Here is a 266,664-nt window from a genome sequence, read left to right as displayed (position 1 = left end):
CAAACAAGCAAAGCGCGAACTGAGACTGACGGACGTACCCGGACCACTGGCAAACCAGAAAATGAAGATGAATACCAGGACCATGCTGCAGTAGGGCAGCCAGGAGACGTGTTCCTATAGAAACAGGAGTGATTTAAGGAGCTGTGAATCACCACTCATGGGCAGCAGCTGGTGAGCGGATTTGCTGCAACTCACTTGAAAGTAGATAGTGATGGTGAGGAGGATCAGGACTACAGACATCCCCACGTATCCTCTCAACATAAGAACCTTTTTGCCGGTGTTCTCAATAATCATGAACTGCAACGTCAAAACATTGTCAGCAGTCACCCGCAAGAGGGCGCCCTAGTAACACTTTACTGCGGCGCAGCTCTGAAATTTAAACGTGTCCAAATGTGACGTTTTCTGTGACGGAGCTCGAGCTCGAAAGGTGCAAGACTGTTGAAATACACTTACACACGCGAGTGAAGTCAGGCACTCGCACAACCCTGTTCCCAAGGCTGCGTACCTCAGCTGGTGCTCCTGGATTCCCGCCGCACGAAACACCTCAAAACAGTAAAAGTAAACCTGGGCAGAAGTAGTTGAGGAATGGAAAATGGTTCAGTTTAAATTGCGTTTGTTCTAAAGATGACACATAAATCAGCAGTGGCATAACTGCATTTATGGCGTCGTCTAATTAAAACTCAACCAAACATCCAGTTGAACAGCTGATGATGCATTCAAACACCTCAACCATCACCCGCACAGGTCCAGTGGTGGCGATGCAGAGGAGGGGTTAGTGCTTTTACTGCAGTCGGCCGCTAGAGGGCGACTCTTGCATACGCATATAAATTCTCCAGCCCGAGCGGGTTTTGGAAAAGTTCTGCTTCCTCTCGGTGCGTCTGATCAGCCGAGTTTCGAGGCTGCTTCACGCGACTCACAGCGTTGATGCCACAGAGCTGCAGCCCCGTGAAGCCCACGAGGATGGTCAGGAGCTGCCAGCGCAGGCTCTGGTTCCGAATCAGCTCCAGCACCGAGTGGCTGCGGACGCCCTCCAGGGCGGCTTTCTCCTCCAGCATCTCCTCCACCTCTGTGCTGTAGTCCTTGTCGCCCCACAGCTTCCTCAGTGCTGCGGAGGAGGGCGAATGATGGAGAGTCAGATTAGTGCGATGACAGCGCGGGCCTCGGGCCAGAATCTGAGCGTGTTGGGACCTGTCTCGCAAGCCTGCTGGTCTCCTCTGTCCAGCAGCAGGAATCTGGGGGATTCTGGCAGGAACGGAAGCGTGACGAGCTGCAGCAACGCCGCCAAACCGTTGAATCCCAGCAGCCAGGGCCACTTCTCCGGGGTACCAAAGAACTCGCTGCAGGGGCGACATTATCCTCACCATCAATAGGACACAGAACCAGGGTGAGCAGCCCCCGTTTTAAACCTGCGCAGGCTCCATAAAGCCCACGCGTGCGTGGCTCTTTCTCAGTGTGACTGGTTCCTGCTCGGGGACTCAAAGTGGAGATTTGGTTAATTAGCCAACAAGTCTCCTCTCCTTAATGGAGATTAATGCCTGTGTTCCAACGTCCCCGACAAAGAAAACTTTAAACTACCTGAGCTCCGTTTTGCTTTGGCCTTTGGAGCTTTTGGGAAGTTTTGGATTTAAAAGCTTGCTCAACACCGAATCTCACGTGCTCCCGCGACATCACGTGGGGCTCCTTCGGACAGGATCTTTGTTAATTGTCCCCATTTGCAGCTGTCCGTGTCTCAGGTTTCCTGTTTTTCTTGTGTTTTTGCATCTTATTTTGAAGATTTGCTGCATTTCCTTTTCCTCTTTCAGTTTTCCTACATCCTGATTGCCCTGGAGTGTTTCACCTTTGTGTGTGAGTGCGCGCGTGTGTGTGTGAGTGTGTGTGTGTGTGCTAGATCCCCACCAGTGTGTGTTTTTAGCCTCTCCACCTTTGTTTTTGGACTAGTTAACCTTCACTTATAAGTTAGACTTTGAATAAACTCTCACACCAATGCTCCTCCAGTGTTCCCAGTAACTGGGATCCTGTAACTGAGCCCAATTGACCACGCCCACATCACTCATGGCCACGCCCACTGGCCAGCTGACATTTGAACCCGCTTCCTTGACCCCGTACCTGACTCTCGGGGGCGAGGGCAACACCTCACCTGATCCCCAGCAGCTGAGCGAAGAACTTCCCGAAGGAGGCGAAGGTTGCCACGGTGACGCCCACCATCCCCCGCAGCCTCTTGGGGGCGCACTCGACGAGGTAGATGGAGTGAGCGGAGAGGCCGATGCCTGCAGGCGCCAACAAGAGACGATGTGAGTCGATCGGGATCAATAAGTGGGGAACAGATGGTCTGATGAACCTCAGACAGAAATGGAGATTGATTATCTTTGTGGTTAAAGGAGGCGGGGGGGGGGGGCGGGGGGGGTCCAGGAGTCAGTGAAGGCATTAATGAGGGAAAAAGGAGATCTCCTCAGATTGACCTGAGCTGATGCCGTAGATCAACCGCGCCACCATGATCATCTCGAAGGACCTGGCAGTTCTGCTGAGGAGCATCAGCACAGCTCCAGCGATGGTCACAAAGTTGTTCAGCAGAAGACAGCGTTTCCTGAGGGGGGGGGCAGCTAAGCGTTAGGGTTAGAATCACACCAGACTCCTCCCCCTCCGCCCCTCACCCACCTCCCAAGTCTGGTGACGAGCGGCGCGGCCACCAGTGATCCCAGTAAGCCCCCGATGCAGTAGATGGAGATGAGGAAGGACCAGATGAGAGACACCTGCCACTCCTGCAGGTGGACGCCGTACCTGTCCTGGCACACCTCTCCCACCAACTGCTTGATAAACTGCAACAGAAGGTGCCGCTCCTCAACGTTTAATGAGAACGTAGCGACAAAAAACCCACGAATTTCACTTTCACTGACATTTATACAGCCCGATCTGTAAAAAGGTCACAAAAAAGTCAGATATCCGGCGGAATTGTGGCTCTTTTAACCGTTCTCGCAGAACATTGCAAATATTTTAACGGCAGGAGGAGTCAGAAGTGCGTCTGATCTCAGGTTTGTCGCTGTTTGACGAGGGTTTCGGTGTACTTACAGCCGACGGGGAGGTCATGGCTGAAACGCTGAATCCATACTGGAACGTTCCACCAAAGCCGCAGATGAAGATGGCGGCGATGACGACAGGACAGTCCAGCTGCGGGAGTGAGGAACATCTGCGTCAAAGGTTTCCATCTTTACACCCTCTCATGTAAACAACAGTTCTGGTTCTGCTGGTTCTCCCAGCAGGAGGGCCGAGGTCTCACCCACCAGCAGCGTCAGGTACTGGAGCATCGTGCGTTCTGCTCTGAACTCGTCTTTCTCCGGCTTGACAAACAACAACGTTTACTCATTAAGCTCTTCCCTGACCTCTGTACTGGAATATTTAACCCATGGGAATCTCCAGCCAGTCTCGGCTAACATGAGCTAACCTGCCCTCAGACACGTGGGGTCAGGTGCCCCCCTACCGGGTCTCCGGGGCCAGCCGGAGGTGTCCCGCATGTCGGAGTTATTTTGTACGACACGAACCCTGAAGGTCACACTTCTGTACCTAATTTGGTCTAATTTGAGCTTCATTGAGATTCTGCACAGTCAACCCGGGATTCAACGTGTTAAAGTTTAGCTTTTATTTTAGATGAACTCAAATCGGATTGGTAAAATATTTGCTTGCGATGAAAGAACGACGCCGCCGCGGCGATGTCGCCTCAGGAGGCCACCGAATCTCTGCAACGTCTCCCCGCTGGATAAACACCAGCATAATTAGCCTCTTTCACCTCAGATTAGCTCCAGGCGGGTTTATTTTCACAGCTCCAACTGGGCTCGAAGGCCTGAAGGCATCGGATACAGGAGACGCCTCGGCGAAGGAGCCGCTCCTTCAGGCTGAGAGCGACAGAACGGGAGGAAGTGAAGAAACGGGACGGCGAGATTAGCCCGAAATAAAATAAGATGTGCTTAATTATGCTTGAGATGGGAAACATGAGACTAGATTATAAATGAGGAGCAGAGGGAAACGTTCCCTCCGACAGACGCAAGAGACGGCCGACAGGTTTTACGGCCCAGTCAGGAAAAGACGGAGGGAACGCCGGGAAAAAACCTGAAAAAAGATCGATAACGGGCTGCAGGGGATTCATTACTGTGTTTTAGAGGAAATGGAGTAATTAAAATTGATCATTTTAACCCGAAACGCTAATCCAGCCATCAGACTTCACACCAAAGGTCTCTCCAGCAGGAGACTGGTTATACTGGGACAGAGAGGGTAGATGACTGGTTATACTGGGACAGAGAGGGTAGATGACTGGTTATACTGGGACAGAGAGTGTAAATGAGTGGTTATACTGGGACAGAGAGGGTAGATGACTGGTTATACTGGGACAGAGAGTGTAAATGAGTGGTTATACTGGGACAGAGAGGGTAGATGACTGGTTATACTGGGACAGAGAGGGTAGATGACTGGTTATACTGGGACAGAGAGGGTAGATGACTGGCTATTCTGGGATAGAGAGTCAATGACTGGTTCAGTCCCAACTGCAGCTCTACAAGAGAACATCAGCAGAACGTTCTTGACTTTAATGTTGGATTGAAGTTATTTTGAGCATCTGCAGGTCTGTTTGTCGGACTCCCACTGTGCTGGAAATGAAACACAAGTGTGTGTGTGTGTGTGTGTGTGTGTGTGTGTGTGTGTTGCAGAGCTCTTTAAAGCAGCTCCGGTGTGTGAAACAGACTTAGAACGATGAGTTTAAAGCTGGCGTCTCATTGAAGAAGGAATCCAAAATAACACTTTCTCAAAGGTGATTTCAGAGGCCCGGGCTGCCGTTACTGCACACTGAAGCTCAGCAAACAGGAAAACAGCAGCTATTTAAGCCAAAAACATGGCGTGAAAGATGCTCAGAGCTGCTATTTAGGTGGAATCCTACAAAGGTTCTTTATCCAGAACTTTGGGTCCACGTTGAGGCCGTGTTCTGGATCATTTCTCATGTCTGTTTTTACCGTCTTGCGCTAAACTTGTGAGGTCCTCTCGAGTAAGAGCCATGGCAACGCTTGATCACAATGAATAATGAATAGCCGAGCGGTTCACTTTACAAGGAACCTTTCAGCCTCACACACACACCGACACACACACGCTAAATTCTCATTATCTGTTGGAAACAGTCGAAATTAAATTCAAAGAGGATCCACTCGCACGCAGCGCCCGATGACCTCGCACCTCTCATTACTTATTACCATGTGTGGATTAAAACACTGGGGCAAACCATTTACCAAGACACTGGAGCTGAACGCCCACCAGTCCGGTGACGCCACGTCCGTCTTTAGCTGCAGAACCTCTGAAAAGAAGAATCCTGACGCGCTTTTCCTTAGAGTGAGAGGTCCAAATGTCGCCGGTGCTGCCGTATGCTAATAAATTAGCTTCTTAAAGGGGGTCAACACTCACGCTGCCTGAAAATCAGGAAGATTAGCATAAATTTGGATGAATGACCTGCACGTTTTTGCCGTTGGCTGAGTCCAGAACAGCGAAACAAGTTTTTTGTTTCTCTGCGAACAGCTGGATCCGTCTTACGAACGGTACAGAGGGAATCCTGACCCGGCGTGTCGGCACTCTGGATGACTGCGGCACCGTTTTGTGCCCCAAACGGACAAACGAGGAGCTCACATATGCAGACACATGTTTTAGGCCTCCACATTTATTTATTCATTTTAAGTGTTTGTCCAGTCCGACTGACATTTGTCAGCACCGGTCCTCTGAATTGGGGTTTTAATCTCATTGGCAGGTGCATGATGGGAGATAGCAGATTACAGATCAGAGATCCAGGAGGTGCACAGGTGGGAGGCGCAGATAACGGCAGACTTGGAGGGTAAACATCCCACCTCACAATTGGAGCAACGGCACGGGGACTAATTTGGTCTCGCTGATGACAAAGACTCCCAACACATTCAGGTTGTCACACACACACACACACACACATGAGATGAAACGTGCACAGCCTGTCAAATTTGTCCTCAAAGTGCCAGTTATAATGGATCAATGTTCTAATCTGCCGCTGCAGGAGACAGAAGGGTGCAGCGGGAGACAAAGCGAGGCTAATAAAAGATTTTAATAGTGGGATGACGGCAGCGTTCAGGCGAGCCAGGCGTGTCCGTCACGTCGTTGTGACGGACCGACGTGCTAATCACAGGCCGACCTGAAGTCCGACCCGTGCAGGGCCGACCTAGCATCAAAATGTGGCGTTTGACCTCTCGCCGTCACGGCCGTGAGCGCGCCACTTTGTCCTGATTACCTGTGAATCGGTACTAACATCTCAGGTGTGATGGGCCTCCTGGACTCAGATATCAGGGACACGGGGGGGGGGGCATTTGGCATGTAAACAGGTGGAGGATGGACACGGGGCGAGGTTCTTATTCATGTCATAGTATCAGGTGTCCATATGACTCAAACCTAAATGATAAATAAGTCATGTTCCCTTCATTTTTTAGCAGAAAGGAGGTTTTTTTTGTCAACCTAAGCAGGTTCCTGTTCTGCTGAGTTCTCTGGCTGCTTTGTCAAGATGATCAAACCAGTGAGATCGTGCAGTTGGTGGTGGGTCGAGTCATGGGCAGATGCTAAAAATGTGTCGGGTGGCAAACGCGTTTCCATTTCAAGGTACATCAGGCGGCTGGAGAGCACGCTGGGGGCTAAAGACGCGGATGCACGCTCGTTATTTATTAAACCACCAGGGCTGGTTTCAGAACATCCAGCCTGCGGCGGTTTGATGCCTTCCTGGATGGTTTATATAAGATCTGAAATGAAAAATCTTTTCAGAGTCTGCCCTCTCATCCCACCACCAGGGGGCGAAGTAACCGGACCCTCCGGGCAACACCACTTATGTGAATAATCTTTATGCTTAATATTACTTAAACCGCATTGACCCGATGGAATAATTACATCCCAGGAGTCTCGTGAGGCTCATTGTAAACACATCAGGTGCAGAAGAAGGATGCATTAGATAGATAGATAGATAGATAGATAGATAGATAGATAGATAGATAGATAGATAGATAGATAGATAGATGTGTCACGTGCATGTAGCTCCAGCCAATCGGGAGGGAGTGCGCATTGCGATCCCTGCACGTGCAGGGTTGCTTAATTAAAGGCTGATTAGTGATCGATGATTGACTCCGCGGGGCTCAGAGACGCTCACGTTACCCAAGCCCCACGGCCAGCCACGAAAAGACCGTCGGGGTTCTATGTTTCCAACTTTTTGAGACGTTTAATATTTCGTTTACTGCTTTTGATGCGCAGAAGTGTAAAAATAGTCCGCATTGCGAGGCGGAGGGGCCTCTGCGAGCCAAGAATCATCAGCTTGCAGGCGCACTAATGTGATCTAAGAGTCCCAACGCAGAAGCGGGCCGCCACCGCCGCCACCGGATGATTGTTCCGGCCTTATTTTATGCCTCCGCCGCTGCTCAATCTCGGGCACTTGGCTGTATTTCCTCCGGGTGATATAACTCTTCTACTCCATTAATAACGCCGCCACCAGCGTTCACATCAATTTCGGGGCCGCAGACAGGGGCCCGGCACGTATGGGGAGGTGACGCGGGGCCATGCGCGGTCACGTGGCCCGCGGCCAATGAGGCGAGAGGAGCCGAGCAGTTTGTAAATCAGCGGTGAAGTCAATAAAGGGGAAATCAGTCAGGCATTGATGGATCGAGCCGGCTGCGAAATCACAGAACCACTGAGATTTAAAACATTCCCCCCTTCCATCCCTTTAGATTCTTACTAGGCAGATGCCACCTACTGGCTACCTTCAGTGAATGAGTGTGGCCCCTCGCACCTCATGACTAACCTGTCAATGACGTAGAGACAGTTGTTTTGGTCCCCTCCTGCCCAATCGGAGGCTGCACTCAGTCTACCGGAGCCGAAATGGCTCTCGTCATGCGGCAGCTCTGTCCTCCCGTCTGCGCCTCGACGCCCTTCGCCGGGTGCTCCGCGGTCCGCCTCTGCCGCTTTAAACGGCAGCACTGACATGGGAAGCCCGTTGCATCTGCAGAACGATTTCTTCCCAGAGCAGCAGCAGCAGCAGCAGCAGCAGTTCCAGCGCTTCAAGTCCCAGCACTACTGCGGACGGGGGGATCGGCGGAAGCAGCACGACCAGCACTGCACCTGCAATAGCTGCACCTGCGATGCGCGGAAAAGCCTCGTCTTCCGCGGGACGTCGCCGGCCACTGTGGGAAGTTTAAGGACACCTTCGGAGGCGTCTTCGAGGCAAGGCTGCGAGTTGACACCCTCTAGTCATGGTAGTTCATCCAGGCATCATCGCCATCAGCAGCAGCAGCAGCAGCAGCAGCAGCATCGCCGCGGTCGGCAGCGGGGCAGCCTGGGCAGCAGCCACAGAGACAGTAACTCCTACAATGAAATAGCCATGAGCAGCTGCAGATACAACGGCGGCGTAATGCGGCCGCTGAGCAACTTGAGCTCGTCCCGCAGAAATATCCACGAGTTTGATTCCGAGTCCCAGCCATTGCAGCCCATCTCAGCCGCAGACGCGTCGGACGCTCTAGTTTCCAAGCCGGAGAATAATTCCACCACCCTGATGCCTTACGCATCGGGGGACGGAGGGGGAGGCTGCGGCCACAGCGGCGGCAAATCGGGGAAAAAGAAAAACCAGAACATTGGGGAGAAGCTGGGACACAGGAGGGCCCTGTTTGAGAAGAGGAAGCGACTCAGCGACTATGCTTTAATCTTCGGGATGTTTGGGATCGTTGTTATGGTTGTAGAGACCGAACTCTCATGGGGAGCTTATGGAAAGGTGCGTATCTTCTCCTGGCTGGACTCGATTTAGTGGCATGTGATTTAGCGCCGGAGCCAAAAGTTATAGAGGACTGAAAAAGTCCGGGCTCCGTGGAAGGTGCCCGGTGGTGGCCAGAGGCCCCTGAAGGGGAACCCTGATGTAATCACCGCTGTTTGCATGCAATCTTTGTGTGTTTTTCTGTCATGGTTGGCTTTAGTGTTGTGCTCTTTTCCAGGAGTCCCTGTATTCATTAGCTCTAAAATGCCTGATAAGCCTTTCTACAATCATCCTCCTGGGGCTGATTATCATATACCACGCAAGAGAGATCCAGGTAACGTCCAAAACACTCTCCCCACTCCTCTGGCTGCAGCCAGCTCTCATCCTCAGCTGCATGTGAGAACATACCTGCGGGAGTTTGACGGTGTTTTGCAGGGGGGGAAATCCGCCATGAGAATGGTTGGGATCAGGTTATTGACTCCCAGCGAGAGCAACAAAGCGGTAAATTTCAGGTTCTCTGCAGTGTAATTACTCAGTTCAATTACACCTCCGACGCCGGGGCGGTGGGACTCTGGATTTTTCTTCATGCGATTGCATGAATGACCCCATTGATCGTAATCTTTCGCACCGTTTTTGATGGGATTTATAGGCGCTGCGTGTTCCCCGGGCACCGCGTGGCCCCAACACTCGGACAGTTTTATAACCTCGCCTCCGAGAATTGTTGCATTACTTACACATTTCCCTGCACTTCAGCACTTGTGTCTTTTCTTGGAGACACACAATTAATGGAGCCACTTTAGGGGGGGGTTTGACATATGATGCAGGAGAGCTTTCATGTAGCAGATGCATTTCTTTTCTTTCTTTTTTTTTATCCTAATTGAATCAACTTGAAAGGAAAATGCCTTTTGAAAAAGAATAAATAAATAAAAATCCGCCTCCAGAAATGTTCAATCATGTTAATGGATTTGCTACTTGCAAACTTTGTGAGATTCTATGATGCATTCAGTTTGGCTGATCCCCCCACACACACACACACAGACACACACACACTTTTTAAATGTGCTTGATGTAAAACAAATACCATCAGACTCTTACATATTCCTTTGGACCATTCATCAGCCTTGCTAGTGTGTTTAGTGCTGTAGAGTCTCGGGGGGGGGGAATCAGTCTTTGAAATAGCCCCACAAACGCGCCGCCGTCTTCACGCGTCTCATTGTGAACCCTTCGCCGTGAAAAATGACGGGATTTTGCCGCCGTCATTACCATATTTCAGAGCATAACCCAAGCCGCGGCGCCTTGAGTTCCCAGAGCTGTTTATAAATTAGAACCCCCCTCTTCATGAAAGTAGATCATTGTTTCCTCCATCTCCTCGTGTGTGTGTGTGTGTGTGTGTGTGTGTGTGTGTGTGTGTGTGTAACGGAGTGCTGACCTGTCCAGGGTGATTCCCATCTCTGGCCCAGAGGCTGCTGGGATATACTCCAGCAGCCCCATGTGACGCGTTTCTGAATATGTGAGTTATTCAGACACTTTAAATTAGATTCTTTAATTTAGAGTTTGAATAGTTGGTGATCCGGAATCCAGACGCTGTGGATGTCGGACCTTCCTTTCTGGTTTCGGGTCATTGGGTCTTTTATTTTGAAATTCACAGTATCATAGCCGCCGACGTCTGTGTTCATAAATGTGGTGATGACGGCAGTTTTAAAGGCTTGTGTCATCACTTTTACGCATTACAAATGTCTGCAAGGTCGTTTTCTATTCAGAGCGCGCCGATATTTCCCCCTTCAGCTTTGAAAAGGACTTTCTTTTGCTGTCAGTTTCTTTAATTACCGCTTTGGCCACCTGCAGCGCCCGCGCTCGCCCCGCTCTGACCTCCAGGCCCGACGTTAAAGCGGCTCTTTCGTTTTGAGTTGATTGCAGCGGTTCGTCGCACATTTCTGCAAAGACTGATCCAGATTGCTCATCGCCGAGGACCTTTAAGCGACTCGGGAAGCATCATCCGCAGTCTGACTCACGGCGTTCCGCCTCTCCCCCAAATGTTAACGACGGCGTCTGCGTGGAGCGAACGACCTGTCACGTCCCGGAGAGCGAGCAGTTGTTCGTCCGTGGCGTTCAGCTCTCACGGTTTGAAGGTCTGATATTTAGCCACCGTATTTAGAAAAGATAGGGACAGACTATCAGCCTGTGTGGATATTGACGCATTCTTTGCTTTGTAAAGATGACAGCATTCGGGGATTCTTCTGGGCACGAGCTTCCGTTCGTTACAGCTACCCGAGCCTGGAGGGTTGACAACATGAGCAGCGCTGTTCTGGAGGTCGGCCCCCTCCTCGGTGTGGGTCCTCTGCCCCCGCGGGGCAGTAGATTATGCATGCACCGTCCGTGTGTACTCACAGCCGCCTGTCAGACGCAGAAGCACAACTCAGGGTGATGAAATATTTCCCCGCCACTTCCAACCTTTTAAGACTGACTTACGCATCAAACCCGCTGCAGACGGAACCCCCCACCACCACCACCCCCCCCCCCCCCCCCCCCCCACCCACAGGGTGCAAAAGTTTATTTTCCATGAGAGGAAGTGCAAAACCTGAAAGAGCAGGTTGGATAGCAGAGCTGGGGAGATGTTCAGCATCAGTAGCTAGCACTACCTTTGAAACCTAAAACCAATAAATGTGTCTGTATTATTTATGTGCACTGATGTGCTGGTCGGGAGGCACAGTGACCACTTCCTGCTCCCACTTCCTGCTTCCCGCACAGCTCAACACCCCAATAGGAGCGGCGTTATTCATGCTTTATGTTAATGTTTGGTCCTCCTCCCCGCCTGACGACCTTTCCCTCCCTCTCCTTGAAACGTTACCGGCCTGATGTGGTCCCAGTAATCCCTTTGACAGCCGGTGATCTGCCTCAGGAAGATCAGAAAGTTTTGGTTTTTTTTCTCTTTAGCTCAGTTGAGTCGGCAGCGACTTATGTGATTGGAAACAGACAAGTTTGAATCTGCAGCTCCGCGACTTTGCTTCGTCTTTGACAGAGTCTAAACTGAGCTGCGCTTATTGGTTTCGCAATCTGACACGCGGAGAGTTTTTCTCCTCTTTTCACATCAAAGGCTGGCTGCCGGGGGCCCCGTTAGCGCAGGGGCCACTGCCGTCTCGTTGTGACCCGCGATGGCAGTTCTGCTGATTTTCCCTTTGACTAATGCGGCATCGCTTTGAGGCCTGTTCTGTCTTTGATCTGCACTTCCTGTGATCAGATTTAGCACAGGTGTTTCACAGTCACGCGGCGCCTCAGTGCGCTCCAAAGGTAAAACAACAACCGCCAGCCGGTCCTGCCGAAGTCAAACCCTGGCCTGGCTGTCCGCCCGTCCCTGGCTCGTCATCGTGTCAGAGACACTGGGCGACTTCAGGAGATAGTGGGCGTTTATCTCCTGCCCGAGAGCGTCAGATAACCACCGATAGCATCGACCTCGGTTTTCACCTGGCGGCCCCAGAGTGTCTAAGATGTTAAAATGTGTTTATTGAGAGTCGCGGGTGCCGGCCTTCATTTTGCAGATGAATGTTAATGCGTAAGTTGGCGGGGGCCGCAGCGCCGCTTGGCTCCGGGAGGCTCGAATCGAATATACGTGAGAATGTGCGGCTTTGTTTCAGAAGATGACGCAAGCAGGAGTTGCAGATTTCTCTCTGCCAAGTGGCCTCTAAGTGTCTCGTTTTGATAGCATAAATAAAGCACGGCATTAATGTCTAATTGGGCCGAACCTCTCAACCTAATCCACTAATGAGATTGAGCGATTTCATTCTCAGCTAAGATATATGTTCCCCGGATCCACATTACACGGATTAAATATTGAGCCCGACTCCATTAGTTATATTGAGTGGAGTGAAACCAGTAACCAACCCAGTGGGTGTCGCAGGTGCTCCGAGGTCCCGAGAATGATCCGAGGCCTGACCTCTGACCTCTCATTCTGTGACCTCTCTAATGTCTTTGTGTGGGATTTTATTGCCTCCAAACCCTGATAGAAAACCCAGTTTAGGCCTTCTGCCATTCCAGCTCCCCCCGTTATAAAGTTGTGCTGCTACGTTAGCATCGGAATACTTGACGCTCGGAGCTAAAGGGCTCTTGAGTATTGGATTTCAGGTCACCCATTATCATAATGGATTTTACCTACCAAGAAGGCTTTCCTTATGCAAGCTGGGCTTAAATGTTTAATCACACTGTTGTGAGGTAACAAACTTTTTAACCGTTTGCAAAGGGAGCTGTTTTTTTTGTGTGTTTAATGTGTAAAATTAGACGCAGCTCGCGCGGCGTGGAAACAATAGCTTCAGCTGCTTTCGGAGGCCTAATTCTGTAAGTAAGGGACGCTGGCGGGGCGCGGGCCCAGCTGCTGCTGCCCTGTCTCCATTACACCCCGTCTGAAAGTCAGACAAGGCCGGCTTTGGTTTGGGTTACACACTTCTCCGGCAGATGTCAGTTTGTCAAAGGAGCTCGGTGTCGCTTATGTGACGCGAACAATTGCCCCTGAAATTGTGATCCAGGTGTTTTGTGGGCTGGGAGAAAACTCTGATTGTAGCTTTTGAATGAGGACTTGTAGGACTGCTGTATCAGTTGTTCACCTCCGTGTTCGGTTGTAGTTGGTCCTGTGTTCAGCTTTAATGTTCCAGAGTGCCGCTGACGCAGACAGCCAGCGCCGTTAACATCATTAATGTCTTTTATTTTTAACCCTCCTGTTGAATTCCCACCCTTTTCACCGTGGGAAATATTCATTTAATTCATTTTTTGGCGATCTATCACAGCTGAAATAATAATGTAGGCCAATGGTTCCCTCGGCCCTCCAGGACAGTGGTGCCTCTGTAATGAGACATTCCAAATGCAACTAAAGGAACTCTTCGTGGCAAGATGCCACCAGTGCGAGATGAATAATTGAAAATATTATCGCTCTTACAACTAAAACTGCAGGGTGTTTTTGTCCTAAATCAATAAGTCCAATATAGCTCAGACATGAACAGCTAAGGGACCGTATGCGCAGGCTAGGCGCTGCATCGAGCAAACTTGCAACCATAAATCCGGCTTTATCATCAGATTTATCATATCCTGGTTAAGACTTGGTTCTTATAAAGCTGAGGGTCACCCCAAGATCTGCAGCAATAACAGCAGCAAAATCATACGCAACTGATTTTCTTACCCTACAAATAATTTGGACACGGTCCCTAAAAATGAAAAACGCATCAGTGAACATATATGCTATTTTCTTAGTCAAACATATTTGTGTCCTGGTAGTTGACTGAAAACACAATATGTGCACTGCACCAATACCTCAAACGCAAGCCTTAATATTATCCGTCTACGTGTTATTCCGCATTATTTCTTTCCTCTTCATCACGGGTGTTTACTGACGCCAACGTCGTCTGAGCTATGTGCCTCTGGTTGTGAAGGTCTGTGCACACGCAGGAGACCTTGATGCGATCGAGCCGATAGAGAGGAGGAGGCAGAGAAATATCGGTGAGAAATCCTTTGACAAGCGTCAGATAAGCTAATTCCCTTTAATCCCAAAGCCTCAGCAGCAAATCTGAAATCTGGCGATCTGGAGGAAGATTGAGGTGACGTTCTCGGCGTCATCTGGGATCAGTGTTGGATGAGCTGCCATCGCAGGTGAACGCAGTCCTCCTCCGCCTAGAGAGCCCAAATTGGATTGAAAGTGATGAAGAGGATGTGAGAAGAAGCTGCCGTGTGTATGACAGAGGTCATGAGGCAGAAGAGTGATGAAGGCCGTGGAAATCCGCCTCCACTCACGTTCCCGGAGGAAAATCCTGCCTTCTGGTCACCGTGGCGATGTCACCGCAACCAACTGCTAACGGAGAGGCGACAGATGTTCTCATCAGTATAAAACTGTGAATGCATCACTTTAGGGACAAAGATTAGAGTAGCAGGACTCCAACGTTTATAGGTGGAAATCCAATTTAATCTAAATGCTCCCAATATTGCAAAGCTTTTCACAGAGCCTTTACGTCCCATAAAATTGTAAAATATTGTATCTGCCCTTTTAGAGGGGATTGGGGGGATGGGGATGGGGGGGGGATTCCATGATGAAAGAGGGCTCAGAAGACCAACAAACTGACGAGTTAAAAATAATTGTCCTTGTCTGCCTCAGCATCCCAGAGATATAAATGTGGACGTAAGTGTAAAAGGAATTGATTCCTACAAAAAACAAATAACCTATTATGTTCGAAAGGCTTCTCGATGCTGTTCTGGAGAAATCTGTTTGATTTCCGTGCAAAGTGGATTCCTGCTATCTGTCTTCTCGCCAGTAGGTGTCGCTACACCTACCGGGCTACCTTATTATCAACTGTCCGACTCAAAAATCAATTTAAAATCTTTCCTAATTACATTTTAAATAATCTAAGTTATTCATCATAATTATTAAACGTGTTACAGAGCGTTTTTTTTTAAACACACAGAAACGGAAGCGCCGTAAGGGCCAGAACAGAACGTGTAAATTCAACATGACATCATCATGAAGCATCGTCCCATTAACACCGATGCTCGTCCTCTGTCCCGTAATCAACCCCGCGTCGTCGTTTCATTTGTCAACTGCATTTAAAAGCTGCCGAGTTCCCAAATATCACTTAACAATGTGACTTAATGACTCCCGGCTCTCTGTGACTTATCCTTTAATGGGGTTTAATGACTTCCTGTAGATTGCTGTGCCACCGTGATGAAAACGTTGGATGATTTTAAACCCTCAGTCGTCCTCATCCCGCCCTTCCCTTGCAGTTATTCATGGTGGACAACGCTGCCGATGACTGGAGGATAGCCATGACCTATGAGCGCATCTTCTTCATCTGCCTGGAGATCCTCGTGTGCGCCATCCATCCCGTCCCAGGGAACTACACCTTCACCTGGACGGCGCGCCTGGCCTACTCCTACGTGCCATCCAAGACGGACGCGGACGTGGACATCATCCTGTCCATCCCCATGTTCCTGCGGCTGTACCTCATCGCTCGTGTCATGCTGCTGCACAGCAAGCTCTTCACGGACGCCTCGTCGCGGAGCATCGGCGCGCTCAACAAGATCAACTTCAACACGCGCTTCGTGATGAAGACCCTCATGACCATCTGTCCTGGCACGGTGCTGCTGGTCTTCACCATCTCGCTCTGGATCATCGCTGCATGGACAGTGAGAGCCTGCGAGAGGTGCTCGGACCCCGTTCTCATGCAATGCTGCTCTGCTCCGTATAAAACATGAATAAGGCGTAAAAATAGATGACACGCGTGTATTGCAAGCCCCCCCCACCCCCCACCCCCCCACACACACACACACTTCTCAGCACCACAGCTGAAACGTTAAGATGTCAGATGTTTTTGGTTGATTTCGATTTTCTCCTGGTCAACTTTCTGCTTTTATTCTAAATCTCAGGTACCACGACAACCAAGACATAAACAGCAACTTTCTAGGAGCCATGTGGTTGATCTCAATCACGTTTCTGACCATCGGATACGGGGACATGGTCCCAAACACGTATTGCGGGAAAGGAGTTTGCCTCCTGACTGGCATCATGGTGAGGGACGCAGACCGAGAGCTGCTAACACGTCTTTATGTACAGAGACAACTGAAACCTGTAAACCCGTACTGTTGCCGCGTCTTCCTGTCCTTCCGCAGGGAGCCGGATGCACCGCCCTGGTGGTGGCCGTGGTCGCGAAGAAACTGGAACTAACCAAAGCTGAAAAACACGTCCACAATTTTATGATGGACACACAGCTAACGAAAAGAGTAAGTTAGAAGAAATGATAATTGATGCGACGTCCTTTCCCTCTTTTTCTTTTTTATAATGAAAAAAAAAATTAGATTTTTGATTAAATTAAACTGCGAGCTATTTCCTCTCCTAATTATTGTTGTTTTTGATGAACTAGCATGTTTGAGAGCATCGGCTTGGACTTTGTTTGCCGCCTTCTGACTGGACGGCATGTTTGGTGCTAACAGAGCCGAGCTAACCGTTGTCGATGCTGCGCACGTTCCAGGTGAAAAACACGGCTGCAAATGTTCTCAGGGAGACGTGGCTCATCTACAAAAACACCAAACTTGTGAGGAAGACGGACCACGCCAAAGTCAGGAAGCACCAGAGGAAATTCCTTCAAGCCATTCACCAGTAGGTACCGCGCTCGGAACGCCGCCCGCCGCAGCCCCCCGGCGCCCTTTGTCCAACCTGAGATCTGAATTGTTTGACACCTGTAGCAAATGTACGCGCTGGCGCTGCTGTGGGAACCTGAGCGATTCCCGATGATTCTGCGCAGTGGAAAAGTGTGCGACATGTGTGGAAATTATTCAGTGACACACTGCAGGCCCGGATAATCCGTTTACGCGAGAACCCGATTAGAATTGTCCGACTGAAAATTGCTTGTTTTATCTGTGTGAAATGGTAGTTCCCATGAATGAGAATTAGAAAAACCTCTTCAAATGATAATGGACGTCTTGTGGAGGGAGCCTGGGTCTCGCAGATACTCCCGAAGGGAAAATGAGAATTCTCGGTGGTCTGATATCGATCGTTCTCCCTCCCTCACCTTGTGCTGCCAGACCAACTCTGCTGTGTCTCTTCCATCGTGTATCAGTTTGCATGCTGACCTCAGGACCCGACGTGTTCCTTCTTTTTGGACGCAGACCCTCAGCCGGTCTTTTGGCTGGTTCCCGGGGGACTCGAAACGAGAGCGCTAGCTTACCCGAAAAGAGCATTGATTTTAGCCTCACCGTGCTCCTGTTTTTCTCCAACCGACAGCGCTTACAAGCACCAGTCTGCAGCTTCGTTCACTAACTCTCAGCCCAGTCGCTGCAGTGTGATGTGTAACGACTGGAGCTCCCTTTTGTCTGCCTGCTTCCTTCAGTTTTATGTATGTACGTGGGTCCTTGTAGTTCCCCCGGGTGCAGCTTTGATTTGCTCTTTTGTACGATATTAGGAAGTCAATGGAGAGGTAGGAGATCCTCTGACTGTCTGCTGCTGCTGCTGCTGCTGCTGCTGCTGCAACCCACATCAGACTGCTTCTGTTCAGCATTGCTTGACTGTGCTCTGCTGTCAGGTCATTTGCAGCGTTGAAGCTTCACGACCTTTTTAGCCACGACACTAAAGCTAATTCTACAATCATACGGTGCCACTTTGGTAACTTCAGGAGGTGAATACAGGAGAGAAAAGAACCCCAGCAGGCAGCCAGGTGAAAGCACAAGCATGAGCCTTGGAAAAGGGTTCCCACTGTAACAGTGTAGCAGTGTGGAAGAGAACATCCCAGTGGTCCTCATCAGTGGCTGCGCAAACAGTTGTTAAGCCCGAGTCGTCCGTGCCGCTGCCTGTTTACAGAACAGGAGGCCTGTTTTTGAATTTATGTTATAGCTGGAACTGGTGCACAGGAGGGGAAGAATGAAAGGATTAGAGTCAGCAGGCAGAGCTGCAGCCAGACAGATAACACATCCAACACCGGCGGTGGAGGAGAGGCGAGAGGCGAGATGAGGGTTACAGCAGCCGGACTCACGCAAACCACATGAATATGTTTATCTAATGTTGTAATGGTTCATTTATCTCCTTCATGTTTCTTTTTTTTTTTTTCTTGTTCTTATCGACACAATGCAATAGAGCTCGAAAGTAAGTCTTCGCCTCCCATGTAGACACAGACCTGTTGTTTGCATGCTAACAAGAGCTTGCCCTTAAACCAAATAATGTGGCTTTCAAAAAAAAAAAAGTGACACTCCCTCGTTCGATAAGTGAAATTCATGCCACTGGAACCCAACCCAAATGTTTCACGTGAGTTACAGGCGGCAGCAGTTGTTATTACACGTGCAGCAGAGACAAACAGTCGACCTGCTTTAGTAAACAACTAAACGCCCAACATGCGGTGAATTTCAATTATCGGTGACGGAGGGTGTTTTCCTTTCCATTTCTGCATGGATGTGATGAGAATTTGATCTTTAATCAGAAAGCCACTGATTAAATTCCAATTAACGGTGCTTTCACGTACCGAAGGATGGCGACCGGAGCTCGACGGGAGGCGCGCCTGCAGTAGCACACGTAATTAATAAAATCCTCTCTGTCGTGTTTTACAAGGGAGCCGCTCCGGCAGATCGAGGCTCTGGGTCATCCTTCGGCGCGTGGAACCACTGTTACGCCTGATTCTACATCTGCAGCCACATTTTTCCCCTCATTTCTCTGTTGGATGACAGCAGCAAAGACGCCGATGCGCCGTTATCAGGAGCGCTAAGCAGATAATGGCGTCCGGCTGCTCAGAGAAGAACTAGCAGTTTCCAATAAACACTCCTGAGGTCGCTCAGATGTTGCCTTTTACCCACCGGGCACGATGATGCACGCCACCAAATGTCTTCCAGTATGTTTCAGGCTTAACATCTGTCAGGTTGAGTGTCTCAGTAGCTCCCCTGTGGGGCCGCTGTCCCTTTTCATCACCAAGGTTGAAGTGAGAGGCTTGTTCGGAGAACAGCGGATTAGAAAAGCAACCGGGAGGAAGGTCAGGGTGATGTCTCGCAGCAGAACCAGATTCAGTGGCGGGCTGCTCGGCGTGTCCATTAAGCTGAGCAAAAAATTGTCTGCACGACTGGCGAGGTAAACAGAGGTCAGGGGTGGTTAAAATAGCGGAGCACTAAGTGAGATTGGCTTTGGTTTTAGTGTTAAAAAGCTTTCTCGTGTTCCACCTGATGAATGGAGAGGAGCGCTTCAGGAGCCCATTCAGAAGAAAAATGACCGTGATGGGGAAGGGGGGGGGCGGTAAACCCGTGTAGAAATTAAAAGGCCCCCATACCTCGAGCCACGACCTCATCTCCGACCTGTCTTAAACAGGCCGTTTCTCGTTGCAAGGACATTCTTGCGTCCCCCGACCCGTCAGGGGAGTGCACGGCCCTCGCCATATCTGAGCTGATTATCAGGCCCCCCCCTTAAACCCCTCCCTAATCCTGACTCCCCTCGTTTCACACACAATCAGCCGCCTCTTGCCGCACCCACGCTACCGTCACAGGGTCGTTTTATTCTTTTTTAATCTCATTTCACCCCTCTTTGGAGCCCGGGCAGCTCCTTCTCTCTGTATTATCCAGTTTCATTTTAAATGCGTGGGTGGTTCAGGGAGAGAAAAAAAACCTCTTTAGCATCTTGAAGCCACGTGTGGCCGACACGCTACAATACTACAATACTGCAAACTTGCTGTTTCTGAGCCCCCCCGAGGGCAGGAGTGAGAACAGGCGCTCGGAGCCTAATTAAACAGGAGACGTGAATTATTGAAGCATGCGTAGAGGAGCATTCCTGCAGGTTTGAGCTGCCACGTGTCGAAAAATAAAACGGTTCGGGACTGATTTACCTTCCTATTAAATAAAACATGGAGCTCATTTCTTTGTGATCTTTTGTTTTGCGGGAGACGGACTAAAGCTGCGTTTCTTATCTGATGCGTTTAGGCAGCTAAATAAGAAAACGTTGTTTTGCCCTGAAGGTGAACTACAGCCATGTGTATCTCTGTGTGCGTGATCAGCTTGATAGATGTTGTTTACACTTCGCAGATGCCCTGATCCTCCTTGTGTGGTCAGCCGAGTAGCGCTAACCTCCCCCTCCTCCCCCCCCCCCACCCCTCCTCCCCACTTGCATGCAGCTCAGACCAACAGACTGACCCCTCTCTTTTGCATTTCCGACACACGTCCCGTGCATGTCCTCTAGGAGTGCTCTCTGTGTGTATGCCTTGTATGTGCCCAGATTTAATTGCTGCACCTTCTGCTGGAGTTCATTTGTTGGGTTCTGAATGGTCTTGTGTTCAGATTGAGAAGTGTTAAAATGGAGCAACGGAAGCTGAATGACCAAGCAAACTCACTAGTGGACCTTGCAAAGGTAAGTCCACGGCTGCATTGTACACCAGCATCGACCTCCGTGCTGACGTATGTTTTAACCCCTTGTGTGCCCGACCTGCGATGCATGCCAGTACGCTGGACTTGGCTGTGTCTTCTAATGTGAACCAAAGTCTACAGGTGTCAAATAAACAGACAGGCTGCGTAAAAAGATGATTGTTGTCTGCACTCACCTGAGCTTCTCATCCCGTGGGTTGGAAATGATGATGATGTTTGACTTTACAGCGTAGATTGCACGCTGGGGAGGGGGGGCGCAGCAGCGTTTCAGGGGCGACTGAGAAGAAGCCACCTCGCGCTTCCGCACGCTTGACGTTCTCAGGTGTTTGTGTCCGGATGCAACCGAACAGAGGTTGACAAACCTCAGGGAAAGTCTCGGCAACGCGCCGGCCTGACACAGCAGAACCGTCTAACCTGGGAACAGAGACACACTGTGATCTGATGATTCAGCCAGAAGCCAAAGCACAGAGCGCTGACATTCAGGAGTCCGCCACATTCCAGCTGGACCCGCGCCAGCGCGGCATGGAGGTAGTAGTTAATGTTGCCTAATCACCTCGTGCTGTAAGGCGGCAGCGAGGGGAGCCGTGGCGCGACATTGGCCCGAGGCGGTTCAATCCGGCGGCGCCCGCTCGGGTTCTGCTGTGACAGCCTCTCACCATGAGAGGGCAGCGCAGCCTTTTGTCCCTCCGGTGAGAAGCTGGAGCTGAATAGTGTCATTGGCAGCTACGTCGCCTCTGCAGTGCCATGAAGGAATCCTCAGATCACATTGTTTCCCCAAAACTCGATTATCTATCTTGCAATCTAAGGTTTTTTTTCCTTTAATGGGGCCTAAGTGGTTCACTCCCTTTGTCATTCAGGCCGAATCACGTGTTGTTAAATTGCCAAATTGCCTTTTGGAGTGATCTCTGCTGTGTTTTTTTTTCCCGTCCAGACATGGTTTGATGGTGTCAAATTGTGTTTGAAGTGAGATCAGATTGCATATCTCTCCTCCATTCGAGTCTCTTCTTCTTTGGTTTAATGGACAAACTAGATTTCGACTCTTTGAACCATCAACCTGCAGTGGAATCTGTTGCATCCGTTGGCTGCTGAAACAGGCTCGAGTATTTTCTGAATTGGAAACATCGCCACTTAAAACTGCTGCAGATGTTCAGGCTTTGTTGTCTTGTTTACGAGCCCAGTTTAATTAGCTTTTTCTTCATCTGTGCAGGGAAACAGGTCAAACTGTTCACGTGTTTACGCACCGGGACGTTTATCCTGCGTTCCAAGATTATTTAAAATCAGTTTTATAACATTCACAAAACCAAAAACTCCACAAATGCACATCTTTGCCTCGGGTAACAGGTTAATATAATGTATATCTGCCCTTTAAATGCTGAATGGAAGTGTGATGCATCAAATAAAAAAAGATTAGGGTTTACATAATAGGATGCAGCGAAGCCCTCGTATGAGGTGTTGGCGCATTGACTCGTCCTATTTTTCTGTCTCAAACGAAAAGAGGAGAAGGTAAGTGATGGATGGCGTCGCCTGTGAGCTGCCAGGGGTTATTAGCCCTCCGCTGAATGGAGCTCCGGAGGCAGCGACACTCCCCCAAATCAAGCCAAGGATTTCTGAGGATGTTCAAAAGCTGCAGCTCATATCTGAAGAGGAACAGCGGCCGACGGCGTCGCCCGCAGCCGCCTCTCCTGTTTCCTCAAGGTCGCGAGCTCGTATATGTGGACGGAATCGTGACCTCTGTGTGAACTGGTCATAAAAATGTTCCTTCCGGGGTGGCGGCTGTTCAGTTTCAGCTGCCCCCGTGACATTTGTTTTTAAGATGAAATGTGCTTTCCTGATTTTTTCCTCTGTTCCATGAACACAGGATGACAAAGGACGAGTTGCTGGGAAACAGAAAAGAGCAAAAAAATAATAATTCCTGTTAATGTTAAGAAATTAAAGTAAGGACTTGGCACTGTTTCATGTTGAAAACCAGTTGGTTTGTTTTTTAGAATTTCACTTCATCTTTTATGCCGTTTCAATTTAGATATAAAGGCTAGATGTCATACAAGATCCTTTCAGCTCTTTTTCCATCATATTATTGTCAAAACTTGTCTACAGGTTCACGTCCACGTGAGTTTTAGCATTTAAGGTGTGGAAATATCCTTGTTTCTTCTGTAGTTTCACAGCTATTAATGACAGCTTTATTCTCACTGGAGTGGATCTTTTCTTATTTAAACTCTCTTTTGCAGCCTGAATAGAATGTGAAGTGAAATTTAATCTTTTTCATTGTCTTTCCTCCCCTTTGGAGAATGAATTCAGAGTGTTCAGGTTGAAAAGAATCCTTTATTTTATTTTTTTTTAAAAAGAGCCTTTTTAAAATAAAAGCCCACGTTCTGCATCCATGAAAGTGAGCGTGCTAAGTGTGCTTCTCTCTGCTGTTCCAGACTCAGAACATCATGTATGACATGGTATCAGACTTGAATGAGAGGGAGGAGAACATGGAGAAGAGGATTGCTGCGCTGGAGACAAAGCTGGAGGCGCTACTGAGTAACTTGCAGGCCCTGCCGGGGCTCATCAGCCAGGTCATCAGCCAGCAGCACAGGGACTTCCTGGAGGTGCAGCTCCAGCCTTATGACAAACACAGCCCCGAGCGCTCACAGTCTGCGTCCAGGCGGAGGTCATCCTCCACAGCCCCGCCCACCTCCTCCGACAGCAGCTAGAGCCCGCGAGGAATGCCTCCGCTGAAGACTTTTGCCATCATATGGCCAAGTTGCATTTATTGTAAAGCCTTATGGTTTCAATAAGTATTATCCAAATTCTGATGACAGAATCCGAGATACTGGGGACAGTTTTAACGGATAATTTCATGCTGTGATTTGTTTTTTATTACCTCAAAGGATGCTGTTATCCTTGCTCCGGTGAGATAACCACAAAAAACGGCGCTTCCCTCAGTAAAAACTCAAAGGCCTATCAATGAGGGGTACGATGAGAGCTCTACTCCATCTCTATGCAGAGGTAGCCACTTCTAGGTAGCAAGGTTATCATGTGTGAAACTATTGCACTAAACTAGTGCTTCTCACTGACTTTGTGCTTCCACTGGCTGGAGTCAGCTCCTGTGTTCCTCACAGAAAACTGAGAAGGCAGAGAAATTAGTCAGGGAGCGCGAGGAACCGTGCTGTGTTGGACGGACTGAGGTGATCCGACACCAGGAGGCCGATGCTTCCACACACCGTCACTCAGAGATAACTTCAAAAAGCTTGAAACCAGAGGGGGGGAGCATATATCTTTTAGGTTAGTAACAGCATCAACTATAGCAGTTTTCTTTTGCAGAACACCCCCGTAGAATGTTTATTTTTGGGGGGTTATATTGAAGATAATTTAATCCTCTAGTCAAAGATGAATGCGTCAAAAATCTGTATTTGCACTTTTTAATCAATGCACTTCAATGCTGACTGGTGTATGATATAAAGATGCGATGCTCATTAAAAGCAGAACGTTTAAGATGTTTGGACATGAATTCCTTATTGTCGGTTCTCAAGTTTGCGATTGTGTTGATGAAACCAAACCGGAAGAGAGCAGATCCCGATCAGAGCTGTCTGTGTCCCACCTCCTGTCATACCTGTTCTATTTATGCTTTCTGTCACTCAAGCTGGGTTACAACAAACACAGATCCAGAACTCGCTGAATCGATATCTACCTTTGAATGAAATGACCTATTTTTGTATATTTTAATGAGGACAAGCACACCTCCAACTAAAGCAGACGCCACATGATGTGACAGATTTAGCATATTTAGCATATGGTTTAATATTATTTAGACTGGTCCTGCGATACATACATAACTATCTCTGTTCTTTTTAGCCTTAAGAACCTTTATTTTTGACACTGAAAGCTTTGGATAATGCTGTTTGTTTAGCTGGCTGAGCAAAACCCGAGAGCTGCACGAAATAGCTGAAATACAGTGGCTGACATTTCATTTATTTGTGTGTTTTGGCTTAAAAGTTGAATTAAGACATTTAAATGTAACAAAAAGAAACTCCTGTCCATTTTGTCTCTGTATCAATTATCAAAACAAAACAAAGAAACATGATATGGCCAATGTACCCTTTAAACATATTGTTCATCACATGTACAAACTTTTAAAGGAGGTCTGGTAAGCTAAGGAGCAGAGACCAGCTTAAGTTTAGTCCAGAAACTTCAGAACATAGGAACCAATGAGATATTATCCTGTATGCAATTTAAACAACACAGAGAAACAATAAAAATAACTGCAATTTTACATGTGTCTGTCTTTATCGTTGCAGGATCATTTTACATAACTTCTTCTCACTGTTGTTAAGTTTTAGCACGTACACAAACTGCTGTGTGAATTGTAGTCCACAGTACGTTTAAATTTGATGTTGTGGAAGGTTTTGAAATTCATTTTCGAGGTAATTTTAAAAATGGAAGTCAATCAAGAAGCATTTAAATATTCAGTCTCGTTTCTATCCAACAGGGGGCGGTAGAAACGAGCCAAACAAAGCCTATAGATGGAAGTCAGATGTGATTTAAGTTAAAAAATAATATATATCATCCTTTTGTTGTCCCTTTTGTATCTATTTATGTGTGTATCTATGTATTTAGTAAGTGTAGACGTGGAAGTTCGCAAATTATTATTCTGGGGCTCGTAGATGACGTTACAAGAATATGCTATATTATTTCCCCTGATTTTTAACTTGAAGGCGTAAACGTAAGCGTTGGCTGCTGTGGACCGCTACAGAGTTTTGATCTAAGATATCACAAAAAAATGGAGAAGAAAAAAACAGCTGAGAATATCAGAATTTTAACTCGTCGGTTTATTGGAAACAAACATCACCGTTTAACTAGCACATTCACAACTCTGTATACAGGCAAAGGTGTCTCTCTCATTTAGTGACTGCTTTATGATAAAATACAACTATTTAAATGACATAGTGACGGTCGCATTTGTCACTTCTATCATATGGTTATTAATTATATAGTCTACGCCTCTTTTTGACAGAAAATACCCCACTTGTGGTTGGACTGCGTGACGCTCGAACATCCCGTCAGTTAAAATACTGGGAATATTTTCCCCTTTTACCCTGGAATCTCGCGATGCTTCACGCTGAGAGACGCACAGCGGCTCTTGCATGCTGGAGGCTAGCGAGCCTGCTACATAACTTTAACCTTATAAACCTTCATGTAGAATATCTCAAACACTATCAGACTTGGCTTTTGATAAACAGGATTCAAAGTCACCATGAGTATTCTTGCTAAAATAGCAGAGATTGAAAATGAGGTAAGGTTTTGATAGTTATCCGGGCAGCCTAGTTAGACACGTTGAAGCTAACTGCTAGCGGACAGGGCTAACACATATTAGCCTGCTTCCTCAGCCCGGCCTTCTGCTACACTGACAGATTATAGCGTGTTTTACAAACGTAAAATAAAATATTACCTGACGTTGTCATTTTATTTGTAAAGGAATTATCAGGGGTTTCATTGAAATTGAATGAGCTCTATTTTCCCCATACTAAGCCAGGAATATAGATGCTGCTAGTGTAAAACTTGTAAAACAAAAAAATCAATTAATCAACCGCATGGCAGTTTTTTGAAAATTATTTTTTTCTCCACATTTGGTTGTTTCTCCGAAGACAAAACTGTCAATTAGCTTTCAGTGTCAGCTGTTGGCGTTATTTTAAGTCGTGTATTAATTTGTTACATCCTTGAATAAGTTCTCATTTTTTATGCAAAAAGTCACATTGGTCTTTCTAACATTACATGTTTTAACTGTGCTTTTGATACTATCTTAATGCTATATATATTTAGATTTCTGAATGTGTTATCATGCTATGTTGATTGTCACCCAACTGAATGAAAATGGGATATTTGGTGTTGTGGCTGTAGTAACATTAACAGGCTACAGATGGTCCCTGCCTCTTCCAGTACCAACACAATGGGCCTATAATTGAAACAACCTCATTAAAATGCTTTGAGTTTTCAAGTACAAACGTGTGTTTGGGGGTAGTATTGCTAAATACAAGCCTTATATTAATGCATAATAATTATGTCTTTATTAGAACAATACTGTTATTCTGGTGAGTTGTTAACTTCTCATGCAAGATAACACGTAAACCTGCACGTTGGTCTTCTTTAGATGGCCAGGACGCAGAAGAACAAGGCCACGGCTCACCACTTGGGTCTGCTCAAAGCACGTCTAGCCAAGCTGCGCAGGGAGCTGATCACGCCGAAAGGAGGTGGCGGTGGTGCTGCAGGAGAAGGTGTGGACCACCGTTTGGACTGCATGTTTCCAAGCAGTCATTTGTGTCGTTAAAGCATCACATGTAATTATTTCCAATGTTCGTCGTCTTAGGTTTTGATGTTGCGAAAACTGGGGATGCACGTATCGGCTTTGTGGGTTTCCCGTCAGTGGGAAAGTCCACGCTGCTCAGTAACCTCGCAGGTGTGTATTCTGAGGTCGCCGCCTATGAATTCACCACTCTGACAACTGTGCCTGGAGTCGTTCGCTACAAAGGTGCCAAAATTCAGGTAGACAAGGGTGGTTTTTATACCCAGCACAAACAAAAATGGCTATGTGGTTGCTTTATTTTTATTGGTTGTTTCTTGTTAGCTTCTGGATCTTCCAGGAATTATCGAGGGAGCTAAAGATGGCAAGGGTAGAGGCCGGCAGGTTATTGCAGGTGATGAGCAAAAATAGAACAGAATTAATATTGATTTGCTCCGTATTCTATCTGCTACAGAAGCAACGACATCCATTCATGCTCACTTTCATCTTTCCCTGCCTCTTCTTTTGTGCCAGTGGCTCGAACTTGCAACCTAATCTTGATCGTGCTCGACGTGTTGAAACCACTTGGACACAAGAAACTGATAGAACACGAACTGGAAGGCTTTGGCATCCGGCTGAACAAAGAGCCCCCCAACATTGGCTTTAAAAAGAAAGACAAAGGAGGCATCAACTTCACCGCCACGGTTGGTCTCACGTTGTGTTATTACTCACTGATGTTGCCACTGATTAAACTGGGCATTGTTTGATATTGAAATCAATCACTCTATAATTTAGTTTATTAAAGCTCTCTGTAATTTTAAGGTCTATTTTTCTTACTCCTTCTCCTGTATCAATCCCTTTCTGAGGGCACACTCTGTTTCCCACTGCAGCAATATTAATGAGCATCTCTTCAGCTCTCTTTTGAGGGACAGATGGCCCGGCCCAGTTTACAGCTGTAGCCCTGAGCAGCAGTGAAACTGCAAGAATGAAGAGGGAAATGGGGAAAATGCAGCAATTTTTGGATTGAATTCTGCTGTAATATCTCATTCTTGCAGCCACTTTAACTGTCTCCATGATTCCCAGAACAACAAATACAGAACCCGATCTAAGCATGACACCTCTCGGCCTTGTAGTGGGACCGGCTAAAATATGGAAAGCTGTAAAGGCTCCCAAGTATTACTGGTTTTGTATTTAAGATGTTTTATGGTTTGCAGAAACCCTTTTTGTCACATTACCTTGTCTGTCAAACACTCCAGTGCTGCCGCCTGCTGGTCATGCTTAGAATGGCACTGTATCTTTTTCTCCTCTCTTTAAAGAGGTTGTATTTGCCACCCCTCGACTATACAGGAGACAAATTTATCTTAGTTTACCTAGTTCATTCTTTTGCTTCTTCTGCCCCCCCAAGTGTGCCCAGACCGAGCTGGACGGTGACACGGTGAAGAGTATCCTGGCAGAGTACAAGATCCACAACGCGGACGTGACTCTGCGTAGCGATGTCACAGCTGATGACCTCATTGATGTAGTAGAGGGAAATCGGTAAGCTGCTGAAGTGCCAAAATGGGCCCTCTTTAGTCCGTCCCAGCGGGTGTGGCCTGTTGAAATCCTTTTTCCCCATTTAAATTCCATTTTTTTCCCAATGCAGATAAATTTAAAAATGCTGCTCACGTATGAGATCGCGTTCTAGCCAGACCGGTTTGTCACATGCACTGATGATGTATTGCATGTAACACACATATATTACCTCCACTCAATGTCAAATGTGAAAATGTCGCAAATGCCGTAACTCTGGGGCGAATTTCTCGGATCTGGCGTCACGGCGGAGAATCTCAGCGGTCTGTGCAAAGCAACAGACATGCGACAAGCGGCCACTGCAGCTGAGGCTGCGGAGGGTGGCTCTCCTGTCAATGCAGGAAAAAAATAATGCAATTAAAATGCACTCCAGTGTCAGAATTTAATACATAAACTGGGCAAAGAGTTTTGTCTTTTTCAGCATTTGTCTTTAAAAAAAAACAGCAAAATGCTGGACGAAAGTAAAGAAAATGGCAACGAGGTTCTGGTTCTGGTTTAGAGACACAGAATGGACTCGATTTTAGAAGCGCATTTGTTTTAAACCTGGCACTAAGAGACGGGAATGCTAAGCGGGAATCTTGCCGGGCAGCGATCAGAGTGCAGCACTGCAGCACAGACGGCAAAAAGCATTTCATCAGCGCGACTTTGTGACAAGTTATTTTGTTTCTTGAACAGAAGGCAGGTCTGTAAATGCACCTCTGATGTTTCTGCCCTAATGGCTGATCATGCAGCTGCTCACTGTCACCACAGGGTCTACATCCCGTGCATCTACGTGCTGAACAAAATTGATCAGATTTCCATCGAGGAGCTCGACATCATCTACAAGGTGCCGCACTGCGTACCCATTTCAGCTCACCACCGCTGGAACTTCGACGACCTGCTGGAGAAGATTTGGGACTACCTGAGGCTTGTGCGCATGTAAGACGCCTCTAGAGGTGCAGTTGAACGGTGCGTTTTCACCATTCTGACACGTGACACGTTGGTTTGCAGCTACACTAAACCCAAAGGCCAGCTGCCTGATTACACCTCTCCTGTCGTGCTCCCTGACGAGAAGACTGCTGTGGAGGATTTCTGCTTGAAAATTCACAAAAATCTCATCAAAGAATTCAAGTAGTGAGTAAACGACTGCTTTTTTTTCCACTTTTGGGATGCATGTTTGATGAAAGCCAGCACGTTGTTATGCAATTATTTTTCTTATTCAGCTGTCAATAACGGTTTAAGACGTAATGGAGACAAATTCTCCACCTAGAGAAGATTCTGAGGTGAACTTTGTGATAAGATGGCAGCTGATCAGAGGGGTGGGGCTGAGCTCTGAATGTAGTATTCCTGTATTTCCTTTATGGATTTAGTAATCCAAAAGAAAAAGATCTCTCAGTCACAGAGTTGTCATCATATACATTTGCACACACACACACACATCCTTACCATAACCCTGACCAACCCCCTAAGACAAACCTATGTCTTAACCTTCGTACTGTCCTTTGATGCCGTGACAAAGAGACAAAATGTCCTCACTTCCCAAAAATGTCTTCAATTTGCTAGGAGTATGATGGTAATCAGTATGTATCAAGTACAAGAGCACACACACTCCTGTCTTTACGAGAACTCTCATTAACATAATGTGTGTCCCAGCCCCCCAAACTAACCTCTTCACCAGTACAACTAGATGCCCAGCCTCAACCCCATTTTAACCTGCAGCCCTCAAACAGCCCTTGAAGGTTGTCCCCACAAATGTCCAGCCAAAATGTCCTCACTTTACAGATGAAATGCTTATTTTGCTCCGTGTGTAAGAACACGCAAAAATAAGATGATCAAATGTCAGCCGCTGGCCAAGTCTAGTCGTGGATTTTAGGAAGATATAATGAAAAGCAACTTAATTGCCGCAGCAGCTTTTCTCCCTGTAGATGTCAGTTTGTGGCGAAATCATTTGTCTTTATTCCTCACGACAAGTCGTTTTATTTCCGTTGAGTTGGGTGCCATGATTAGTGGTCTTCGGATGGCTTGAAACGACACAGCCACTTTAATCACCGCGCTCACCTGCTTTATGGCAAGGATTCAGATGTGGGATGATGTGTAGCGCCACCATCTCCAAATGGCCGCAGCCAGATCATCAATCAGCCCGTATGCTAATGCCACTGAGCGTCACCCCTCCTCCAGGGAACGGACGGGTCAAACGGTGGCGGGCGTGATCAGAAAGCCTGAAGGCTGTCATTGCACCCTGTAGGTTACTTTTGCAGTTGCACTCAAACGGAATAATTGTGCGTTTCTGTGCAATTGAGGCATCGGCCGCCGCCGTTTTTTTTCTGGCGGGAAATAAAATTAATGGTGATTTTACAACTCCTTCTTTTTTTAGCGCTCTGGTCTGGGGCTCGTCTGTTAAACACAACCCGCAGAAAGTGGGCAAGGACCACGTGATGGAGGACGAAGACGTTATCCAGCTGGTGAAGAAGTGAAGCGGCGTCCTGACCGCGTGGCCTCTGCTTCGCTGTCCTCTCTCTAGTGAAGCACATCCATTAAAACATGCGACGCCTGGTTAACCTCGACACCATGAATAGTTCATATTGAATATCGCTTGGTCTGTACAATAAAAACACATGAAAGGATCTTGTCGTCGTGCCTGTTTGCCGCCTTTCTCCCCAAACGTGGGTCCCTTTTTCCCTCCGTATAAATCAGGGTAATAGAGTCCGCTACGTGTGGTCTAGCGCTGAAGCGTCACAGACGTGTTGCATCACCGAGCCCCCCCCACCTCATCTCCATCATGGCTAACATGGTCTCCGTCAGACACGCCGCACAGTTACTGCAGCCATTACAGTCCCAGCAACAGAGGAGGCTCATCTGAAGGGCCCGTCCAGCCCGGTGATTTATGTGACATTGATGATGAAGGCAGTTACTCAGGCGGGTGGGGCCGCCCCCCCCCCCCCCACCCACCAGACCCTCCCTCTGCTAGGGACGACCACTCAGGTTAATCAGTTCATTCACTCAGCCGCAGTCTGGGGACATCATAAGCCAGCTGTTCACGACTAACAAGACTCCACAGAGCAAAATAAAATAAAGAGCATTTCATCAGAGCGCTTGTGCAGGCCGGTCTGGTCTAATGTCGTTAACGCTGCAGCGGCTGGCGGCCATTTTTGTCTGAACACATGACACAAACGCAGAGAGCGGCGCCAGCGTGATAGAAACTGAGCAGAACAATCATGCATACATGCTCCTGAAGGCTGAGGTCTTACTAATGTGCTGCAAAGATACTGCAGACCTTCATTACCAGCGTTAAATTAATTCCGACGGCATTTGGCTCGTACAAACTTTTCAACTTTTCCTTCATCCACAGCCCCGTTCGGTGTTATGTTGGGTCCTTTGTCTTGTGTGTTCTAACGGGAATTCTGACGCAACAGGCTTCCAAACGGACACAAAGATGGAGTGCAACACTCATCACAGCCTGGATGCAGTTGTGTGATTTGGGTATCGGTCCCGAGTCGATGCAGAAAGGACTTTTTAAGGAAAAGCTGCAGTGGTCGATGCTGCATGTCCGACAGCAGCCGGATCAGCCCTCCTCAGACACCCCCCTCCGCTCAGACCCTGTAAATTATAGCAGCACTTTAGCTAATGAAAGAGTTGAAGACCAGGCACTAATAAAAGCCATTAAGTGAATAAAGCACTTCCCCCTCTAACAAAATTAAAGAATCTACCCATTTGGAGAGGGAGGACTCTATATTAATATTTATGAAATGCGGATCCAGGGGGCCCCCCCTCACAAACTCCCCAACCCACGTCCAATCCTAGCCTGACCAAGTCCTCCTTGTCAGTGCACCTATCCCAAGTGAACATTGCCAACCCCTCCTAGCTTGAAGGAGGGGCAGGAGATGGGGACTTGAAGGGTGCTGGGGACGCAGTCAGGACAGTCTGCCTCCAGTAGACCAAGCTAGAAGACCACCAAGACGCAGCCGAGAGCGCCGACTCGCCTCAGTCCAGCCAACACCAAGGATGGATCCAGAAGGAGAAGGTGGGTTTATGGAGAGACCAGAGGTGAAGAAGATATTCCACTAAAGGCAACAACACCAGGTTGTGGGTAAATCCAGCGTAAGTTCAGATTTGTGTTCGTAGAGTCGTAAGACTTGGTCGAGTTGGTCACCGCGACCGTCAGTCCAAAGACTATTTCAACAACCTTTTTTTTTTTTTTTTCATTTTTGTACTTCTAAGGATAATTTCTAATAATTTTCTAATATTTTAGCCAGGTTGACAGTAAATTCTAGGCTTTTGTTTCATTTTGGAGTCAAACGGTAAGTTGTCATGTATTACAACCATCCATGTCCAGAAACCATCCCCATCGGCCACATTTCACCCCTTCAACATGTTCAAAACACCTCTGTCCATTTCCACCCAAAACACTCCCATTTTCATCCCATTTGGTCCAACAAAGGCTGGGTTTCTCTTTGGGGCGCAGTACCGTGGGGCTAATTTCATCACACAAAGTGGTTCAGTTGCCAGATCTCTAACTCGATTATGGCACCAAAGCTCTCTGATTTCAATAAGATGTCCCAGGGGAACTGGACGAGATGCGAGGTAACGAGATTGGCCGACCTCTGGGAGAAGCAGCTCTCTTAGCGTGATGGCATCAGGACTCCGACACTGCGCTCAGTGACCGCTAACAAAGTTAAGGCTAAAATGTCAAGAAGGGTTGCGTCTTTGGCTCTGATTGAAAGTAATTGTGGAGTCCACTGGCTTCTTTGGCCACACAACTTCGATTATAGTCAGTGACTCGAGTATCAGTCACTGGAATCTCAACGATTTCCGACTCTATTTCCTGTGATTAGCTGCTCTAGTAACAGAGTCTTAACCCGATCGTGCTTGCTGTAAATCCGAGCGACTTTTCACATCCGAATGTCTTTTTTCTAAATTGGTGGTAGAATTTCGTAGAATTTTCCTGCCTTGCATAGCCAAGTGGGACGAGGCGTACTGGTGGGTGGGGTTTGTCGCAGTTTGTGCGCAGCCCCTCTTTCCGCAGTGGGTGTGACCAATGACTAATCTTTTTTTATTCTGCAGATGTTCTCATCTGCAACATTTCTCTTCTAACGGTAAACCGGTGTTGCGTCGTGGGTTTCATTTAGGAACAACATCAGGTGCTTGGGTCTCCACCCTCGCGCCTTTCGATTCGAGGACAGATGCGACCCGGGATCGAAGTTCAAGAACAAGAAATTCTCTCGACTGAAAGTCCTTCAAGAGGTTTTGAGATTTTATTCCCGCCAACAGAAATAGCCAAAGGAACAGATAAAGGGTGGGGGATGGGGTCAATGGTTGGTTTTGCCCAGGACCCCATTGTGCTTGATCTAACCATGCAGTGCATCGTGTGTCCATGGTTGTGCCAAGCACCTTGGAGGCTTGTGAGCGCTTTCCTCTGCCATTGTTGGACCCCTAAACTACTTTAAATCTCCAACACCCTTTGCCGGTTTTAGAACTACTGATACATATTTTTAGATATACATTTGATGACCAGGAATTCTGGATAAAATGAAGGTTTTACAAATGGGATAAACTGAAATATATGTCCAAACTGATGCTAATAAATACGATGTAAAGACCCCGTGTGTTTTAATGGAGGCTTTCCTTTAGGCTGGATGCAGGCAGAAGGTCATCTTCTACAACCTGCTTGGTTTGGCAGATTTGTGAACAATCAATTACTGTAAGTGCTCTGTTGCTTTAACTCGGGGCCAATAATTTCAGCCAATGGAGGTCAATCTTTTAGGACGAGTCACTGGGCTGCAAATCAACCCGCAGAGACACACAGACACCAAGTTAATGGTCTTGAAATGACAATAAAATATGTTTTTACATCGACCTGTGTTGTCCTGTAACTCTAATAACAGTTTAGACATTTACCCAATAAATGCAACAGGTTTAAAAAAAGACTCCTCTGTTCTTTATATATATATATATCTTCTTCATATGGATATGTTGTACATGGAGAACAATAAAGGGTTCTTTATAAACTGGCACTGCGACAAGCAGGAAGTTAAAATGATGGATATTCAGTCTTGTTTCACCATTTAATGGTGTGACGTAATTCAAGGGCGGTAGATGCCACCTCCAACACAGCCCTATTTATGATCCCAAAGCTAAAGAAGAAAAATCAATTATTTTCACAGCTGACATTTTGACATGTGGTTGTTACTTACTTACTAAAATCCTTGCAAATTGTATGCAAGTAAGACATTTATTTAAAGTACAAAATGGCCCTGATACTCCAGCAGACTTTAGGAGATCGTGCAAATGTCAAATGCATCACTGACAACAGTGACCCAGCCAGAATATTGTCGATTCAAAAGTGAAGTATCGGCCCGAAAATAGTGTTAGAGAATAGTGAGAATTTTGTGTTTTGGCCTGTAGCTCCGCCCACCACCGATCTACCAATCACGGAGTCAGAAATGTTTCGACATCCGGGTTGCCAGTTACCAGACCACTGAGTTGCGAACGTTTCGGATCGCCAATTTCTGTCAGTATTAACCCTAAAATGGCTTTATTGTAATTCACAAAAACATCGATTTTGGACGGATATAGGAGATGACCGAAAGATGGAGACGCATGAAAGTGGAGAATTTGAAGACTCGACAAGAGAAGTTGATCATTTTCACCTGGACAGGTAAGATTCACCTACGTTTGGCTAACTTCATTCTAATTAATGTAGGCATGGAGCTTGCAAATATCCTCAACAATCGAATAACTTATTTATGATCGTTGACTCTAGCGCACCACGTGAATCACTTACTTGACTAGGAAATTAATTAAGATATAAAAAAAGGCGAGTCGCTTGCTAGCATTAGCAACACATTATCAGAGCCCGACTCTCCAGCATAATGCTATGACACGGTCGAATAATTTCTAACATTCCAACATATAATGGAGGTAGGAAACCTAATTGAGGAAGTACATGATTAAAATGTAGCGGTTCTTGTTGGGTCCGGTAACATAACTGGCAACCTGTACTCAGGGGGGAAGGCGGAGGGATACCACGCGCCACAGTATTTTGATTGTGGTTGTACTACCATAATTCACCACAAACTCACAGACTTCTTTAAATACAATGATAACCTAGAACAGGGCCGTCAGAACCCAGACCTTCAGGGCTGCAACTCTCTCCTGGGTTCCCACGGAAAGCTCTTTTCTGCCCGGGAGGACAGAAAACCCAGCTGGATTGCAGCCCTGGAGGACTAGTTTCCAATTCCCCTGACTGAGAATATTTATTTAGGTGTATGTGTAGGGTGGATTTTCTTTAATGAGTTTCCAAAAAAATGATAAATTTGAATAAAGCTCGATTTTTGCAAACTAAACTTTTGGATGTACCAGAGTTCACATGTGTGTGAAACTGTCAGTTTATGCTGCAGATGATGGATTGAACAGTTGTTTTTAGTGCGCTATGCTGGCAAGCCTGCAGGCAGTCTGTCTTTGACCTTACAACCAGACCGGCACTATAGGATTTCCAGATAATCCCATTAGACAGGACTATAGCGTCTGCTTGGCACATCATCGATGCTAATCACCCCTCGCTACTTCCAAACAAGGTCGAGTCCAGTTTTGCAATCAACGAGTGAACACTGCGGGTTACAAGACAATCCGTTTATTTCGTTGGTTTGGGATTTGGAATTACAATCACACAAGTCTTCCGTTCATAGATGTTGGTTCATATCACACATTCAGTCAAACTGACAGCAGAGAAAAGAAACATCAGGCCTGCTGGCTCCTCAGATGCTCCTCACCACCCAAACACAACGTTTCCTTTCTTTAACACTTTATATTTTAACCAGAAAACACTTCAGTTGTTCAGGTAATTACAAGATATTTGTGCCAGACTGAGGCTGGAAACAGTGTTATTTAGCCACTTGTGTTATGAAACAGCCCTTTTTACATTCATAACACACCATGCAACAAAATCCGAAGTATTGAGGATGAGTTCAAAAGATGAATTCCTGCAGAGAGCATTTATCTCTATGCAGGGCGAACATCCAGAGCCAGTACCATTGAGGATGGTTTCCAGTTTTTGTGTGAGATAATAGCAAAAGGTAGAAAACAAACCCCCATAGTGCAATAGTTAGTAATGTTTCGCTGTTGTAAACACCAAGATCAGAACTTGAGCTGAAAACCAACGTTTTATTTGAGTGAGAATGGATTAGGAGTGATTAGCGTGATTCTCTGAAAAGAGTGCTGGTATATAAAATGAGCTCTGCAAGTCAAAACGAACAGGAGTGGATCTGTGGAGTTAGCTGCTGTTGTCAGACACCACAACTGGTTTATTTTCAGAACGCTCTCAATCTGGAACAAACACAATCAGGCAAACGGCGTCTCAACTCCGGTCGAATCCAAACTACTTCTTCCTAAAACAGAAGCGAGTTTTCATGCAGAAATCTGGAGATACATCTTTTACAGTCCATCTGTTCCCTGATGACAACTCACTCGTGACACAAGCAATTATGCTCCATTATTGAGTGGACTTCAATTCCTCATCAGACACTGTGGGGAATAAAAATGTCAATGCCGCTCATTTTCAACCAGTGTACAAGGAACCCGATGAAATGGCTTCTGAGTTCCACAACAACAAAACACAAACATTTACAGGGTAGAGTGCTTTGGCAAAAATGTTGCTGCGATCATTTTGGCTCGATTGGACCCAAAATATGAGCAAAAGAGGCAAAAAGAACGTGGCGGCATGACCTGCATTAGCAACATGACAGTCAGAATTTCTGTTTCCAGTAATTCTGTAACCAGTGTCTTCGCTTGTCTTTTTTTTTTTTAACCTCATGAATGACAAACTGTACCATCTAATGTAGGCAGCAACTTCATCTCGCTACACAATGTACCAAAAGGTTGGCCGGACGGTTTAAATAGGGCGTAAGTGCCAATGCTAACGCGACCACAGATACTCCCGGCGGTGGCGACCTCACGCGTAGATCTGTCCTGAACCACCTGTGTGTGAGTTTTCCCCACTCAGGCGCTCCTGACTGGACTGGCGGTTGCCGTCACTGGATTTGATGACCCCAGCGTAGTCATGGATCCCCACCTCAAGGTTCTTGGCCCTCAGGGCAGCGTTATGCAGCTTCTCCAGAAAATCCGGCATGCCTGGCAAAAGACGAATAACAATTCCGACATGCACTTGGAAAATTAAAATTAAACGGCCAGGAAAAAATATTCTACCATCACAGTTTGTGAAATAATTGTCTTTTAGTGTTGGGCTTTGGCGAGACGGAAATATGTGAATGAATGCGGAGTTGTAACGGACAAAACGCTCACCGCTCGACACCATCCAGCTCACGCAGTAGCGAGGAAAGACCGTCTGAGGATTGTCACTGTACGTCAGCAGGTAATCAAATCCATTCTATAAATGCAAGCGCAGATTAAAACTGGTGAGGCGAAAGCGAGTGATAATAAGGCAGGTAGCAAAACAGCTTACAAACCTCATCGAATGATTTGTGAGGGCGGATGACCATCTTTGATTGGTACGAATGGACCCTTACGAACTCCTGAGTCTCGGGGACTCTGGGGTGCTGCACAGCTCTAAAAAGGGACCATTCAAACTGTTACTTCATGGTTTGGGATTTATAAAAGGTCACGTTTGTTCTCAAACTTGTCCAACTTTACCTGGACACGAGGATCATCAGGTTGTTGTCGACATCAACATCATAGCGTCGAACATAAACATAGTCTCTTGAGTACATGGGATACTGTGAGCGGAGATTAAATAGGATTAGAATGCAGCTGACATTCCAGAACAAATACTAATTCAATAAGGCAAAACCAGTGTCCCCATGTACAACAAACAGAAAAGTATCCTTTGTACAAATATTGCATAAACTAGACTTCTCTCTTAAACTAGCAGTGTAGAAACTTACAGGAAAGTGTGTGGCCCAGTGCACAATCTCAGAGCCTGTGTTCGGATCTCTGTCCACCACTTCAAGCTTGATAACCAGAGCATCCCATTTTTTCCTGTACTCTGTATCCAACTGGGGGAAAGGGAAACAGATAAATTAAGGCTAAGTATAGCTTAATATAGCATAGTGTGTCACAGACATACCAAAACTGCCGTGATTACGCAATACCAAGAGATAACAATACAACACAAGGGAGAAAAACAGAGGAGAGAAGCTACTAGACAGTCAAAATATCTCAGTTATTATATTTTACTAATATAAATGTCCTAGAGTTCTTAAGTCTTATGCGTAAAGAGGATGCAAAATAAATATATGTTCATAGTAGCACAATGACTCCTGAAAAACTACCTGTACATTGAAGAACTGCCGTGGGGTAACGTCATCATATGAGCCCAGCACTGCGAGTAAAATGAAAATGGGAGGTCACGTTAATATTACCAAAATCAAGGCACAGGTCAAATTAAAGTTATCTGAGCAACAGGCATGTTTTGTTCATGGGGCTGCTCGTACGTGACACTTGTCTGCTGACCTCTGTATTCATAAAGGTGGCTGTCGGGTATTGGGCGCCTCCAAACTTTAAAGTCCCTCTTCTCCATCACAACTTCCCAGCCTGGTTCGAGCCGTCCTGTTATTTTCCCTGAAGATGCATCTAGGTTTTTGACAGCCCCGAGAGCCTTCAGTTCCAGCCCACACCTTCAAAAGTGATAGAACAGGTTGGACGTTGCAATGCGTTTAGCACAGCCACCTCCATAAATCCTGAAAATATAGAGGCACGACCCAAACACGGCAACGTGCATATCTGCAGAGAGACAGCAAACCTGTGGATCTCCTCATCTGGAATCCTTTCCTTGTCCCAAACGAAGATAGCAGCCATGGCCGCGAAGAGTTTACCAGTGGGGGCATGCTTGCTCTGCAATCTGCGCCATATGCTGTTGACCAAGGCCCGTCTGGTCCTTTCGGAGTACAGGTTGGAGTAAAGTTCGCAGATCTGGCACGTACGCCGGAGCCTTTGTCCGGTCACAAAGCTGCAGTGGTCCGCGAATATGGAGAGTAAGCCCTTCCTCTTTAAGCCAGATTTTGCAGCCTGACTGGCGTCGACACTTGCTCCTTGGAACCAGACTGAGAGCAGGCCAATGGTTCTGCTCAGCCACGGCATCTTCTCAGCCTTTTCGCCTCCATCCTTCACAGTCCATCTGATCGATCTGTTGCGCTGATGTCTTGCAGTATTTGCACCAATCTCGCAGATCGGACGGCGAAGCACCGAGTGAAACATGGCAGCTCTGACCGTGACAAGTTTCCAAAGGTTAGTTAGAGGAAAAAGCCCAACCTTTGACAAAAAGCGAAGGATTTTTGGGGTGAAACCTTTGTAGGATTTCACAACACACGCTCTTTAAGCAAACTACAACGCAGAATTTTGTTTAACATTGTACTCTGGCTAAAATGCTGGTTACTAAAGGACATATGCGCACGCGTGTTAGCATTAAGGTAAGCTAACACGGTTTGTGGTTACAAAGATTAACAGCGAGCTGGATTTAAAAAAAAAATCAAAACTGTTAATTAATGCCGCATTTAATTTTAAACTATGTATAATGCACTTTTTATTGTCTAATTACTCAACTGCACACCTTATCTTGTCAACCTCGCGTCAGCCAGATTATCGAACTGAATTTGACCTCCTCTTCCTTCCAACTCTCACACGCCCACTCGGAAGTCCCGCCTCAGATGATGGTGTCGTGGATTCCAATTGGCCGGCCGGCGGAAACGCGAATCGGTGATTGGTTGTTTCGGGTGTCCGTCTGAACTTTGGCTGCTAAATAACAAGCATGTACGTCTGTTGCCAACTTTCCACTATTGTCTTCCAAAACGTCGCTACAGCCGTTAGATGGCGTCCTCGTCCAATTTGCAAAATTTCTTATTATTGTACTAGCGAGAGGAACAATGACGTGGGAAAAATACAGTGAGCAAAAAACACCCTAAACGTGCTTTGAAATGCAAATAAATGTATGCATTGATTCTGTTTTGCCAATGTAATAGGTCAACTTATTTAATGCTTCATTAAAAAAAAATCCACATTAATTAACATATCTGTAATAAAGTATCTTGCTTTGAATGAAAGCTAATTTGACCGTTTACTAAAAGATTAAATGTCAGGTTGAGAGGAGCGGCGGTTGTGCGCAGAGTGGGTCTATGCAATTGGGGCTGCAGCCTGGTCGTCTTTGAGCGCTTTGGAACGTGGAGGACCTCACGACAGCACCCTTGAAGACACTATCAGCCTCCAACACCTGAAAAAGTGTCTAGGTTGGCAACGCTGTCATTATAAAGGGTACCGGGCTAGAGCTTCTTCTTCTCCTGTGAACAGGATGGTTGAATTAGAGATGTGTGGCGCCCTCTACTGTTCAGGACTATGTACAGTCGTGAAAAAGATTTATCGATCCTTTGATTTTTGTTCCCTCAAAAACATATGAGCATCTGTGGTACAATCAGCCATCAAATTTACAAGCCATAGTTTAAATTAAAGTTACACAACACTTGACTCGCCACATGCATGTAGGATACACGTGGTGGCGCTGTTTAACAAAAAAGCTACGACGAGGCCCAACGCTGCATCTTCAGTGTTTGGAACTACGGACCTAAATTCTTTGAAATTAAAAAATGTGGACTCACATTTAATCATTAGCATGTAGTCGTTGAAAATGGCAGGCGCTGCCTCCTCACATTATGGAGTCCAACAAAATAAACACTTAACAGGTCAACATGCATTTCATTTAAAATATTTGCGATTCATTTATAAAATGGGTGGAACGTATTTTCCTATTTATTATTTAGATTTTAACCTCCAGGCGCAAGTTTTCTTTGAGTCACAAGTCTCATGAATACTAATGCATCATAAGACCAAGTTTGGTGAGTTTTCAGATAACTATATGTGCTTCTATATCGATTTCCTACCCCTTTGAAGCGACAAACCTATTTGACCCAGTAAATAATATTAACACCTTGTATTATACTCTTAATTTAAGTAGAAAGTATATAGTATATAATTATTCACATATTTTTCATTATGTTTGATTCATAAAAATTAATGTACCTCGTCCAGACATGATACAGTGAGCAACTTTTAAGGGTATACACACCATTATTCTGGAACCTAAACACACCTGTTTTATGTTCTCAGGTATTTCCTCAGACATCCAGGTCAGGTAAAATATCTGGTATTTGCTGGGGGAGTAAAAGTAGAAGTTGAGTGTTTGAAATAGTCTAAATATCTGGGGGGGGGATCTCAAGTTTCTAAACACAAGTTTTTGGGAGCGATACAATGCTACAATGCTAATGAAATTCTGCTCTCACGTCTTCAAATATTGATGATAACTCATTATGACAGAACCTGTAAATAATGCAATAAATGTTCAACCAGACTGTCATTTATTTTTTAATAAAAGCCCGATTCTGACCGATGTGTTTCTGTCCAAAAGACACACATTTTGACCGGGTAAGACAGGCAGCAAAAGGATGACAGTCACTGGCCTTTCATCCCAGTGAGAATATCATCTCTCTCATGGATGCAGTTTTTTTTTTTAAAAAAGAACCACGAGAAGAAAAAAGGAACACTAACAAACAAACAAAGGCCTCTGGTTGTGGAAACTTTTCACATGGGGTTGGGAAGAATATAGATGACCCATTTGTACAAATGAAAACAGCCTGTAAGAGAAAAGACACTCCATGAGATATTTGCATTCTCCTCTTTTCAAAGGAACCGTCTTTTATTTGTTATATTTGTTATAAGTGAGGATGGTGGTGTGGAAGTGTCGCCTTCTGTTGCCGTTGCTAACACTAACAGTGGGTTGCCATGGCATCATGTTCTGAAAACATGGCTGAATGTTGTGCCTTCACAAAGAATGCCTTTCTTTGACCTTGAATGAATTCCCACTTTTCAGATAATTCATAACTGATTAAAAGAGACTGACAATTACTGTATTTAGTACTGTTCCAATAGCTGTTATTATTATTATTATTATTATTATTATTATGATTGTTATTATTATGATTATGATTATTGTGATTATTATTATTGTTGTTGTTATTGTTATTATTATCACTAATAATAAGAATAATGGGATAATAATAGGTTTGAGGAATAGCTGCCAGATGAAGATAATTAAAACTAAAAATATTTTGTTTCATAATTAAGTTGATTTATGGCATTTGTGAATTGCAGATGTTTGCAGAAGTATTATACTCAATAATGTAATGGATATTGTCTCAATATAATGAAATAAACAGATCAAACTTAATGATTTAATGTTATTTTTATTTCCAAAGAAAGTTAAAGATTTTGTTTCCGTTCATTTTAGCTCATAATTATATTTTATAGTGCGTATTATTTAAGTCCTGATGGACTGTACCACAGTAGTGACGCGCTGCGAGTGGAACAGAAGAAACTGTGAAAACGTTCCGCAGTGGGATCTACTTTCACTCAAAGAGCGCGTGACGAGTAAGAAAAAGAGGGGCTTGTTGACAAATGGGCGGAGCTTCAAGAAGGGTGGATCCATTAAAAAAGGAAGCAAACCGGCACGAGCGAGTTCTTACATGCGGTAGCGCGTCTTCATTCATATCTAGGAGATCCCAGATCGTGGAACGACGGGTTGGTTCCATATCGAACTAGATACACGTCGGTAGTCTCGCGTTTTAACGTTATCGTTTCAACGCGTGACAGTTTTTGCGAGGAGTTATACGAAAGAATCCGCGTATTTCGTCTTTAGCCCGCGCGCGCTATCGTGTTGGTGCGCGCTTTAATTAGCTTATAGGCTAACGAGCCCCATTCTTCTCCAGACCGACAACCTCAACGCGTGGTAAGTTTTCACATCTATTCTTTCTCCAACTTGGTCCGAGGGAATAGCCAATGGCGTTTATAAATTTAGTGATAAAGTCCACTTGCCATCTATGCTAGGGTTAGCCGGAGACGTTTTACACCATTGTGCTACGCACACAACACAATGACAGAAGTAGGTTTTTTTTCCAGCTATTTTAGCTCCTGCTATACGCGCGTCGTTATTGTACATCCCAAACTGCCCCCAGTGAATCTTAGGGCCCATTTCATTGTGGCTCTCGGATACCGTTAAGGGGTTACGTAATTGTAGAACTCCTGGTTGGAAGAGGGAAGTAATGGAAACCGGCCCCTGCTGAGATGGGAAGTTAATATCGGCAAAAATAGCCATCTGTTCGCAGACATGACAGGTCGTGGAAAAAAATTCGGACCGAGACAGAGTAGCTGCCCACCCGGCCGCCGCCGCCGCTGTTGCGCTGCATCCGGTGGCGCCTCCCTTTTACGAAAATCCACGTCAAACGCAGTTTAGATCGAGTTAAATCATCCCCTTTACGCTACCAAGGCAACGGGGGATCATTTTCTGGCCCGAGCGTATCGAGCAAATGGAGAATTCTTCTTGTCGTGAGCGGTTTTAAAGCGCAGACGACACGCGTAACAGCTCCGTAATATGAACTGGACGGCGACACGTGCGCCTGCAGTAAAACTGCGTCTGCAGGAGATAACCTTTATCTTCCTGCGGCCTCAGAAACAACAAAACTGACAATAACACGAACCAGAACCGTAACTAAACCGGGTGTCCAATAGTAAGAAGTTGGTGTAGTTTTAGACAGCCTTTGGTTCCCTCGGCTGACCTTTCCAAAATGGCTAGAGGTCAGTTTTTGGCCATCCCTCAGATGTTCCCATTTAGGTGGACAATGTCTAAAGTCATGTACAGTGAGATATATATATATATGTCTCTAAATGATTCTTCTGTCTGAATTGTCTAAAGATGGAAAACGGTCTTTTTTTTCTATTTCAGGATGTACTCCTGCTCCTCTGCAGTTGTGTTTGCACAATGGCTGTCTGTTTACTCTGCCTGATGGCTCAGCACCAAAGGAAAAGCAACATTTCTAGTATAATTACTGGATAGCAATAAGCCCACTTTATTCCCCTGTTTACCCCTGTTTTGTTTGCTAGATAAACCCATCTAAATTTTGCACTGATATATATATATATACTGTATATTACCGATCCTGTTTAAGCAGGTGGACCTAAATAACTTATTTATTTTGAATTATCTCTTGATAATAGCTGCTGATATTATATATTATTACACAGTATTAAAAGAAGCTGTGCTGATAGGCATTAGTATCCCTTTAAGATTGTGAAGAAGCTCCTCTATATTCTGCAATCATGGTTTCAACAACAGCGGCCACAGTAATATTGGCTACTACTGCTGGAATAGCAGCACACACTGGGCTCACGCAGTACATGTGGCTGCTGATACTTGGCTTCGTAATTGCCTTTGTCTTGGCCTTTTCTGTGGGTGCCAATGATGTAGCCAACTCGTTTGGCACAGCAGTAGGGTCTGGGGTGGTCACTTTACGACAGGCGTGCATTCTGGCTTCAGTGTTTGAGACTCTGGGGTCTGTGCTCATTGGGGCCAAAGTGAGCGAAACCATCCGCAAAGGTATCATCGACGTGGGCGTTTACAATGGCTCTGAACATATTCTGATGGCTGGATCCATTAGTTCCATGTTTGGTGAGTGTCAACAACGATTTCTTTCATTGAAAACACAACCCACAATTATAGAGCCAATAATTAGTCAAGAGAAAATCCCAACAAATGGTGTACATTTCAAACTGCAGCTAATTTATCCAACTAAGAACTCTTGGTTGTGCCTTTTTGTCTTTAGGTTCTGCTGTTTGGCAGCTGGCCGCCTCCTTCCTTAAGCTCCCCATTTCTGGAACACACTGCATTGTTGGTGCTACTATTGGCTTTTCACTGGTTGCCAGAGGCCAGCAGGGAGTCAAATGGATTCAGCTCCTCCGTATTGGTGAGCATACACTGTAAAATGATGGTGTAACTGTTTAGTTTTTTTTATTTATGGCAGATAAGGATGGGTGGTTACAGCACGGGTTTCAGATACTTCTTCAAGTTTGTGTTTTTCCCCTGTACAGGAAAGAACTGGCTGTAAACCAGTTGTACAACAACTGAATTACATAGTAAAATTGTTTTGTTTGTTTTTTTTAAAAAGAGGTCAGACTGAGTTTGATTGAGCAAATGCTTCAAACATCCTGGCTGTCAGAATGTTATTGTAGGAGAAATTGTTTTAACAGGAAAATGGTGGCGTTACTTTTCCATTCAATCGCAGTGTTTACTCTTTAACATGCTTTAACACCTCTGATTTACAGTGGCCTCCTGGTTCCTGAGTCCTCTTCTGTCTGGAATAATGTCAGCCGTTGTTTTCTACTTTGTGCGCATGTTCATCTTACGCAAGGTAAGGCTCATTTTGTGCTGTGTGGTTTGGGAAGAGTACAGTTTTTGCTATCAGCTGAGCAAACAACCCGTTTCCTGTTGAAGCTTAAAAATTGCTTCGCTGACTTTCCTATTGTTTTTCTGTAGAGGGACCCAGTGCCCAATGGACTGAAGGCTCTGCCCGTCTTCTATGCCATAACAATGGGAATCAACCTGTTCTCCATCATGTTCACTGGTGCTCCGAGTAAGTGTCATTGTTATTCACTTTGCTCTGCATGCCTGCCCAAAGCCACGGCTTAAAATAAACTGCTCCCTCAGACAGCCGGATGCCCACATGTATTCCAGATTGAACCAGATTTTTGTTTACCACTTTCACAGGAGCTGTTTTTATTCGACCATGTTTTTAGGGGCTGTCTTGCTTGTGGTTCAGTGTGGGTCATAGCTGGAATGAAGGTTTAGAGCCGAGCACGGCGGGGAGATGGAAATAAGAGTTCACTTTACGTCACTGTCTGGTCTCTTTTTAGACATAAAAGAGAAGTAAAAAGTGTCAAAAATGATCATGGTTTTCCGCTGTTATTGCTGATCAGTTATGTATAGCAAAGCGTAGCGTACTTGTTGCCATTTTTATCCACAATTTATTAAACGAGCACCTTTCGCTCCTTTGTTCTCTTCTCTCTACAGGGCCTAACAGTTCAAGCTGGCCTGGGCCATTAAATGGCTGCTACAGGCTAGAGTTTGACCAGATATGGTGCGCTGATGTGTGCATGCACATCAGTCCACTCAGGAGAGATCACTTGCGGTTCCAGCATAGCCCGTAACCCTGCATAGTCAGGCACGTTCGGTACAGTTGTGTGAAGTTCTTCTACCTCAACACTCTGTACACGAGTGCCATTACTAGAGTTCCCCGTAAAAAGGTGTGAAATTGCATTTCAGACACGTAACAAAAGTTGTTACTCTTTAAAACGTAGGCCTGATGTTTCATAACCCCCCCAAACATGATTGTATCCACATGCCCAGATGAGGGCAGAGGGTCACATATGGACTCCAAAGAGGGCCAAAGCCCTCAAATGTAATAATATGTGCGTTAAATCCAGAAAATGGCTCGTTATTGCTGGCTTATGCACTGTTAGGTGGTGGTTACCCGTGTTCTGGTGGGCCAGCAGGCATCCCACGGCACTTTCCTACACTTGATATATGCACAGATGGTGAAGAAGTTAAGAATAGGCCAAATAATTTGTGAGCCAGACGTTGATCCCATTGTTAATCATTCAGCTGTCACCCTCCAAACACTGCTCAATTCCCCGTTGTTGATTCCCCAGTAGTTGTTCCAAACATGCCACCATCTTTTACACTTTATCCTTGTGCTTGGGTTATTTCTAGAAAATAGACACCCAGCTTCCACAGAAACATCAGACACCAGGCAGTTTGAAAGCTGACACGCACTGGTGCAAAGGGTTGTGTTTGGGGCCGATGGCAGCTGTCGGTTTCTACTCGTTTCCCTTTGCTGTAGGTGGGTTTGGGGTGTGAACCCCGTGTCTGGGTGTTGCCACACAGGAACCAGAGGGAAGACCTGAGCCTCAGCTGCTCCACAGCAGTCTATCTTATCCTTCCACTGCCTTCCCAGAGCTGGAGGGAGTAACGTTCTGTTGCGTAACTAAATAAACATGGCTTAGCTGCAGTCTCATGCTGTAGCACGACTGTTGAGTGCTGCGTGGACTCTGCTCCCCAGTGACCGAGACAGTTCTAAGGCAGCCGTGGCCCTCATTTCTGCTTCTGTTAATCACACTCAGACTAGTGTAGCCTTGTAGTTCTCTGCTGCACCAGCTCTTGGCTGCTGTCTTGGCCAGAGTGTGTCCTCTTTTCTACAACAGTCTGCTCTATTTCAATGACCCGTTTTTACCCTCATCACATTTCATGGAAAACTGTGGCATCGAGGTACTTTTAACCTTTTCGGTGTTGCATAACTGCTTCCTAATTTGAAGGAACTAGACCTTTGTACCTAAAGTGAGATCCTGCTTTGTACTGGGGGTGGTACCTTCCCTTCTTTTAAAACTGCCTCTCTTTATTTGCCCCTTGTTTGTGATTGTGTGTGTGGTCTTTCAGTGCTGGGATTTGACAAGGTGCCTTGGTGGGGAATCCTGCTCATCTCAATTGGCTGCTCCCTCCTGACTGCCGTTGTGGTCTGGTTCATCGTCTGCCCCCGCCTCAAGAAGAAGATCGAACGTAAGTTGCGTGATTTCATTTAAACAAGACTGCTTTTAAATGTGTCTTCAAGTTTCTTCCTGCCACTTAAACGGTGGGTTCCTAATTTGATCCCCTGTGAATGGTTTAGCTTTGATGTGTGTTGATAGTAATCCAGCAAATGGAGCTCAGAGATTCTCTTTATAATGCTGCCTGTAATTAAAATGATTAAAAGATGTCATCAGGTTTACTTCTGGAATCCTGATTAGGTAACGGTTCTTGCCAGTGTACAGCATCAATGAAACCTTTGGACAGTTTCAGGTGTATCTGGCATTATGAAGGCTAAAAGGCCGTTTAGAGCAAAAGTAGATCTTTGGAAAGGTTTGTCCGACCAGGGAAGATGTTTCTAAATGGGCCAGCCTCTGACGAGCAGCCTAATTGGGTCATAGTGAGCCACTAATTGGCCTTTACCTCCCCGGCTATTATAATCTGTAGTTGACGTAAGGTGTTGAAATGGCATTCAGAGCTGGAAGAGTCTGGCTCTTACGCGGGTGGAAGAACTCTTCAGGAAATCTTTTACAGAAATTGGCGTGAAGTATCAGATTAGTTTATATAGCTGTAATCAGCTGTAACACAGGGTCATAAGATGATCCAGCGGTGGTGACGATGTGTTCTTTGTAAGGTTATAGTCCATCTATTTGATCGTGTGAGCACAGCGGCATGTTCTGGAACAAGAACTGTACCTTTATAGAACAATGGTGTTGTTTTTACTTTTGTTATGCAATTCTGACTCCCCGCAGTTGGGAGAGAAACCAGACGCTGTGCTGCGTGTTGGCGGCTGATCCCAGCACTGTCTCCCTCTCATAAATAGGAGATATCAAGTCGTCCAGCCCCTTTGAGACGCCGCTGATGGAAAAGAGAGAGCTGAAAGAAGCCCACTGTCCGATCCTGAAGCAGACCTCGACATCCACCACCCTGCTCGCCAATCCCTCCGTTCAGGCCCTGCCAGCCGCCGAAGAGCGCAGGGTGGCGTTTGATATCGGAGACTCCGATGTCGAAAACAAGGAACGCAAGGTGGCGTTTGACTTTGGAGACTCGGAGGAGAGCGACTGCGGCGTCACCAACGGTGGTGAGTGGACGGACCCACGTGTCTGAGCGCCCGTGGCTCTCTAACCTTCTGCTCTTCGACACGCTCCACATCTTCTTTCTCCTGCAGCCCCCAAACAGGTGCAGCCAAGCAACGGCTTCACTGGCGCTTCCACTCAAGTCCAGTTCAACAACCATGTTCAGTTCAGCAACAGACCAGCACAGGCACCAAGTAATGGCTACACCCAGTACCACACGGTCCACAAGGACTCGGGCCTCTACAAGGACCTGCTGCACAAGCTCCACCTGGCCAAGGTCGGCGACTGTATGGGCGAGGGGGGGGACCGACCAATAAGGCGCAACAACAGCTACACCTCCTACACCATGGCCATCATCGGGCTGCACGGGGAGTTCAAGCAGAAGGACGGAGACTTCCGCGCGGGCGAGGATGCCGACAAAGGCTCCGGCCCGGAGCGGAAACGCATCCGCATGGACAGTTACACCAGCTACTGCAACGCCGTGGCGGAGCACACGACGCCTAAAGGCCTGGGGGAGGGCGACGTGGCCGTTGAGGTGGGTAAAGAGGACGCACAGAGCAGCCAAAGCTCCTTGGAGGAAGACGGACCCGAGGCGGACAAGCCGGAAGTCTCCGTTCTCTTCCAGTTCCTCCAGATCCTCACCGCCTGCTTCGGTTCCTTTGCCCACGGTGGAAACGATGTGAGGTGCGTGTCCTCTTTAGGCGTGACCCACTCACCCCTGAGCTGTAAACGGCATCATCCAATAACGCCTTCTCCCCCCCCCCCCCCCTCCTTGAAGTAATGCCATCGGACCTTTGGTGGCGCTGTGGCTGGTCTACACAACCAGCAGCGTGACGTCCAACGAGCCCACGCCCATCTGGCTGCTGCTGTACGGCGGCGTTGGCATCTGCATCGGCCTCTGGGTGTGGGGTCGCAGAGTGATTCAGACCATGGGCAGAGACCTCACCCCCATCACACCCTCCAGGTACAGACGTCAGACTGCTCCCTCCTTACTCACAGCCCACATCCTCCACAGACATGAGCACTGTTTCTATTTACACACACTCATGACTCTTTTCTACCGTCGCCCGCAGCGGTTTCAGCATCGAACTGGCTTCAGCCCTGACTGTGGTAGTGGCCTCCAACATTGGCCTCCCTGTTTCCACCACCCACTGCAAGGTAATGGCGCCCGGGACACAGGAAGAGACTGTTTGCTGTCGTCGAACGCCCGTTACACAAAGTCTGGAGCTGGAACAACCTTGTTCTTGGACATGATTAACCTCTGGGGTGGATTTAAGCAGACGAAGGGGGAGCTGATGACGTGTGTTCTGTTTCCAGGTGGGTTCTGTTGTGGCAGTCGGGTGGCTGCGGTCAAAGAGAGCGGTGGACTGGCGCCTGTTCAGAAATATCTTCATGGCGTGGTTCGTGACCGTGCCCATCTCCGGCCTCATCAGTGCCGCCATCATGGCCATCTTCACCTACGGCATCCTGCCGGTATAAGGCTGCACCCGCCCAAGCGTTGGAGAAGAAGCGCTCTGGGAGAATCGGCGCCGAGCTGGAAGGCCCAAATACATCGCTGACCTCGAGCAGACAACTTGGTCGGGGTTGGGGGGGGGGTGAAAGGACTTGTGATATGGGCCGGTGGTTCTTGGCTGCAGATGTTTCCACCTAGAATTTGCCGTTTATTCCGGTGGGGCCGCGTCACTTCCACTGAGAATTGTTTGTTCTGATTTAGCTTTTCTAGACTTTACAATCCTGTAAAACCAGTCCTCCAAAAGCATAACTTTTTTCCTTGTACTTTCTTTTTTTACCTTGCAACTATGTACTGTATAATCCTGTTAATTTTTACATGTTAGACATGATTAGACTTTTTGCAAACGTAAGTCTTTGGCTGTAATTTAACGTAGATCGAAGTAATTTACCCCCCCCAACAGAAGAAAAAAAAAAAGATTCACACATATTTCATGAGGCTTAGAATCCCATAATTTTGGATTTCTCCTTATTGTGGTGGCACAGATTAAACTGGATCTAGCCGTACACACCAGGTCAGCGCCTGCAGTGTGTTAAATATAGCATCGTTAGCGTGGCGCCGACAGGAAGCGGCGGCCGGTGGCCGGCCTGCCGGCGACTCCTCCAGCTGATGGATCTTAAATCTGCAGAATGTCAACTGAAGCGAACGAGCCCTCGCGTCTCCTGTTGAAACTTGACTGCATCGTTTAGGCCGAATGCATTAGAGCCGCTCCAGCCGCTATCACAGCTCAGCTCACGTCGGATATTTCCCACTGAACATTTCTTCTTCCTGCCTGGTTTTGGGTTTTATCCCGGTTGATAATGAGTTCATATCTGGCTGTAATTTGATCAGAAGTGAGGGCCGACATCGGCTGCATGGCGCCGGTGCGGCCGCGTGGCTGCAGTGCTGAATGCATTTTAGACCTAGAGATGCTATAGTTGCCTTAATTGTTTTAATTTAGGTACCAAAGAATTATTTTTTTTTAAATGTTGAATATTATTTTCCACATGTGTGGATTTAAAGAAAACCTAAATAAAAAATGGAAAACACTTGTTTAATTTTCTCCTCTTTTGGACTCGTCACCAATAAGTGAAGCTGCGCTGTTGCTTCACATGAACCGACGCTCTGATGAATGAATGGATGAATGGATGAATGGATGAGGACTCGCAGCTCTGCCCTTCACACAGCTCCCTCTCATCCAGACAGGATTCCTTTACGCTAGTTTGCTATTCCAAACACTGCGACTCAGCAGTTTTCCAGGGCTGATGTGTCTGGTTTCATCCATCCATCCTGGGCTGTTATGATGGTTCCAGTACCAACATCAGTCTGATTCTGGCGTGACACGGTTCAGGTCCTCCACCTGCAAAGGATCTACTCCTCCGGGTTGATTGATCTCCCCTGATCCCCCTAAATTCCCCGAGGGAACGGGCGTTTAACATCGATCCCGATCCGCGATCCGGCCAGGATTTCTGTTCTACCGGGTGGAAAGCTCAACTTTTTGGGTCCCGATTTTGCTCGATTTCCACTCGGTAGATCCTGGCAGGATCGCGTCCCTTGAGGATTGGGATTCAACACGCGTTCCTAACGCTTGAACTAAAAACGTCAACTCTTCCTTTGCTGTTTACCCTTGGATGTATTTTAGAAACTTTGGGATGAGGGCAGCAGCGCACACCGGGCCTTAAAATAACTTGAAGCAGATGATGCGGGACACATGGAGCACAATAATACCTCTGCTTGGCCTGGATTCTCGGCCTACATCCACTCCCATAAAACAAAGTCGGACTGAATAATCACATCAAAGGTTAACCTGTTCCACATCTCACAGCTCGGTCTGCAAACATTAACTTGAGGTAGACGACAAGTCTGAGGCTGAGAGATGTTTTATGGTTTGCTTAATTCCACCCCCCCAGCCAATAAAGATTTATAAACACATAAAAACGAGCCAAGACTGGATCTGGTTTTCACTACCCTCCTTCTTACATAACCTACTATTTAACTTTGGTTTTCCCAAAACAGGTCACCGCCAGAGCTGCGAGTTTGACTCCCAAGACTCACCCAACGGGGGAAAAATGACAGACAGATGCAGGTTTCAGTGTAAATCTTTATGGTGTTTTAAAGTACACGTCAGACAAAAGATGCTGCTGTTAGAGGCTCCTTTGGATCTTCTCATTCTACTGAAGCATCAACACATAACTAACTATTTCTCATTAACGAGGAGCATCTACTGCAGCTCTCCCCGGGCCCCTGCATCATCGGGGCCGCCTCCGCCCCTGACAGACGGCCCCGTGGTGCTGCACTGACCATCTCGCTCCTTGGTTGAATCCACGGTTATTTCATCTGTGGAGGAGAAACGCGGTGAATTTGGAATTGCAGCAGATTTTCTTGGTGGGAAATGTTAGAAGCACTCACCCCTCCTCTGTCTCCCTGTCAACACAACAGAGGGACCCCGTCACTGAGCAGAACCACAACTTTAATGCACTGAATCGCGCTCAAAACTCACCTTCTGTCTCTTCTGAGGATTCGGAGTCTGTAGTCGACAGAGGAGCGTTTTAGTGCAAGAGTGAATTTTTTTAAGCTTCTTTTTAAATCATCCTGTGTTGCCCTCTACAGGTAGAGCGCCGACACCGGCTGTTACCTTCAGGAGCGTGGGAAGTTCCGCTTCTCTGCTCTGCGGGGCAGATTTTTACCGTTACCCGAAGTTCATCAACAAGAATAATAATTTTGGACGGTGAAAGTCGTTCACACGCACCTTTGCCGCCGCCTTCAGCTGCACTCTGCTCATCTGTTGAAGGAAACTTTTCAGCTTAGAGAATTTCACAAAGAATCTATATTTTTTAATAAACTGGCCAAATATCACAAAGAACATTTATGTGATTCTTCTTAAAACTGAGAAATCACACATCATAATTTGAAAAGTAACCCATCGCTTAAGTTATTAAATAAAGTTTGGAGGGCTTCACTGACACATTGAACGCAACGCACTGAAATGCACCAAATAATTAAATTAAAACGTCGACATCAGTTCAAACCGCTTTTGTTTTCCTGGGAGGATCTTCAGAGTTTCCAGACTGAATCACTTTAATCACGGGATTTTTCCCTCTAAAAACCAGATAAATCACCTCCCTGATCAGTCATTTCTAAAACACAGCAGTTCTTCTCACCCTCACCGTGATGATGGCCGCTGTCGTCTTTCTGTTCCTCTGTGACTTTACAGTAAAAATCAAAAAACAGGTTTTAAAACCAGAGGCAGCGGGCGACGGGATGCCTGATTACGCCCCACTCACCGTTCTTGTGGGCGGCTTCGTTCCTTTGAGCGGCCTCGAACTCCATCTGATCTGAGGAGACAACCGTGAAGATCTCACCAAAAACAATGGATCCCTCGGGGAATCGCGGTTATAGCCGAGTAATACCTATCTTCTGGAGCTCGGTCAGGCCATCTGCAGGCACAAACGGGACATCTGCATTGGAACCCCGGAGTAACGCCTCATTTACAGTACCGGTACTTTAAAATGCTTCCTCACCGTGCTGAGCTGCTACCCCATCTTCCTCTGCAGAGTTCAGGGACGCAGAGAGAGCTGGAAGACGGAGCGGATCAGTCAAATTCCACTTCATCTCTTCAGAACTCAAAGGTTTGTTCTGCTCACCTGATGGAAACGCTGCAACAGAGAGAGACACAAACAGCAGCGCTGGAAGTTTCATCTTGCGGTTCTGAAGGTCCCTCTAAAGCGGGTTTGTCATTGTTTTCTGGTTCCTCCCTCTTATAGCAACAGTCTCATCACATGCTTTGGACCGGCGGTTCTGGTACCATTGTCCCGCCGTACCTGAGACACACAGACGGGTCCTTATTCAGCCTGTCAAAGCGTCTCATTGTCTCCTGTCACACTGGCTGTTGCTGTCATCTGGACCCCCCCCCCCCCCCACACACACACACACACACACACATACACACTTCCTTTAAAGACTGGAAACATTTTTTTCTGCTAAACTTATTTTGTTTGAACTAAACAAGTTAAAACCTTAAAATTCCTTAAAAATCAGCGGTCAGAATCTCCCGGTCCAACTCAGGATGGGAAAAAAAAGGGACAAAAGCAGTCAAAGTTACAAATTTATTGCAATTGCGCAACACTTGATTTCAAAGGTTACAGCGGTTCTGATGGACAAACGACACCTCTCGTCTTTACACTCGGACTGAAAATGCTCATCTTGTTTGTGCGGAGGAATCCAGTTTCAACAAGACGACGGTCCTGAAGTGCAAAGGTAAACTAGAAAACACATTTAAGGGAACCGGAAAAATACATCTGATCACTACAGGATATCAAAGAATATGATCAAAGGGATTCTTCTAAAGTTGTCAGACATCAAAATTCCCCTTTTCAGAAGGTTGCTGGTGGAATCTTCTCTCACAAAATAGACGACCCGAAGGACAAGTGATTCTCAAAATTAGAGGTTTGGCATCTAAGCTACACAACTTTAAGGCACAGTTTAAAAAAAATAAGATTGTCCAATGATGTCATTAATATAATCAGTAGGATTAATGCTGTTAGAAATAATTTTGCCGACTGTCTAGCAACAAAAACAGTACAAAGATAATGAGCAATCATCAGGAGAGGAGCCATTGGACATTAAATCAGAAAAACCTTCCTTTACCGGCTGCTTTATGCAACCTCAAACTCCCCGAGTTAACGGTACCAGTACAAAACAGCAGGAGGGAACCTGAAAAGACCCATCCCAGGCTGCAAGGCTCTACCTGCACCCGCAGTGCAGCGTGTTTCACAGTGGTGGAGCACAGTGCGAGGTTGATGGTGTGAGTGACGCTGCTGGTGACGGGTCCTGGCTAAAGGTGATGCACCCTCCAGGTCAGACCCACAACTGGAAGAAGAAAAAGCAGCCCAAAGTGACAAATATCTGGTTTTTTCCCCGTCAAACTTGGGGAGGGAATGAGGACACGCGTGTGTTATGGGTCTCAGAGAAAAACGACACCCCTACCCTGATTTACCAGCCAATAAACCCTGACAGATGAAGCTAAAGTGGCATTACCGCGCTCCCAGACATCAGTAGTACGTCACCTAAGAAAGGGGCAGATGTGCCGGGAAAGACACACCAATAAAACACAGAATGGCTCTTTAAAGTTAAAAGGATCTGGGCTGTGGTACCAGAGAGAGTTGGTATTTACCCAACAGGCTTTAAAGACGATGGAAGACCTGGGGGCTCCCTGAAAGAGAAGGCAAAACAACCTGATCGCCCCCTGGTGGCAGGTTCCAGGGCAGTAATGGTTCCATGGTTCAAGAGAGATCACAAACGCACACTCTGCATAAACCAACAACCGTAGGGCTTCTTTATGTGTGTTTTTCCAAACACTGTATCTCATATAATTAGTTATTTGGTGCAAATACACCCACTTGGGGAGGGGCTACCTGTTGAGTTGTTCCTGCAGCTCCGCCTCTAAATTCCCAAAGAGGAACTACACCTGGTAGGAACTTTGGTGCAGTTCAGCTTCAGTTTCTAGCTGAGGGAGTTGCAGATGGGTATTAACCATACAAATGTGGCGTGGCTGATATCCTGGGACACGTGTGGATCCACCCCGCACCGCCGTCACAGCTCCCCTCTCAGCCTGGCGTGCAGGTCCTCCTGGTCGATCTTGCCGGCCTCCTGGTGCCAGCGATGGTGGGCCAGCAGGGCCACATTCCTCGCAGCAATGGCGCTCATCTCCATGGCGCTGGCCGCCCACTCCACCGCGTTGAGGTAGTACATTCGGTCGTGCAGTATGAAAGGCGGGGCCTTGCGGTGCAGCGAGCGGTAGGAGGGGTACGCCAACCACCGAGTCTCCGACACGGAATCCCACGAGATGAAGATGTCCCGTAGCTGCTCCTGGGAAAGAGGTTGTGGGGAAAACACCTTCCAGACTTTGTCCTCGCTGGCAGGTGGTCGTTTATAACCCTGAGGGATGTGCACGGGATCCACGGAGCTCAGGCTGTTGATCGCGCAGCCCTTTGAGTCCGTGGTCAGGATGTCCGAAACGGTGAATTTGGAGGCTGGCTCCGCGCTCCCCAGGTAGGACATGTTCACCTTGCCGTGGATCAGGGTGGAGACGGTCTGGTGGTAACGGCCCGGGAAATGGGAAGGGATCGGAGGGGTAAAGCCAGGGAACGCGATGTCGGACTTTCCCTGGTGGAGCGGCGTCGCTATCACCACCACGTCGTACAGCGCGTGCGATGCGCCGGATTCTTCGATATAATTCACCTCGTAGAAAGTGGTCGTCGGGCCTAAATTGAAAGAGAAAGTTCAAATGAATCGTCTGAAATCTTGACGCATAAAATCACCAAAGCAAAGGGAGGAGGCGGCTACCTGTCTTGGATGGTCGAAGTTTGACCGAAATGGACGTGACCCTGGCAGAGATGAGGTCACTCTTGCTGTGGTACAACAGTCCTGAGCAAACTCTCTTATTGCCTCCATCCACTGCCCACAGGCCCGGATCAGCACCAGCTAATGAAACAGCCCCTGCACCACCACAGATACAAGAATCAGCACAATGTTACAACTTAATTTCAAGAAAACCCTCTAAGTGGTTCCAGGCACTCACCCACGAAGGCATTGAGGCGGACGCTTTGGCCATAGTTGACACGAGTGATGGGAGCAACGATATCGTTGAGGAAGATCTGCGAGAATCCCTCCCCCAGCATGGTTTCCTCCAGGGTCTGATTCATCAGGTGGAGAAAGCCGTCACCGCCCATGGCGTGCAACAGCCTCTCCACAGTGGAGAAGGAGTAACCGTACTGCTGGTACTGGTAGATCCTGTCAATAACAGCATTCCGGTGTCATTCCAGGGCACCGATACCTCATGTTAATGAATTTGATTAAGAAAACATGTGTTTTTTTGTCACTTCTAACCTCATAAACTTGTCCAAAACGCTTTCCACCCACATCTGCATCCGAAGGAAGCTGAGTCCGTATCTCCAAAGCATGCGAAAGAAGTTGATGATGAACCAGTCACTCTGTTCGAACGTAAGCTCCTTCCCGTCAAAGATGGCCATTTTAGAAGGGACGTCCTTGCGCTGATGAATACCTTAGATGAAGATTCATCCAGTAGTTTCAATCACAGCCACTGTCAGATAGGATGGATATAGAAAACTGATGCTTTTACCTATTTTTTCAATAAAGTGTTTCATGTGTAGGTTCAGCGGATGGATGACTGAGCCTCCCGTCTCATACTCCTGATCACCGATCTTCACTGTGGCCAGTCGACCACCAACAGTACCAGGTTCAAACACATCAATCGTGACCCCGGTTCCAAACTCCTGCCTCAGGTAATATGCTGCAGCGGTGCCACCGATGCCTCCACCAACCACAGCTTTAAAAGAGCAACAGCAACACAATAAATACATAAAAGCTTCCTTGTTGGATAAAGCAAAATTTGCATTTGATCATTCTTCCACTAAAATGGACCTGCATCACAGCAGATGAAAGAGGAAGAGATCCAAAGGGAGGCTTACCTATCTTTTTGGGCTGATTCTGCAGCTCTGGAGCTGAAGCTAGACTTCTCCTTCCCGAGTGCCACAGCCCCAGGAAAAGGAGAGTTCTCAGAGACAGGCTGTGTACATTCATTGTGGGCATTCAGCAATCGGAACCAATATGGGGCATCTGTGGGGGAGAAACAAACATGACCAATGATCGGTTCCGCCCGCTAATAACTTCGAATCAAAGGTCTCAGACACTCCTGGTCAAAGGTTGCACTGAAGGTCCAGCAACACACATAGAAAAGCAAAATTACTTGACAGACGATACCACAGCTTCATTAATATATAATTTTAGACAACGTAAATAATGAAAATATAATTATCACTGACCGGTGTAACTCTATTTCGTGACTGTACTGCTGCGCTTCCAGAAGTCGACTTCTCAGATTCAATTTTCCGGTTAGTACGGCAACATAACTATAAATAAATATAAATACTGGTAAAATAGTTTTTTTTTAAATAACTATGACTCAAATTAAACTTTTAACGAACGTTAAAGTGACATTAGACGAAATCATTACCAACTTCAACTCGATAACCTAGAGAAACGCGTCTGGAAACTGAATGTCCATAATATGAAGACACACTTCCGGGAAGTCTGAGTTCTGGGTTTCAGAATAAAAGTTGCAGACATGTGCAAGCATTTTCGGCGAACATTTAGTAATAATTATATATAGTGGTATTTGACCAAAACAATGGTCAACAACAATGTTTTATATTGTAATAGATTTTTCTTAATATTAAATTGAAATTTTATATGAAACTTCGCACAGCTATACGGGCTCTGAGCAAAAAGAAAATGTCCACAAGGTGTGAAATTACACCGTTTTTGATGCCGTTGCTACGTATCTGTAAAGAATAGTTTTTTGTGCTTTTTAAAAAAATACAGAATATCGCTGATACGCAGCAGGTTAGTTAGTATCTTTTATCCTTTTAATTTATTTTGAAACTTAGGAAGTTGTCATTATCCGTCATTAAATCATCAGCTGTCATTGTAGTTTCAACCACAATGTTTGAAATTAACATAATCAAAACATTTAGCGTCAATATAAATTATATTGTAAAGTCACTATTTTTGATATACAGTATACATTTTTATACAATTGACAAAGATTAAACACGAATTACGGAACTAAACCGGAAGTAGGTACATCGTCACTCGTAGGACCATGCTTGAATGGAGGTGACCTTAGCTTTTATTAAGTAAAGTAACTTAGCAGTAGCTGTGCTTTTTACAGAAATAACTTAGTCGCTCATTTTAACATTAGTGAAGATTTTGCTAAGTGAGCAGCGTTAGAAAATGGCAGAGGCACATCAGGCGCGCATGCAGAATGTGGTGGAAGAAATGGTTCAAAGCCTGGAGAGGGACCACATCCGTAAAATGCAGGTGGGTTTTTATGAATTGTTCGGATATTACATGTGTTAGTGCCATTTTCAGCAGCAGCCCAGTCCATTGTGCGTTTTTCGACTTTCCTGCAGGGTCGTATGTTCAGCTGCAGCGCCGACTGTTGTAGCCGCTCCTCAGACTCCATGTCTCAGGTTCATCAGTGCATAGAACGGTGTCACACTCCTCTGGCTCAAGCTCAGGGACTGGTCACCTCAGAACTGGAAAAGTTTCAGGTGAGGGCAGTTCATTTTTACACCTGCGTAAACGCTGCCTTCCGGTCCGGATTTGCTCAATTTCATCACCAGAAAAAAGCTCGTATCTAAGAGATGTAACACTTGTTTGAAGACCTCTATTTCTGTACTGTTCAGTAGTGTCCCGGTGGTGTAAATGTCCCAGTTGGAGTTTTTAATACTTGTGTTAATAGCACATTTAATGGTTTCTCTGCCCTCGCAGGACCGCCTCACCAGGTGTACGATGCACTGCAACGACAAAGCAAAGGATCTATTTGACTCTGGCGCCAAGGAGCCAGCTGTCCGTGCGCTGATGGACCGCTGTGTGGGCAGCTGTGTGGACGACCACATTAACCTGATCCCCAGCATGACCCGTAGGCTCAAAGACAGTCTGAACTCTATACAGCAGTGAGGAGTGGGACTGGGTCTACACTGCGTCCTGGAAGCCCATTGTGCCAGTTTGACCAGTCATGGCTGAAGAATTGAGGGTGGTGACGAGTAGTCTTAAAAATGTCTGAAGTTGTGATCCACGGAAATTCTGGGATGTTCGATGTGGCATGTGTGGTTGCAAACTGGACCGGATTGTGACTGCACATCCTGATTTATCTGTGAAATCAAAAATCAGGAGCTGCAACTTGAATGATTTCTTTGTTAAATGTACATTTTTAGTGGATTGCAACTAAACTAGCTTAGCATTTGGCTGATGCAACCTCTTCATTCATAAACTTCCTCCAGTGTAAACCTTCTTGTCCCTCAATTATTGGATTGATAGACGTGTAGCAGACAGTTGTGAAGGTTTGATAACATTTTAATGCGAGTGTTTCCCATTGCCAAGTAATGATACAAGAAAGGCAACACCGTCATGCTGCAGTGCAAGTTACCTGACGGGAACTTGAATATGAAGGTCCATCACGTGACTCAACATCCATAACATACCAGTGCGAAGACCTCTAAAACAGACCAGACATTTTTTTTTTTCTATGTCCAAAGTCAAACCGCAGAAATTGAGGACACGTCCACGATGCTGCCAGTCAGAATTCTGAGAACAAAGATGCTCTCAAACATGCTTCTGGTTGGGATTTTTGGTCCAGATCTATTTTACACAACAGCTGGTAAAGTACAGGCACCAGATAACAGGATGAATTCAGTCAGATCCTAGAGAATATGGAATAATAAGCAGCATAAAGAACAAGAACCTTATTACGCAGCACTTATTGAAAGCAGTCCTGCCAGATGTGATGTGATAGCACCACAGCCCACCGCTGAGGCCAGAGAGTTCACGAATTCTGTACACGATATCTGGCTTTTACAAAAAAGAAATCCATCAAATACAAAAGGAATATTGGGAATAAATAAATGGCAAACAAAATAATTACCTTCAACTTTGAACCTACGGGCGCGAGTCGTGCCGCACGGGTTAGAAATGTCGCCACATCTGGTGGTTCTCAGCAGCGTGAGGTAACAGCGTTTCAAGATTTCTCAACAGTGATCAAATAGCACAAAAAAGCTCAACACAGGTCGGGATGTCGCTTCATCCGGAGGAAACGTCACTTAACGGTGTGAAAAAAAAGCTGCACTATTTTACTCTCAGCAGTGGAGAGGAGATCTTTGCTCACGTGACATTCTGCCGTTTGTTTGAACGTCCAGCTGTTTGTGTCCTTTGGTGTGTTCCCGTCGTCAGAGCGATGATAATATAAATAAGCAGAACTTAAAGGTTCTCCAGTTTCACAAATACTCCAACCTCCAGACATGTTCCTGACATTTAAAGCTGCCCTGTCTTCTGTCGGGTATGTGTCACGTTGACCCGATGGTGGACATTGTTGGACATGTCCCAGGTTGAAGTCATGTGAAAGGACAGTTCAGACGGATGCGGAGGGGGCATCAGGACACCAGAGCTGCGCTTTCCTGTTCTGAGGAATCTGGGCGTTGGTCCGAGTGGGGGGACGTATACAGGAAGTTACAGCAGACGTAGAGTGGGAATGATAGCAGGCGGCTGTCCAGGTTCATGACCACATATTCCTGAGTCAATGAATGGAGGAGTAAAGTAGTCAAGATAAGGTCGATCGGACAGATTCGTCAGCAACTGTTGCCGGGAATGAACGCTCACTGACCTGATCTTTCTCGAGGGTGAGCAGCTGGTAGCCGGTAGAGCGACTGCAGACCAGTTTTCCACGACTATCGAAGGAGGCCAGACGTAACCTGAAAAATGAACATTTACTTTCAACATCTCGCCCTTTGTTTGGAATTTCATCAGCGTTCTTTCTGCAATGGTACAAACAGGTTTTCCATTAATATGGAGAGGACTGCAACACAGACCTGTATGCAAGGTGCCTCCGAGGCTGCAGACTCACAGCGCCCCCACATGGCTGACTCAGGGTATTTCTTTTGAAGACGATAAAACGGTTGGTGTAGGTGACCAGCAGATCAAACCCAAAGTTAAAGCCTGTCCACCTCCAGCAGTACTGGGAAGACAGACTTTTTAAATAAATAAACACCAAGCTGTACAAAGGCTGCTGTCGAACTGAAACTGTCACGCTCACATCTCCATCTTTGGTCAGTTTCCTGCCACATCTCATGCTGCTCCGCTCAAACTCATCTTTGTTTGCCTCGTGGGGACTAAAGAGAGACAAAAAGGCCCCAAAATTGAAATCTATTCATAAGGTCGCAGTGCTTACCTCAGACATTCCAGCCATTGTTCTCACCCATTGTCATTGTCAAACTCTGTCCGGAGCATAGCGAACCACTGACTTTTGTACACTGAAGTCAGCCAATCTGGAATAGAACAACAAATATGACAATGCAAACAAACACAATCAGCAGGTGTAGCATAACTACCACTTCTCCCAGAAACAGCAGCAAACTGATGTTTGATCATTTTCATTCTTACCGGGAGGCAAAATGTTGTCCCTCTCCAGGATGCGGGCAGACGCCAAGTCGTTGATGATATACTGGAGGCGGACGTGTTTGAACACCGAGCGAAAGGGTAAACCATCCTCTGTGTCCAAGAAGGGCTCTTTCTCACACAGGTCTGTGGGACAAAGCCGTTTCAGCAGAGCAAACACAAAGACCACGAGGAGAAACAAGACGTAGCCCAGTTGGACCTGTTCTGCGTTTGCACAGCCAAGCGTCGGCATCAGCAAGGAGCTGCTTGATCGGGCCGTCCCACAAAGTGTTGAGCTGGAGAAACATCCACTGCAGGGGCGGAAACATAGAAAAAGGAGGTTGTGGAAACAGGACGGCGCAGCAAGGCCTTCTGGGAATTACATTTGGGCACCTTTTTCAGAGCTGTGTACACATCCATTTCCACCTGCATGACAAACAGGTCAGATGACTGGATGAGAAGCTCCATCACCTCTGCGCTGTAATGATAAACATCAATATTTACAATCGCATGAGCCAAATACAGGATATGTCTCATGTCTCATCGGCAGAGGCCGTAAATCTTACAAACATACCTCAGTTCCTTCATCAACTCCACATTTTGGTGGGTCATCAGGTTGTTCAGAAGCCACTCAAGACACCTAAAGTCACAGAAACAGGTAAGGAAACAGCTTTAAAATGGATTTAATGGTTATTACTGTGATTTCAGTCGCACTTTTTCATGACTGAGTCCAGCCCATAGATGCTGGCACAGGCATAGTAGCCGCACGCGGTCTTCGTACTGATGTTTTCCTTCATCGTCTCTCCGCACTGCTGGATCAATCCATCCTGTAGATAGGACCCCACCGTGAGACTGATGCCAAGCAGCACAGCGTTTACAGACTGGGATGGTTTTTCCATCATACTGACCAGCTGGAGCATACAAGCAGCAGCGAGAATACTGACAACCCTGCTGGGCTTGATCAAAACATCATCACGGTAGAGGGACCCAAACACCACTTGGAGGGCTACACACACAAAGAAAGCAGTCTTTGTCAACAACAGGAGCGGGAAAGGCCACAGATCAAACGGAGCGGAGGCAGTCGCCCTCCAACCTTCAGTGTCGATGTTCTGGTCTGGGATCTCCAAGTTGATCTCCATCATGTTGGACTCTTTCCAAGATCCACTGAACATGCTGGAGAAATATCCCGACTACAAACACATAATTAAAAATAAATATTCCGTTATAGTCATGGTAGCATTTGTCACAGGAGCTCTGTCTTTGTGGTATTCTTTACATCTGCACTCTACCTGACACAAGTAGACTTTATGGAGGTTCCACTCCTGCCCCAGGGCACAGATACGAATGTCACTATTTTCCCCATTTAAGAACAAGGTCTGATAAATATATCTTGATGTGCTTTTCAATTTCTTCCTGAAAGAAAACAACAGGCAGAGGTGTACAGTTAAGACAATGCAACACATCATAAATGGAACCGCCTGTTCACCATTGCGGCTGTTAGCGCACCTGCGAGGGGTGTCGAGTAAACCATCGTCCTCTTCCTGCTCACTTTCACAGTCACAAGGTACATTTCGTTTCCTCTTTTTACACTCGCATCCATGCTTACGGTTGGTACTCGTCCCCTCAGCGATGTCCTCTAGTCCCTGAGAGGGGGACTGAAACTTGCTGCCCAGAATTCCCATTTCTTCCCTTTCCAAGAGACAAAACACACAAACTTGTGTCACGAGTGTGTTTGTGCAGAGCTGCAGGGATTGATTTATTTTTAGGATTATAAAATGTGACAGTTTGAGGCTGTTTTTTCAGTATTGCCATGGGATTCAAAAATCAAACAATGATTCGTGGCTGAAAACTTATTTTTTTGGTAACATACAGAAATCCTTGAGTCTTTGTTTTATCTGGAGATGATGAAATGAAGCTCCACGTGTATTCTAAAAAAAGTTTCAAGATAATTACGGCAACGATATCACCAATTTCGTGCCATTATGGGAGATTAGCTCCCGTAGATATAAGGCTGAAAACACCACGTTTTTATCTGTGCTTGGATTAGAAACTGGACGACAGCAACACCTGACAAACTGCTGCAGCATATCTGTCCAGTACAGAAAAATAACGTGACAACTTACCTGACGCCTTCCGCTGGTTGTAAAGAGCAAAAAGTGTCGTTTAGTTTGCACAGTAAACACCGGCCGGTAATCTCAGTGTAGACAGTCTGTCAATGGCTAAGAGCTAATTGAGTTAACATCAAATCTAGCTTAGCCACTGAATTCACGGGCTATGGGAGCCTGGAATCAACAGCGTTCGAACAAACCACCAGAAAAATGGAAAAAGACCTGGAATGTCAGTCACATTTTCCCTATTCCGAAGAATCTGTAACCCCATAAGTAGAAAAGAGATTAAGTGGGACTTGGAAATTGATCTTTGTTATTATTTTACCTTTGTTGCTCTACGGCGGCTAAAATTCAGCTTCAGGGCGACTTACTGCCCCCTTTCGGAAAGGAATGTAAAGCGCTCTTCAATCCGACTTATTGTAACATTTTTTTTAATTAAAAAAAAAAAAAATCTAAATAGAGCGTTTTCTCGGCTCCTTTTGAAAGACTAGATATTAAGTATGTAACCACTTTTCCAGGGAATACTACAGAACTGATCCCAGTCCGGCTCAACATAAGATCACTGGGGAACTGCATGAATAAATAATTAATAAAACTTGTCTCATTGCCGAAAGATTTTCGTGGCTGCCTGTTTCCTGAATCTTCGAAATCTTTACATAAATGTAGATATATCGACATGTATACTCTCACTTTTATAAACAGGATATGACGTCAGCCATGGGGGTTGTCCTGTGTAGAATCAACCAATAAGCGACGAGCATCGCTGTCCCCGGAACAGCGCCTCCTCATCGCTCCCGTCTCTGCCCGAACTGCAGTGCTTGGACCTGGGCACTGACACGTAACTCTGTCCGTACCGTTGACGTGACCAGGCTTTATATCTCCACCTGGGTCGGGAAGGACAGCGGAGACAGACGTTCTCTGAGCCCGGGTCCCCAAACCAACGCCGGCGCTTATCTTTAATTTCACCATGGAGGCGAGAGACGCGACGGCAGGTGAGCTTGTTGGCGTTGACAGTCCCTGCGGTTAATGAACTTTTCTGAAATGCAACTGTGAGGATTTTTACACATCAATATCACAATAGATTGCTACATTTCTATAGTTTTTTTATTTATTTTTTTAAAATTCTACTATATTGTGTGTTTTGTCCAGCTGCTCTGGTGGGCACTGATGGAGGGAAACAAGGTGGAAAGAAGGATGCAGCCCCCCAAAAGGATAAGCCATCTACAAAAACCAAGATGGAGCAGCTCTTTGGCTTCAAGAAGGAGGACCTGTCCTCCTGGCATAACCTGGTGCTGCTTCTGAACCGGCCCACTGACCCGGCATCTCTGGGCATTTTCCGCTGCTTGTTTGGTGAGTTCACACAAGCGGCGTTATGTCACCTCTGTAGGATCCACGACTTTATATATTTCTCTGCAGGTTTGGTGATGGCTATCGATATCACACAGGAGCGGGGCCTCAGCCACCTGGACTATAAGTATCTGGACGGAGTCCCTGTGTGCCGATTTCCCCTCTTCAATTTCTTGCAGCCGCTGCCACTGGACTGGATGTATCTGGTGTATGTGGTGATGTTCCTCGGTATGTTGCGCTTTCTTTCACAGTTCTCTGCCAGAAGGCCACAGGTTTCAAGCCCCTTCCCCCTTCTCCTCAGAGCGGATGCAGCCGTTTAATTACAACCTGACACGGCGGGGTGTGCTCTTTGTGCAGAAACACGCAGCACACCCGCAATTTCCCACTTTTACGTTTCTTTTAAGTGAACTAATGCGTGTGAGGTTTGCCCTCGTCCAAAGGCTTCAAACATGACTAATGCAAAGATGCAGTGTCAACCGTAGCTTGTGCAAGAAACAAACCAAACAAGGAGAAGATAGCGACGAGAACTAAATCAATATTGGCAGAAAAAAATAAGTCTGAAAACTATTTACATGCTGGACTGGAAATAACAAACTCAGTCTTGAAGATAAAACACTAACAAGCTGATTGATCTTATTTCATCCTTAACACACACACATAGAACTTTATATAACTGGTTTTGTTCCTCCCCCAAACTGCTCGTATTTGTTGGAGATAACCCCAACGGCCCCGAGGTTAAAGAAACGTCTGTCATGCTCCACAAAAGTTATTATACAACTTGTGATTTAGGAATCAGTAGCAGCCAAAAATACAGTGAGAATTCACAATCAATCTGTGTGATGTTACTATGGTAAACACAATAATGTGGAGTTCCGTCCAACCCATGTTAGGATTATCCAACTATAATATTGAGCTTTGAAGGTGACGGCGAGTGTTTCTGGTTTTAGGGGCTCTGGGCATCATGCTGGGCTGTTTCTACCGTCTCTCCTGCCTGATGTTTGTCTCCACATATTGGTACATCTTCTTTCTGGATAAAACGGCCTGGAACAATCACTCCTACCTCTACGGCCTCATTGGATTCCAGCTCTTCCTCATGGATGGCAACAGATACTGGTGAGTGTGTGTGTGTGTGTGTGTGTTGTCAGCAGGAAACCCATAACGCGTATGTCTGCTGTAGGTCCATGGATGGACTGCGGAGGCCTTCTATAAGAAACGCTCACGTGCCTTTATGGAATTACACCCTGTTGAGGACGCAGGTTGGTTTGTGATTTAATTTAAAATGTCAATTGGTACGTTCAAATGTTTTAAATGTCTCTTTTCCAATGTTGCCCCAAGATTTTTATTGTGTATTTCATCGCCGGAGTCAAAAAGCTGGATGCCGATTGGGTGGAGGGATACTCGATGTCCTACTTAGCGCATCATCGGCTGTTTGATCCTTTCAAGTGGGTATTTAGCAGCTCGATTTGTGGATTATTTTACACCTGCCAGCATTTGTGAGGGTCCACATTCTTTTCCAGAATGATCCTCCCTGTGGAGCTGGTCAGTCTGCTGGTAGTGCACGGGGGCGGCCTGGTTCTAGACCTGAGCGCCGGCTACCTGCTCTTCTTCGATGTCACAAGGCCGTATGGAATTTTCTTTGTCTCCTACTTCCACTGCATGAACTCGCAGCTCTTCAGCATCGGTGAGGCTGTCGCGATGTTTCAGTTCTGGGGCCAGTTTTACTGTCGTCTAACTGGGAACATTGGTGCTCCACAGGAATGTTCTCCTACACCATGCTGTCCACCAGTCCTCTGTTCTGCTACCCCGACTGGCCGCGGAGATTCTTCGCCCGTTTCCCAGGATTCCTCGGGGCGGTTCTGCCGCTCACCTCACCAGACCCTCAGCCCAGCACTTCCTGCCTCTACAGCGAGGTCAGCGGCACCAGCAGTGGACGCCAGGAGAGCCCACCTGCTGTGAGAAACTCCAAACCGAGACTCAAGCACAAGCTGAGAGCCATTTTTGCAATCGTGTACATCCTGGAGCAGTTGTTCATGCCTTACTCCCACTTCATCACGCAGGTACATCCTGCTGCCTCTCATGCCACACACTGAATTACAGAAATTAGATTTCCTTTTTAGGACAGCTTTTCCTAAAGTCACTTCTCTGCAGGGCTACAATAACTGGACTAATGGATTGTATGGGTACTCCTGGGACATGATGGTTCACTCCCGCACCCACCAGCATGTTAAAATCACTTACAAGGATGGAAAAACTGGAGACGTTGGATATCTGAACCCGGGGGTGGGTCAACTTCTGCAACCTTTGTTGCGAATCTACTCGTATTTTCAATAACTCTCGTCCCTGTCGAAGGTGTTCACTCACAGCCGTCGGTGGAAAGACCACGGAGACATGCTGAAGCAGTACGCCACGTGCCTCAGTCAGCTCCTGCCCAGCTACAACATCTCCCAGCCTGAAATCTACTTTGACATCTGGGTGTCCATCAACGAGCGCTTCCAGCAAAGGTGCAAGAGCCCTTTTGGTGTTTGGGATGCGTGACCACCTGATTAGTGTTTACAACTTGATCTGGACTTTCCTTTAAGGATCTTTGACCCCCGCGTGGACATTGTGAAAGCCGATTGGTCACCTTTTCGGCCCAACCCGTGGCTGATGCCTCTGCTGGTGGACCTCTCGCCATGGAGGACAAAGTTCCAGGAGATTGAGGGCAGCCTGGACAACCAGACGGAGATCGTCTTTATCGCTGATTTCCCAGGTTGCCCGGCTCTTCCTCTTCTGATTCACTGCTGCCTCCACCGCCTCGGTTCTAACGGGCTTCTATGTTTCAGGGCTTCACTTGGAGAACTTTGTAAGCGAAGATTTGGGCAACACCAGCATCCAGGTGTTGCAGGGCAGAGTGAACGTTGAGGTTGTGGAGGAGAAAAAGAACCACACCCTGGAGCCAGGAGACAAGATACAGGTAAGGTCATCTTCATTCATAACAGATTCTAGATCTGCTCCGATGCATCCGCCTGTTGGTTTGCATAATAACTTCAGGTGAACCAAACGTGTGTGTTTGTAGGTGCCACCTGGGGCTTACCATAGGGTTTACACCGTGTCTGAGGAGCCATCATGCTACATGTACGTTTATGTCAACACCACTGAGGCGGCGCTGCAGGAGAACTTCACCAAACTGTTTGAGCTCCAGGAACGCGTTCGGAACGGAACAGGTGGGATCATCATTCTAAAGAGGGTGAAAACATGATAAATAAAGATGAAAAAGAGGTCTCCAACGCCATCCCACAGAAACAGAGCCACTTCCTCCAGAGCTGCAGCCGCTCCTCGCTGCGGACGATGAAGACGTGGACGCCACCGACCCCGTCGTGAAGCTGTTCCTGAAGAGGCAGCGGCGCATGAAGGAGGTGAAGAAGCGCCGGGAGGCCGGCGTGCTGGAGCGGCTGGAGCGCTTTGCCGTGAAAAAATACTACTCAATACGGAGAGGGTGAGCGTGGGATACTGAAACTACTGAATTCTCCGGAGAACCTGAAGGTGTCCTGGCTCTGGTGACCTCCGGGCTCTTCCTCTTTAGGTTCCTGATGACAGCCATCGCTCTGAGGAACCTGGCGGTGGGGCTCCCGCCCGTCGAGCAGCTGACGAGGGAGGTGGCCTTCGCCACCATGAAAGGACCTCTGGGAGAAGGCAGCCAGGACGAGCGGCTGAAAGACGAAGACGGTCACACAGAACTTTGAAACGTGTGCGTGTGTTTTCTACCGGGCTTTTACTGGAACCTTTCTGAAATCAAAGGATTTTTTTTTTTTTTTTTTTAATCTTGGGGAATATTTCTGGACCTTTTTAGATTCAATCCAGAATATGAAATTAGGCCCTTTTCTTCTGAACCTGTTGTAACCATCGATGATGTCCGTGATCTCCTGGAACACCAGTTAAATCTGCCCAATGAGAAACTGTTACTGAACTTTTTCCAGGCCCAAATCGTTCCACAGCCCCTATAATGTGAGAGGAATCTGTCGTAGCTCGACAGCCAACACTTTTGCAGATGTTTTTCTAATAAAGAATCTTGTATATTTAAACTGACGACTGAAGTCTGTGGAAATAATGGATTTTATTGGTGTGAGTATTTTTTTGGGGGTAAAATTTCCACATGATCAGGTGACAAAGTTACACCATATAAATACAAATTCATCAACAAGGATCACACAAAAACAGTTTAGTTCACTTCTCAGGACATAATTCGAGTGTAAATCTCATATTGCACAAGTATTTTTTTATACAAGTAATCTCATTTTAAAGAATGTTCAAATCCCTTTTTATGCCCTAGTTTTTCAAACCACCACGAGTAAAAACCGCTGGCCTCTAATGCAACTTTAAACAAAGTGACTGGTTGTAGTGTTATGTGCTGCCTTGTCGTACATTTCTTTCCCTTTGACGAAGCGTTTCATTAGAAGAAACACAAATGATGCATTTGTTCGCATTCTCGACCTTTTGAAGCTTGATTCTGCACCATCTGATGGATGTCTGTCTGAAAGCCATGTGCAAAACACAACAAACTCACTGCCAAAGGCACTACAACATGAAAATGACAGCGAGGATGAATGGTAGCCGAGCCAGAACCTGGCATCACAGTGCATTGTGGGTAATGTAGTTGAAGCCCAAGACCACTTCTGCTGCATTTTTTCCCCCCAAAATATTTTCAGAAGGTTAAGCCCTCTTAAATTCTGCTCTCTGCTGTCTCATTTCCTAACATTTTGCCTCAGCACAGATGCAGAAATGGACTCTGTGTCCCTGTCCAGCAGCTCCACTCCCTCCCCCCAAAGTCCTGACACACCACAAAGGAATTCCACACACCACCACAGCCTACTTGGACCACTTCCATGCCACCAAACCTCAGCAGAATGCAGACAAACCGCACTCCGGTGAGTCTGAAAGCAGATTCAAAACCACAACAATTGGAGCAGCACCTCCCGATTTTCCTAATCTCCCCCTTCTACTTGATCTTACACACATAGTTCAATAGGTTTGTTTTAGAAATTAGAAAACTACATGTTAAAATCTGTAAATTCTCAGAGAAAAACTTAGAAATGACAAAATTAATCTGCTGCATTTCGATTAAGTGATGTCAAATTAAATGGATTAAAATGTTCATTAGGTTTAGTGAATCAGCGATTGAGGTTTTTTGACTTAAAAACATGAACAAAGCTCATCGTGTTGGGCGACGCTGTTCGTGACACGCGCGCCGAGAATGGCGTGAAAATGCAAAGCCGACGTCTGCAGACACGAGCGTCGGCTCAGCGCCTCTACCTCGGATGGAGGTCTGGGTAGAAAACTCCGTGCACCACACCTTCGATCACAACATTTGAGAACATGTCTGCAAATAAGAAAAGACGTTTCCAGGTGAAATAACAGCGGTGGACGAAGCTGCGACGCTTTGAGATACGGCCCTAAACGCACCGTGTGCCGACGGCAGCAGGTATGGATCCCTCAGGAACAGCAGAGCCGGCTGGTGTGAAAGTTTACTGAAAAGTATCCACAGAGGAGAGGTCAGAGGGTGCACGAGGCGTTCAAACCAGCCAGAAATGTAGGCGAGGTCGCCGTCATGGTGGGTGTGCACAGCAAACAGACTAAAGTACAAATAGAATACAAATAATCAAGCCTGTTGTTTGACTCACCTGGAACCTTCCGATTCTGTGTCAAATGACCTGAGAGAGAAAGGAGAGTTAAGTCTCGTGGGCCTCGGGCACGACGTGTCCTTTTGGAGAAAAGAAGGGCCGTTTCATTCCATAGCAAATGTGCAGTCTCAACTCACCCGCAGCTTTCCGTTTTTGGCACTGAAGGAAAATGGCGGATGTTCAGGAAATCCAGAAATATCTTTGGAAGGACCAAGTTCTCTGCAATTATAGTCTGTCAGAAACACAAAGCAAATCACAGAGTGCACCCCAGCGACCATACGCAAATTAAGAGGCTGCACAAAACCTTTGGACTTCATATGGCATCCCAGAATATCACAATATCCTATATGCCGTCTCCCCTGGGGCCAGTTTGGCAATGCTGGATCAAATCCAGAGGTCAAGAAACATCCCCCCAGTATGAGACAGCGCAGTATGTTGTTGCAGAAACATTAATGCGAGCTTCTGTGGTCTTTAGCTGTGAGCCTGTCGGCTCAGAACGAGCCTGGATATTTCCCCCCACCTCTGAACTCATGGTGCTTCTGGAGAAAAGTGCTGCTCGCTCAACTTTACAGTGAATGAATGTTTTAAACCAGAGGTGCCCAAATCCAGTCCTCGAGGGCTTTTACCCGGGATCCCACTTTCTTTGGAGGAAGAGTTTTCTGCCTGGTAGGATGGAAAACCTGGACTGGACTCGAGCATCCATGGTTTAAACATTGGTAAATGTGCGTAGGAATACCTGCAGGTAGAGCTCCAGGCCATGCCTCCTCTGCTCCAGGACTTTGGGAACCCAGTTTCTGACATGTTTTGAAGGCATCTCAGGTGGTTTTATGCTCTTCTTAAGCTGGAGAAATTCAAATGTGTCATTAAAAAAAAAAAAGGGGCATTCACTAAACTGCTGAACAAACTGAAGCATTTTTGCTGAGTAGCTTTAAACACAAGTGTGGGAGAAGTGAATTAGTCACGACCAGTTCTAAACACCAGCGGTATATATTCTGTACCGAGTACCCAGCGAGGCTCCCGACACTGTAAAATCTGTTATTTCTGAACAGCTGCTGACGTCCTTACCATTTTATGCAAAGTGTGAAATTCACTGTAGCGTTTCTCAACAGTGTGCTGTCGACCGTTCATCAGCACTTCGATTCTGAAGACCTGAAAAGAGGGAAGTTTAAGCACGAGCGTTGGGACATGTGTAAACTCTGCCGTTGTCAGAATTGTGATTTATCTCTGGTGCCACATGTGTCCCCTCCCTACAACTTTAGGAGATCCGAAGAAGCATTTATCAGCTACCCTGACAGGAAACATGTGACTTCTGACAAAAGCTGACATCTGTCAAATGTGACATCCCTAAATAAACTTCCCGGTCTCTCTTTCCTGACGCACTTCTGCTGGCTTTATGTCGAAAGGGATAACGTCACTACTCTTACCATAAAAGCGGTTTTAAATCCACCTAAACAAAAAGCTAACTAGAAACAGGAGGGCTGGGTTAAAATAAACCCTGCCTGGGAAATATCTGCTGTTACAACATGCTGGAAACAGAAAACTCCTCCACGAGGTCGTCGAGGGCCTGCAACAGTCTACGTGCATCATATTGTGTCCACAGGTAAAGGTTGCACAACACTGTCGCCATGATTAACAGAAGGAAACAAAGATTAAATAACACGTAAACAGTTTAATTTTAGCTTGTTCCACTGTGGAGGCATGAGGCAGCCATCTTGGAACACAAATATATTGTTTTTCTGGGATGCAGGCAGGGAATTCTAACTTCAGGAGGCTCTTGGGGACCCAGCTGAGAGGGAAGATAAGTAGATGGATAAAACAGATGGAAATTACAGCAGAGTCTCAGTTCACCGTGTGGTGGTGTTGCGGATGCAGACATCAGCATTCTTTTATAGGCTAAAGTACACTGATAGTGGACTGATGCATTGTTTAACTTTCTTTTTTTAAACGTTATGAATGAAGACCAAGCTGGGCAAGCAACACTTGCAGATTTTACGATGCTATTTTATATCACAGCCGCGGGGGCCCCTGAGGTCGGCGGGGAGGGTCGCTTTAACGCGTCCATCGGAACAAATTTGACAACTGTCGGCGACGCGGAGGACAGCGATAGTTGACATTAAAGGCTTCCTCGCGGTCTTTTCACCTGGGTACCGAGGGTTCGAGGGCGACAGCGACCATCGGACCAGCTGACAGAAGCCACATCTGAGCGAAATGAATGGAGAAAAGCTGGTGACAGCAGCGGGGGCTGTTGTCGGCAGCTTACCGTGAATCCTTTCTCCATCGGGTTGGTTTCGGACCGAAACGACGGGATCGACACGCTGACTGGATGCATTTTTACCTAGAAACGAGCACTTTGCTGAATGGTATTCGACCCTACGACCGCTGGTGGGTTACTGTGTTCTGATAAAATCACAGCGTTCAAATATTGGCTCGGTCTCACTGCTTCCCCCTAGCGGACCGGAGGATATTGCAGGTTACTGCACAATTATTAGAAAATGAGAATCAGGATGAAGTGAAACCCAAATACCAATCATTTAAACGTTGTAAGAAAAATAATACGTGTTTTATAATCAGTATCTTGCGTTCAATGTATTATATGGCGATTGAGGTGAGTTGGAATTCAAGAGATGCCTCAGAAAATAAATATACAGCTGGAGCTCACAAGATTGGTGAAATATCATGTTTTATTTAATCAAGTTTCACCGGAAGAATTAGATTTCTTCAGTTGCTTATAAATACACAAAAACATATTCTATTTAACATGATCATATAAAACCAGAATTTAATTGATACTGCCTTAAGGGCTATCTGTTTATGCTATGTATTTCGCAATTCTATAAATCTCTGTTTGATGTATTTTTTTTATTCTTTAACAATTTTACAAGCAGTATGACAACACAAGCTAACAGTAAAATAGTAGTGGTAAGTGAGAAATATTCCATGATGGAGACAGAGACAGAGAGAGGACACAAGCGAGGAAGTCATCAGCATATACTGGCACTTCAACATCAGAAGATGAAAAATATGTATAAAACATAACTAACAACTCATTTCTCAGTGTTGGTTTTGCATCCGCGTGCAGTTGCCTTCACCGAAGCTGCGATTAACGGGTTTTTATTAGGATCTGAAAACAAAAATGAAGCAGAAGACAAAAATAAGGCTATGAAACCTGCGATACATGTTGCATAAGACTAGGTAACACAACACTTACGATGACAGGTGACAGCCTGACACGTAGGCGTAGTTGCCCGTGTACTGAACGTCACAACGCACAATGTTGTTGCTGTAGTCACTTTCTGGGACCTGGTAGTACGGGTTCACACTAACCTGTGGATAAAAACAAGTGGAAACGTCAGAAAAAAACAGTCTTGAAAAAAGCACAAGCACACCAGAGAAATCCGGTATTTTGAACCAACCTTCAGGATATAGTTTCCAGGTTTCACATCTGTGATATCGATCCACTGACAGTCGATCTCAGCGTTGTAGGTGTCGTAACATCCTGGACTCAGGCCCTGCACGTTGGACGCCACACAGCAGATCATCATTTCACTCGTGGCACATATTAAAAATAACTCTCATAACCTGAACCGCAGACAAACAGTATGACTAGAAATGTCAGTGGAGGTGAGGCGTCTGGAGCTGTTGCTATGCAACTGGAATGCAAATTCGGCCCATGTTGTGAAAGCTGATGTTCAGGGCGCTCGAACATGTGTCATATAGATTCACCACATCTGCCCAACATCCACTCTACACACAACAATATACAAGCAGTTAGCGGTTGATGTTGCTACCTGGGTGTGAGCGGTACAGGCGAAGCGCCTGTAGTAGCCGTAGTCACAGGAAGTGTCCTCCAGACAGAAGCTGGCCTTGTGGCCCTCGGCCACCATATGGTAGGTGTTGGCATCCAGCAGGTTGTAGTGGCTGAACTCATCCATGCTGTGGAAGTGTCTGTGGACCAGAGCAGCAGACATCAGTCGAATGGGGAATCCAGGCATTTAGTCTGTTTCCTCAGACAAAAACAGTCTGGAATTCAACATCGGCTGACGTTCCAAACACTGCAAGAAACATCTATACAGTCTACAGGGTCCGCGGAGTCTCGTGTTTCCCTGCCAAATGTGTTCCATATTGGGGACGTGCACAGTGGACTCTTGTTTCAGAGCATAGCTATGGAGTGAGGTCACGTTCTGTAGAATCAAGCAGGCTAGTTTCCCTCAGCTCAGTGCAGGTACGAAAATAGCCGGTTTCACGTTGGGCTCGTCGCTCTGTTTCGCTGGACTTTATTTTATCATTCAGGGTTGCGACTTCCTTTGGAGGTCACAGGGGGTTCAGCCCTCTTTCCAAAACTGAAACTGGGCACCGCATTCTTTGGGACGGCGTTATGATCAAGGGAACGCACAGATATCACAGCCCGTGCCTGAGGTAACAGAGCTGGTGTTCAGCAGGGGGTGCCAGACCACAACAACACACAGGAGATTCCTGACACACACACACACACACACTGGACACCAAACCCAAACACAGTTGCAACTGATTACAGCAAGATCACACAGAATGTTCCATCTCCACTATATGATAGTGTGACCCAGACTTTCGGGTGACCCGGTACTCACTGGTGACAGCTGTGCCACTCCCAAGCGTAACGCGGCCTGTTGGGAAGGAAGTCGGCCGTTCCCTGGTTCCTGACTCTCTGAGGGAACCTCAGCAGCATACGGGTGTCGTAGTCCCTGACAGAGGAGCTATAAGCGGTGCTGCGGGCAAAAGAAGAAGAAGACAGGTTTGCACGTGCGCACGTGAGCATCACTGACGTGTTTTTTTCCCTGCCGCATCCTTCGTGGGTGGAATAGTTTGAAGGTTTGTGCTCCTCTGGGTTGGCTTTTGGATAATGTGTTTACCATTCCAGCTTTCTCTGCTCAGGCAGACTATGATTAAACAGTAGAGAAGCTGCTCCACCCCTCTGCTGCCAAGAGAGCAGAATTTTGGTTAATTTTAACCTCATGGTTCCAGCAAGCAGCCCTCCAGGAGCTCTTTATGTGGCGGTCATGGTCCACAGCTCTGAATGACCCAGATGTGGCTACATAAACTATTCTTTTTTGCTACTGTGCCGGGAAGTTTGGTCTACCTGGACAGACAGTTTTCCTCAGCTGCACATCTCAGGTTGTACATGGGGACACTCTGGACGTAGGCAGAGGCTTGAATGTAGTACGGGTCAGGCACAAGATCAGGCAGACCTGAAAGCACAAAACAATGGAGGAATATAAAAAAGAAAACCAGGTGATTTAACTAAAAAGTCACACAAAGCACAATAAGCACTACATGATCTGGGTAATCGTCCCTTTCTCTCACCATACTGATGGATCCTGGTGCCATATCCGGGTCTCTGTCTCGGCCTCGGTCTCTCGTAAACATCATAGTAGTTGTAATATGGATTGTCACCATCGGTGGACTTGTAAGGGTCGTAGGGATCGTCGCCGACCATCATGTCTTCTCTCCTGGGCAGAGGAGGGCTCACGGTAACCTTTTCCTGGGTCTCGTTGGCCGTGCTGCCTCTGTGCGCCGCCGGGCGCGCGGCGGGGCGGTCACGGTGATGCTGGCGGTGCTCGCGTCCCCTGACGAGCGTCTGCGATGGAGGAGGCAGGTCAGCTGCGTTGCGCGGACCAGACGCGGGCCGAGGAGGCTGCTGGCCCTGCTGCTGCTGCTGCTGCGGGGCCGCCGGCGGGTCCGAGGCGTCCTTAATGATGGTGAGGGGTCGCGCCTGCACTTGTTCCTGCGGTGCGCCCCTGCGCCTCGGCGGCTGGTACTCCGAGCCCTGGCTCAGAATGCTGAAGATCTTGCCATTGTGAGACCACTGCAGCGTCTGCCGCAGAGCCGCTCTCGGGCTCTCTCTCTGGTGCGTCCCCACATTCCTCTGGGACTGAGCAGCCTGCACAATGAAAACCAAGAAATACACGCACGCAAACGCGTGAAGCGGCGTGCTCCGTATGCGTAATCCCATTGTGAACTGCGAGAAGATAAAGTGAGAAACTTCCCCGCAATCCTTTAACTTAAATACCCCTCACCCCCATGAAGGGAAGTGCAGAAAAGAAAGGCTAAGTTTGAATGTATCCGTGTAAACTCATATCGCTCTGCTCCCTCAGCCTGCAGATCCGCACTGAGATGATGAGGAATAGGAGGAGTTCAGCACTTGGAGCTCCTGAATCTGTTGCACAAGCAGGCTGCTGCAGCTCACATAACCACCGGATGGATACGTGTTGGCGATCCAACCGAGACTGTTACATAGCTGCTGATTCGATGCCTGGTTAAATAACTTTGAGCAATCCGCATTCTGGTCACAACAGGCTCAAAGCGACACGCATCGCCTTTATTAGCTTTTATATCAGTTCTCAAGTTAATTCAACTTTATTTATCCGGCACGTGGAGCTGCTGCCAAAACCAAGATGCATCCTGAGCCTCCACAGCCTTTGTGCTGCATCGGGATGGAGGCAGAAAACTACCGTGGACGACTTTTCTCTTATTTTTCCTCAGATCTTTCACACACCCTCCTCCACCCGAGCTCAACCGCAGCTTTCTGTATTTGAGCCTTGCTGGATGCCTCATGACACGTGTCTGACCTTCCATAAGATCATAATTAGCCACCAGCAACCGACTGTGCTGACATCAGTGTCCAGACTCATGACCTCTGCTACAGATGTGACTCCTTCCCAGCACTCAGTCCTCGTCACACCCTCACATCAGAGGCATAATGCATAGCTTGGGGGCAAACTCCATCCAAGGTTTTCATTTTCATCCGGGCAACAAACCAGGAATTTCTCCCTGCTTCCGCAAAAACGACCACAAGCTTCTGCGTCTCAACCACAGCAAAAGGACACGACAAGTTTTGTTCTGAAGCTCCTCCAACTGCGGAAAAGGGTGAGCTAAAAAAGGAGACGGGAAAGCCTCGCAGAGCCCAAAGACAGTCCGATAGCAACCAACATCAGGCTTCACAAGCCTTAATCCAAAATGATGCGTCCAAGAGAAAAGGAATATGACCCAGATTCCTGTTCCTTCATGTTCTGATACCATGGGACACATGCATGATGATGGAGCCTCTGTGATGTAAATACGAGCCAGTAAGGCACTTCCACATCCTCACACTAGGGGGCAGATGACTGCAATTTATATCGGAAAAGATTTACAATGTCAACATCTAATTCCTTTAGATTGTCCAATCCTTTTTGGACAGCGTCTCACAACACTCCTGCTCAGATGTTTAAAATGTGCTTATTTCCAGTCGGTGTTGGAGCTGAAGCTGTAAAGAGGATTAAGGTGGAATGACTGCCCAGAAAACAACAACTTGTAATCAAAGGTGTCCATTACAGGGACGATGAGGCTAAACTGGAGATTGCAAAAACTTGTTATCTGGCCTCAATCCCTGCTTTCAAGTGAGACAGAGAGCCGACAGCAGCTGCCAAGAACAAAATCATTTTTTTCCACTGCTGCATCCACAAGTATTTCCAATTCAGACGATCAACATTTCAGATGTAGAAATCATCCCTGGAATTTAAAATCTAGATTTAACGCTGCAAATGTGAGAGATTATGAGATTACATCTGAAGAGCCACAAAAGTTCATGTTTCCTTCTGTACCGATGGAGGGGGACCCACCTGGATATTCACAGCCCTTTAGTGTGTTTGGGTTATAATATAGCTGCACTATACTCCATTCTTAACAAAAGTGACCTTTATGCCTTCACTGATAAATACTGAACAAGGTTCTGCAAATTTATATTTCACAGATAAAACCACGTTTGCAGAAACTTTAAAAGTACCCGCTGATGGTCCCCACAATGATATGTAAAGTTACAACTGATGGTCACTGACGGCATGATGCCGTGACTGACGGTAGATAAGAGGCAGCACAGGTTGTGTCAGGTGAAGCCCAGGTGAGTCCTTCCTGCAAACCTGGTCCGTTTGTCCCAGACTAAGAGACGGCATTTATTGCAGGATGAGTTTAATAAACCAGACTGGGCGAAGAGATTTTCAACGTCTCCAGAGAGCCGAGGCGTTACGAGATGTGAGTCGAAGATTGGCTGAAATGTCTCCCTACAGTTCAGTTTGCCGGGAATGCTAACACCAAACTGGTTTGACTTAAGTCAGGCTGACTGGGGGAACAGGACATTGGATCCTTGTTTTCTTCTGCAGCTCCACAAAAGTGAAACTATGTGTTCAGGGGCTCCTCCTGACTCACTAGATGCCTGGATTACCTCTTTACTTTTCGTTGGAAACCCAGACAGACAGATCCAGCTGCACTGGGTCACTGCTCTTTTTTTCCCCTCTGCTCGTAATTCACCGAGGTCTCTCCAGTGAGGAGCCCTTTCCTCCTCTCAGCGAGGGCAGCACCGGCTCAGGAAGGAACATCTGAAAGGAATCAGCGCAGCTCTTCTGTCCACGTCGCTGGAATTCGTCACCACTCCTGACTCTTTCAGCGCTTGATTTAGCTATTAAGAATTTTAATAAATGTGAGTTTTGTAACTTAGAGGGGAAACAGAGTGGCGTTTCTGGGGGCTGAGCTGGGTCAACATTATCCGGTTACAGGATACAGTTTCCGGAAAGAGAGATGTTAAAAAAAGCAATTTTCAGATCTCAAAAATGATCCTCCTGACACGACGCCATCCATCACTGTCAAACAGGATCTCACAACAGCCTCGCTCAAACCTCCGAACCCACCGTTTCTGGCTCTAAACGTGCATCCACACACATCCGCTTCCCTCTGGAAATGTGCGTCTGATTTCCACCCATTTGGAACGTTCGGCCTGTTCAAATAAGGTCAGATTTGCTCGGAAGTCTATGACAGAAGCAGACAATTCAAATATTTTTCCTTCTTTCAAAATACTGGGTTTCCATTACATTTGGAACACCGGGGTCTGTACTACACACACACACACACACACACACACACACACGGGCTGGAGGACTACGTGGCACTCTGCACATGCACTACAGACTCCGCAGCCAGGAGGAGGAGCCCTTTATCACAGCCTAGCACAGAAAAACTTTACATTGTTTGATGATTCATGCAGATGTGCTGTTTCCCCCAACACACACACACAGACAGACACACACACACACACACACACACACACACACACACAGACACACACACATACACACAAACACGCACAGACACACAAACACACACACACATACACACAGACGCGGGCGCACACACATTTTCCTCTCGCTTCTTTGTCTCGTGATGCTATATAAACTGTAACTGGGGTGTTTTTTCCACTCAGCTGTGAACTTTCTCACAACTAAAGAAAAAGGTTATCTGTTACTGGATCCCACAAGGACCTTAAAGCATCCCTATGTGTCAGTTACTCAAGGTTACCCTGGGTTTGTTCAGGACCAGGAAGCCATGGGAAATGACCCGCCTCATTCCATCACAAGGTTAAACCTTCACCAACCAACATCTCTCATACTGATTAATGACTAGTTACCGTACCGCTCAGTCATCTTCTTGGTACAGATAATTCCCGATCTCTCATAGCCAAAAATATGACATCATCTCATCCAGCTCTGCCAGTTCTCTCTTCCTTTAAAAGGTTGAGCTCTGCATTGCAACGCTTCTTTCTGAAGGCCATAAAGTCCAAGTGTTTATGTCACCTCTCACCTCCGTTTCCCCTGAACACCTCTGATAGCATGTGGGGTCCAGGTGGGCTGCGGGATATACAGGATGGTGGATTCCAGCCTCCTGTCAGAACTGCAACACAGTTAGAAGAGGAACAAAACAGTTGTTACCTGAAGGGCTTCAAATTTGAAAGGTTTTTAATAGACGTTAAGGGTGTTTTGAACCCTGAAACAAGGTGCTTTTTGAGGTCAAAGAATGTTTTGCTAATGGGCAACATTCATTTCTCCAGTAGGGAAGTGAGGAAGAAGACTGGCTCCATCTACAGGAGGAGACTCATCACCAAGACTGATTCCACACAGTTGTACCAGAAACTCAGATGAGAGACTGGAACGCCCAGTCAGGACGAGGTTAGAGCAGCGTTGCACCCCAGACCTCAATGTTGGGCATTTCCCAAGTTCATCTCAGATGTCAGCTTCAGTTTATAGTGTGAGAACAGAAAAACCAGTCAAATGCAGTTTGTTTAGGGTTTATTTTTTCAAATCAAACATTACAGACAGCAAATTTCTTATAGTTGATTTCATCATTAACATAAAGACACACAAGCACACACTGTCGTTAAATTTTGCCTTATTATTACATTTCAGTTGACAGAGTACACGCTGTAACAGAGTTTACCAAAGTGCCATGATCGCGGTTCAGATTCATTCAGCTGCTAAAACGAGAGAGAATCAGTGGCTTTATCAAGTAATGGACCGGCAGCAGCAGGAAGTTTGCACAGAGAAATGATGATTTTTCTGTAAATTCCAGGGACAACAGATGTAAACAACCCTGTCTCCTCTCTGCCGTTGACAACCAGGAAGGAACGCGGGATTTATGAGACCGGCTCGATCTACGGAGAGAGAAAGTAACCATTACTCCCAAAAAGCTAATATAAACATCTCATAAATATAGTCATAGTTTCCAGATTTTAAGCTACTTGGCAACAATAAGCAAATTACCGAGAAGCGTCCGTCCACTTACCTCGTTGTTGTCCAGTCCTGTGTTGGTTGTGGTTGGTTCAGTCTCCTCCTGCCGAACGAGTTAAAGTTAATCTCGAGGTCACATTTGAGGGTCGGTACAGATTAAGCTCGCTGGGGACACGAGGTGACAACCTTTGAGAGGGGATAACACTAACCTCGTAATCGAACTCTTCATTATCTTCGACACGATTGCAGTTTCCACCAGATCCTGCAAAAGAAACCAGCACAGATGAAGACAGAGCCGCCGAACCCCTCAAAGTAATTACTTTGGTCCAGTGGTGTTACCGCATCGTCTCTCCCTCCAGGCCGACAGGTTCAGCCGTTCGATTCTGGAGCAGCTGACGAGCCGGTTTCTGGACGAGATGAGGTCAAAGGGGTCGGTCGGGACAGAGGTGATGCCAGTGTTGTCGCAGATGATCCTGGACAGGGTCGCCCTGGACAGAGCTACCCTCTGCCGTGTGCTGAAGACGCCTGGATTCTCGTACCACAGTCTGGTTATTTCAAAGGAAGGTGGTCAGCTGGGGAAATGACATTGTCTCCAGGGTTTTCCTCAAAATTCTGATTTGACCCACCTGTCTCCCTGGCGGATTTTCTGGAACTGAGTTGCGATGAGGCAGGAAAATAGAGGACCCACACGGCCATTGCGGACAAAAGGCTCGGCCACACCGCCCAGCCACACGTCAATGTTGTCAGGGGTACCGTAAAGTTCCAACAGCCGGCGGGCCAGGTCGGTGTTATTCATTACCACGGCCAGTTCCTGCTGGTTTCTTGGCTGAGATAGGCCACACAACTTGCGCCATGCATTGTACCCTTGATCACACAGAGAGGAAATAAAAAAGTCCAGTTAAGAAAGAGACTTTAGAGAGGACATGTGATGGTGGGAAAATGAGAGTTGTACCGGGCAAAGCGTGGTCACGCCCCCTCTGCATGTTTAGAGAGCCCAGATCCAAAGCCACATGCTCCACAAACACGAACAGCTTCTCCCTCAGAGCATTCACCATCATGTGGTCCTGTGTGCCCAGTTTAGCGGGACGCCCCACCAGGCCGCGCAGCAAGGAGTCGATTCCACCTGGAGAGACAAGAGCGTTAGAATAGCCCCAGAGGGAGCAGCTCGCGCATCAACACACCTCTGACTTCTCAACCCACCCTCAAAGACGATCCTCCAGGGGGTGGAGAAGGCCTTGAACAGGGGGACGCTGGGGAACTGAGTGTCCTCTCTGTAATTTGCGTCCAGACGAGACAACACGGGCTGAATGGCCAAGTGGGCGAAGCGGTAAGCTGCTGTGGCAAAGACGTTGGCGATGCTGGGGTCAACTTTGGGGTTGTAACCTGGGTAACGGCCGAGCTGCCTGCGCATGGCCTCGGTTCCCACGATGTGGGGCAGATAATCCCTAAACACAAACACCTGAGAGAGAACGGGAGGTGTACTTCACTGTTGCCTTGGAGACGCACTTCGACTGCAGGATGAGTGAGTGGGGTCTACCTGTGTGTAAGCGCCCATGATCTTGCGGGTCTCTTGGTAGAGGGTCTCACTGTCCCATTGGGGGTTGAGTCTCTTCAGCTCGCGAGCCAGACGATTGTGCTCGCGCAAAAACAGGGTGTGAATTGACGTCAGGGCGATGTTCTCATCCACACGGACGTCACCTGGCAGGAGGGAATATGCACATTATAGCTGATTCTGTCTCCACGGGTTATGATATCGCTTTGTCCTTTGACCTTAAAGGTTGACTAACCTGCGATGAAGCAGGGCACCTCCCTGGCGTTGGTGTCATTGGTGACCCTTTTGCGGGTGGCGCACATGTTCACATTGAGAGGGTGGAAGGGCAGCAGCTCGCGGCCGTTGTCCCTGAACTCAGAGTTCACCCGCAGCAGACCGCCATCATTGGTGAGGTCACGGAGGTAGAGCGCCAGCTTATCCTCGGAGCCGTACACCTGGCTGAGGTCCAGGAAGGCTGTCAGGGCGTTGATCTGCTCCCGCTTGTTGGCTTCGCCCCCGAAATTGTAGGCAGAGTACCCAGTTCCACAGACGGGCGCAGATCTGAATGCAGGAATGCAGTTGTCCGGGCCGTCAGTGAATCGAGGATCCCCGGGAGGAATCTGTTAGGAGACGGGGCTCAGAGGTTACAGACGAATATCTTTAAGTGGACACAACATGTCACAGGATGGGCCTGAAATTCGGCACCGACCGGAATGGGGATGCAGGGCTCCGATCGCTCACAGCTCTCGGTACAGTCCAGGCCGTTGCTGAAGGAGCGGATGCTGGGGGAGAACGGGGTGAAGGTCAGGTCGTGGTCGTTCCACTGTCCAAACAAGGTCACCATGTGAGTGAACTGAGAGTCGTTGACCACGCCATCGTCGGTCGTTCTGAGGATGTTGTTGGACACCTGCCGCACCTGAGGAAAGAGAGCGGCATTAATCGCACGTTCACCACAGCAGGCAGCGGCTCTGCCTTCACCGGGCCTACCAGCGGGAGCAGGAAGTTGTTGATGGTCCTGTTATTGAAGCCTTTTGGCTGCGAGATGCCATCGTCGTATTGGGCAGGAAGCCAGCGCGTGAAAGGTGTGTTGGAGGCTCCGAGTCGAGGGTTTTTTCTGGAACGAAACAAGAGAAGTTCGGGTTTTGAAACGCTGCTTGAGAAAGGTCGGGTCGATGTGCACATGCTGTGTGGCGTAAGACGGCGGCATCTCCTCTTACAGGTTGTTGCAGACGCTGGTAATGGTGCGGTAAATGTTGATGTTGGGCAGGGTCAAACACCGCGGCGGGCGCACTCGGGCTTCGCATCCAGTGATTTCGGACAGTTTCGCCAAGTCGTTTTCTGACAGCACATCTGAAAATAAAAGGCAGCGGGTTTAACGGAAGCGTAGTGGCACGAAGAGCAGCTTCCCACTTCCGATGTTGGGTCTGTAAAGGTGCGTTCAGGCGTCTGACCTGTGGCGTTGAGCGAGCGTTTGTGAGCGTGGTGCGACCTCTCCTGCAGCAGGCGGAGGGTTTGTCTCATGTAATCTGCAGATCTGACGGCCGTGCGCGTGTCGCCGCGAGGCTGCTTCAGGAGGCGGAGGGCATCGTGGGGTCTCACCATCTCCCTGCGCACCCGTTCAAGACTCCTGGCGGAAGAAAGGAACAGAGGTTAAATAAAAAGCTGGATTCATTTGATTGTTTCCTGATCTGGAAGCCCGACTTACTTGGCTCTGGAATAAGTGTAAGCGTCATCGACCAGTTTCTTTGCGTCTTCAAAGCAGCGCCGCACGAGCGGGTTGTCGAAATCTGTTCATGCAAAATAATGGGGATGTTTTTTAACCACCCTGAGCGTCGACGTAGCAGGAGATTTGGCGTCTGCGAGGCGTCGATTGTGGCTTACCTCCTGGGTTGGAGTGAGCGGGAATCAGGCAGATGCCCAACACGAGGAAGACAGAGAGAAGCATTTCTAGAAGAAAGCAAACAGAAAGAATTGCTTGAATATCAGGCAAGATGGAAGATAAACTACTCTCATGTGATGATGTCTTTACCTGCAGAGCAGCAGTGGAGTCTTTACTGTGAAGATGCTCCTGAGTTCTGGATTCTGCGATCTTGACACCACCTTTATAGCTAGTCACCCCTTGACCACTCCCACCCACCCCAGGGTGTTTCCTGCCTCAACTACAATAAAGAAAAATTTCCTCCTTCCTTCTCTCTGCAAAAAGAAAACTTTTTCCTTTGTCTTATCATATTCCTGTTATCTAATGTAGCGATACAAGTTAATGATTACCAGTAATGATACTCTTCTATTTGTTGCTTAGCTCCTATTTCCGTTTATTGAAGAAGTTGAAAGATTTATCTTGATGTTGGCGTGTTCAGTTTTCAATTATTTTTTATTTTAGATTAGATTTAAATTGATCTCATTACTTTTCTGACATTTTGCTGATGGGAATGTTTAATGAAATCGCACTTAATGTGACATGAGAATGTTGTTTAAAGGGCGGTTATATTCAAGCCATTTAAACCCTGTTGACAAGCGGTGCCGAGAAACAAGTGAATAATTAATGAGTTACAGCCAGTTTGGGGTTGTGAAATGCGGAAAAGGAAAGGCAGATGAGGTCAAACATACCTTGACTGTGTATGGGGTGGAGACAATGGGAAGGACTGAAAATAAAAGCTTTTTTACTGGTGTTGATGTAAAACCAGGAACAAAATGAAAAACTGTAAAAAACACAATGTGGCGTCACTGTTGACTTGACATAAATAACAGAGGTGAAGTCACCAAATAAGCCCCTCCCCCTCCTGGTTATTGTACCTGTGGCACCACAATAAAGCCAGAGTGCTTCAGATACAAAGATGAGTTCTGTTGTTTCCTCCTAATGAGTTAATCTAGAAGTTTTTGGTTGTGAATCCACATAATACAGGGTGTGACATCGTAAAACCAGCTGAAGTGATAAGGAAGAGCGACAGAGTTCTAGTTCAGCGGGACTTCCAGTGATTCATCAAAGCCTTTCAGGTCGTCGTGAGCACAGGTCAAATGGTTTTGAAACCGAGGCCTTCTGGATCACTCAACCGGGTCAGGGCTGCACCAACATGCTATTAAAATACGTTCCAGCGGTTCCCCCCTAAAACCTAAAGGATCAACAGAAACGCGTCCAGTTTCACCTTTGAAGCCGCGAAGCAAAAAGCAGAAATGAAGCTGCAGCGGCTGAAATGAGGCTGTTGGTCAACTTCACGGTTGACCAACAGCCTCATTTTAAACAGATTCCAAAACTGGCGGGCACATTAAGGTTTGGGGATGTTGCCTCAGAGGAAAATAGCAACTATGAAGGTGCAACAGCAAAAGGATTAAATGTAAAGACTGCCTGTGTGACGCCGGTGAATCAATAAAGACATTTAACAGCTTTTTATGCTCATACAGACAAATGCATATTTCTCTTAATCCCTTCTTTAAATTTGCTCAAGCTTTAGCTAACAAAGCAAACTGTTTAAGATCAGATCTTTATTGGCATGATGCTGCAGCAAAAACTCCAACCAATCGAATAAATTCTCTTTACTTTGCTCCCGCTTTTACTCTTTCTCTTTCTGCTGCGATAACGGGCGTGACAGCACCGATTGGGGTCAGAGGATTTCTTGTTACTGATCAATAGGAAACGGTTTAGCCTTAAAGGTCTTTCCCAGTCGCCGATTTTATAGTGAAAACAATAAACTAGCCCATAGATAACATGACCTGCTGTCATACAGGTTTATGACCTCATAACTGTGCTTCTGAGTGAAATCATGCAAAATATTTCTCCCATTGTAATATATAGAGATTGTTTGAGCTCACTTGCATAACACAAGATGCTATTTAACAGAGAAAAGCAGGCTGAAGAAGGAAATCGGCCACAAGGGCTTTGACGAAGCTGCCCGAGAGATTTCAACATTTCACATAAAGGAAACATCAGCATTGACAGTCTGATGAATGATAAACTTATCATGGAAATCTGCCTTTTGTTGGGTGGCCATGGAAACACCCAGGGGTTGGAAAACCTGACAAACATGTACACAAACGCTAAAACCTTCAGCACCATTTATTTCCCTGTGATGTGTGTCAACAGGAAGGACAATTAGGTGTCGTAATGATTCTGAGTGACACCGAATGACGAGATACTGGCAGAAAGATAAAGGTCCTGGATTGTCTGTGACTGGAAAAGTGCAGACGTGCGATTATTAATAAAACTCGTAAAGATAAGCCGGGAAACAATCGGCACACTTTTATAGAATTGTCTGGAACACAGACAATTGTTGAACGACATGAAAAGATGTCTGTGAAAATTCTCAGTCATCCAGGTCATTGTATCCAAGGTAGTTTTCTCTGTCAACTGGACTGGGTTTCTTCTCTTGAAGACGTTTCGCCTTCTATCCAGAAGGCTTCTTCAGTTCTGAAATCGCTGGGGAGAGAGCTTGAAAATGTATAGCCCCTGTGGACCGTTAGCATGCTAATGATCTGGGTGGTCACCTGAGAGTCGTTAGCAGGGTCGTTCGTCGGGTCGTTCACCTAGTTTCTGTTGAGGTGTCTCCCCTTTGTCTGCTGGATCACATGGTGGTGAGCCACTGGGTCTCCTGGAGAGTGGGCACACCTTCGAGGACAGCCAAGTAAGGATACTGGCCAGAGAAGACCGCTGGTTTGAAAGGGGGGTCAAGGAAGCTATCCATGTTAAATTGGAGAAACCATCCTTAAACAGAGGTGGTGGCCTGAGGCACTTCCTGTCACCCACATACAATGCAGTCCTCCACTCCTTCCAACAACAAAACAAACATTCACACCATTCCAGGAGACCCAGTGACTCATCACCATGTGATCCAGGAGACAAAGGGGAGACACCTCAACAGAAACTAGGTGAACGACCCGACCAACGACCCTGCTAACTACTCTCAGGTGACCACCCAGATCATTAGCATGCTAATGGTCCACAGGGGCTATATTTTCAAGCTCTCTCCCCAGCGATTTCAGAACTGAAGAAGCCTTCTGGATAGAAGGCGAAACGTCTTCAAGAGAAGAAACCCAGTCCAGTTGACAGAGAAAACTACCTTGGACATGAAAAGACAATTCAGATGTGAAAAAGTCAAACTTTGGTTTGCACGGTTCGTGTGTGGGTGTCTGTTGAGCCATTTAGGCCGTTTTCAGTGCGCTGGCGAGAGGAACGGACAGGAAAAGAGTTTCTAACCGAAAACCCTGAAAAGGTGATGTTGACAGTTCTGCTGTCAAAGAGCAAGAGAGGAAGTGGACCAGCGTCTCACATGACCGCGCCGCGGGGGGTTATAATACTGCAATAGCAACTGCTCACAGGTTTTGTAACCTTCGGCTGTGTCACAAAGACCAAACCCAGAGTCAGTGGGATGGTTCACCGCATAAATAATCACAACAATGGAGATAAATAATCACAACAATGGAGAAAAAGCAGATTTAATTCATTTATGCTCCACAGCAGTGTGGGAAAGTGTGTAGCGCCACTCAAGCGTGTCCCAGATGTGTGTGTGGGCATGTTCGGGTGTGGTGCGTGTGTGCGTATGGAGCACAGACAAGTTAAAAGCTTAATTCCTTTTTTCTTAGACAGCACGACAAACACGACCCTGATCTGTTCCTGTGAATGTACATTTCACCCGTCGTCACATTTATCGTTACTATGGCGACGGTTTGATTCTGTATACCTCGACTGGAATTCATTGATTGTGACTGTGAGAGGAGCTGCAGGGCGTAGGAGAGCCCGCACACGGCCCAGGACCTGGAATCAACCCCAAAACCTTCTTGAAGGGCTACTGTAACCACCCACCCAAACAGGAAGTGCGCCTGTCAAGAACAACAGCCACTCTGACCCCACCTGTGTTCCTGGAGCACCAGGCTCGGACACCCGGATTCACAGCTAAATGCTTTGGGGGGGGGTCGACGACCCGGTACAAAAGACATTTTTGGTTGTACTAGAACATAGAAGTCACAAAGCAAATGATCTATCTGGCAATAATGGGGCCTGTGAGTTTCAGCTGCTGCATGAGGAACTGGATGTGAAACCTGAATAATATTAGCCGAGTGTTCACCTGCCCGCTTATCACGCCTGGCTGCTGCTGGTTGGTGGGCGCTATTTAAGAAGCTTGAATAAAAGCTGCACAGGCGAACCCCAGCGTGCAGACCCGCTGGCCCGACGCGACCCAGGATGGCTCTGCTCAAGCGCGCGCTGCTGCTCTACATCTGCCTGGAGGCCTCCGGTGAGACTCTAACAGGTCCAACCACCACCACAGTCTCACATCCTTGGTTAAAAGTGAATGTTTCTCTTGTAGCCGTGACTTTGGCTCTCAACCCCGAGGGGCTGCGAACTGTCCTCGACTCCCCGGCAGCCGTAAGTTTTCAGGTCTTCCACTGTTATATTTGCTCAGAACGTTTACGAGCAGTTAGCATGAAGCTAAGATGAAGGTCAGACTCAATAGTCAGTAAAACAATCTTCAATACAAAGTGATGTTTTACCTTAGGAAATCCTGAATTACATTAGAACAAACATGCTTTCAATGTGTGCATTGACGTGTCGGCGGCGACTCCAAAGGTGTGACGATGACTCTACATTATTGTGATTTTTACAGTAAGTTGGCAAAGCCGCACACACAAAGATAAATCTGTATGAGGAATAAGGAAATAGTGATGTTGACCTGGGGCTGAACATCAAAGGCACAAAAATCAGGAAGTTCAGAAATGAAGCTTCTGCAGAGCGCAACTTCTGGTTTTTAACAGTCAAACTCGTTTGCTGGCTTTTGTCCTCAGAACGGGGACGTCTGCAAAGACTGCACCCAGATATTTGAGCTCCTCTCCGACCTGCTGTCCAACACCGACCTCCAGGTGGGTTCACCACAGCGGCAAACACATTCCAGCAGAATGTTTGCTCGCTGATATTATTATTGATGCCGGGAAGGTGGTCATGAGGCCGAGAGCGGCGCTCCTGGCCTTATCTCCAACGCTGTGGTGGGAGCGTTCTCTTTTACAGACTCACGTACAGAACAGTCAACCCCCCCCCCCCCCCCCACACACACACACACACACACACATACATACATGCGTACACGTTATTTGCCTCTAAGCTTCAGGAAACTGAGCCACTTCCACTCAGGTGGTTTTAGTTTATTGACCGAGCTTCAACATCCTCATTCCCATCTGAACTGGTTCAAAAATAGAATAAAGTAAAAAGCAAAAATAGTCAGATCTTAAAGTCTTTTTAAAGTTTTTTTATCTTTCATTTTGTTTCTCAGAGTAAATTTAAGGAATTAATTTAGAGATATGTGATTGGCTGGAAGGGGATTGGGGGCGGAGCCTCTTGGTCATGAAAAGTTTCCCTTAAATGGACATTTGTGAGGCCTGAACAACGTTTGTTAATAATTAATAATTAATTAATAATTAATTAACTCTCTCTTATGGTTGACTTAATAGACACTATTAAGTAACTGATGTTATTTTTAAAAACTTTATTACATAATTGTTATTATTGCAAATAACATCACTTAACTCTAAAGTCACTCAGAGCATCTGGCCTTGGAATGTGGTTGACAGTGGAAATTCTCTGAATTTGATTTTTCTTTTGATAGAAAAAGGTGATGGACGGGATTGAAAACCTGTGCGCCCACCTGCCTGGAACTCCAGCCAAACTCTGCAAGGACGAGGTGGAGAAGATCTTCCCGGTGGCCGTCACCTTTTTAACCACGGTGATGGTAAGTGCGTGGGATGACGTCATTTGAATGACGTGGTTAGTCAAATAAATGAGGGTAATTCAACTCACACATTTTTCCTGTCCTTTTCTCTAGAAACCATCGGAGATATGCAAGGCCATTGGGCTCTGCAAAGGCTGTGAGAGGCTCCAGATTATGCTCCGGTATCTCAAAAATGAGGCCTTACAGGCAGCTGCGGGGCAGGAGAACGTCAGTAAAGCACCGCTGAGACGAACATCGGGGCCAAAAGGTGCCGGCTGACGCATTTACCTGATTCCTCTTTTTGTGTCTGGCGCTCAGGTGCAAACTGAGCAATGCAGCTTCTGCCTTCTGCTCGTGAAGACTTTGGAGAACTTGTTGCCTAAAGAGAGGACAGAGGTGAATCTCACTGCTGCAGCGAGCACCAACCGGCAGTTACAAAGGCGCCTCACGGTTCTGCGTGTCTCCCCCAGGGCGCTGTGATCAACCTGCTGGAGGAGGTTTGCAATATTCTGCCCTCGTCCTACCGCAGCCAGTGCCAGGCTCTGGTGGGCAAGTTCAGCAAGACGGTGCTGGACGCTATCCTGAGCTACGCCACCCCGCAGGCCATCTGCGCCCTCCTCCAGATGTGCAAAGGGCAAGAGGCGCCCCTGTTAGGTCTGGAGAATAAAGAATTTTTACAAAAAACATGGATTTAACAATCTGATCAACCTAAAATAATGCGTCAGTTTAAGCGCAGTACCACACAGTGACCACGTCCGCCACTAGAGGGCAGTATTGCGTTATAGAACCGATGGTTATAAACTTAAAATGAGACGCGCAAATGTTCAGTTCTCCCCCAAGTGTAATATGAATCATATCTGCATTTTTTAAATTTAATGCGTTATTATTATTATTGCCATGATTACTCATGAAAAAAATACTATAATACATATACAGGGAATTTAATTGGAAAGATTCAATTATTAATCGATATTTCTGGCTATAATGACGTTTTTCTGTCTTAGATCCGTGCACTCTGCCTGCCTACAGGTGCAGAGACATTAAGACCGCAGTGAAATGTGGAGTAAGTGAACGATTGCAAAGGTGGAATGTTTTTGACCTGTTGAATGCTGAGTAACATGCCGAGTTCTGCCCACAGACGGTGTTTTACTGCCAGAAGTTTGCCTGGAAGTACGCCAGCAGCACTTTTTAGAGTGGTGAGGTGGGTAAAAGATTTCAGAACATGTGGATTTTTTTTAAACGATATATATTTAAACAATTTCTAAATGTTTTATTTTTAGGGTGGTATCAAGAAAGGCCCAGCCGTAGTCTTCTCTTTGCTTAACTGCAACTTTCCATGAAGAAATCATTTTCTAATTCTTTCTTTTTGCTTTGTACATAGTCTGCTTAAAGAAAAATAAACTGGTGAAGAAAATTGGATTTTTTTTAAGATCAGAAATGTTGAAATAAAGGCTGGACTGGGTGAGAAGGCTTAAAGTGCTCATTTGCGAAAATGAATGTTTAACATTTTGCATGTTTTTGAATGGACATTTATCCCACAAATTGATCGATTGTTTTTCTCATTTAATGTGTGCTTTTCCTCTAATTTCCCTTTAAAGTCTGAATCATGGGTCAGTAATTTGCTTTGGTGGCATTTCCTGTGGAACTGATAATAAACTAAATGAATTCAACAAACATGTGGTTTATTGGAGGGATTTAATGTATATTTTATCCAACCCTGCAGTATTATTTGGTAAGAACTTGTAGCGGTAGGGTGCAGATCACGACAAAGGCACTTTTACTGACTTGATTCTCAATACACGTAAAATACAACTTTTAAAAACAGCAAAAGGAGACAGTGTAAACAGACTGGTTTCTCCTGTTCAATGCCCACCAATCACGTGTCTCCCCTTGAGTTACAGGATAAGAACATGGTTATTCTTTTTTAAAAAAAATAAAAAAAAGAGAGAAAGCCGAATCACGTCACAGGATAAAGATCCACGTAGCTCATGTGATACCCGCGATGGCCACAAGATGGCGCCATAGTTGCTACACAAATCTGCGCTGCAGCGCAAACACAGGTTCAGGTCCCGGAGGTACGTTCAGGAGCAGGGAAAATCAGGGTGTGGCGTCAGATGGTTTAAGACAGCAGATCTTTACAATATCTTTAGTTATTTTCAGGATGTGAACCAATGTAGAACTTTGGGACAGCCAAACCAGAGCCAGGTCAACTCCAAATAAATATCGATCACGAAAAGGAAATTACCCAGGGGTTAAAAATGCTACACACCAATTAAATAAATTAACACCCCCCTTCCCCCCCAAACACAGAATCGAAGTAATGTGCAGAACCAAATCAAGAGATGTGAACCCACATTCCTAAAGCGTACCCAGAGAAACCACAAAACAAAAGAGTTGAAACAGTGTCGTACATTCATTAAGTTGGCTGTGGCCTGAAACTGAAAACAGTTTCAAAAAGGGAACCTTGGCATCGCTCACATCTCCTTGTTGGTCAAACCTTTCATGACCGTTAGTCAGTTTCAAGCACAGTGTTGCTATGGAATAAAGGCAGTTCCTTTAGCATGAACCTGGGTTTCTCTGAAGCCACACCCAGGGTCACTTTCAGGAAGACGCCCCACGCTGGAGCCTTGCCTCTACCTTGGAATATATTGATATTTAAAAAAAGAAAAATACAGAGTACGGGAGTGATTTCACAATGCCCCAACAAAACCACCTGGTCCTTAGCTGACATTGAAATGGCTTAAAGGGGCAGCACAGACAGCACAGAGAAGGATGCAAGGAGAGGATGCTTGGATTCCATTAAACCACCATTTAAACAAAGCCTTTCAATAAAATCGATGAACTTAGACAAAGACTGCTCACACCAACAGCTAATCCGAATGGCGTGAAAGACAAGGTTACAGTACATTCCTTTTAAACACCTGAAAATGGAAAAAAATCTCTCATTTCCCTGGGAGGTGTTACATGTGTGGGTGGGTACGTGGATGTTTTACAGTAGGACACCTTTAGATGGAGAGGACAAGAGGAGGAGGCGGCTGGATCTTAAAACTTCAGCTCCTTGGGGACCTCCCAGGAAAAGACGCCACGCCCAAAGTGCCCATAAGCCGCGGTGTCCTGATAGATGGGCTTCCTCAGGTCGAGGTCCCTGTGACAGAATAAACGTGCATCAGCATCCATTATGTGCAGCTGCACGCTTGCTGGATTAGAAGTCTGCAGGATACCTCACGATAATTCCTGGGCGGAGATCAAAGTTCTTCATGACGATGTCCAGTAGCTCCTTCTCGCTCTTCTGGGAGGTTCCATAGTGGAATATGGACACAGACAGTGGATGGGCGATCCCAATGGCGTAGGCCACCTGAAACAAGCCCAGGGCGTCTTTTCATACAGGCAGACCTCTTCCCTACCTGGTGGGAAGCGCGTGCACTCACCTGGACCAGGACGCGTTTGCAGAGACCAGCTGTCACCAGAGACTTGGCCACCCAGCGGGCAGCATAAGCAGCAGAGCGGTCCACCTTCGTGTAGTCCTTCCCTGAGAACGCCCCCCCTCCGTGGGCACCCCAGCCCCCGTAAGTGTCAACGATGATCTTACGCCCAGTCAGACCAGCGTCGCCCTAAAAAAAAAAAACCCCCGACGCTGCTCAACACAAGCACTTATTTAAAAACAGCTGCAGCTTGGCTCACCTGAGGTCCTCCGATGACGAAGCGGCCGCTGGGCTGCAGGTGGCAAATGGTTTCGTCATCGAGGTACCGACTGGGCACCACCGCCTGCACCACCTGCTCCTTCAGGCTCCGTTGCATCTCGTCCAGACTGACCGCCTCATCGTGCTGCACGGATATCACCACGGTGTGGACGCGCAGCGGCACCATGGCGCCACGATCCCGCCTGTACTGGACAGTGACCTGAGCAAAGAGATTGAACGATGAATTGGCCCTCGCACAGGATTCCGTGGAATTTGTTTTCCCGCCTCACCTGCGTTTTGCAGTCAGGGCGGAGCCACCGAAGCGTCTTGTTCCTGCGCAGCTCCGCCAGCTTCATGTTGAGCTTGTGAGCCAGGACAATGGTGAGGGGCATGCACTCCTCGGTCTCGTCGGTGGCGTAGCCGAACATCAGCCCCTGCAGCGTCATCGCCGTTAGCAACACGTCTGGCTCAGGTCACCTGCCACAGGAGCACCCACCTGGTCACCGGCTCCCACGTCCTCCTCCTTCCGATCCAGGTGAACACCTTGAGCAATGTCGGGGGACTGCTGCTCCAACGCCACCAGCACGTTACAGGTCTTATAATCAAATCCTGCAAAGATCAAAGACTCACTGATCAGTCCTGACATCTACACCGAATGCACCGACTTATATTTATGACTGCTGAGTAAAGTAAGAATCGTATCTCCAATGCTAAAGAACCCTGCTACTTGAATGCTAAAGCAGGTTTAATATTATTCAAGAAGCCGCCTATGCAACATTCCTTTCGGGTGCAGCCAGGCCCTTTCTTCTTTAACATACACCGATGCACTGAAAAGATAAAAATTCACGAGATATTCCAGCCATCTGGTTCTCCTGGTAATTAATTAAGCCCCGCCTACATCAACGCATCAAAGGTTGTTCCAACAAAAGACCAGTCATCACCCAACCCTGCACAAGAATTCTAGCACCAAAACGAAAATAAAGTTGAAAACGACATAAGACGGGGACGAAGTCCTCGTCCAACGCTGCGGTACCTTTGGAGGAGTCGTCGTAACCAATATGCTTGATTGCATCCCTGACAATCTTCTGATAGTCAACAACAGCCCTGGAGGTGATTTCCCCCACCAGCAGGATCATCCCCGTCTTAGCGACCGTCTCTGAGGACACGAGGACGGGCAGGGATGAGGACAGGGTGACAAAGAGATCAATAAACACACGGAGACAGTCATCGAACGCTGCGGAGACAACGTAACCTGAAAAATAGAAACCCGTATAACTCGCAAAGCCAACGTGTCACAACAGGACAAAATATCTTTGTTTCCACGCCAACACGCATCCACGTCACGTTGGCGCTCGGCAGCAACCGTCACAAACAAGCGTACGATCAAAAGGCTGCGCGTCGAGATAAGTGGGGAAGGAGCGGTGTCCCGGTGGGACGCACTCTCGGCAGCACTTTGATGACCAGAGACGACAGAAAGAGGGGGAATTATTTTCCTAAAGAAAAGATAAATCGGACCGGATGTCTGATGTCGGCTCATTCAGGAGTGGGGTCCATCAAAGTCCTCTCGGAAAGACAAATAAGCAGGAAGATTACAAACAAATAAAAGCAATCAAGTGTAATTTAAAGTGCCTGAAAGAAATGAAACCATCTCCTACCACATGCTACTTTAGCGTTGGGGTCTTGCTCCAGATGTGCGTCCAACACGGCATCGCTGATCTGGTCACAAATCTTGTCTGCAGAGAAAAACATTGTTTTGAATTTTGAAATAATTCGATCGGGCAAAAATGTTACGCTCAATAAACAATAAGGTTCATTATGCGTTTTGTACTGAACAGACTGTTAGAATACATGCAAAACAAGTACAGATTTGCTTAAAAGGCCCCACAATTAATTAGTAAATGGCTGAGACTAGATTACCCCTAGATCAGCAGCCCCTGCCGCTCCCTGCCTAAAGTTAGGATCAGTATAAGCCTATTACCTGTTGAGAGGCAGCGACCCCACTTAAATGGGGAGAAACAGCAACGTGCTAGAAAAGAAACCGATGACATCTGTGCAGATACAATGGATTAAATACAGAGAAATCACCTGTCGGTCCAACACTGGAGCGCTTTGAGGCGATTTATCATTTTAGTCACAAAGGGAAACCAAAACTGCAGTCAACGAAACGAAAACTTACAGATTGTATAGTGTGTTGTGTCGGTATAAACTGGCAGACAACCAGTCCATATTATTGGTACTTTAGAAGTAGTCCTAACTACCTGTATGCCTTTGGAACAAGCCTTCCAAGGTGGTTTGACTGACTGACTGACTGACTGTTTAGATTAACCAACCTATAGAGTCTTTCATATGCAGCAGCTGCAGAACGACCTCAGGACCTCTGAGGACCTCTAACGTGCGTCTGATCGGGGCTAATTAAAGTGAAACCGAGCACACGGGGCAGCAGCGCAGACCCGACCCGACCCGACCCGACCCGACCCTACCTGGGTGTCCTTCTCCAACTGACTCCGAGGTGAAGAGGAAGTAGTCTTCATCAGTCGACGAGGTGTCCACGAAAGGGTTCGGCTGGCCGCTCATTTTGTGTTGGTGCGGTTTGCGGCGAATTAATTAGCTGGTAGGCTAATATTAGCTGTCAAGGTGCAGGCTCTCTCTCCCTCACCGTCCACTGGAGCGGCACGCAGGTGGACCGAACCGAACAGGCCTGTTCGCGGCTTCGGCACCCCGGCGATATAGAAAGTGTTCGGCCGAGCCGTTTATTTATGTGGCAGAACTCCCAGTTTGGTGAATTCCAGCCATGACTGTCAGCCAATGTTGTTGTTGAGCACCAAACACGTGGGCGGTGGTGGGCGTGGCCTCGCATCAAACTGAAACCACCGGAAGCCGACAGCAAACCAGTCATTCATTCATTTAACGCCTTCAAAAGAGGCGAAACGTCAGTTTAATTTGAAAACAGATTATTTACTGTCTTTGACATAGGTCATTTTTTAAAATTGTGTAAAAAAAAATTGGAAAGTTACGTTTGTTGTGTATTAGTTACTTGATATTTACTTTGAGTTTCAGCTGTACCTTCTTGCACTTTTAATTAAAAACTGTTTAATGCACCCTTGCAGTTCACCCCAAGATCAGCAAAGAAATCTAATCATCCATTAAAAATGTAATAATTCCACCAGCTTCTTGTGACCTGTACCCTGGCAGTTTAAAAAATGTTCCCCATATCTTTTCTTTGCTGTTTGGATAAATTCTTGCTTAATTTGTGACACATAGGTTGTGTTAGTGGTTGGCTTTATGCTGTCAAAACATTGCATAAACATCAAGTCTTTCAGATCTACAGAACAGGAACTTTATTCACAAAGCTACCAAGATAAGACAACATTTTATGAGATGAGTTGCTGTCCTAGTCACACACGTTGTCAGTAGGGTTCTTAATAACTCTTGTGAGAAAGCGCTCATGTCTATGCTAAACACAGAACATTTTATGAATGGTCAGGGCTCTCATAAATTTGAACCTTTTCACCATCACCAGCCACACCTGACATTTACCAAGCCTGAAAATTTATTGTTATGTATCATAAATCAAGTCATCAATGGGAGTGTGACGCACTCCAGTTATTAAGACAGAAAACAAATGCAGGTAAATATCGGCCAATCAGAAAATAGCACTGCTGTATCCAAGTAAGATACAGTTAGACCACAGGGATGCAAATGGAAGGGGCGCCTTATCAAGGGGGGGTATCGTATTTCATTTGCTCTGTTTAGCGAAAACTGCACAACATACTAGTGTTATATTAGAGGGGAAACCATTTCTGTTTTTTTTTTCCAATATACAGCCCTTACCCAAACACAAATGTGCACAAACACACTGAGTTATGAAACCAACAAGAGATAATGTCTTCTTACATTAAGCTGACTCTGTCCACCCATTTTCTGTTTGATTCTATTCCATCCTTATCAGGGTCAAGGCTGTTCCTGGAGCTGGTGCTCTCAGTCATTAAAGGGGGGGGGGCAGGACTCAGCAGACATCAGGAAATGGCTGGGAATCAAACCCAGAATCTTCTTTGCTCTGAGGTCACTCATCCCACCACTGTAACATCTTTACTCTGACCTCCATCTGACATTCACTGCTGTTGAAATGTAATATCACATTATGAGGTCTATAAAAGCGCTTGTCTGAGGTCAAATGCAGGAATTGAAATGATGCCCCCTGCTGTCATTTTGCTCGTCTAGTACTGCAAACTAAACAGTTGGTGTTGACATTCTATATGTTGTTAATTTCTCCCATCTTCCCCATCTGTTTGACCCCTGGCGGGCTAACCTGTGCTGGTCGGTGTTCACCTACTAGGGCAGCAATCAGGGCTTCAGGGGCGGTCACACCGCTGCCCGGAGACACGGGACTGCGGGGGCTGAGAGTGGGTGACTGCACAGCATCGGGGGAGATGAGCCGCTCTTTTTTGGCGGCGGAGCACGGCGAGCGGCTGCGAGCCTCATTCTCTTTGGAGCGAGGCGAGAGGCTGAGGCCCTGCAGCGCAGGCAGGGGGTTGGAGGGGAGGGCAGGGACAGCAGGGCTGCGGCTGCGGCGGTGGCGGTGGTGCTGATGTTTACCGGTTTTGGGGCTCGGGCTGCGCGAGTTTGGGGCCAGCAGAACTAGAGTGCTGTCATCTTCTGAGCTGTCGTCTGAGCTGTCGGAGCGACAGGCTGTTGGACTGTGCAGTGGAACCCTGATCTGAACAGAGAGGCCACAAATATAGCATATAAAACACATCATTTCATTTAGTGAAAGCATTTTAAAGTAGACGTCATTCACTTTATTATATTTCTCACCAGAACTGGTGCCGACAGCCCAACAATACTGTTAAGGCTATTGCTGTAATAGCCCAGTATATATTCGCAGTCATCTCGCGGTAAATCCTCCTCTGAAAACGTCACCTGCCAAACAAAGAGAGTGAAAGCATTTAACAGTGACTTTCGGTGAGACTCAAATAGCACAAATGTATTTTAGCGACTACCTGTGCAGCAGGTTCTCCCTTGGCCCATGTATAGGCTTGGTAATCTTTGTGATGTCTGAATCCGACCTGCGTGGAAGCGGCACGTGGCTTTAAACAAGGACAGGGCGGAACCGATCAAAGAGGGAATCATTTGAAGATTACCTTGTATATTGCTACCCAGTCCCATGAACTGCGCTGATATGTTGATGCAACAGTAAATCTGACAGTAGCATCTGAGACTTTATACCACTCCTTGTTCACTTGGAGCTCCACTAGGGGGGTGTCCACCCTAAATGGGAACTAAAATACAGAGCGTACCCATCACGTCTATGTATACATATATTTCACACGCTGTAAATCTGCATTAAGGTCAAGAGATGTGTAAAAAAATTAATTTACATGCAGTGAAAACGATGCAGAAACAGGCTTATGGTCACTGATGGTGTAGCCCATGTGACTTCTGTACAAGTGCTGCGTGACTTTAGTGGCACCACCCAACCAGGAGGTGAGACCACGTTGCAGCGCTGCATTGTGGGTAGGAACAGGGGAGCCCGTCCGTCGAAGTCGCCAGAGGATGCGATCCGTCCACGCAGGTTTCCTCTTTTTAGCACTGAGAGGAGAGCGAGAAGACCAGATTTCCACTGTTAGGAATGATTCCGGCTGCTCCACATTTCGGAGGACGAAGGCAGGACACACCTGGTGTCGTAGGTATGGGTGCCCACGTCAAACTTGTACGTAGGGGGGAAGCTGAGCTGGCCCTCGTTGAAGCCTTCAAGGATGGGCTCTGTGATTTTAGCCATGTTGAGCTGTGGAGAACAGAAGGTTACAGGAGACAGAGACGATCAATCCGATTAAAGTGCAACCGTCTCACCTGGTCTCGCTCCCACAGCAGAGGCAGCTTATTACTGTCGATGGCACATTTGACCACGTGGATGTCGTAGTCTTCGATGCGGAAATTCAAATCTCCGAACCAAAAGACAACACTGCGGGAAAGCAACACAAGGACTTTAAAGTCGCACGGATTGATGTGCGTGTCCTGACAAAACTGTGACTAATTCATCCCTCATGTCAAAAAGCGGCTAAAAAAGTTCATATGAAAGAACAGAACGTTTAATTTCACTTGTGGGTTCTGGAAGATTCATCACTTCACATCTGTGGGACTGATGTTACCCACTCGTGGTCCAGCACGCCGCTCGCAGCGCCTCCATCAAACTGCTGCTGTTGCAGGATGCTCTCAAAATCTTCCATCCGCTGCTCCAGGTTCCTCATGTGAGCTGGAAGGTGACAGTTCAGAAAGCACACCGGGTGGCCGAACACTGTCATTCTCGCACTGACGCCTCCTTTATTGCCCTTTTAGTGACAGCAAACAGAGAAGCGGACCCTTATTAAAGTGTGAAAACAAGTTGATGCACCCTCAACCAATAATCCTGCCGAATATTAATGTGTAAATAGATGCTTTTTTTTCATGTTTGGTGGTAATCCTGTTCAACAACAGGAGGAATCAATAATACGTGATGGGCGACAGCCGTCGGGTTCATAATTTAATCACGGCGTTGATGCTCCTGAGCCACAGAAGCAGACAGCCAGACAGCCTGCTGCTGCACTGACCTCAAAGAGAAGGAGACTGCACCATAGCCGCAGCGGTGGCGGCGGCGGCGGCAGCTGGGGATGATGCTGACACCACATGGGAAGGTCACAAAGCGACACATACACCCAGACGTGCTTCTGCCCAACGGGGCATACACGCACCGCCTCGACACGCCACCCTCTGCCGACGCCACAAATCTCGCAGCGCAAACGATCTGACAAGTCCGAGTCACTGAGTCGATGCACAGCACGTACCCAACACCCTCCCAGACCCGTCCGTGTGCTCTGTGTCTGCACGCCTCGGAGGAATGGAAGGTGGCGGTATTTAGAGAAAACCAGCAGCAGCACCCCTTGCATACGTTGGGATGCCACCTAAATGAGCGGGAAGAGACAGCGGTAGCTCAGTGGTGGATGGTGGCAGAATGCAGGGTTAAAGCAGAGCATGTGCCTCACTCTATACTGACCAGAACATATCCAGATGGACTGAGTGTGTCCATGCAAAGCTCACTCCACTGGTCTGAAAAAAGGGCATCCTTCAGCCGCTTATTTATCATGGAGTTGACTTCCTGGAATCTGCGCAGAGAAGCAGCATTAACAGTTGAACATTTCAGTCAGACAGGCACTGATTTGTGACAGGAGGAGCAAAATAAACACAGATGACTGAGTGGGCACGTGCATCTGTGCATCTGGCGCCGCCAAGTTTGCGAAGGAATAGTTGCTTACCCGATGACAAACATGTCAACGTTCCCCTCAGAAACACTCGGTCCAAACAGAGAGGCGATGTCTTCGGGCGGAACAGCTGAACCCACGTTCCACGTGACAATGTGCACCCTGCAAAAGGACAGGAATCAGGGAAATACTGCATTCGCTCCAAGTTCCACTGCAGAATCAAAGAGGACATAATCTGTGATGTAATCCTCTGGTGATCATCACTGTTGCTGCTTAGAGGGGGAAAAAAGCACAATTAAGCACCCCGCTGATGACTCAGGTGTGTGTGTGTGTGTGTGTGTGTGTGTGTGTGTGTGTGTGTGTTTGTTACCAGCCTACGAGGTCACAATACCAAAAAGATTTTGGTTGGCGTATCCTCCCACTCCACACCCCCAATGGACACTTAATATAGTTGCTAACTCTAACTAAAATACTTTTAGTCGCATACGTCCATGACCGAAACACATTTAACAGCCATTCAGAATAAATTAAACAATGATTCCTGACCAGAGGGGAGATTTATCAATCAAGATCAACCTAAATATATCATGATCGTAGCAGGTCAGGGCCCAGAGAGCAGCGATGGTCGATGTTTTAGCATTTAGCAGATCACAGGCTAACGGTGGATTTACAACCGCCACGTGGATCCTCGTGGATTTGTGAGGACTATATCTTAAAAATTGCTATTACAATACTAGATCCACAAAAAAAAAATCACATAAATATGTTTATGTTCGTCAGTCTGTCCTGTCTGTTCCTGTCTTCACCTCTACTACCGATCCCCACGACCGGTGTGTGAAGACGTACGGTCGCACCTGAACGAGCAGGCGAGTCAGACTGGCTCTTCCTGCAGGTTGGTTCGCCCCAGCAGGGGCGACTATGACTCAGCCGTCTGTTACTCATCATAAAACAGGAGGGCTGATGTGTTGTAGGTAAATTACTTCAACGGTAAAATCACTTTAAAATGTCCTCCTGAATTTGCAAGATCGTATTTGCTACATTTCTCCACCGTGACCTATTTTTCCAAGCTTCACTGATCAGATCTGTTCCACCGTCTCCTCGCAGATGAGTCGCTCACCTGAAATCGTTGGTCTCCCCTGACCTGTCGGACTGGACCTGTGCTGGGCTCTCTGGGGAGACTTTGCGCTGTTGCTGGGGACTGAGGCTGGGTGGGGGGCTGAGGGTCGCAGTGGGACTCAGATAAGGCTGACTGGTGGGAGTCTGGGGGCTGTGGAGGCCCAGGGGTCTGCTCAGAGGGAGAGAGGTCTCTGTTGGGGAATGTGCTAGGACGGTGGAACCCTGAGGTCCTGGGATGCACGGTGGGACGGAGCGCTTTTCCTTCGGAGGGTCCACAGAGGACCTGGTGACCTTCGGAGCAGGTTTGGTTCCAAGAGCCGTGGGCCGGGGTCGACTTATGCTCGCCAGGGCTGCTGGAGCGGAACCGGTCTTCGGCTGATCTGCCTGTTGATGCGTTAACTTCAGGGATTCAACTGCAACCTGATTGGGACTCGATTCAGCCTGGAGGCCTTGAACAGGGCCAATAGGTGGTGGTTCCTGGACCATGAGCTGCGGTGGTAAACCCGGACCAGTGCTGATCACTGCACAGGGGCCCAGTTGCCCTTTGGATCGACAAGGATCAGTCCTGATTTGGCGTCTGTGATCCATCCGCCTCCAAAGATTACAGTAAAAATTGTTGCTGGTAAATATAAACCTGCCTTTAACAGCAACCGGTAAGAATTCAGTTAATATGTAATCAGCACCTGGCGGCACTGGGCTCCCGTCACACGTTCCAAATGTTGAGGAAGAACAAATATTTAATTAGAAAACCCAATAAAAGGAAGTGTCACCAAAGAAAAGAGAAAACCCTCCAATTATTAAACGGAAGGGCTGTAATTGTGCTGCAGCTGAACTGGAACCAGCACTTAATGTTCCACCAGTCAGCTGAGAAGCTAACTTTGGTCCTCCGTCCTGGATTATATCATTGTTGCCTGGCAAACTTAATTAGCCCCTGACCCTTTTACAGAGACGGAGAAATGTCACCAATTAAAACTCATGATGTTCCCTGTTTAACCAGGACCTGGTGCTCCAGCCTGTCTGGTCAGATCGGGACAGTGTCAGCAGATCCTGCAGGTCACAAACAAGAAGACGACTCCTGTCATTGTTTTTAGCTCCCACAGATATCAGACACCTGATCAATCATTCATTCATGCAAATGTGGATCAGGTTCCTGGGAGAAGAGAACTGTGTCCAGTTGGTCCGTTAAACTCACTTTAAAAGCTTGAAAGTTAAAAAGAAAAGAAGCAAAAATTCCATTTTTATTGCTCTGTAGATAACACGAAGCTTGATTATTAGGATACAATCCAAACGGGCTAGAGCGTTCTTACCTTTCCGGGCTTATTTATTTATTTATCTTGCTTCTCTGTTTCCAAGGTGAACCGCAAAGGTGAGTCCACTAATTCACGGAGCGGAGCAGCATCATGGCAGTCGGCGTTACTGGGATCTGACCGGGACCAGAGCTCCGGCACTGGCACCGTCCCCACACCCGGGGACAGGGGACGCTTTCGTTACGGTGCCGAGCGCGTTGGAAGGGCTGTCAGGACAGGCGTCGGTCCCGCTTCGCGAGCGCGGACTCCCGCAGCATGCTGGTGCGCTGGACGCGGTGCAACAGCCGATCGTCCTCTACCGGGCGCCGGGTAATGGCGCAGATGTTGTGGACGCAGATGTGCACGGGTCGGTCATCCTGCACCTCCTGCACACCGGCTACATATAGACCCATCACCTCCTCTCTCTCTCTCTCTCTCTCTCCCTCTCTGTGACGCATCGGCCGGCATATTGCGTCAACGATTGTGCGTGAATTGATCAGAAACATCGATACCCTAGTTAAATGGCAATCGGAGTAATGGATGTGATGTGAGCAATTTTTTTTCTTATTGTGACTGTCGCTTTTAATGGCACGACATATTTAGGGCAATAAAGACAGAAATATTTCTGATGTCATTTTTTTTTCTATTTGATGAAAATATTAGTAAAATATCTGCGATTAACAGACGCAACTGTCGGGGCTGTGGCTCATGGTCAACACTGTTACCTTAACAGATCTCAATATTCTGGAATTTAGCAGCTACAAGCTATAGATAAAGGAAAAACTCCAGTAGCAACATACAATATTGGATAAAAACCTGAAAGGTTGTTCCTGGGTGGTGAAACCTCGGGGTGGGTGTAAAATAATTGAGTGGCTCTTCTGAAGAACATCCAGCAATGAACAACACATGCAAATCAACAGATATTTATTAAATGTGTCTCTAAAGCTCACGCGGTCCAACAGCATCCTGATAAAATTAGTCCCCGTTTTTAGGTGCTGACGGGGATTATTGCATATGTGTAATCTGGGTGGAATGCACTGATCCTTGGGGCCAGCTGTCCACCGAGAGCACCCATACTCGCTGCTAACACACCAACATCTGCTGTATGGAGCAGTTACATTCACGCGTGGCAGCTTTCGCCTTCAAAAATGACAACGTTCAGTGCGTGATTTTAGCCGTCTCCCATGTTCTGCATGGACAGAATTAAATGCAACATTTAAGGTCCCTATAATCTCTTTTTGGTCTTGACCAGGCCTTTCTCCACCAGGCTGCGGTAGAACTCTTGGATGTACGTGTAAACGCACTTCCAGTCGGGCTCGCTCATCCGCACCAGGTCGTCGGGGTCCAACAGTGGGGGGCAGCCGGCCAGCCTCCTGCGGACACACAGACGTCACGTGGAAGCATGAAATCATGCCCGGTCCAGGTGAGATGGATTCTTCACATTAGGACTAAGAGCTCACTCTGCGGTGCTGAAAGCCAGCTGGAAGTTGTCTCTGGGCTTGGAGGGGTTGAGGGTCGAATACTCAAACGCGTCGGGGAAGAACCGGTGCACCAAGGCACAGAAGGCTATGCCATCTTTCCAGCTGGAGGAAAAGTTCTGGATGTTGACCCCCTGTTTGAGAGCAGAAGTGGGTTCTTAAAAAACACACAAGGAGCCAGGAGCTGAGGGAAAAGGCCCTGATGCTTGTGGAGGAAGCTACCCAGGAATACTGGTATTTTCCAATAGGGTCACTTCTCTGGCTCTTCCAGCAGGAACTGGAGCGGCCAGATGGTGACGCTCGGTCTCCTCAGCCTTCGTCTTAGCTTACGGGTGGAAAAACGCAGCTCTACGCTACAAGTAATCGTCTCGGAAAAACAGTGAAATGTTTTTATAGTTCGCCGACCTTAAACGAAACGTTGAAAGTTTCGTGCTTCCTTCGGAGATTTAATGCGATTTGGAGGATTGGAGGAGCGTAGTTAAAACAAATGTCAAAAGACAGAAGAAGATCTTCAAGGGTCCAGCACAGTCTATATATTTAGCAGCTACAAGAGGGCAGTAATTCACCCCGAGTCGCTCCGTATTTACCTCATATGGTTCTGTTTTGGCTCTGCACCAGTCCAGAAGCATCTGTTTGACATTCTTAGCATTGGGTACAGCTGCAGGAGGACTTTTCTGGACCGAGGCTGCAGACTGACTGGCCTGGCTGTGGAGGACAGACACAGAGGAGGAGGAACGCCTACAGAACCTACAGAAGAACTGAGAGGAGGTAGCAAAACTCCCCCACATGGACTGTAACGTGCCTCCTGACGGCCTCATCTGTCACTTTTTAAATATTTTAACAGTGAAATCAACGTCTCAGATGAAAGTTAGAACTAATGAATTCAGTGTTATGAATCCTCGTGAAGCTGGAGCTGGCAGATGGAGATCATGAGGACCGGCGATTGCGTTATGTAATCTGAGATGTTTTAATGTTGGAGGCCATAAAAGTGTGATACAGGACTCATAAAAACAAACCTTTGAGTTCTTTTTTTTTAAAGCCAAACACTTGCTCCCATTGTGCTCCTTTCCTACCAACACCTGTTTTGTTTATGGAAAACTTTTTTATTTTAATATCCTTGTTTTGGAAACTGAAAATATCCGCCTTTGCAAGAACAAACTAAAAACTCATGTTTTTTTTTTGAAGGATGCAAAGGAAGCGCACAAACATGCAAAGTGAAAGCCTGACGCAGACTCACCCCCCCGCTGGCGGAGCCGGCTGCCCTGGCTCTGCAACAACAGACACATTATTGCCGTGTGGTTTGAGTAAAACACCAAACGTAATCCACCACACGCAGCGGGACCTCCGTCAACGCACTCTTCGTTGCCGTCTGCTGTCTGGCCGCGGTGGAGCCTCCACCTTTGCTCAGGACCTGCTCTTTCAGATCCTGCTGCCGGGACCCTCGTTCCTGCTCGCGCTTGTCTGTGGAAACAGGGGAAACGGAACGTCAGAAAGGAGCCGAGCGGAGGATCAAAAGAACGCCGTCTTTAACCGACAACTTAATTAAACTCTTGCGAGGGAGCAAATGAGAGATGTGACCTCTCTTCCTCTTCAGCAGGTCCCTCAGTGCCGCTCGAATCAGCCGTCTATCTTCAAAATCTGCTGCCGTGTCCATCTGGAGAGATTAAGAGACGGCAGCTCTAAAGTATGGCTGCAAAAGACTTAAAATTCCTGAAGAGTATTAAAAGGCCTGTGTTTAGGTTTCAGTATGAACTGCATAAAATGCAATCAATGAGCAGGATTTTACTCTGAACGCACAGATATTCGACAAAAACAAATAAACACCTTCAATTTGGACTTGTATTTAGCTACAGGCCCCTGAGTGAAAGTCATAAATCATGGGCTAACCATCTTGTTGAGGACCTCCTCATCCTCAATAGCAGCCAGTTCTTCACTGCTCAGTTTTCCAGCTGAAGCTTTTGACTCCATGTCTGCAAAGAAGCGTTGGATCATCACACTGGTGATTAACACTAAACGACACATCCACTCTTTCTGCCCAGTTTTCTGGTAGGGCTACTGAAAGGAGACGAGGTAGAAATCATTATTATTGTTTTTTGGCTCATGACACCGTGATGTTTTTGTGAGGAAACACCAGCGTTCTTCTGCTAGAGAGCAGCCTGGAAGTTCTAAAAACAGGTACAAATATAGTAATGCAGGCAAAGGAGACCGTTTGTGAAAGGCTCTGATAACAGCTTTAAAGTATGCACACAGTCATGGTGGGAACTGTGCCTGGAGGAAAAAGATGGGAAAGAAAAAGTGAAATATGCTGAGTGAGGACGGAAACTGGTGGCGACTGAGGCGTCGTGTCACTCACCTGTCGTTTGGATGCAGACTTTTGACGTGTTTGGCATTAGGGTTCTTTCAGTCTCCAGCCCACTGCTGTCTCCTCCACACAGAGTTGTCTGGCTATGAGAGCGGAGGGTTGACATCACCCCTCAAAACACAGCGCTTCATAAGGATGCATGTTTGGAGAGAGAGTGGAGGTTGCTTACGTTCAGGACCCAAGATGGGAAGAACGAGGAGGAGGAGGAGGAGGAGGAGGAGGAGAAGACTGTGTCACCCACAGCAGTGTGGGAGATATCATGTAGCCTTTTACAAGGATTTTAAACCCAAGTGACAGTTTTACATCTTTACCCATTGTGAAGATCAGCTGGTGGATGCCTTATACAGGCAAAACAAAATCCCCAATAGTGCAAATCCTAAATGTAAAGTAGCAGGGGGTTACAAATGTCCCCGCACACATATAAATGTTAACAAAACCCGCCGTTTACCTTCAATGATTATTCTAAGTGAGAGAAGCTTAAAAGAATGAGATGAATCAGAAATGGGACAAACTGCTCCACCCAGTGGCCGCTGCTCATAACGGCATTCACAGTGAGCTCACGGTGACGTCATCTTGCGTTTTAAAAAAAACAAAACAGGAATTGTATAATCTTTACCTAACAATAAATATACCTCCAGTTCTCATATTATAAATCTTCTTCTGGCATTTTCTGTGAAGTTGCATTTCCAATAGTCGTTACTGTTACACACAAACGTTGTTTGAGATGTCGTTATGATTTTAAATGTGTTATGAAAGGACAACTGGGCGGTTCGCTGGTAGAGTGGATGGCTTGTCAGTTTATTGTCCTTCAGGAAACAGACAGAGGTTTCACTTATATCCCCTCCACAGCAGCAGCACTGCAGTTAGCAAAATAACTGACAAAAACCCCCCAAAAGCACTCCCTTCTCCTCAACGTTCTGCAATGTGGCACAAGCAAAAAAAAATAAAATAAATAAAAATCATAAATACAGAATATTTATTTACACCCAACTAGCTTTGTTAGTAAACCAAAAGCAGGACGGGACGTCTCAGGGACAGCGTCTCCAGACCGTCAGTGCAATGACTAATTGACCCCAAAGACACAGTGATTGTTCAAACATCCCAGAACTGAAATGATTAAAAGGAACATGCGTTTTAAATGTCTACACTTGTGTGTGACAATATTGCACAACAATCTACATCACGCGTCTCCACACACGACGTCCTTGATATTCTGAGGTATTCCGTAAAGAGAGGGCCGCCTCTTTGCTGAAAGCATCACAAAATCTAGAATTTCGCTTCCAAGCAGAGCAGATTTCTGAGGCCAGGCTCAGCGGTCATGTGACCTTGGTGCTAAATCGGTGACAGATGACTTAAATATAGCAACGTGTGATGAATGGCACAGTTGTCTTTCACCCAGTGGGTGTCTTCCTGCTGACAGAACCAGAAGAACAACATTGTCAACATTTCAGGGCAGCAGACGTCCTGGGACAGTTTTGACGTTTCAGCTGGTGCCTCTTTATCGGACTTTTGGACTCTTGTGTGAATTTCTTAGTGTCATTAGACAACGAGCAGCTGAAAAATGGTAGTGCCAAGTATAAGGTTAACAACCAAAAAAAGTCTAGTGGTGTTATATATTGTATATGCATGAAAAAGTCACTTTTAGGTCCAGAAAGAACGATGAAAAAATGAAAAAACAGTAGTCGTTTAAACCCATTCACATCAATAAAATTAGGTCTACAAAAGTTAAAAGGAAGGTTTGTCCAGCAGAGGTCAGGTGGGGATTGGGATTAAATGAAAGCAGTTCCACGGCGTAAGGATTTAACAGAGCACAGTTTAGGGAGCAAAACGGGAGCTAAATTTAAATGGAACTCCTTGGAGAGCGTGTGAACTTATTAAGAGGGAACACAATGGCGAGCTCAGTGCTGCGGCGCCTGGAAATAAGTGGAGCTGCTCTGCAGAGGCCCTCACATTAAAGCCTGAAATGGGAAGAGGCGCTCAGCGCAGGACTCCGTGGGAAAAATGTGCTTTAGTCGACAAGAAGAGGCGCTTCGACACACTGAAATATTAGTGCTTTTCTGTAACCTCCTGCCTCAAAACCCAACCGTGTGCGCGCTTTAAGAGCCTCTCACTGAATAAATAACAATACTTAGCTGCCAAAACCTCCACCCCCTCAGTTACGAGGGCCAGACCACGTCTGGGATCTTCCTATAGTTTAAGTACAAATTGTGCCGGTCAGATTTGAGAGGACGTGGCGCGAGCTCTCTGCAGCTTACAGCATCTGTAACAGTCCAACGCATTGATAAGATCCTGAAAAGGGGTTCACAGTGGAGTTGTGTGAGACAGACACCCTATATGGTATCAGACAGTTCGGCGTGCTCGGGCACGCACGCCGTCCTAAAGGCGGTGAACGACCCATTTACAGATGGATGGTTGTTTAGAAAGGCAACTCCTGACTGCAGACTTTAGTTTGGCATGGAACATGATTGGCACAGTGAAGAAGGGATGAAAGGTTTCCCCCCGTCCCAGACGAGGGAACGCTTCTTTCTTCTACATTCATTTCATTCTCCCCCCTTATCGTCCCAGCTCAGGCGAACTTGTCCTTGTCCTGCAGCCTCTGCTGCTGGTGCGTCGGCTCGCTTGCGTAACCGTTGTCCGCGTCCCCGCCGCCGGCCGCGTGAAAACGTCCCGCCGCCGCGGCTTTGACCTTGCGGGCGTCCAGGTAACCGATGATAAGCTCGGAGTTCTGATAGATGAACATGCCGGACAGCGTCAGGACGGCGCCGGCGCAGCTGAGCGCGGAGAGCTCGCTGCCGAAGAGCAGCTGGGACAGCAGCAGGTTGCCCACCACGTTCAGGTTGCCGAGGATGTGGAGGGTGACGGCGGAGGTGAGGGAGATGACGCAGCAGCTGGCCAAGTTGTAGAGGACTGAGCCCAGGCAGCTGAGCAGGATGAACAGCCACAGGCGGCGGTCGTAGTGCAGCGGCCACTCCAGCAGGGCCCAGTTCTCCAGGGCCAGAGCCGCCACGGCCAGGATGCAGAAGCTGGGGATGGACATCAAGTAGAGCAGGAAGACGGAGTTGATTTTCTCCTCCTGAAGCAGGATGCCTGAGCAAACGGAGGAGGGCAAACGCGACAAAGAGCTCGTCAGTGCGAGGAACAACGGTGAGCCACCGGGCTGAGCGACGCCCGGAGCGAAGCGTGCGCCAGCCCAGCGTCCGACGCAGATCCCACTCACGTTTAAGGCGACTGAATCCACGGTTCCTGCGGTTTTTTTTCAGAGATTAATGAAGTAAATTTTGCGGACAAGTGGAACAAAGTTTGGAGAAACTGGATTATTGTCGTTTTTTGGCGGCCTGCACTCGTTTTTGCGTGTTGCGCAATTTTTAATACGGGGGCTTGTTTATTTTTAGCCCTCTCCCCCTTCCCTGGTCCCACACGGCCTAATCCGACGCACGGGGGCCAACGTGGAGGACATTCCTCTCACAATCTGGTTTCCTGAGAGGAACAGAATATTAGATTAAAGGGGCGGCTGATTATGTGACGCCAGCGTAGGAAATAAAGCCGCCTTGTTGGGTTCAGCACGTGCTGTACGGTGAATCTGACCGTGATACCGACAATCACAGCTACTCCGGTTCGTCATGTCACCGGTCTACGCAGACGGCCGATCCGCTTTTTCTCTGGAATGAACATGTGGTGCTGGCAAAGGAAGAGAGGGGGGGGGGGCAATTACTAAGAAGTTCCAGTAGTGAGACTAGCCACTGGGAAATACAAAAATAACCCCCGATGACTGTGGCGGCTTTACAGTGTGGACCGCGGTGAAGGGTTTCCACGGCAACGCCAGAAAACACAACAAAACAGTGCAAAAAAAACTCACTCTGCTGAATGGATTTGACGCCCCTCAGCATGGTGGCGGCAAACACAAATAAACAGCCGGTCTGGTCGAACTGGACCTCTCCCATGATGCTGAAGGAGGCGCCCAGGCAGATGGGCATCATGGCGGTGTACTTGAGGATGTGGTGCTGCTTGCCCAGCACCAGCGTGGAGATGGCCAAAGTGAAGATTGGCGTGGTGGTGTAGATCATTTGTGCGAACGACAGCTGCACGTAGTTCAGCCCCATGTTCCCGAAGGCGATGCTGGCACAGAACGTCAGACTCAACATGAAGACCTTACATTTAGCGCTGGGCGTCAGGTCCTGCTCGCGGACGCCGATGTGTCGGACCACCCGCAGCTTGATCAGGCCGTAGTCCACCACGATGGCCGTCAGCATGTGCAGCGCGGACAGCAGCAGGGGGTACCTGAAGTTGAACACGGCGAATATCCATTTGTTGAGGCTGGAGATGGTGCTCCCGGTCACCAGCCAGACGACAACCGCCGACAGCAGGTGGAGCATCTCTGCGGGGGGCCTCCGTCGCCCGCCTCTGTCTTCCAGGGTCGCCTCTCGCTTGGTGAAGCCATCGGCGCTGATCATGTTCGGACCATTGTTCTGTCTGTAATGAAAACACATTCTGAATGCTTCTTCTCATCTCAACTTGCAACGGTCCGGGAAACCGGCGCGTTTTCTCTTATAAACCCCCCCCCCCTCCGAAATTAAATCATCAGCGTTGAGAAAAGCTGCGTTTCCTCCGCACCGCCTCCGAAGACACGTGGGTCTGTTATGCATGGCAGGCTCGTTGTGTAACGTATCCTGGGTGGGGAAATGACAAGTACAGGCTGACGGGCGGACGGGGGGAGACCGGACCGATGACGCCTTCTGCACGACGAGTACCGACACGCCGCTCCAGCGGGCAGGCTGGTAATGACGCACGGAAAAACCAGCAGGGTAGTAAACAAGAGGCTAAACGGGGACTCCGCCGCATGTGGCTCAGCCTACATGTAACGAAGAGCTCCTGTGTTGTCCTTTTCTCCCTCCAACTGGGTTTAAATAGCCGTTACTTCACCGCCCCATGATGACATTTCACAGCACAACAGGGTCACAACAGCCGCGCTGCGCTGTCCGTGAACACAACACCCAGTTTCATTCATGGCCAGCGATCCGAATAAATCCCAAAAGCTAAACGCGGGGGATTTAATCACGCCTGGGATAAAGAGAGCGAACCGTTACCGGGACTGACCTGACACTTGAAACCGGACAGCTGAATATGTCTTTGGGGTTGTGGTGTCATGCTAATGTTAGCTAACAGGAGGCAGCGCGGCTAAATTCTGGTGTCGCAGGGCGGAAAGGAAATAATAAAACGGTTACTTGGCGCAGCGCTAGCATCCGTGTCTATACGGAAGGTCAGACACGCTCGATAAGTCACAATGATAACATTTTTTTTTTTACCTTGTTATTTAACGACTTTCTTGACAGCACCGCGCAGCATCCACAGAATCCTCGGTCACGCTGCTGTCAGTCAACGCACCGCGGCGAGCGCGCTCCTCTGATTGGCTGGTTTCCTTCAAGGGCGACGCCACTAAAAAATATAAACATCCGGTCCCCAAAGGCTACTTTTATGACCCCAACGCGATGGTTTGTCTCGGAATTTCAGAAGTTACGCCTCCATCCTTCTTCAAACCGTACTGATGCACACGCTGTGATGCGTGATAGCAAAAAACAAACAAACAATGTGTTCTGTTTTTTTTTTAGAATGCTGTAATTCATTTACACTGGTTTGTTTGAACTCAAGGACTCTCCGATGACAAAGATGGAACCTTTGTCTTGGGATGGCTGATCATGAGTCAGTAAACACAGGGGACAGCCCGCAGGAAAACAAATATTTGGCTGTAACGAATGGGGAAAAACAACAACTACATGTGTTGCCACCACTCAATCATCTTGGGATATTCATGCACGTGCTCGAAGCCCTGAGAGCATTCCATTGCGTGATACAGTGTGAATAAAGTTAAATCTTAAGTGTTTATTGATCCTCCGATGAAACATTTGTCTTTAATTTCAGACCAGAGACTGTTTCAAGATGAATATATCATGACAGCCAGGATGCCTGTGGCACCAACTGTTGTCCCAAGGATAAAGCCAAGATTAACCCTATTACACAACCATACTTTGGCAGTGAATGATGGGACCGTAATAGCGTAGCATTTTTATTTGAGCTCAAAAACATTTTTGAGATCTTTGGGCACAGAAGGTGAATTCACATCATGTTTCAGTAATAGTCCACAAATAGTCAACAAGGTGAAGAGGCTTTTCACTACAAAAGTGCTGAAGCACTCTAAAACCATGCATAGCTACAGTACATGTTGGCATGAAAAAGTTTAAGTAGCATATACCATTACCTGCAGGTAGTATTGTGCTTTACCTATTGATAATACAACAAACCAAACAATCGTATTTACAAATATATTTTGATCCAAGCTATCTTTCTCTATATTATTGCTATATACAGGCCAGAAATAATCAGGCAGCATGATTCTGTAATACACAGCATGTTGGAAACCATATAAATGTCACCATTATTACTGAACATACATTAACTATGAGCCTACAGTGCTTACTTGCACACTAAAGCACTAGAATACATGTCGCTACAAGTTTCTGACATTAATTTCTGTTTCTTAAATTTACATTACATTTCCTTAAATGACTTTCATGTCACATGATACTGATGATTTTGTGCAGCATTAGACCTTATATACAGTACAACTGACGGACGGATTGATTTAAATAGTGCCCATTGTTTCCAGTGATTCCACTGATATTTGAGTCCACTTGACATGAAGGAAATTTTTTAGAAATGAGCAATGTGTAAATGTTTGAGTTGCAGGGTGAGGCCAGAGTAGCTGCAGTGCAGGTCAGGATGCCCCCCCCCCCCCCCCCCCCCCCCCCCCAACTATTCAAGTCTCCTAAACTGCAGAAGCAGTTTCACTGTACACCCTGTCCTCCTCGTAAATTAATTCTCTGCCGAGCTGATTGTGCACAAAAGTCAGGCTAATATAGAACTGCAGACTTCAGACAGTCGTTTTAATGCTTGGAATTTTGGGTGTGGTGGCTTCTTTCACGAGCTGGTTCACACATGTGTTCCTGGCGGGCGTCTCTGAGAACCTTTTTGGTTCAGAAGATCTCAGGGGACTGGCTCCAGTCCTGTCTGTCTTTGGCCTCCCAGTATCCACCTCTGTAGACGTAGGTGCTTTCTCCTGTTGAATCATCTGTCCTCTTCTCAAACCACAGCGGCTGGTAGCCCTCAATGTCTTGTCCTAATGAGAAAGAATAGCACAGCCCAACTCCATCATCTTTATGGAAAACAGGCTTCCACAAGTGGGATAATCCAGGCGAGAAATTACACATCCTGCAGGAAATGAGCGTCAAAGCTGAAATAAATTGCAAGTCATTGCATAAGGTGCAGAAAAGTGGAAAGGTCTGCTGAGAGCATTATAAGGCTAAAATACCCCCTATTGTACTGTCCTTAGAAGCAGAATTTAAACTTTACTACCAATAATTGCTAAAAGAAAAAAATGTTGCGTAAAACAAACCCTGAAGCTGAACTGTTTTTCTGCTGCTGAAGGTAAAATACACAAGAGCTTAAAACTATTGCCTCAAGGGAGAAAATAAGCAGAAAGACAAGCAAAGTGTAACAGCAAAAATGCAGATTGAAATGCAGTTAAGAGAGCACTTAGAGTGTCTAAGAAGGGATGAGGAGTGTGAAACTTATTTCCATTGATTTGTAAGAATGTAAGAAGTTGATTGGAAAAATAACAAACCCTGACGTCTGTTTCCCCCTACAGGCAGTAACAAGAGCTACACAAATAGTACCGTAGTTGTTTAAGCCAATAGGCAGAAGAAGATTTGGAGAAATTCCTTGTAAGGAAAAAAAAAATGCCAGCAAATCTATGATATGTTGTCCAAACAGTAAAATCAAGCTGGCATGTCTAACACAGAGTAAAGGAAGCTTTATAGATGCACATGATGATGATATTGTATATGGTGACTGCATCATCGAAGGCTGAAACTGTACCAGTTCTCTCCATCTCACCTTCCTCCAGGGCCTGAGTGGCTTGTGCCTCTCTCCTCTTCCTCTCCAGTCTTTGACACTCCTCCAGACGCTGTTTCTGGACATTTGCTTCATCCCACAGTCCTGCCTCCATCAGCCTCTGGTCTGGCCTCATGCGGCTGTCTGTGGGTGCGACTCCCTCCTCTGGCTCATTGAGAGTCAGCGCCAAGGAAGAGAAAAAGTACATGTTCTCCGCGTTATCTCTGCAGGCAGAAGGACAGAACAGAACAAGAGGAAGCGTCAGTCGAGGAGGAAGGACACAGGACAGAAGAGAACACACAAACCTAAAATGGGTAAATGTTTTAGACGATGTAAACATACGGAAGCGGGTATTTCTTCCAGAGCAGTTTGGGCGCAAGAGTCTGATAAACCATCTTCTGTTTGCACTCAGAGCCCCCACATCCCTGGCTGCTGTCCACTATCTTCGCACTCTCCATCTTGTCATCCCATGTCCCCGACAGGATGTAATGGGCCGTGCCCTCTCTGTCCTCTACCACTCCAGTTACCTGGAGACCAGAGGAGGCAACAGGAAGAAGGGCTCAATTACAATCATGCTCCGACTGCTAGATTGTTGCTACCATGGATACGATGTTGTCTCTTCCCTTTAAAATGCACAGCTTTTGTCGCCACATGGTCAACAGTACAGCAGTGTTATTTGATCTGTTTGTCATCTGTTGTCAGTCCAACGTTGCCATCGTTTGACCTCAGTTTTAGGATTTGAGATTTAAAACGTTCCACATGTGACTCTGAAGAGGAGGATAAATGTTATAAAACTTCCTGGATTGGTTATTTTATTAAAGTAATCCAATTTCCTCTTCAGTGTTGCACATTTCTGAAAACACTAATGGATCGGTTTAATGAAGCCAACCAGCGCCCCCTAGCGGATATTCACCATCGAGCGTCTGTCTTTTGAAAGGTCCACAATTACGCGCTGACCTCCAACAGACTTACTTTGCGTGGGACTTCCCTGGAGAAATAGCTGTAGGGGGAGAACTTGAGACGACAGGTGTCCTTGGTGGTGATGTTCACGATGTCGATGTCCCCCGACTGTTGAAAGACAGGAAACAGCTGTGACCACAGAGCACGACGCTGCAATTTTCCTCTGGATGAAACAGGTTCTGCAGACCTGGTCGATCCAAAGTTTCCCCACAATGATGTTGTGCACCGTCGACGTGACTTTGCTCCACATGTAGTGGTTTCCGCTCGAGTGGAAGAGCAAATGAATGTTTCCTTGAACGGAAAGAACAACGATACAGACAGGCAGGAGGTTCAAAAGTCCCATAATCTCAAACGCGACATTTTCTCACCGAACGGCACCACGGAAATGTACTTCCCGCGGAACTTGCTGTCAATAGTGATGTGCTGCCACAGGCTCCATCCCCGCTCTGATGTGACGTGGTGCGCAGCAGCTGGTGGATGATGACTGACCTGGAAGGTCACGCGCACGCGTCACCTTGGATTCAGATTTCTGTTCTCTGCATTAAGCCGCTTTAAGCATAAAAGGCCAATACCTGTTCAGAGATGGAGCGGTAGCCGAACTCTTCCAGGCGGTCCAGCTCGTAGGTCTCGCCCAGCAGGGGGTTGAAGGGCTTGGCTGTACGGTGAACCGTGGTGGAGTAAGAGGAGACGGAGAAGGCGGCCACCAGGCACATCTGCTCCAGGGCGGAGTCGCAGCGAGCGGCGCGGTCCAGAAGCTCGCTGTATTCCAGGTCTTCGGTCAGACGCTGCAGCATGGACAGCGGCTCGTTGAAGTTTACCTGCCACCCGGACGGGAGGAGTTAAGTGCGTTACAGTGGACCGTCAACACTCAGAATCATAAGCCAGTTTCTTTACAGGCATGGGAATCTTGGAGAGGTCTTTGCCGATGCAGTTCTTCATGATGCTCCACAGGTTGAGGGAGTAATTGGGTTTGTCGGGAATACAACTGCGTCTGGTTCTCCGGAGCTGCATGTGGTTCGAGGTGTCCTTCGAGCACACAAAACGCAAAGGATTCGGTGTGTGAATCTCACGAGGGAGAAGGTGTAACGTAGAGATTTCAGTCTTCTCACGTTCTCATTGTGAGTCCAGTCATTGGACATCCCTCCGCTCATCACACTGTGATTACTTCCGGAGCGCCTGGGGGGGGATAAATGGTTTAAATCCACTTGGGGATGCTGCTGTAGCTCCATCACCCGGCAGCGTTGCTCTCACCTGTGCTGCACGTTACCACCAGCGGTCACGGTTATGAATGCAGGTGATTCCTCCATGGCGTCGAAGAACTCATCGTTCTCATCACTGGCATCCCCCTCATGAGAATGCTCCACACCTGCGGAAACAAACAGCACCTGAGGAAAATCCATCCTCGATATGGATATAAATATCAAGACAAACTGGCAAAAGTTGGGCACAATTTACTACATGCAGTACTCCTACCGACCACAAGAGGGACAAGTATTACTCCCCAAACACGAGCAGGTGAATGTGACTCACCTGTGTACGAGGAGGGATTCTCCCTCCAGGCTCTCTCTAGGCTGTTGTGCTGTTTGGCCAACTGCTCGATCGTCTCTTCCAAGTGGTGGCGCTGCTCTTTCTCATACTGCAGGGTCTTCTGCCACCTCCGGCTGTAAGAGTCTGCTACGTCCACAAAGTCACGGCAAGCCTGAGGCGCGACAACAGCAGCCATTACAAGTGACGGAGGAGCATCTCAGCAGCAGCTACTCTGTCAGTGTGACCACACGTGGACTCACATTGATCATAGCATTGGAGGTGATGCGGAAGAGGGTGGCTCGTTCGTTCACCGCTTTCACCCTGTCGCTGCCGTCGGAGCACCCGCGCAGTTCCTCCAGTTCGTTGAGGGAGCGTTGGAGAGCGGCGCCGTGTTTTCCTATCAGCTCATGACAGGTGCTCAGGTCGTCTAGCTTGTTGGCCAGAGTCTTGAGCACCCCTTGGGTCAGGGCTCGGTCCTCCTGAGAGACAGATCCTTCATCTCCCGAGTCATCTTCACACAGAAACAAGCAGGAAAAAGGTGCGTGTGAAAGTGGTTCCAGGGTAGAGAAGAGCCCCTCATCCTGTAACGCAAATCTCAAGATCCATCAGCAAAAAACTCTAAATTCATTTTCTTTTATAGCTGTTGGGAGTTTATGAGGAAAGTCTGCAGCACTTTCCATCCTGATCCTCCACACCTCATCCTCTACGCAAGCTTAAAGCTGTGAATGAACACCGTTGCCTTGGAAACGTAGGCCCGGGCAAGCGGGAGGTTGGGCTATTTTTAGAAGAGGGAGGAAAAGAGATGACGCACAGCCCATCCTTACCCTTGTTTGTATGAACCGAGTCTTCAGTCAAAGGATTTTAAAAGAAGAGGAAGACACTGAGCTGGTTTCCAGACTTTAAAATGAATTAAATCCTCTTGTGTGGCCATTTAGGACACACTAAAGGTTTCACGAGGCACAGTTCCTAAAGATAAATCACTGGCCAGGATGCATCCTGGAATCAAATTAATAACGTAGCTTGGGAAAAGCTTAACCTTGTAACTCACCTTGCTAACAGGTACACGGGGAATAAGTGCGATGTGATGTGATGATGAAATTTTTAAATACAAATGAGTTGGAACGATGCTCATAAAGCATGAATGGCTGCCCGGAACAAAGAAGAGAGAAACGGGGACTTGGTCACAGGATACGCTGGAGCTTAAAATAAACGGAGGCTTTAAATAGGGCTCGTTCACCCCAATTATTGAGAATAATGAGCCTGGGAAAGAGTCGCTTGGTTAGAGAGGGCGGTGCTGTGAAATTGTCTCTGTATAAAAATCCTTTCAGTGATTTGGGTTAAATAAAGATTTCCTGACTGCTAAAAATCTCTGCTGCCACTGGGAAGAAGGTGTCTGACAGTGGGACTCAACATCTGGGCGGTCGTGAAAAGACATTCACACATCTGAAGCATCTTTTCCGCCTGAAGAATGAGATGGAGCAAATGTAGGCCAGCGCTGGCAGAGCGGCCGGCCGACTCATTACCAAACACAGTGAGACGGGAGCAAGAAATAAAAACAATGAGGGCAAACTGGATTATTAAAGTCCCAGGGGAAGATTAAGAATGAGAAATCCTTCAGGCAGCTGTAACGGTTTCATGACCCAGTTAGACAGGACGAACTTACAGAAGCAATAAAAGTTCAAGTATCCTCTTGGCCAGTGACTCACTGTGAGACCATCAACACTCCCACTGGTGATGACAGGACCACAGCAGACCCACCGTGGGAGGAGGCAGCGAGCAGGAGAGGCTCTCTTAACCGCCATCACCGACCTTTTGTCAGCTTGACGTTGTGCCGCGGCGTCGAGTCGTCGCTGCCAGACAGATTCTGCAACATCCGCCTCATTAGATCTGATCTCCGGCGGCGCGAATCTATCGCCAAATTACATCACACGCGCCACAGAAACAAAGCGCACGTCCGCGCTGGTGCGTGTTGTCACAGAAGAACTTCACGTTCTGCTCAACACGGAGCATCGGATGTGAGGACGCGCCAGCGTGCGAGAGCATTAACGCGTGCACGGAGCCGTCGAACGCCATCGCCTGCGTCAAAGATCAGCGAACATAAACTGACCTGCAGGTCGCAGAAGTGACCTCGAGCCTTCACGCAACTACAAAAACTACGGCGACAAAGTTTCACGCACATTTCACACTGCATGCGATCCGGTCAGGACGTTCCCGCGACCACAAACTTGTCGTCCTACAGCGGTTACAAACACGCCAACCTCCAAAAGCTCCTCGCCAACGTGACGAGCAGGTTACTTACGAGGCGACAGTCATTGAAAACGTCGCTCTCCCATCTTCCTGTTGTCCACAGTGGGGGAAAATATGTTGTCAATGGAAACCCTCACACCCTCTTTCTGTCTCTTTTACCATTCCTGCTACCAGAACAGTGGGAGGAGCCTACAGGAAGGTCATTTCATTCAGCTCCCACTGTCGTCATACTGGAGGAGACGGGGGAGGGGGGGGGGGGATGTGTGGTTGTAGGCAGAGAGAGAGAGAGAGAGAGAGAGAGAGAGAGAGAGGGAGGACAGATAGAGATCCATGCTAATATGGATCCTTTAGTATTTTTTTTTTATTACATTAAATTAGTGGGAACAATATATCTAAGCAGCTGCACAGGTGTGGCTGCATGAACAGAAGATACAAAGATTAAGTTTCTTGATGTGATGCTAATACAGTTATGTATGTGTGTAAATGTATCTCAAAAATCAGGATTAAGGGCATAATTTTGCATTTATCTAGAACCGATAATATTGGACAACCCTGCCCTCTTGTGGCCGAACAGACGCATAACCGTAAAACTCAAAAATCCATTAAATATTCTAGATTAATATTTTATGTGCTTTGAGTCTCTTGATGGAATTAATGTGCATTCAGAATAATCTGACCGATACTTCATGAATTTCCACTGTGGCCTGCACAGTTTCTTTAAAATAAAAGCCTATAAATGTTCATCAGATTCCAAAAAAAAAAAAAATCACACACCTATGAAATGGTTCTCCAACATAAAAACTCGTTCCTACCTGAATGAGGCATCAGCAGGGTGGCGCTGGCCTTGGCCTGCTGCAGGGCTGACACCCACCGCTGACATTCCCCCTCAGAGGTGGCCTTCAAGTGATAACTTCGGCCGCCGCTGGTTAACACAAAGTGGCAGGTTTCACCCACCTCGATGTGTGCTGTTGCTAAGGGGATGGTGCCCCTGCAAGTGTGCGCCATCTCGGCCTGAGTCCTGAGCAAAGCATAGAAAATGAGACCTAAATGATGCCGTCAGCCCATTCAATGTCGATTTAATCATTCCCTGGTTTCAGCTTAACGTTGACACATTTTGCCCCATTGTATTGAAATTTATTGCAATCAAAGCAGCCATAAATGACGAAGTTGCCTCAAAGAAAACAGAGATATAGGTAGAAAACATGGTAAATATCAGATTTATTTAATCTATACCTCATCTCTTATGAGAATCAAAACATCAATTGCCATTTATGACATCGTGTATTCATAAAGTAGCTACACTAGGGACTATTTATTAAACAAAAAATAATTTAAAACTAAAATGTAATGTAGGTTATAGCAGTTGGATGGAACCCTTAGGTTCAACTATTTCTGACCAATTGCAGAGCACCAATGTTTATGTCATGGCAATGACTCGGTGATTCTTGTTTTATTGGTGCTAAACTCATTTAAGGCGCTAGTCTCTATTTCAGCCGCATGCAGTTAGTTTTTTATCAACTCGCCAACTTAAGGTTGATGATATTTACCGGTAATAGGAGAGCAGGCCGTTGCTGAGCACGCACCAGCGGCGCTGGTAGCCCTTCAGGTAGTTGGTCCATTTAAAGAGCCACCCTTTGCAGGTGTCACCGCACGGCAGGTGGAGCCCGGGGAGCGTCGGGGACGGCAGACACCTGACCAGCTCGTTCATGTTGCCCCCCTCCCCCCAGGAGGCTGCTTTCCCCGGCGGGACGGAGGCTCTGGTGGGAGTCGGTGCGCCTTCAACAGCTGCACCTCCCGCTAACTGCGCGAGAGCCAGCTGCGCCTCGCGCGGTCCTCTGCTAATGCTACTGTTAGCTTGCAGCTGTTTAGGAAGTCTGCCCCCCCCCACTAAACTGGGGGTAGAATTTTAAATATCCGGACTATCGTTTATGCGGCTCAGCAAGACTGATATAGAGTCTTGGTTTTTTTTTTTTTTTTTAATTTTTAAATAAGCCTGTGGATGCGAGAGGGGAGATCACGATGACGTCCTTATTACAGGATTGTAGTGCGTGTGCGCGCGCATGTGCCTGTGACATATGGCATTTGCCACGTTTTGGATTACATAAACTCCAGAATCTGCTTTGCTGGAGCTAGAAAACAGCATTTTTCTAACACTATCAGATATTCTGAGACCAGATACTTTAGTCAGAGTTTAAATTATTGTCCTATAAAGTGAAACTCCGGTGCACTAAATATTCATTTACAAAAATGTTCCAATCCATGAATAAAATCACACTGAGCAGGAACATTTTGCTTGCTTGCAGTACTTGAAACCTTTATTCAACACGGTAAAATGGTAAAATATCAGACTCTCGTACAGACAATAAGTTAAATAAATATTAATAACCATTATCAACGCCACAAGCAATATCATCAAAGAATGACCTAAGGCTTTTTAAATTTCTACTGATTACAGGGGAGTTAACGTTTAAGTAAATGTAAGTAAATACGCAAACAGCTGAGGACTATAATTCATTTGGCATCATCACAGTCATTGGTGAAAACTTCTCAGTATACAATCATGTCTGCAAAGTGCTTTGTGTCGCTGAATGCAGTAGAAAAAAGAGCTGCAGCGTTGTTTCTTTATTCCCTCGTTAGAATTAGATGTGGGCGTTTGAAATGAACCAAAGGCATCCTCGCACCAACAGCCCGATAAATCTCTATGGCACTACGTCCGGCCGATCCACAGGCTGCTCTCTACATGTGTGACACCTGCGTCCTGCCCGAACGCCGCCTGGTAAATAATACAAAACCTACACAACACAATGCAAATCAAACGGTTAAATCTGCCCCACAAACACCGTTGAGCGACGCTTGAAATTTTAAATAATTCACAGATGGAGAGTAATGCTGAGACAGGTTTGCTGGGTAGAGTAGTAAGGCAGTCAGCAAATGCAAGGGGGTGGGGGTGGGGGGTGGGCGATGCTACAGGAGTGAGATTGAGTCCTTGTCGCGGAGGTTTGTCGTCTTTATCACAGTGTGAATTGTTCCAGCATCCTCCCCTGCCCTCGAGTTTGCCTCCATTCACACCCGAAGCCGCGCGTCCTTCAAATCAGGCCTTCTTGTTCGAACACGGAGGGCAGCAGCGAGAAGTCGAAGGGGACAAACTTGACGCCGGCCCCGTGGTAGAACTTGTTCTGAAACTCCACCCTGTAATGGGGAGGCCAAAAAAGACACTGCGTGAGGACATCGCGCCTGCGTCGGCGAAGTTCGGACCCTCTGAGACCCACCAGTGAAGCCGGAGCGCGTGGAGGAACGCAGACAACCCCTCCATGACCAGCAGGATGGACACAGTCAGCACGGCGAAGACGGCAAACACAGGTACCAGAAACACCACCCCGACCCTCGCGGTGATCCTCAGACCGGAGCGCATCACCATGGCCCACAGCACCTCCGACAGCTCTGACGTCGTAACACAAAGTCAGGACACGCAGCGAAGCACAGGAGGCGTGGCGAGGGGCGCACTTACGGGCGTGAGCCAGGCTGAGCGCCCAGAGACGCAGGTAGGACGCCGTGTTGGAGATGCAGCCCAGGCAGTACTCGATGGTGTGGATGGTCTGGTACAGGAGCACGTCTGCCAAATCAAACTGGAGAAATCGGGAGGGCTCAGACGAGGTTTCAGGCGGGAAGCGGCGCCTCACGGGGGGGCCGCGTCTCACCTGTTTGGGGACGGCTTCTCTTCTGGTCGTTTCGTCAAGTCCCTCCTCTTCGTCGTCGTCGTAGGACGGCGCCGTGGAGTTGTCGTCCTCGCTCGCGCGCCTCACCCTCTCGTAACCCTGAGGCGAGGCAGCAGCGCAGGTTACAAACCACTAAAACCAACACGGGACGTGCGGCCGAGCGAGCAGTGAAAGCACGCACTCTGCACCGGTGCAGGCCTTTGCCCCCGCGGTACGTCCAGTACAGGTAGAGCGGCTTCCCCAACAGCAGCACAGGAACTGACAGCAGGGCTATGAAGACCAAGAAAATCTGCAGTCCAGTCTGCAACAAATGTGCGTTTGTGTTAACAAGGTTAAAAAAAAAAAAACCACCTTTAGCTCATGTGTCAGACTGCGTCCAACCTGTCCCGGGAAGAGAGGAGCGATGTCTTTCCCCTGCATGACGAACATGTTGATGAAGTGGATGAGGATGCTGGGAGCCTGGCTGGAGTCTCTGGCGCCGTACGCTAGCCACTTGTAGACGATCATGAAAATCAAGTAGCCAAAGAGACAGAGCAGGAAGAGCAGCTCGGGCAGAAACAGCAGGTAGACATTAAATTTCTGTCGAAAGTGCCTAGAAACCGAGAGGAAATAGATCAGCAACACACAATTTACCAGCAGCTTCATTCTTCTGCACTTACAGGTAGTTGAAGATGCTCAGAACCACTCCAAAACTCATATGGATGACCCCGATGATGACCGACATCTTCATCTTGTAGGAGTTGAGAAAGGACAGCCGGTTGACCGCCATGTTCCATATCTGACGCGACATCAAACCCCATGTCACCAAAAACCCAGATGTGTACTCTGGCTGTGAGACCTGAGTCAATGACTTACGGGATCGATACCAAACGGGTAGGGACCGCTGAAAACGCCGCTGACGTTGGGGTCCAGGGTGAGCAGAGCGTTTGATCGGAGGGTTTTGTTCCTGAATGGTAGAAAAACAACAAGAGGAATGAAGCTTCCATGTGCACTGAGATGCAGGGGTTGAGGTTGGTTCTGGTTCTCACGTCCACTGCTGGTTGGCGAACATGGCTTTGACGCTCCAGCCAGAGCCGAACATGTTGAGCGACTTGGAGAAGCAGTCGTTGTAAATCAGCCCGGTGTAGATCGAGAAAAGCCCCATCATCAGGATGATGTAGCGTCCGCTGAAGAACGTCGCCCATATCTGAGACATCCAGCAGTCAGCGCCATCTAATTAACAACCGTCAGCTCGGGAGGAAACCGCCACTCATACCTCGTTACTGGACCGCTTCTTCTTCTGCTTCTTTTCAGTCAGCACCATCCACAAGGCAAAGAGGCTCATGACGATCCCGTGGCCGAGGTCGCCGAACATCACGGCGAAGAGGAAGGGGAAGGTGATGATGGTGTAGGGGGCTGCAGGCAGGAGGGCAAATTCTCTTCATCTGAGCAGAACACGGCAAAGAACCCAAGAGTGTCAGAGTCGGCTCGTCTTACCTGGGCTTACCTCGCGATAGTCCCCCACCCCGTACGCCTCCACGATGCTCTGAAATCCAGATGTGAACTTGTTGGTTCTCAGCAGCGTGGGGGGAGTGTCGGTGCAGGGGATGCGGTTCACAAAGGAGGGGACGGTGGCGTCTCCTTTCCTCTGCCAAACAACGGAACCTTTAAAAGATCTGCGTGGAACAACTTACTGGCAATATCCACACAGGCCGGCCCACTCACCGAGCCCTCTTCTAGCGCCCCCCGCAGGTTTGCCAGGTCGCTGACGGGACACCACACCTCAGCGATGAGACACTTGTTGGTGACGTCGAAGCTGCACAGGTTCAGGATGTGGTAGATGGCCTTCATCTTCTTCACCTGCACCACCCAGCTGTAGGCCGCCTCCGAGGCTTTCTGCAGAACCTGCCGCAGGTAATCCTCAGTGCGGTGAAGCACCTGCAGCGAGAGGGCGACCACAATAATCGGCGCGGCCTTCAGCTACAGGTGAACGTCCCTCGACAATCAGCTGATGGATGGGTCCTTACGTTGTTGAGGTCTTGGATGCGCGTCTTCAAGTTGTCCAACACGTCCGCTCGCTCCTCGTCGTTCTCAGGGTGTGGATAGAGGTGACAGTGGTAGCTGAGGACAACAGGGGCGACGCGTTCAGGGGGTAAAGTTTACGGGTAAAGCTGCACGCATGAGAAGGCGCGCTTACCAGTCGCAGATTTTCTGTACTTTCTGACCAATCTGGTCTCCCCAGAAAGAGATGAGAAACACGACACTTTTGCTCATCTCGCCCTGAAATCACACACATCCACGCGGCCGCCATCAAAACCTCGAAAACACTTCTGCGTTTCAACACGTGAGATGGTTTGTCCCCGCAGCTTCGGAACTTTGAAGTTCACTTTTGAGCAGAACAACCTTGTCTAGTCCTCAGAGTTGCCGATCTGATCGCTCAGGATCAGCCGGCAGGCACTTAATCCACCGATCGATTGCAGGATCCTTTAAAATCTCATTATATCTGAGAAACATCTGCAAGCTAACAAAAACCAACGTCGTGGAGTCACGGTCAGCTGGCAGAGAACACGGACACATTTTTGTGGAGCTCTGCACGCTGCAAACAAACCGACTGACCGACAGAAACACAACTATAAACAGATAAAAATAAATGATTAGTCAGCAACGCCGTAGCAACATAACCTCTGGAGTCCTGATGCACGAAGGTGACTCACGGTTTCCAGATCGGCGAGGTTCTCGTCCACCTCTGCGTAGCTGAGGATGGTGTAACCTTTACAAACTCTCCACAGCATTCGTTCAAAGGCCTCCATCTTCACTCGCTGGATAAGACCTGACACAAAGCTGCGAGACATCGTGCTGGGTTCAGGGTTCATCTCCAGGGTGATATCATCAGCCTCTGGATTTGTGGATATAAATGGCTCACCCCAGTTTGGCTCCGAGTCTCTGCATGCCGGTGCATCCAGTCACCGAGTCTGTCTCCATGGTGGGGAATTCTTCATACTGGGGACCAAGAGCCTCATGCTAATTACGAAAAAGTGCACGTTTCATTTGAATTTGCATAAATCTACACACAGCCGACTTCCTGTTTGCGCTGGAACGCGATGTTAATTTTCGCAACCCCGCCTCTCGGAGAGCAGCGGCGACGCGGAAAAGCTTGTCAGTAATTAAATGCAGCACTGGTTTCACCTCTGTCACCAGAGGAAACAGAACATGAGAGCGACGAGATGTTGCTCGGGAGGTGAGTGCAGGCATCTTGCCTGGGTGTGCATGATAATTAGAGTGTGTGCGTGTGTGTGTGTGCATACTGAACAGCTCAGAAACTCACCCTGGAGCGGCTGTGTATGAAGGTCCGCGTGATCTTCAGCATGTGCGTGTACTCCTTGAGCTCCAGGAGGTTCCTCTGCAGCTTGTCCTTGTTGCGGGTCACCTCGCTGAGCTCCATCTCCAGCCTCTGGAGCTGCTCCTGAACGCCGCCACGGACAGAACGCCACATCTGACACGCGTTTTCAAGACTCTCGTACTGTCAGAAGCTGAAACGCAAGCGTGCACTCACCATGATCTCGAGGACTTGCCTGGGGGGAGGAGCCAGTGGACTCTCATCCTCCTCTGGAACAGCTATGTTGGCCTTTTGAATCTCCCTGAGGAGGTAACCTGTGGACACAGAACGCTGCTGGTTTGCTGCAAGAACGCTCGCTGCTGGGGTTCAGAGCAGCTGCACACGCTCATGGTACCAGCTCGGATCAACATGTCAGGTGCTTCCTTACCCAGAATTCTTTCCATCTCCTCACATCGTTTGATTTCGCTGACGAAGCGTCGTTGGAAAGAGCTGACACTGGGGTTGAGCTGAGGCAGAGCAGCATCACAGGTCAACGTAAACACGGTCAAATATCTTATTCAGATCATCGCGTCACTAAACACTTGTCAAAAAACCGCGTTGTAATACTCATTAATTACTTCATCGCTGGGTCACATTATTGAGCTCCGTCTTGTTTATTTCATAGAAAGACATATAATATTTACATTAGTAAGCTAAAAGCCAATCATTTAAACTTTTATTAATCCTAAACACACTCCCACATACACACTTATATCATTACCATCAATGTTGCTCTCCTTTAGGGCACCGCAAAATGAAAGAACCCATCCAAATATTACAAGAAACCTAAGCTGGGTTTAAATGTGAATCTATAATCATCAAATACCCCAGAAATCCTGCGCAAATCTGACCAATCTGTGATCGACAGCAGGGGTTTGAAACATTTAATATCACCAGTGTTTATCCAAATCCATGAGCCCACCATGCACGTGGATAACAAATTAATAATCACTGTAATAAAGACACAAATTTAAGATAGATAGATAGATAGATAGATAGATAGATAGATAGATAGATAGATAGATAGATAGATAGATCGATAGATAGATAGATAGATAGATCGATAGATAGATAGATAGATCTTCTTGACTTACATCTCTGAATTCGACCAGCCCCAGCTCTCCGAGCTCACTGATGCAGTCATATTCGGAGCCGGACTGCAGAAACAATTGCGCCAAACACATCTCCTCACTCCGAAACACCATCTTCGTCTGCCACGCACGCACGCACGCACGCCGCCTCCTCTTCCTCCTCCGTCTGGTTCTCTTATGAAGCCCGACTGAAGCCGCGCAACGAGCCGTTCTTTGCTACCAGCGAAAATAGGGCATCAGCGAGCGGAGCCAGTCTTAACCAATCAACATCCCCCCCGCGGATTAATTATTGTCCAGTTTTTAATGTGTTTTTTTTAAATTTATTTATTTACTGTGAGCCGCCTGGGTGTCCTCTCAGGTGCGACGGGTTCAGAAATAAAGAGAATAAAAACACAGGCAGAAACCTTTGATTCCAGTCACCGGAGAGAAAAGGCGTCATCGTCCTCACACACCTGTCATCACCGCGCAAAAGGCGCGCGCACAGTCCGGGAGGAGACGCACAGGGGCCAACTAAAGGATGAATTATCAACCCGTCACGGAGGCGAACGGGATAAAGATCAACCGCGTTAAAATAAAGCCACCGGTCAGAAATAGATTACGGCCTGCGCGCGCCTGGCGTCGCTCAGCAATTGACACAGATTGCGTGTGCGGGTTGCCAGATATCAAAACATCCGCGTGAAACAGTCGCGTCCTCTTGGATAAAGAGACGCATCAAAGCAGAATGGTGGCATCAATTTAAGAAGCCAAATAAGATTGTTGCTCTATATGATCAGGAAACATTTCAGCATCCGAAGACATTATTGGAAGAAACAAACACCAGATTAGTCATTAAAATTATTAACACCATTTATTCCAGATTACTCTGATTTGTAGAATGATCCCTCTAGTTTAACACGATGATTAGAGGGGAATTCAAAGGATTGTTGATTTCTTTTGAACACTGTTGTGTTTTTGTGTTCGTTGTAATGACTTTTGCAAGTGAGGGATGGCTACCAAACCTGGCAACCAACGCGTCTTCTCCATGGCTGAAAGTAGGCCGACCATCCGCTCTTTGTGTGGGAGATGGTTCACTGGAGGCGTCGTGTTTAAAATTTAACGCGCATAATTTCTCGACAGGGGTTAAAAAATTACTACGATCAGATTTGCCTGGTGGATGTTTATTCTTTTACATATTCAAACACACATTGAAGAAGCCCACAAAAGGTCACATCTATGCAAACCAGGATGGTGATAATTTAATTTAAAGGAAACAATTTTTAAAAAAAAATTCAATAAAATAAGAGCAAAATAAATAGAAATTGTGATGAGACTTGTTAAAACAGTATAAACTGTTAATCCTTCAGACTCTGGGCCAGGCTGTTGAGCTCCTGTGACAGAGCCGTGACTGTATCCAGGATCCGTTGGCGGTCCTTCTCCTCTAACCGGGTTTCGCAGCGCTGAGCAAACTTGTCCGGGTGCCACAGTGCCTGCTGCTTCCGGAGCACTTTCCGGAACGTCGGCAGGTCTTTCCGGTCCACGCCGCACAGCATCACATCCAGCATCTCCTTCACGGTGCCTCGTGGTGCCGGCCAGGGGATGTCGGAGTAGCTCAGCTTGGCGCCGCCTGCTGAGGGGCCCCCATGGAAGGTGGCGGCACAACCCTCCTCATACCTGCGCTTCCTAGCCTGCCGAGTCTCCTCCTCTTTCCGGGCTCCACGTTTCAAATACTCTTCGTGCTCCTTCTGCAACCTCCTGTGAAGCTCCTGGTGGCTTTCTTCTTCTCTGGCTCTCTCTTCTTTGCGTTTCTGTCTTTTCCTTCCAGAAGATGACGCCGCCCATCTCTGAGCTTCGGCATTTTTTTTACTAAAATATTCCTCTCTGATACGATCCGCCCAATCCCCGAAGTCTTCTTCATCGTCGTCGACGGGAAGAAAATCATCCGCTGTGAAAAGCAGAGAATGTTAAAGTGCAATGCTGGAATCAAAATGAAGGATTAAAGGCTTTGATTTACCGTCATATACTCCAAAGGATTCGCAGAACTCATCCAAGCATTCACCAAAAACTTTATCCATCCATTCCTTCTCAGGGTCGATTGAACTACTGCTCGTATTCTCTGTGGGCTGTGAAGAGCAATAAGAAAGGAATCAGATACAAGCTTGAATCAATAACTGCAAATCGTAAAATGGAAAACCAAACTGGGACATTTCTAACACTCTGGCCTTGAGGAAAATGAAAACACATCAGACTACTTCAATTTTAGTTGGCCTGTCAAATTTAAAACATAAGAAAGTTTGTATATTTTACAATTTCCGTGGTTATTCACCAATTGTCATTCCTAGTTCTGGTTTCTCAACTGCTTTATAATTTATTTGGCAACAATGTTTGGCCAGATGAACAATATTCACACTGTGTCAAGACGTCTAATGTCACCTCTTTGCTCTTAATCCAGGTCAGAAGATCTTCTGGTGTGACTCCGGCATTATTAACAGCACTCAAGGCTTCTGGACAGCTCTTTTTTAATGGCACCACCAGGTCGTCATAAGCTGGGCAACAAAGAAAAACTAGAATCAAGGCACTTGGAGAGATGCAAGTTGTCTTCCTTTAATGAAGGTTGCTGAACTTAAAAAAAAGCAGGTCATATTGAGGTCATACTGTGTAGCATAGTAAGGTGCTTAAAGATCAAGCCCCCCGGCTTTGATCTTTGGAGTATCAAAAAACATTCCTGAATCCGGTATATCACCAAGATTTACTGAGCTCTTCCTTGGCCCATTATAAACATTTCCTGAAATATTCCTTAAATTCCATTCATATAAGGAAGACAAAAAGCCGTGCACTGTGTTAAACAAATTCGTTTACCTGCTTGCCCATATTTTAGAGCCCTGTTGCATGCGACGTGTAAGGCTGTGTCCCCCTTACGGTCCTTCTGGAGAACATCGGCTCCATGTTTTAGAAGCAACCGCAGAACAGCGTCGTCCCCGAGGGAGCAGGCCAGCTGGAGAGGGCTCCTCTCCCTCTTACCCTGGGAAAAGTTAACGTCGACGTCCCGGTGCTTCCGGAGGTACGACTTCAGAGAAAGCAATTTACCTTCCTCCACGTACCTCCACACCCGCTTCTGTCTGCGACTCAACATGCGGATTAAAACAGACCAAACCGCGAAGAAAATGGAATTTAAATCTTACTTATAAGACCTGTTCAACGATCGTCTGCCTGATCACCGGAACCTGTGTTTCGTATCACTTCTGCGCACGCGCGGTTGCTATTACGACTTCCCCAACAAAATCTTTTTATGTCAAAACAATGAGCAAGACAAAATACAGTTTAGACAGGCAATATTTGAAAGACATCAAACATTTGTGATAAAAGCAAAAGAAGAAATACATTTGACCGAAACGAATAACTGAGATAAAATAGATAAATATGTGGCCCTTTGCGTATTATGCAAACGGTGGTCCTTCCTCATAATCATTCCGTCGAACAAATAGCGTTGCGCTAAAGTTCCGGCCACTAGCTGGTCATTGTCTTGTTATAGCGGTTATTGTCGCTAGGGGTCAGTATTTACATAGTTTCTGATCTATCGCTAAATTAATAAAGTGAATCTTTGTTCCTTTTCTATTTTTAAGTTTTTCTTCATTATCATTCATCCACTAGTGATTAGGAAGCACTCATTTTGTGAGGCTTGAGGTAGTCAAAAGAAGCTCAATTCTCTTTGTAAAGCCAAAATTAAAAGCCCCTTTATTCATCTTGTGTAATTTGCCACACAAAAAGAGAATAAATTAAGTTTTACAGAGATGTTCTTCATCTTCTTTGGACTGTTGTCATCATCTGCATGAATGCTTGTTCAGTATGCATAATTCCAGATCTCTTTTTGGGTGCCTGTCCCTCAGACTCCTTTCAAAATGCCACCTGTTTGGAAGATGTCATGGACAGAGGTCACATTGTGAGTTACTTCATCAACCTTTAATCTACTAGAAAAGAGTTAAACAGATGAGCTACTAATTCTTTAACAAGTGCAACGGCTGTTTCATCTCCCAAAATGTGATTGCAAGCATCCCGAAGTAGATTTACTGACAGATGACCTTCTTAATCACCAAAAAAGATCTGTAACGGCTAAAATGAAGCAGGTCAACCATTATTCAAAGTTATGCTGTAACCAATGATCCCTACTACATATTTCCATGTTCGAGGAATAACATTTTAGCACTAATGTATGTGATGCTGCAGCTGTTACAGCTGCTCTGTCTGTCATGTACGATACCAAATATGAAAGCTTGAAATATTAAGAATTTTTACTCGATACTCCTGTCAATGTATGGCAGCTGAGGCACTTGTGCTGAATTGAAGACAGCGAGAGCTTGGAAGGATGAAGATGGATCCAAATATGGCAATATTCATACCACGGACTCATTTCTTGAAATAACTGGAGTGACCTACCTGAACAACATCACCACTTTATTTACCTGCAAGCCTGAAATCAGCACAGCTGAGCCTCTGAATTGGCCCGAACGCTCCTGCAGACGACAGGACATCCATTTAGAGACGAAGGGGGAAGGATGCACAATACAGAGGATAGAGGAGAGGATGAAGGGGCACTTTGTGCCTTGCAGAGAGGATGAGCTTGAGGCTCACATCACTCTAGATCCGGTGTCATCCAAAGCTTGGGCCCTTCCGTGCTTTTGGAGGAGGGGGGGGGGGGGGGTGTTTGTGCTGTCGGAAACGACGTGTCTCCACTAACGATGTATGCTTTTGAAATGTCTGACATGTCGAAATGACATGGGGAGGAAGAAAAGAACAGCTGTTTTTTCCTCTTTTCCTCTTCACGTATAAGATCTGTCATTTGCACATTTATTGAGGGACAAACTGTAAAAAAAAACTCAAAAAATTGGACATTTTTAGATTAAAATAGTGGGGGAAAACAATTTAAATGATAGCTTTCTAGCTTTGGTTGGTGTCGTGACCATTAGACACACACTATATCAGGCACATACTGTATGTAACCAGGTATTTTTGTCCTTCCACTTTACAAAACTAATTTCGCTATCTTCACTTTTCGTCAAGTATGAGAATATTTTTTATAAAAGGTCAACATTCTAGCTGTAGACCTCAGATGGAGGATTCACCTCTCCAGAAGCTCCCGGAGCAAACAGAAGCCTCTGAAAGGCAGGATTTCCCCGGTCAGGAACACTTATTTTGCCCAGCCTCTGCCTTTCCTGCCTGACCTGCTGACTCCTATCCTGTCCGTGAGGTCTGTCGTCCTCCTGGGACTCTGCCAGCAGGAGCTCAGCAGCAGTAGGCAGCAGGAAGCCGAGGGTCCTCCAAGACGTTCCAGGGGTCGGCGTCTCCACCCATCCCTCTACAGGCAGATGTGGGTCGCGATGGCGCTGCTGGGCCTCCATTGTTCGGATGGAGGTGAAACTGTGAGCAGACTTCCTCTGTCTATTTTCTGCACCACCTAGAATATCACTGCAGATTTATGACAGCCGGAGGAGTGCTTAGGTGTGTGGTGCGTGTGCCTGATTTATAAAACAAGACAAAAGAAACGGCCACCTGTCTTTCTTTGGCTTGACAATGAATGGGTCAATGCGGGTGGCCCGTAGAAACTCGCCACTCTCGGCTCTGCCTTTAGTTGATAGACGTCACACGTTGAATAAACATGAAACAGTTTCAGAGGAGACTTCGGGTGTGACCTTTCATTGTGCTGCAGACCCCAACAGTAAGATTCCACAGCTGACCTTGGGCCATTGAGGCTCACTTTAAGACAGGAACACACTTGTTTTATATGTTTAATGGTGAAGGGATGGTGGACGCGCAACATCCACAGATCACAAACGCTCCTGACAAGTAACAGTTCATTTATCACAAGTATCAAGTTAGACAAAGAGAACTCGTTAAGTAGATCAAATTAAAGTTTTCCTTTAATTTAATTTCATTCAAATGTTTTTTTTTCCACACTGGAAAGTTAATTCTCCTTTTTTTTTTTTTACCCAAAAAGGGACCAAAACACAATTTTGATACATTATAAGTCCAGAGGGGGGGTCTTGTTAGAGCTGAGTTTACACCACTCAGGATTTCTCACGGCAAAACTGGTTCCAGTTTAGATTCTGTGTTATTACACCGGACTACACTGAAACATTTGTGTAATCATTTCTGAAGACTTCTCTTAGACAAACGCCCGGCCTGTACATATCAAAGGGCACAAATCCCCCTTTTATTCTCTGGCAGCTTTGGCAGATTTCATGCCATGAAGTCTGCGTAACACGATCTGATCAGCTTCGTAAAACTTGAAAACTCATGAAAATAATCTGTCAGGATTATCTTTCACAGCGGGCCCCGACTTGAGCGAGGACAGCTGGAGAATAACGTGGCAAGTCATCTTTTAAAAAAGAAACTGTGAATGGAAAAAAATGCACTAGAGAGTTTGTACAAGATCATTAATAAATGCAATTAATTGTAATTTTGCCTTCAGCTAATTTACAAGTGATAAAGGGCCACTGAGAGTCTTAATTAGGCCTCAGGACTGAAAACGGGGGGGGTATTCCCACCCAGATCCGGCTTGAATGCGTGTGTTGTGGCTCATCTGTGATTAAATAGTGCTGAGATGGTGATGACAGAGGCAGAATGAATGTTGCCGCAGCTGTTTGCATTGTCACATGTTCACCTGTCCGACAAAAAGGACACAGATGCCTTTTTCCTTCAAGGAGGACTCTCAGCTTTTCTGTGCTCACCACGGGAAACAGGGCGCTAATTGGAGGCGAAACCATTGCCGGTATTACTGGTCGTGGACTCCCGCTACAAATCAGTGGCCAGGGATTAGTCCAATCCCTCTGTCTCCTTCTGTTGCTGATTACATCCTGTAAAAATCTCATTACAGTCAAATTGAATCACTCTAATTTAAAGCTCAGAAGCCCGACGTCTTTGTTTGCTGTAATCAGCCAGTCGTCAATCATGGAGCAGAAGATGCTCTCATGTCATGAATTTGGTAGTGAACTTTTAAAAAAGGGGCTTCAGACTCTCAAATATCCTGTGGCTGATCCACTTTAGAGGGTTAGAAGTGCGACCAAGCAAAAGCTCCCAGGGAGGGAAGAAGAAGTTTAGCATGCGTTTCCTGCAGACATGTGCTTTGATTCGGACCCTGCCAAACACAATAGGTGGTGGTGGGGGGGGGGGGGGGGCTGCCTCCCCTCAGCAATGCGGCAACAGGAAGACGCACATTCAGTGAAAACTAAATTCCACCGACGTTGAAACAGACAAACAGACACAGACAGAGAGGAGGTTTGTCTTTTTACAAAGCAGCTGTTTTTTTTTTAATTAAAAATCATCAAACATCAAAACAATGTGCATTCACAACATGGTTGAATTCATAGTCATTCTCAAAATGCATTACACCCCCCCCCCCCCCACACACACACACACACACACTCTTGAAGACTGCCACAGTGGTCACCTATTAATTGGGCCCTCCACCAGCCTGAAAACATTTGTCAGCTGCCATCTGTTTGTCTGTCTGCAACTCCCGACCCCACCTCCCGCTATCTCCGTCTCTCCTTACAACACTCTTATCTCCGACACCTCTGACGGACTGGCACACATTCGACACTCACACACGCACACACACACGTGTAACCCTGCTGGCTGTGATACTACAGAGCGAGACAGCAGGGTCAGTCTGCAAGAAATCGCACCTCAAGTGCTTACGAAAGAAAACGGGAACAGCGGGGGGCAAATGCACGGGGAATACGCCTTGCTGGGAGGCAGAGCTCTATTCATGTTCACTGGAGAAACAAGATAAACACATGAGTGTGTGGTCATTTGGAAGTCCTTGCCGCCTATTTCATTAAACGGGATGGCGCTTGGTCCTTTGAAGTAGTTCAGTTTTGCAGACCCGCGTCTGAAACGTGGGCTTGAGACCCCGAAACCACGAGTGTCACTATCAGTCATCCAAAGGTGACGCTCTGAGATGGACTGACGATCTGTGAGTAAGTACCCGGCTCTCCAAAGTTCTGTTTTACCTGCATTGTTCGGCATTGTTCACCTCCCAAGCGTGCAGGCACTGTCACACCTTGGTGGCCAGAGACTGAGCCTCTGTCTTCTGAGAGGACAAGGAGCCGGCGGGGCTGGCGTGCAAGGCTTTCTTCAGGTTGAGGAGGCACAGACACTGGGATCTGAAGTGGAGATCGAAGAAGGCGTACAGGAAGGGGTTGAGGCAGCTGTTGAGGTAGGCCAGGCAGGTGGCGTACGGGTGAGCCAGGAGCAGGAAGCGCAGGAAGGCGCAGGTGTCAGGGACGAGATGCAGGTAGGACAGAGCGTCAGCGCTCTTCACCACGTGGAAGGGTATCCAGCAGGCGGCGAAGACCACCACCAGCGTGGTGATGATCTTCAGGAGCCTCCTCTTCCGCTGGTCCTTTTTGCGCAGCGTGTTGAAGTGGCGCGTTACCGTGCAGCCGATGAAGCAGTAACACATCATCATGGCCAAGAAAGGCAGGAGGAAGCCCAGCAGGGAGGAGGAGATGCTGAGGCCGGCGATCCACAGGACCTCCTGCTTCTTGTTGGTCGCCACCAGGCTGAAGTCCATGGCGCAGGACGTGCGGTTGCTGGTCGCGTCGTATTTGGTGGTGCGTAAGATCAGAGTTGGGGCAGCCAGGAGAACAGACAGCAGCCAGATGACCATCAGGGAGGCTTGCGTGTGTCCCCGGGTACGCAGCTGAGTGCTGGACAGGGAGTGCACGATGGCCAGGTAGCGGTCGTAGCTCATGCAGGTGAGGCAGAACACGCTTGCAAACATGTTGAGCAGGACTACGAAGCTGCTGATCTTGCACATGGCCACTCCGAAGGGCCAGTGGTAGCCCATGGCGGTGTAAACAGCCCACAGAGGCAACGTGAGCACGAAGGTGAGGTCAGCCAGGGCCAGATTGCCAATATAGACGTCTGTCGCCCGCCGCTTACCCTGGGCCCGCCACACGGTGAAGATGACCACCCCGTTTCCAGACAGGCCCAGGATGAAAATGAGCATGAAGAGCACCGGGATGACGGAGTACGACGGCGACCACTCAGAATAGTCACACATGGAGGAGTTCTCTGTCTCCTCGTAGTCGTAGTACTCGTACGGAGATTCGGTTGGGTCCATTTCGTCTCTCTGGTTCAGTCGGGACAGATAGATCCACAGCAGTTGGCAGCTCACCGATGTCTGTTGCTGCCTGTGAACCAGCCTGACCTTATATACCCACCCCCCAGGCTTCCACCCTCCCAGGACGGCCCCTCAGCTCCCCTTCTCCCCTCCCACTCTGCCTTCCTCCCCTCTGCTCTGAAGAAGGCACTCGTCCACTGTGCCCATGTTTCCCGTCTTTCTTTGGATAATATCATAACCATAAATATAATAACAGGAGAGAGTCGCTCTAATGTGATAAGGACAGACCTGCAGTTTGTTCTGCAGCATCTTTAAGAGAAACAACTACTTTTAGTGACACCGCACCTCTTATTACATGGGAGAAAATCTGAAAATGCAACATGTTAATTGTCACTTTTGGGTTAAACTTTTTTTTTTTTTTTTTGGATGACACAAAGTCGGCCTCATCAAACCCGTCCTGAGTCCTCAGAACCTGCTGTGATCTTCTTCTTTCCATTTTCCTGATCACTTCCATCTCATTACCTTTTTACACCTCCTATCTATACAGTAAATATCCTATATAATTGCATCATTTTACTATAAGGGACACTGGAAAAGATGCTTGGACATGTTTGAGCAGAGAACCGTGAGTCACGTCTGGGCAAGTTTCATGAAGTACCTTATTTTAATATGAATTGAACCTGAGCTCTGCCTCGTTTGCATTTCTCTGACAAAAATACATGACAAATAAAGACGCGGCTGCAACATGAATGAGAACTACGACAAAATGACCCAAGAATGAAACGCCCGATCAAAACCTTAAAAGACCGCGTCACTTTTAAAGCAACATTTCAAGCAGAAACAGAGGCGGCTGCCCTGATTTAGCCCTAAAATAAGCACAGCGTATAAAAATCCACCGCAGTTTTTGATTACACTTCACCATTATCTTGATAGTGGGTCAGAAAAAGGCTGGCAGGTAACATCAGAAGCATTTAAGAAAGGGCGAATCGTGTTGGAAGAGGTGGCCAAGGAGAAAGACACGTTGTGAAAACGACCTTTAGCGCTCCTCATTTAGCCCCACTGGTGACTCACAAGGTTTTAATAACTGCATATTTCATTAGACACACATTTTATTTAGTCTCTTAACGACACCATAACCTCCTCTAGCTGTAAAGGAAATGACTTGTGTTTTATTTTAGTTTCATCTGGAGGGTGTGTTCAGTCCAGCGAGGTTTGTCTTTGACCTCTGTGGTCCGTCTCCAGAGGTTTGCACAGATAAAAAACGCCGACTTTGACCGGTTTCTCTGTCTAAACGGGCAGAATAGAGCAGCAGTGCTGATGATGCAGAGTTTTCCTGTTTCAGTGGCTCCTGCAGCCGCCACACAGAACATACGAGAAGGCGGGGGCCCAGGTGGGACAGCTCAGGCTGCTGCGTCTCTCAGCGAGTGGCAGCAGTGGCGCCAGGACGCGCAGCCTTTAGACACAACTACTGCATCACTCAACAGTGGTTTCCTCCGCTCTCGCCCTCCTCCACCCTCCATCTCTGCCTCCGCTCATCTCCGGCCTCCGGCCCAATTAATCCCTCCGCTTTATTTTCGTTTTAATCGGCCCTTTTTTTAAACCCTAATTTAATTTACAGGAAGTGTTTGTTGCTGTCAGATTGTTGTGACGCTTGTGGATCAGCGCGGCCCGATTGTGATTTGGGTGTCACCCCCCCCCCCCAACCCGAGAGCTTGATTGTTCTCTTGGCTGAACAGGAAAGGAGCAGAGAGGAGTGAATCAGGGAAGGCTTCCTATCTGCTGCCTGAGCTCCGTTCAGAGCTTCTCTGCAGACATTAAAACTCACACTGGAGCAAAAAACATCCTGAAAGTCACCAAGTCGCCCACTTGAATAATTACCAATATTTGTATTTGTGCCCCGCAGACGGAGATTTTGTGGGAAATTCCCACCCTTCTTATTTTTAATCCCGTTGGAGTGACGCCTTGCAATCGGCCCCGCTGTTTTCTGCCGCGTCCAGCTTGTCATTTTCTGCTTAATTGTCCTCCTGTGTCTCCAAACGCTTGTTGTTATTGTTGCCGTTGTCCCCTCATGTGTGGCCTTGTGCTGTAAACCACACACAGTGGGGGCCATTCAACATTCCTGCAGCTCCTTGGCCCCCATTCATCCCTCACCGAGGCCTTTTCACGCGTCCATCATCTCATCCCTCAGTGATGAGTCATATGTCATAGAGGAGTAGAGGCTCTCAAAATACACACACACACACACACACACACACAGACGTGGCAGCGCGAGCGTGAGCTCCTCTTTCATCTTCTGACTCTGCATCTTTATGAGCCTCTTGTGGTGACGCTCGCAGCGCCGAATCAGTGCGGCCGACCAGTGTGTGTGTGTGTGTCCTTGTTTTTGAGGTAGGTGTGTGAGAGTCGGTGGGGGTCCAACAGTTGTTTGATGTGTGTGCCAAGCTGTCACAGACCAGATACACACCCATGGACACACACACACACACCTCCTCCTCTCCTGAGACAGCTGGTTCCTCCAGGTTTTATTTGTGCCCATCAAGCTCATCTGAGGATTCGCCACCTCACACACGTCACCTGATAGGGGCCCGACAGCAGACGGGCCCCTCGGGGAGACACTGGCACCCTTTTTTAAATCGATCGGATCCTCCCTCTTTATCTTCCCAGTGCCGTCAGAGTCAACGCCTGCGGCCCGACGGAGCATTTGGCCCTCGGCCGTCTGCTCCACATGTCCCTTCAGGTGATTGACGCCGGCCTGTCAGACCCCAACGCCGCCACGACGGGAAGACGTCACACCTTTTTGGTCTGTCTTCACAGACGTTTGCATAGATAAACCAGCTCTGACTGGGTCCGTGCAGATGCCTTGTGGTTTATTACTATACCGCATATACTATGATACAATCATGCTAGCTGCTAATGCTAATTTGCCACTCCCAAGTCCAGGTCAGCACAATGAACCCTGCCTTGGCTCACAAGTCCATATTTGTTCTTCTCTTAAGAGACACACGGGTTCTTAAGCAGATTTCTGGACTCGGCTCACAGGAGAAGATGGTCTTTATCAGACAGCACCAGTCCAGGTGAGCTTTGATCACCAACAATTTGCCATTTTTGCTGAAATTCCATCTGCTCTTAGCTAACGAGCGACAGGATTGTGATTCCTCGCGCTTGTCCCCTTCAAGCGGATGTTTGAAGACAGGACTTTTATCTCCAGTGGTGCCGATACACACAAGCCGAGCGCAGCCCATCAAAACACCGACTTTGACTGTTTTCTTCTGATAAACCGGCACATGCCAGATCAGGAAGATACACGTGGACAGAACCCTGAATGAGCGTCAACAGTATTTCCATTTCTTGGCTCTAAACGCCCAGAATAGTGCAGCAGTGCGGCGTTTTCTTGTTTCAGTGTCTCGTGAAGCCGTCACACAGGATAGAATGAGCAGGCAGGGGCCCAGGAACACTCATTTTATGGCTCAGATGACTGAATATCACACTTCCCTGCCACCTCCCTCACAACTGATGGGCCCTTTGGTCTAAAATGCAGCTTAAGAAGATTTGTTGCTGCATTTGATGTGTTTTTTGTTTGCATTATCGATGTGGCTGAAACTCACTGGCAGCATATGACGTTGCACAGCAGCGACAATGGCCAGTACGGGGAGGGGGGGGGGGGGGTTGCGTTCTTGCCTGGTGGTCAGATTTCTTAGCCGAGTTAAAGGAGCCAACTGACGGCTGAAGATGGGAATGTGGGAAATGGTCATTTGGAGGGACCTAGCTGGTGCTCCTACTCCTCCTCTTCCTGTTCAGACATTTATTTAAATGGATTTGATGGATTTCAGAGGGGCTAATAGGCACAATTCTTGAGCTGTCACGGCTGCACGACCTCATTCCGGCCTTGGGGGCAGAATGCCGGACAGAAGGCCTCCGTTCAGCTCCTTCACCCCGATGAGGAACATTAGAAAAGTCACGTAGGAGCTCCCGTTCTGGGCTTTTGCTGAGTTTGTATCTAAATATACGAGCAGCGTGCTGCCCTGACCCCACCGAGCGCACACGCATGGCACTTTGCAAGATGTTTCCACGCTCTTGCGAGCTCGATGTGCGGCTATTTTGAGCGAGCAGTACACGTGCGCATCCACTTTCTGTGCTCGCCAGTCGACTGGAGGAGCCCGCTGACGCACACCTTCCCGCTTTCGTGTTATTGTTGTTGTCTCGTCGTCCTGCTGCAGCCAAACAGAAGTATTTATCAAACACGAATGTGCAGAGCAGACGGGGGAAATCCAACCCAGTTTTAGTCTATACATAGCGCCGACTCACGCTCAAGGTCAGCAGTGAAGGGTGTGTGTGTGAGTGTGTGTGTGTGACCGGTCAGCTCTGATGCAAAAGTGAGAACAGTTTCAGTCAAAGGGAACAAAACAGAGTGAACTTGAGGTGACGCCTTCCAGGAAATTCAGACCCCGCCCTCTATTCCTCGCCAGCAAGTGTCTTATCTTCAACCGGATCCGCTCTGCAGCTTAAAAACAGGCGTTTGTCTGCATCTGAGGCCGCGCGGCGAGCGCGTCGCCTTCAGCGAGCTGCGGGACCGGCCCTCCTCCGCGTGTAACGCGAGCTGCTCGGCTCGGTTTTATGGTTGTCCTGACTTCACAGGCGCTTCGGAAACAAAAGCCCCCCACTTTGGTTCCAAGGTCAGGAGACGTACACGCACACGTGCATAAAAACTCACCCCGTGATCCTCCAGTGCCTCCGTGGCCGTAACAGCCATGACAGCAGCGGCGGGAACACAATAAGCTATTGTAACCTCAAACCCGAGGTCCTGACGCGCACATGTTTTTGTCATCAGTCTCAATTAAAACAACCTCTGAGGTCACTGCTCTATTTTCTCACACACATCTGCAACCACGCGCACGTTTCGGTTATTTGGGGGGGGGGGGGGGGGGGGTTCTGGCCATTCCAACGGGACTTTTACTTCCCCTTTGAGCCTTTATGGATCCAAAAATCCAAGAGAGCCAAATCACCCTTAATGCCGTTATCAGACTGCACATGCTGCTGCTGCACCCTGGCCCACATGTGTGTGGCCCGGGTTTATCAGTGCCATAGCACACACACACACACACACACACACACACACACACACACACACACACACACAACAAACACATTCTCTGCCGACCACCCTACCGTGTATCCTCCCTGGCTTCCTTGATGGGGAAAGAGAGGACTGGATGGACAGGAAGAGGGGAGACAGCGGGGATGTGACACAACAATGGCAGGAAGTGACTTCAGATCAACACAGATTAGCGCGGCGCAGGAGCAGCGAGCCGACAAACATCCCTGCTGACGAGATAAACATGAAACACAAACAGTCTCGGTCAGTTCGGGCGCGTGCACAGTTTAGAGTTGGTTACACACCTGCCCGGGACGAGAGGAGGCAAAGCCTGCAAAACCAAAAAAGACGTTTGCAGGAAGTCCGCGTTGGTGAAGCAGGAGCGGGAAAAAACACATAAAACCCCGATCGGAAGGTTATTTATGACCTCACCAGCAGTCGGACTGACCCCAAAACCACTGCAACCAAGAGGACCGAGGACACGGTGACTGCTGCTGGAACGTTAGCATAGAATTAGCTAATAAACCCATTGGTGTGTTTTACTGCCTTAGCTCTGCTGCTCAATCATCTAAGGTTTTCTGTTTTTCTAACAGTCATAAATCACACGTCTGATGAATCATTTGCCATAAAAACGATGAGGGGATCCCCCCAGAGGAGCAAACAGGTGTGCCTTATAACTCCTGACAACAAATCAGAACCGCTGTCTCCCAAAATCCCCCCGGTGGATCTCGGTCCATCGGGGCTACCGTTCATCCTGAGAACCATAAAAGGAGGCGAGCGCATCCTGTCCTCCGTCCACTCGACCGGCATCTGTCCGACCCCTGACGCCTTCCACTCTGACTCTGCTTCCTGTCCCACGCGTGCAGCAGCGCCAGCTCGAGCCTTTAAACCTGGAAAAGTAAAGCGGCGGCGGCGGCCACGATGCCCCCTTCCACTCAACATAAACAGGATTTTTTCTGCCATTTGTCAGACACGTGCACTTTCTCAACTTCTGCACAGACAGGCAGCCAGACTGCTGAAACAGCTGATTTGCTATTATTGGGTCGGTGTTTTTGTTTGTTCCGTTGACCTCTGACCCTGCTAATTCCCATGCTGGGCATGGGGCATTCTGGGGGGGGGGGGGGGGGTAGGATAAGGGTATCAGTCAGGAACACCCTCAGTTACCCCAAAGCCTTAGAGAAGCTTTCGAGCCAGACTATAATCTCCCCGATGCTTCATGCATATGTTGTCATGAGATTATCCACCTCGCTGATGCCCCCAAAGTTTAGGAGAGGTCACACGTGTGGAGAATATTTATTACAAATAAAACTGGAAACTCTTTACATTGAAATATGGAGATTTTTTTCATTTCAGTAATTTCCTTTTTAAAAAAAAAAAACAAAAAAAAAGAAAGACTTAATGTACTAATTTCCGGACAAATGTAACGGCCACCAGGGGGCGCTTTTAGTTTTAACAAAAGATTCAGATGCACTTCATATATGTGGAAACATGTGAGGTGAAATAAAATGTTGCAGCATTTGCATTATTATTGCAGCCCTCCAGAAGAATGGATCTAAATGAATCTCCTCACCAGTTTATGAAAACAATATAATCCCTTCTAATGAACGATTTCAGCAGCAGAAAATTGAGTTTTTCCCCTCTAATATGCTCGTTATAACAGTGTCGTTACACCCTGAGATCGTGTTCCTGCATGCAAGTGTGAAAACGAGGAGTTTCACTCTTCAGACGGCGGCCGTCTGGGTCAGGTTCCATAATGTCAGTGTCCCCTTACAGTCCAGGATTTGAGATGAGGGAGCCCATGCCCACATGGGACAGACGGGGGAGGGGGGGGGGGGGGTGCTATTAAATCCTTACATTAAACCAGAGAGCTATAAAAGCAGGAGAATACCTAAAGAACATGATCATTTTTCCCTCCACATCCCAGTAGAACCAGTCTGTCTAGCCTCTCTGTCCCACTATAACCAGTCCAGTAAGGGAGACTTGACCCCAGATTGAATATTTTTCATCATAAATTAAAAAACAACATTCATGTCACAGGCTGCAAGCCTCTGGGCTAAATTAAATGAAGCGCGGTTGGACTGCAGCTGAACCTCGTGGAGGAAGACAATGATGAAGGCGGCGGCCTGTGTGAGACTCCATTCAGGGAGCAAAGGCAGCTCGCCGATCGTGGCGTTTTGGAACGGCGCTGTGGGAATTTACCCCATTTGAGATGCAAATTCCTCACAGAGCTGAAAGAGCCGGAGAAACAGGTGTCCAAGGAAGTGTGTTGCTGCACTGGTGGGCGACTGAATGATAACACAGGCTGCACTCACACCCTGCCTGTTCCACCCAGAGCGAGAGTGTGTGTGTGTGTGTGTGTGTGTGTGTGTGTGTGAGAGAGAGAGATCTCCACTATAACATCATGAATTCAGACGCATCGACAGCCACAGTTTTGTCACTTTATTGATTTACAGTAATTCGGTATAAAAGGGATCGTAGTTGTGATGAAGTCGCATCAGATGAAGAGAAAAGCGTTTCATCTCGGTTAGATTACGCAACATTCTTTCTCACCGTGGCGCCGACGACGGTACAGACGCCAATATTCAGGTTTAGCCTACATAAATGTCATATATGCGCTAATTTTATCAAAATATCTGTCAAAAAATGTCTACTGAATAAACAGCAGCGCATTTAACATCGACGGTTTAATGTGAACATTAAAAAACACATTAAAAAACAGCTAAAACTGCTAGCAGCTGCTAACGTGAGTTCCCTTTATCAGAACACTGGAGTTAAATATCAGCTTCACTGACTTTATTTTAGGTTCAAAATTAGCATCAAACTGAGCATCAAAGTGTTTCACTGTACTTTCAATAGTTAAACTGAATATGTGCAAAAAGAAAGCAACAAAATGCAATAAATTCTGGAATTTCATTCAGTTTTAAGCTAATAATTGTCATGTTTGGATCAGCTATAGACGATGGAAAAATAATTAAATAGGAAAGTGTCTACTAAGCTTCAATAGCTTAGTTTTTGAGGAAAAATGCTTCATATTAGTGTTCTTCAATGTGGCATTTGAGCACTATCTCTTAAGTTCTTACCCAAAATGACATCAACAAATGAATTTCATAAAATATATCAGCTTATAAAAATCTTTGGCTTATTAGCAACAATATCCCTGCACAAATCTCCCTTTATTTTAGAGTCACGCTAACGGATGCTGGTCTTTTCTCAGACTGACAGCGCCCCCACGTGTTAAGAACAGTAATAACAACCACCAACTCCAACCTCGTGGGAACGATAAGAGTTAAAGTATAGAGCAAACAAAACCATCTGCTTTCAGAGAGGAAGATAATAAAAGTGTTCCTCATAAACTACAGACAAACCAACTGTTGCTCCCAGTAATTACACAACATTCGGCAGATTCAGAGATTTGGATTGCTCATGATTTATACTCATGATCCCTTACATTCAACATCATAAATACAGTCTTAATCAAGCTGTTTAGAATGTTGTTTAGGCCAGTTTATTGGAACCTGTCTCAAAGTGACATGAGGACCTTTGTCGCCCCCTGGTGGCCGATTTCCATAATAAATATATTATAATGTCGCGTGTTCATGTGACTGCTGAAGTCTGGCTGGCAGCTTATGGCTCAAGGAGAGAATCCTCTTCCACCTCTGCTTATTTAACATTATTGTTGATAATAAAATTGTCTGGAATGGTTCACATGTGTGTAAACTCTACAGGTAAGTGTCATGCTCTGTGCTGCTCACGCTCTCCTTGGACCCGTCAACGGTCGTGTGTTTGAGGAGGGGCGAGGGGTCAGGCTGAAGGTAGCCTGGATTACCCACAGGTGGTGATGGGGTTGTGTTATTTTCTTGCCTTACTTCAGCCTTGTGATCGAACGCCCCTCGCTCCCCATCTTGCTTGGGCGGAAGAAGAGACTCCACCTTGATGTTGGGCCTTTGTCTCAGGTCCTGGTCCCTGGGTGGCTCGGCGGTCATGATCGCCTTGGCTCCGTGCATCCTGGGCGGGGACTTGGACTGCAAATTGCCGCGCGTCTCCTTCCATCGCCGCAGCTGATTGAAATGCTCCTTCTCAATGTCCTTCTCAGTCACGTGCAACTCAACAACCTGAAGCAGAGGAGGAGTTGGGCTGAATTATTCATGACAGCTGATAGTGCAGCCACGAGAGGGCAAAGTCCAAGAAGAAAAGGGCTGAGGCTGCAGACCATAAAACGAAGACAGATTATAACGCGGAGGTCTGACCGCACCTCCTGCGCCAGGAAGCTCTCCTGCATGTACTGCGGCTGTATAGCTCGGAGGAGCTGCATCGTTTCATAGAGACCTTGGCAGGACTTCAGCTTCTCTTGGGAGCCCAGCGTGCACTTCAGGAGGACGAGGCCCACTCGGAAGAGGATCTTTACCCCTGAGAACAGACAAAGTCCCGAATGGTCTTAAATCTGCTGGAGTCACTAGTTGAAGAACCTGATCTAAATCCCACCAATACTCAATCCTGATGTAACGCTGCAGATTGGGTGCTCCTCCAACATCTTACCCTCGCAGAGGAACATGTCCCAGATGCGCAGCACCGAGGCCCACGGCAGCGTCCGGGAGAAGGCACACATGAACCACTCGGTCATGCACAGGACGGGCTCCAGGTTGTGCTTCTTGAGGTGGCGGTGGGCCGTGGGAGACACCTTATGCAGCAGGGCATACAGGATCTCCCCGTCCAGCTGGATGGCCTCCTGTGGAGAGGGCGGGGAACAGCAGTCAGAACAAACGCCTCCTTCAAGCCGAGTCAGCAACTTGGGTGACTGAGACATCTGCATTGGCCTCCTGTTACATGTGCTGGCTGACGGGAAAACAGGAAAACGCATCCCAAACACGCAGTTTTATGGGCATTCCTGCAGCATTCCACCTGATATCTTCAATCCCAGCAGAGCGGTTGAGTCACCAGGTGGGACGCGGGTTCAGCTGAGCAATGATTGACACAGTGTGTTTGCTGAGGCTGCACAGATCCTTACCAGCCCTGTGCTGTAGTAACCCGGCAGGTACTTCTCACAGATCTGGACAAGAACCCAGAAGGCATCCTTGGTCACAGAATGGAAACAAATGCAATAAATGAACAAATATCGGACGTGTAGCGACTCATCTATCATAAGTTCACACTCTGAGTCTCGACACCCTGCAAATATGAACATTAAAACTGTGATAAACGCGTCCAACATCTATCTTTGGCTCTTCTGGACAGCATGGGAGGCTTGTGTGTTCACCTCTGCTGGCATGTGCATCAGGAGAACAGCAGCGACGGGAGCCTGAGCCTGGCAGTAACCCTCGTCAGGGCGGAACAGACTGTAAGCCTTCAGGACGTCGAAGAGGCCCTGCTGCCTGCGGACAGGGACGCAGAGCACCTGTCACCCTGTCCTCTCTAACACCGAGGGCATCACGACGGGGGCGCTCACCCGTGACCTCCCCGGGCGGAAAACATTTCGTGGAAGGGAAACTGCCGATGGAGGTCCCGCTCAATAATGTCGACCCAGGTTGGATCTCCCTGCTGGCTCAGCAGCTCCTAAAAAAAACAGCAGGATTTCCGTAGCTTATGGGCCACATTTGAGCCTTTTCTAACCAGACGTGTGCACGTTTAACGAGCAGTTCTTTATATCAGTCGCTTCTATGACTCACCTGGTATTTTCCAGCGTTCTGCTCCCTTTTGACTTTCCCCCCGGTGAGGTAGAGCCAGGCTCGGCCCCGCAGCGACGGTGGGATCCCCTTCTGACATCGTTCTTTCACCTGTTTTTTCAGCACGTGCACCGTTATTTGTGATGCTGCTCCCGTCTTCGACGACATAGCTAACACAGAGTCGCTGTATCCAACCACCAAAGTTCTTTCAAGTAAAGTTATTCAATAATCATCGTTTCCACTGTTGCTACAGTCGGGACCCAATTGGCAGTTTCCCAGACAAACCTTCTTGTGCTTTTTGGCCATCCACTTGTCCCAGCTGTTCAGCATCTCCAGCCATTTGGCCTCCCGCTGCCTTAGCACCTCGATCGGGACTTCTTCAGCGCTGTCGACACGAAGGATGTCAACACAGTCAGGTAACAATGAACCATACTGTGAAAGAGCTTGCACGAGAACGTTCAATACTGGAAAAAAAAAAGCAGGAGATTAAAAAAAAAGCACGACAAGCACGACCCACAGGTCGACGACAGTTCGGAATCCGTTTCGAAACATTCCTGTCAAAATGAGCAGGATGCTGGTGAGACAGACTGTGGGATGAAAACTGCCAAATATACTGGAACTTCTCTGAAAATAAACCATTGGAGTCGAGTTGCACTCATGACGATGCTCGTGTAAATCAGATTTTACGGCCTTGATTCTTTTTTCGAGGTTATATGATTTAAAATGGACCGTACTGCACGCCTGGACAAGCCCATTTAGAGCATCACCTACTGGAAAAGTGTGCATCGATTGTTTTAGGGTTACTTGAAGCAAAGTTCCACTCACAGGTCTCCAGAGGACTGCTGGCCCCCCCCTGTGAAGCCGTACTTGTCCACCTGCGTCTCCTCCGGGACTGCGCTGCCGTTGGTCCCTGGGTCGGACACGAACCAGCTGCTGTTCCCGTGATCAGTCAGCTTCTCTTTGATGCCAGACGAGTCCAGTCCGTTGCCATGTCTACTTCTTGCCATTTATTCAACATTTAGCCGAACACAGGCCGAAATGCGCACAACCTCCAGCGTTTTAACACCATTAAACGTCGCAACTAGATAAGGTTGTGAAGAAGAGCCATGCTTCCTCGCTGGATACTCCAAATAGTGCCATAAAAACTACTACCTTAGAAGCAGTAGTAGTAGTAGTTTTCCGATGCTTTTTAGAAAGAACGCAGTCGCAGCGAAACGCGGAATAATCTGCTTCCTAAGCCACAAGCTACAATGTTAGCATCACACAACTGTCAGCTGACTCGCACCTATTTTAGTCTGAATCTCTGCTGTCAGCAAGAATGTAGGTTAGCTGGTTAGCTTAAAGGAAGCGAGGCTGGATCCGATTAGTAAACAAAACATCCGCGGCATGTCAGGCTCTCTACCGCCCCCTACCGGGGACGTACAGGGCATCTTCTTCTCTGGTTCTATTAACTGTAGCGCAGGATGCCAAATAATTATGTACTGCCACCTGTTGGGGCGGAACGCGTATAACACTTTATTTTCGTTTTTACTTCTGACTCCGATGAAATAATTTAGTGTTAAAGTCAGGAAATGCAATTAATATGTGGAATAACTACACGAATACATGGTGATGTTCTAAACAGTTGTAATGTAAACATTTCATGTGCCTTGAGAGTGCCTCTCTACAAGGCAAACTCTTTAAACATGGTATGTTAAGAAAGACTCGAGAAAATTTAGTATAAATACTAGATTCTTTTATTTAAATATTGTCCGTATTTGAAAACATATTTACATAAATTAGACCTGCATTGATACACTGTAGACATTTCACTGAATCTTTCGTACACACAAACATTGCTTGCTGAAGAGAGGACAACCATTCCACACAGACTGCAGAAGCACCATTTTTTAAGAACGGTTTTACGGGAGAGAACACTTCATTTACACCAAATATCAGGCCAACAGGACAGAGACGAGACAAGCTTGCAATGACAGGAAAGGCCTCTTGATTACTATTTGTTAAGGCTAAAACTGTGCTCTCATTCTACGTTCACAGCACCACCTCCTACATCCTTCAGTTAGAATTATTTTTAAACTGAATACAAGATGAGAAACTTTACATAAACACAAAAAATTCTAAGAAAGACTACAAATGCATAAAAATAAAAGTGCACCAGTAGCAGAGACAGCAACTGTGCAAATAGGACAGGACAGTAAGACATTTTGCTCAATTGTCTTTGTTATGTGTCAGTGAAAAACACATTTACAGCAGGTGTTAGAGCTGTGCAGTAATCCTGTTTTAACATATATGGCTTTCTTCTTTGGTTTCATGAAGATACCTGCTAAAACTGGACACATTGTAATATGATAAAAACCAATTTTATGGGAAATAAAATGCAGGTACATAAACATTTAACACCCTTCTATTGATTTCTATGATCTGGCTAGAAAAGTCAGAGCAGACAGATGTACAGTACTACCGTTATATGTAATTCACACCAAAGTGTGAAGAAAAGATGTGCCTTTGGTGTTTTTCACCTGTGGAGATAAGTTAAAGCGAAGAGTGGCAAAATATTGTGAGAGAAACACCAACATCGACATCAACGTCACACACATATTTACACTCACTAATTACAATCATGGTGATCACAGTCATTAAAACCATGTCAAGCTCAGACATCTGAAAACAACAATGAGAAGCAGCAAACAAAGGTAATAACTGAGGAACTGGAAATAAAAAAATAAATTCTCAAACACAATTTTTAAGATCACTGAATGTCGTCCATCACAAATTTCCCACCAGCAGACAGTTATTCAGATTTAAAACTAAACCGTTAAAAAAATACATCTTTTTTTTCTCAAATGCATGCGTGACCTTTAACAACAAACACTCCCAGATGCTGGCAGGAGCTAACATCCCATAGACACTCTGAACATCACACAGCTCAATCTCAGCACATATTTTCTTGTTCTTTTCAGCAGAGTGGAAGTTTGGGATCGATTAAACTCATACAACACAGGAAAATGCTTCTATGAACACAAACAGGACCAGAACGGTTTTGATTGCCAAACCAAAGAAATCCAAGTGTCCAGAAAGTACACCCACCCCCCAAAAAAGACAATATATATACAAACGACCGCCTACAAACTCCGCAGTCATATCTACCGTATGTCACATTTATTCAAACCTAGCAATGAATAGTTATCATTCCCTTCGTACACATTCCCAAATCCAAGATGCCGAGACCCAACCATTTACAATCTTGCTACCTGGCACTCGTCTACTCCCAATATCTCAATAGATAACGATACTTTTTAGAACTGATAAAAGCAAGGAACACAATAGAGACAGATGGATTCAAGAGTCTACTGCATGTGCTAAAGAATCCCAAATCATGGCTTACTCCTTTAACGTCACATCTACATGTACACAAGTGAGTGCTGGCAAATTAACTCTTTATCGGAGTGTCCAAATTGATTGCTAATAATGCAAAATAAAGTGATTTGCCATGTTTGCCAGTGCGTTTTTAGACACAGGGGCCTTGTTTGTAAATCCTCAGGAAAAGCAAACCGCCCTCTGAGTTTTCATTGCATCACTTTAATTGCACCAATGCCACAAAATGACACTGTAGCGCCGTTCCCTCCTGCATCACGATCATCGTGGAAAAAAACAACATCCTAGCTGCCTGCTGTCGTTCAAGCTCTAAAACAAAAACAGTCTGAAAGAAATAAAGGACATGGTTGGTCATCAGCTCCACAGGGAAGCGAGTGTCATGTCAGCTGGCCTCCCTTCTGCCATCTTTAGGGCTGCAGGTGGAAGACTCAGGCAGAGGGGGTGGAAGGACCAGCCTCGCACGCATGAACACAAGCTCAAACAATACTGACACACATGTTCAGTCTGTATATTCAGCCACAATGGACAAGAGCACTGTGATGTCATCCGGCTTCCCTCCTGCAGGTCAAGAAAAACAAGCAAGGATATGCAAGTCAGGGAGATACGTGGTGCAAATAAAGATGCAGCAAATCGCTCATGAAAACTTGGAGGGATTCAGTAATGACTGGCGAGTCAATATACGTACCTCTAACATTCAGACCATTATCACAGGCAAACTGTGCAAATGGGGACATATAGTTGGGGTCGTAGGCAAGGTCATGAGCTTGCTGTGCAATGCTCTGTGCAGTCTGCAGGACGCTATCATAGCTGGGGGCCTGAAGCGATCACACAGCAAAAAGAATTACATTTGGGAGATGAGATTTTCTGGGTGAAAATATTGACATTCTTGAAGTGGCACCTTGAGTTTTTTAAGCTCCCGTAGAATCATGTAGTCCGGCATGTTGTCAAAGAGGCCGTCACTTGCCGTCAGGATGATGTCGCCAAGCTCCACGTCAAAAGAGGAGCTGTCGGCAGCATCGGGACTGGAAGACAGACGGGTGGAGACAAGGCGAGGTCTGTCACCAGGGGATCAGGGGCACACAGCTACACTTCTGCTGCCATAACCTTCTGCCAATTACCTCCACATTTCTCAAGTAAGTAAGAATGATCAAGTATTGGATGTATCTACCATAAATACCAGCAGTGCTGACAAAGCAGGTCTGTTTATCCTAAAAACAGGTTATTACTACTCACATGATAAAATTGATGGTAATTGTTTGCCCAAAACAGTGCACACTTAACTAAAGTGATGACAAAGGTCAATCTGCCATCATTCCTGGACGCATTTATTAAAAGAGCATGACAGAGGGCTCCTCACCTGTCACTGAGCACCGCCCCTTCTGCTCCTGGTGGTGCGATGGACAGCTGGAAAGGTGTGTTAAAATAATGCTGCTGCTCATTTGAGCGATGAACCACCTCGCCTCCCCGCACCACCAGGAAGCCAGAGTCGCCAAGGTTACACGTGTGCAGCCGGTGACTCCGGCGATCCAGAACCACGATGCAGGCTGTGCTGCTGCCTACACAACAGAGCACAAACAGCAGAGGTTATAGAGAAAGCTGTGTAAAGATGGCTGGTGGAGGAAAAAGTGTGACTGTGTCCGTGGTTGGACCGGATTTGTGCAGGATTCTGATAAATCATCTGGGAAGCGAAGGACTGACTGCAGTCCAAATAACCTTGGACAGCCACAGTGGAGCTGAGACCTCGTCGGAACTTTCCTAAAATAAAAGTTGGCCATTTGACAAACATCGTGACAAGGAGGAGGAGTTGAAACGCAGCACTTGGCTGTGGGTCTGAGAAGAAACCCAACCCCGATCACATGTTCAACAGCATTAAAAACCAAAACAGTTTAACCCCCTGTGGCGTGTTGGTTACACAGGGAGTCTTGACCTTTGGTAGCTCTGCAGTAAAACAAAATGTTCACCCTGCATGTTTAGTTTCACAAGGTGACCGCCTTGTCTGGCACCTACATACCACAATATAGACCAAGGTAGTCCTTACCTCACAGTTATTACATCACTCTATAGTATGCCTGCTTGCAGCTACAAACACTGACTGCCTATGAGTAAAGGACTTCATTCCATTCCACCGCTGGTCTTTTGTAACTCCTGAACCTGCATTTACCTTCCCCAGTGTGTGTACTGTTCCCGTTCACACTCACCCAGCAGTGGAATCTTGTTTTGCAGAAGCTCATAATAGCCAGAGGTCAGGATGCCCACTGGATTATTTGGAGAGAAGCGTCCCTCCTTCACCAGTCGCTCACAGGTTCTCATTAAGGTGGCAGAGAACTGAGAGGGGTCAACCCCGTAGTCACGCCAACCTCCTACGCCATCTGCAACACCTGAATGGGGAAAAGGGGAATTTAGTTTGGGATCAAGTTCACTGCAAATATGTACCGTTTTAAATATGATCAGACATCTGGAAGAAAATACTAACACAGATGACAGCATAATTATGTGAATACATTTGTTGATGCAACAGGATACCACAAACTGCAAGCATGTAAATAATCGAGCCGGAGTTGGTTAGTTTACTGATTAAAAACAACCTGAAGTTTCCTGAAAGATACACATTAACAAAAAGTCTTTTGTTAACTGTAAAACACCTCATTTGAATACCAAAAAAAAAACTCCCTGCTGGTGCTTTTCCAGGTCTGTCAGTTGTCTCATGTCTTGAAAAACCACCTGTCCTTTGTTGGATCTGGTTTCCTTTGTGGGGATCAAACTGAACACCCTGCAGCTGCTGCACTAACCAACACTTTCACATTTGTAAGACTGCGTGAGACAAAAGAACATCACAACACATTGACATTTGACTGTCGTGACTACACATTATTACCTGGAACCATTACAATACCAGGTCAACTACACGTGAAGCAGCCAGGCTTTATTTTCGTATTATAACCTCACGTTTTCACCGTAATTCTCCCCCACTTCAGACTATTCCAACGCAACGTATATTTCTGTAAACGTGTATGTGCGAGAATTTCTCTGTGAAACTTCAATCAGCTGAGCAGCGAGAACAAAGCAGTGACTTTAGGCTAAGCTAACATGCTAACGGTGCAACATGGCCGCCTCCATGCTCAACCATTCTGACCTTTGTAAGACTTTGTAGTTTTAAGTCCAGGACAAATTAACGCGGTCTTTTCGGTACCGTTTACAGGCACGTTTAACCGGATGATTGTATGTTTTTAATATATTGCGTAACAGCGGGGATCCTGCACGTGCTGGGGAAGTAGGTGAAAGGTCACGCGACAATCCGCTTCAAAGCAGACCGACCGTCGCGAGTTTATCACCAAAATGTGCGCGACTGCAACGATCGCACTCATTTCCGCTGCGATTATAGGAAACAATCAACATTAACACGCGGTTTATAGCGGATTTGGTTCATAATCCAGATTTGAGAGGGGAGGGGGTTGGGAGTTTCGTTTTTATCCCGGGGATCAGGGCACGTGCAGTCCGGCTCACTGAAGGTCACCTGTGCACGAGCGCTAACGCACCACGGCACCATCGCAGCGGTCATACCTAAAACATCGGCGTTCCTGTTCCGGGCAATGAAGCAGGCGTCGTCGCCGTAGCACATCCCTTTCTTGAGGATCCCCTTTCGGAAGTCTTTACCGAAGCCATAGCTGGCGCTGATCAGACTGTAGTCCCGGCCGTCGGTCTGGGAAAGTCCCCCCAGGACAGCCCTGGCGACCAGCCTTCCATAGGACAGTACGGACAACATTCCCTTCGGAAGATACGTCCTTGTTTTGAATGCACGCGCTGCCTCCCTCTCCTCAGGTGTCCGGCCACTTTAGTTTCAACCTCCGCCGCTCTCGGCTCTCTTATCCTCCCATGTGCGACCAGCTTCTGGAAACAAATGCCGACCCACCCCCCCCCCTGACAGTGTCTAACTCCGCATGAACCACCACAGACCGTCGCTGTCTGTTGCCTCGTTCAGGCCTCTGGGATGTATTTCAAGAACGCAGTTCCTCCGCTCGGTTCTCTCCTTGCCGACATGTTTGCGGAGGAAGCTGTGAGAACATACGGGTACTTCTGACCTTTCGCAACGCTGACGTCACAGGTCACCGGTCAGGCGTCAGCAGACGCCTCCATCCATTTGAAGGATCCAAACGAAACGACGCCACCAGCCGACATTAAGGAATAAACCGAGATTTTTTTTTTTTGAAAACCTTGTATTAAAACGCGGTATTTGATCTACATTATTCATCCGTGCTCATTGTGTTTTTATACGCTTCCATTTCAGATTATTATTATTATTGGATTTTTTCTTAATATTTTGTTACGTTCAAATAAAATTCAATAAAGACTTCTTTTAAAAAAACAGAATAACACGCGAGTGGACCAATGGTTCGACCTTTGCGACCATGACGTCATTGCCACTGACAGGATTTGACAGGAAGGAGCGGGTGTTATTCATAACCCGAGGTGACCTTGAAACACTTCGCCGAGCGTAACCAAACCTATTTTTCACTGACTTGAAAAGACAGGTTTTTATTTTAACATCATATTTTACAGCAAAAAAAAAACCCAAACAAAAAGGTTTATAACTCAAGATGATGAAATGATGGCAGAGGGTCCCGCCTTCGACGCGCGCACGGTGCCTACTGTGCTGCAAATCGAGCGCACCCATCTATGATTAGACGAAACCACCCAGAGGGAGAGAGTCCATAACGGAAAGGGAGAGACGACAACAGCATCGGCCAATTTCCATCGAAACGCAGACCACGCGTCGTGTTACGGTAAATAGCAATTCAATTACATCTGTTGGCGACGCTGTTGACAGCCGGAAATGATCTGATGTGGGGACGCACCCGTTCTATAATAAAGGGATTTAACCTGATTAGGATTACATAAGTGAATGGACGGGATGGTTAGGATGCAGTCTTGGTTCACTCACGCTCTTAAAAATAAAGGCGAGGCCGATCGTGTTTTCCTTGCAACGTGTTAGAAAAATACCACCCAAATTAAAAACGATATTTTATTGTGAAAATGTTTAATTTACCTAAAATGTAGATTATTTGCTTAAAGTCCTTGCTGGGCCTTCCTTTATTGCTAGATTAAAATTTAGAAATAAAAGACGGTAATGCCATGCTAAATGTTCTAGTAAATCATGCGTACCATTTCTTATTACCACAAATTAATAAGATGAATGGCAGTGCCGCTTATTTTTTTTATTCTCAGTCCATCTTGTAGTGTTTTTGAACCTTGAAAGCAATGATCTTTAACTGGGTGCAATTATTTCGGATTTTCCTCATCTTAAAAATTCTTTTGTGTGTAGGACCATGATGGGGAGGTTGTGTGAAGTGGTTCTCCTGTCCCTCCTTTTGTTGTTTCTGCTGAACACTAAAGCAACATGGGCTAAAAAAAGTGGAAGTAGCGGTGGCAAGAAAACGGGTTCCTCCACCAACTGGGGTAGTAGGACACCATCAAAACCATCCGGTTCTCAGCCCAATCGGAACAGCAACCCTTATCCTTCAGGTGGAAGTTACCCCCACCCAGGAACGGGCCAGTCCAACCCAGGAGGATATCCAAGACAAAACCCAGCAAGTAACCCAGTCGGTGGCAGTCCGAACCAGTATCCCGGTCGAACCAATCCTGGGGGTTACCCAAATCAGAACCCTGCAGGAGGGGGCTACCCAAATCAGAACCCTGCAGGAGGGGGCTATCCTAATCAGAATCCAGCAAGAGGGAATTATCCAAATCAGTATCCAGCTGGTGGAAGCAATCCAAACCAATACCCAGGCAGAGCTGGTACCAACCAAGGAGGATATCCTAACCAGTACCCTCCTGCAGGTGGATACCCGGGCCAGGGAGGTTACCCTGCTGCAGGTAGATACCCAGGCCAGGGAGGTTACCCTCAGTACCCTGCTGCTGGGGGCTATCCAAATCAGAGGTCCCCTTATCAGTACCCTGCAGCAGGTGGCTACCCAGTCAGAACCGGAAATACAGGACCAGGGTGGGGTCAGCCTGGCGGACACCCCGGAGGTTACCCAGGTGGCTATCCTGGAGGATACCCTGGTGGTGCGGTTGGTGGTTACACCAACTGGAACCCAAATAATAAAATCCTCAGCCCCAGATTTGGCGGAGGGGGCTATATGCCTGGGATGGGGGGCTCCCCTTTCTCACAGTCAGTACAGTCCATGGGATACAAGCCTAAATCTCCAAGCTTTGCCAAAAAAGCCATGGTGGCAGCCGGCGTGGGTGCTGTGGCTGGAATGGCCGTCGGATATGGACTTGGGCGTTTCCCTCGGCCACATTTTGGCTTCCGCAGCCCCTCGGAGGAATACTACTACAACAACTACATGTACCACCGTTATGGCACCCAATCCACCGACGAAAAAGACTATGGCCGCGATTACGTCTACAAGCCTCCGCCGCGGGCCGAGTCCTACGAGAACTTCATGGATCGATGCATGAATCGGACGGATCTCCTGAAAGACAAGGGCGGCAAAACCGACGGGGACGACGACACCGTGGGCATCGAGGAGATCGGATACCCGGCCCTGGTCGATCAGATGAAGTCCCGGCGCTGCGTGGAGGAGTACATGGCCTACTCCGAGCAATTCCTGGAGAAGCAGGCGCGGAATCGCTGCGGCCCGCTGAGCTTCGGCGCCATCCAGCTTTTCTCCTCCCTTCTGCTTCTCTCCAGCACGCTCCTCCTCCAGTGACATCCATCAGCCCCGTGTCTCTCTAATGTCTCCGTTATATTTGCACGCCTGCCTTCTACTAATGTATGTCAATATTGTCAACATTTCACTTATAGACCGGTGATGTGGCGTCTATGTTGCCCCTAAAATTTGTACACTGGAGGACACAGGCACTGGCTTCACGGCTGACCAGAGACCTGATGCTACAGTCAAGAGTAGAGTTGTGCTCACTGTCAACATCAACTTCCTCAATGGTTTAGGACACAGTTTAATTTTCCAGTGGAATGTCTATTCTGAGGAAATTAGCTGGTCAGAATTCCCCTCCATGATCTGAACGCCAGAGAGTCAGCGGGATCCGATCTTGGCAGCTCTGCTCGGCTGTGGATGTAAACACAGTGTTTGTTTTGTTTCTTTATTTGTTTCTAAGTCATCACCCACCTAGTGGAATCTGTAATTTTGCACTTTTGTTTTTTTTTTAAACATGCGATATAAATTCAAGTTTGTGGATGACATTGTCAGGGGTTCTCAAGGATTTTTCAAGTCCAGGTTAAAGGGACACTAATTCCAATCTGCTGTTAGTGCTGAGATTCAGGCTGGATGCCTGTTTGAAGAACATTACTCAAATACTCAACATGAAAGAAGTGATTTGTTGTGGTCATGTGCTTAACCAGCTCATTTTTACTCTTGTCGCCCTCCACACTGGATATTTTCTGGCACTGGCAATAGAGCTTAAGGTTTTGATTTCATTTCATGCCCTGTAGACTGAACAGTATCTTTAAAAAGTGCACTTATGTCCTTCAGGATTAGATGTCCTCTGTCTCATCTCCATCAGGTACCATGCTACTAAAATATCGTGTATGCTCATGTGTTTAATAAATTACCAATTTAACAACCGTTTCTCTGCTTAAAGTAATTTAAACTTTGTGTGATTCTAAATAGAGACTAAAACCTTCTTGCGTAACACATTTGCTGTTGTTCGCACTGACCCAGGCAGATGCTGGAAGTAACACACGGGGTCGTTGCCTTTAAAGCCACTTTTATTTAATCTATCCCGAGGGTTCTCTCGCAGTCATCAGATGTCTCTTATCCAGACCGTGACGAGGAAGGAAAACATGTGTGCGAATGCGAGAAAGGCCTTGCTGGTGGAAACGGGGGCAGCAGCGTTGACGATGGCCTTCCACAGGGACTGGTTGTAGAACCCGTGGCGTTGGTTGTGGTACGGCCGTTGGTCTTGCTCCGCCCTGTGGCTGTGGTGACCCCCGGATCCGTGTTTGTGCCTGCCGAGGAAGCCCAGGCCGTAACCGGTGCCGGTGCCTCCCAGGATCCCAGCCGCTGCTCCCGCCCACTTCAGGCCCGGCTTGGGGAGGCCTCGGCCCTGGGACGGAGCCGCTTGGGTGCTGTCACCTTTTCCGCGGCCCTTGAATACTCCGCCGCGCTTGCCGTACGCATGCTGAACACCTGGGCACAGCGCTGCCATCAGCAGCAGCCAGACCCAGAGCGAGAGAAGCTTCTGCTGGCCGGTCATTAGATCAGCACCCTGAAAAACACACCAACATGGGTTTTTAACCAAAATTACTCATTTTATTACAGTTTAACAGCATCTTTTTTTTTTTATTTGCACATTCTCACCTGCTTCCTAACGTCTGTTATCTCAGCTGCCAGTGAAGCTTTTGATTTTGCTCATCCAAAGTCTTATTGTCCACTGCACAAACACAACAGGTGTCCAGAACAATCCACACAGCCCACACTGGGATTAACCAGGCGGTGAGCGAGAGTGTGTGAGTGTGTGTGTGTGTGTGTTTATTAGGCTCTATCATGATAAACCTGCTGCTCTGCCTCCCCCTCATCAAAGCTCACATTTACGCAGGTTTCAAACCAATGCTAAAGTGGAGCTGCAGGAATGAATCAGTGCATGTTTTTTTCAGAAATCAGTATAATTTACAATAAATAATATTTACCTTCCTTTGCGGTCAAAGTGTGAGGTTGTGATGCTGAAGCGAATGTCCTTCAAACCACTTGTTGCATTTCGGTAGCACTTTTATTCCCACACCTACATCCTCTGGGGTGCGGCTCCACCCCAAAACAAACGCCGCTCCACTATTGGTTCAAGATCAATAATACAGTAGAGGTTGAATGATTTTAGCTGATGGAGGTGTTTCATTATGCAAAGGCTTTGGCTGTTCTCTATCAAAGGTCTGCAGCCGCTGACACCTGTTTGTTTCCATCAGTAAAACCTTGCGTGTTTATTTTGATGTGGGCTTATTAGCCATAATGCTCTTTTTAGAGTCGTCTGTAGGACAAGGGAGGCATCAAAGCAAAGCTATTATTGATTATTTAGTTTGATTGGAAGTGAACTTGGACAGGCCAACAGAATGTCAAGCTCGCTTTTGTTTTTTTTGTTTTTTTTTTACAAAGGAAATACCAAGAGAGTGATGTGGAGTCCAGAAAAAAGAAACCATTATTCAGAAGAGATTAATCAGAGGAGCTGCAATGAAAGATATAAAAGGAAATGGTCCCAGTGTGTTCTCTTGAGTACAGAAGTGCCTCCAGGGCATGTTTTCAACAAATGCCGATTTTTCCCATCAAATCCTCCCTTTTTGAAAACAAAGTTGTTTTGGGGAAGATCGTGACAGATGGCTGCTGTTCAGACCAGCCTGGAGCAGAGCTCCTGCGTTGCCCTGTAGGATATCACTGATTAAAAGTCTTATTTACTCCTCGCCTCTTTTGTTCTGCACCCTTTTTCTTGAAGATGTGAAGATAGATTCGGTCATTTGTTCTGTCCTAGCTTGTGATTCTTGCAGCTTTAGCTGGTATAAAGTTCAATCAACAAGAAGATGGTGTGAATGTGCATTTATTGCCAGAGGTTCAGGGTGGACATAAGGACAAACATAAAATCCTCTCTTTACAGTATGATCCATGTCCACCGTCATCTCAGCTCAACCCCAGGTATGAAATGAAACAGCGTGTTGGAAGTGGTTCACATCACAAGCCTCGAAGATGCTGGGCGCTCATGCTTTATAGACTAAGGTGTGTTTTTGTAAACAAAGCAACAGTTGGAATAAGTAAGACCTGAAATGTTCTGCATGGACTTCCATCACCAGATTAATTTGAAATGTGTCAAATTGTTTGCGTTACATGACCCCAATTCTCTCCCCCCACCCAAGGCTGATTGAAGTTATTTTTAAGCCCAGAACGTTCCAGACGAAGCAGCATCACAGACCCCCGTGGACTCTAGATGACGTGCTCAAAGAGCTGCATGGAAGACATTATATTTTCATCCTGTGCGGAGCATAAAATAGACACCAGGTCAGGTCTTGGCGAAGCCTGGCGGGTCGGGGCTGCTTTGTCGTGACTTTACCTTTTGGCAGGTTTCTATGAATTCCTCAACCGTCACCATTCCGTCCCGGTTCCGATCCATCTTCTGCAGAAAAACAAGCGAAATGATCTTCCATAGCAAGACAAAGGATCACGCAGAGGTTTCCGGGCTGCAGTAGACGTGATACCTGAAAGAATTTCTCCACGTGTTCAAAAGGGGAATCATCTCGAATGGTGGGTAAGGTGTACCTGCCCATCATGTCATAAATGGACGTCATTATTGCCATCATTTCCTGCAGGGAAACAGAGACATGCAGCAATCGCGTGTGTCCGGGTAGCATTTATCCTAGTGTGATGTAATATACCTCTTTGGTGATGTAACCGTCTTTATTGATATCATACAGGTTAAAAGCCCATCGCAGTTTCTCTGGCACAGAACCTCTGAGCAAGACAGACAATCCAATCACGAAGTCCTGTGAGAGAAAAGAAGCCCGTCTCATTTAAAAGGATGAAGTCTGTGTGTTACATGAATAGTTTGGTGCCTTAATTTGTCAAAAGGAATGGGCCCACCTTACCTCAAACCGTATGGAACCACTTCTGTCCATGTCAAAAGCATTAAACAGGAAGTGAGCGTACATGGTTGCATCTGAGAACATATAAACAAAAGAGGTCGTATAAACATCCCCACGACCTTTTTCATTTATTATCTATCTATCTATCTATCTATCTATCTATCTATCTATCTATCTATCTATCTATCTATGATGGAATCAGAAAATAAAATGCTTATATTTTGTATAACGGAAACTTGTGTCCGTTGAGCTGCACCTCCTTGTGGGAAGAACTGGGAGTAAATGTTCTTGAATGTCTCCTCATCCACCAGACCACTGGGACATTCCTGAGAAACAAATAAATAATGACTCAAATAAAACCAGACAACAGTAAAACCGTTGTCCCATTTTCAGTTCATCTCCAACGGCAGTGAATAATTATAACCACTAGATGGCGCCATTTACACAGTATCGTAGGGTTGTTGTTTTTTAAATGAACCACGACAAAAATTAAAGCAACTCGTCAATAAGTTTTGAAATATTCCAATTACAAACTGACATGAGTTAAATCTTACTTTATGTTGAGGAAGAAAAAATTGTAAGCACTTGAAAACACTCATACAAAAAATATCAAAAATTTCAACCTTGACATTGACATTTATGAAGGCGCAGGATTCTCTGCTCAGTCAGAACTATCTTCTGAGGATCAATAATAAATCAGTAGGCGTGTGTTGTAATTCCTTCTTGCATTCCAAATACCACTGTAACATTCTTGCAAAACTCTCACCCATCTGAGGAAATCATTCAATCACATTTAACCAAACCTGATTATCAATGAGCGACAGTGTTTCCAGCCGTTTTCGTACATTTTTGAAACCTCTGTAAAGCGACTGAAGCTCCTTCCTGGTGAACTGGGTCTGGGCCTGCAGCTGGTCGAGGCCCTCTGGTTGGTGCCGCACCATGGAGAGCTCCAGGTCGCCTTCACAAGTGTCTGTCCAGGAGAGATGGTGAACACGGGAGAGAGAGGAGAGGAAGACAGGAGGAAGCAAAGGTAAGAGGGAAAAGGGCGAGAACAGGAGCGGGGAAAACTAAAAAAAAGGCTGAAAAGCATGATTGTGGTAGCTAACTCAAAAGGCTCACCATCTTAACGAAAATGAATGGGAAATGGGGGGAGAATAAGAGGAGTGCAAGTTTTTGAAGAGACAAGCAGGAAAATTGTGAGTAAAGCTGTGAGTAAAGAGCAACTTGTTGCTGGAGGAATTTGCTGGGGGGAAAAGTTGAAAAATCATTTTACAGCTGTCATTTTTATCGTCTAGCAGCAAAATTTTAGATGTTTGACAAGAAAATTCATGGCTCATTACTGTAGGGTTAATTTTATTGTAGTTCGTATTTACACATGAAATATAAAAAAAATCTGAATTATGAGAAACTGCTTAAAAAAATTGCATTAATACCGAATTTTGCAACAATTCTGATGAACATTTCAATAACATTTGGTTAAAAAATGAGATCATGAACTTCTTTTCATGCTGAAGGGATGTTTAAATATTTAACTGCAGTTTTGACATATAAACAAGTTTGAGTGAATAACACATGCAAAAATATGCACTTTTTTACTGAAAAAGTATAAAGAATGATGGAATTTGGAAGTGTCTGAACTATAGAATACTGCATCAGGTTTACTCACCATCTTTGCAAAACACAGGTGGACAGTTGGAAGAGAGAAACGAGAAGAAATTCACGTAATTGTAATAACATTATTTCCTGAATCTGGTTTCAAACATGCAGAGAGTAAAAGAGACTCTTTAAATATCACAAAAGCCAAATATAAGCACACAAACTTCTTCAGATGGGCTCTGGGCTCTTACCTTCCAGCGATAAGGGCTCCCAGATCCCAAACTGCTTCAGCACAACAATGAACAGTCCAATCACAACAATGATGGCGATTATTTCCATGCCTTCCATGTTTGCTTTGCATCAGATACAAGAGCGAAAACAAGGGCTCCCCAAATAAACCCTCCTTTAATGTGACCAGATTATGTTGTTAATAATATCGTCAGCTCTCCTCCTCAGCCACATCCTTTTATTTATGTAGGAATCCACGTACGTTGCCACTTATAATCGGGATTCAAAGCTTTTAGAAAGAGGAAGACAGCGAGGAATCAGCTTCAAAGTCCGTCACGTGCACTTGCCACCAAAGTCCCTGATTCTAAAGTTATCCAAAGTCACCGCCGCCTGCAGAAGATCCATTCCTGCTACTTCGCAGCAACATTTTTCATCCTGAGCTCGTTTGTTTGAAGTTCTCCCTCACAACAGCCTCCACTCAGGGGCTCCACCCCTCTGCATCTCCTGCAGTCGGTGTGTGTGTGTGTGTTCTTGCTACATATTGAGCACCAAAATCTATATTCTACTAGCAAAGTGAGGACATTCTGTCTGGTTCTCACAACGTCATAGGTCTGTTTTGTGGTCAAGACTTGGTTTGGAGGTTGACGTTAGAGACGGGTTTAGGTCAGGGTCAGGGGTCAGTCAGGAGCTGGGGAATGCATTATGTCTATGAAAGTCCTCACAAAGACAGAAGTACAAGTACAAGTGTGTGTGTGTGTGTGTGTGTGTGTGTGTGTGTGTGTGTGTGTGTGAAGGAATTTGTCCCCGATTGTCCTCTTTAGTTGTTGCAGAGACGTGGAACCACTGAGCATTGATGCACTCGGGCCGGGTGGGGGGGGCACCAGCAGCACTTATGGACGCAGGAGCCGGCCCGGCCCAGCCCTGCCTCTATCTTCTGGGTCGATGGGCTATAAACAAGGTCAATAACTCAGGAGGATCTGATAAACACTACGGCTGTAAAATAGTAGTAAAGAATAACAAAGTGCAGACGTGCACACGTTAACCCCGAACGCTCGGCAGGTTCCGACGGACCACATCGCCGGTTCTTCTCCATGAGGATGTTTGCAGATGGTTTCTCGCACGGTGGAAAATAACCAAGAATGTGGGTTCGGTTCACAAGTGATGACTCCGCAAAACATAATGGACTTAGTTTAAGAGGGGGGGGCGGGAAAGGAAATCAATGGTTGAGAGCTTAAATACTGGTTTCAGGACGGGAGATAAAGTGGAGGAGAAAAGCTTCTCATCTATAATGTCTGAGTTAAACCACTGCAGCAGCAAACTGGCGACAACACACACTTTTTCAAGCTGCAACTCTTTTTAGGATGCTCATCTGTCTGAATGATGCATGTCGACGGGCGTTCTGGGCCTTCTGACGGCAATAAAGTAACGGCGGCGTGAAATGTTGTCCTCTGCTGCTATTTGAAGGTAAAAGTGATACAAATGAAGCGAGAATGACTCAGAAATGCAAGCAAACAAGTTCTTACATCCCCCTATTGACGCTTTTCTCACGTTAACAGACTTCCATCACCTGACCTTTGACCCACGGGCGTCACCCACCTACCGACGGTGTAAAAAATGTGCCTCTACCCATCTAGAGGAGCACAATGAGGATTTTTGTGGATGGGTGAACAAATCCTGGCAGGGAGAAACACTCAGCTATTATCCAGACATGCAAGATGTATGAGCTGAGGAGCCTCACCTGCCATAAACACAACGTAGCCTCGTGCCGTTTAATGTGCCATAAGTGCTGAGCCATTGCAGTTATTCTATTAAATACAGACAGCAGAGGGGACCTAAGCCACAAACAAAGCTGCCCTCCGATTCAGCTCTTAATGAGCCCAGTAAGCAACATTACAGCCCGGGGGGGGGGGGGTCATCCATCAAACATGTCTCAAGAAAAGTTTGCGTCCCGTCTTAACAACTCAACTTTGCTTTCAGTGATCAGGTGGTGGAGAGGCTCCATCGCCACAGACTGCATCGTCAGACCTTTGTTTTATTAATGGTTGTCGTTCTTTTTTTTATTAGCGAGCTATATGGCAGGAACGCGTTTTCACTTCTAGTTTCCACCTGTACTTTGTAATGTGGTGGGGCGGCTCTGATCCTGTGGGTCTGCTGCAAACTAACGCATCAAATTAGCCTTTAGATGCCTTCGGATAATAAATAAAATGTAAAAAAAAATGTCAGAAGTGAGAAATTTAGTCTTGAAATCTTGGGGGAATCTTTGTCACGATGGCATCAATAAAGACGTCCACAGCAAAGACTACACACCTGGAGAAGGACATGCTTCATCAAGAGCCTGCATCTGAAAATTATTGATCCATTGTGTTCTGTACCACACACACACACACACACACACACACACACACCAGAAAAAGATGATCTCCTACGGTGCTATGACCACTACCAGCCGCTAGATGGCAGCATCTCCCACAAGATCCACTTCGGAGTGGAGGACCAGAGCAGCTGATTGGGAACCAGTCTGATGAACTCATAACCGAGAATTAAACCATCCAAGAGGTCAGAAACACCATTTTGCATGGCACATTTAAAGGAGGAAACCAATGTGTCATTACTGGCAGTCTGCTCAGTCTGCACACACAGAAGGGCAGCGTCAATAATTTAATAAAACCAGGCAGGATGGGGGCATGGTGGGGCATTCAGGGGAGACTCTTACTTAAACAACATATTTGACATCTGATTCCAAAATAACATGTTGGAGAGAATAAGAAGCCTTGTGAGCTACTTGGAAACATCATCATGAGACCCGAATGACGAGCTGCAGAAAGGAAAAGCTGTCGGTATGGCGTGCACGTCTACCTGGCCCTTGTTGCGTGGTGCTGGCAATGATCCACTTCACCAGGCAGCATTTCATCAGAGATTTGCGCGTGAGCCGAGGCCTCTGCCACTTGGAACCGTCCGTCTGTTCACCCTGATTTGGATCTTTTCCTTTGGCGTCGGGCACCATGCCGCCATCCACCGCCTTCTCGTCCTCCTGAAGAAAATCAGAAACACACACCAAAAATGGCAGCATTAAACAAGTGTGAGGCTGATTTCCTGTCTTCCGACTGGCCTTTCCCAACATTTAGGTCCCTTGTTTGTGGAAATAATGTGCGGCTACATTTTATACCCGTCCTGGAATATTTTCAAGCACTTTTTAGGACACTGGAGCGTGGCTGATGTGTTCAGACAGTTATGACTCCTCTGCCAGTGAGGGACTGAGCTTCAGGGGGCTTAAAAACCAAAGTATACAAAGATCAATATTTGGAAAGACCGTCTTGAACTTGGCACTTAGCTCGACTTTCCTGGGACCTTGAGGCAGGAGCGCCCCTTTTGCTCCTTTTCAACCCTAACAACTCTTGACAAAGATCTCCCAGAGCCTCAAAGCTTCCGTTTGTCCCAAATTTATTCTCTCCCCGTTTCTCTTTTCTTCTGTTCTTAGATCGCAGCAGCACGACTCTAGCTTATCAGATCAACTCCAATTGTTCGCAGAGTGCCTTGGCAACCCCTGACATCCTCTTATTGAACAACCTGTAATTGTGTTGACTGTCTGTAGCTGAAGGGTTATTATTTCCATCCTGAACACGGCACTACACGAAGCTACAGCTTAACACATGCCGACATCTTCAAACACAGTTAATGCTTCCATCAATAACAAATTTAGTGTTGTGGTTGAGTTCATTCATGTATTATTGAGATTTTTATGAATAATTACTGAGAGGCGCTGGTTTAATTTAAAGTCGTCTCTCAGGGGGTCATGTTTGAACACATTAAAGATACCGACAGATACAATCCATCAAACTTGTTTCGTAAAGACAGACAAACCAATTGTGCCTTCACATGACCTCTCATCCGGCAGCATTTGGATGAATAATTCAGTGCTAAAGCTTTACGCACCCGAGCTGACGTAATGTTCCACCTTAAGAGCGGCATTAAGGATTACTGGACGCATCTGTTGTGATAATTGTGTTTTCCCTCTGCTCAATGTGGCTCATCTGAGGTTTTCTTAATGCTGGTTTCCAGTCGTTTTGTCCCAGCTGAGTGTATTCCAGGGTTCGCTTAATGAATAAAACAGTTCTTCTTTAAGAGGTTGTTGCGTTTGCAATGTAAAGAGTTTGCAGAGGGAATATGCTGATGTCCTGACAGGGGACGACCCACCCCCCGGAGCATCAAGCATGTCGCTCAATAATTTACACCTGGAAGTTGAATTAATAAAAGATCACATCTGGATGCAGCTGCACAGACGAGTCTGTGACGCCTGTTTGGAAGACATGAGTGACACGTGATGGCTCATCCGGAGGACTCAAACAAACACATGCAGTTAAGAGTCAAACATCTCGACCCTCTTATACATAGTCATGAGCAACAATGTGGAGAAACGGGAAGATCTGACATTCAGAGTTCTGCATTATTGAAGGACATGAAGCCGCGTTTGCCGGGGAGGCACTCCCACCACTGTCATCACATCACGCATGTTACCTTTACACACACACACACACACACACACACACACACACACACACACACACACACACACACACACACACACACACACACACACACACACACACACACACACACACACACAGCTGCAAGGCAGAAATACTGCTGAAGTGGAAAATAAAAAGAGCTGATGGAGACATTCTGCCTCAGGTTGTTTCAAACCTTCCAGCCCAACGTGACTCTTCATCATTCTCGACACTCCAAATCTTCTGTTTACGCTTCCCAAATTTGGAATAATCCACCAAACCCATCAGCTGCAGTCAGAAACAGTTCAGCACTTTCTCCCTCAGTTCATCAAGGGTTTCATAAAATAAATGGGAAAAAATTGTCGCCACACTACAAACATCATCTGAGTGCGTTGTGTAAAGAAAAGCTTAAATAAAAAAAGTTAAAAACTAAAAATTTGGATTCTGCACGCAACAATCGCAGCTTTTTGTGCAGCCTTCACTTTGCTCCATCAAGTCTAAAGACACGTTAATTAGAAAGTTGCAGCCTTCAGGACTCCAGACAGGCTGTGGAAACACTAAACTACATCCTGTCAAAACTGAAAAAATAAAAATCTTCATCCTACCTGCATTGCGTCTGGACTCTAGTTGCTGTTTTGCAGGGTGGAAAAAACGTTGCGATCCTCCTCAGCTCGGTCCTTCAGTGAAGTGTCGCAGCCAGAGCGGAGAGAGGAGAGATGTTCGAAGGAGGAGCTCTGAGCTCACCAGGAGAAACGCTGTCGCCGTCACATCTGCAACATCAGCCCTGAGGAGCCAGAGAGCAGGATCAAGATGAGCCGCTCCCCTCCATCACTGCCCTCCGTGGTGCCACCAGGATGCTCCTCTCAACAAGTGACAGAGGGGGAGAAGCATTTATAGAGCTGGGGGGGGGGGGGTGAGGAGGGGGCGCGGGGCTCGCATCGTGACAAGTGGAAGCAGACGACACATTACAAGTTGCAGACAGGCACTAACTGTCGGAGCCTCGGGGGAAATAAAAGAGGATTCCTGTGTTTCATAGACAGCTCCGCTATGACCCTGCTAGGATGTAATAATGTTATTATTAATAACAGTACAGCGCAGGGTTATTAGTTTCACAGCCTGACTGACAACGCTCGGAAGTTATGCATCGTTTTTGTGCCCAATCTGCAGAACCAACACCGAGAAGATGCTTTTAAAGACCTCTCAGGTTCAAATATTGCACGATGAGTTCAGGTACGGGGTCAAACGTCCCAGTGCCAAAACCAAATGAAAGCCTGAGCAAACAGAGGCAGCAGAGATGAGCGTCCATGTCAGGGGGAGGAGGGCCCGTTTTTCCCTCCACGAACGCACCAAACACGATCCCTTCAAGGTAATCGCCTCTTCCAGAACGGGACATGAATGGGAGACATCATCGCCACATCACCAAAACAGGAAATTGAATATTTTTATACCTTCTGTCCTTGTGCTTATCATCTCCCTACAGGTCTGTCTCACTGCTGCAGACGCCAGGGCTATTTTTAGCCGCATGAGTTCCAGAGAACCTCCAGTTTCCCTGATGCTTCACATCAGCCCAGTTTAAATGAGGGTGTGTGTTTGGTGCCGGTGTGCCCGTTGAGTGTGTGTGCGGCTGCATGTGTGAAAAGGAGGGAGGGGGGGTCTTTTACTTCTCCCGTTCCTCATGAATGTTGCATTTTTATCTTTCAGAAGTTGCCACAGATGCATGCACGGCTGCACACACCTGGAGTTCATCTGCAATAAACGTATTTTCATTTATGATGCTAAAATAACCTTTGTAATGCACATTTTCTTTAAGACAATACAATTTTTGAGGTGAGGCTGCCAGAACGTGTTTAACATGCTCTCTATTTATGTGTTGGATAAAATAAAAACATTAGCAATAGCAACTAAACCGCTATTAAAAACAACATAATCCCTGTCTGCTGCTGTAATAGCTCACTATAGTTTCCACATCAAGGCGACACAGCTTTGCACAACATTGATGACCCCAAACAGCCAGTGGAATGTGAAGCTGTTCATGGTGGAGCAGCAGAATTAAGCACTTTTCACTCATTATCTGTGGCTCCAGATCTTTCCAAACAAGTAGCTGCTGGTAAACTATGAAATTCCCAGAGAGGAAGTGAAGAGCAGGAAATGTTGGAACAAACAAACTCTTGCACCCCAGCAGAGATCCTCAGACATTTCTGCCATTTCTCTGCTCTTGAAGTTTGAGTTATTTGACAAGTTCACCAATATTTGCAGTTCTCCAGATCACTGACACATTTGGCTCCTAAATGACAACGTTTCCTTGTGGAACCTAAACTTTATCACTGATTATAACCCGTAGAAACACACTTAAAAGTGGGATTTACGTGCCACATTTAGTTAGTGCTGAGATCATACATACATACATACATACATACATACATACATACATACATACATACATACATACATACATACATACATACATACATACATACATACATACATACATACATACATACATACATACATACATACATACATACATACATACATACATACATACATACATATTCTTCTAGAGCTCCCCTTTGTTTGATGGTGCAGAGCATGAGGAGCTGAATATCACCACTTCATTTACCCTCTGCTGCACCTCACTAATTTCTCCCGACCCAGGAGACATTCAGGAATCACAAAGCTGGGAAATGTCAACAGTTTAATTAACTCAACAAACTTAATCTGTCCTCCGTGTTAATTATGATTGTGCCGCTCTGAAGATGCAGACACGCTCTTTTAATCATGGACGCCCCAAAGGTTACAAGTTAATTACGCCATCTTCCACAGCCTAAATTAAATCCTCAACACACCTGGAATGTAACAGAAAAAAAAAGTTTCGTGTTATTTCCTTTCTCTGACATATTTTCCAGTACCTACATGTCATAACTGGTCACAGTGAGTGAGTGTGCATGAGCTCATGCCTTTAGCAGCTCAGGCTGCCTGAATTCACAGCATGGTCGCTGTTGTACACTGGGCCAATTAATCTCAAAATATCCCATGTAGCAAATACAGTCTGGCCAGCAGGTGTCACTGATGCTTTCACAGGACAGAGAGCCAAAACACAGAGGCAAGACTTCTGCCAGAAAGGCTAATAAATAAAATTCTCATCCAGAGCGATGAGAGAAACCCAACAAGCTTCCTGGACAGATGTTTGGGGCTATTAAGGAGCAAGCTGTGATCTATTTTAGTAACTGGAGAAGCAGTGTGCAGGATGTTGGCTGTGTTTGTCTGCGAGGGTCGAGCTATTCCCTGCAGGGACCTTTTCCTTCTTTGTGAAACGCTCCAATGATCTTGTTTACGCTTCCTCAACAGTGATTACTTTAGCTGAAGGTGCTGCCAGGAAATGAGCTGCATGCACACAAATCCTCACACACGGACACTCAACATCCCATAGAGTGGATTTTACATTTTTCAGGAGTTAGCGCTGCAGCAGATTAAGAGTTTAGAGGATTGGGGGCTTTTCTCAGTCACAGGCCGGACTTCACAGCACACACATTCACACACTCTCTGAGCAGAGCACATCCAGGGCCCGCCCCCATTTCCTGATGTTTACATCAGTCTGGAGAGAAAAGTTAGGCCCATCGAGATCCAAACTATCTGCTGAGGACGTGAGAGGCGGTGGCTGCCTCTTCTGCTCCACCCCCGCAGTTCCCCCACACACACACACTGTATCAAACAGGGAGGCTGGAGGCGAACAGAGCGGCAACATTCTACAGGAAAGGAAGCACGCGCAGGTCCAGCTGTACCCCTCAGAGCAGACGGGAAGAACCAAGGCAAAGGAATGAGCAAGAGTCAGAAAGAGGTGAAGAAAATCCAGTCGGTTTATCTGCAGAACCTGGAAAAGCTCAATCAGGGGATAAAGCCAGACAGGATGAGCTGGAAAGCAAAAGAGGGAGACTTCACCATGCAGGGTCCGATGGAGAAGCTGCGGCACCCTCCTGTACCTGGGAAAGTGGCCAACAGCTCAGCGCACGCACACAGGATCAGCAGAGACCTCACCTGCTCCATCTGCTTGGATCTGTTCAAGCAGCCCGTGTCTCTGCCCTGTGATCACACCTTCTGCAAGGGCTGCATCGAGGGCTACTGGACAGGACCCAGGGGCCCCAGCCAGGGAAGCATGGGCTCCTGCCCCCAGTGTCGGAAGGTCTACTCAGGACAAAGCTACAGACCCAACCGCATTGTGGCCAACATAGTGGAGAGCTACTGTAAGGGTCTGGGGGAGAGCAGCCCGGCAGCGTGCCCGCTTGAGGCCGAGGTGGCCGAGAAGGTTCCTGCTCAGGTTCCTCGCTGCAGCAGACACACAGAGGAGCTGAAGCTCTACTGTGAGGAGGACCAGGAGCTGGTCTGCCTGGTGTGCGGTCTCTCCCAGGATCACCGCAATCACACCATGATGTGCGTCCAGGAGGCCGAGAAGAAATACAGAGTGAGTTCTTCTGTGACACCTTCATCGCGGATCTGTCGCGATGATCGCTTTTGTTCTAAATATGTGGGTGCGGAAGCGGGAAGTTTGCAGCTTAACAGTGTTATTTGTGCTCCTACAGGGTTCTCTGAACAGCACCATGGACTCCTTAAAAGTCGAGCTCAACACGGCGCTGCAGTGTGACAGGGAAGCAGAGGAGGAGGTGAAAAAGCTCAAGGTAGACGTCCTTCATTCACACGTGGAGAACATCGAGCAGTGGGAACACCTTCACCTTTCATTGGAGCTATTCTTGAATAATTCAGCCTGTATCTTCTTAGGAGCACACCGCTGACCTGAAGCAGCGCATCGAGGCCCAGTTCAGCGACCTGCACCAGTTCCTGTACCAGGAGGAGAAGCTGCTGCAGGTGAAGCTGAAGACCGAGGAGCGCAGAGAGCTGATCCGCCTGGACGAGCACAAGGCTCTGCTGTGCGTGGAGATATCCCGTCTGCAGAGGGCTGTCCAGGAGATAGAGGAGAAGCTGAGAGAGCAGGACTCCTTCACTCTGCTCCGGGTGAGTTCAGCAACTATGGATCTCCTGCACAGTAAACAAAACCCATCTGGAAGCCATTGAGAGCAAAGTGAGTCAGCTGGGGGTGACTAAGCCCAAAAAAGCTGAGCTTTCAAATACAAATCAGATTTATTTCCAGGATGTCATGAATTTCAAGGGAAAATGGACAGTTAGACGTGTTCCAAATGTGCCTCCAGAAGAAAATTGAGCACCAGCACTTAGAAGTTCTGACTAGGCAGGTTCTGCTGCCATTTTGTGTTTATAGTTAAAGTCAGCTTACTGATAACAGTGTTAAATTATCCAAGTAGTATGTTTGGGGACAGGATATAGGCCAGTGAGCTCACCCATTGATCTGGAGGATAAAGAGTTGAGTTCAGGCACGAGGCTGCGCTCAGGCCTCAGCTGTGGGACTTTCCCCAGCCACAGGGTGGGAGAGCGTGGTCTCAGACATTGATGTAACACCCGGGGAAATAATCCTCTGCTTCCAGACACAACTAACCATCAGTCTCTTTTCCTGTGTTTATCCTGGTGTCTGATTCCAGAGCATCAAAGGTCTCCTCCAGAGGTGAGCCTCAGCCCATTTCTATGGGATCATCTGGTCTCCGTTTTTCCCCTTTTCCCAAATTCCCGACTTTGCTTCTGTTGGCAGACCCTCTCCGAAGTTCGAGAAGCCTGTGTTGACACTGCCGAGGCTGTGTGAGGGACGGTTCGCAGGGCCGCTGCAATACAGAGTGTGGAAATCCATGAAAGGGAGCCTCTATCCAGGTCATTGGATTTTGTGTTACTCCAAAAAGCCAAGATAAAATCACAAATGCTAATTTTCTTCCTAATTAAAAAAAAAGAAAAAAGATCTGATCATTTTCTGAACATTGGATAAGCTTAGCAAATTTACACCCCTCAGAAGGAATAAAATACTGAGAGCAGGAAACAATGAGGTACAGGTGTAACGGAAAGAAGGAGACACAGGTGAGACACATCAGGGCAATCAGGCAGGTGAGGAGACACACAGAGGGACGAGAGAAGAAGAAACCTGAATCAAATTAATTAACAAAATATTTCAGGTCAAGTTCACCAGACTTCACCTCACGTGAAGAACCAAACAAGGAGCTTTATTCATGGTTCATTGGATAATTTGTTTGTTCTCCTCCCTAAAGTTCCTGCAGCCATCACCTTTAACTCCAGCACAGCCAACCCGTGGCTCAGCCTGACCTCCTCCCTTACCTGCGTTCGCTACCAGACTTTCAACCACACGGTGCAGGACAACCCCTACAGGTTCAACGCCGCCCTGTCCCTGCTGGGAAGCCAGGGCTTCACCCACGGGCGCCACTACTGGGAGATCGAAGTCTACAGCAGCACCGTCTGGACTGTTGGGGTGGCCCGGGAGACCGTGCCCCGAAAAGGGGTCATCAAAGCCCTCCCAGCCAACGGCTTCTGGACCCTCTCCCTCTCCTACGGCATACAGTACATGGCCGGCACTTCGCCACCAAAGGTCCTGTCTCTAGAAGAGCCCCTGGCCCGGATCGGAGTGTATCTGGACTACAAGAGGGGGCTGGTGTCCTTTTACAACGCAGAGAGCATGACCCACCTGTACACCTTCAGGGACACCTTCAGTGAAACTCTTTATCCTTACTTCAATTTAGGCTTTCTGGATAAAGTGCATGAAAACGAGCCCCTCAAGGTTTTCCTACCCAAGATTTAAACGTCTGCGGTCATGTTGCCTTAGGATTCGACACAGCAGCGGATTTTAACTGCCAAGTGGGAAAAAACATATCTTTTTAACGCGACCTGCTGGGAGTGGATGGGGAAAAGCTGGAGTCCTGCTGGTCGCAGCTCTTCTGCTCACTGCCAAAGAAATCAGGGAACCAAAAACTGATCAAAACTGAACATTTGTTTGTTATATAAATGCGTCTACAGGCTTATTTTCATCTAACGTGAAAGGTGCTTTTATTTTGATAACTCAATAAACCCTGTGCTGAATTCTTTGGCTTTCTCATTAACTACTGAGGAGAACTTAATGTGAGTGCACAATGGAAACACATCTGCAACAAAAGCAGGAAATTGTTTTGTTATACCTGGATGTCCTGGCAACAGTGGAAATATCGGATTGGTTTCTGGATACGGGACCCTGCTGATGGAGATAAAGAGGGCAGACAGGGAGGGAGGCTGTAATGAAGTCATTCTGATAACACGAGCAACAAATCAAAGGAAATACAGAGGTTGTTAGACAGGGGAAAAAACGTCTGGGGTTTAGCTGCACTAAATTACAGAGCGCTCTGGTATCTTGCATCTTTACAGTCTGCTGAAATCATCATTTGCTTACACAACAGCCTAAAAATAAAACTAGAGCTGCTGAAATGAGGAATAGAAAAAAAGAAAACAGGTCATTTAATCACACAGAGACCATTTCAATGACACGAGCACTCCACGTCAGGTGTAATCGCACGTCTTTAATATAAGAAACACCAATAAATCTCCTTTGGCCAGGAACCACACACACTGGTAATATCACAAGTGCGGTAGCACCCTCGCACACACAGTTTTTTAGATATTGAGGTGATCGGTTATTGTAAAAAATGTGAAAAGGTCAGCAGAGGGATGAGAAAAGAGTCCAATATTACGCTACGCTACTGCGCAACAACAGAACACCCATAGTAAGAGACAAAGGCAGAAAAATGTGGGAGTACTGAAAAAATCCCAAAAACTAAGTTATGGTATACTGTAAATGTAAAAATGTAAAGAATCGTTAAAATCCAACACATTTGAGTTCTTTTCAGTCAACAATAAAGTGCATCAGATTCTTACAAGTGAACTTCTTCCAGTAAACAACAAAAACATGCAAAACACACAGCAATATTTGCAATTCACAGCTGCTCTAGACTAACAAGCCCCACATAGAAGATGCCGTTTGCGTTACATCCTATGGATCTACCCTACTGACGTCTCCGCCCGGCTCTTTCTAACCCAAGTGAATGCGAAGAATGTGCGTGTTTGTGGCGTGGGTCCAGTCACAGCGCTAGCAGCGATGGGGTGTGTCCCACCACATGTTTGGGGTGAAGTCTGCTTTTAGGTTTGGGTTGAACTTCTGAAGAGTCACTTGCTCGCGTGCAAAGTGTCCTGGAACTTGGTGCCGGTGTAGCGTACGTGGAAGCCTTTCCTGTTGATGCTGTCGTCCGAGTGGAACTTCAGAAGCAGGGCGTCCCCCGCTGAGTGGATCTCCTCGGGGGTCTGAGACAAAACCAAGCGACACACATATAAGAGCACGTTCATCCGGTTCAGCCCGACCTCGCTGCGTCGAGGCTCACCCCCGATCCACAGTAGCGGCCCAGCCTGGGCGACTTGGCGTCGGCGCCGTCGTACAGTTCCACGTAATCGTAGCTGCAGTCGGCTTCCTCCTCGATCTCAAACACTTGGAAGATGATCTCCACGCCGTAACCTTTCTCAGCAGAGACCACCCACAGACAGTCCGAGCCGCTGGGGTAGTTGTTATCTCCAAACTGGGCGTGAGAGTACAGATCCTTTGTCTTGACCTCGGCCTTAAGGCTTCCTCCGCATTCTGGGGAAAACGCAACCACAAAATTAAAGAGGTCAAAACGGAGAACTCGTAAAGAATGCCTGGCGGCTAAACACGGCGGGAGTGGACCAGCGGTTCAGACCCACTGATCTATTTTAACCCTGGAGTGCAATTTTATCAGTATTCAAAAGCCCTTCTTTGAGTGTGTGTGTGTGTGTGTGTGTGTGTGTGTTGGGGGGGGGGGGGAGTCGTGGCTCGCCTGCATCATACGACGCCTCGAAGCCTCTCTTCTGCACAGAGTTGTCGGAGAAAAAGCGCAGGAACATTTTGTTGCCGCTGGAGACGACGGGAGGAGCCTTCTTGGTGCCACAGAAGCGGCCCAGGCTGGGGGAGCGCGTGTCCCGCCCGTCGTAGATTTCCACGTGATCATAGGCGCACTCCAGATGAGCTTCCATGTCGACCTCGTTGAACACCTGGAAGGCATTTGAAAATGTCGGAAAACCTGGAAAACGGTTGCTTTCACTGATGTGGAACGAGAGTTGGCAGACCAGTTTGACGCGGTGGCCCGGGGTGGTGGACAGAACCCAGGTGCAGGCCTTCTTACTGGGGTATCTATCCGGCCAGTTGGGGCTGCTTATTGTGCCTGACACACTGTTGACAACATGGTCACAACCCGCTGGGACACACAACACACAACAATGTCAGAGGAAAACAATGATGGCTGCGTCACTGAGGAGGTCACGTAATTTCCCCTGGTTCAACACAGGTGCCAAGAGGGGGGGGGGGGGGGGCAGGTATGACGTGACCTACAGTTGGACCAGCAGCACCAGGGACCGAGGACACGCTCACCTTCCTTGCAGTCGTGCTTGTTGTCGTGCAGCATGAAGCCGCTGCGACACTGACAGCTGTAGCTGCCGAAGGTGTTGACGCACTCGTGCTGGCAGCCGCCGTTTTCTTTGGAACACTCGTCGATATCTGTCGCAACGCAGAGCAAACTTTGAATTTTTAAACACGATGAACGATAAAAACCTCTGATAAAGACACTTTAATGGGCCAGAAGCCAGTGAAAAGGGATCTGGAACGTCGCCCTGATGCTGGTGTGAAAGGCTGCTGTGGGCATTATTCTTAGCCTGGGTTGTACATCCTGAACATTTCCTTCCTCTGAACTTCCTGCCGTCCCTGGACTTACCACAGAAGAAGTGAGCCTTGAACCCCTTCTTGGAGACAGTGTTGTCAGACTTGAACTCAATCCTCAAGTTGTTGTGCTGCGATGTGATGACCTCGGGTTTCTCTGCTCCACAGAACTTCCCGTGAAGCTTTGAGTCTGAAGACAAGCCGCTGCGCACCTCCACGTAATCATATTTACACACCTGACGGAAAGAAACATTCAGAACGGAAGGAAGGAACCTAACAAAGAAAAGTCTCTTTTAATGAACCCACGTCGTTTCCTTCCGTCTCAAACGCATCGAACACCAGAGTGATGCGGTACTGAATGGGTGCCAACAGCTGCCACACACAGTTCTTGTTTGGGGGGTAATCTTTTGGCCACCCTGGTGTAGTGAGGGAGCCATTGAGCTTGGTGACAAACCCCCCACAGGCAGCTGCTGATGGAAGAGAAGACTCATTTTAGTAGTGGACCTGTGAGACCTCAATGACATCATCCAGTCTGGGTTTCTGCAGAAACCGATGACCTTTCGAGCTCCAGTGCGTCTACAGCAGCAGTGGGGCGGTGCTGCCCTCTTGTGGTGGGAGATATATCGGTAGGTAAAATGATGGACAAGTCATAGATAATCAACATTTATCTGAGGAGACAGTTTATGCATTTGGAGAAATATTGGAAAGGCTGGAAAGGGAAAGATCTACAAAAGAAGAATTCGGCAGAAGCATAAATCCTACACACAGGATCGACTGGATCTCCTCTATTTCAGTGTAGTAGCGCTCTAATGATAGTGTTTGCGCCCCACTCACTCTCACAGCTGCGCCTGTCCGCTGCCAGCTCATAACCCGGGTCGCAGGCGCATCTGTAGCTGCCCAGCGTGTTCAGGCAGCGCTGCTGGCAGTGGCCGTTGTCTGGTCGGGAGCACTCGTCCGTCTCTAGGAAAGAACAAACCGCAGTTCACTGCGCTGCCACCGTTTAAACGGCGAGAGGATTTTTCCCACCTTTAAAGAAGTTGGCCGCGAAGCCTGCTTTGTTGACCGACCCATCGGACACGAACTTGAGCCACAGATGGTTCGAGCTGCTGTTGACATCACCCGGCTTCTCGTAACCGCAGTAACGGCCGAGCAGCGGGCCGCTCTCCGTGCCGCCATCCCTCACCTCCACGTAATCGTAGGCACAGCTGTCGTGGAGCTCGATCTGGGGTCAGAACGCCAACCAAAGTTATTTATTTGAGGTTTCTCTTCCACACGTGAGCATCTCCGTTTAAAGAAACATGTTTTTGCTGGGTAAAGATATTTAAAGTGCATTAAAAGGAGACAGTAAATGTTACCTCGAAGGACTGGAAGGACAGGCCAACGCTGAATCCCTCCTCCACTGCGATTTTCCACACGCAGACTTTGTTAGACTGGTAATCATCGGGATAGTTGGGCGACTGGATCTGGCCGGCGTCGCGCTTCACCTCGCCGCCACAGATGGCTACAGGAGAGAGACGCCAGATCGAATCAGCGTCATCAGCAAAAGCGCGCAGTCGGCAGTTCACCATCGGCGTCGTACCCTCGTAAACGGCCGAAAAACCTTTTCCCACCCAGCTGCTGCTGCTCCGGAATTCGATCCACAGCTGACTGTCAGTGGAGACGACTGGACCGGGCAGCGCGTCTCCGCAAAAACGTCCTGCGGGCGCAGACAGAAGCAGGAGGGGACAACGTGCAAGTGCTCAGCAGCCGGTTTATCACAGAGAGACGCTAAAAGAGGAAAGAAACCTTTCAGGGGAGCTTTTCTCCAGAAGCCGTCTCGGACCTCCACGTGGTCGTACCAGCACAGGTGACTCCTGAAGACGTCCAAGGAGGTGAAATTCAGGACAATCTGAGAGCCAGAAGGTCCAGTTTAGAGGGGCTGAAATGGGCTGCCTGAATTCCCCATTTTATTCATTTGAGGTTGGCTCATGGTGAGTATTGCGTTACAGTACAGTAAAATCAACAGGGCGGCGTCTGAAATTCATTGTTTCGCAGCAGGAAATTGGCCGAAATGAACGACATTTACATGAATGTGTCCAGTTTTCCCACTGCAGGTGATAAAAAACACAGAGTACTGGTCATACTGGTCAGCCACCTTCTCTCCAGGAGTGACAGAGATCCTCCAGACGCAGTGAGCGTACGCCGAGTAGCCGTTTGGGAATCCGGGAGAGGAGAAGTTTCCAGTGCTGTCCTGCAGGTTTTCCCCACACTCTGCAACAAGCCAGAACATTGATTATCAACATTGATTTAAGGAAGGAAAATGAACGCGCGTGTGTGTGGCTGCGTGTGGACAGACGTCTCCACCCGGCTGGTGGATGTTTCCTGTGGGAATATTATATTTTCCAATATATTTTCTCTTTGGTTTTGGCAACAGTGGCTCTTACTCGCACATTTGTAGAGCTTGCGGGCCTGTGCAATGTCCCCTCGGCTGAGTTTGGTCCTCTGTCCGATCGGTGGTCTTTCCCCGTTGACGTCATAACGGGGCAGGATGGTGTCCAAGAGGACGCCTCTGAAACAGGACGAATATGACGGTCAGCGTGTCCTGCTGTGACGGACACGTGTTGGTTATTTTATTTAAGCGCCCACCGTCACACACACGTGACACTTTATTGATAAGAGCTTTGGAGGTCTGCGGCTTGGTTCCTATGGTGATGCCCCCATGAATGACAGGCATGTGCAAACAAAATGCTCTGAATGGAGCCTTTGGCCGGTGCCAGGCGGCACTGGAGCCCGCTCTTGAATACCAGAGGGGGGGGGGGAGCCCACTACGGCCCAAATTGTCCAACAAATCCCCAACTGCCAGGCCTTTATTTAGCTTGGCCTGCCGCCATGACCCACACGGGCAAACTGATGATGGAGGTAAAACACCAAAACACGGAGAAAAGCAAAGGGCAGCGTGCACGGGGAAGGGGGGGCAGGTTGTGTGACAATAAAGGTTTAACCCCCCCCCCCCCCCCCCCAAGGTTGCCAAGTCTGTTTAGAACAGAAGAAAAGCAGCAACAAGTTGCCGGACAGATATTTGTTTTTCAGGCCCACCTGGAAAAGGTGTTCCTTGCGTAATGCATGATGCTCCCGAAGTCGTACCCCTCCCCGAGCGAGTCCACCTCGTCCGGCTCCATCTTCAGGAAGTTGTACTCCTGCCCTGCTCAGACAGCGGCCGTGAACGCACGGCCTCCCACTCGAGACGGCCGGCACCGGCGACGTGGACGCTACCTTGTTGGATGTTGTCCCTGACGATGCTGACGTGCTCGTCGCGGTCGGGCCTGGTGTGCTCGTGCCAGAAGCCGATCACGTGACCCAGTTCATGCACCACAATCCCAAACTTATCGCAGTTCTTCCCAATGGAGATGGCCTGAGGGCCTCCCCCCCTCCTCCCTACGTAGGAGCAGCACCTGTGGACACACACACACAAACACACACGCACACACACTGTTTTTGGGGCCCCAGAGAGGTTTTCTTTTATTGATGTGGTGAGTAGAAGCCCCTCCTCCCCTCCCCCGGGGCAACACTCACCCACAAGGCCGGTAGGTGAACACGATGTAGCTCTCTTCGTCCGTCCTCTCCGTGAACGCCACGCAAGTGTGTTTCTCCCAGTGACGCATCGCCTGACGGAAAATGGCGCGCTGGCTCCCTGGGAGCCGTTCAAACGCGACAGCTTTTTTTTAAGAAGCGAAACTTTAGCTGAAAGCTCTGCTGAAAGCTCAAACCTCACCACTGAAGTTGCCACTGATCACGTAAGGGATGACGCCATCGGGCCACATTCGCTCGGGCCTGGAGGTGGCGGCTCTCCTCCGGCGAAGGAGCTTGGGCGCCCCGGCGGCTCTCCGCCTCCTGGCGCCTCCATTGGAGGAGGAACCGTTGACTGGAGGAGGAAGAACCTGGTCACATTCATCCCAGCCCACGGGGGCACATTTACGGGGTGGGTACCTGAGGCGGTGCGGTTGGCGTGGACGGAGTTCTGTCCATCGCCCCGGAACACTTTGAACATGCGGAGGTCTTCCTCATCCAGGGCGATGTCTCCCCAAAAGGCAGCTTGGGGGAGGGGGAGACAAACACGCTTGTGATCTGAATACGCATGTTTCTGTATTGAACTCTCTACTTCCTGAAGCGGAGGAGTTACGCAAGTTTAAAACCAAGGAGGACGAAGCCGAAGCTAACAGCCGTCCCGCTGTAGGTGGGCCCGTGTGGGGGCCCCGTGTGGGGGCCCCGTGAGGGGGCTCCGTGTGTCTGTGTGATCAGCAAACATACCTCGGGAACACAGCGCGACGCGTCGCACGCTGCCAGAGCGCCGCCCCGTCACACCGTCATTTTCATAAACACGTGTTAACTTTACAGCAGCCTCCAGGAATGTGAGAATACAGGAACGGGGCCGTCTCAGGACGGGGGCCGTGAAAAGATTTACGTTTGTGTCCTTTTTAACATCTTTGCTGCTCCAACATCCAGGCTTAAGTCGAGATAAGAGCGTTATTACTGTTAAGGACTGTAGAAAGGTGATTTAATGAAGCTATTTGCAGTGAAATATGTCCATTATGTTCCTGCTCTGTAAGCTAACGTGCACGTCCCTCTGGATATCTGACAGCTCGGAGGTTAATCAAAGCGCCCTCATTAAAACTTAGACGTGATCTTACACACATCACATTCAGCCCGCGCTTCCGCTGCTGTTGCTCTGCGCGGGATTAATGTCATACTTCTACTCCTATGACTCCACTTCCTGCTTAAATCAGCCAACCAGGCAGAAAGCCCCCCCCCCCCCCCCCTTTGATAGCTCATTTAGCCGCGTGATGTAACGACCTTTGAAAGTGCGAATGAAAAGAAGCGGACGGCCCTGCATCGCACTTTGAAGCAAATTCACTCATGCAGAGGGTGACTGTAAATGACTGTCACCCCTGCGGCGTGCACCCGCTCCCCTGCAGCCGAGGGCGGGGGGGGGGGGGGGGGGGGGGGATTCCACCGGCATCCAGCCTGAAAACGGCGCTGGCACGGCCTCGGTGACCTCTAGTCGCCAGGCAACTGCCTCAGAGGAAAGGAGTGGCGTGTTTTGGAAGTTTTCAGAAGTCACAAATGAAACAGGGATCCCAACCAGCCCCCCGAGTGATGAAGGGAGACTGGATCACTCATATCAGCCAATTAAACCGTATTTAATAATTAACCTGCCAAATATGGCAACAGCGGAAATGGAACTTCCAGGGAGGAGAGAGGATTTTAACCCAAAAGCGTCGCGTCACTCTGGATCTACATTACTGAACAAGCAACAAGTGATTCTCGGAAGATTTTTGAATTAAAAAACAAAACAAAACATGCGACTTTGTTGTATTCTGATAGTGAACATTCTGAAGTTAACCCAAACAGGGTCTAATTTATGTCAAATAATCCAATGATGTCATACACACAAGGATTAATGACATTTAAAGTGCGCTGGTGAGATGTGCAGCAGTATTTGCACAGCACGTTATCAGGCTACAGTCTTCTGATTTTCCACGTTCCGTCACGAGATTTTAACAAGTAAAAGAAGCAGTTGAAGTTTCCCACCTAAACAATGAGATGAAAACAGGGCAAAGATTTAGATTTAGAGAATTCTAAATTGCTCGTAGCGTCACGGAGGCCTACATTTAAACCAACAGCCTGCGGATGCCTGCACATATTATATAAACAGCGGACGTTGCTGCTGGTCATCAGTAATTGCAACACACCCTACCTGCTTTACACGGATCTTTGTAGTCGATGGCGTCATCGAGGTGGGTAAAATTAGTGTCCACAAAGTCCCAATTAGCCGCCAGAGAAAGGCGCAGGGAGACGCACAGCAGGAGCGACGCCGCGGGGGCGACTTCCATGGCTTCTGATCAGATGAGCAACAGGATCCACTTCAGGCGGCAGAGGAGCGCAACAAAGTTCCTCCGCAGCGGCGGCCGCGCTGCTTCCTCACGTCTCCATTGTGCTGCGGCGATTCGCTGACAGCGAGAGCAGGGCTCACGCACACACGCGCGCACGCATGTTTCACCTGCAGCTGCACAGCCTGCGCACCACCAGGGTCAGCGGCAAGTGTCAAAACTCACTTTCATATTTAAATGCGCGCCTGACGACGTCGTTTTCCGCATGCGGAGCCGACAGCGGAATTCCGGCAAATGTGTTTTTCCATCACTTTTTTATGTGGTCACAGAGACGTTGCACGAGCTGGCAGGCTGGTTGCCATAGAGTCCGTGAGGTGAGACATATGGGTCCATATGATTGGCTGATAGGTCCGAGAGGAGCTGTCACCTTCATTGATTGATGTGTTCAACCCGATTCTGTAACTTTTAAATGAAATTCATTACTTTACACCAAGACATTTGCTCGGCTACCCCTGAAATGAGACACATAAATACATAATTAAACAAGAATGTTAAATATTTGATTGTGAAGTTGGCATGATTAAGCTATTAGATCCTTAACCCTTATACCATTTTCAGAGGAAATAATTAACACGACGTGAAATCTTAACTTCAGTTGGAGTTATTCTGTCAGTCCAACTGCACAGTTACAAAACTAAGATGAGAGGACAACATTAGGCCTCTTGAGCTGTTTTACACTGACACTGAGGACAAAGGTCAAGCCTGTCTCATTTGTGGGTGAAAGGTCCAACTGACACTTTGTTTGTTGTTCTTTTAAATGAAACAGAAGATCACAGGGGGCTGACAGGGCATGAAGCCAATGAGATGTGAGGAAAAAAGAGGCCAATCCATTGAAACCTTCGGTCGGTGAAGCGCCGGATGAAGGCGTTACTTACCGGATGGTGGGTATATGTCTCCCCCTGCCGGCCATAAAGGAAATTACACGGTGTCGCCACGCTTGTGAAGCCACATGTGCAAACATCTGTATCCCCCCCGCCCCGCCCCAATTTCAGGACCACTGAAAACTGAAAACACCAGGATTGCCTTCCATTTCGTCAGCATGTAGGAAAGAGACTCGCCAGCCCTAAATGGCCAGAATTAAACTGATTTTAACTGAGTCTCTGAGTCACTGAACAGAATAGGTTACAGTAGAAAATGAACAATGAAATATGAGTGCTTGCCGTGCACATTTGTTTAAATGCGTGGCACTGGAACTCAGGTATCTGGTGCATCTGAAAGATTTGTCTGACACAATCACCTTAATTAACACCAGTACAAACGCTTCATATTCTCTTGAAACCACGCTTATGGTGGGATTAATGAACTTTAACATCGTTAACACTGTCAAATAAAGTGGTGAATAATGCAAATGTCTTCTAATGCATGCAAGGGGAAAGCGCTTATTTCTAGTGATGGAATTGATAAAAGAATCAAAAGGATCCTCTAACGTTCCAGCCAGTAATTTTATATAGTTACCACTGGGTGGCGCTAGCAGGCAAGAATATAAAACTGAAGATGACCCTCCAAGAAATTCGAGAAGAGGTAAAAAGTTTTTCAAAGAAAATTATTTTTCTAAAACGTCATGAAGAAAAAGTCGATCTATACACACACACACACACATACACACACACACACACACACACACAAAGGCTTTTCTGTCCAGTTCTGCAGATTTGACACGGGGAACCAAGTGTGCTGGAGACTGAGGAAGACCCACCAGCTTCACTCCTCCTCAGTCCTCATGCATCTTCTGCTCTGAGATGTCTCACAAAGACCTTGGAGACCGCTCTGCACAGCATGGCTGACTCCAGCAGTCAGCTGTGAGAGGGGGGACGGGGACAAGCACCTCCGCTGGAGACCATTTGACCTGACCCTTCGCTGTCGTTGAGCTGATGCTTCCACCTAAACCGGGAGTGATGTCCCGGTGCTGCTGCAGGCAGGTCCTGCTCGGCGTGGAAGTGAGCATTGTGGTGATGGCCCTGGTGGCCGGCGGTGCGGGACAGAACCAGGACAGCAGGGGCGCAGGCTCATCCTGCTATGGAGGATTTGACCTGTACTTTGTTCTGGACAAGTAAGTGCTCAGATTTTTACTGGACTACAGTCAGTCAGTGCATGACTCTTCTTATTTGGGCTGTTTTGAGCTCAAATAAACACGTGCACGCAGAGAAGAAAGCTTATTGTGCTGCATCTGCATGGGAAAAAATGAGCTGGACCTTTATAGGGACCAGATTTTTTTTTTTTTTTTGAGGCTTTTGCGTGTTAAATATGTGCACGAGCACCAACATGAGTGTCTGAAAACCTGAACCTTTCACTCATTTACTTGTTTATTTATTCACAACCACTGAAACTCAAACTGCTGACTCACAATAAAGGTTTATAATCATTCCTTGTAAGTGTGTCTGTAGCTCCTCCATAATTCAGTATTTTAGGACGAGAAGGTTAAAAGTATAAATGGCTGAATAACACAAGTTATGTAAAATGAGAGCAAAATAGTCTGTTCTGTTTTATTTATTTATTTTTATGTGTTTAGGCAGGGTGAGTCCTCCAGTTCTGCCTATAAAGGAGCAGATTTACAGACGGTTAAATATCCCATGAGCGCAGCTGACCATGAACCTGTCATGGAGCGCAGATAAAAGCCCTGAGAAGACCACATGTTTATTTTATTGGGGGGGGGGGGGGTAAGCCTGGTGCAGAACAGCCAGCCTGAGGTCAACGACAACAACGGCTGCCGTCAAATTGCGGCGGCGTTGACCTGACCCACATCCACAGTAGAGCGCTCGCGACTGCAGCCCCAGCACAACCATTTCTCCATTAGAGCCAGATGTTCCAGATATCCAGAGGTTCTGGCAGCCTGCGCGGTGGGAGTCACATCACAGGATGAACGAAAACATAAGGGAGGAGAAGAAGAGAAGAGCGGAGGAGGCTGTTGTATATTTTACTGTCAATATCTTCACTTCCCGACACTTAACGGCGCTGAAATACCTGATGATCTTGATATTATTGTTTTGTTGCGGCAGCAGTGGTTCTTCTAGAATAAGGACCTGATGTGGAGGGAACCCGGAAAAATAACGTGGCGGATCTGCGCGCAAGTGTGATCTGTGAAACCGCAGAAGAATGAGTGGAAAACTGGAAACTGGAGGAAGAAAAAAACTGGCTAAACTTCAGGCTGATTCATTAGAAACAGAGAATCTGTTTGATAACTGTTTACTACAAAACTGACTCATTTCTAAAGGTTCTAGAAATAAATCTTTTAGATTATGAATTGGATGTCTTCAAGAAAAGGTATTTCAGTGATAAGTTGATATTCACGGATGATTTCCCCAACTGGAGCAGGTTGCAGGGTCCTAAATCACCCGTTCACCCTCCCCGGTAACGCCAGGCTCCCATATGTCTGCCGTCAAGCCTTAAAGGGAGGTTAAAATCAGATCCAAGAGCGTCTGGACTCCGCCCAAGTCCAGAGAAGCAGCCAAACGGGTGGATGCATCTCTAACAGCTGGACGTGAGCCGGCAAAAGAGGCAGAAAATGGTGGTCGTGGAAAATCTGAGTCAGGATGAGCCCGGCCTGACAGCACAGAACCAAGAGGGAGGCCATCAAACAACAAGATCAACTGGGAGGAATTATGGGAATCGGAGGGAAGAGAATTAACCTCTGGGGGGGATCATCGATCATTGTCAACAAGATATGCAAGGCTGCATAAAACTGCAGCTCCGGTCATGGTGCAAATATGTGGTTATGAAACAAAAGAAGAATCCAGTCGTCACTGGGATGGTCACGCTGGACCGGGCCCAGAGCGCCTCGGAAGGTTCTGGCCCGGAGACTTTCCTTTAATTAAAAGCGCGTCTCCTGTGAATCTGCTCCTCAGGTCTGGCAGCGTCCAACATTACTGGAATGAGATATTTTACTTTGTTCACCACCTGGCTCACAAGTTCATCAGGTAATTCCAAGTGGAAACATCTCATCTGAAGGTGAAAAGGTGTTTTTTTTTTTAACGCCTTCACCCTTTTGTGTCTCGTCTTCCATCTAGTCCTCAAATGCGGATGTCGTTTATCGTCTTCTCATCAGAGGGACGGACTCTGATGGCGCTGACAGAGGACAGGTACCGCCTCGCTCACCCGAGCCCTTCGCTGTTGTGTTTTGTCTGGTTGTGATGTTGGTTTGCACGCGCAGAGACAAGATCCGGGCGGGGCTGGAGGAGCTGCGGATGGTGCAGCCGGGAGGAGACACCAACATGGACCGAGGATTTCAGAGGGTAAGGAATCCGTCCGGGAACCCGCTCTCCTGGTCACTGTTAAAGATGCGGATCGTTGGGGTTTGACAGCCACTGATGTCTCTGAAACTCCCCCCCCCCAGGCCAGTGAGCAGATCTACTACGCCACCGGAGACAGTGAGTGAACCCGTCACCTTGTGAAGCCGTAACGCGGCGACGCCGGTGGCCAACGCCGCGTTCAACACGTGTGACTGTTCTGACCGGCAGGTTACCGGGCAGCGAGCGTCATCATCGCCCTGACCGACGGGGAGCTGAGGGAGAACCAGTTCGATATGGCCCAAAGAGAGGTGACCAGAACCAGCGCCCGTAAAGATTCCCATGACCGTCCCTGAATACTAACCCAGGGTTCTTTGATTCCGCAGGCTGGCCGCGCTCGCCAGTTGGGCGCCACCGTTTACTGCGTGGGGTTGAAGGACTTCGACGAAACACAGGTGACCCGGTCGAAGGTTCATCGGGGATCCGAACGATTGAAGGTCCAAACCGTGACATCACTGTGTCTCTCTGCAGCTCTCGACCATAGCGGACAGCAAGGAGCACGTCTTTCCGGTCCACGACGGTTTCGAGGCCCTGCAGGGCGTCATCGACTCGGTACGGAACGCGTGCGGATGGATTTTCCCACTGACTCCTCAGGTTGCCATCTAACGTAGGTGGATATTTTCATCTGTTCATGCTCAGATCCTGAAGAGATCCTGTATCGAGATCCTGGCGGTGGAGCCCTCCAGCATCTGTGAAGGAGGTAACAGACGTGAGACGTGCAGAGCCGGTTCCCACCGTGCTTTACTCTGACAACCGACACGTGCTTCAGAATCCTTCCAGGTGGTGGTCAAAGGGAACGGGTTCCTCCATGCCAGAGATGTCCAGAAGGTTCTCTGCAGCTTTCGCGTTAACGACACGGTCACGTCGAGTAAGTACACGCTCAGCCGGGACGTCGTTTCCTCCGTTTTTATTCAGTTTATGCTGCACTTTCATGTAAATAATACTGTAAAATCACCCCGACGCAGGTCTTTAGCATCTCTCCGCTCACCAGAGTCTGAAAATACACAAAAGTCCGCTGTAAAAAATGGAACATGTGCAACTAAAGAAACCCAAACCGGCCGAGGTCGGAGCTGGATGAAGGATTAATGGTCTTTTATGGTCGGCTGGAGGTCGAAATGTTGAAACCAGTTCCCAACACTGACATAACTGAAGACGGATGATGCACGGCTTTTTCCACCCATCATACAAACTTTTTAAAAAAGGAGGGGGGGGTATTCTGGGTAATGTAGTCTGGTGTTGTTGACTCAAGCATGAACAGATTAGCAGAATATGCAGAAAGGTTGTAAATTAAGGTGAAAGGAACAGGTCAGTATGATGGGGTGAAATTTATGTTCATACCAAAACTCAGACAGGAAGCCGAGTCGCTCTCGGGTCTTGAGGTTAAATATGATCCCGCCTGCTGTGACCTTCTCAATAAAACTTAGCAAAATTGTGGGTTTGCAGAGGATTTCTGGGAGATTTTTTTTTTTTTTTTTTAAAAAAGCACAGCTGTGTGAAGAAAACAAACCCCCAGACGCCCGAGAAGAGCTTAACGTCACATCACCTAAAATAAAGATCTATCCTCAGATGTGCACGTGTCGCAGGTATGCAGATCCCACAAAACACCCCGCCAGGCTAATCCAACTGGACAGGAATGAAGAATAGCAACTTTTTCGATTCTAGACCGTTTCAGAGCTCCGGCCAAGTTTGTTTTGGCGACTTGCAGATGTGGTTCTCGCTGACTTAGGTCCGCGTCCTCCTCCGACAGCCATCGACGGCGTCTCTGCGTGCCTCCGATCAGCTGGTTTAACGCTCAACGCTTCTCAGATGTCTGGAGAGGAATGTGGACCTCATCAGTGGCGTCTTTGCACGCAGAGTCCTTCTCACATTTGCTTCAATTCCACAGCAACAAAAACGAGCCCTGGAGCTCGGATAGTTCCAGGATGACGTCGACGCGAACGTTGTTTCAGGGCCGTTTCTGTTTGATTGGACTCGGTTCTGTCTCCACAGTGAAACGCCCCCTGGTGGTGAGAGACACGTACCTCCTGTGTCCAGCTCCGGTCCTGGAGAAGGAAGGAACGTGAGTATTTGGCTCCTCCCACACACGGGAGACGCTACCTGTCGTCTGACTCCTTCTCCTCGCAGGTCGGCCACACTGCACGTCAGCATGAATAACGGCCTGAGCTTCATATCGAGCTCCGTCACCATCAAAGCCGTCGCATGTGTGAGTATGGAAGTTCACACCGAGAGGCATCACGTGAGATACGGAGGTCTGCTCACGATGGCGCCGGAGGGCAGAGGAGAGGCGGGGCCTAAACACACCACCTGGTCAATGCTGTCTCTCTGTCCTTGTAGTCCGACGGGACGTTTGTGGCCATTGCTCTGCTCATCCTGATGCTCCTGCTCACGCTTGTCCTGCTGTGGTGGTTCTGGCCTCTCTGCTGCACCGTGGTACGGCAGCCATCTTGGATCAGAACCTGCTGTGGAGGTGGACTCGTCCCGCCTAACTGCTTGTTTACCCTCTTCTGTCTGCAGGTCATCCACGAGCCACCCCCTCCAGTGGTGGAGGACATCTCTGTAAGTGGCTTCCCTCTAAAACGTGACCTCATAAACCTCATTTCGCAGCTGTCCACACGTCTGCGGCCTCATTCCGGCTTCTTCTCCTCCTCCTCAGGACGACGAAGAGGGTCTCCCCAAGAAGAAGTGGCCCACGGTGGACGCCTCGTACTACGGGGGACGTGGAGTTGGAGGCATCAAGAGGATGGAGGTAGAGAGCACCTTCCTTTCCTCCCCCACCCCACCCACTCTTATCTCACCATGAACCGCTGAGCGTTGCAGATCAGACCGCCGCACGACAGACGATAACTCACATTCGGGGAAAATATCTCCAACGTGACTCACGGCAAGCTTTGGCGATCATCTCAAGATGATTGATGATCGGGGAAAAGCAACATATTGATAACGATAATCGCTTCTCTTATTAGTATTAATGGCAAACAAATGCATCAGCACTAAATCCCATGATAAGTGAGCAAAGCCAGACCTCTAAGGACCGGCAGCGCGTGCCAAATAGCAGGGAAACGTGCACAGTGCACGTGGAAGACCTCTTTCTTTAGAATGTTCATATTTCGAAGTTGAAGGATGGCAGTGGAAACAGGCCAGTGGCTGTCAGAGGGTCGAAGAAGAAGTATAACAGGATGTGAGCTGCTCTTTAAAAAAAAAAAAAATGCTGAGCGGGCACTTCTCACACTGGAACACACATTTTGTGGTTGAGACTAGTTTTGGGGAGACTTGTGAAGGCTTTTTAGGCTGCATCCAGATGTTCGGCGAGAGCAAATCATTGAGAGCAACTGGAGATGACGTGCACGATTTGCCCGGGCTTGAATGGGCCCTCTGGGGGACGTCTTTGGTTAATGTGTGAAAGGGGGAAAAAAAGGAATCAGTGGACTCCTGTGAGGGTTTTCAGGTTCAGAGGCTGAAGTGAGGAAGAAAGGAGAGAATCCTTAATGAGATAAAGGTCAGCGACACCCGAGATCCAGGTCAGGACTTTAAAAAAAGCCCGCGTCACCTCTGACAGCGGGAAATCACACATGATCAGACGTCAAAGACGCCGACGTCAACACGTTTTTTTGATTTTCCAAAACATCTGCACCAGCGGCGTGTAACAGCAGATTGAGCCATCAAATCCAGATGTGGATGTGCTGTACATGTTGTGTCACAGATGTTGCAACAGTGCAGCGATTAGCCACCCAAGGCTAACGGCTCCAGCGTAAATCATCACCTGTTCAGAGGGTTCCAGAGAGACGTTCCCCAGGCACCTCCGGGCGCTCGACTGCTGAAACCTGCTTATAAACACAGACCGCTTCGGCCTGTTCACATCCTTTATTCTATTTCAGCCTCAACTGAGCGTATCTGTCTGTCCTGGATGCGTCCCTCTCTGTCCAGGTCCGGTGGGGAGATAAAGGCTCGACCGAAGAAGGAGCCAAACTGGAGAAAGCTAAAAACGCTCGAGTTGTGATGCCCACGGAGGAGGACGATCCGCCAAGGCTTTACCACACCATGCACAAATCTGCGCGCTCCCAGAAGTGGTACTCCCCCATCAAGGTGGGTCCATCGGCGTCTCCAAAAAGAAAAATCATTTTTCCTGTCCGTGTGTCCAGGAAATGGTTAATATAATTAGTTTCTTAATGGTTTAGTCAGCAGAATGCGCCGTAATAAAAACCAGACATGAACTCGGCTGACCCACGGATGAGGAATTTGTTTGAGCGACTGCTTTTTCCTGACTAGTTGTGTTCTTTGTTTATCATCTGAAGCTTGGTATAAGGGATGCAAGCCCGACATCTGGAGCATAAAAAGCTGGGCTACTTCGTTAACTCCGTCGGTTTGAAGGAATGCTTTTGCTCTCCAGAGTGAGTTTCCAGAGATAACACACGTTTTGTTTTTTTTTATTTGTCCCTCCCTCTCCGACCGTCTCCGTGCAGGGGAAGCTGGACGCTTTGTGCGTCTTCCTGAGAAAAGGGTACGACAGAGTGTCCGTCATGCGACCCCTACCTGGAGATAAGGTGAGAAAGCATCAAAATCCACCCGGCCATTATTCAGGGATGCCTGGTCAAGGGTGCTTTAAGGAGGTTTGAGTTAGGACCTTTGGGAATTGAAGCCGCCCGGCTGCCGGTGAGCGGGAGGCTGTGAAACCTGCAGCCGAGCTGTCTGCAGAAGTCGTTAGGAGTAGATGCTGCCTGCGTCTTCCAGCTCCGCTCGGGCTGGCAGGAATGCTGTTTTTCTTCCATGACGCCACCAGAGGAATTTCCTCTTTCCATCCGTAAGGGGGGGGGGGGGTCGTACGTCTCTCTCTCCTCCGGGGTGGAGGAGCAACTTTAGGGTTTGCTGAGCTATCGCTGACATTTTCTGCTTCTCGCTTCTCTTGATTGACGTTTCGTGCAGAAGCAGGAAGGCAACCGCCATCTCCAGCGTTCCGAAGGGGAAGAGTGGCGTTTATTTTCCCGTGACGGCGCTGCTTTGTTTAAAAATCAGCTTCCACGATAATTATGTCGCAACTACGGAGCGGACCTGAAGAAACAAACACTGGGCTTTAATCACCTTTCATTTTTCTGTGACATTCAGGGGAAATCATTCTTTTCCTGCATTTCAGGGAAAGTGCATAAACTTCACCCGCAGCAGGTCCCACCCCGTCACCCACTACCCGGTCTACAGGCATCCCTCCACGCCCATCTACACCTTGCCCCACAGCTACCAGCGCCGCCCCTCAGACGACAACAACCTCTTCCAGTTGCCCCCTTCCCCGACTTCCAGGCTCCCTCCTCTTCCATCCCTGTCCCCCTCGTCCTCCTCCACCCTCCCGGTCTACACCCAGCATCCCGACGCCGACCTGTTTTTGGCGCCCCCATCTCCGAGCGGCTCTCTGCCCCCTCCACCTCAGGCCCCACCCCCGTGCAGAGCGCCTCCTCCGTCCCGTCCACCTCCGCGCCCCAACAACTAGACCCCCTGATGACGACCGGCCAGTTGAGGGGGAGGAGCTACGCTCAGGATGGAAACGATTAAGGGACCTTCTTGGAAATGATTAAGGGACCTTCTTGGAAATGATGAAGGGACAAGCGGCCAAACACAATCTGCCCGCACCTCCGACCACAGAATCCAGCTTTGGCTATGAAATATTAATGGAGCTTTTTTTTTTTTTATTATTATTTTAGCCTTTTGCCTGATATAAATAAATCAATGCAATCAAATTAAAACAGGAGTCGGGCAGAACAAACGCGTCCCTGTTTTAAATGTGTAAGTTGTAGATATTGTGAATAAACATTCAATCACAGAGCAAAATGTGTCAATGTGGAGTTTGGTCAGTTTTGACGGCATAGTGAGTGAAAAAGAGGCCAAAATTAGGCCATCAATGAGTGAACTAGTGAAGAAAGCCTCCAGCTCATGGATGGGTGACAGTAAACAGAGGGAGGGTTGATGCTGGAGGCGTCCAACCAGCATATATGTCATTTATTTTCCACGCGTGTTTCCTGGAAACTGGCAGGCTGCTGCAGCCGTGCGTGGGCTCACAGGGGCGTGTCAGAGAAAGCCAACAATAAAGCCCAGACGCGCGCGATGCCACGCAGCCGCCGCGGGAGCATTTTTACAATCGAACACTCGGTGGGCAGCAACGGCCGACGAAGCCAATGAAAGATTTTAACAAACCAACAACACAGATGTGAGGGATTCAGAGCTCATTTGGACTTCAGTCGTTTCACGGTCTGTCATAAATAAACGCTGGTGCGAGGGATTTTTGCAGCTCTGCCGTAATTTGGCCCCCAAATACTTGATTTTATTCCACGTGCATGTAAAAAAAAAAAAAATCCAGCTTGTATATGATCACATATCACAGAAGGAAAAGACAGAGTGACTTTTCCTGGAGTTTAAAGTTGTAAAGTATGTTGAGCTGGATTACAGCCCAGGCCAAATTGTGCTTTTATTGCCTCCCCACCACCATTTTCTCCCGTAAGCTCCTAAATCTGCACAACCTTCAGTAAGTAAAACCAGTGCAATCGGAATCTTAGTGGAAAGTTGCTGCTGTAAATGTCTTCGCCTCCTCTGAACTGCTTTTTTTATTGGGATGAGACCGAGATCATCAAGCATAGCGGAAACACTCCAAAGAAAGGACCAAAATGTCACAATGTCTAGGTTCCTTTATTAAAAGTTTACATTTTTAATGCTTTACACGCCGTTAGCTGGATAATACAACATAACACTGATAGGAAAGGCAGCCAGGTTTACAAAAATCCAGTCTGTGCCAGAGTACGAAGCAAAATGAGATAAATACACTTTGAAATACTAAAAAGCTGCTTTTTTCCCCTCTCCTCAGCACTGCTTTTGTGATACGCATCATTTAAATTCAAGAAAACATAAAGCGATTTAAAAATAAGAGTCAGCAACATTTGAATGAATGGAATTATCTGTAGTGGAGTTTGACGTGGAAAACGATGCATGACTCTTTTCTGAAAGTATTCTTTTCTGAAAGTATTTTGTAAAATACGTCACATTTTGCAATAATTTCTCAGAATCAGATGTGGGCGATGATGCAACAGATATTAAAGGCACGACCTGTGTGCGATTGGTACATTTAAAACAATACAGACATATTTAACTCAAACCATAATTTGCTTTTAAATAGGATGAATGGAATGCTTTCTATAATGCCTCTTTTTTTAAAAAGCTGTCCCTTTTTTTGGATAAAATCCACAAAATAAAACCGTTATCGAACTTTATCGCCCCCTGTCGGTGGTTTACGCTATAGCTCAAAAAGAAAAATTGCTCTTCCAATAGAACACAAGCAGGACACAATCCTAAAAGTGTCCTTTTCAGTATCATCATGCTAATGGTGGTCAGGTACACTCAACTTTAGGCAGTTTTTTTTGAGGAGAACAGAGTTGTTGCGTTCTCATAACTGAGGTAGAACTTTAAAGCTAAATAACGGTCATTTAACCATCTTAGTCCTGCAAGCATTCCCACCACAGAGGTGCAGTCAGGTCCCTTGTGACCTCAACAACATAGGATCTCTTTAAATTGAAGCTTAAAGTTTACATTTCAGTCAAATCTTGCTTGCTTTTCAAACCCGTTGGTGGTTTTTTTGGAAGCAACGTATTAGAAAATGACCACGCCAGACTATTACTAAGCACCTGGCTAACACTGCACTTCATCATACTTTGGCTCTGGGCATAAAAACAAGTATTTTGTCAGACTGCATCAAGGTTTCTGGTGCGAGGACCTGGGCTGAAACGGCGCAGCAGTAAACGGGTCTTCCAGGGCTCTTCCCCCGACGGTCCAGGCATGCAGAGGCCCCACAGCCACGGAGCTAACCGCAGCCTGCTGACCGATCCTGGACACCACCCGGTGGACGGTCACGGCCTGCTGGGGCAGTGGTGTCTCTACCTGCCCCAAAGGGGGCCGGAGGTCACGAGACCGAGCCGTGGCAGGGGAGGGCGCCGGGACCAGTTGACAGGGTTCGATGGACTGGGTCTCCTTGAACATGTGAGTGATACCGGAGACAGTTTTGGTGGTTTCCTGCTTCTTTCCAAATGGTGCCTGCAGAAAAATATCAAACGTCTCGCTCGGTTTATGGGACGCAGAGAAGGCGGCGCCGCTGGACCCGTTGCCTTTTGTTGGCGTTTTAAAAGGGGCCAGCTGGAAGACATCAGAGGTGACTGGGCTGTCTGGAGCTTTGACAGGCAGAAAATCCAGACCGGTGGAAGCAGCTGGTTTTGTGTTAAGCTGTGTGCTGCGCTCCTCTGTTGGCAACATGTGTTTGTTACGTGCAGCGTTGCTCTGCGGACTGTCGCCAGTGAAATGCACCGAGGCCCCTGCAGCCCGCAGCACATTAGCGTTGAGCGCCCCCTGCAGGTCTGCATGTGGGAGAGACGGTGGAATGTCACACAAACATGAAATAACAGCATTCCAGTTTGAAAAAATACAACAAATTAGTTCAATTAAATGTAATGAACCAACAGCACACATTTGATATCCTGCCCATGTACTGATTTCAGTTAAATTATGAGGTGCACATCATCACATTATATCTCCAGTGTTCATCCTGAGTTATAGAGGTTGTATTGAGATATATTAAATAATATTTCTAAAGTGTAATCTATACTGAGTATAGGTTGTCTCAGAAATAGCCCAGGCTTTTATTCAAGCATAATAACTCTAATACAGAAAAGAGAGCGACGGTGCCCTCTGGCGGCGAGGGAAGGTAAAACAAGTCGAATGTATATGCAAGTAAGGTATGGAATCAACAGGCAGTTCAACAACCGTCTGTTGTTGATAAAAGATACAAAATCATGAAATCAATACTCAACACATTGACTTCACTTTTTTTTTATTTCAGTAACGCTTTTAATTCTTGAATTATATCACAAAAATAGAAGGAGCACACAACAACACAGCGGACGCACGTTTGGGCCATGAAAACACCTAAACAGGATCAGGTAATCCACAACTTCCCTCCATGGTGAAAAGAAATGGGGGAAACTAATGAGGGGCTTCTCTGTCACGTTGAAGAATTCTGACTGTCTGCTCTGTTTTTCCAATTGCAACAACACTCTGGAGGCCACAGGCAGGAGAAGCTCTGCAGTTGCATAGGTTCGAAGCATAAAAGACCCTAAACTTGTTCACATGCAGTACCTACTGTCATATCCAAACCGGATTCAGGAGCCTGAACTACCCTCCATTACAATTGCAGGACTTGGAATCCATTATTGTGAGTTTAATGATGCCAGCGACTCACATTTGATCCCAATGAGTTGTGATTTATAGTCTTCTGGTGCACTTCAACTACTGTGCAGCTGCTTTTCTATTGTTGGATCCTTAATTTATTGCTGTTGGTAGCGGCTGTCTTGAACCCTAAAGTCAAGAAGACATTGTCACGCCCGTCCTGAGGGGCTGTCAACCTCTTCAGAATGATAGAACTCAAGGAGCCGTCGCTAACTTGTGCATCTGCTTAGGGAAAGAAAGATTTCCTTCTCAACGCTGATGCCGATTGCTGCAGTAGGATAAAAGTGCGACGCCTCTCACCCCCACGCAGCACCAGTCTAGACCTCTATGGGCGTCAGCATTTGATGCTCGTGACAATAAAGACCGCCTTCATTTTCTGCTCATTTTCACATTTTAATCATTGACCCTGTCTTTGGGAGTGGATTTGTAGGCTAAAAGTGTTGAACAATGCCTAGCTTTATTTTGGTCCCTGGCAGCACTGCCTTGTATTTAGTCCACCAAAATTACACCCAAACTCCAACAATTCAAGCGTTCCCTTAATTTTCCTCCCATGTCGGTGGCTCTCGGGGCGTACTGGCCCTTTAAACGTCATCTAATCACAATTGTTCCGGCAGACAAACAGAGCCCCGACGCGCTGGCCACACTCGTGTCCCACGCTCACGTCGCCGCGACTTCCTGAGAGGATTCAAGAGAGGGGAGAAGGAGCGACTGTGCTTTCAGGAGAGATTTTAATGACAACGCTGCCCACGTCGCCATATTTGCAGCAAACAACAACACAAGTAGGCTACTGGAGGGGAAAGAAAAGTCCAACAATTCCAACTCCGCACGCACGCACGCACACGCACACTCGATAACACTGTTCACCAACGCACAGAAACATGACATTCAACAACACTGCCATGCTTTTTTTTTTTTTTAAAGATATGAACTGTGAGCACTACAACTGGCAGAACAGAGGAGGGAAAAGGTTCTAGTCAGGGATGAAACGCAACAGAAATGAGGGGAAACTGCTCAGAATGAAAACAGAATCCATCATCAGTCCATGTTAACATACACAACACAGGCTTTTTTTTAGTTTTCTTTCACAGACAGTGGATCCAGCCTAATCTCCAAGATGAACAAATACTGGGATTATCATCTATACATTGCAATGTACGACAATGACCGAGTAGATAGAACCAAGAAAAAAAAAAAACTCTCCACATACAGTTCCACGTACAGGAATGAAATATTGATATATTCTTCAATATTACTCAGCGATAATGGTGTTAGGAATCATATATATTTTTATTATAGACTAATATTCATTTCTTACATTCATTCTCTATCACTCTATTAATATTAACATTTATTAACAGGAGAACAATGTCATTTTCCATTCATATATTTATCTATATTTATATATACATGTTGTATATAGATATATATATGAGACTTCACATATTAAGCAATAAGGTTTCCACAAGTAAAGCTTCATGGCAATGACTAGATATATACATGGGAAAAGAGGCCTCAGGGGTGTCGTATATTTATATAAAATAAGAGTAAACGCATGTCAGGAATGTAGGAAGGACTGCACGAATTAAAACAGCGGTGTGGATACATACTCGGATTTAAAATGGCGTGTTTGATCGTTTAAGTGCTAAAATGGTAAAACTAGTGGTGAAGAGCCTTTCGCCTGCTTTTGTGGTTCCAATACGTTGGTTTTTCCAAAGTATTTCCATGGTTTTATGCATTTTCTACAGATGTGACACGCTGCTATAAACGCTGCTCAACCACTGACGGTCATTTAATTCCAAAATATTCTACGTCTTTGCCTTAAAGTGTATTTTATTTTAAAAAATAAGCTCAGAAATCAAAGGTCCTCATTTGACACCAAGTCAAGTTGCCTGTAAACGACCTGACATTTTATTTTGCCGTTAATCTGAGCGCTCAGGACGCTTCGCGGGTTATTGGACGGTGCTTTGCTCTTTTTCTTTGTCACAATAACCCACCTAAGTCACTCGGTCACAGCTGTTTGGCTCTCGGGCCGTTTCCCTTCTGATCACTTTGAAATAGTTCAGGACGTTCCGACTGAAAATAGGCAACGCTTCATGCTGCTGTGCAAATCAGGCTACGGGATGATGTTTCCCTTTATAGAAGGAACGTGACCTCATTTGTAGGAATGCTTGTTTAAATTTCCAGTGTTTTTTTTTTGTTTTTTTTAAATGTGCAAATAAATCTAGGGAGGACAATTTAAAATGCTAAAACGACAACAAATCCACTTGTGCACCATAATAACATAACTACAACCACTGATAACTATGCCTATTATACATTACAACAATGATATTCTATTGTTTGCTAGTAGACGAAATGCAATATGTTCTAACAAACAGGATATTAATATTATTTCCTGATTGACAGGCGACATGGTTCTTCATGATATTAGTACACTGGTCACTCCTAACCAGGAAGTGACACGAGATGGACGGACGAGAAGGACAACAAGTGATGGACAGAGATGAGAGAGGTGAAGACAGGCCAGAGAATATGATATGTACGGAGGAGAAGGTGGCGATGATAGAGGACAGAAAGCTGAGAATGAGAGTGGGGGGGTGCGGGAAGCGAGCGGTGACAACAGAGCTTGATTGCTGTTTATGCTACGCCAGTCTATGATCCATGTTACTGCGTCTACTGAGGGGGTGAGGGGAGCCTACAAGTCGATGAGCTGGTCCACCAGCAGCAGGGAGCGCGCCAAGCTGGGCAGGCTGGATTCAGAGCCGCCACTGTTACTACGAGAGTGGCCTCCTGAAACTGGCCGGGAGAGACAAGGGGGGGCGAGACGAGACGAGGAGGCAAACAGAAGGGGAGAGGGGAGCAGAAGAGCAGGGGGGGTCACAACAAGCAAAGACAGCAGTAAGGAAAGGGGAGGGTGAGGCAGAGAGAGAAACAGGGAGAAGAATTTACCCATTTAATCGCTGAAACATATCTTTGAATGTTCACAGAAAAACTCAATTCAGTTATTAATGTCTCGTTTGCAGGCCAATGGGGGGGGGGGGGATGGGTGAAATCTTCAGCCCTCAAAATATTTGCGAGGCAGCAAAGCTTAGCGAAACTACTGGATGGAGAACATTATGGCTCAGTTCATTTGACTGGGGTGGACTTAGCCTTTAATTTTAGGCTTTCAAATGGAGCAGGGAGCCAATCCTGTTATTAGCCTGACCCTTCTGTCAACCATAGACAAGTTAGAGACTCACCTTGGGAGTTCTTCCGGCCTGTGACGGGGATGGGGTCGAACTCATCCTCTGTGCCCACCTCTGCACCGGCCTGCTGGGGCTCAAAGTCGGAGATCAGGAAAGATGAATCTGCAGGGGCAGAACCCAAACACCACAGCTCAAATACTGCAGATGGAAAAACTCCCTGTACAGGTGAACAGTTGGAGCCATCTTGGAAGGAGATGAGGGTTCACTTCCAGCTGAACAGGTGCTGCAGCACCTGTTTCTTTTAAAGCTGATCAGTTTTATCCTGCTCACCTGCTTTCTGCTGAGTGGAGTCTCCAGACAACAGGCTGAACTCATCCAGAATGGAGGCGGCTGAGGTGGGAGCGGAGGAGAGGGAGCAGCTGGCGCTGTTCTCAGCCAGCGGGCCGGACGGAGCAGAGACCAGGGAGCAGCCCAGCAGAGAGTCCTCTGCGGTGAGAGGGTCTGAGGCGGGTAGAAGGGAACCAGAACAGACACATGGATCTCAGATCGATCGCCATTCAATAATCCAACCTCCTCCCCTAAACATTTTCCATGTTACAGCGTCTCAATTACAGCATCTGTGTGCAGCCAAAGAAGACGCAGTTAATGCGTTTAAAGGCTCACACCTTTTACGGACTCTTCCACAGAACCGCTGAAGGGATCAGACAAAGACAAAAGGTCCGGAAGCATGAGAGAAGACGTGTCTGGGGACTTGAGCCCTTCGATCAGCTTCTCTAAAAAGGCATCGAGCAACAAGCGGTGAAGGAAAACCACTCGGACGAACTGCAAATGAAAGCATTGAGAGTGTAAAGAATGAAACTTACCGTGTGCATCCGGCATGTCAAGAGTACCAAAAGGATCAGGCACGACTAACAAGGAGTTTCCAGAATCAACATCGACAATAGTGGATGGTCTTTCAACTAGAACACGGGAAACACCTTCGTTATATTTCAAACAAAATATATCAATTACGCATAAAACCAGCACAGATTTGTTGAAGCGGACTTGAATCTTTAAAGAGATAAATGTGGAGAGGAAAAAGTAAAAGAGTATTCAGGATGAGGAGGAAGCACTTTACCATCTTCTTGAGGTGTACTGTCCACGCTTGAGGTCTGCAGGCCAGGTATCAACTCCTCGCAGGGAGTGTGCTGTAGTTCTGAGGGACGGTCTAGAAGGACAGTACAGACAGTACAGACTGTACGTTAACTCATCTGTACTCTGTAAGAAAGAGATGAGCACAAACAATCCTGACCAGCAGGTTTTCTGTCCTCTGCTGTGAATTCTTCTGCAGGGAGGTTTGCAAAGTCGTCGTCGTCGAACGGGTTCCACGCGGGCTGCGTGGCGGCGTTGGCGGCACCGCCAGATGCTAGTAGAGCGGCTCCAGCTTTGCTTTGGTCCTGTCCAACATCACCGACATCAAGAAGAACAGGCTGGGAGGGGCGCGGTTCAGAGGGAAGAGATCTACATGTAGAAAAATCAAGAGGTCACGGGGCTGGATCTATATTTGAAGCATTTCTCGTGTGGACGGCTCTTACTGCTCGTGGGCGGCGTTTCCATTAGCTTCTTGTGGCTGCCTTGAACCATCGCTCGCTGCATTTCCAGCAACAGCGCTCGCCGCAGCATCACTCAGTCGGTGTTGATGGCCTTTGGTTGTCTTGGGAGACGCAGGAGGAGTCTGTTTAAAGGGGATGTTAAAGCTCCGACCTGCGGGGATGTTTGCAGATGGCTGCTGACCAAAGGGAAACTCACCATCTCCGCCTCTTTTTGACTGACGTCAGCTAAGGTGGGCTGAGCGCTCTGCTGCTGCAGAGGTGCAGGAGGCTGCCCAGAGGGCGCCTTGCTGGGCGAAGGCTGAGCGGCGGGCTGCTGAGCTGGCCCCGGCTGCTTGCGTCGCGCAGGGCGCTGAGGCGGGGCGGGGCTCGATGGAGTCTGGGCCGCCTGCTGTGATGTGGTGCCGACCACAGACGGAGGTGTGGTCTGTTGCTGAGCTACTGACTGGGCCTGTGGTTGGACCTCAGCCTTGGTCGGAGGCGACGCGACTGTGGGTGCTGTCGGAGTCCCTGCCGGCTCCACTGGCTGTCAAACAGACATTAGGACTTGACCTTAAATAGCCTGTAATGAGGACAATAATTTAATGAGTGTGTTTGGGTCCGTACCTGTTTCTGTGGAGCTGCAGCAGCCTGAGTAGAGTTGTTCTGTGGCAGGAGCGGCACAGCTGCAGGTTGGACCTTCTGCGACTGCAAGGCTGCAGCCGGCTGAGAGAGGTCCAAGCTGGCGCCTGCAGGAATTAGATTAGGTATATATGATACATCAATTTTTATTTTTTTAAAAAGGCATAGAACAATTTGAATATCAGGGCAGAAATAAAGACATATCAGTTTTAAAACACTTTAATTTAATTTCGAAAAGAGGGTCGCGGAATCTGTTGGGTGCTGATAAGTGATATTAAAGTAATTAGTCAGAGGTCTGCGGTTCGCTGGCTTTAATTTGTCCCAGGCTTCACCTACGTACTTGATCTGCTCCTGTTGAGATTTGCAATACTCAACGTGCAGATAAAGGTTCCCGTCTTTATTTGCATCTTCATTCAAAAGCCCGGTCTCATTATCCTGCAACATAAAGGGGAAGTGTGCACGTACCCACAGGCTGAGCTCCACCACCGGGGAGATTAGCTCGCTTGCGAGGGGTGAGAGCAGCAGGCTGGATGGGTAGGATGCCAGCAGCGGGCGGGGTATGGACCGCTTTGGGCCTCTGGCGAGGGGTGATGGAAGTTTCAGTAGTTGGAATTGGATCTGTCAATCTACTAAACAAAAAAAGAACATTTTGGTCTTTGTGTTAATGATGGCAAACACTACAAGAGTGTGAGTGAGCCCTTAAAATGCTTGCCTGGGCTTCGTCTGGCTCTTCTTTGCTGCTGCTGCTTCACTCGCTTTGACAGGCTCGGGAAGTTTCAGAGGAAGAGCAGAATTCTACATTATAGAGAAAAGGCAAAGAAGTGTAATTTTTACAACCCCCACAATGTCACAAATGCACGTCGCAGCACATTCACGATCAGACGCTTCTCGCTTCAACCAGCTGGTTGGTCGGTCAGAGAATGTGCGAATTCCTGACGAGAGAAAACCAAGCAAATGCACTTGTTTCAGCTGACTTGGGTGCTGAGAGTGACTGACCTTCACATTCTGAACCGGGCATGTCCGCTGAGCTAGTTTAAAAGCAAAATAGGACACCTGGTAGATGTCTGGCCTTTTGTCTGGATCTGGTTCCAACATGTATCCTAAAAAAAAAGGCATTAACAGGAACACATTAAGACTACAATCTAAAAAGGGTTTCTTTTTTTGAAAAACAAAAAACAAAAACACAAAGTGAAGTAGTTCAAACTCACGCATAAGGCAGTGCAGATCATAGGAGTAGCGGGAGTTGTCTGGTATGGTGAAACTGCCGTCACAGATGGCCACCTGGCTTTCACCAAACGGCAGTGTGAAGAAGCACAACTTGTACAGCAAACATCCCAGAGCCTGGGAGAGCAAAGCAGGCGTGAACCCGTCACACAGACAAACGTAAAGGACGGTAGAACAAACACCAGAGCACACCAAGTCACAGCAGATCCAGGTACTGCTGTATTTTCAACAGGAGGGTCTCACTCACCCAGATATCTGCTTTTGTGGTGATGATCTTGTTGTTGTAGAGATTCACCATCTCGGGGGCTCGATATGACAGAGTGGTGTACCTGCAGGAGACATTTGGAAGGACAGAACTAAATAAATTAGTTCAATTTAAACTAATATTTTCAACAGAATGGAACATCTATTCCGGAACATAAGGGAGCCGGGCGATGCGTTTATGGGCCGTGGTTTATTTCTGACACCGTCACCTCCTGCAGTTACAGTGCTGGTGAGCAGGAAGGCGAAAGGGGGGAAAAAAAGCAGCACCCACTTTTTGATCTCTTCCTCCACAGCCGTCACCCCCTCAGTCTGCGGGTTCTGAAACCTGTTGGTGGCGCTGCCGAAGTCGCACAGCACATAATGACCCTTGTCGTGCAGGAGGATGTTCTCCACCTGTAGATATGCCAGACATCAGTGCTTCAGCGCGGACCTCCATCCGCGAGGCGGTCAGACGCGTCACCTTAAGGTCTCTGTGCACGATGGGCGTCTTGCGCTGGTGAAGCTTGGAAACGGCCTCGCAGGTGTCACAGAAGATCCGCAGCACTTCGGCCTCCGTGAAGCCCGTCTGCAGCCTCTGATTCATCAAATTGACCACCTGACCTCCTGGAAAAGCAAGGTTATACAAAACGATGTTTAACTAGGCCATAATGAGATGCGGCCTTTCTTACTCACCTTTGCAGAAGTCCATCAGTATAAAAACCTCCCACACATCTCTTGATCCCATAGCCGTGATGCTGGAATCCAGGTAACCCACGATGTTCTTGTGACCAACGAGGTCTTTCTGCAGGGGCACACAGATGTGAGCGTTAGCATGTGGCTGTGCGTTGAAAGGTGGGACACAAAGTCAAAGGTTTTCCTCGGAGGGAGCAAAGCAAAATTGCTGTGGGAGATCTGAGGTTATTACAGTATTCTGAGCCGATGATGCCATCTCAAAGCCAGTCGCTCCCTGAAAAGCATTTCAGATGGTAAACAGGACCAAACAGTGATCTTTTAAGCAAAGTAGAGCTCTCCAAGTGTTGCATTCAAAGAAGGAGCAGAGCTGTTTGTCTGCTCAATGTTTATATTCAGCTACTTTTCTGTAATTGGACCACCGCTTCCTTCCTTCCTGAATGTTTCCTAGGCATAAAAGAGCAAAATGTTTTAAAATAACCTAGGGTTCCTTCATGGTTTTGACCGATGAAAGGGTGGTTTTGATCAAGGAGATGTTAAAAACAAGAAGAACTCAGCGGTCCAGGTTTGGCAGCCCTCTATCAGCTTCTTCTAATACTAAGAATTCATTTAAAAGTCCTCCTCCACAACCATAACCATACTGCAGCTACATTGCTAGCTCGTTTGTCCGCTATTTGCCATTAGGAATGCTGGAATCAGCGGCTCCTGATTTATTGGATGTTCTCAGCAAAAGCTAAAAGAAAATCTGGGACAACTTTAGTCAGTTACATCCCAAAGCAACAGAACAGACCGTCCACTAAAATTGTTTTAAAAGATGGAAAAGGGGATTTCATTTATGGTGTTTATTGAACAAACAGCTTCCCATTTCACATTAGTGAATGTATTTTTTTTCATTTTTATTATAGTTATTCTGTAGTTTTTATTTGAAGGAGATGCTATTTGCTTCTATTTGATGATGATGATGATATCAGAATGGCGGACAAAGACAACTTTCCAATGACAACAAAGTGCCCCTTTTAAGCACTGATGTTCATACAACATTCCACAAGATCTCTCAGGAGGAGAGCAGAACCTGTAAGACAATACTATCAAAACAGCCCCCCCCCCAAGAACCAGATGAGTAAATAAAGTAGAACCCTCCCTGCACAACCAACGGCTTGTTTTGTCACAGCTCTTCACATGTGGTTTATAATAACAATAATCATCATCATCTTTATCATCACATTAGCTCATTTAGGGTAAAAAACTCACCATTATTTGAATCTCGTGTTTGCACACCTGCAGGTCGTGTTCGTTGTTGACATACATCCTCTTCAGGGCACAACGCACCCCTTGGTTTGTTCGGACAAGAAACACAATTGCAAAGCCACCTGCGGGATCGTAAAAGAGACCGAAACAATATTTACGGCGTCACCAGCGGGATTCCTTTTTTTAAATTAAAATGTATGAAGCCGGACGCAGCACGCCGCGTGGCTTTCGAACCACGGACAGTAAGTGCAGCCTTGCATCAACACGGGCGTTCGCGACGGCCAAATGGCGCAGCCTTATAGCGTCATGTATTAGTCATGCCATTGCTGCAGGGTTTACATAGAGGCCAACATTGAGGACCAACCATCTGGTACGGCTCAGACCAAAGAGACGCACGGCTCTGGGATGAAATGGGATGAGGTCAAGTCATGGTGACAGGTGGTCATATTGCAGTCTTGGCAAGTATGACAAAGATATTACAGGAAATGAAATCTATATGAGCTGCTGGGGGATTGGTGGGTGTTTGGAAGCTGATGTACAGTAAGTGCAGCCTTAAAGCATTATCTCTCTTTTTCAAATTCATGGTTATTCAATTATAATACTGTACTTGCATTACTGAGATGACAATTACAAGGCGTCGAGGTTGCCGTGATGTTGAAATGGCTTTACTTTACTTAAGAATGTTCTGACAGTGTCTACAGAGAGGAAATATCCGTGCAGTGACAAAAAAAAAACAATCAAATGTGTTTTTACCATAGCCAAAGCCCAGAATGACCCGTTTTAAATCAAATAACCGCTTTCTCTTTGGTGGGTCCCCATTTCCATCAACGACCTCTGAATTTTCGAACATTCACAATTTAACTTTTGAAGTGAAGGGCAGAGAAAGAAGAGGCACTGCAGTTTGCGCCACACAAAGAAACGAAGCTCCATCCTTCTCTTTTTAAACCAAGAGCTATTTCCACACTCTTTCACGTGACTAATGCATATGGACTAATGCATTAAGCGTGCAGGATGCATCACAAATGTATGGCGACCACAGCATGCGTGGAACTAATCAAAATGCCTCATCTGGCCTCTGCAGACCCTCCTCACCTTCAGCGATGATCTCCTCAACGGTGACCTGGTGCCGCCCGACGGTGAAGCCCCTGCCGACGAAATTAGCGCCTGCATGACTGGACCCGGAGCTGCTGCCGCCTCCTCCGCCAGAACCAGGCCCACTGCTCACCAACTCCCGACGAGAATCGAAGAACTTCCTCATGGTATCGAGGCGACGGCAGAGGAGTGTTCGTGGCGTTAATGTGAGATGAACAGCTTGTTCCCTGTGCACGGAATTATTGCACTGACAATGATGCGGGACAGATTGGAATCCTAAACGACCCGTGCACCAACCATTTGGAGCACAGTACCATGCAGTAATGTCTTTCCCTGTTATGGGGAGGAGGAGGATAATGATGATGATGATGATGATGTTGAGACAACCCAAATTTTTAGGCAAATTCCCATTTACTTGCCAAGGCAAGCCAGTTGGTGAGAGCGGTCGCGGCTAGTTATGTAAGTGAATTACACCCCACGGGGGGCTAAAGCATCTCCGGAGAAAGTATTTCTTTAGCTATCCATCCAGCTGTTCATGATTAGCTGTTGCTGCTGATAACGGTGGACACTTCTGCATCTCGTCCAGCCATTGCCAAGCTAGCTAAATGCTAGCTACTTACGCGCTATGACATTTCGTGTAAGGTTATCCAGGTTATCCTCTGAAGATAATGCCTCCGAGTACGATGTGTCCGACGGGTAACTTCAGTGTCAGCGTTGGCAGAATGAATCTTCCCATCCTCGGTCAACTGAAGCGAGTCGTTCGATGACACATAGCTCCCAGTCAAGCTATTTAATTGCTCCCATTTGCGTTGAAGCTATTATTTTAGTAAGCTAACGCTTTAGCGCGATGCTGCCTTGATTCAGCACAAACAAGCGCAGACGCGACGGGGAAATTACAGCCTTCGTGTGTCGAGACTGTCGCCAGAATCGCTAAATTTCACATCTAGCATAACGCAAGGCAGCGGTTTCAACCCTGCCACCTAATCTCTGCAACCACAGCGATCTTTGGCTGCCAGCGATATCGCAACATCCGAGCTGTTGCTGTTGATGCGCGGAATTGTGGGTAATGTAGTTCTCTTGGTCACGTCCCTTCCCCCCGAATATGAGGTCATTTGTGGCGTTCAAAGCATTTACTGTATACGCAGTGTTAATTGTCAGTCCATTCCGAGCAGTTTGGCATCATTATCTGCAAATAAGAGTTGAAAGAAACGTACAACCAGGAGAAGATTGTTGGACTTTCTAGTTAGGAAATTTGTTAAATGTAAGTGAATCGTCATTCATTCTTGACAAAATAATCACAGTGTTCTGTACCTTGCGTAACTGTCAACTGTCATTTAACATTCAATCTGCAAAATGCGTTGGTATTTTCTTAAATACTACTGTAATTTTTATTGTTACGATTATTAGTAATAATAGTGGGGCATACTACAGCAGCACGTCCTCTGGATGTCCACTAGGTGGGGCTGTTAAACCCAAGAGAAAGAGAACCTAACTTTCAGCAGTTTACGTTTTGTCAACTTTCGAAAATTTGCTTCGTAAGCTGTAAAACAAAAATTTAAAAAAATGCATAAATATAACATACGTTTCAACGTTATATCAATTTCTTTTTTGTAATTTGTGCAGCAGTACGTCATGGGAGGACCCCGTCAACGTTTACATCCCGGTGGGAGGGACGAGAGCGCAGCTGTGAGTTATTAAGCTTCAGTTTCCTGGTAGAACGACGCTTTTTCTCGGTCGCCGGGCCTCAACTATAGCAAATCCTATTTTCAGCACAGGTAAGGTTAAAGTCACACATCTCCTGCTGAGTTTCCGGCGGCTTTGCAACATTTAAGCGATTCGAGTTCAAATGGAGGCGGTGGGTCGTCTGTCTGCAGGGTGTGTCTGAAGGATTATCCATTTTTCTTCCAGAGTCGTATGAATTTCGATTGTTTTTTTGATAGATTTTAACTATATTATAGCGACGTCCATAGAAATCGTACATTTGCTTTCGTATCCACAACTTTAAAACCTGCTTATTAAGGCAAAACCGCTCTTGCTCAATGTCCTCAAACCGTTCACTTTTATTACATAATCGGTGACTCTCGTGCGTAAAGAAGCACAAAGTGTATGCAGCATGTGTCTAACACTCAATACAGATGACTTTTGGCCCCTCTAAGAGGCAAACTGTTGTTGCCTGGGGCTCTAAACAGCCGGGCTGCTGCAGTGTTGGTTTAGCAGATCTACATTTAGATCCACTGAGGCAACAGGATCTAGATTGTCTTTATTCACGCTCTTTGCTGCCTATTGTTGTGCTCATGTGTGCAGCCTGCTCAGTATTTGCATATCAACACGCAGACTGTTTCCCTAAAACATTGCTCATTTGACTTGGAAGTGTCCCCTCTCACTTTGCCTGGCAGTGGTCGGCGGTGCGGGTGTCATCCAGGGCTGCTCCAGGGCTTCCTCTGCTCTGACTAATCACCATTCGTTATTTACAGGGGTGGGATTTGTCAGATCTGTGGTGTTGCCACCAGCACCTCTGTCTGTGGGGTATTTACAGGTGTACTCAGACAAATCCACAGTAATGAGATGAACCCCAGGGACAATAGAGAGCCCGTGAACACGATTGAGGTCATCAAAGGTCACGCTCCAAACTGTGACTGGATACTGCATCTAATTGCTGTTATGGTTTATTTAATTCTCTTTTTTACCTCCTCTTTTTAGCTTTTCCTTCCACCTGTTTGGGAATCTCCACTTTTCCTACAATGGCAGCAGTAAGTTTATTCACTGTTGTCGATCATTATTATGCTTTGTCTTTGTTATATATTGTGTTAAGTATTATAGCTCTCTATTAAAGGGGTGTTCAAACCCAGTCCTTAAGGGTCGTACTCCACATGGGTTTTCTGTCCTACCGGCTAAAACAGAAAACCAGGCTGGACTACGGCTCTTTTGAGGAAATAAAATCATTTTATAAACCAAACCAACATTTTTTTTTTATCATTCTGCACAGTATAGCTCAAATATTCAGGTATGAAAAGTGGCAAAACTAAGCAAAACCCGTATTTGATGATTGGTTTATGTCCAGATTGGAACGCGAGGTACAGTGACCGAGGCGGCTGGTTTTAATCCCGAGGCCGACGTCCAGAAGCTCAGAGACGCCATGAAGGGAGCTGGTGAGTGTCACCACATCTGCACTTGGAAAGAAAATATAACTGGAATATCATTTTTAGCCATTTCCATCCTCAGTTGGAAAGTTTGAAAGTCAGTTTTGCTGCCTGTGTTGCCATGGCAGCTGACGTTGGCTCTGCTGACTGCGTCCTCTGTGCTCTGCTGTAAAATTTCCTCCTGCTGCTGAGGGAAATTTCTTCGTGCTTTCGTTGCTGATCAAACAAAAAGTGACCGCTGCCAATGTTGTTTTGACATCACGCTCAAACCATAACAAGAACCTCCTGACCACCTGAGTTCTGGCCATTCAGCACATTCATGAGGTGGAATGTCAATGTCGTTAAGTTGTAATAGAATAATCATCTTCCCCTGACTCAAGATTGTTTTCCTGTTTTGAATCATTTCTGTTTTGGGGGCCTTGCGGTTCTTGTTGCTAATGACAAAAACCAGCACAAGTTCTCTAGACATGTTTCTTATATATCTGCAGAAAGGAAATAAGAGGCCCTATCACTCAAACCACATTTTAAAAATTACTTTTTTTTTGGCTACATGACTCCGGCAGGGGTGTCATCAGTTGCATGGAGGCATCGGTGATGCCGGGTCGACTTTAATTGAAAGAGATTGACTGACTGACTGTGGTGTTGCATCTCGCAGGCACCGACGAGACCTCTATCACGGCCATCGTCGCCCATCGCACCATCGCCCAGAGGCAGCGCATCAAAGAAGCCTACAAACAGTCACTGGGGAAGGTGGGAGCTTCACCCAACACGCCACCTCTTATCCACTCTCCCTTCCGTGCTCTCTGTGTCTTCATGTAAAGCAGGTTTTCCATCTTGTTGAGCATTAACTGACTAACACCCACGGCGACAGAGAGCAGCCGCTGTGGAAAGCTTCTGCAGAGAAGTACTTCCCTCTCGCAGTTTCTGTTATTATATAGATAAATATTAACTGAGCAGGGAAGTTCAGCATGATGCAGCATGGATATTGATAGTTAGCTGAAGGATCCTGTTAGTAGAAACCTGACAGGCAGAAGGACTGAGTCATGGCAACGCCCTCGAGTTCTCACACGTGTCAGTTTGTGGGGAAACGGCGTCTTTTTCCAGAAGCCACACCCTCCCTGGAAGACGCCGGCTGAGGGAGAGCGGAATGGCTGAAGTCAGCTGCTCGGATAACGCCCTGATTGACCCAATCCAAAGGCAGATTGTGCTTGTTTGTGTTTGTCTGTGTGTCGGCAGTGACTAAAGTTCCGTCTGTTCTCGTCCTCTCGCAGGACCTGGCTGATGATCTGTCCTCGGAGCTGAGCGGGAACTTCAGAAGTGTGGTTCTGGGTCTGCTCATGCTGCCGCCTGTGTACGATGCCCACGAGCTAAAGAACGCAATGAAGGTTCTCGTGAATTCTTCACACAAAATATCCATTTTTTTTGTCATTTTCCCAATCTTAGACTGCACCACTGAGGTGCACTTTTCTAGTCCTGCGCATGTAAACTCGGAGTTTGTGTTACGTGCCTTTGGGAACCGCTGACTTGGACGGTTACAACCCAACTGTCTTTGTCACAGGGAGCCGGCACCGAAGAAGCCTGTCTCATCGATATTCTCGCCTCAAGGACGAATGATGAAATTAAAGCCATCAATGCGTTCTACAAGAAACGTGAGTGGAGTCCGGCGACGGATAGAATTCCTGACCACGGGTTATAATACGGTCTCCAGTCCGACGGTGCCTCCGGGCTTTGTATGATATCTGATATTGTCTATCTGTGACAAAGCCTCTGGTCACGGTGGGGGAATGCAATAACCTCCGTAATGAGGAAAAAGCAGGTTGGATTAATTATTGATGAAGGCCCGTTGCTGATGTCTGTTCGGCCCTTTACTGCCACTGTATTTATTCATCTTGTTGACACGCTGATAGGTTTCCCACCAACAGCATCTAAATATTAAAATCGTGAGTTTCAGATAAAACTTATCTAAATAATTAAACAGATTACAACTCAGAAGAAATCGGATTTCCTGATCAAGGACAGTTAATTAAGCCCAGAGTCTAAATCAAACACGATGATGCCTCTATTCACACAACTGGAGCCAACTATTGCTCCTTAAATTTGCCTAAAATAATATATCTTCAGTCTGAATACACTTTGAACCATTTCTAGTGTGTTTGTTCCTTGGTTTTTCTCTCGGATGCCCCCTTATCACGTGCATTTTTCCCAAGTTTGAATTTTAAATGGAATTGACTTGAATCTAACTGCACAGATTTTGTCCCGACTACATTTGACTTTGTAATTTGACATTTCTCAGTCAACATTAGAGTTTAAACAACGCTTCAGGTCACCAGAGACGGAGCGCAGATCATTTGATGGTGATAATCTGCTTAAACAATGAATGTATTATGAATATTTATCACAATTTCTTGTGTGTTTTATTTTTTATTTTTTTATGAAAGACTATGAAAAATCCTTGGAAGACGACGTGAGCGGGGACACATCTGGAATGTTCTGCAGAGTTTTGGTCTCTTTACTTACTGTGAGTCCTCACGTTTGTTCGGAACAAACATGCAGAACGTTTTCACTTCCTCATGTTCGATAGTTCATCACCTTTGCAAGTGGAACCACAAGAATTATGAAATGCATCAAGCTGAAGATGCATCAGAGTGAAACTTAAGTTAGAAAAAAATCAACTTCCTTTTTTTCAGTTGTGCCAAAAACTTTCTGCCTGCTTCTCTTCAGGCTGGTCGTGATGAAAGCGACACGGTGGATGAGGCCCAGGCTGCTGTGGACGCCAAGGCAAGACTTTCCATACACCTCCCAGCATCTCGCATGGGACTCTCTTTTAGATTTATTGTGTGTGACTTCAGGAAATCTTCGAGGCTGGCGAAGCCAGATGGGGCACGGACGAGGTCAAATTCCTCACGGTTCTTTGTGTGAGGAACCGGAAACACCTTCTTCGAGGTATCTGCTTCATGTTCAAGCGGTTAAAATGGGAACGTTTAAGGGAACCTCATCACTAAGCAGCCCGCCTTCTTCCTTTAGTGTTTGATGAATATCGAAAGATCTCCGGAAGGGAGATTGAGGACAGCATCAAGAGGGAGATGTCCGGCTCTCTGGAGGACGTCTTTCTGGCCGTAGGTGCGTCTCCGCTCCTCCATAGAAACATCGCAAACATTTGTCCATTTGGTGACTCCCTTGTTGCCTTGCAGTGAAATGCATTCGGAACAAGCCGGCGTTCTTTGCAGAACGATTGTACAAATCAATGAAGGTGAATATTCCATGATTGCTAATGGAACTGGAAGGGAAATCCAGCAGTGTGACCCAGTATGCTGACAGTCTGTGTGTGTGTGTGTGTGTGTGTGTGTGTGTGTGTGTGTGTGTGTGTGTGTGTGTGTGTGTGTGTGTGTGTGTGTGTGTGTGTGTGTGTGTGTGTGTTCAGGGGCTGGGCACCACAGATAGTGTTCTTATCAGAACAATGGTTGCCAGGGCAGAGATCGACATGTTGGACATTAAAGCAGAGTTCTTGAAGGCGTATGGAAAGACTCTGTACTCCTTCATCAAGGTGAGGCACAGAAAGATGCATGCTTTTAATATTCTTCAGTAAGGCTTTATCGTGCTGGTGGGTGTTTATTCCCTGCACTTCCTTTTGAAGCCTCATTGATCCCCCTCTCGTTTTATCAGGGAGACACGTCGGGAGACTACCGTAAAATCCTGCTGGAGCTGTGCGGAGGCGAGTGAACGCCGGGCCCAGCTCTGAGCACATCATCAGTTCTTTACCTCAATGGGGCCGTCACATTTCACTGACCGCAGTGCCTTGTTTTACCATTTATACTAATTAAAACCAAAGCCCGGTGACCTTTTACACGCGTCTGTGTTTTTGTTATTGATCCGGCATTAAGGATTCATTAAGCCCGTCAGCGGGAGACAGCTCTGCACCTCTCGCATCTTGAAGGACGTTAAAGATGAATTTATTGGCTTCGAGCCCCAGCTCTTGTTACGGGGCAACATTTTCATCATTGTCCCTTCGGTGAAGCCCATTTGTTTAATTGGTAGCAATTCCTCAATTGTTGAGTCAGCCCTTCATCATTTCACGTAATTACATTAATAGCCTGCTAGCTTGGTTTCAGGGGCAGTAAAGCGTGCTCTAATCAAGTTAAAGAGGATCCATCTCAGCTCTGACAAAAGGCAATAAACGTTGGAATAAGGTATTGTTGCGCCAATCAGAGTGGCCACTAGGTAGAGCCAAAACAACCGACGCTTGCAGCTCCTGTTTTAATCATCCTCTTTCAAAAAATGCTTTAATTGTTGGCGATGCACAATTACAGAAAAGAACCATGAGTGCTTTTTACCTGAATCTTATATTTATACCTTTAAGGCTCCTCTGTCCTGTCTTTAGTGGGCACATGGCTGCGTCTCCCCCGCCTCCGTCAAGCTGAGATAAATTACATTTCTGGTACAGTCCAAACACAAGATAAGCCATGCAGGCCTTGATAAGAAGCCAGCTGAGCAAACCCTTCTGCACCCTGGCCGGTTGAAGGGCCTGATCAGAGCATCAGGGCAACACAGACCAAACGTCTCCATCCGTTCGTGTCTTCATCCCACAGGCTGCTTAGTTTGGAGGGTAGAACGGTCAAAGTTTTTAGGAGGAAATCAAAAGACTTTCGCGTGTAACCTGGAAAATAAAAATAAAAGGTGCATGTTAAGTAACATGTACTGTATAAAACAAGGATGTTATGTTTATTGTCACAGTTTTCATTAGTAAGCAATATCCAGGTGCCCCCTGGTGTCCAGGGTGTCAGGCTGTTCCTGCAACCTGCATGTTGCTGCGTCTCTGAGGGACAATTATTTATGCTTAAGTAGCTCCCAAAGCCTTGTCTTTGAGCGGTAACTGCGTGAATGGTTTTTCCCCTCTCTCCCGAGAGAGTCACTGTCTGCACATCTGGAATGTAAAGCAAAACAAACCTACACGCAATTAAATATGACACAAATGCTCGGACAATTCTTGAGCATGTTTTCTGAATCATCGACGTACTCTTTCGTGTTCTTTTCTCCTGTGGCAAATCACCACCATCGTAATGTCGGCCTGGAGATGCAGTGGGCTATTATCATGCTTTCAGGCAGCAATTTCACATTCAAAGGAGGAGACGTCATCTTAAGGCAGCATGGTGATACAAGACAACTCGACTGCATTTATCGGAAAGGACCTATGTTGAAGAGCAGAATCCTGCAGATGAGGCTGTTTTACAGCAGCAGGTAACACACATGTAACGATGGCAAATTGGAGACATATCACAAAGAATAGACCACAGACGAAGTTCCCAGGTTAGGAAATAAGTCAAACCCCAGAGAACCACTGAGGTCTTTGCTGTGCACAGAGAACACAGCAGAATAGCTGGAATAAGAAATACTGAAGGCCAAAGTTGTTTGTTGAGGCTGAATATAATAATCCAATTCCTCCAACCAAGGCTGCATTTGAATACAGATGCTACAAGGTCCAATAGTGGAGTGCATGACACACACACACACACACACACAGTGACACCAAGTCAAAACAGCTAAAATGGAGCCTGATGATGCAGTGAAAACACTGCAGGATAATGTTAGCTGTACTAAAGAGACAAACAAATGTGTTTCTGGTAGCAAACTCAGGTGGTTTTTTTGTGTATTTAGTGAGTCAAAAGATTGAAAAGGTTTGATTTCACAGACTCACAGAGTGCTACATCAAAGAAACGATCATCTTATGTAGAAAGGTAATACATCAAATCTTTGCAGATGTTATTATTCCTCAGAGGTGAGGAACCATTGTGTTTATTGGTTAATCCAACAGCGCAAGATTCATTTCACCCAGATGCAATTAAAACCAAGGCTGAGATCGGTGTCAGCAGAGAACAACGACAAACGAGGGCAGGAGCTTTTTAATCATGGGATATTTTGAGACTGAATCAGAATTTGTTCATTAAACTGCACTTTTCTGACGTTTAATTCCCGCCATCTTCGCCGTCTCTGTTTCGTGGCCCCTGCAGCTCCAGGCCTGTTTAATGGAAAAGTGTTGGCAAACATGCCGATGCCTGTCGAGCTTCTCTGAACCTGTGATATTGTTCTGGTTGAAGCCGCATTTCAGGCGTCTCGAATGTTCTGTTGCTATGAAGATGTGGGTTCCATTAGTCAGACGCCATCAGCGTCCTCCCGTCCTGTTTAGTTTGCACACTGTCATCATCGTCCTTACAGTGATGGAAATCTGTCTCGAAGTCCTCCTTTGCTGACATTTGATGGTTTTTTTTGATAGAACAGATGCAACATTATGCGTAATTCTTACATATTAAAGGAAATTGAAGGAGGCGCAGTAGCTGTCTGGCACTGACAATTGATGCTACGGCTAAAAATAAACATAATTCTCAACATGTTTTAGCAAAAAAGAAAAGCTTCAGTCTGACTTTTAGCGACTTCCATGGATTTCTGGTCAGCAACTGGTGCTAAATCTCCCCTCTGTGAGGTTTTTAATCAAACCCTGCAAATTTAGTTCTCTTTCAATTACTTGGATCTGTTCCTCAGCAATAGCAAAAGAAGCCTTAATTTGAATAATGCAGATTTAATGTGACATTTATACACTGAAATCTGGTTATGACTCGTCCCTTCTCTCCTTTATACATGAATTTGTAGCTTTATCTCCTTTGTCATATTAGTTTGCTTCTTTAGTTTGTCAGGGTTGGCTCAAAGAATAATAATTAATCTCAGCCAGCAGTAAGAAACAATTACTTTTATGACCAAATAAAAGAAGGCAAAAGAGATTAAATATGGTCAAATTATATTGTGTCTTATCATTTCTTTAAAAGCAACACATTAATTAAGACTGATGCGCTTCTGTTAGACTACACTTACCCTTCAAAGAAGACCTCGAAATGTCTGTTGCACGCGCGCGCGCACACACACACACACACACACACAGACAGATGTCATTTCACATGTTGAAAACATGCTTTTCAGAGGAGAAGATTTGAAGAGGCATGTCCTTGGGTGGAGAACCTCAGAGCCAGTAAATGGAACATTCCGGCCTGAGATTCTGCATGATGGACGGCTGTTTTTGAGAGCTGCGATAGAGGCAGAGCAACACGTGGCCGTACTGATAAGCAGCAGTTCTGGTTGTGGATCCAGGAGGGAAAATATCGATCGGGCGGTTTATAACACACTTCTCCCTGTGTTCAGACTGTTTCCAGGGTTTGTCCATTTCACTCAGCTGATGAGGGACAAAAATGTCTCTTTTAGCTCCATCCTCGTTCATTAGCTCCAGCATTACACTTTAAAAAGTTAATCAATAACAATCCCACCACTGTCATCGTCTGCCAGCACTGATCAATCAAGACCAAGTCCAGCATGAATTTTGTTGGGTCTTCAGCATCTTATTGGCTTCCTGTCGCCTCATCAGACATCCCTCTCCCTGCCCATCTTTCCTCTGGGTGCACGCTCTCTTTTTTCTGAAACAGCAGCGGCTTCAGCTCATTCGCTGTGCACAAGCGCACGGGGATCGTTGCTCTCCGCTCCAGACGTCCTCACAGAAAAACACCAACGCCGGTGAGTTGCTGCATGCTTTCTGTCTGCACGTTGGCTCATTTTCACAACATGTTGTTTGTTGATTTACTGTGATTTGCAGACCTCAGCGTTTGGCCAGTAATACAAAAAGAAATGTTACACATACAAAATACACATAATGAGGGGTCAAATGATGCAGCTTCCATACTGTATGTCTCACCTTTTATGGTATAATTGTGTTTTTCTGTATTTTAACACTAATATATTGAGAAAAATGTTAATAACTGTTCAGTTTTTCGTCCTGTAAGACTTTTGAATCCTCAAAATCTATAACAGTTAATTCTTACACTAAAGACTCAAAGCTATAAGCTTGAAGTATGGAAAAAAATCTTTTCAATTAATAGCTCAAGATATTTTTGAAAAGGATTGTTACACTCTGCAATAACTGTACTAGATCTTTCTCCATTTTACAATTATTCTGGCCACAACTAAATTTGCTACGTTCACATCAAATACAGCTTTTCTCTCCTGATAGTCTTTCCACAATAAATAAGAGTCAATTGTGCACGAACGCTCTGCACATTTACACCTTAATCCCTGTAAAAGTCGACCAATGTTTTCACCTTTCAGTAGCAACGGCCGGGTGAGGGTGAGGATTCTAAAACATGATCAACACCTCTAGATTCCCATCACAAACTCAATTTAACCCATAAATGCTGAACTGTTTGCAGCAGCCGTTTTGCACCTCTGTTTTGGGGCCCCTGGGATCATCTGGGCAGCCGACGTGCAGTTTTGTGGGCAGGTGTTGTCAGCGTTCGTGTTTCTTCGACACAAATACAGATCTGAAAAGGTCTGCTGGTGACTGCAGGAGTCAAATTGGGATTTAGAAGCTGCCTGACCAAGAGCGATCAATAACGAGTCCAAGCAGAAGTCGATCAAGAGGAGACACTTAAGCCAAAATTGGTGGTAAAGATTGTGCAGAGTTTTAAAAAGAAACAATAAAGAGTCAGAACCATATTTCTGAAGTGTTGGGAATGTGCAGCAATGAACAGGCAAAAAAACCTGCTGCTGTTTGACCTTCGATCACGATGATAATCGAATGCAGAAGACAGTTTTATTTCTGCCTGTTACGCTCAATAAATGTCCCAATGACGTGGAAAACTCTCCTGCTCTTTAATGGGATTAATGGAATGGATGGTGCGTTGTGACATTTTCAAGAAACACTTGTGTGGAAGGATGTTGATGTTCTTACCTGCGCTTGCTAATACACCTTTACAGCCAAAACCCATTTAACAATGTCTCTGACTCTTACAGTGAAATGCCTCGACAAAAACACCCACTAATGGCCTTCCATTAAACATTTCCTCTCCCCACTGTTAAAATGTAGCCTTCATTCTTGGACTGAAAACATTCATTTGATTAGCATGCGACCTTCTGGAACATTGATAAGCTCCAGCTGTAAATACATTGTGATTGTGTGTCCAGGTTGTTGCCATGGAAGGAAATCAGAGTAGCCTGGCTGGGAGCAGCCAGACCGACCAGCACATTAACCAGGTTGCCGTGCACAACAGCTCGGCCAACCGCAGCTCCCAGTTTGCAGATGTGGCGCTGCTGCAGACGTTCAAGCCTCTTATTATCCCCTCTTATGTGCTGGTGGTGGTGGTGGGGGTCTTTGGCAACTACCTGCTCCTCTACGTCATCTGCCGTAGCCGCAAGATGCACAACGTCACCAACTTCTTTATCGGGAACCTGGCCTTCTCCGACATGCTCATGTGTGTGACCTGCGTGCCGTTCACCCTCGCCTACGCCTTCAATCCCCGCGGGTGGGTTTTTGGCCGCTCGATGTGCTACGTGGTGTTCCTCATTCAGCCAGTCACAGTCTATGTTTCAGTCTTCACACTCACGGCTATTGCTGTGGACAGGTGGGTGGTAATCAAACAGCAAACACACACACACACATCTGCAGCCCGCTCAGATCTGTTGCTACCAGCCCACCTCTGGGTCATGTTCAAGACGAATAGAGAAATTTGTTTTAAAGGTTAAATAAATGGTTAGATGGAGCCTTGTTTGGTTCTGATACTGACGTGTGCGCCGCTGCTCTGTGTTGCAGATATTACGCGACCGTCCACCCGCTGAAGAAGCGCACCTCTGTGGCGACCTGCGCCTCTGTCCTAGTCGGCATTTGGCTGCTCTCCTGCGGCCTCGTGGGCCCCGCAATCCTGCACACCTACCACGTGGAGTTCAAGGGCGAAGGGTTCACCATCTGTGAGGAATTCTGGTTGGGTCAGGAGAAAGAAAGGCGCGCGTACGCATACAGCACCCTGCTGGTAACATACGTCCTCCCGCTCTCGGCCGTCTTCGTGTCCTACCTCTGTATAACTGTCAAACTGAGGAAGTGTGTGGCACCTGGCCACAGGAGCCAGAAACAAACATGCGCCCAACAGGCTCGGAAGAGGAAGATCTTCCGCCTGGTGGCGCTCTTGGTCTCTGCCTTTGCATTGTGCTGGCTCCCCATTCACGTGTTCAACGTGCTGCGAGACATTGACATTCACCTGATCAACAAGCGCTACTTCTTGCTCATCCAGCTGCTCTGTCACCTGTGCGCCATGAGCTCGTCCTGCTGCAACCCTTTCCTTTACGCGTGGCTCCACGACCGCTTCCGCGCCGAGCTACGCAAAATGTTCAAGTGTCGCCACCGTATAGGAGTGCGCTCGGCCAACCACTGCCGGGGCAGCGTGGTCCTGTGACCACACAGAGGGTTCACAGGCTTGTTTATTGACCACAAACCCGCCAACGTCGATTCACAAATTTTCGATCTGTAAAAAAAACCAGACCTGACTATAGTTCCGATTATGTCAATATTTTGCACCTTCTCTAAGACAAATGTTATAATAAGGTTTAATAATATGCTGCGAAACAGCATCCTTTTAACCCTGAGCAGATGTGAATACACCGCCCAGTGTCACTGACCAGTAATTTCGGTGGAAAACCTGAAAAGAAGCTGTACAGTAGCACGACCCCCCTTTGTTGTTTCAATTGCTTTTCATATGTTCGGCAAACATGCAGGTCTTTGAAAAGCTTCAAGTATAGTGATCTGAGACGTGGCGTCCTTTCAGCTTGTGCTCGTGCAGGTTTAGATTCGATTCTGCATTAATTGCATGGAACGGCTGCTTTATGTGCATCGTGTACAGTATCGCATTGTGGTAATTGTCTGTTGGATAAAATAATGAAGGGGAACAGTCTGTCATCTTTGCTTCACACCGGTGTAACCACACATTGACAGGAGGTGGAATTTAATCAAGCCCAACAAATTCACTAATTGGAACGGCTGGAGAGCACAAGGGCTCTGAATAACAAGGGCACTTTCGTGTGTTGAAACAATGAGAGGATTTATGGATAACTTTGGACGCAAAAGCGCACGTGCTGTTGTAAATAAGTGATAAATGTTATTCTATTTGTTCCCTGTTTCTGTTATATTGCTGTGCTCTGGATCTAAAAGTGCAGGCTTGAATCAGTATTAGCATTTTATCTGGAATAAATTATATTTAAAACATCTGGGTGGATCTAAAGAAAGTGATTCTCCAATTACCGGACCATACCAAGAAAAACATATATTCATTTATTTGTATATGGTTTTTTTATATATAACAGCAAATATCTTAGATGTAGCCTTACATCTAAGAGACTTTTTTTTTACAGACATTCTATAAATTGAATTAAAAAAAAACCAAACTCTGACATCTTATAACGAATCTCCGAGGGAAGCAGGTGTAATCACACGGAACAGCCGTCCTTGGATTCAGAGAGGAGCTCCTGAGCCAGAGCAAACTGTTGGACTTCAGAAGGAGAGCGGATGTACGAGCTGATTTCGCTGTCCGAAATCTCCTCGTCGCCGGTCACGTCGGCGGCTATGGGCGCTTGAACTTTGCGTTTCTTGCCGTGGACGACACACGGCGGGGCGAAAAGAACCCTCTTCCCCCAGTTCTCAGCTGGATCTCGCCTGCCCTTGCTGCTGCCGGGCTGTTCAGGCTGTGTGGGCACGCTGTCCTCTCTGTTTCCAGGTCGCCCAAGCAGGTCAGAGTCGAGTTCATGCTGTTCCATGGACGAAGCATTCGGACTCTGTTGCTCAGCCTGAACGATGTGAGGGGGAGTGTTCTCCTCCCTGTCTGCCAGCAGAGCTTCCTCATGTGTTCTCAGAGCCCTTCTTAAGAGGGCAAACCTGTACTTGAGAATGTCCTCCACTTGCTGAAGAACATTATCAGGCTTCACCTTTTGCTGGAGCCAGGGAATCTCATTAGCCAGCTTACACAGCACCTCCTTCATCTCAGCGACTCTTTTCAGAGCAGGCTTCAGAGATTTCACTTTGGCAATCTGACAGAATTTGACAAGAGTTAAACTAAGGCGGTACTTGTTGGGCCTCAGCGACTGCCAGGCCAAATAAGTGGCTGCCATCATGATGGGGACGGGCCTCCTGCCAGTCACAATCCAACTGTCTGCAGCCAGCTCCACCAGCGCGACAGTACGTTTGGTCATGTCCTTGACGTTTTCAGCCAACTCTTCACGGACGTGAGGAGCGCTGATTTTATACCTGGCACAAAGGAAAATACTGCTAGTCAAGACATTTTCAATCCAATAAAAGCCAGAGCCATTAAAACACAGTTGAGCTTATGAAACAACCCTGTATCGCTTTAATTTTCTTTTTTTAAATTTAAATTCACATTCTGAAAGCAAGAAGGATCATTTATAATGATGTTATTTACTTACTCCTGACAGTAACCCTCTATTTCATCCAGGAAGCTGACTGATGGGACCTCAATGTTGAGAATCTTGACCATCTCTTGATAAATTGAGCCCAAATGCAACACATCTGTGTCCAGCAAAGACCCAATGGTCCCCATGGTGATGGGCCAGTTGAAAATTCTGCAGCTTGCAATCACGCAGCAGCCAATCAGGATTTCTTTTTTCTGGAGACTCACTCTGATATAGTTCCTGTGTTGATAGGCTTGGTTAAATATGTTCTGGGAGAGCTCCTCGATCTCGTTGTTCACCCTGAGAGTCCGACATATGGCCTTTACGCGCTGCAAACCTGTTAAAAAAAAGCCCATCCGGTGTTATTGTGACCATTATTAACTATGGTGTTTATTAGGGGATGTTCAACAAACACCAAAAACTTACATTCTTTTAGACTTCTACTGGGTTTTTTGTCCACGGCCGTGGACTGGCTGTAGCTCACCACTGGGAAAAAAATAAAAAAAAAAGAAAATATGAAGGAAATTATTGAGTGATACAACAAACTCTTTGGTAGTTTTTCGGAAGGAGTCTAAAAGGACCATATATATGTTGATTAATGTAATATTGATCTCATATAGGGGAAAGGAGTGAATTATTACGACCGAGCTGATAATAAATTGATAGTTTTACACAGTCTGTCCACCAGTGGGCACTAAGAGGTGTTTCCTCTGCACCCTATGAAAAAGGAAGACAATAAACTAATTGGTTTTGTGCTGAAATATTAAGGTTAACCTGGTAAATCAGTCTTGGTTTGTGCAAAAAATTATAGTGAAATTGTGTGACTAGTCTAGCAAAATTGAATTTAAAAATTACTCAGGAAACACGTCAACAAAGACGTTGACGGCCCGTTTTAACCACATTCCCACCTGAACCTCCAAATGGTTCTTTTTCCAGGACTCCTTCGGACACCACAGAGCCACAGTCGACGCACACCAGCTGGGTTTGAGCGTATAAATCATCCTCGATGATGTTGGTCGACCCGCAGGAACGACAGCGCAAACTCCCTGCAGACATTCTCAAAACAATCGCGCGGAAAAACGCGGTGCCAAAATAAATGTTACATGGAGCTGGAAAACGCAAATTAAACAAGTTATTTTGTGTTTAGAATCTGTCCTCTGACGTTGTTGCAGCGCAAACTAAGCGCAAGCAGAGGCGAAACTGAAACGTCGCCAAAATATGTCCGTGCGGAAACAAAAGCTCACTTATCAGTTCCGCTCTGCTAATCAATTTAAATGAGCCGTAAATAGCTTGATTTTCCAGGGATAATGGCAAAGACGCGTTGATCATAAAGAATCCACCTGTAATTTGTTACCTTGATTTACTTCCGCCCACTACTGTAGCTTTTACTTCTGGAACTTAGAACCTTAATCTTAACTACAAGACTACTGCACAACCTCAGTTGTGAAAAAATACCTTAAAATCCATTCTGATTTTTTAATGAATTATTCAGATCCATCTCAATCAAAGTCCATAATCTACTACGTTAATCAACAATTCTTTCATTTTATGCTTTCTCACAATACTTTATTTTACATATTTTATAATACAGTAGCACAGTGCATCAGTTCAGTGTAAATGCAGTTAGTCGCGTAAGCAAAGGAGTAAAGTGCCTCTACTGAGTGAGCAGAATGATGTAAACGTTAACCTCACAAAGGAAGAGCAGGACTCTACAAAAGTAGTGCAAAATCTTTAACAGTAAAATTGGGATTTTTTTAAATCATGGAGGGGACAAGCAGCTCCCAATCAAAAGACATTGTCATTAACATTAAATATGGTTATTTATGTTTATCTACAAGTTTTAACTTCTTAACAATCTTACATATGTAGAAAAATTGACATGATTCACCAAGCAAGAAATGGCAGGTGCTTTTGCACAACTGTGACCAAAATACAGTATTATCACAGCCTTTCAGCTGTTGGGTTTCAAACTGCTCATCCTTGAAATAAAGCAAGCTCTATTCAGACAGATTTCTTTAAAGTGTTCATCGACATTAGAATACTCGGTTGTTCTTCCATGACACGGACAAGCAAGTTGTCGATGTACTGCTCCAGTTCGGAAACCTTCTTGTCTTTTTCCAAGAGCTGATTGTCCTGTTTGAGAACCAGAGAGATCAGCTCGGCCTTCGTCAGCTGTGAATAAGGCCCCTTCAGCTCCAAGTCACCCTGCAACAAAGGACCCCAACCACTTATTAGAAGAATACAAACATATCGAATTATCAAGGGCAAAAAAAGAAAACATACCTTTGTATTCTTCAGATCATCACTAAGGATTCCAAAGGCCTGGATATCTTTTCCCCCCTGATTAACTGCTTGTCTCAAAGGATTAAGGGGTTTTACAGGTAGCAGCCTGCAAAAAAAGGAAAGAAAATATTTATATGGCGATATTTGCATAATAGTTTCAAATCTCTGAAAAGAAATGTAGATTTACCTGCGTTTTGTTGTAGGAGGCTCCTCCCTCTTCCCTCCCGAGCCCTGTGGTGTCACAGGTTTGGCCTCAGAGATGCTGCCGGGGTCACATGGGAGGACTTCGTGGTTGTCGGGGACGACCACGGCTGGGTCGGGGTCTCCTCCAGGGTTTAGGCCGACTGAGGTGCTGGTTGTGTCGCATAGTTCGGGCAGAGGGGGAGCGTGGGCCTTCTTTGAGGACGTGAATTTTGAGCTGGAAGCAGCTGCTGGAGGCCACCGTGTGAGACCAAAGTTGGCTTCATCTTCGTCTTCATCATCCTCAAACGGGTTTAAACCATAAGAGATAGGCGCTTGTTTCACATCCAAGCTACTTGTGTGAGAAATGTTGCTGGTTGGTGGCGCTCTTGCTCCAGGACACGGTCTCGAAGGGGCGGGGCCTTTACCCTGCTTAGCTCCCGTCAAGGTGACTTTCATGGCGCTGCTGTACATGGAGGTGTTCTGAGGATCTGACCGGCCGACGGGGCTGGTGGCTCGAAACGATTTCTGGGGAACAGTTCCGATGTCTGTGCTCCGTCGGTCAGCTCGTGGTGGAGATCCCTGGGGCCCCCTGGGGGCCTGGTGCTTCCCCGGTGGTTGGGGAGCTGGCCTCTTCTCCCGCTGGGAGCCGCCCTGATCCTTGTCATCAGAGGAGGACGTCCTGGGTCTCAGCAGCGACGCAGCAGGCGGGCTGGTCCTGGATCCAGCAGGCGGGCTGGTCCTGGATCCAGCAGGCGGGCTGGTCCTGGATCCAGCAGGTGGACGGTAGTTTTCATCAAATGGGTTTAAGGAAGCGATCACGTCAGATTTAATCTGCGTTACGTTCTTCATCTGCTCTTCTGATGGGAAATTCTCAGCCTTCTTCTCCACTTCCTCCTTATTTTCTGCCAACGATCTCTCCTCTTCTTCCTTTCTAGCCCTGTCCTCTTCTTCTTTCCAAATCCTTTGATCTTCTTTCTCTTTCTTTGCTCTATGATCATCTGTTCTCTTTCTTCCTCCTCCTGTTTCTTCATTTCCTTCATCGTTCTTGCATATCCTTCCATGTCCCTTCTGGCTTTTTCCTCTTTCTCTTTATCTAAATCTTGTCGTCTCTTTTCCTGTTCATGTCTTTCCATCTCCTCTTTAAATCTCTCTTCAATGTTCCTCTTCTGTTCTTGTTTCCTTTTCTCTTCCTCCATTCTTCTTTCCTCTTTCCTCACTTCTTCCTCCACTCTTTCCATTTCTTTCCTTTTCTCTTCCTCCTTTCTTGCCTTCTGTTCAAGTCTCCTTTCTTCTTCTTCCTCCTCCAGTCTTCTCCTCTCCTTCTCCTCCTCCAGTCTTCTCCTCTCTTCCTCCAGTCTTCTCCTCTCCTCCTCCTCCAGTCTTCTCCTCTCCTCCTCCTCCAGTCTTCTCCTCTCCTCCTCCTCCAGTCTTCTCCTCTCCTCCTCCAGTCTTCTCTCTTCCTCCAATCTTTTTTCCTCCTCCTCCTTCTCCAGTCTTCTCCTCTCTTCCTCCTCCAGCATTCTCCTCTCCTCCAGTCTTCTCCTCTCTTCCTCCAGTCTTTTTTCCTCCTCTTCCTCCTCCAGTATTCTCCTCTCCTCCTCTAGTCTTTTTTCCTCCTCCTTCTCCAGTCTTCTCCTCTCTTCCTCTAGTCTTTTTTCCTCCTCCTCCCCCATTCTTCTCCTCTCCTCCAGCATTCTTCTCTCCTCCTCCAGTCTTTTTTCCTCCTCCTCCTCCTCCAGTCTTATCCTCTCCTCCTCCAGTCTTCTCCTCTCCTCCTCCAGTCTTTTGTCCTCCTCCTCCTCCAGTCTTTTTCTTTCCATGTCCTTCCTTCTCTCTTCATTCTCTCTTGTTTTCTCTTCTTCCCAGCTTTTCTCTTCCTCTAATCTCTGTTCTTTTTTTCTCTCCTCCTCCATCCTGATCATCTCTTCTTCCTTTCTCACCTTCTCTTCATGCCATCTTTGTTTTTCCTCTAGTCTTCTCTTTTCCTCTTCTTGCCTCATTTCTTCCTCTTCCAGAATCTTCTCTTCCTTCTTCCTGGCATTCTCTTTCTCCACTCCTTCCTCTACATAAACCTTTTCTTCCTCTATCTGAGTTTCTTCCTCTTCTTCACCTTCTTTTAAACTCTCTGAAATCTCTTCCTCTGTCCAAGGCGAGTACTGCCTAGTCGTCCTTAGGGAGTCCACGGATGGTGGGGAGCTGTCTGGGACGTCCTCCATGGAGCCGTGACCTGAACTGGCCAGGCTGAAGTTAGATCCGATGCGCGAGGTTCGATTCTGTGGCTCGTCGTAGTAAACGTGACTCCCGTTAATGCACAGGTTGCTCTGCTCGGCAGCTTTTTGCTGAGCAGAGGAGAAGTCTTTGGCCCCTGAGCTGCCTGAACGCTTGTGTATCATGAACTTGAACTTCTTTTTACCTGAAGCAACATCAACACAGCAGACAAAAGCAATTAAGGGAGGAAACATTTGATCTGGTTTTCATCTGAATTGGCAATTCCAGACCTAACAGGGAAAGGAATTAGTAACTTGGGGTTTTGGTGAATTACCTTCAGAAGCGTCCACATTTAGACCGGACGACTGGCTGCCGCTCAGCGAGTTCTTCGCCGGGAGGACAGACATGGACTGAGACATGTTCTTCTGCAGATTAGTCTTGGGAGAAAATAGTGACTTGATCTTTTTCTTCTTCTTCTTCTCTTCTTTCCCTGCCGCCTCCTCACCATCCCCGTTTCCTTCCTCATCCTCGCTGTCCGTCAGAACCTGCGTGAAGGACGGCGCCGCGGTGAACGACGCACCTGAGTCCTTTTTCTTGCCACGGACTTTGTCTTTAAACTTCCCCAGGCGGGATTTGGACCTCCCCGTTGCAGAGAGGTCGAACATGCTGGCGGTCATGTTGTTTCTCAGGAACTGGATGTCCACCAGCACCTCTCCTCTGTCTTTATCAGCCTTGCCCGTCTTGTCCAGCAGCTTGAACCATCTGTTAAAGAGAAACATCCTGTTAAAATTGTGGCTGCTCACTGAAGAACTCTTCACTGGGTAACTGTTCAATGTCTAGTCTCTTCTGGGTTGTCAGGATAATCAAGTTAGGCTTGTTTAATATCAAAAAGGAGGAACGGGACAGTTTATCGCCACTGACTTTTGTTTATCTTTAGATTCTTGTTGGAAATTATGAGCCACCCAGAGGGCGAGTGCCTTAGCAACCACGTCAGTGTTTCTGGGAATAATTTACAACCAAACCAACCACAAAGGAAAGTCATGTTTCTCTCCTCAACATCCCGGCCCTCTGTATAAAACACATGAATGTTCATCTTCCTTCCCCCTCCATTTTGTGCTCTTTAAGCAAGACTCATTAAGATTTCTTATATCTCAATGGAAATGTGCTGAAGTGCACAGAGTTCCTTTATCTGAGACTGCAGACAGGTCAGAGACGGGTCGCCTTCCTGAAGAATGAGGTTTGAATCTTGTGAGATTATCTCAAAGGAGCGCTCTGCCTTCAACCCCATCCTCACCTTTAAAAACAGGCTGCAGAAGAATCACCGTCAGCAACACTGAGGTGCAATCATTTCCTCATTCAGGCCACAGAGCGTTGTGTCGATGATATTTTTGCACCTGTGTCATGGTCCGGCACTGACAGGAGGATGTCAGCAGAAGCAGAAGTATTTCTCAGAACCACGACGAAAAGGAGGCGTCAGCAGAAAAACATGCCTAGCAGGCAGAAATCTGAGGTCAGCGCCACACTGAGCAAACAATTCCAACCAAAATCTGAATTCCTGGGGAAATGAGGAAGGGGCTCTTTGTGTGTGTGTGTTTTGCAGGCTCAGCTGAATAGCATGCCATCGTCCCATTGGTATCAGTTAGATCTTTTGATGTCCTAATTTCTCAGGAATTCCTCCATAAATCTGCAACAATCAGATTAAAGGAGGAAAAAGCCACTTCCTGCGATTTGCCCTGCTGACACTATTGACACAGCTTTTTCTGCATCTCGGATGTTGACACATTTTCAGGGACTAAAAGACTCAGTAAGATCTTGTATCTCATGATAGGACCGAGATATGACAAATATACCAAATCAGGAGGCAGGGATCAGTTACTCCACAGGATCAGTTTCAGTTGCAGGTTAGCCACAGTCCAACAACCTGGTCAGTCAAAGGTTGAACAACACTGGCGTAACAAAGCTGATGCGGAAGTATTTCCATCTTGTGAGTCTTCTAAACACTGTGAGGGGTGTCAATCATTGGGCAAAAATAGAAGCAAAAAGGGCAACATCACTTCCTCCCATTGTACAAACATTAGGCCGGTCGGGCCGAACACAACTTTGACTATAGTGAAAGAACGGAAGGTACCAAAGTTTAGACCCTCCCATATAAGTATGCTCTGTTACTAATAATGGCGTATTATCAAACACATCACATCACTTCTTTGTGTTGTAACATATATTTTACTGTATCTTACTACGTTACTATGTAGCAAATGATGAAAAAATGTCATAAAGTCAAATTTAATTCCAGATTCCAATCTCTTGCCATTAACACACCCAAATCATTAAAAAGGGAAGTTGGAGATAGTTCAGTTAAAACAGTGGGGAAATTGCAAGAGCTATGGTTGTTAGCAACGCCAGTAACAGGAAACACAAATCTACGGCGCCAGTGGTGATGATGATGATGATGATGAAAGCATTGAAGCTTCAATATCTTAAGAATACAGTGTGCTGCTTAGATGGACGTACAATGAGTGCAAAAGTGTCTAAAGCATCATTTCTGTAGATTCTGTGTCTCACACCCACCCACACACACACACACACACACACTTCTCTGCCTGAACAGCTGATAAGACAATCCTCCGAGTGGCTCTGAAGCCACTCTTATCACGGAACACAGCTGTGCGCTTACAACAACGCATCAGCGACTCTGTTCAACTTTCCAGAACAGAGCGTATGACAGAACGCAGCACAAAGGGCGTCACAAACCAGCGGCTAAAGCAAAGAAAAAAATTCACACATGGAGAAAACACGCTGCTCAGAAGTGCACCACTAAACCGAGATCTGGAAAATGTGAAGTTTATTTTCCTCCATCTGTATTTAACTGCTTTTTATACTCCATTTTTTAATCCAAGCCTTCATTTTTTAAAAGGGTTCATGTGGAATCATGACCACTTTAATCGCACGATAACAATCCCCAGGTTGCTCCCGTGCTGCTGCCTGAAATCTTCTTGACACAGCTCCTTCACTAGAAACAACTGCCACAACATCTGGAGCAGATTTTACTCATTTTCCAAAGCCCACATTCACCATCCGGGGGGGGGGGGGGGGGGGGGGGGGGGGGGGGCGTCTGAAGCCGTTTTAAAACCTGCAGGCATTTCAAAAACATTCTTTTTTGATTCACACACAAGTCCAGCTTTTAAAAGAGGCGTTTCGTTTCTTCCCTGCTGCTCAAACATTTGGGGGAATCGCAACATTCTCAGCTGACGGCTCAGAAAAACTGACCTTGTTGTGTCGTCATGGCTGCAATCTGTTGGTTTTTCACTGATAAACCCTCCAGGAATGCGAAACTACAAGAGCCAAGGTACATTCATCGGGATCAACAGCTTTCAGCTCAGTGCCAGTGCATGAATGATTCCCGATTTTACCTTGTGTAACGGAAGTATTTCATATTCGGGTAAAAACAGAGGAGAGAAATGTGACTGCGCAGGATTAAACTACAGGGTGAAGTCTGTGTCAGCAGCCAGGGAGCTGAGCACAGGCCAAACCCCAAGAGGTAGAACCAGTATGGACTCAAAATACATTTTAATGACAGCTAAATTAGGCTTGCATGCCACATTAATGTCGTCACGCCGCTAAAGGTTCAGGACAACAGGTTGTTTTACGTAGAGGAAAAGACAAACGGTATGAACCACTCCTTTAAATCCAGCCCATGGAAGACAATTCCTGCAGCGAGTCATTCGACTTCAACAAAACATCATCTCTGTGAAGGTGTGGGGGGGTGTGTGTGCGCGTGCATTCATACACTGATCGCGCCAGTCACAGGCCAGGGGCCTAAAATACTTGAATAGCTTAACAAAAGAAAATATGTATTGTTATTAAATCTGAAGCGACGGAGAGTCGAGTTTTTTCAAACTTTTCTTGTCTTTCATGCAGGTAGGAGGAGCAGGATTATTAATTTAAACTTTCAGGGTCGGTACAAAGCCCACAAGCAAATATGGATCAATTACAGAAGGTGTTTTCACCACTTCTGCAATTGTACTTAGTTACGATTTGAAAGATATCAGCTCTGTTGTGAGGAAAGTCTCCATGGAGCTTGAGAGGAGGTGGAGGTGGGAATGGTTTTCTTGAGTACTACAGGAAAATCAGTCATTATAGCCAAGCTTCAGTTGTGTTTGTCCACATTTTTCTTTCGATGCAAATATTCTGCTGACTCTCTACCTTAAACATCACAGTCTGGGACTCCAAGGCTCCATCCACCAGTGGAGCCACCCCAGGATCCAGCAGATCCAGAAGTTTTTGGGGGGCAGATTTGTTGCCTCTACATCCCTGACCAAGTAGTAGAAACTAAGTTATTAATTGCAAAATTGAAAATATGTATCTAAAAAAAAAAAAAAACACCCTCACACAAAAAACAAAACCGCAGAAATATCAGGGATTTTTCATGTTTCAGAAAATAATCTTCATCATCCCAGAAGGTCAGATTAGTTAGTTAGATGTGGAAGTGCTAACTGGAGTAATCAGGTCACGAATATTAGTCAAAACCAAACGTTTCACGTTACAGTAGCCCAGATCAATAAACTAGCAGTCGACATTGGCACATTTGAGCAGAAAAATCGTATTCTGTAGATTAAGAACATCTGTGTCGATGCAGGTGATTCAACCGAGACTCTTGGCCGCCAAATCCCAATAATTGCTCGATTGAGTAGCTCATTTGAAGACTTGTTGGCTATTTGAGTCGCGATAATTTAAATGGTTTCAGCCGTTTCGACGTCTTTCTTGTTCGGTGGATAACTAAATAACCAAGTTAACCCACAGATGTCGGCACCGCCTGCGTGCACTTACTCGGTCTTGCTGCGGGTTTTGTCCTGGCTGAGCTGCGGCAGGTTGATGACAGCCTGTCCCAGCAGCTTGTCCGGACCCACCAGGGCTCGGTGGTGGACGTGGACGTGCAGCGTGGAGCGCTCGGCTCCTCCACCTCCTCCAGGCTGCTGCTGCAGCTGTGGCAGGTCAAAGGTGGCCTCCTCCTTCCAGACCGGCGCCACGCTTTTCTCCGCCACCGTGGTCTGGTACTTCTCCTTCCCCACTTGCATGACGGCGAACGCATCATTGGTGCCCCCTTTTCCTTTGATCTTCAGGCCTCGTGCTTGGAGCACCGTTACCTGGACGCTGGTGGGACACCACAGCTGATCCGCCAGGGACATGCTGACACAACACTGGACCGCTGGATTAACTGAGCATAATCCAAAAACACAAACCGTGGCTCTGTCCCGCTCCGACAGTGGCCAGAAACAGGGAAAACTTTTCCTCTGAGCTTCGGTGAACTTGAGGAAAGAGCAGAGTGGGCGTGGTCATACACGCAGGGGGTGTTCTTTGTTTTTTTAGATTATACAAGACACGCCCTCACGAGGTGACGACGTTTAACGTGTGACGTCATGACGGTTAATGGAACAATTAATTGATCATGGGTGATCTGTAGAAAACCGCTTGGGTAAATAAAATGCATTGTTTGCTCTCTCTTTCTCATTGACCTTTGTGTAAAGTCTAAAGTTGAAGTTAAATATAGCCACTTGAGCCAATTAACTCATTAACATGCCTGATTCTGTAATGTAACCACTGAGGTGTGTTTCTGTTGTTGTTGTTGTTGATTTTTTAAGTTGTGCGTCTTTTTTTTCTGTTTTGACATCTGATTTTAAACTCTGGATTCTGGTAAAATGTGTTCTATTTTGTTATATTGTGACATACAGTACACATACCGGATATTCAGGACTTTGTCAACAAACGTAGTTGGTGCATAATGAAAACATAACTTGCAGAATACGACGCAAACATTTACGGTACAGTTCAATCCTAAAATCTTTGATTATTTTATTCCTCAACCGTATAATCTCAATGTATAGATAATTAGCTCCATCTAGTGGTAGTCCGTAGAAACATCCCAAGGTCTGAATTACCTCATTAACTCCGACGTGGAAATCTTAAAATGGAAATCCAGTGGTTCAGATGGAAAGTTTTCTATAAATGATTCGTGCCAATGAACAGTCAAACGGAGAAAAAAAATGTATTTCTTATATTGTTTGTAGCCAGTTGTTACCACGAGTTAATTTTCTGTGAGGCTCCAATAATGTTTATCTTCGGGATTGCAAATATAACTGCTGAATTCCATATTTTCATTTTCACTGCTGGACGTTAAAGTTAAAGAGTTAACAAACGAAGAAAACCAGAAACTCTGAGGTGCACCTGCGAATCTTCGCCGGTAGGCGGCAGTAAGGCCCCGGCCCAAACGGCAGTGGATCAAACAGGAAATTCAAAGAAGACGTCCACCTTTTGTGGTTAGTGCGTTTACAAGATGTCAGCTTATCTTTTCCAGTACATTCGCGGAACATCTACATGGTGACGCCATAGACGATATCTGGAAACACCAACAAACACACATTTGTCTGACTCGCCTTCTGAGTTTGTGGTTTATTGGGTTTCGTATTGATCATAGAGCGCTTTGTAGCTAACGCTTAGCTGTTGGCTAACTGGATCCGCAATGGAAGGCAGCGCCAGTGTGAGGAAATCGCTGTCCGGGACTTTGGTTCCGTTGTCGGTCACAACAGTGGCGGTCCTCGAAAAAACCCGAGGGACAGGAGAATGAGAAGCAGAAAAAAAAGGTTATGGACGACGACGAGTATGTTGAGGTAAGTTCGACAGGCGGTCGTGACGTAATGTTGACCACATTTAATTTCGCAATGGCTGCGATTGTTACATTTGAGTTACCGTTTCCCTTTTAAAACGAAGAGCAGAAATGAATATAGCATACTTTTTGGGGTATGTGCTTCGCCATGAATCTAATGAATCTCCTCATTGTAACAGAATTTAGAGAAGATCATCCAGAGGGACTTTTTCCCAGATATTACTAAACTGCAAGCACAGATGGACTATATTGATGCCGAGGAAACTGGTGATCTACAGAAAATGAGGGAGATATCAATCCAATTTGGCTCAACGGCAAAGTCTACACCACGATCTTCTGCACCTTGTGAGTAATCTTCAGAGATTAAATGTAACTGTATTTGAATAATACCAATCATAGTGTATTTGCTTGGTATGGGTAAAAATGTGTTCTAATTCTCTTCTGACATATTTGCATATTAGATGTGACTCCGGCCACTTTTGAGACCCCAGTGGGTCGCTCTGGGTCTCCTTCCTCTTCCTTTGGAGGTAAAGATGTAGATGCAGGTAAGTATCCCAGTTTTTAAGCATATGCTTATCCTTTAAAAGCTTCCAAAATTAACCCTTTTAATTTTGTATCCACAGAGACCCAGGGTGACAACAAGGAAGACAAAGAACTGCCCTGTCTGGACAAGTTTCTCGCTAAAAATACAAGTGAAGATAATGCATTATTTGAACATATCATGGATTTGGCAAAACAGAAGGAGAAAGTTAAGCATTCCTGGTTATATGAAGCTGAAGCTGAATTTAAGGAGGTATTGCTCAATGGGTGTCCATTCTCAGTCAGTGAATATTTTAGCAAGGAGGCATTTGCTGTATTTAAAACACTTAAAAATAATGTTTATCATTTTCAGCGCCATGAACAGAATCTTGCCTTACAACCAATAGAAAAAGCAGCACTGGAATGTGTGAAAGCTGGGCTTGAGACCTGGGAATACAAAGCAAAAAATGCCTTGATGTATTATCCAGAGGGTAAGGCTTACTCACAGTGAACAGGTGTTTGCAAGAGTGGATTTAAATGTGCACAGGTTACAAAATTGCAATGTTTCTTTCTTAGGTGTTAAGGATGATACCCTGTTTAAGAAGCCGCGGGAGATAGTGCACAAAAATACGCGTTTTAATGGAGACCCGTTCAGCAAAACTCTCAACAAAAGCCAAATTCAACAGGCTGCAGCCCTCAATGCACAGGTAACCAGTAAAAACATGTTCAATTAGAGATACTCAAAAAAAAGAATCATATTCAGGGCTGTGTTTTTTAATGCTAATCATCCAATGCTAATTCTATGACTTCTGTCCAGTTCAAGCAGGGAAAAGTTGGCCCGGATGGGAAGGAGCTCATCCCCCATGATTCCCCTGCTGTGAACGGATATGGTTACGTAGCCCCACCCTCACCTGCACCCGGTAAGTAGATCTAAAAGAGGATACGCTCAGCTAAGCTCTTAATGGGTTCTGGAAAGATGACAAACAGGCAAACATTGATAATCACACAATGATTGGGAATTTTTGGTTAGGAAAGCAAGAATTGTGTGTCGCTATGAAACCCTCCATCTTGTGTTTGTGCCAGTCTTCTGAACGGAGCTTCTCTCCTCAGGTGTAGCTGAGTCTCCTCTGATGACGTGGGGTGAGATCGAGAGCACCCCATTTCGTCTGGACGGATCCGACACCCCTTATACGGAGAGGAACCTCGGCCCCTCATTCAAGGTAAATACATTTTACTGGTCCCTGCATCCATATTAGAATTATTTTATCAGAAAAATGCTTCTTTTTTTGCTGCACTAACATCATCGACATTGCTGGTAAAAGATTCCAGAACCGGGGAGACGAGAGAGGCTGGGTTTAAAGATGGCAAACGAAGCCGCTGCCAAGAACCGTGCAAAGAAAAAGGAGGCCTTACGAAAAGTCACGGAGAATCTCGCAAGGTAAAAAGCGTTAACCCCTTAACAATGACCTGGTTTTGTAACGGTTGTCACTGTTAACCTGGACATGTTCATGTGATGTTGCAGCCTCACACCTAAAGGTCTCAGCCCGGGCCTCAGCCCCGCTTTACAAAGGCTCGTGAATCGGACGTCGAGCAAGTACACGGACAAAGCGTTGCGCGCAAGTTACACCCCATCGCCTGTGCACGGAGTCGGCAGCTCCAAGTCTCCCTTTGTTGGCCTGTCCACTCCCACGGGAACGCCAACGCCAAACAAGGCCAAAACGCCGAGCTCACAGGATCTCACATCGCTCACGGACAATCTGCTTCAGCTTCCAAACAGAAGGAAAGCAGCAGACTTTTTCTAACGTTGCAACGGTGTTCTCAAGAAATCCGGCTTCATTTCATTCTGAGAACCCAAGGGTGTATGTATAATACGCAGAATCCTACTTGTGATGTTATCTTTATGGTTTTATTTAATACGCCTTTTGTACATATGTGGAAATTACCGAAGGACATTTTGTTACACATTGCAACCAATATTAAAAAAGCGGTTACACTGACCAGCCAGTCCTCGGATGTACAGTATTAAACATTATCTGTGATCAATGTAATCATTTTCAAAGGTTAACTAGAGATTAAAGATAATCAGTTTATTCTGTTGTCGCCGTTGGCCGACAGGGGGCGACGGAGAGGCGCATCATTAATACAAATACAGTGATTTTTTATACAAAACGGCTAAAATGTTACTGGGGATACAACAAAAATCCGTGTCACACCTAATAATAAAACTTTAGTTTAATTCTTGAATTACAGTTTAATTTAAAAGTTACACTGATTGGAAATGAAAGTAAGTATACAGTAGAATTCTGAAAAGAACTTGGAAGTCAGTTTTTATTTTGTACTTGTAACTTGTAAACCAACAATCCAAAATAGGGTTGTTCGATTTACCATCTATTTAGTGGCGAGGAAATCTGTTTTGATGGTAATTTTGTGCGTGTGTGTAAATTTTCCTTCCCCGGGGTCAGAGGAGCTCGTGCTATGCTAAGCTACGTGCAAAACTGCGTCACTCTCGCTGTACAAGTGTCAGAATCTGGGTTTTATGCCGGGCCGCACCGTGTCCTGGGGGGTCCTAATGCGGAGAGCCAAACGCTCGCTGTGGCGTGTCGGGCTGGGGAATCGGCTCAACTCCGCCCCGACAGCTCCTCCAGCTGGGGGCCAGTGTGATCCATGTTTGGGATTGTTGTGATGGGAGGCTGCGGCCATCTTGGATCAGCGCCGCTCCGCTCCCAGCAGCAGGAAAGAGCGGACGACGCGGACAGCGAGAGCCGCTCATTAGCCGACCATTACCCGCCTGCTTCGAAGCGCCGCTCTCCGCGGGGCGACTGTGCTTCGTTTGTGCTATTTTCTGTCGTCGCCTCTCGCTTTGAGCGCACAAAATGCGTCTGAACGGCGAGTGTTGGGGGCTGTGAGCCGGAGAAGAAGGCGGCGGCGGCGGCGGCGCGGATCCTCGGTGTATGTACTTTAAATTCCTGAATAGCGGAGCTACTATGAATGGAGGATAAATGTTGCCAAAGGCTCGCAGCAGCAGTTTCGTCCTCTTCTCTCTTCTCTTCGTCCTCACCTTAACGGACCCGCCACGCACAGGTAAATAACCCGTCAGCTGTTTTTAACGTTCCCGTCGGGTCGGGTCGGCTCGGAGGCGGAGGCGGAGGCTCCGGCTGGAAGCGGCGGGTCGGGCGGGTAGGCCCGTCGGAGAGACCGGGGACTCCTGCGGCTTTTTTACCCCGCTGCTAAACTCGTTACTGTGGAGCGCCGACAGGAACAGCATTTCCCCCAGGAAACTAAAATCCCAGACTCGGATTTGCGTAACTACACTTTCCAAATGTATCTGCGAACGTTGCTGCAGACATTTTTTTAGCCTCACCTCAAGCTGCTGTTTATTTAGCGACAGCTGTGTCTTGGCCATATAAAATGCGTCTAAAGGCGTTCAAACGAGCGGCCTGGGCGTCTGACATGAAGTTGCGTGAAGTTGCGGGTTGACAGCGATGCAGCCAATGTCGCTTTCTGGCCGGAGTGTCACAGACACGATAAGAATTGAGTTAAGAGCTCCACAATCCTCACAGCTCCACAACCACCAGAGAGGAAATGCGAGATTTGCTGTGTTCTAATGGAGTTCGGCTTCTCTGATGAGCCAGGGATTCGTCTTGAAGTAAATGCTCTGAAAGATCTGTTTAATAAAGACAATCGGCCTGGGGACAGTAAGAGGAATGCGTCTTATGACTCTGAGATAGTTCAGGACATGGATAAACACATTATTGTCCTGTTGTGAAACCCGTTTTGTGGCATTTGCTCCTGTTGGAGAAGGTTCTTTCGCTGTTATGATGTTGCCACCTTCTCCCCCGGCTTTGATTGTCCACTTCACTGCCACGCAGCAGGGCGTTTTTATTAAGATTGTGTACGTTCTCCCCGAGTGGCCGTAAGGAAAACCCTCCCTTTGCTGTTCCTTTGGACATCCATGCCATCCGCCAACCATTGTTGCATTTCAGCTTCTCTCAGTTCCTGTTCCACACTATTAATCTCCTACAGATCTCAGATCGGTTCCCTTTTCAGGTCTTGTGCCCCAGATGTTTCCAAACCTGCGATGCGACCGGTTTCCTGTGGGTGAAACTGAGGCCGTGCTGTCCCAGCACAGCGGTTGGGGCACGCGCCCGACCCGTGGCCCACATCGGTATGATTCGCCACAGCGCTCGTCTGGTATGCTAGCATGTGATTTGGGTCATAAACCCAACGAGAAGACGCTTCGTGCTCCGTGGGTTGGAGGCGAGTCGTTGCAGATGAGGCGCGTCCCCTCATTAGGACTGACTCGGGGGGGGGGCCCTCGCAGCTGTACTGTATCTTCCCCGATGTTACATAACAGATCCGGAGTTGTGTTTTTCTGAGGATGGCCGTGTCGGTTTGACCCCCGCGGACCTCCAGCCTCACATTTCTCTCACTCGCTGTGCAGCACATGAGGAGACTTCCTTAAAAATAGGAAAGGAAAAAATTTGCCGCCCCTGGTTATGAGGAGTGGCTGGAAGTCATTTGGTATTTTCCCAGTTTTGTGGGGACCGAGGTCTGACGTGACGTGCTTGGCGCTGTGCTTGCTGCGTGGTCTCTAACGGTAATCGGTGGGGTCAGGATCCCGGTCTCTGGAGAATCAGACGGACCTGTAATGTGTCGCAATCCACTTAGCATTCATGAGGAAACACGGCCACGTTCGAGAGCTCTTAAAAGCACCTTTAACAAGTCAAATGTCTCCTAAATGTCCCCATTAATGGCTTTTAGTGCAGCCTAAACGTGGGTGTCAAGATTCTGTTAGCTTAACATGGAGCGGCGGGTGGAAATAGTCACATCCTCGGCGTGTGATGGGAAGCTCCAGCACGACTACATCCTAGTTTATAAGGGAGATGAGAATCATTCCAAAAATAACCTTTTCCGATGTTGATTCTGAACAGTGAGTGTAGAAGAATATTGATCCTTCCCTGGTGCCTGATTCTCATACGTCAATATTATTTTGTCGCTACCAATTTGAGCAGCGCTGAAGCCGTAGCGCACAGTTAATGACGGTCTTAAGTCCAGCGTAGCCGTGTGCCATCATAAAGGCTCAAAGTCGAGTGTGTGTGGGTTTGTCTCCGCCGGTGGGGGACGGTGGCAGCACGAGCAGTATCCAGATATGGATCATTTCCCCCCCTTCTTAATGACAACGTGATGCTAACGTCACCTAAAACGCACCAGGACAGTCACACTCTTCTCATGTGTTTCAGGTCCACGGCTTGCTATGGCAAGATTATTGTCAGGTAAGCATGAATTCTGCTTCAGCGTAGAACTGTTTCCAACAAATTGACCTTCTCAATCAGGCAGTAGCGAATGTGCTTCCCTCTAAAGGGGGGTGGAGGGGTGGGGGGGGGGGGGTGCTGGTAAACGATGGTGGGTGGTCAGTTTGATTCTTGTTAGTGCTCATGAGCACGACTCCAGTGGCTGTCAGTGACATCGGTTGCTTTCATCTCCATCTGCCTCCACCCCCCCCCCCCACAGCATCTAAAATGTTTGCGTCCTTCACAAAAGGCGTTGGGCCCGTTTCCCGTCGTCAGGCACCTTTGACGGCACCGTGGGGCTTTTTGTTGTGTTCCAGAGCAGCGCTGCAGCCCGGGGCAGTTCGCCTGCCGCAGTGGGAAGATGCAGTGCATCCCCATGTCCTGGCAGTGCGACGGCTGGACGGCGTGTGACGACAAGAGCGACGAGCTGGACTGTCCTCGTAAGTATAGTATACCCCCCCCCCCCCCCCCCCCCCCAAAAAAATCTAAAGCGACTTATCCCCAGATCTCTGACCGCGTAACAGGAATTATTGAGAGGATTGAGAGCAGCATGTGACCTCCATTCAGCTGTATTAGTGCAGCCTTTAAGTTGACCGTCCACTCCCGGCGTGTAAAGGTCTCACAGCCTAAACCGCACGCATGAAACCCGCTTTGATCATTTTTTAAAAAAGGTTTGTTTGTGTATTTAAAGGGTTTTTTTTTTTAAGGAAATATTTAGAATATTGTGTTCCGCGGATTAGTATCAAGTGGAGGAAATCTTTTAAGCCGAAGATTATGTTTTCACTTGTTCTGTCGTATCGTGGATCCACGCGGGAGCAACGGAACGATGCTGCGACGTGTCGCTGAGGGCGTCTCGGTGGCTCCGTCAGCATGAAACCCAACGTGCAGGTTTCACCCCTGGGTGGAGGCCGCACTCCACCTCCCAGGAGAACCTTACAATGACAGTAATTAACGAACATTAACATCCTGTAAGCTCCCGGTTTTGCCTCCGTTTGAGTGTTTTTACCGTCGTGGTTGAGGATTAAATTCGAGGGGTCCGGTGAGGGTTTTGGTCGACCTAAAAATATCCCGTGATTAACGCTAAGCTGTTAATGCACCAACCAAAATAATCAAAAAGTCGACATCGTTGGGTTTATTTCTAGCAGCGACGCCTCACGCTGACCCCTTCTTCCGAGCGCTACAAGGTCGAAGATTCCGCCCTTTTATTTGCAACATCGCGGGTTCAAAGCGTGTGGCTAAAGCTCTCGTCTCTCCTCTCTCCTCCCTCCTGTCTCTCCTCTCTCCTCCCTCCTCTCTCCTCTCTCCTCTCTCCTCTCTCTCCTCCCTCCTCTCTCCTCTCTCCTCCCTCCTCTCTCCTCTCTCCTCTCTTCTCTCTCATCTCTCATCTCCTCCTCTCCTCTCTCCTCTCTCCATCTCTCTCCTCTCTCCTCTCTTCTCTCTCCTCTCTCCTCTCTCCTCTCTCCTCTCTCCTCTCTCCTCTCTCCTCTCTCCTCCTCCTCTCTCATCTCTCCTCTTCTCTCTTCTCTCTCCTCTCTCCTCTCTCCTCTCTTCTCTCTCATCTCTCATCCCTCTCCTCTCTCCTCTCTTCTCCTCTCTCTCCCTCTCCTCTCTCCTCTCTCCTCTCTCCTCTCTCCTCTCTCTCTCCTCTCTCTTCCCTCCCTCTCTCCTCCTCCTCCTCTCTCCTCTCTCCTCTCCTCTCCTCTCCTCCTCTCTCCTCTCTCATCTCTCCTCTCTCCTCTCTTCTCTCTCTCTCTCTCTCTTCTCTCTCATCTCTCATCTCCTCTCTCCTCTCCTCTCTCCTCTCTCCTCTCTCCTCTCTTCTCTCTCATCTCTCCTCTCTTCTCTCTCCTCTCTTCTCTCTCCTCTCTCCTCTCTCCTCTCTCCTCTCTTCTCTCTCCTCTCTCATCTCTCCTCTCTCCTTTCTCCTCTCTCCTCTCTCCTCTCCTCTCTCCTCTCTCATCTCTCCCTCTCATCTCTCCTCTCTCCTCCCTCTCTCCCTCTCCTCTCCTCCCCCCCCTCTCCCTCCTCCCCCTCTCCCCTCGCTCCCCCTCCCCCTCCTCTCCTCCCGCATCTCTCCTCTCTTCTCTCTCCTCTCTCCTCTCTCCTCTCTCTTCTCTCATCTCTCCTCTCCCTCTCTCATCTCTCCTCTCTTCTCTCTCCTCTCTCTCCTCTCCCTCCATCTCCTCTCCTCTTCTCCCTCTCCTCCTCTCTCCTCTCCCTCTCTCTCCCTCCTCTCTCTCTCTCCTCTCTCATCTCCTCCCCTCTCCTCCCTCATCTCTCCCCCTCCTCTCTCCTCTCTCCTCCTCCCCCTCCCTCTCCTCTCTCATCCTCCTCCTCCTCTCATCTCTCCTCCTACTCTCCTCCATCTCTCCTCCATCTCTCCTCTCCTCTCCCTCCATCTCCTCTCTCCTCCTCCTCCCTCCCTCCTCCTCCCTCCTCCTCCTCCCATCTCTCCATCTCCCTCTCCTCTCTCCTCTCTCATCTCTCCTCTCATCTCTCCTCTCATCTCTCCTCTCTCCTCTCCTCCAGCGATAAAGGAAGAGAGGTTCCGCTTCGGCAACGGCTACGACCAGGTGGAGGATGTCATCGGCGTGGCTCAGCCCGTGCGCTTCAACAGTAAGCAGCAGACTTTTGCTTGATTGTCCTCCCAGCTGAGGAGCACGCTAACGGCCTGTCCCCCCCCCCCCCCCCCCACCCGTAGAGAAATGCCCCAGCGGGTGGCACCACTATGAGAAGACCGCCAGCTGCTACAAGGTGTACCTGAGGAGCGAGAACTACTGGCAGGCCGTGGAAACGTGTCAGAAGGTCAACGGCTCGCTGGCCACCTTCGTCACCAACGAGGAGCTGCAGTTCATCCTGAAGATCGAGGTGGACTTCGACGACAAAGTCTGCGACCGCAGGGACCAGTGCAAGTTAGTTCTGGGCGGAGTCAGTCGAAGAATCCCCCCCCCCCGCTGTTTGGGTCGCGCTCACCGGTTAATCCTCACGTGTAATTTGCAGGTTTGGGTGGGCTACCAGTACGTGATCACCAATCAGAACCATTCCCTGGAGGGTCGTTGGGAGGTCGCGTACCAGGGTAATTTAACACGACCCCCTTTTTGACGTTAGCTCCTGCTGTACTTGCTTCAGCGTCGTGATTTTTTTTTTTTGTTTTGTCACAGGGTCAATGCAGGTTTTTCTGCCGCCTGAGGGCCTGACCAATTTCGGAGAGGCCTCCCCGACCCAGGACAGCGTCTTCTGCGCCCAGCTGCAGCGCTTTCAGATCAAAAGCATGAACGAGCGGGGTCTCCACAGCTGGCACGCCGAGAACTGCTACAAGAAGTTCCCCTTCCTCTGCAAGAGGAGTAGGCGCCCATTTTTTCCCCACCGTCGCATGTTTTGTCGTTCCCGACCCGGGTGCTGACACCACCTTTCTCCCCCCCCTCCGACAGGACAAACCTGCGTGGACATAAAGGACAACGTCGTAAATGAGGGCTACTACTTCACACCCAAGGGGGACGACCCGTGTCTGAGCTGCACCTGTCATGACGGCGAGCCGGAGATGTGCGTGGCAGCGCTGTGCGAGCGTCCGCAGGGGTGTCAGCACTTTCGTAAGGACCCCAAAGAGTGCTGCAAGTTCACCTGCTTGGACCCAGGTGAATGAGATTAGTGTCACGGGGGAACGTTGCAGGGTGGCTTCTTACCTTGTGCTCTGTTTGTCAGATGGAAACAGTCTTTTCGACTCCATGGCCAGCGGGATGAGACTCATCGTCAGCTGCATCTCGTCCTTCCTCATCCTCTCGCTGCTGCTCTTCATGGTGCACAGACTCCGCCAACGCAGGCGCGAGCGCATCGAAACCCTGATCGGAGGAAACTGTGAGTAATCTCTGGGCAGTTTGACGAGACAAGACCAAACTGAGGCGCTTAAGATGAGCCGGCACACGTTTAAATGCACGAAAGGATAAAGTTCATTTATGATTCAGCCGGAAGAAAAACACATATCAGCATGAGGGGAAATAGCGACCCCCTGTGGTCAAACGTGGGATAGCAGGTATAGAAATTACATCAGACCCGCAGCTCAGCGGGGGTCACATTAAGCAGCTTTGAGATGGCAGTTTCACGCTCCTGATAAGAATATCTTAACATTTCTGGGACATTCTGACTGTTGAATATCCTCCCTCGAAGCAGCAGTGCGTGTGATCACAGCTCCCGTGTGTCTGCTTTGACCCCCGCAGTGCACCACTTTAACCTCGGGAGGCGAGTCCCAGGATTTGACTACGGCCCGGACGTGTTTGGCACCGGCCTCACTCCCTTGCACCTCTCAGACGACGGCGAGGGGGGCGCTTTCCACTTCCAGGAGCCTCCTCCGCCATACGCTGCCTACAAATACCCCGACATCCACCACCCCCGGACGACCCGCCCCCCTCCGTACGAGGCCTCCATCAACCCAGACAGCCTCCTCTACGTAGACCCTCGGTGGGTGCTCACATCTGTTTAAAATCCACACTTTTACACCTCCCGGTGTAAACTTGTCCGTCTTTTCTCCGTCTCCTTTCCTTCAGGACACCGAAGCATCTCCATGGCACCGACCCAGATGGACGGAGAGGACCTGCAGGCTGATATTCCCACCCTCCGGTCCCCTGTCAGAATCGGCACCCGCCGCCCCAGGAGAGGGAGGACTCCATAGATTAGCAGCACGCTGCTGGGTGGGGCCGGACACCCCGGTTGACGGCCAGGCCCCGACTGTGCCTCCTCCCTCAGCACCATGGTATAGGACTGTGACGGGGAGCCGCGTCTGGACGTCTGCGTTGATGAACTGCAGCGAGGAGAATTCGGGCCTGTGCAGACTTCAGGAGCGGTCTGGTCTTCAGGTTCTCCTGCGGGTTTCTGAGTGGGGTTTTTTTTTTTTTTTTTTAATCCAAAAGAGCAGAAGAACTCTGCGTGTTACAAATAACACTACACGGAGGAGCTTTGAAACATCTCATGGTTGACCTGACTGGTGGAGAAGCTAATGTAAATACCCCCCCCACCACCAGCACAGGTGGGACCATCAAACCAGCTGTTGTTTCCTGTTGATGTGGGGATCAGGTGTGGCTCCATCTCATCAGCAGTGTCCACGATCTCGATTTCTATTCCGAAAAGCCCCCCCCCCCCCTTTCTTATCGGCCCCGAACGAGAAGCTGTCTTCCAGGTTTTATAGCACATTTGCAGCCTGCTTGGAGAAGTTTTGTAATTAAAAAATGGGTCAAAGACGGTACAGTTAGCTTAGCCTTTGCTGTTTTGTTTTTTTTGTGTGTATCCCGGAATGTTGTGGTACTGAAGTCTTTGTGGAAGGTGATTCTTCTGACTGAGGGCTGAGATCCTGATCCGTCTCCAGTAGGGTAGACCCCGGTCCGGTCCGAACGGCCGAGCGAGAGCTGTGGGATTCTGGGTGCGTTCAGATAAGATTTCTTTAAAGTTCTGATCGTGCAGACGGGTCCCCTTCTTATCCTCATCCACTGTAGAGAACCATTAGAACCATTTTTTTTTTTTTTTTTTTTTGCACGTTAATGTTTTTTTGTTTTGGAAAAACTTTATTTGTGGCGTCTGGATGCTGGCCCCGACACTCCCGACGGCTTCTGCCCGCGCGGTCCTTCGCACTCCACGCTCGTTAATTAAGTTACTGACGAAGGCGACGCTATTAAACTGGATTTTGAATCTCTTTTCTTGCTCTCCCCGATGTTTTGGGGTCTGTTTTCTCAATGGAAATGCGGTCAAAGATTATAGTTAAGGACGTTTAGTTTGGGTTCAAGTGACAATCATCCGAGTAACCATGGCGACCAGCATCTGTCCACATGTCGGGCTTCTCCTTTTTGAATGTACTACAGGTGGAAAATGTTAGTTTTCTTTCTTGCTTTCTTACACCGACAATCCACCGCAGATGATCAAAGTCACAAAAATATCCCCCGAGTTGTGGAGGAAGTTTCTATTTTTTTGTGGAAGTTCTGAGATTTTTCGTCGTCCTCAAACGCATCATTAAACTTTTGACTTTGGCGGTGTGAGAAAACGCTCGAGAAAGTGTATAAAATAAATGTTTAATTTCGCCGTCTTTTGTTTTATAGCTGTTAAATTCAGGGGTTAATTACAGGAAGTTCTTTTTTTTTTTTTTTTTAGGGAGATGTACATCTAAATCAAATGCCAAATAAATTGCACCGTGAAGGACGACTCATGCGTCAGTGGCTTTGACATTTATCCGCGTTTCTTCTCCTCTGGAGGGAATTCCTCAGAATGTTAAAGGGGATTAGGAAGAGGAATCCAGGGAAACTCCCCCGTCCCAGCAGCGAGGTGGAGGTGGATTCAGCCCAGATCCCAAGCGGATATCGCCGTGACTCGGAGACGGTGATACCCAGCTGGGGCACAAGAAGAGGGGCTTTGTTTCTCCCGGTTGACAGCCATCACATGACCAGTGGAGCCGCCCGCTCTTCCGCCCGTCACTCTTTATTTGATTAGGAAAACTTTGCGGCACTGATCGGTTTTGTCATCGATCGCTTTTAAACCTCCCTAATTCTGCACGTTCTCCCCGCCTCGTGAATGGGTTTGGTTACTGGGAGTATCAGCTCCGGGAGGAGGGGGTGGGTGGGGGGGGGGGGGGGGTGATGAAGCTGCCTGGCATCAATGAGCCCGTTGATGAGAAAAAGACCACCAGACTGGTAATGACCCGGATCACTGGGCAGACCGGGGAGGAAACTGGACCTCGGTTCCCCTTTAAAAAGCGGGACGTTGTGCGTCCGCGCTCCCCGGTGCCGCTGTCGTCTCCAGCCATGATCCGGGCCGCAGCTCTCCTCACCGCCCTCGTGGTTCCGGGCGTGATTTCGGGTCAGTGCGACGATCGTGGATTTTTCAAACGCGTCCTGATAGAATCGCGGACGGTTCCGGTAACGGTCTGCCTCTCTTCCAGGTGACTACTGTTACAACGAGCCGCACTGTGGTGAGTAGATGCCGATTTCCCACGGGAAGGCGACCGCTTGGGATTTCAGAACCGGTTTGAGTCAATTCGGAATTCTGTTCCATCCACGTCCTCAGACCCGTACGCGTGGGGGGACCTGGTCCCCGCCTGTCACCCGTTACTGGAGGTGCGTCACTCGCCCATCAACCTGGGCGGGCAGGTGAGCAGGAACAGGTCTCTGGACTCCCTGCACCTGGAGGGCTTCGAGGACATCCAGGCAGGGACACTGGACCCTCCAGGAACGACGGACATTCCGGTAAACGCAGATCCGGGCCCCTGAACACCTGTGGATTCTGGGTAAAAAACGGGTCTTTTTGTGTCCCAGTCATCCTGCAGGTCGGGAGCGGCATGTCGGTGAGCGGCGGCGGCCTTCCAGATGTTTACCACACCATCCAGCTGCACTTTCCACTGGGGCGGCCCGGCCACCAACGGCTCGGAGCACACGGTGGACCGGCGCAGATACCCGATGGAGGTAGGGTGGCCGTGGGCGGCGGGCGGTCCCGGGCCAACGACCCTCACTTCCTGCCTCTTCCTGATGTTTCCAGATGCACATCGTCAACATGAAAGGCGTCTACCCCAATGTGACCGCTGCTCTAGGCGACCCCACGGGACTGGCCGTGCTCGGAGTCTTTATAGACGTCAGTCGACGACAACCCACGTTAAATGTTGCTTTAAAAATCGGATTTCTGCTGATGTCCATCTTCCCTGCAGGTCGTTTACGCAAGACAATGTCCACTTTGGACACATATCCCAGAAGCTGTCCTCCGTGGCTTACAAAGGTTTGACCTTGACTCGGCGTACGTTTGTTAGGCGCAGCTTAAATGTGCATTTTCACTCCGATTCCCAAGGCCAAACTACAAAAATCAAGCCGTTCGCCCTGCTGGACCTTCTGCCGAGGCACAACATGAGCCAGTATTACCGTTACTATGGCAGCCTCACCACTCCTCCGTGCTCCCAGGCAGTCGTTTGGACCCTGTATGAGGTCCCCGTCTACATCTCCTGGTCTCAGGTGGGTCTGTTGCGTCACAATCCGAGCGGCAGGAATCCTCAACGTCCCCTGATGGAGTGTCGCTTCCCCTCAGCTGGCTCAGTTCACCTCGCAGATCTTCTCCACGGAGGAGGGACGCCGAGCAGGTCACACCTCTGCAGAACAACTTCCGACACGTCCACCCCACCCTTCAGCCGCGTCGTGTCCATGTCCAAGGATGGCCAGACGTCTCCCGGCGTCGTCCTCTCACCCGCTCAGGTCGGCAGTAGCAAGGCAGCTGCTTCACGTGGTTGTGCTCGGAGGGTTCGTCTCCAGGTTTTAACAGGAAGCATCATTTGTTTGTTTCTAATTCCGCTTTTAAAACGTTCACCTTTAGAGATGTACTGTAAAACAATCCTGCGGGATTAACTCTGATTTTGTGCGATTGAAAATGTGATAAAAGCATCAAAGTCGGTTCGTGGTTATGAAACTGTCAGCTGCAGAATGAGTTTAAAGCTTTTAATAGTCCATCGTGGGCGATGTGGCGGCCTCTAGCGGCGCGTGGTGGTATTTCACCTAAAACGATAAATCATTAAAGAGGTGTTGTTAGGGGTTGTTAGGGGTTGGAGGGCGGCGGCACCCACAAGCAACCCAAACCCACCCAGAGCCCCCGCTCCAACCAAAACCAAACCAACATGAGGGCAGACCAGATTGAAAATCAGCAAGTTTTGACTTTAGACATCATGAAAATGACAGACATGTCCCACCCAGAGGAGGCCTCATGGCCAGCCCAGGACTGGGTGGAGAGATCACATCCCTCACCCAGCTGGGGAGAAGATGGGCAGATGATCCAGATGAGCAGGAAAAAACTAAACAACCCTGGACCTCTAAGTAGAGTTAATTACCTTATTAAGTAAAAAGGACTGATATGCATTAAGTCACCTAATAAACCCACTGTAAGTCTCATTAGTGTTATTTCCTATTTCATTACAAAACACCTGTTCTGGATTTTATCCAAAACCACTTTATTTCCATTTATCCTTTTAATACATTTGTTGTATAATAAATAGACACAAGGCTAATGCTTCATTCCTCTTCCCAAACTCATCCTGCACCTTTTTTCTCTTCTCTTTATTCACACTGCAACCAACATTTCATAGAATTTACAAACCAAAAATAATAATAAAAAAAAAAAAACCAACAAAACAAAAACAAAGCTTGACACAAGCTGAATTTTCCTGCTACCAGCTCATCCCATAATTTACACATAACTGAGCCGTGGTCACGTAGCAATCTCAGGGAGCAAAAAATATATATTTATATAATTATTCACAGTTATAGTATTTACATATTCTGGGATTATAAAGCAAAACGGGCAGAAAATGAAGACGTTTCTACAAGAAACAATCTTTCAGAAAGGGGAGGTGGAGACGTTCCCTGTACACAGTGGACCTTTGTCTTTAAATAAACAACCTTTAAACCCTCAGATTCCTTTGACAGATCTCTGAAAATATTTTAAATACTCAGTCTTTTGTTAAAAAAAGAGATGCCTTTTAAAAGTGTTCCCCCTGTGGAGATATAGATTTTTTGTTTTTTAAAAAAAAGGCTTTAGATCTTCTGTACAAGCAATCATACACAATATAAACATCACTGGTGAAAAAAAAACAACAAAGAATCGCAGTGAAAACACTTGGTCTTGGCGGGGACGCGGTGAGTCGAGGCATGAAGTGCATTTCTAAACGACCGGAGAACGAATAGAACGACCTCGGTTCTCCGTCCGGGGCCGTGGAAACGCCGGTGGAAGAGTATCGCTGCAGCTGAAGGAGGGACCCCACGCAAACACGAGACGGCCGCTCTGGGAACGCACGAGAGGCCGAGCCGCCCCCCAAAAATGAAGGAAAAGAAATCAAGCAGCATGTTTGCACCGCTACGCATGTTCCTGCCCGCTGAGATCATTAAAATTACACATTCATATGGCACTTAACACAAGAAAGATTTTCTTCCGACGCTTCAAAACTCGTCATTTCTGTTGGCTGTGCACCAGTGTCCTGCTTCTGCAGTCCGGCCTACAGGGGGCAGTCTGCTCGCAACTATACGATTCATAAAAAAAAAAAAAGACAATCACACACAAACATAGTGTCTTCAAAGAAAACAACAAACTACAAAACACTGGAATTTCGTCAATACAAAATTTGCCTTTTTTGCATAAACTAATAGGAAGCAGCAAGATCCATTATCAGCTGGTGAGGGCAGGTGAGTTATCCACGTATTCCAGGATTTGTGGCAGGAATATTATTTCGGTTTGATTTTCATTTAAAATGTTTTACACTGGTGCAGAGGAGGTAGGAGCTAGGATGCAGGGCTTCGGTCCGTCTGCCTGGGTGAGAGGTGTCTTTTCCTGGTGAGCTTGTGCGTCTCAACAGTTTTAGTAAGCAGCTGAACATGTGAGTCTGTGTTTTTCGTGTACCACGTGTGGTGGATGTAGAGCTTATGAGACAAAATGGGGGGGGGGGGGGGGGGGGGTGGAAAGGTGTAAAACCCAAAACCAGGGCAGGCTGTGGAACTAACCATACTGGGAATACTGTCTGAGGATGGGACGAAATTCTGCACCAGCAAGAACAGTTCAGTAAATTCTGCTTCAGCGACAGGTATAAAAAATTATTTGAAGAGCACCATAATCGTAAACAATCTAGAGTTTAATTTGTGCCGTACGCGTAGTCCTGTACGAGCCTCCTCCTTCGGCGCCTCCTCGGCCGCGCCTCCACGTGTGCACGTCTCCGGAAACTTGAACGAGGCCTCGGGCTGCGGAGGACTGACCTCAGACGGACGTTAATTCAGCGTTCCCCTGCAGTTCTCGGCCCCACACAAACAGGGGATCTTAACGTCCTCTATGGGGAACTTGTAGTCGTACGTGATCTCCTCGTTAACGTTGATGGGCTGCCTGGAGTAGATCACGATCTTCTTCTGCGACTCCACCGTGATGACTTTCGCATAACAGTTGGGCTGGAAAGATAAAAAAAACAACCCCGAAAACAGATAAATGGTCACGTTTTGCGCGGTGCTGGAGCACTTGGCAACGAGGCGTGTTCAAAATCTGGTCTCACGTTGCAGCTGTGGTTGATGAAACGGGCGAAGTTGCCACACTTCGTGGCGTCGATGATGGTGTCGTGGTCAACGCGGAACATGTAGCTGCTGCCGATGCCCTCTTCCTCGTAACGTTTCTCCCGCATGTCTGCGATGACCTGAGAATGGACGATTGTTACAACCTTAGAGCAATGGCTGCCCTCTAACTTTTCACGTTTTATCCCAAACAAAAGGATAAAATAAGCTGCCGTTGCCCCTTATGTGGCGCGATTTGCAGTTCCACGCTTTGGCCGCTTGGGGGCAGCAAGTAGCTGTTATTAAGGTTTCTTATGATGAGAACGCAAAAGTATTGACCTGCATTTAATGACCAGTCTTCAGTGGTGGGCTCCAGTTAATAGTGGTGCATGTATGTCATCAATTACACAAAAAAAACAGGCACAAGAGAAATACACTCATATTTTACAAACTGTTGCATAAAGCTATTCATTACTAGAGGTCACACAGAGTGAATACAGTGCGCTCTGTTTATAATTAACCAAAGCACAAAGGAGATAGGAAATTTAAAAAGCAGAGAAGGATCCATTTTAGTTGCCCTTACCTGTCGGATGTTCTGCCCCACGTATTCAATCCCATTTCATCAGCAGCGATTGGCTCCAAAGCGATAGACCCCAGTCGTGGATGTCGACTTGCAGAATCTGATCTTTTTCTTACGGAACTGGACAGAGGGAATTCAAAGGAGCCGTTAGGCGAGGAGAAAGTTTCTGGCAAACAAAACAAGTCCTGCGTTTGCACTTTACCTTCAGCTGATTGAACTTCAGCAGGTCGCTGTCGCACGCGAAGGAGGAGAGCAAACGTCGCTGCTCCGACCGACGCTCGGAGCCAGCTCTGGTGGAGGCATGGACCTGTGCAGGGATGCTCATACCCTGTTGAGGGAAAATGGATATGGTTCCCAAAGGCAAGCTAACATATAGTATACAGTAAAAAAAACTGTTGTTCTCTGCAGCTCACCTGTGTGTCGATCGGTGGCTCTTCAGACTGTAGCCTCGTGCTCTGGAGGTACTTGATCTTGTCCTTCTTGTCGATCTTGTAATATCCCTCACTTCTCGCACATCCCGTCATGTGGTCTCGCATGCCGTCATCTCTTCTTTTTCTCTTCACCCCAGGGATGTTGGTGGGTGCAACGGAGTCAGGGAAGAAACTGGAAATGCCTCGAATCACAGCTGGTCTATGCTTAAACGTGTAATTACTCACAGTTGCCACCAGATGGCGCTTCCCCTTGGAACGCAACAAAAACCCAATTCAAAAGCAAAATAACCAGGTTTTAACAACAACTTGTGGCTTGTGGAGTACATTATTAGAATGTACTTATAGCACTGTATTAAAGCCATAGATGTTAAGTAGTGAAGGATATAAGGATGGTTGACCCAGAGAGTGTCATTGAGCCAGTCGTTGCCGTTATCCTGCTGCAACATCTTTTCATAAGTGATCTGCAAGAGCCGCATGTCCTCCTCATCTATGCCTTCATTCCAGATGTCGTACAAAATGGTCATCTCCTCGAACTCCGACCGTGGCTTGAAGTATGACCGTTGCGGCGACGTGACGGAAGAGAGGCTGTCCAGTAGCAGCGCCTCCCAGCCTCGCCGTTGCCTCCGAGTTGGCTTAATGAGCACAGGTGCCTCATCTTCATAGGACAAGAAGCCGTCCTCGTCGGGCAAGACTGTCTGAGGCTCCACCTCTCTGTCCCGGAAGTCCAGGTTTGAACGATCCAGAGACGGGGCAGATATCCTCTGCGTGGGCAAATCAGCGAGTTGTGCATCATGAAGCAGAGTGGACTCTGGCAAGAGTTCCAAAGAGTCGTCAGATGTAGAGAGAGCCGGGGCCTTTTTGCCTTTGGGTCGTCCAGTTTTCTTCTTTAATGAGCCAGTATCTGATGGCACAGGGACATCTACGTTAAGACCAGAAGGCAGATCCTCGGGAACCCTTGCTGAAAGCTCTGTTCCAGCTGATAGAGTCTGGTTAGGTAGAGCACTGAGAGTGGGCTCTTTAAACACCGGTCTGTCATCAAGACTTTCAGAGGAGATTTTCCTATTGATGGTTAGTGCTGCGGGGTCAGGGAAGACAGGGGTGAAGTTAAGTCTCGTCCTGGAGTGCGTGGTACTCCAGCAGAAAGGACAGGGGACTGTGCAGGGTAGGAAAAGGGGCTACTGGGGATGTGAGGGGAAGCTAAGCAACAAGCTGCTGCTGCCCGTCAGTGGGGCGTCACCGCCAGGAGTGATGGGCACTGTGTCCGTGCTCTGGGACTTACCCAGACTCCGGGTGCGCTCCATCAAGTCCCTGCCGGGAGTGCGAGGGATATCCTCATCTGTTGGGAGCCGGGTACGTTGGGGAAGGTCGGCCAGGGGGCCAGGGGGAGGATGAAGAAGGGAGCGGCCTTCTATTTCTGGTGGAGGAGGAAGAGGGAGGTGCATTCAGATTTGGAATCCAGCTGGGATGAGGCTAATCGACCGGGGGCAAAGTGTGCTTCGTCGGGCTCTGTTTTACCTTTCTTCTCCAGGGTGCTGTTGGGCAGGGTGCCTGTGTGGAGTGGGTGGCCGAAGGTTCGCTTCGTGCTCTGGAGGCTCAGACTTGACTACAGGAATATTACCCTCCACGCTAACATGTGGCTCTTTGGCTGAAAGACATTTTTAATGGAAAGGATGCTTAAAACACATAGGAAAATAAAAAGAAAGCACAAAATAAGGCTAGGAAGAGCCGGTTAACCCAGACTTCAAAGGTGCTCCTACCTGGACTCGGTTTGGGTGAAGGTGGCCTCCGTTCCTGGGTGAGCTCCTCCTCAGGGACTGGGAGGTCTTTCCCTTGATCTTGCTGCTCAGTTCCTCCTTACTCCTTTGGTCCTCCTCTTTTAGAAACTGGTGCAACAGGAGAGGATGGAGCCTCGATCTTAATTTCCCTGTCCTCTTCATCAGAGGATGAAGATGACGATGAAGAAGACGACGTTGAGGACGACGAAGACGACGAGGACGAGGACGAGGAGCTCTGGAGCTTTTTGCTTCTGGACTCCTTGTCCTGTGTTGCCAAAACCTTAGCGTCTACTTCCTCCTCCTCCTCCTCCGAGCTCATCTCGTACTCCGAGGAGTCCGAACTTGCCGAAGAGGAGTCCGAGCTCGCCTTGGAGTAAGATGAACTTTCCGCTTCTGCAGGAGAAATAAGGCAAAGGAAAAATATAAGTACAGGAAAAGGGCAGAAACCAACCAAGGACACGCCCTGACGTACCATCATCAGATGAATCGGAGGAGCTCTCACTGGACGAGTCTCCCTCTGCTTCATCATCACCCTCCTCTTCTCCACTTTCCTAAAGAGAAGGTCAGATGTATAAATATCTATTAAACTGTTCAGACTCTGAAGAAACAAAACATGGCGGTATGTACTTTTCCAGAACGCAGCCTATCGGGGGCCTCTGTTTCTTCTGGTTCCTCCTCCCTGTCAGACAACAACTCCTCTTCTTCCCCGAGGTGTCGTTCTCCTCTCCTTCGCTGTCCAGTTCTAGCGGTCGCGAATGCCGCCGCTTTGACGACGCGCTGTCGCCGTCATTTTGGAGCTGTCTGAGGGGAGCTCGGCTGCGTCTCGATCGCGGTCTGAAAGCGAAAGGACCTCAAGATAAACGACCACGGGACGAAGCGGACGTGCACGTCAACGTTAGCTGAAATTTACCTTCATCCTCCAGCTCGTCGTCCACTGGTGTTGATGGTCGAGCCCGTTTGTTGTCACCTGCGGACGCAGCTTCAGGTGGGCCCTTCCTCTTCACCTGAACACAACATTCAGTCATTTAAACTGCCCAGCAGGGAAAAAAGGCTTCTTTTTAAAGTCCAACAATACCTTGAAGGAGGGCAAGCGGATGGCTCCCCGTAAACCGATTCCCAGGCCCATTCCCTCGTATCCCAGGCCTTCGCCCTTGTTCCAGGTTTTCCAACAGACTTGAGCCCATCGTCTCTTTGGGTTTGGGTCTTTCTTCTTCTTAACCTCAGTACCTTTGACTGGTGTCAAAGATGCCTGCAGAAGAGATACATTTCAATGCTAGGCAGATCTGGCCTTCAGTTAATCACAACTGCTCTAGTAGCACAGAAAGAAAAACAGCATTAGACCTACAAACACAGTTAGGAAATAGAAATAAACATCGGATTAGGAGCTGCACTGTAAATTCCTGGAGAATTCAGTTAAATGTTTGGAACCAAAATTTGCAGGCAGATTAATGACTTTAGTGACATACTGGGTCGATACACATATACGATTAATCAGTTGTTATTCCGGCTCATTCAGCCACGCGGCTGATGCCATTAAAAGATGCATCAATAAACAACTCATGAGCTGAATTATTGGTTTTTTTTGTATGTGATAGTTTTACTGATTTCTGTGTTCGTGTTCTTTACGACTGCAACAAATCGGCATCTTTGTGTCACCCGGGGATAAAAATGAAGGGCTTACCTTTGCCGAGCGTTCCTTCTTATCCCACCAATCATCAAAGGCTCTAAAAGCCCACCACCTCCACCATTTTTCGGTTCAGGTCCCTCTTCATGATGGCCTTTAGCTCTTGACAATGACCAGCAGCACGCACGTCAACTGTTGCCTTGTGGGGGTCCTCCTTTTTAGTATCATACCCAGGAGGGGGGACGTTAGGGTTGAATGTTGGTATACTCGGATGCTGCCACTGTGTCCAGGCATTCCTGCATTGCTTCCTGGTGCAGCACCCATAGACAGAGGCGCGTAAGGTGCCCCGAAAGGCCCCGAAGCACCGCCGTCCATGAAATGCGGGTATGGATATGGCCCTCGAGTCTGTGCCATGCGACTCAGCATCTGCTGCTGCATCTGAAAGGACATGGGGACGGTGCTCCACTGCTCCCACCGCAAGCAGTTCATCAGCTCCATCTGCATGAGAGGCATCATGCTGTGAACGTAAGGGTCCATGTGTGCCAGCATGTGATGGGACACCCCAGGGTGGCTGGCCAGGTGAGCAGGGTGACCCGGGACGGCGGTGTGAGGGGTCAGATGGTGGTGTGGGATCGGGAAGCCGGGCTGATGGGAGAGAGATGGGAAGCCAGGAGGGGGGAGGGACAAAGTCTGCATTGGGGACACTGCAGAATTTACAACAATCCCCCTTGGCACAGTCTCCATCGGCGATGGGAGTACCTGGCATTTCATCATCGGAGATTTCCATGTCTTCTCCTGACGACTGTGGACCCTGCGTGGAAAGAGTAAGAGGCTGTCAAGACTGTTTACTTCCCACAGCTCACACCGGAGCACTCCTCTGCCCTCTTCACCTCAAAAGAGAGAGGGCTGAAGAGCTCAGAAATCAACATTTCCCGCTGCAGCTCTATATCAAAGCTGATATCAAGAAAGAAGAAGCTTATTTGCGAGACAAGAATCAATAAGTGGACACGTGTGTTTTCTTAATAAACAGGTTTGAATGTTCACAAACACAACAGGCTGGTGGTGCTACAGAGCGCAGACGGCACATCCTTACAAACAAACTCCATCTGAGTTCAGGGTTAAATGTTTTCCTGACAATAATAAACCAACCTATTATTCAGAGCAAATAAATCAACGGCAAAAACATTTAATTGTTTGAGTCTGTTAAAACATATGTAAAATGGTTAATTGAATATTAGTTTCAAACACTATACAGCATAAAACATGAAGGACCTGAGGTCAAAGTTTGGTATTGGCAGCAGCACGGTGACCTGTGTCACTGGACATCACCTTTCAAAACAACTGTTTGCTCAAGCCACCAACACCATGTTCACATGTTAGCGACGGATGCCGTTTATCAGCATAAATGAATTTCTGTGAAGGCTGCAGAAATGAAACCGAGTGTGTACAGCAGGGGTACGGCGTCTAAATGACCTGCTTGCAGTTCTTGCCAATCCTGACTGTCAGCCTCAGCAAAACCAGGAAGTGTAGTGCGAATGGGGCCAACGGCCAGACCGCGCTTTCCTCTGCATGAGTGCGTGGTGAGGAGGGTTGGAAGAGGAAACAGGAGAGTGCTCACTCCCCCCTGTGAAGGAATGACTCCTGTTTCTCTTTAAGAGCAGGGTCCAACAAACGTACAACAAAATGAGGCAGAAGGTGCTCAAGAAGAGATTCGCCAACACAGAACGGAGTGAAATTTGTAGGCTGCAACTTTTTCCTCCCCTGATATGCATGTAAAAAGATCCACACACCACCGAGGCAAATCAAAGGTAAAAACCCATTTTTAAAACTCACGATTGAAATCCCTTCACTGGAACTTCCACATTCAAAGTGTTGTTAAACTATAGTAACGGAGGAAACTCTACTACGATCAAGCTGCACTTCCTGCACCCTACATGCCACAGCTGTTGTTTAAACACACGCGGTCGCACATGTGGCAGCCGCGTAATCACTATAAACATGAGCTCAGCTTTGCAGAATTCGAAAAATGAAGCTACGTTTCATCCCACTTTAATGTTGTCAACTACAAAACACGTCGTAACTTCAGGACATTTTATGTTTCATTTAATAAAAAAGATATATTGTTTCTTACCGGGTCCGTTTTATCCGTAGGAGTGGTGCCTCTGTCACTGTTGCCCACCTTGTCCTGCACAGGTGAGCTGATCCTCTTGAGCAGTGAGGAAGTCCCAAGAATCGGCTCCTCGTCTTCCGAGTCGGGCAGTGGGGTCGGGCTGATATCCTCCAAGCCCGTACTTGAGGGACGGGAATTTTGCAGGCCACCTTGTGAGCCGCCCGTAAAGGGCGGAATGGGGGACAGCTGAGAGGACGAGGAGGAAATGGGACTTCCCTCCATCCGTACCTCTGTGTCCGAGTCTCGCTCCTCCAGGAACGGTGCAAATTTGGGCCTTTTCTCCTTGAGGAGCATCTCGATGCGGGAATCCAGGCTGTTGCGCTCCGGATCGTGTGTGGGCGAGCCAGGTGAGGGGCAGTGCTCTGGTGTCTGTGGAGGTGGGGTGTTGGGATGGGGCGCAGGCTCTGGCGGGGTGGTTCTGGGGTCGGAGGGGTTTCTGGTCTCTCCTTGGTGGGCAAGTAGTCGGGGGCAGCTGCTTGGGGCGGCTGTGGTGGTCGGGGATAATCGTCCTCCCTTTGGGCAGGGTGATGGAAAACTGGTTCTGACGGGGGGAATGCAGGGGGCAGAGGAGCCTGATAGGGTGAGAACGTGGACTTGAAATTGGGCGTAGCTGGGGGAGGTGCTGTGTATGTGAAAGAGGGGGTGGACGGTGGGGGTTCAGGTGGGGTGAGCTGGTGTTGCTTAAAGGGGGCTTGTTCTGACGTCGAACTTCGGTACATGTTGCTGCGGTACTGCGGCCTCTCCGGCCTGCGGTTGTACGCGTCCTGGAACTTGCTCTCGTGCCTCCGTGACTTGTAACCTCCGGAGCTCTCGGGTCGGCTAGACTGGTATGCAGGTGTAGACTGACGACTGGAGTAATTGGAGTCCTGGGAGAAGGGCGTCCCTGCCTGACGTGGGGTATGAGGGGTTCCCTGGGACTGTGGTGTTTCCTGCCTCAGGCTGGAGTACCCAGTTTCCAGAGACACCGGCGTGGTGGAGCTACTGGGCGGCAGTCCTCTTTCAACGGCAGTCAGGTTTGACTCCGATAACCTGCGGATGGGCTCGCAGGCCTTAGAGGAGACAAAAAAAAAAAATTCGGATGAATTCATAGATCAATTAGATTTACATCTATATGCCACCACACTTCTCTTCCTGCTCTCCCTTTCAAGAGGCTTGATAGAGAAAATTACAAATTCCCCACAAGGCTCCAATTTAAACGCCGCAAGTTCTTTTTATCCAATAACTATTAGTGGTTAACAAATCAAGGTGCAACGTCTGGGAGAGCCCAACGACCACATTTCAATGGCTTAGAGATTTCAATCTGCAGGCAATGATTTGGATAGCACTTCCTCTGCTCTACTCCACCACCTGCTGCACCGATGGATTAGTGATAAGGATCTTGGCTTAGAGTGGCAAGTTGGTTTATTTCTGCATAGTAACGCTATGATTCAGTAATCAACGCTGTGGCGTTCAAGGATTTTTCTAGCTGAAACAATCAACGCCAGCAGAGATTGCAGCGACGGCAACAATCGATTTTATGTAAACCCACAAAATCTGCATGCAGTTCAAAGAAGCATTTACCAGTAAGGCTTCTGCCAGACTGCGAGGGGAAACTTCTCTGGCTTCCTCTCCAACAGGTAGGGTCCGCGGGGTGTAGCTGCCATTCATCAGGAGCTGATAGTACCTCTGGCGATTCTCACCTGCAAAGAGTGGAACATTTACAAATTAGCCACCATATAACGAACATTTACCTGGTCACTTTGAAAACACAGCCCAACGAACACATTCTTAGATTTTATTTATGCAACTTAACACTGCCAATTTGGAAAATATGTTGCAAAAAACAAAATGAAACGTTATGCAGCGGTGGACATAAATCCAATAACATTGCAATGCATGTCTTAAAAGAGGTATAAGACCACCAAATATATATTAAAAAGCCCTAAAGAGAACTGAAATGATGCGCAGAGGGAGATAAGGGCACCCTCCTGTGCTCGTGGGAGAGTGATACATTCAGTGTAATTCAATTACACCACGTTACCGGGCAACGCCTGTACATTGACACACGTGACCGTCGTGCTGCCCTTTATGGTGAATCAAAACAAAGTGCACGTCGCTTGGTTTTTGATTTGAATAAGGGGAAAGTAGCGGACCGGATCGCGCAGAGACGCAGAAATGCGAACATGCCGAACACGGAGGAGCCCGAACGTGTTTACCTTTCGGGTCCAGCTCCACGTGGATGATGTTTCCCATAACAGACGTCTCATGCAGCGACTGCACCGCCACTTTGGCGGCCTTCACGCTCTCGAAAACAACTTTGGCAACTCCCAGGTGCTTTTTGTTCTTCGGATTATACAAAATCTCCACCTCCTCGATGTCGCCGAATTTCTTGCACATGTCGGTTAGGAACCCTTCCCTGATGTTGTCGTTGAGCCGCGCGAACGTCACCTCCTTCGGGGGGACGGGGCCGATGTAGCACTCGTCGATCTGGAGGAAGAGTGAGTTCGGGTGAGTGTTGCACCACGTGGGCTTATTTCTGACAGCTGCGACGGAGACAACAATGCGGTGAACATGCAAATATAGCTACAATGCGAAGGTCCGGGGCTTTAACAGCCCTCCGGTTATCAGTTCTTAAGTCCAGTTGTCAAAGGTGAGGGGGGGCGGCTACAACTTTTGACAGCATCGACGTGCAACATCTTTATGTTCGACTAGGTACCTTAAACTTGGGCACCGGCAGATCCGTCTCTTTATACTTAGTCCAGAGACGACCGATCCTCGGGTCTCGAACCATCTCCACCGGCGGTATCCCGGGGTTCTGTAAGAGAGGAGGGGGGGGGGGGGCAGAGTCAGCCGAACCGCAACTCCACATGGCGAGAACTTGTTGCAAAACAGTTTTACAGGAGAGGGAGGGAAAAAATATGGCTGGACGGTTTGATTAAAACGTGCAGCTCCGGACACCGGGTCAAGATGCTGAACCACACCGCGGCAGCACGGCCACACTGGAACCTCTAATGGAGGTCGGCTGCTCGCTCGCTCGCTCGCTACTGCAGCCGCGGCGCACTTACGGGCATGCTGAAAGTGTGTCCATCGTAGCGATACAGTTTGTGGGATCCCTTCTTCAGCGCCGGGTCGATGATCAACTTGTAACTTCTCCAGTGGTGGCTCCGCTTCTCCGCCGAGCCGCAGACGGGATGACTGTCCATGCCGTTCGCCAAACCTGAAACGACAGGCAGCGACAGGGAGAGCTATCGTGAGGCAGCGCCGAACACGGTCCGCTCCCCAAACAGTTTGAATCCACCGAATTGTTACAGATGCATGACTTCGGTGGTTGGGGGGGTGGTGGTAGCCCCTGTGGAAGGTAACACGGGATCGTAGCGTATATCCCAGCCACGGAGCACAGACGTTAGGAGGGTTGGAGAAAGAGGAAAAAAGAACAAGCTTACTTGAACTCTGCTTTCTGCCATGGTCTTCGTTCAATCTATTCCTCTCGCCCGGCTTGGACATGGTTCGTCCGATCGAGTGTTTTTTTTTCTTTAATTGCCGTAAAAAATCGCTTTCCTTTCGTCGCTCACATTATAGGTTTTAGCTTGAAGAATACTGCCTCCTTTTCGGCGAGAGCCAACACATATTGTGTGTCTCTGGTCTGTAGCTTCTGTCTCTCCCACAATACACCGCTAGGCTTGCCCACCTCCGACACCACTCGCACTTTCGACACGAAGTTATTTCTATTTCAGCTCAACATTTCTCGACAAAATTTCTTCTAATAGCCCTATTTCATTTCGTGTGTGATTACAAGAACGTGAACGTGTTTTTTTCGACGTAGCGGCGGCAGCGCCGTGGCAACAACTTTGTCTCGTTGTACCTATGAGCGATATCTTTTGGTGAGGAATCTGTTGATTGCATTTACCTAGATGGCAAACACAAGATAGATTTAGTACCTTCCGAACTGCTGCTAAAGGTTAGAAATGCGACGGCGTCCGTATTTTGTGCACGGTCCTGAGGTCGTTTACATATTCAAACATTTCGGCCCATATTTGAAAATGGAAACCAACAAATGGGGGTAACTCCGCCGCTGGGAGAGCTAGTTGTTTACAGAAGCTGGTGATTTCAGTTGACAAATCGGTTTATAGGGAGCTGGATTTAACAGGTAAACAAGTTACATTCTCATACAAGCAGTCTAATTTAGACAACAGAAATCCGCTGGGGGAAAAAAAATGGTTGGTTTTTTTTTTTTCAACGTTAAAAAACGTAAAACGTTAAAACAACCTTTTAAAATCTCTGCAAACCGCCGTCGCGTTGTATTGCTCGACGGTGTAATTTATCAAATGCCATAACGAACAAAATGTTTTTTTGTGTGTGTGTCTTTTTTGTTTGACATTGCCTGGTATTTTGCAGTGCTCGGGCAATTGGCTGGTTAACAGCAGCAGCTCGGCGGGCCAATCAGAGCGCAGCAGAAGAGGAGCCGTCTGCTATTAGAGGCACGGCTCAGGAGCCCTTCAACACAGAGCAGAGAGAGGGGGCCGAGCGCTCTTGGCAGCCATTTTCCTAAAAAAACAGGACTCAGTGGCCTATATGGGTTTCCTTTGTTCCAAAAGGGATCTTACACTTTCCTCACCTCTCACGGACTATGATAAAACTATGATTCCTCCTTTCAAAGGATTGAGAAGAAGGAAGAGAATGTACTGGATGTAACACCCTGTGACATTTTGAGCCTTTTTTCCTTCTGCCTGGAATCCATCTTTGTCCTAACTAGGTCACGGCACACCCATATAATAGTGTTTGATATTTCTTAAGTGAAAGTAACCAAATGTTCTGAATAAACAGCTTATGGTTCTGGAGATGGTGAATTAAAAATACACAGTTGAAGTGAAAGTGTGTGATGGCTGATTGTTGGCATTGCACTTGTGGCCTTGTAGGATAGCAGTAGCAATGAGTAAGTCCAATTCTTTCATAATTATCAGTATTGGTGTAAAAATTGAGGCATGCAGTTATTGGTATTAGGCACCTTTTGTAATTTTTTTTGTTAAATGTCAGTTATTCATATAATTATGGATAAATAAACAGCCTAGACATTCCAGATTACATAGCAATGGTCCTGAAATGAGAGACGTGTCATGAATAACTGCTCTTTTGTAAGATTTTATTTTTGGCTGTTGATTGATAATCCAGCTGCTCTGGTCAATGACCTAAAACAATTTCCTCTCACAACAGCAACTTAACACCCTGACGGATTCTTATGTAGCCAACCTACAGCTGTGGACACAACTTCAAGCACAAATAAGGTTTGTGTTGCCCATTTGTCCAAAGTGTGAATGCTGGCATGACCTTGCTTCAAGGGCACATTTAAATCTCTAAAGATGATCAGTCATGAAGCCCCAAAGACGAGATTGTCAAACCTAGAAAAAAAAATATATAAACGGTGGGAAAGCTTATGGTTAAAATATTTACCTCAGCATTTTGGTGAAATGCCGTTAACAGGCCTAAATGCAGGGGCAGGAGGAATGTTTTCAGCTCCATCTTCGGATCCTCTAATATTGGTTTTAATAATGGGTGGGAAATGCGCCTCCTGAAAAGGAAGGAATCCATTAGGACGAAGGATAGACCTCTTTTGAAACTTTTGTTTTTGATCAGTGGTAGGCATTGCCTCTCCCAGCCAGCGAATATGCATCTTCTCAAGCATCATCTCTGTGGGCTTTATGCAGAGCAATCTCCCTTCTATCTCTCTCTCTCTGAAGACAGGAATGCAATCAAATAGGCTATAACCTCTTCTACCTCACCATTTCTAATTGTTCTGCTCACAGACCTCAGGTAATGTCCCTTTGTTTTACCTAATTTGCAAGTATAGATAGGGCAATTTTAGTACACAACATATATAAGCAATAATTATTATCAGGTGTATAAGAGCATTAGATAGCTATGCACTGGAAATGTAGGATAACTGTAAAAATGTTTTTAATATTGTAAAACTTACATTTGTATTCAAAACATGTAATCCCAGTCATAAACGAAAGTGGATATTAAGAACGTATATTTCACTTCTTTCCTTTATCCATAAAAAAGCTTTGAGTGGTGAGCTACTCTCATGGTTTGTCTGCTGTGCTGATGTCTCAAAATGGCTTCTTTACAGACAAAGGAGGGCACTGTGTTGTAAAATGTTGCTGCGCCATAACTGGGTGAGGCTCGTTCTCTGGGGGAAGAGTGGAGCGTTTCGAGGGACGTTTCTTTCTCGACTCGGCGTCGATACTTTCACATCGAGGGTGGCTTTAATCGGAAAGGTGTTCTTTTAACCGCGAGCGTGTTTAAGAAAACAATCGGACCGAGCGCGAGGGAACATTTATTAGGTGTGTACCCTACAGGTCGCCGGTTGCCGAGTTAGCTCTTCTTGGCAACGACAGTAATCCGCGAGCTCTGGACGGTTGCCAAGCGAGCTCGAGCGCCTTGCTGCACCCTACATTGCCATATAAGGTCATCGGGATTCCTCCGCACACGCTATGTTATTCGGCTCTGTATCTAGGTTAAAACTTCGCTGGGGTGGATTCATGCTTCCGCGAATGCTCTATTTGTCGATGCAGTCGACAGAAACATAGTGTTTCAGGTACGCGTATGTCAGATAAAATGTAAGGGACAATCTATCATTTTTTCGCTCGACCGATGAGGAGGAAATAGAGAAGAGGGCGTCCTGTGACTCCGACTTTTTGTTGGCGTTTTAACTCGTGCGTAGGAAAGGACCGAACAAACATGGTGGATGACACAGAGGCCCGTTTTTCTTGTTCACCCGGCTGTGTAACACTGCTTTTTAGCCTCTCCCCGACTACAATGGAGGCAGACGTTTGAGAGCAAACGTTAAGGCATGTTTTATGCCGACAAAGGTGAAAACTATGCGTTCTACTTCAACCATAGGTTATTTATAGGCCTTTGCTGGGGAAAGAGAAAACGCTGGGTGGGGGTTGCGCCACTCAGTCTCGCGCTGCTGACAGTCTGGAATATTCCACACTAGAGGATTGGCCCCTCGTCCACGGGACAGCTGTCTCTGCTATTTTTTGACAACTGTTTTTTCCTTCTTTCTTTTTTTTGTGGTAAATTGTTTAATGGGAAAGGGATCCACACCTATGGATATTTTGTAGACCAACAGGACAATTTAATATCCTTTAAACTAGGCTACGACATTCATATTAGACTGCCCGTTGTAAGTCAAATAAGCACTTTTTCTTAGAAAAAATAGGGAACCTGCCAAAAAAATTAGTTTTGTCTTTGTATAGTGTTCTCATTTGATTGAATTAACTGTAAACCAAAAACTGTATCCTCAGGTATTGGTGCATCATTTTAACTAGTTACATTTCTAAATGTTAATTTTCAAGGTGTTTGTGGTAATGCACTTGTTTTTCTAGACCAGGAGGATTTGCATGTGTATCATTAATAGCTCTGTAATACTCTACAGTGTATGTTTCTGTATTTTTGTACTTTTACAGGAATATCTATGTTTATCATACAGTTGAAATAAATAGATCCCATATCTAAAATGTTTTGTCATTGTGAAAACCAGCTGGAGGTTGCAGTGTCTAAGGCATGGCAAATTTTTTAGGATAGTGGCATTTATGTGTTCCTTCTGACACTGTAATCCTGGCAGGAATCAAAATTTTCCAAGCTGTAGGAGCATTTGTTTTTGATTAATGTTACATTGAAGTTATTTCTGAAAATTCCTCTATAAGCAAAATGTTCCACAATAGGCAAATGGCGGCGTGTCTTTTCTTCTTAAAGGCACAGCTTTCTCAGCAAATATTGACTTACATTAACCCATGTGATTAAATCAGCTGCCTTAAAAACAAACACACACACACACACACACACACACATTAGGCTGGATAAATGTGACTAGTTTCAATTGTAATGCTGCAGATTGTGTCTTCTGAAGAGAAATATGTTCTCCGTTTGTCTCCAAATAAATAATTATCATATAAATGTCTGTGAAGCTATAATAAATACTCAATAAGCAACTCCCCACAAATTCCATCACTGGAAAACGCATCCTTAAATTTGATCGTCTTCCTTCACCCACCGTCAT

The 266,664-nt window shown here is 47.2% G+C and overlaps 37 protein-coding genes, 1 long non-coding RNA gene and 1 other non-coding gene across 71 annotated transcripts in view; 16 read left to right on the top strand and 23 right to left on the bottom strand.

The window, feature by feature from the left end:
- The window catches only part of slc2a11l (solute carrier family 2 member 11, like), an 8,592-nt gene extending 748 nt beyond the window's left edge, over positions 1–7,844 (bottom strand). Inside the window, exons 1-10 of one of the 3 annotated variants that reach the window (XM_029837475.1) lie at positions 7,826–7,844; positions 3,067–3,165; positions 2,656–2,816; positions 2,460–2,584; positions 2,138–2,267; positions 1,189–1,337; positions 918–1,105; positions 454–564; positions 196–297; positions 39–114 (exon numbers count right to left, since the gene is read on the bottom strand). In XM_029837475.1, coding sequence (XP_029693335.1) covers positions 39–114; positions 196–297; positions 454–564; positions 918–1,105; positions 1,189–1,337; positions 2,138–2,267; positions 2,460–2,584; positions 2,656–2,816; positions 3,067–3,084 — 1,060 coding nt within the window. In that variant the 5' untranslated portion in view covers positions 3,085–3,165; positions 7,826–7,844. Of the gene's footprint in view, positions 1–38; positions 115–195; positions 298–453; positions 565–917; positions 1,106–1,188; positions 1,338–2,137; positions 2,268–2,459; positions 2,585–2,655; positions 2,838–3,066; positions 3,166–3,278; positions 3,389–7,825 lie in introns of those variants that run through there. The other 2 variants (XM_029837474.1, XM_003965589.3) reach the window with 2 other exon arrangements.
- On the top strand, positions 7,056–24,836 carry kcnn2 (potassium calcium-activated channel subfamily N member 2). 3 transcript variants are annotated; one of them, XM_029837469.1, is made up of 9 exons: positions 7,057–8,788; positions 8,988–9,101; positions 15,521–15,939; positions 16,163–16,304; positions 16,406–16,516; positions 16,765–16,892; positions 18,363–18,371; positions 20,534–20,603; positions 23,038–24,836. In XM_029837469.1, exons 1-9 carry the CDS (start codon positions 8,006–8,008, stop codon positions 23,311–23,313), a joined length of 2,052 nt encoding a protein of 683 aa, XP_029693329.1. In that variant the 5' UTR covers positions 7,057–8,005; the 3' UTR covers positions 23,314–24,836. The 3 variants fall into 3 exon arrangements, with proteins under 3 accessions (XP_029693330.1, XP_029693329.1, XP_003965618.3); XM_003965569.3 differs by having other exon boundaries at positions 7,059–8,788; positions 9,006–9,101; positions 23,038–24,835; XM_029837470.1 differs by lacking the exons at positions 18,363–18,371; positions 20,534–20,603 and having other exon boundaries at positions 7,056–8,788; positions 23,038–23,208.
- Positions 24,837–25,692: 856 nt separating this feature from the next.
- Positions 25,693–31,048, top strand: drg1 (developmentally regulated GTP binding protein 1). The gene is made up of 9 exons (XM_003965570.3): positions 25,693–25,892; positions 26,748–26,871; positions 26,964–27,139; positions 27,222–27,291; positions 27,411–27,580; positions 28,282–28,412; positions 29,196–29,363; positions 29,436–29,558; positions 30,799–31,048. The coding sequence occupies exons 1-9, from the start codon at positions 25,854–25,856 to the stop codon at positions 30,896–30,898; spliced, it is 1,101 nt and encodes a 366-aa protein (XP_003965619.1). The 5' UTR covers positions 25,693–25,853; the 3' UTR covers positions 30,899–31,048.
- A 2,700-nt stretch (positions 31,049–33,748) lies between these two features.
- mir218b (microRNA mir-218b) lies at positions 33,749–33,824 on the top strand. Its single transcript, NR_105325.1, has one exon. It is a non-coding gene; the product is annotated as a microRNA mir-218b (primary transcript).
- A 2,214-nt stretch (positions 33,825–36,038) lies between these two features.
- On the bottom strand, positions 36,039–40,125 carry stard7 (StAR related lipid transfer domain containing 7). 5 transcript variants are annotated; one of them, XM_011604970.2, is made up of 10 exons: positions 39,985–40,125; positions 39,178–39,639; positions 38,889–39,052; positions 38,708–38,757; positions 38,321–38,431; positions 38,070–38,152; positions 37,886–37,985; positions 37,722–37,806; positions 37,398–37,550; positions 36,039–36,944 (listed from the first exon to the last, which is right to left on the bottom strand). In XM_011604970.2, exons 2-10 carry the CDS (start codon positions 39,630–39,632, stop codon positions 36,913–36,915), a joined length of 1,233 nt encoding a protein of 410 aa, XP_011603272.2. In that variant the 5' UTR covers positions 39,633–39,639; positions 39,985–40,125; the 3' UTR covers positions 36,039–36,912. The 5 variants fall into 5 exon arrangements, with proteins under 5 accessions (XP_011603272.2, XP_029693341.1, XP_029693340.1 ...); XM_029837481.1 differs by having other exon boundaries at positions 39,178–39,686; positions 39,985–40,122; XM_029837480.1 differs by having other exon boundaries at positions 36,039–36,808; positions 36,888–36,944; positions 39,178–40,074.
- On the top strand, positions 39,527–41,930 carry LOC115250156 (uncharacterized). The gene is made up of 2 exons (XR_003888723.1): positions 39,527–39,662; positions 40,071–41,930. It is a non-coding gene; the product is annotated as an uncharacterized lncRNA (long non-coding RNA).
- A 960-nt stretch (positions 41,931–42,890) lies between these two features.
- On the top strand, positions 42,891–51,482 carry slc20a1b (solute carrier family 20 member 1b). The gene is made up of 11 exons (XM_029837468.1): positions 42,891–43,206; positions 44,200–44,922; positions 45,077–45,217; positions 45,576–45,661; positions 45,787–45,883; positions 47,743–47,862; positions 48,692–48,949; positions 49,037–49,628; positions 49,723–49,908; positions 50,018–50,102; positions 50,262–51,482. Exons 2-11 carry the CDS (start codon positions 44,574–44,576, stop codon positions 50,421–50,423), a joined length of 2,076 nt encoding a protein of 691 aa, XP_029693328.1. The 5' UTR covers positions 42,891–43,206; positions 44,200–44,573; the 3' UTR covers positions 50,424–51,482.
- A 3,043-nt stretch (positions 51,483–54,525) lies between these two features.
- On the bottom strand, positions 54,526–58,549 carry pcyox1 (prenylcysteine oxidase 1). 2 transcript variants are annotated; one of them, XM_029837473.1, is made up of 8 exons: positions 58,469–58,537; positions 58,278–58,364; positions 57,924–58,071; positions 57,575–57,781; positions 57,322–57,496; positions 57,014–57,225; positions 56,779–56,931; positions 56,026–56,696 (listed from the first exon to the last, which is right to left on the bottom strand). In XM_029837473.1, the coding sequence occupies exons 3-8, from the start codon at positions 58,042–58,044 to the stop codon at positions 56,026–56,028; spliced, it is 1,539 nt and encodes a 512-aa protein (XP_029693333.1). In that variant the 5' UTR covers positions 58,045–58,071; positions 58,278–58,364; positions 58,469–58,537. The 2 variants fall into 2 exon arrangements, with proteins under 2 accessions (XP_003965621.3, XP_029693333.1); XM_003965572.3 differs by having other exon boundaries at positions 54,526–56,696; positions 58,278–58,549.
- Positions 58,550–59,087: 538 nt separating this feature from the next.
- fam136a (family with sequence similarity 136 member A) lies at positions 59,088–60,305 on the top strand. The gene is made up of 3 exons (XM_003965573.3): positions 59,088–59,334; positions 59,427–59,567; positions 59,788–60,305. Exons 1-3 carry the CDS (start codon positions 59,248–59,250, stop codon positions 59,974–59,976), a joined length of 417 nt encoding a protein of 138 aa, XP_003965622.1. The 5' UTR covers positions 59,088–59,247; the 3' UTR covers positions 59,977–60,305.
- A 46-nt stretch (positions 60,306–60,351) lies between these two features.
- gmcl1 (germ cell-less, spermatogenesis associated) lies at positions 60,352–65,189 on the bottom strand. Of its 3 annotated transcripts, none has more exons than XM_029837477.1 (15): positions 64,879–65,189; positions 63,952–64,134; positions 63,735–63,858; positions 63,539–63,635; positions 63,354–63,451; positions 63,160–63,272; positions 63,020–63,085; positions 62,839–62,923; positions 62,666–62,756; positions 62,452–62,592; positions 62,267–62,336; positions 62,105–62,180; positions 61,881–62,026; positions 61,676–61,763; positions 60,352–61,583 (listed from the first exon to the last, which is right to left on the bottom strand). In XM_029837477.1, the coding sequence occupies exons 2-15, from the start codon at positions 64,125–64,127 to the stop codon at positions 61,446–61,448; spliced, it is 1,509 nt and encodes a 502-aa protein (XP_029693337.1). In that variant the 5' UTR covers positions 64,128–64,134; positions 64,879–65,189; the 3' UTR covers positions 60,352–61,445. The 3 variants fall into 3 exon arrangements, with proteins under 3 accessions (XP_029693337.1, XP_029693336.1, XP_003965640.1); XM_029837476.1 differs by lacking the exon at positions 64,879–65,189 and adding an exon at positions 64,569–64,872; XM_003965591.3 differs by lacking the exon at positions 64,879–65,189 and adding an exon at positions 64,569–64,872 and having other exon boundaries at positions 63,952–64,129.
- Positions 65,190–65,520: 331 nt separating this feature from the next.
- ggcx (gamma-glutamyl carboxylase) lies at positions 65,521–69,961 on the top strand. Its single transcript, XM_003965574.3, has 15 exons — positions 65,521–65,545; positions 65,703–65,903; positions 65,970–66,128; positions 66,848–67,013; positions 67,078–67,156; positions 67,236–67,342; positions 67,418–67,581; positions 67,656–67,957; positions 68,049–68,180; positions 68,250–68,401; positions 68,480–68,649; positions 68,723–68,853; positions 68,956–69,103; positions 69,180–69,375; positions 69,463–69,961. Exons 1-15 carry the CDS (start codon positions 65,521–65,523, stop codon positions 69,620–69,622), a joined length of 2,292 nt encoding a protein of 763 aa, XP_003965623.2. The 3' UTR covers positions 69,623–69,961.
- Positions 69,962–69,974: 13 nt separating this feature from the next.
- snx24 (sorting nexin 24) lies at positions 69,975–74,034 on the bottom strand. The gene is made up of 7 exons (XM_003965575.3): positions 73,818–74,034; positions 72,623–72,706; positions 72,294–72,398; positions 71,695–71,789; positions 71,558–71,587; positions 71,340–71,404; positions 69,975–71,256 (listed from the first exon to the last, which is right to left on the bottom strand). The coding sequence occupies exons 1-7, from the start codon at positions 73,884–73,886 to the stop codon at positions 71,186–71,188; spliced, it is 519 nt and encodes a 172-aa protein (XP_003965624.1). The 5' UTR covers positions 73,887–74,034; the 3' UTR covers positions 69,975–71,185.
- Positions 74,035–74,220: 186 nt separating this feature from the next.
- loxa (lysyl oxidase a) lies at positions 74,221–77,798 on the bottom strand. Its single transcript, XM_011604863.2, has 7 exons — positions 76,898–77,798; positions 76,674–76,782; positions 76,165–76,302; positions 75,346–75,502; positions 74,971–75,066; positions 74,766–74,881; positions 74,221–74,678 (listed from the first exon to the last, which is right to left on the bottom strand). The coding sequence occupies exons 1-7, from the start codon at positions 77,544–77,546 to the stop codon at positions 74,672–74,674; spliced, it is 1,272 nt and encodes a 423-aa protein (XP_011603165.2). The 5' UTR covers positions 77,547–77,798; the 3' UTR covers positions 74,221–74,671.
- A 3,872-nt stretch (positions 77,799–81,670) lies between these two features.
- mpx (myeloid-specific peroxidase) lies at positions 81,671–85,797 on the bottom strand. The gene is made up of 16 exons (XM_003965512.3): positions 85,686–85,797; positions 85,538–85,603; positions 85,362–85,443; positions 85,108–85,283; positions 84,874–85,006; positions 84,644–84,770; positions 84,366–84,572; positions 83,913–84,276; positions 83,663–83,823; positions 83,326–83,584; positions 83,078–83,248; positions 82,752–82,989; positions 82,465–82,670; positions 82,335–82,387; positions 82,181–82,228; positions 81,671–82,049 (listed from the first exon to the last, which is right to left on the bottom strand). Exons 2-16 carry the CDS (start codon positions 85,599–85,601, stop codon positions 82,032–82,034), a joined length of 2,307 nt encoding a protein of 768 aa, XP_003965561.3. The 5' UTR covers positions 85,602–85,603; positions 85,686–85,797; the 3' UTR covers positions 81,671–82,031.
- Positions 85,798–89,721: 3,924 nt separating this feature from the next.
- Positions 89,722–93,014, top strand: LOC101070812 (prosaposin-like). Its single transcript, XM_003965513.3, has 10 exons — positions 89,722–89,880; positions 89,953–90,011; positions 90,428–90,502; positions 91,243–91,365; positions 91,459–91,572; positions 91,663–91,740; positions 91,815–91,998; positions 92,349–92,407; positions 92,483–92,545; positions 92,625–93,014. Exons 1-9 carry the CDS (start codon positions 89,829–89,831, stop codon positions 92,534–92,536), a joined length of 798 nt encoding a protein of 265 aa, XP_003965562.1. The 5' UTR covers positions 89,722–89,828; the 3' UTR covers positions 92,537–92,545; positions 92,625–93,014.
- An 8-nt stretch (positions 93,015–93,022) lies between these two features.
- mat2aa (methionine adenosyltransferase 2Aa) lies at positions 93,023–97,848 on the bottom strand. Its single transcript, XM_003965480.3, has 9 exons — positions 97,505–97,848; positions 96,680–96,757; positions 96,058–96,180; positions 95,521–95,633; positions 95,315–95,458; positions 95,026–95,244; positions 94,773–94,955; positions 94,566–94,699; positions 93,023–94,489 (listed from the first exon to the last, which is right to left on the bottom strand). Exons 1-9 carry the CDS (start codon positions 97,596–97,598, stop codon positions 94,387–94,389), a joined length of 1,191 nt encoding a protein of 396 aa, XP_003965529.1. The 5' UTR covers positions 97,599–97,848; the 3' UTR covers positions 93,023–94,386.
- A 493-nt stretch (positions 97,849–98,341) lies between these two features.
- Positions 98,342–105,075, bottom strand: inpp5ja (inositol polyphosphate-5-phosphatase Ja). The gene is made up of 13 exons (XM_011604929.2): positions 104,683–105,075; positions 103,377–104,422; positions 102,314–102,421; positions 102,055–102,163; positions 101,846–101,962; positions 101,178–101,353; positions 100,875–100,986; positions 100,700–100,809; positions 100,403–100,613; positions 100,166–100,303; positions 100,025–100,090; positions 99,840–99,944; positions 98,342–99,741 (listed from the first exon to the last, which is right to left on the bottom strand). The coding sequence occupies exons 2-13, from the start codon at positions 103,961–103,963 to the stop codon at positions 99,277–99,279; spliced, it is 2,304 nt and encodes a 767-aa protein (XP_011603231.2). The 5' UTR covers positions 103,964–104,422; positions 104,683–105,075; the 3' UTR covers positions 98,342–99,276.
- A 493-nt stretch (positions 105,076–105,568) lies between these two features.
- Positions 105,569–109,123, bottom strand: smtna (smoothelin a). 2 transcript variants are annotated; one of them, XM_029837489.1, is made up of 9 exons: positions 108,671–109,123; positions 108,493–108,584; positions 108,027–108,109; positions 107,718–107,793; positions 107,496–107,600; positions 107,377–107,407; positions 106,727–106,844; positions 106,122–106,273; positions 105,569–106,034 (listed from the first exon to the last, which is right to left on the bottom strand). In XM_029837489.1, the coding sequence occupies exons 2-9, from the start codon at positions 108,527–108,529 to the stop codon at positions 105,887–105,889; spliced, it is 750 nt and encodes a 249-aa protein (XP_029693349.1). In that variant the 5' UTR covers positions 108,530–108,584; positions 108,671–109,123; the 3' UTR covers positions 105,569–105,886. The 2 variants fall into 2 exon arrangements, with proteins under 2 accessions (XP_029693349.1, XP_011603166.1); XM_011604864.2 differs by lacking the exon at positions 108,671–109,123 and having other exon boundaries at positions 108,493–108,653.
- Positions 109,124–109,278: 155 nt separating this feature from the next.
- Positions 109,279–114,029, bottom strand: slc35e4 (solute carrier family 35 member E4). 4 transcript variants are annotated; one of them, XM_003965516.3, is made up of 3 exons: positions 113,805–114,029; positions 112,358–112,971; positions 109,279–111,588 (listed from the first exon to the last, which is right to left on the bottom strand). In XM_003965516.3, exons 2-3 carry the CDS (start codon positions 112,950–112,952, stop codon positions 111,068–111,070), a joined length of 1,116 nt encoding a protein of 371 aa, XP_003965565.1. In that variant the 5' UTR covers positions 112,953–112,971; positions 113,805–114,029; the 3' UTR covers positions 109,279–111,067. The 4 variants fall into 4 exon arrangements, with proteins under 4 accessions (XP_003965565.1, XP_029693345.1, XP_029693346.1 ...); XM_029837485.1 differs by lacking the exon at positions 113,805–114,029 and adding an exon at positions 113,596–113,733; XM_029837486.1 differs by lacking the exon at positions 113,805–114,029 and having other exon boundaries at positions 112,358–112,617; positions 112,780–113,132.
- A 1,265-nt stretch (positions 114,030–115,294) lies between these two features.
- On the bottom strand, positions 115,295–123,080 carry osbp2a (oxysterol binding protein 2a). Its single transcript, XM_011604930.2, has 14 exons — positions 122,727–123,080; positions 121,992–122,197; positions 119,193–119,443; positions 118,936–119,104; positions 118,657–118,771; positions 118,515–118,581; positions 118,300–118,431; positions 117,978–118,223; positions 117,774–117,894; positions 117,593–117,696; positions 117,418–117,513; positions 116,788–116,972; positions 116,449–116,669; positions 115,295–115,672 (listed from the first exon to the last, which is right to left on the bottom strand). Exons 1-14 carry the CDS (start codon positions 122,885–122,887, stop codon positions 115,530–115,532), a joined length of 2,217 nt encoding a protein of 738 aa, XP_011603232.2. The 5' UTR covers positions 122,888–123,080; the 3' UTR covers positions 115,295–115,529.
- Positions 123,081–123,466: 386 nt separating this feature from the next.
- Positions 123,467–129,982, bottom strand: atp6v0a2a (ATPase H+ transporting V0 subunit a2a). 3 transcript variants are annotated; one of them, XM_029837465.1, is made up of 21 exons: positions 129,746–129,982; positions 129,345–129,557; positions 128,639–128,717; positions 128,428–128,525; positions 128,200–128,337; positions 127,798–127,895; positions 127,589–127,715; positions 127,072–127,154; positions 126,902–126,995; positions 126,600–126,812; positions 126,372–126,522; positions 126,151–126,290; positions 125,924–126,081; positions 125,751–125,841; positions 125,555–125,673; positions 125,277–125,487; positions 125,077–125,196; positions 124,878–124,994; positions 124,688–124,805; positions 124,449–124,620; positions 123,467–124,368 (listed from the first exon to the last, which is right to left on the bottom strand). In XM_029837465.1, exons 2-21 carry the CDS (start codon positions 129,453–129,455, stop codon positions 124,266–124,268), a joined length of 2,541 nt encoding a protein of 846 aa, XP_029693325.1. In that variant the 5' UTR covers positions 129,456–129,557; positions 129,746–129,982; the 3' UTR covers positions 123,467–124,265. The 3 variants fall into 3 exon arrangements, with proteins under 3 accessions (XP_029693325.1, XP_029693324.1, XP_029693326.1); XM_029837464.1 differs by having other exon boundaries at positions 129,345–129,982; XM_029837466.1 differs by having other exon boundaries at positions 127,798–127,874; positions 129,345–129,981.
- Positions 129,983–130,477: 495 nt separating this feature from the next.
- Positions 130,478–133,223, bottom strand: nfkbil1 (nuclear factor of kappa light polypeptide gene enhancer in B-cells inhibitor-like 1). Its single transcript, XM_011604866.2, has 4 exons — positions 132,177–133,223; positions 131,751–131,863; positions 131,332–131,440; positions 130,478–131,262 (listed from the first exon to the last, which is right to left on the bottom strand). Exons 1-4 carry the CDS (start codon positions 132,448–132,450, stop codon positions 130,673–130,675), a joined length of 1,086 nt encoding a protein of 361 aa, XP_011603168.2. The 5' UTR covers positions 132,451–133,223; the 3' UTR covers positions 130,478–130,672.
- A 1,982-nt stretch (positions 133,224–135,205) lies between these two features.
- Positions 135,206–138,523, bottom strand: aplnrb (apelin receptor b). The gene has a single exon (XM_003965481.3). The coding sequence runs from the start codon at positions 138,439–138,441 to the stop codon at positions 137,371–137,373; it is 1,071 nt and encodes a 356-aa protein (XP_003965530.1). The 5' UTR covers positions 138,442–138,523; the 3' UTR covers positions 135,206–137,370.
- A 7,428-nt stretch (positions 138,524–145,951) lies between these two features.
- LOC101072388 (TBC1 domain family member 10A-like) lies at positions 145,952–150,606 on the bottom strand. Of its 2 annotated transcripts, XM_003965520.3 has the most exons (9): positions 150,019–150,606; positions 149,479–149,578; positions 149,197–149,304; positions 148,977–149,083; positions 148,788–148,902; positions 148,539–148,604; positions 148,070–148,259; positions 147,786–147,940; positions 145,952–147,645 (listed from the first exon to the last, which is right to left on the bottom strand). In XM_003965520.3, exons 1-9 carry the CDS (start codon positions 150,198–150,200, stop codon positions 147,253–147,255), a joined length of 1,416 nt encoding a protein of 471 aa, XP_003965569.2. In that variant the 5' UTR covers positions 150,201–150,606; the 3' UTR covers positions 145,952–147,252. The 2 variants fall into 2 exon arrangements, with proteins under 2 accessions (XP_003965569.2, XP_029693338.1); XM_029837478.1 differs by lacking the exon at positions 148,539–148,604.
- A 300-nt stretch (positions 150,607–150,906) lies between these two features.
- LOC101063355 (protein phosphatase PTC7 homolog) lies at positions 150,907–156,647 on the bottom strand. Its single transcript, XM_003965482.3, has 6 exons — positions 156,130–156,647; positions 154,767–154,946; positions 153,926–154,124; positions 153,467–153,590; positions 153,254–153,383; positions 150,907–153,126 (listed from the first exon to the last, which is right to left on the bottom strand). Exons 1-6 carry the CDS (start codon positions 156,329–156,331, stop codon positions 153,068–153,070), a joined length of 894 nt encoding a protein of 297 aa, XP_003965531.1. The 5' UTR covers positions 156,332–156,647; the 3' UTR covers positions 150,907–153,067.
- Positions 156,648–157,072: 425 nt separating this feature from the next.
- On the top strand, positions 157,073–160,151 carry prnpb (prion protein b). 3 transcript variants are annotated; one of them, XM_029837043.1, is made up of 3 exons: positions 157,073–157,349; positions 157,889–158,220; positions 158,251–160,151. In XM_029837043.1, the coding sequence occupies exons 2-3, from the start codon at positions 157,893–157,895 to the stop codon at positions 159,276–159,278; spliced, it is 1,356 nt and encodes a 451-aa protein (XP_029692903.1). In that variant the 5' UTR covers positions 157,073–157,349; positions 157,889–157,892; the 3' UTR covers positions 159,279–160,151.
- A 129-nt stretch (positions 160,152–160,280) lies between these two features.
- LOC101063798 (calsenilin-like) lies at positions 160,281–175,131 on the bottom strand. Of its 7 annotated transcripts, XR_003888721.1 has the most exons (12): positions 170,079–170,347; positions 167,825–167,999; positions 164,811–164,813; positions 163,990–164,114; positions 163,401–163,470; positions 163,148–163,218; positions 162,938–163,045; positions 162,761–162,865; positions 162,616–162,678; positions 161,216–162,536; positions 160,887–160,959; positions 160,281–160,794 (listed from the first exon to the last, which is right to left on the bottom strand). XR_003888721.1 is itself a non-coding variant. In XM_029837490.1 (11 exons), the coding sequence occupies exons 2-11, from the start codon at positions 170,082–170,084 to the stop codon at positions 162,489–162,491; spliced, it is 774 nt and encodes a 257-aa protein (XP_029693350.1). In that variant the 5' UTR covers positions 170,085–170,257; positions 174,822–175,131; the 3' UTR covers positions 162,457–162,488. The 7 variants fall into 7 exon arrangements, 4 of the variants coding, with proteins under 4 accessions (XP_029693352.1, XP_029693350.1, XP_029693351.1 ...); XR_003888720.1 differs by having other exon boundaries at positions 160,887–162,536; XR_003888722.1 differs by lacking the exon at positions 160,887–160,959.
- On the top strand, positions 172,986–176,548 carry trim69 (tripartite motif containing 69). Its single transcript, XM_011604867.2, has 6 exons — positions 172,986–173,932; positions 174,051–174,146; positions 174,247–174,480; positions 175,020–175,042; positions 175,127–175,242; positions 175,632–176,548. The coding sequence occupies exons 1-6, from the start codon at positions 173,291–173,293 to the stop codon at positions 176,174–176,176; spliced, it is 1,656 nt and encodes a 551-aa protein (XP_011603169.1). The 5' UTR covers positions 172,986–173,290; the 3' UTR covers positions 176,177–176,548.
- Positions 176,549–176,906: 358 nt separating this feature from the next.
- On the bottom strand, positions 176,907–185,170 carry LOC101072844 (bone morphogenetic protein 1-like). 2 transcript variants are annotated; one of them, XM_029837463.1, is made up of 20 exons: positions 184,857–185,170; positions 183,089–183,193; positions 182,874–183,023; positions 182,675–182,792; positions 182,375–182,553; positions 182,198–182,303; positions 181,546–181,670; positions 181,257–181,372; positions 180,908–181,010; positions 180,702–180,818; positions 180,478–180,623; positions 180,149–180,344; positions 179,957–180,082; positions 179,429–179,589; positions 179,178–179,358; positions 178,838–178,963; positions 178,537–178,664; positions 178,248–178,461; positions 177,780–178,030; positions 176,907–177,702 (listed from the first exon to the last, which is right to left on the bottom strand). In XM_029837463.1, exons 1-20 carry the CDS (start codon positions 184,990–184,992, stop codon positions 177,568–177,570), a joined length of 2,919 nt encoding a protein of 972 aa, XP_029693323.1. In that variant the 5' UTR covers positions 184,993–185,170; the 3' UTR covers positions 176,907–177,567. The 2 variants fall into 2 exon arrangements, with proteins under 2 accessions (XP_029693323.1, XP_029693322.1); XM_029837462.1 differs by having other exon boundaries at positions 179,429–179,592; positions 184,857–185,169.
- A 1,519-nt stretch (positions 185,171–186,689) lies between these two features.
- LOC101073066 (anthrax toxin receptor 1-like) lies at positions 186,690–195,141 on the top strand. The gene is made up of 18 exons (XM_011604870.2): positions 186,690–187,099; positions 188,892–188,963; positions 189,054–189,125; positions 189,197–189,278; positions 189,380–189,413; positions 189,504–189,583; positions 189,659–189,727; positions 189,804–189,884; positions 189,972–190,032; positions 190,102–190,200; positions 191,322–191,391; positions 191,457–191,535; positions 191,667–191,762; positions 191,847–191,888; positions 191,986–192,078; positions 193,257–193,415; positions 193,793–193,873; positions 194,461–195,141. Exons 1-18 carry the CDS (start codon positions 186,921–186,923, stop codon positions 194,806–194,808), a joined length of 1,797 nt encoding a protein of 598 aa, XP_011603172.2. The 5' UTR covers positions 186,690–186,920; the 3' UTR covers positions 194,809–195,141.
- Positions 195,142–195,979: 838 nt separating this feature from the next.
- On the bottom strand, positions 195,980–209,679 carry LOC101073291 (AP2-associated protein kinase 1-like). Of its 5 annotated transcripts, XM_029837458.1 has the most exons (21): positions 209,091–209,673; positions 208,471–208,697; positions 207,382–207,500; positions 206,134–206,242; positions 205,922–206,064; positions 205,733–205,854; positions 205,445–205,526; positions 205,182–205,314; positions 204,970–205,073; positions 204,686–204,768; positions 204,439–204,602; positions 203,959–204,080; positions 203,552–203,878; positions 203,338–203,477; positions 203,055–203,263; positions 202,881–202,970; positions 202,627–202,722; positions 202,429–202,536; positions 202,094–202,264; positions 201,818–201,925; positions 195,980–197,710 (listed from the first exon to the last, which is right to left on the bottom strand). In XM_029837458.1, exons 2-21 carry the CDS (start codon positions 208,634–208,636, stop codon positions 197,055–197,057), a joined length of 3,252 nt encoding a protein of 1,083 aa, XP_029693318.1. In that variant the 5' UTR covers positions 208,637–208,697; positions 209,091–209,673; the 3' UTR covers positions 195,980–197,054. The 5 variants fall into 5 exon arrangements, with proteins under 5 accessions (XP_029693318.1, XP_029693320.1, XP_029693319.1 ...); XM_029837460.1 differs by having other exon boundaries at positions 203,338–203,456; positions 208,471–209,679; XM_029837459.1 differs by having other exon boundaries at positions 204,439–204,599; positions 208,471–209,669.
- Positions 209,680–210,093: 414 nt separating this feature from the next.
- On the top strand, positions 210,094–215,454 carry anxa4 (annexin A4). Its single transcript, XM_003965485.3, has 13 exons — positions 210,094–210,245; positions 211,171–211,220; positions 211,532–211,619; positions 212,266–212,360; positions 212,882–212,995; positions 213,169–213,259; positions 214,049–214,128; positions 214,332–214,388; positions 214,460–214,553; positions 214,635–214,730; positions 214,802–214,860; positions 215,032–215,154; positions 215,274–215,454. The coding sequence occupies exons 2-13, from the start codon at positions 211,212–211,214 to the stop codon at positions 215,328–215,330; spliced, it is 963 nt and encodes a 320-aa protein (XP_003965534.1). The 5' UTR covers positions 210,094–210,245; positions 211,171–211,211; the 3' UTR covers positions 215,331–215,454.
- A 3,519-nt stretch (positions 215,455–218,973) lies between these two features.
- prlhr2b (prolactin releasing hormone receptor 2b) lies at positions 218,974–222,136 on the top strand. Of its 2 annotated transcripts, none has more exons than XM_029837488.1 (3): positions 218,974–219,161; positions 220,605–220,942; positions 221,230–222,136. In XM_029837488.1, exons 2-3 carry the CDS (start codon positions 220,614–220,616, stop codon positions 221,864–221,866), a joined length of 966 nt encoding a protein of 321 aa, XP_029693348.1. In that variant the 5' UTR covers positions 218,974–219,161; positions 220,605–220,613; the 3' UTR covers positions 221,867–222,136. The 2 variants fall into 2 exon arrangements, with proteins under 2 accessions (XP_029693348.1, XP_003965535.1); XM_003965486.2 differs by having other exon boundaries at positions 218,984–219,161; positions 220,605–221,041.
- A 581-nt stretch (positions 222,137–222,717) lies between these two features.
- brf2 (BRF2 general transcription factor IIIB subunit) lies at positions 222,718–225,107 on the bottom strand. The gene is made up of 4 exons (XM_003965524.3): positions 224,777–225,107; positions 224,295–224,354; positions 223,884–224,205; positions 222,718–223,707 (listed from the first exon to the last, which is right to left on the bottom strand). The coding sequence occupies exons 1-4, from the start codon at positions 224,922–224,924 to the stop codon at positions 222,894–222,896; spliced, it is 1,344 nt and encodes a 447-aa protein (XP_003965573.2). The 5' UTR covers positions 224,925–225,107; the 3' UTR covers positions 222,718–222,893.
- A 305-nt stretch (positions 225,108–225,412) lies between these two features.
- rab11fip1b (RAB11 family interacting protein 1 (class I) b) lies at positions 225,413–233,887 on the bottom strand. Its single transcript, XM_029837467.1, has 6 exons — positions 233,370–233,887; positions 228,877–229,304; positions 228,407–228,747; positions 226,339–228,313; positions 226,152–226,257; positions 225,413–226,073 (listed from the first exon to the last, which is right to left on the bottom strand). Exons 1-4 carry the CDS (start codon positions 233,726–233,728, stop codon positions 227,180–227,182), a joined length of 2,262 nt encoding a protein of 753 aa, XP_029693327.1. The 5' UTR covers positions 233,729–233,887; the 3' UTR covers positions 225,413–226,073; positions 226,152–226,257; positions 226,339–227,179.
- A 925-nt stretch (positions 233,888–234,812) lies between these two features.
- ess2 (ess-2 splicing factor homolog) lies at positions 234,813–237,812 on the top strand. Its single transcript, XM_011604873.2, has 10 exons — positions 234,813–235,207; positions 235,383–235,548; positions 235,665–235,748; positions 235,827–235,996; positions 236,096–236,213; positions 236,299–236,429; positions 236,540–236,642; positions 236,833–236,942; positions 237,045–237,160; positions 237,245–237,812. The coding sequence occupies exons 1-10, from the start codon at positions 235,184–235,186 to the stop codon at positions 237,522–237,524; spliced, it is 1,302 nt and encodes a 433-aa protein (XP_011603175.2). The 5' UTR covers positions 234,813–235,183; the 3' UTR covers positions 237,525–237,812.
- A 599-nt stretch (positions 237,813–238,411) lies between these two features.
- dgcr2 (DiGeorge syndrome critical region gene 2) lies at positions 238,412–247,196 on the top strand. The gene is given in 13 exon segments (XM_029837455.1): positions 238,412–238,803; positions 240,963–240,995; positions 241,331–241,453; positions 243,543–243,629; positions 243,715–243,927; positions 244,015–244,089; positions 244,175–244,357; positions 244,445–244,648; positions 244,716–244,868; positions 245,228–245,474; positions 245,565–245,617; positions 245,620–245,681; positions 245,684–247,196. Coding segments are annotated over 13 exon segments (1,815 nt in total). The 5' UTR covers positions 238,412–238,721; the 3' UTR covers positions 245,984–247,196.
- A 435-nt stretch (positions 247,197–247,631) lies between these two features.
- On the top strand, positions 247,632–250,145 carry LOC101074406 (carbonic anhydrase 15). Its single transcript, XM_074084915.1, is given in 15 exon segments — positions 247,632–247,847; positions 247,930–247,959; positions 248,055–248,197; positions 248,199–248,216; positions 248,218–248,233; positions 248,303–248,379; positions 248,381–248,449; positions 248,523–248,615; positions 248,689–248,700; positions 248,702–248,756; positions 248,826–248,986; positions 249,060–249,098; positions 249,100–249,147; positions 249,149–249,184; positions 249,186–250,145. Coding segments are annotated over 15 exon segments (1,062 nt in total). The 5' UTR covers positions 247,632–247,684; the 3' UTR covers positions 249,288–250,145.
- LOC101075077 (histone-lysine N-methyltransferase SETD1B-A) lies at positions 250,057–264,950 on the bottom strand. The gene is given in 30 exon segments (XM_074084917.1): positions 250,057–251,947; positions 252,049–252,186; positions 252,627–252,658; positions 252,661–252,690; positions 252,693–252,710; positions 252,713–252,743; positions 252,826–252,951; positions 253,037–253,203; positions 253,440–254,162; positions 254,165–254,256; positions 254,258–254,498; positions 254,570–254,657; positions 254,912–255,222; positions 255,302–255,380; positions 255,457–255,521; positions 255,524–255,619; positions 255,622–255,663; positions 255,740–255,833; positions 255,905–256,078; positions 256,511–256,561; positions 256,563–256,739; positions 256,742–257,179; positions 257,181–257,264; positions 258,585–259,034; positions 259,037–259,672; positions 260,184–260,302; positions 260,819–261,089; positions 261,319–261,417; positions 261,668–261,819; positions 262,046–264,950. Coding segments are annotated over 30 exon segments (5,259 nt in total). The 5' UTR covers positions 262,107–264,950; the 3' UTR covers positions 250,057–251,773.
- Between the last annotated feature and the right edge of the window lie 1,714 nt (positions 264,951–266,664).

The sequence above is a fragment of the Takifugu rubripes genome, chromosome 6 (assembly GCF_901000725.2).
Source record: "Takifugu rubripes chromosome 6, fTakRub1.2, whole genome shotgun sequence".
Taxonomy (NCBI): Eukaryota; Metazoa; Chordata; class Actinopteri; order Tetraodontiformes; family Tetraodontidae; genus Takifugu; species Takifugu rubripes.
The sequence above is the reverse complement of the archived record's forward strand: the minus strand, read 5'-3'. Positions and strand labels throughout refer to the sequence as shown.

Bases quoted from the DNA above. Each gene is read 5' to 3' on its own strand.
- kcnn2 (XM_029837469.1), top strand. From the start codon at position 8,006: ATGGGAAGCCCGTTGCATCTGCAGAACGATTTCTTCCCAGAGCAGCAG. The intron at 8,789-8,987 runs GTGCGTATCTTC...GGTTGGCTTTAG, and splicing joins CATGGGGAGCTTATGGAAAG to TGTTGTGCTCTTTTCCAGGA. The intron at 20,604-23,037 runs GTAAGTCCACGG...CTGCTGTTCCAG, and splicing joins CACTAGTGGACCTTGCAAAG to ACTCAGAACATCATGTATGA.
- drg1 (XM_003965570.3), top strand. From the start codon at position 25,854: ATGAGTATTCTTGCTAAAATAGCAGAGATTGAAAATGAG. The intron at 27,140-27,221 runs GTAGACAAGGGT...GTTTCTTGTTAG, and splicing joins ACAAAGGTGCCAAAATTCAG to CTTCTGGATCTTCCAGGAAT. The intron at 29,364-29,435 runs GTAAGACGCCTC...GTTGGTTTGCAG, and splicing joins TACCTGAGGCTTGTGCGCAT to CTACACTAAACCCAAAGGCC.
- stard7 (XM_011604970.2), bottom strand. From the start codon at position 39,632: ATGTTTCACTCGGTGCTTCGCCGTCCGATCTGCGAGATTGGTGCAAAT. The intron at 39,053-39,177 runs GTTTGCTGTCTC...TCACTTTTGAAG, and splicing joins CCAGATGAGGAGATCCACAG to GTGTGGGCTGGAACTGAAGG. The intron at 37,551-37,721 runs GTGAGCGTTTTG...GTCTTTTGCCAG, and splicing joins GAGCTGGATGGTGTCGAGCG to GCATGCCGGATTTTCTGGAG.
- slc20a1b (XM_029837468.1), top strand. From the start codon at position 44,574: ATGGTTTCAACAACAGCGGCCACAGTAATATTGGCTACTACTGCTGGA. The intron at 45,662-45,786 runs GTAAGGCTCATT...GTTTTTCTGTAG, and splicing joins GCATGTTCATCTTACGCAAG to AGGGACCCAGTGCCCAATGG. The intron at 45,884-47,742 runs GTAAGTGTCATT...GTGGTCTTTCAG, and splicing joins CATGTTCACTGGTGCTCCGA to TGCTGGGATTTGACAAGGTG.
- pcyox1 (XM_003965572.3), bottom strand. From the start codon at position 58,044: ATGCCCACAATGAATGTACACAGCCTGTCTCTGAGAACTCTCCTTTTC. The intron at 57,782-57,923 runs GTAAGCCTCCCT...GCTCTTTTAAAG, and splicing joins GAATCAGCCCAAAAAGATAG to CTGTGGTTGGTGGAGGCATC. The intron at 56,697-56,778 runs GTAGCCGCCTCC...CTTTCAATTTAG, and splicing joins ACTTCGACCATCCAAGACAG to GCCCGACGACCACTTTCTAC.
- fam136a (XM_003965573.3), top strand. From the start codon at position 59,248: ATGGCAGAGGCACATCAGGCGCGCATGCAGAATGTGGTGGAAGAAATG. The intron at 59,335-59,426 runs GTGGGTTTTTAT...ACTTTCCTGCAG, and splicing joins ACCACATCCGTAAAATGCAG to GGTCGTATGTTCAGCTGCAG. The intron at 59,568-59,787 runs GTGAGGGCAGTT...CTGCCCTCGCAG, and splicing joins CAGAACTGGAAAAGTTTCAG to GACCGCCTCACCAGGTGTAC.
- gmcl1 (XM_029837477.1), bottom strand. From the start codon at position 64,127: ATGGGAATTCTGGGCAGCAAGTTTCAGTCCCCCTCTCAGGGACTAGAG. The intron at 62,337-62,451 runs GTAAGAATGAAA...GTTCTATTCCAG, and splicing joins GGACAACATTTTGCCTCCCG to ATTGGCTGACTTCAGTGTAC. The intron at 62,181-62,266 runs GTGAGAACAATG...GTCTCTCTTTAG, and splicing joins GAGTTTGACAATGACAATGG to TCCCCACGAGGCAAACAAAG.
- ggcx (XM_003965574.3), top strand. From the start codon at position 65,521: ATGGAGGCGAGAGACGCGACGGCAG. The intron at 68,650-68,722 runs GTTGCCCGGCTC...TCTATGTTTCAG, and splicing joins CTTTATCGCTGATTTCCCAG to GGCTTCACTTGGAGAACTTT. The intron at 69,376-69,462 runs GTGAGCGTGGGA...CTTCCTCTTTAG, and splicing joins TACTACTCAATACGGAGAGG to GTTCCTGATGACAGCCATCG.
- snx24 (XM_003965575.3), bottom strand. From the start codon at position 73,886: ATGCATCCAGTCAGCGTGTCGATCCCGTCGTTTCGGTCCGAAACCAAC. The intron at 72,399-72,622 runs GTAAGGACGTCA...GAATTTCTCCAG, and splicing joins TTCACACTTTGCATAAAATG to CTTAAGAAGAGCATAAAACC. The intron at 71,790-72,293 runs GTATTCCTACGC...TGTTTCTGACAG, and splicing joins GCCTGGAGCTCTACCTGCAG to ACTATAATTGCAGAGAACTT.
- loxa (XM_011604863.2), bottom strand. From the start codon at position 77,546: ATGGGATTACGCATACGGAGCACGCCGCTTCACGCGTTTGCGTGCGTG. The intron at 75,067-75,345 runs GTAGCAACATCA...TCCAACGTGCAG, and splicing joins CCTGTACCGCTCACACCCAG to GGCCTGAGTCCAGGATGTTA. The intron at 74,882-74,970 runs GTTGGTTCAAAA...TTTTATCCACAG, and splicing joins CTGGAAACTATATCCTGAAG to GTTAGTGTGAACCCGTACTA.
- mpx (XM_003965512.3), bottom strand. From the start codon at position 85,601: ATGCTTCTCTCTGTCTTCCTCGTGTTGGGCATCTGCCTGATTCCCGCT. The intron at 85,284-85,361 runs GTAAGTCGGGCT...TTCTTCCGCCAG, and splicing joins TACACTTATTCCAGAGCCAA to GAGTCTTGAACGGGTGCGCA. The intron at 82,671-82,751 runs GTGGGTCAAATC...TGAAATAACCAG, and splicing joins AAAATCCGCCAGGGAGACAG to ACTGTGGTACGAGAATCCAG.
- LOC101070812 (XM_003965513.3), top strand. From the start codon at position 89,829: ATGGCTCTGCTCAAGCGCGCGCTGCTGCTCTACATCTGCCTGGAGGCC. The intron at 90,012-90,427 runs GTAAGTTTTCAG...TTTTGTCCTCAG, and splicing joins TCCTCGACTCCCCGGCAGCC to AACGGGGACGTCTGCAAAGA. The intron at 91,999-92,348 runs GTCTGGAGAATA...TTTCTGTCTTAG, and splicing joins GCAAGAGGCGCCCCTGTTAG to ATCCGTGCACTCTGCCTGCC.
- mat2aa (XM_003965480.3), bottom strand. From the start codon at position 97,598: ATGAGCGGCCAGCCGAACCCTTTCGTGGACACCTCGTCGACTGATGAA. The intron at 95,634-96,057 runs GTACCGCAGCGT...TGATCTTTGCAG, and splicing joins TTACGACGACTCCTCCAAAG to GATTTGATTATAAGACCTGT. The intron at 95,245-95,314 runs GTGAGGCGGGAA...CTCTTTGCTCAG, and splicing joins GCCCTGACTGCAAAACGCAG to GTCACTGTCCAGTACAGGCG.
- inpp5ja (XM_011604929.2), bottom strand. From the start codon at position 103,963: ATGGATCACAGACGCCAAATCAGGACTGATCCTTGTCGATCCAAAGGG. The intron at 102,422-103,376 runs GTGAGCGACTCA...GTCCTTTTGCAG, and splicing joins GGGGAGACCAACGATTTCAG to GGTGCACATTGTCACGTGGA. The intron at 100,810-100,874 runs GTGAGACGGTTG...TGTTCTCCACAG, and splicing joins TGCTGTGGGAGCGAGACCAG to CTCAACATGGCTAAAATCAC.
- smtna (XM_011604864.2), bottom strand. From the start codon at position 108,607: ATGTCAACCCTCCGCTCTCATAGCCAGACAACTCTGTGTGGAGGAGAC. The intron at 106,845-107,376 runs GTGAGTCTGCGT...TGTCCTCCACAG, and splicing joins CCGGCTCCGCCAGCGGGGGG to CCAGGCCAGTCAGTCTGCAG. The intron at 106,274-106,726 runs GTAAATACGGAG...GCTCTCAAACAG, and splicing joins CCAAAACAGAACCATATGAG to GGGGTCAACATCCAGAACTT.
- slc35e4 (XM_029837484.1), bottom strand. From the start codon at position 112,988: ATGTGTTTTCATTACAGACAGAACAATGGTCCGAACATGATCAGCGCC. The intron at 111,589-112,357 runs GTGAGTTTTTTT...CCGTTTGCTCAG, and splicing joins CGTCAAATCCATTCAGCAGA to GCATCCTGCTTCAGGAGGAG.
- osbp2a (XM_011604930.2), bottom strand. From the start codon at position 122,887: ATGAACGAGCTGGTCAGGTGTCTGCCGTCCCCGACGCTCCCCGGGCTC. The intron at 118,224-118,299 runs GTAAAGAAACTG...TCCGGGTGGCAG, and splicing joins TCTCCAAGATTCCCATGCCT to GTAAACTTCAACGAGCCGCT. The intron at 115,673-116,448 runs GTGAGATGGAGA...CTTTCTCATTAG, and splicing joins CACTCAGGCCCTGGAGGAAG to GACAAGACATTGAGGGCTAC.
- atp6v0a2a (XM_029837464.1), bottom strand. From the start codon at position 129,455: ATGGTGTTTCGGAGTGAGGAGATGTGTTTGGCGCAATTGTTTCTGCAG. The intron at 126,996-127,071 runs GTAAGCGCGCCT...TGTTGTCCTCAG, and splicing joins GTACAGAAAATCTGCGACTG to CTACCACTGTCACCTCTATC. The intron at 124,369-124,448 runs GTGGGTCTCAGA...TCCCCATTACAG, and splicing joins CACGCGCTCCGGCTTCACTG to GGTGGAGTTTCAGAACAAGT.
- nfkbil1 (XM_011604866.2), bottom strand. From the start codon at position 132,450: ATGTTGAGTCGCAGACAGAAGCGGGTGTGGAGGTACGTGGAGGAAGGT. The intron at 131,441-131,750 runs GTGACATTAGAC...TGCTCTTCACAG, and splicing joins CCTGGATTAAGAGCAAAGAG to CCCACAGAGAATACGAGCAG. The intron at 131,263-131,331 runs GTAAATCAAAGC...TGCTTTTCACAG, and splicing joins ATCCTTTGGAGTATATGACG to CGGATGATTTTCTTCCCGTC.
- aplnrb (XM_003965481.3), bottom strand. From the start codon at position 138,441: ATGGACCCAACCGAATCTCCGTACGAGTACTACGACTACGAGGAGACA.
- LOC101072388 (XM_003965520.3), bottom strand. From the start codon at position 150,200: ATGGCAAGAAGTAGACATGGCAACGGACTGGACTCGTCTGGCATCAAA. The intron at 149,084-149,196 runs GTGAGTCATAGA...TGTTTTTTTTAG, and splicing joins AGAACGCTGGAAAATACCAG to GAGCTGCTGAGCCAGCAGGG. The intron at 148,903-148,976 runs GTGAGCGCCCCC...CCCTGTCCGCAG, and splicing joins TCCGCCCGGGGAGGTCACGG to GCAGCAGGGCCTCTTCGACG.
- LOC101063355 (XM_003965482.3), bottom strand. From the start codon at position 156,331: ATGTTGTCCGTACTGTCCTATGGAAGGCTGGTCGCCAGGGCTGTCCTG. The intron at 153,591-153,925 runs GTGAGGAGCCCT...TCTGTCTTCCAG, and splicing joins GGGGCGGTGCTCAGTGACAG to TCCCGATGCTGCCGACAGCT. The intron at 153,127-153,253 runs GTACGTATATTG...CTTGACCTGCAG, and splicing joins TAATGGTCTGAATGTTAGAG to GAGGGAAGCCGGATGACATC.
- prnpb (XM_011604869.2), top strand. From the start codon at position 157,893: ATGATGGGGAGGTTGTGTGAAGTGGTTCTCCTGTCCCTCCTTTTGTTG.
- LOC101063798 (XM_029837490.1), bottom strand. The intron at 163,471-163,989 runs GTACGAAAACGG...TTTGTTTCTCAG, and splicing joins TTTACAGAGGTTTCAAAAAT to GAATGTCCCAGTGGTCTGGT. The intron at 162,537-162,615 runs GTAAAGTCACGA...TGCTCCGCACAG, and splicing joins TCATAGAAACCTGCCAAAAG to GATGAAAATATAATGTCTTC.
- trim69 (XM_011604867.2), top strand. From the start codon at position 173,291: ATGAGCAAGAGTCAGAAAGAGGTGAAGAAAATCCAGTCGGTTTATCTG. The intron at 174,481-175,019 runs GTGAGTTCAGCA...GTCTGATTCCAG, and splicing joins ACTCCTTCACTCTGCTCCGG to AGCATCAAAGGTCTCCTCCA. The intron at 175,043-175,126 runs GTGAGCCTCAGC...TTCTGTTGGCAG, and splicing joins ATCAAAGGTCTCCTCCAGAG to ACCCTCTCCGAAGTTCGAGA.
- LOC101072844 (XM_029837462.1), bottom strand. From the start codon at position 184,992: ATGGAAGTCGCCCCCGCGGCGTCGCTCCTGCTGTGCGTCTCCCTGCGC. The intron at 182,554-182,674 runs GTGAGTGTTGCC...GTGTGTCCACAG, and splicing joins TTCACCTACCGGCCTTGTGG to GTGCTGCTCCTACGTAGGGA. The intron at 178,031-178,247 runs GCGAGCCACGAC...CGTTTTCCCCAG, and splicing joins CGAGGCGTCGTATGATGCAG to AATGCGGAGGAAGCCTTAAG.
- LOC101073066 (XM_011604870.2), top strand. From the start codon at position 186,921: ATGCTTCCACCTAAACCGGGAGTGATGTCCCGGTGCTGCTGCAGGCAG. The intron at 188,964-189,053 runs GTAATTCCAAGT...TCTTCCATCTAG, and splicing joins CTGGCTCACAAGTTCATCAG to TCCTCAAATGCGGATGTCGT. The intron at 191,889-191,985 runs GTAAGTGGCTTC...CCTCCTCCTCAG, and splicing joins CAGTGGTGGAGGACATCTCT to GACGACGAAGAGGGTCTCCC.
- LOC101073291 (XM_029837458.1), bottom strand. From the start codon at position 208,636: ATGAGGAAGTTCTTCGATTCTCGTCGGGAGTTGGTGAGCAGTGGGCCT. The intron at 203,478-203,551 runs GTGAGTTTCCCT...CCCTTTAAACAG, and splicing joins GTCAAAAAGAGGCGGAGATG to ACTCCTCCTGCGTCTCCCAA. The intron at 202,265-202,428 runs GTGTGAGCCTTT...TACCCGCCTCAG, and splicing joins TGTGGAAGAGTCCGTAAAAG to ACCCTCTCACCGCAGAGGAC.
- anxa4 (XM_003965485.3), top strand. The intron at 211,620-212,265 runs GTGAGTGTCACC...TGCATCTCGCAG, and splicing joins AGACGCCATGAAGGGAGCTG to GCACCGACGAGACCTCTATC. The intron at 214,389-214,459 runs GCAAGACTTTCC...GTGTGACTTCAG, and splicing joins AGGCTGCTGTGGACGCCAAG to GAAATCTTCGAGGCTGGCGA.
- prlhr2b (XM_003965486.2), top strand. From the start codon at position 220,614: ATGGAAGGAAATCAGAGTAGCCTGGCTGGGAGCAGCCAGACCGACCAG. The intron at 221,042-221,229 runs GTGGGTGGTAAT...TCTGTGTTGCAG, and splicing joins ACGGCTATTGCTGTGGACAG to ATATTACGCGACCGTCCACC.
- brf2 (XM_003965524.3), bottom strand. From the start codon at position 224,924: ATGTCTGCAGGGAGTTTGCGCTGTCGTTCCTGCGGGTCGACCAACATC. The intron at 224,206-224,294 runs GTAAGTTTTTGG...TTTTTTTAACAG, and splicing joins CAGTAGAAGTCTAAAAGAAT to GTTTGCAGCGCGTAAAGGCC. The intron at 223,708-223,883 runs GTAAGTAAATAA...CCTTTGTGCCAG, and splicing joins ATAGAGGGTTACTGTCAGGA to GTATAAAATCAGCGCTCCTC.
- rab11fip1b (XM_029837467.1), bottom strand. From the start codon at position 233,728: ATGTCCCTGGCGGATCAGCTGTGGTGTCCCACCAGCGTCCAGGTAACG. The intron at 229,305-233,369 runs GTAAGTGCACGC...TCTCTTTAACAG, and splicing joins AAAACCCGCAGCAAGACCGA to ATGGTTCAAGCTGCTGGACA. The intron at 228,748-228,876 runs GTAATTCACCAA...ATGTTGCTTCAG, and splicing joins AAATGTGGACGCTTCTGAAG to GTAAAAAGAAGTTCAAGTTC.
- ess2 (XM_011604873.2), top strand. From the start codon at position 235,184: ATGGACGACGACGAGTATGTTGAG. The intron at 235,208-235,382 runs GTAAGTTCGACA...TCATTGTAACAG, and splicing joins ACGACGACGAGTATGTTGAG to AATTTAGAGAAGATCATCCA. The intron at 235,549-235,664 runs GTGAGTAATCTT...TTTGCATATTAG, and splicing joins ACCACGATCTTCTGCACCTT to ATGTGACTCCGGCCACTTTT.